Source organism: Drosophila gunungcola (assembly GCF_025200985.1).
Source record: "Drosophila gunungcola strain Sukarami chromosome 2R unlocalized genomic scaffold, Dgunungcola_SK_2 000006F, whole genome shotgun sequence".
NCBI lineage: Eukaryota > Metazoa > Arthropoda > Insecta > Diptera > Drosophilidae > Drosophila > Drosophila gunungcola.
Genome location: NW_026453168.1, coordinates 3047873 through 3294508, shown reverse-complemented (window position 1 = coordinate 3294508; position 246636 = coordinate 3047873). Strand labels below are relative to the sequence as shown.

Sequence of the window (246636 nt, the reverse complement as noted above, 5' to 3'; positions counted from 1 at the left end):
GCCAATAAGTAAAAACAGATTTATAAAGATAATTTATAAACTAATAAATAAAAGCGGGCTTTTAAAGATAATTTATAAACTAATAATTGAAAACAGATTTATAAAGATAATTTATCAACTAATAAGCTGAAAGCGACTTTTTACTTATAAGTGAATCTTGTATTTAAATTATGAAGTTACTTTCTAACTTTAATTAATTAGTGCTATAAGTAATTACATTGCAGCTAGTTTAATTAAAGAGGTGGTGAAGTGGCTATCGATATTATTATCCAATTTACAAAAACACTATTCATTTAACTTTTTGCTTCCATCTTCTTATGTTCTCTTAAGCTTTTCAATTCTGAGATTAAAGTTAGCAAAACTGACTTAACAAAAAATGGTACAAAATATAAAAATCTGTTAAGCGGCGAGATATATTTTCCAGCCAATTAATTGAGGTTTAAAAGGTGGCTTATAGTAATCTCTAAAATAGGTAATAATAAGAAGAGGATGTGTGAGTGCTTGTAAGCCAATCGTTAGCTAGAATAGTAAAGAAACGTGTTACCTGTTGGTGGCAGCAGAGGAAGTGAGTGCCCGTGTGCTGCTCACCGGATCCATTTACGTCCGTCGAGTGTCCTGCCCCATAAGCGTAATGAAGAGCCGGGCATCTGGAATGGATTGAGCGGATAGAGGTCGTCTGCCGGCTGCCCGTCCTGCAGATCCACCTGTGCACATGCCACATGCCACATGCTTCATGCCTGTCCGCCCGTGTGTGTGTGTGTGTGTGTGTGTGTGTGTGTGTGTCTGTGTGCCGGGCTATCAGGATCAAACGCCGGCGGCAACAGACGAGGGCGGTCCTTTGGCTGCTCCTTCTGCTGCTGCTGCTGCTGCCGTCGCTGTCAATTCATCGCATTGGCACGAAATTGCTTTTTGCGATGGCTGATGGCTGCTGAGGGGCAACAGCAACAAGTTGAGCCTATACTATGCACGTGTATAGTGTATGGGTGTCTACACTGGGGCTTACAAAGGAAATGAGAAAAGGTTGGCTCGGTTGTTTGCCCGCCTGTTGATGTTTGTGGGCCTCGATATACTTGCAAATTTGCGCGGCGCAGGAAACAGGAAGTTGTCGGGGGGTTGTAAGAGGAAGGGGGTTGGGTTTGGGCATTGTTTGTTCTTTGGGAGCAGGCTGGAGGCCGCAAAAAGTCACCGGGAACCCTAACGATACGAAAATGTGTAAAGAGCTGCGATAAGGGGGCGCAAGGGTGTGCCTTTCGCGGCATGTAAATTACAAGCGGAATTTCGACCTTCGGTCGGCGGAAAGGAGAAGGAGGCAATGGCAGGGGGTCGGAATTAAATGTGAAATGCGAAAGGACCACGACAAAATAATCTCTCAAGTGTAGGGAAATTGGCGGCGGAGTGGGGGGGGGGGCGCTTTTCTCCTGCTGCAGTTAAATGCCAAAATGGCAATTTGCTAAAGTTTTCCCCAGAAGCGAGCGGAATAAGACAGTGGCCAGAGACCTCGGATGGGGTGTCAGAATAGTAGGGTCAGGGGGCTCGGAGCGGGGCTTTGAGGGGAGCCATAAAAGTCAAAGCTTGTCTGTTACACGCCCTTTATTCTGGTACACTTTCAAAACTAAATATCTTGCTTCTAAACTAAGTGGTTCGTTATTTAATAACCTCTTCAAATTAATCAATCACCAAAACACATAAGTCATCCTCGCTTCGCTAAAATCATATATAAATTCTAAACAGGATGTTCATATTACAAAAAATGACTGAATTAATTTGAAATCCTTCTTCCCTTATGTTAAAGATTTTGTAATACCTGCACCCATCCTGAATTCCTTTACATACCTAAATGGGTATTTTAAAATAAGTGCTGTTTCTTATCTAATATGTACTGCTTATTTGCTTACTTTCTTATTTACATATCATATTTACAACATTTTTCATTTCCGATTACACTTTATAGATTCGAAAAGCCACCTTTATAGCTTTTTAAATATTTAAAACAACTTAGTTAAAATTATATGTTTTCATAAAAAATTTGATTTAACTACGACATAGTTTTATAATTTTAAAAGATCTTTGACAACCAATTGTCCGGTTTCTAGCAGAATTTATTTAAATAAGATACAGAAACGATGTTAAGAAAAGGTTTTCCTGCAATCAGAGTTTTTTTTTCGACTGCATCTAGTCCGTTTCAGCTCGATGTAGATGCTGGAGCTCAACTGTTCAGCATCCTGGCACTTGTTGAGCGTTTTGCAAACGAACAGCAACAAAAAAGTGTCAAAGAAATTGAAATTCTGCGTGTGAGTTGGTGTGTTTTTCTTTCCCCCCCTCAAAAGCAGATGAGATGAGCAGGTGAGCTTTTCCTTCCAGCGATGTCAGTGCCACGAAAAGAAAGCGAAGGCGGATGCGATGGCAATAGCGACCTTTGTGCCAGTGGCAGCCACATAATGCAGTCAGGGCACGATTGGCAGAGTGCTCGGGGTGAAAGTGAAACCGAAGGGAGACCCAGTCCGACTGGAAACCGATTGAACCACTCCACTTGTCTGCTGAATGGAGTCGGGCTGTGGCCTAGACTTTCGACCTTGTCCCCGTGAAATGAGCTGTGAACTCCGGTTGGCCTTCCGGCTCCAGCTGCATGCCGTGGATGCTGCCCAGTGCCATCAAATGCAGGCAACTGTCAAGGACATTCGGCCAGGTCCTTCGGACAATTTAACCGCTTCGCCACCAAAGAAACCTTTAAATTCTGTTCACCTCTGGACTTCACCAAACCGTATGCGTTGATAGGTTAATACTGTTGGCTTGGGAGTGGTTGCGACCCAGGCACGAGTAATTGTCAGCCGGTCATTTGGTTCATGAATTATGCAAAAGTAAATTTACGTGGATTTTTTCGTCGTTATGAAGGCGGACCTACAGTGTTGACACTGGCAATATGTGTGGCTGTACGTGGGATGCGCGTTTGCATTTAATTTTCCAGCAGATTACGTTGACAGTTGCGGGTGGCCGACGGCCTGATTTTCACCATTGTTCAATGGCGGAGCCTTCAGAGAATTGGTCAATGTTTGCATAATCAGTGGAAAGCTGCTGCACGGCTTGCTATTCCCCGAAAAATACACAACTGAATAAGTGGATTACGTCATTGATCTTGTTTGAGTCGTTTCTGGCACTTATATTATACACAAATTGTATTTTATCATAATTATCAGGCGACGTTGGAGAGAGAGATTGTCAAGCAGACCATTAAACAGGTAACAGGATTATCGTTGAAATGAATTAAAATTTAAATAATTATTTGATGACATTTAAATTGTCTCGTGAACAAGGGAGGAGATGGTAAAGTTTTGTATGATAGTATTTAAAAGGAACTAGAATTTAACCACTAAAATATTTAAATATTTAAAAATATTTATAGATTATATTTACATATACTTTTATATCCATATATGTGTAATATTTTCATTTAGGTAATTAGTAAGCCAGAATTCAAGCTATTAATAATTCAAGTAGATTTTAAGTTTTAATTTGGTTTTATTTTAAAGCAATTAATCAAGGGTAATTTTCTTTTATACAAAATAAACATAAATTCATTTCATTTCATTTCATTTAGATTACCTTTTTGTTTTAGGTATGAACCCTTAATTATATTTGTAAAATATTTGACTGACAATACGAAATGGAAATAATTTTTGTATAAAACTTATAAAATGTATGTATATTAATATTATTAGTTATTAGGTGTTATAATTTTTGAATTTACCTTGCATATTGTTGAGCTGAAATGTTTGTATTTTTAGTTGCATACTTTTTGTCAGATTAAGTATAACTAGGGGTACTGGGAAACTTTCTATAAAAATAAACTGTTATACGAATGTTCGAACAAAAAAAGCTCGCCTTATAAAAGTCCTGAAGCTCGCAATTATCCTAAAAGCTTTTTCCCCAAATTAAATTGTTGCCAGACATCGAGACCGTTAAAGTTTGAATTTCAATGGTAATTGCTTAAAGAATGTTGAAAGGTGATCCAAAAACAAATATTTACCTGGCCGTTTTTATATTTATATTTTTTATATTTTTTGCATTAAATAAAGACCCTTTTGTAATATTTCAAGTGATTATAAACTTTATTAAATGACTCTGCGGTTATGCAACTAAGCAACTAAGCTCTAAATATAAAACAGTCGACTAATAGTATCTAAGATTAGCATTGCATACGAAGTGTGTATTAAACACTTACAATTATGTACAAGTAGATATTACAAAGGAATTGTTTTTATGGCAATGGGTCGTTTACAACGGCTCCTCTGTGGATCCCTTAGATCCTAAGATCCCAAGATCCTACTTGTTGAAGTTCTCGATCTGCTGAAGGACCCAACTACGGCTGGCCGACTGGCAGACGATGACGCCGGCTCGCTGCTGGATTAGCACATCCTTGGCCGGTTTGGGGGCGATCTGAGGGGGGCGTGGTCCCAGGGGCGGTGGCGGCGGCGGCGGACTGCTGGGCCGGCGCAGCTGCACATCGTAGTCCCCGGAACGCTTCTCGTTGTCATCGCTGTAAATGGCCGAATCCCGGAAGTCATTCTCCAGACTGTCCTCCACCTGCTGTTCATACTCGAAGGTGGCGGAGGACGACTTGGGCGGATCCACGGCGGACCTCTTGCGCTGCTGCTCGCACATGCTGTCGCTAGAGGAGGAGGTCAGCGAGAAGACCGAGTCCCGCTCCGAGTGGTTGAGCACCCCCAATCCGAAGAGGGTCTTCGGGTCGGCATAGTCCACGTGGGCCATGCGCTCGCCCACCGCCTCACTGCCCTGGCGATGCAGCACGCTCTGCCGGACACATCTCGCTGACATCGGACACCCTGCGCTCCGGCGGTCGATTGGAGCGCCCAAAGGCCATGCTCAGGTTGTCGATGGACTTCAGGGCACGTGGCAGCAGCGAGCTCTCCGATCCCGAAACCGAGTTCTTTGGCAGTGGACGCGATCCGTGCTCCTGCACCGCCTCCATCGACAGATTGATCACCGTGCTCTGGCTGTCGCGTTTCAGCGTGGATCCCGATCCATTCGAGGACGTCGAGGTGGAGGAGGAGCTGCAGCTGTCCCGCTGCACTGCCTCCTCGCCCACGCGCTGCAGCACGCCGTCGGGCGAGTAGACCAATGTCACATAGTCCGATTCTGGGCGAGGAGCTGCTGGGGTGGCCTTGGATCGCTTCTTCAGCATCTGCGAGGACTTGGCGCGTCCCAGCACTGGTGAGAACTTGTAGGGCACGTGGACATTGCGCAGCAGGGTCTCGTAGATGGGCTCCTCAACCATCGAGTCCACTGAGTCCTCCATGCGCTTCTGCTTCTGCTGCTGATGTTGCTGCTGCTGCTGCTGCTGGTGCTGCTCTTCCAACTCCAGGGGCGGCGGAGATCGCGAGGGTGGGCGTGGCGGCGGCAGGATGGGTCCACGACACACATCCGGACTGACGGGACTCACAGGACTTTCGCGCCGCTTCTGCTGCTTGTTGTAGATCCTCTCGAACTCCTTGTTGTTCTTGAGCAAATCCAAAACTATCTGGGCATCCCGCTTGGACTTCTCCGCTGGCGACAGCAGCTCCGTCTCCCGATCCTTGCTGTAATACTGATCCGGCGAGGCCTCGTCCAGCGTGGAGGCCTCCTGGGCCAGCTCGATGTCCCCCTCCGGACGGAGCTCCTCCGTGGACTCGGTGATCTTGAGCACAGTGGCACTGCTGCTGTCGAACTCGCTGAGATCCATGTAGAACCTGGAGCAGCTCTTGGTGGTGCTGCCACGCTGCTTCTTCATGGTGGCTATCTTCTTGGGCATCGTCTTGTGGTTATACTGCTTGACCTCGAAAAAGCCCTTGCCCTTGGCCTTGCGCTCGCTGAGATCGGGCCTGCTGCCCCGCAGGGAGGCGGCACTGTCCTCGTCCTGTTCCCGCTCTCGCTCCCGCTCCCGTTCCGCCTCCTCGTCCAGGCTGAATCCTCCAATCCGGGGCACCGACTTGCTGCGCTCCTTCAAAGCCTTGTAGCTGAACACAGGCGACTGCGATTTGGCACTGCGACTGCGCTGATCCCGCAAGATGCACGAACACGCATCCTCCTGCTTCGCATCCTGCCCGCACTTGCACTCCATCTTCGTGGGAGTCTTGGTCTCCTCCTTGCCGCCAGCATCTCTCTTTCGATATCTCATGGCAGCAGCCAGTTTCTGCAGGGCCGTGTCGTCCAGACTGTTGTTTCTGGCCAGAGGCTTCGCCTGCTTCACCTGGCCAACCGATGGCTCCTCCTCCTGCTCCAGCGACTCGTTGAAGCTGTCAAAGGAGCTCGAATTGGCCACCGTCTTCCGCTTGAACTTGGAGTTCCGTTGGCGAATCTCGCTCCTTCGGCAGGCATTTCTTCTCTCCAGATAAATGGGCGTCGAGTTGCTGGCCGAGTGGAGACTCCACTTCCAGGTGCTGCGATCTGGCGTGCGATCTGCGTTTAGGGATAGCTCATTAGTCTCTGATTCTGATTCTGTGGCCCAGGCACAATGATAAGCGGGGTGGGGTGGGTGAGTGGTTGGAGGTAGTGGTAGAGGTAGAGGTAGTGAGCGACAAAACAAACACCAGTGAGAATGCATTCTAAGGTAAGAAGTTAACAGCGGATCATGCGGTCGTTAGGATTCAACGGATTAGTTGGTGCTGGTTAGTAGGTAGCGATCTCTGTACGATTATGGGGGTTAGGATGCATGCAAAACACAGACCCCGAACGAGTTAAGAGGCCAATTAAAGCTAGCAATCCAAATACGGTTCTCGCAATACTTACTAGGCTCTTCGGACACCAGAGTTACTTTTAGCGAACACTACGATTACGATTAGGATGTTTAGCAATTAGATGTACTGTGGGTTTCTAGCCCTTATTTTTCTGTCTGATCGGGTTTTATTATTACTTGTATTTTTTTTTTTTTGGTTTTTGTTTTTTTGGTTGGGTAATTAGATCAGTTTCAGTCTCTGGGTGTGGGGATTAGCCTTAGAACGCCTTAAACACTAGTCAAAGTTTTTTCGTTTCTTTGTTTTGGGGTGTTTAGTTTTAGAATGCATCACTGGTAGTACTACAACGGTAAACATATAGCATTTCGTAGAGTAGAGTTAGATCAAATTGAATTAGTACTAAGAGTAGGACACCAACTAAGCACGGTAGACGATTAGAGTGGCCCAAAACCCCCAACGATCCGGGAAACTGGGTGCCCGAGGAACCGCAATTAAAATGCGCCTACATCGGGCCCAAGTAATAAATCAGTACGCCGCCGAGGCGTCGACAGATTTGGCACGATTTTTGGCGAAAGGCTAGCGACTAAGCGACTTGGCGACTTGGTGACTTGGCGACTTGGCGACTTGGCGACTCGCTTGCCACTTGGTTATGTCACTTGGTCGCAGCTGGAGCGTGCGAATCATAAGTGCACTGCGCAAAAGAGTGGGTCGAGCCAAGTCCTCCAAGTGGACGGGATTAAGGAGAGCCACCAACAGTGCAGAGAGAGAAAAAAAGAGTATAGCATTTTACCCACTTATTTAATGTTTAATAGTGCGAAAATAAGCAGTAAAATATAAGTTTGAAAATTACTCACAAAACTTGTCAATCGAATTAAAATAGCAAAAAACTTGAAGTATATTAAAGGTATGATATTTTATGAACCGAAATTCAATTGTTATAACAATATCTTATATTAAGACAAAAAAAAACAATGAATTTTAAAGTCGTTTTTAAAAACAAGAGTATAAATACCCATATATAAAATATAAAATATATAAAAAAAAATCAAATCATATCAAAACTTTTTTAAGAACAAAAAAACTTGATCTCTGCTTTACTAGTTTGAACTTAAAAATATTTTAAATTCGTTTAAAAATATAACGATTGTATTTCTTAAAGAACATAAGGGTGTTTTCAAATATAGTTTATTATCATTAATAGAAAAAATATGTAATTAGATAGAAGTCATTAAGGAACTGGTATCCCTGCACTTTTCTCACTGTGGCTTTTCTTCTCCCAGGCCGACAGGCATTACCCAACTATAACAAGTACCCGCATGTGCATAACTGTAGGCACTTCATCATCTCGTGCAGTCCCCAATCCAAATCGTTGAGTGTTTTGGCCACATGACACAAAACAAAAAAGATTACAACAAAAACGGGGAAAACGAAAAGTAAGGCTTAAAACAGCAAGAGCCCTAGAGCCGCCAAGTTTGGCCAAGTTAACCCAGCTGGGAGCTCGGCACTCACCTTCCTCGTCGCCCAGCTTGAAGACCAGCTCCTTGGCGCGCATCGGAATGTCTAGCTTCTCCAGCATGACACCTTTGATGTGCTGCGTCCAGATGCGCTTCTGGTCACGATTCCGGGCCGTCAGCTTGATTTGGTGGCGCGGCTCGTCGAAGGGGATGACATAGAAGCTGCTCGGCTCCCCGGGCAAGTGTTCGCTGAGCATCAGATTGTTTTGCTGCAAGATGGGTAGTGTTAAACAGACAGGCCATAGATGGCTGGAGCCTACAAACCCACCGATATGTAGGTCTTGAACTGCAGACGACCGTCCTCCTTCTGCTTGGTGATGATCAGCATGGTGGCGAAGAGCAAGACCAAACGCTGTTTGTTGTGCTGGTCCATCAGGAGGCCCTCCTGACGCAGCTCACCCAGCACAGTGAGCTCTGAAAGGCGATGGAAAATGAGTTTAAACTTTATGGCTTCCAAGTGGATCTCCAGTGGCTCCACCACTCACTCACTCACCTGGTCCCAGCCAGCCGTCCAGAATGCCGGACAGCTCCTTGACGCGACTCTGCTGCTCCTGCTTGCGTTTCACCTGGTCAATGTGGTAGGCCACCTGGCGCATGATCACATGGGCATCGGCCACCTCCTTCACATCGCAGTGCTTGCGCAGGCTCTGTTTTAACGAGCGACAGGAAAACGAAAAAGAAAAATGAAAAGGGAACTGTTATTGCGATCACCCAGTCTCCACCCACAAGCATACTCACGTCCAGGAGCAGATGGTACTTGAGGATGCGCTGCACCGGCTTCAGGAGGTAGGAGCCCAGCGGCAGGCGGTGCTGGAGGAGCTTCTGCGTGGAGGCGAGCAGGGAGTACGTGTGCGTGGCCTGCAGCAACTTGGTCAGCAGCGAGATGGCTTCCGGGTAGCTTGTGCTGCGGGGAATCGGGATTTATGACATGTGCTTTAGGTCTTCATCATGGTCTTTGGTCGGCATTAAATCTGAATTTCAAATCACTCGCTGCGAGCACTTTTTGGGACAGTGGGGGAGTGGGGGGCAGCGATGATGTATGCCCGCGTGTCATTGGGGGCGACAAATCAAACCGCTGCCATCGGATTTGGATTTGGAGCCGCTCTCCAAATTGGCATCGCGGCCAGGTAAACGTCAGCGTTTAAATGGAACATGGCGTGCCTGGATTGCCAACAGACGCCATCGATTCGTTTTGTTTGGTTCAGTTCAGTTTAGTTTAGTTTCGTGTCATGCTGCTAGCTGCCAGCCAACTGCCTATCGAGATCGTTTTTGACCGTCGTTACCGTTCTTGGCAAAGGAGCCAAAGCCAGAGCCACAAAAGCAGTATCGAAGATGCAGCAAACACGACAAGACGGAGAGCAGATATTCCCCAGAATCCCCAAACGGGTCAGCAGTAAACCCACATCAGTCGGAATTATTAAATTTAATACATTACATTCGTAAAGTGCGAAGAGCAAACGGACAACGGTCAGTATTTATGACTTAGTACTTCATTTTGAATCATTAATGATTGGATTATTTCCACGAAAGACCTTCAAATGATATTTCTGTAAGCTTTTAGTTAAACTCTTTTACGTCACTGCTAAAGCAAAATGTTTAATTATTTTGGACCTTAGAGTGATATGTGTACATTAGGGTGGTCCTAATTTGTATGAAAATGTTAGGGTTCTCCTCTCATCTTCATTTTGGGCATTCCAGAATTGAAATCATACGTACTGTTGATCATAAATATATATTTATCCAAGTGACGTATGTAGGCTTGGATGGAAAGGCATTTGTGTCATCAATTTCTAGCTTTAGCACGCCAACCAAAAAATTTTTATATTGCCCAACATATTTGCACTTCAATTTAAGCGAGATCAATAAGTTGACAATGTTGGAAAAAGTAAAGAGATTTGTGCGTACTTAATTAAGGCTGGCTTACGAGTCGAATGAGTAATTATCATGAAAACTTTAAGACCAACGCCTAAAACTTAAAATACATTTTTTTTTGGTTTTGTAAACCAAAAACTACTATATTTAATTTGATGAGTAAAGCTTGTGTGCATTACGTTGTTCATGTCCAATTATCTAAATACTACCCAAAACAAGACCCATTCAAGTTCATTCAAATTTTTTCGGTCTCTGATTAAAACATTTTTAGTCATCAAGGGAAACTTTTTTTTAAATGTCATTCTGAATAAGTTACTTCAAACATATGGGTGTAGCAACTGATAAGAGTTGAGAAAAGGAAAATTAAATAATGGGAATTCCCTCAAAAAATTCAGATAAAGCCGACCTATGATGCATTCAAATACTCTACGCTCCACTCACCAGTAGGTTGTGTACACATCAAAGCCGTCGCGCAGGTCGATGAAGCACCTGGCGATCCTCCCGGGATCCCTTCCCGTGTTGATGAGTCGCTGCAGCAGCATCGAGTTGAATTCGTAAATCTCTTCAATGTTGGCAAAGAGTATTTGCAATTCGTCCACGCGCAGACAGGCGCGCTCCTTCCAGTCGAGCAGGTACCTAGAATGGGATTAAAGGGTGAGATCTTAATGGTACATATACCACTTAGCGGGAGGATCACTCACCCCTTGATCACCTGGCCCAGATCCTCGACGAAGCTCCGCTCCGAGTCCACGATCTCCAGGCAGGTTTTCTCCAGCACACTCATCGCCGGCGGATGGTGCGGATCGCCCAGCTCGTTCTCGCTCTCCGCCAGACTCTCCACGCTGGCCAGATACGAGGTGGCGGTCAGCTTGCCATTGAGCAGCTGGTCAGATCCGGAGCTCGAGCTGGATGAGGTGGAGCAGATGGAAGAGGAGGACAACGGCCGGTTGTTCAGCCTGGCCAGCTCACTCAAGCGGGCCGCGAACTTGGGCTTGATGTCCGTCAACCTGTCCAGACTCTCCGCCGACAGCTTGTTGGCCTCCTCCAGTTCGGCCAGCTGCTCGGCCGTGGGCAGCTTGCCCTGGAGCACCATGGCGCCCAGCGTGCTGGCCTTGGCGCCCAGGCTCTTGGTGCGCGCATAGGTCAGCAGGGGCGAACTGCAGATGGTGGAGGCACAGGCGGCGGAGGAGCTCCTGACCAGTGGCTTGCTGATTAGCGTCTTGTTCACCGCCTCGATGAGCTCCGCCCGGGGATCCAGCGACCCCGGATCCGCCAGAGTCAGTCGCTCCATGTGCTGGGCGACCAGGCCGAAGTTGATGGTATCCACTATGTCCACTGGACTCAGTGGCTCGCTGCACACAAACTCCTTCGGCTTGGGTGCTGGATTGGCAGTGGCAGTGGGCGTGTGGGCCGGAGTACAGGGCGTGGCCGGCTGGGCGTGCTGCAGCTGAGCACTGGTGGCCGCCAGCTGCTCCATCTCGATCAGCTTGATGCTCTGCTGGGAATCGTAACGGGGCAGGGTTAGTTTCCGCCCCTGAAACGGATGCCCATCGAAGTGAAAGGGAGTGCCTGGCACCGATTTGTTAGTTGGCGTGCGATCCTCGTCCTGGGATCTCGACTTCTCGGAGGCCGCGAAGGCCAGTGAGTGCAGATACTCGTTGCTGGAATCGAAGGTGGACACCAGCTCGCTGCCCGATTGCGTGGACAACTTGCCGGTGATCTTGGACAGCGGTATGTGCGAGAGTTTGAGTTTAGGCGTGGATGCCGCACCCACAGGAGAGGAGCCAGTCTTGATGTACCTTCCGTGGGTGGGACTCCGCTGGGATTGCTGTTGGTGCTGGTGCTTCAGGGCCTCCGCTGAGACCGCCTCCACCGGCTGGATGTCCGAGTGCGTGATTATCCGATGGACATTCGGCGAGAGGATGCGGATGTTGCTGCCCCGGCGACTGCTGCCACTCGAGGCGAGGCTGCTGCTGCTGCCGTGGATTTGCGACTCCTGGCGCCGCTGCACCACCAGGCGGCTTAACTGAGCGCCATCCGGCTCGTCCCGCAGACCCGCAACCACCAGTGGCACCTGGTGTGGCTCCTGGTGGCCGCCCGACTGCGAACTGGACTTGGCTAGCGTGTAGCTGGCCGACTGGTCATCGCTGGTGGGGACACTTGAGCAGCTGCTGTTGCTGCTGCTGCTACAGTTGCTGTTGCTCCTTTTGGGCGTCGAGTCGCCGCTGCTGGAAGCCTGCGATTCGCGAGATGTCGCACTGGGAGCCGCTGCCACGCCCCCCGCGGCCAAGCTATTCGTCAATGTGTCGTAGATACCCAGCAGCGAAGGTGCCAGCTCTGTGGTGCTGCCTGTAATGAAAGCAAAAGGGGAAGTGGAACATCAGTATATGCAAAAGCAATCATGTTGGTTGGAGTTGGCTGTTATAAAATAATATAACTGTTCCAGACATTAAAAAAAAGAATAATATTAATCACAAATATTTAATAATAAAATAATTTATTAACTAATTATTTGCAATACAACTATCATTAATTTGAAAGCACAACTGCATCAAACGTATTTTGGATAAAATAAAAGATCACAAAAGAGATAAAAATATTTCCTGGGTGTATGGGTAATTTTTTTAACATTTTAAGAATGAAAATTGTTGGAAAGCTTTTAAATAAAAAATACCAAACATTTTTCAAATTGTTTACATAATTTACAGAACTTATATAACTAGATAAAACCTATTTGAAACAAGTTTAGAAATGCTATAACAAATATAACCTGGTAAGTTTCAATTATGTTTTTAATTTTTTATTTAAGACTATAATAAAACTTTTAAACGAAAACGATTTTTTTACATTTATTAAAATAATTGTTTGAATTTATATGATTACTAAAAGAAAGAAAAAAAAGAATTTTTTTGTTTTAAAAGCTATGTGAAAAGAACGGGTTCAGCATTAAAATTTACAACTCACTGTACAATTATGATCGCAAGTTTTAAAAGTATTTTCAACTCTTTAACAACAAAATTGATTATTGATAAGGTTAAGCTTATATTTATTGGAATTCTTTAAATAACAATACCTGAATTTATACAATTACTATAACGTGCTGAGAACGAGTTGAGAACGCAATTTCTACATGGAAAAAAATAACAAAGCGATGACTAATTTGGATGATAAGTCTGCCCGTATTCCTGAGGCGCGTGTCTAGTGGGCGGGGTCTAATGTCCCCCCACCCATTTGGCCGACCCAACCCAATCCAATCGATCCGAACCGATCGAGGTGCTGCAATGTTGATGGGCATGGGCATGGGTCTGAGCCTAAGAACGAGCGGCGGCACACATGCTCGTAATCCGCGATATTTGCCATAATTTTGTTGCATAAAATGATTTATGCCGGGGCAAACAACGGCCAGCGGTTGGGGAATGGCTGATGTATTGAGTTGTTTAGCCGCAGGATGCATGGCCAAAGAGCCTGGTCAGAACGTGGCCATCAGTCAGCGAGTGTGCGTTCTGGCCCGGCTTGGCTTGGAATCGGAGCCGGAGCCGGAGTTACTTGGCCTGGTCTGCTGCATAAATAAGTAGGTTGCTGCTGTTCGCCTGCCTGGCGGCCTGACATGTGAATTGATATGCCAACGCAACATGGCCAAACCGCAAGGCAACTGGCAACCAGCAACATCCAAAGAGCAACTTGCAACAGGCAACTGCAGCAACATGGGGCAACTGCAGCAACTGCAACAACTGCAACAACATGGCAGAACATCGACCCGAGTCAACGGCAATTGGCATGAACATTCCGACCGAGCGCTCATCATTTCTCACAAACGGTTCAATTAATCAAAAGCGCTCACAACTGCGGATTTAATAACATTATCGACAGGGGGACTTGATCTATAAATTACAGATCGCGTCAGTCAACAGTCAATGGTGCATGCAATGGGCAGGCACTTTTAATGATGGCCTGCAAATTGCAGTTCAAGCCGAGAACGTATAGTGGGTTCTATAAATAAGAATCAGATTGGAGGCGGAGGTTTCTGCATTTGCCATGTGTGAATGCCTCGCTTCGTTTGGTCAACTTCATTAAGGCCACTGTTTATGTGATTATCTCTTAGCACATTTGGCTAACAACCCAACAGCTAAAATCTTCACATCCAAACAGCCCATACATCTCACTTCCCGCTGAAAAAAAGAGGCTGAGCAAATCAGGCAATTAACTTTTTAAGACAAAACTGCTGCGGCCCACGTTGCGGCTACCGGTTTTCAGCTATTTCGATTTTTCCAGGCATTAGCATCCTCATCCTCATCGTCATCGTCATCGCCATCCTCATACTTAACCACATCCTCATCCACATCCCCAGTAGCCGACGGGGCACTTTTCTCCTAATTGCGAATGGTGTCAATGTGGCCTGGGTTCGGTTGCTTTGGTTGCTTCGGTTCTTAGCTTTTAGTTTTCGCTCTTCGCCTGGTTGGGCAACATTTTGCCAAGCCACGAACAACAATTAGTTGGCATGAGTAGTGAGTGCCACGCCCACTGTCAGACCGCCGCTGTGCCGCCTGTCTTTTCGGGCAGACTGACGACAAGTCGTAAACATGATTTGTACATTTAATTTTCCATCATTCTGTTTGATTATTTTGCGTGGGCCGCGAACGCAGACAGAGCAGATACTCGCCCATCCAGCGAATACTCGGATACTCGTATTTGAATACTTTAAGACTTTTGGATACCGGCCTGGTCATCATCCTGCAGGCTGACCCAGTTAGACGACAGAGCGTTTTGCTTAATTGCCAAACCGTGGGCTGCGTCGACAGGTTCTCCACTGGCTTTTCACACACAGAAAAAACAACTGAATTGCAGAAATTTTATATTATGAAAAGTTGAATTTAATTTCTTGAATAGAAATCACATTCAAATATGAAGAAACATACCAAAAAATGTTCATAAGCTAATAATAATAACCTAAAGTATTGGTCATAATACAACAAAACATTATACAAATTAAGAAAATACTAAGAATTGCTGAGTAATCTTAAGGTTGAGAGAAAAATATACTATACATGATAAGTTCCAAAAATCAACAAGGCTTAAGCGTTATGAATATCAAATTTGTATAATTTATTTAATACAATTTCAACACCTCTTTTCTTTAACAAAAGGATCTTGGTATATGTTTAATTTTTTGCTGTGCAAAAGTAGAGTGTAATCATTGCCACTTGCCGGCGAGCATTTAATTAAAAGCTAACAGCTGTGGCCGTTGCAAACTATTTATGGCATAATTCCGCCGAGACCTGGGCAAAATGTTGGCCAGGCTAATCGGAAATCTGGAATCTGGAATCTGGAATCTGGACGGCGATCTGCGCAACCGGAGTGGCCAACAAATTCAGCCTGTCAGCCCAGCGAAACAATGCAAAGTAAGATCTCTGTCATTTTGCATTTTGCAACTAGCAATTTGCAATTGGAGTAGCCCCCTCACGGCTGTAAAGGGTGTCAGGGCCAAAAGTGGAGGAGATGGAGGTGGTGGAGGTGGAGGAGGCCCAGACGCTGGTTTCATTTTCCAAATCCACATCCAAATCCAAATCCCTTTAATGCCCCGGCGACAAAGTGTCTTATGGCCGTAGCCGTAATTTTGCAGCAGCAGCAGCGGTGGCTTCAGGTGTCCGCTCCGCGCACCTGGACAAGCTCCCAAAGCCGGCAATTTATGGCTCGGCTGACACAATTTCATAAGGCCCAGGCTTCATCGTGGAGTCGGGCTCAAGATTACGCGATTGTGGCTAAAAATAGCATACGCTAAAGGTCAACCGGCCCGAAGATGCAGCTGCTGCCTGCTGCTTCTTGCTGACTGATTTACAAGCCAAGTGCAAGTCGCTCATAAGTTGGCGACATTGAATTATGCGACGCGAGGGAAAGTGCTGTCGTCGGAATCTGTATCTGAATCTGAAACTGAAACTGAATCCGAACCCGAAATCGAAATCGACAGCGTTCAAATGTTGCACCTTCGGATGGAATGGTATGAAATGGTAAGAAATAATGTGGTATGCGATGACATTTTATTTATGCACGGCGTGGCCAGCTGTTGAGAGCATTAAATTAATGCGCTTAGTCGCCATCATCGATGGCCCAGGTCCGCGTCTGGCAATTGATATTTTAATCGGCATTTCATTTTGTCTGCTCCGTCTTGACTTGGCGCCATGGTTAGTCCGGTGTTTAGGGACCCGTTACACACAGAGAAAATTGGTGTTTTTTATGATGGTTTGGTGTCCCTAAATTATACTGATATAAAACTGAACTTATAAATACGTTCAAAGTTGTATAAAAATGCAGAAACAAGCCTTTGAATTTTTTTTGAAAACTAAAAATAGTTCACAATATAGTTTTTCAAATTTACACTTTTAACTCATCTCATCTTACAGCAAATTTGTGAAGAAATTCTTGGTTAGTGAAAGTCATAATAAAAAGTTTTCAAAACTATACTTTTTTTTCTGTGTATGTTATCAACTGTCATTATTGACTTGGGCCGCCATACGTGTCGCCTGATCGCTTGGCATATGGGCACGCATTTTGCAACTCCCAATTAAAATGTTATTCAATGCGTCGCTGAACGCGGCGTATGAACACATTTCCCCCGATAAGACGGCCAACCGAAACACGGCCACTTTAGTACCGCTTAACTTAAGCGATATTGCCGTAAACAGAAGCCAAACCGCAAACTGAAACTGGAAAACGGAAGTGGAATCCGCCTGGCCAAATGGTCGCAAATGTTGGCAAACATTGTTGTGAAGAAACATGGGAAAACTGTATGCAGCACATGTGCAATAAAACACGAGCTGAACAACTTTGTTTTGACAATGACGAGGAAATTGCGATTGAAAAATAAACAAAAAAAAAGATTAACAATATTAAAGGATTGAAAAGATTTAATTCATTATATAACTTTTAAAAGTATTCCTTGGTTTAAGAAATATTTCAATATCTTGTTGATTAATAAATCTTAGAAAAGCAGCTAAACTTCCACTCAAAAAAAAAGTCAAAAGTCTAAGCCATAAGCCCAAAAAACCATAGTTTTCAAATTTGATTGCGCTCACGATGTGGCTAAAATGGCTTTGCTTGGCCATAAAAATTAAGCCCCATCCTTCAGCTTAGCCATTTGCATCTAATGTTCGTTAAGAGCCATTGATAATTTCCCGAGGATTAGCGATCGTTTCCGCTTTCCTCCAGCACACGCACAGAGCCTCCACAAATGGGCTGGAAATTCTTTTGGAAATTGAGCGAATCTTGCAGACGCATAAGCATAAAAATTCCTCGAGATCGGACTCCCTCACGGAGGGCAATGGATTTGGATGTTATTTTTAGCCCGTGCTGGGCTGGATATCCATGGATCGGAGGCACTTAAACGACGGCTGTGCGCTGCTCATCCAGGCCAACGCAATGGCAAATAGCACGGCAACTTTTGCTTTTAGCGCATACCCACAGCCCGTTCTTGTTCTTTTTTTCGCGTTTCCAGCGAAAAGTGAAATCCTTTTAAAGCGGCAGCAAACAAAAAATCTAGGAAAATGTCGCCGCCAAAAAGTTATAAATCTTGTTCATATTTGCACGTGAAGCCAAAGCCAAAGCCAAAGGCAAAGGCAAAGCCAAAGCCAGACTTTCAGGCCAACTTGGGAAGCCATAAATGTCACAAGGCCCGGCGAAGAGCAGCCTGGCTGCCTGGCATATTAGTTTTCCTCGGTGCGAGTGGCAAAACGTGCTAAATTCCATGGGGCAGACATCCATTAAAAAAACAGCCGCTCGGCCTGGCTAAACCGAAACATGCCACGGCTGAAAAGTGCTAAAATCTCATAAAACATTGCCTGACTGCTGATTCTAAATTAACTTTGGCTTCCCCGCAGGCACAGTGCTTCGAGATGGAGGGAAAATACCTGTCCCAAATAGGACAAGGTCTACTTTCAAAATGAGTTCATGTTTGTGGGATATAAACTTTAAATTATTTGACTAGCTCTGGACATTTTCAAGTTATTACATACACAAACATTTTTCTTTAAGCAAACAAATGACCTCTTAGTTTGAAGACTTGATTTTATGAGCAGTTAGTTATTAATTAATTACATTTTGAGCTATTTAAACCTTAATTTAGTAAATATTTATAACAACCTGTTCTTTGTTCGTTTATACCTATTTCTATTTAGATTTAGAATTAAAAAAAAGTGAAATCTACAGTTTTTCTATTGGATAAACAAATTAAATATGTTAATTTGTTCAAAGTAAGTTTATGTTTTGGAAAAGAATTCTACATTCATACATTTTAATGTTAAATTTTACTATCCCGTTTTTCTCTATTCACTTAAGACCAAAATACATAAATTTCAAGAAAACTTTATGAGATTTTATAATAGATATATGGAGAACATAAAAATAATCCACACACAAAATGCAAAGTTTATAGTATTTTATCAAAAATCTTTTGAGAGATTTAAACTAAATGTGTCTATATATAGTTTTAGGTTTTATGAATGGTACCAGTTCTTGTATTTTAAATTTAATGCAAGTGAGGCATTTCTTTTTAATGTTTTTCCCTGCACAAATCCACTGTTCCTGCCTCTCTCTTTTTTTGCCCATCCTGGCAGGAGACACTTCAGCTGAGGAGTGGAGTAGAATGGAGTGGAGCAGCCAAAGCTGTTGCACTTTGCACTTCAGCCCGAGGAGGCGGAGCCAAAGGGGGCGGGGCGGGTCTGAGGTGCAGTCCGACGTGTTTTTGAAGAACTTCCCTTCGGCGGAAGGCATCTCGCGCATTCTCAATGGCCTTCCTTGACTTTGACATGACGAACTGCGTGACTCTGGCGTTTCGGAGCTGGATCTCCTGGCCGTAAAAACACTGTCTGTGATGAATGGCAGCTGCGCGAAAAATGCATAAAAGTGTGAACAAATTTTGCCCACTAAATATAGCCGCATCGCCGGCAAAACTAATCCCGCGAAAAAGAGTAGAGGGCATTGGCCTCAATGTTTGTGGCCGATGGCGGTGCCAAATAAGGAGACTTTTTCGAAGTGCATACATGGTCATGACCAGTTCAAGGGCTGGGTGAAATTTACTAGCCAATTGAGGTGTCAACGAGAAGATTAAGGGAGTGGAGTGGAGTCGAGCTGGCGCTATTATATTATATAAGGCCATCGCATTTAATTAGCCACTGAAGCTGCAATATGGAAAGTGGTTTTAAACGCTAATCTGTGCGGACGGGCAACAAACATTTTCGTGCGGTTTCAGCCGTGCGGTTTGCGTTTTCGGTTTTCGCTTTCGAAATCAATTTTCAATTTTCCCATATCGCACACGCATCAGCTGAAAGCATAAAAGCATAAAAGCCAAGAGACTACAAACGAAAGACGAAACAGGCCAGGAAATGTCAGTCAGGGCTTAGGCTTTAGCTTTTTTGCTGATTGATTAATGTGGAGCACGATTGCATAAGGGATTGCAGTCGCCGAAAAACTAGCATCTACGTGGGCGACACACTGGTAACCCAGTCAAGCCATCAGTCACTCAATCACTCACTGATTCACTCACTCAGTTGGAGGTGGTCTGGAGTGGAGTGGTAGGTGGAGTGGGAGTGGGAGTGTAGTTGTCGCGGAGATAGAGACCCCCGTCTGTCTCGTTTGAAGGCCAAGATACCACACAGATATGGTCGAGTACCCACTCGAGGGTAGTGTTGACTCTAGATAGGAGCTGGACAGATGGACACCTGGACACCTAGATACCTCGACAGCGGGACAGTTTGTATTGGCTTCTCGGTAATGGCTTACCGCTAATGAGCTTCATAAACAAGCTGCGCTGCGTATCGCTTGGATAAATTTGCATTCGGGCTCTGGCCAAGATATCTCTGTTAACATAATTAACAAGTTCTGCTGGCCCTCTTTATGACAAGTCAATCCCGCAATCGCTTTAAGGCCGGGGTCATCGAAGGTAGCTCTTAAGTTCCAAGTATTCCTGAAGGGCCCTAACTTTAACAAGACTACCTTAAGTTAAACAAATATATTAATATACATATATTAATAATAGAATATATATTACGCACTTTTCTAAATAAAATGCCCATTATAAAGAACCAGCTAATGGCCATCAGAAACAGTACAGTACAACTAGCACAATAACCGCAAAAATTAATAGACTCTAAATAAAATTCTATTTGTGACAGTCTTAATTAAGAAATCTTTTTTAAGTCGTATCTTAGTTCTAGGTCATACTCATACAATATAAATAAAATAAAATAGACTACGTTGGAATTCCAATTAGGTATTCACTTGCGAGTGATAAAAGTTACTTACTTCAAAGGGATTCTGCCTAATCGAGATCGAGGGAAAATAGCCATTTCGCCATCTCGTCCCCAAGGATGGCCAATAGATGCCCCTATTTAGCAAGGCCGCATCCGCGGAATGCGGTGCCTTCCCCCATTTGGAGCTGATGCTCCACTCCACTTCACTCCACTCCACTCCACTCCCCACCAGCGAGGCTGTGCCACATCGCCGCCCAAGGCAGTGGACCACATGCCGCAGCTAGATTCAATGTCAATGCTTTTGAAAGGCATCAATTAATGGTCAATGCTCTGTGCTCCGCGTGGCTGAGAGATTTTCCAGCGAAAACACAGGCCTTGCGGGCAAAATGGAGCGGGGAGAACGCTGGAGCGGCTTTCAGGCCATCGACTGTCATCCAGTTCGGGCCAAGATTGGCACTGCGACCACCGGCGTGGCAGCTGTTTTGTGTGGCATCCGTAATTGGCAAGTGGAAAACTTGCGGCGTGGCCATAAAAAGCAGGTCAGGCCACTGCTAAGACAATCAAATTATGGCCACTTCTTTAATTGATGAGCTGTCCGATGAGCTCGGTTTGGTGGCATCATAAAATTTCACTGCCATTCTCCGATTCTCCGATTCTCGATTCCCGATTTTGAGCCCCTGACAAACATATAGTATGTTAATGAACCGGACCATCGTCTGGATGGCGTGATGGAAGACAGGAAAAGGCGAGCAACAATTTAGCGCTTTAATTTGATGGCCGTGAGGAGCAAGGAGCTGCAACAGCCGGTCCTGGTGCCAATTCTATCAACAGCTCCGACCAACGCGACGTTAGATGGCCAACACTAGATGTGGCTGAAACCGCGCTGGGCAGGCAATTTATTTTAATTACTGCCTGGTCTGGCCGCGTCGGCAGAATGGCTAAATGGTTGGATAGTTGGATGGTTGGTTGCTTGGATGGCTATCCGAAAAAGCGCTAAAACCCTAACAAGAGAAATCAATTTTCGCGAGCCCTGTTGCCACATGTTGTTGCTGCTGCTGCTGCTGCTGCTGTTGCTGCAGTTCCTCGGAGTCTGGCCGGGATCGTTGAACTCTGGGCCGGGCCTTCGGGGGTCTTAATTTGAATTGACTTCCGTCAACAAAGAGCCTGCCGGGGGCAGCTGTTCGGCCCGGCCCAAGATTCTAATTGCAACATGTTGCAAAGTAAGTGCGGACACTTGCAATTAATAAGAATTGCTGCCGCTGCTCAAGGAACCCATAAAAGTGCCTGCTCTTGGCCTTCGTCTTTGTCTGCATCTTGTGCTGGGCCATAAACTTTACACAGTACATATTGAAATATGTTTATGTTCCTTAAAATAAGGTACAATTAAAGAAAAACGAATTGGGAAAATTTAAAAAAATTAAGCTTTAAAATATTGTATTTACAAACACATAAACACGTTAGAACTTCTTAGAAATTTGCTCGTTGAAACATAAAAAATAATACATTTTTTGGTAAATTTGACTTCACATACCAGATATATCCTGAATATTATTATTGTGGAGTAGGATTACAAATCTTTTTGCACTTAATTACATAGAATTTTAGCTCAATTCCGCATAACCTCCATTAGATAAACTGTCTCCATAAAAATTTAAAATTTTAAAGAAAGTGATTCATTGCTTACAATACAATTGTGATTATCTGACCTTTATTAAAATTTTTCACGATTTGAAATAGCTTTTGGTAATAGAGCCATTTTTCCAAAAATTAAACTTTTTATTATTACCTATTATATGTTATTAAGCAAACGCATTTTTTCTCGGTGCACCTGGAGCTGTAGCAGAGGCTGTGGATATTCCTTCGCGTCTTGGGTCCTGCTTTTATAGCCGAAGGGCTCGTTTCGGTTCAGGGAATGCGGCGTAACGCCAGCAACATTTCACGCTTAATTATAGACGCCGAGCGCTAGGAATTTTTCATAAGACAGAGGAGCAGTAATGTGGGGAAGGGCAAGGGGGGGGGGGGTGGGGGGAAGGCATTTCCTATTGCCATCATCTAATGCCTGGCCAGGGAAGAGCCTGCCACGTTTATATATGTGTGGGCCGTTGTTTTGTAATTTAATAAGCAATGCAGAAAGGGGCGCGACAAGAAAGTGCATCCCGGTCCCACCGATCCGCTGATGCTCTTTGGTTTCTGGCCAGGATTGGCATATTCTGTCGGCGAATATATATGGGGCAGATTGCCTGCTGGGCGAGTGCCGAGTGCCTGCCTCCATCGTCTGTTTGGCTAATAGTCAACGGCAAAAGGCAACAGCAACAGCAACAGCACCGGCAACAGCAAACCCACCCACACATTCTGGCCAAGAAAGAGACGGGCACACGCCGTTGACGCCTCTGACGACGATCGGCGCCATGGAGCAAACCGCTGACTCAGATGACTCCAGCTCCTAGTGGCTGGAATGCAGCTATGTTGCATATGCAATTAATAATTGCTTGCACATGCGCAGCGGTGTGCAACATTCTGCTGCCCGCAGCATGATGCGGCAACACGATGGCTAAAAATATCTCCAGACCTTTGACACTGGCCATGTCGCTGGAAATTGTGACTAATTAGTGGCTCCACGGAGTATGAATATGAGTATGAGTATCAGTATGGGTATCCACCTCCGCAAAACGGGGACAGACTCTCAATGGGAGATCTGCGCCGAGGGTCTGGCACTGCCACAAATTCAAGCGAATTAAAACACGCAACACATTCATCAAGATCAATTGAAAATGGCACTCAGAAAAATAAGATAATTTTTTTAAAACTTATAGGACTAGGACACTTAGTAACGAGTTAAAAAGTAATCAAAAATAGAGCAATTTAATTCTATTCTAAAAGTAAAAAATGCAAATACAGTATTGTAGTTATAACAAAAAAGTTCCCATGGCACCTATAAGTATTAATAACTTTCAATATTTAAAAAAATATTATATATTATATAATGTTCTAAATATATTAATGATAATTAGAATTTTCTTTAATAATAGTTTTTTCTTTATAAAAAATATGAAAAGTTTTTTTCTCTGCAATAGAGTGTCTAAGCTATAGCAAATCTGGCACATATATCAGAATGAAGTTCTCCAGGCCTAATTGATCCATTAAAAAAAGAGACAACTCTGTTTTTTGTGGGTCAAGTTTAGTGTCAGAGCCTTGGCCACAGTTTCCCCCATTTTTTTGGCATTCCCTTTCTTTTGTATCCCCTGTCTGGCTTTCTAATTAAATGCCTGTCCATAATATTAATTTATGGTAATTTAATACCATAAGAGCATACCAGGAGATCAGCAGCAGACGCAATAGAAGATTTATGCTGCCTCTAGAGTCCCAAAGAAGATGAAACAAATTGCTGGCAATTTCAAAGGCTTCGAGGGTCCACAATCTGGAGAAGATCTTTTCAATAATTTGCGCCAATTAGAAGTATATTCAGAGTCCCATTCAAGTGAGTTTGGAGCGCTCTATTCCATTATTATGATGAGGCTGCCCCTGTCTGCAGTGGGCTTGTGCAATGCCAGAGATCCAGAATCAACTTCAGAAACATTTGGCCCAATGGACTGGCGATCGACTGCAGCTATAAATAGTTCTCCCACTTTTTTTCCCCTCGTCTGGGGCAACATGATGTTGAAATTTTGATTGCGACATTCCCGTGCTCATTCCTCGACAAATTGTGCCAAAGAAAAGGAGAAGGGGTCCGAGATTTGGGATTTGGTACAGGGGTCTGTGGAACTTTGTGCCTTTGATTTACGGCAACTGCCCGTGTTGACATGCCGCAAAGCTTTTCACTTAATGACGGCATTTCCTCGCATTTTCCTAGCATTTTCCTCCCCATGTGGCGTGTGGCAAGCTGATGACCTGGAAAAGCCGTGGAAAACCAAACAGAACAGAACGCAGTCGCCTAATTAAATTCTTTTCGTGTGTTGCAGACACGCCATCTTTATCGCCGATTCCGATTTGTGACTTTGCAGCCAGTTAACGCTGCTTGGGTTTGGGTTATGCTAATGCAATCGTGCTGAGGATGTTACCTCTTTTTTTTTTTGGTTTATACTGCTCTTTACTACTTTGGCCCACTCTAATGGCAATGCCAACATGTGGCACCTGCAGCAGGCGGATCGTGATCGGCGGTGGGCGTGGCCGCCTAATAGCCGCGCAATAACAACAACTAATGACTAAATTTCACACAGCCAGCAACCATTTAGGAAGCAAATGTTAATTAAATTTAATCACGTTTCGCCGCGACAACATGGCCAGTTCAAAGGTTAAGTGAGTGCGCCAAAAGTGGCCGCATTCGGCTGCAGGCGACACACCCCGAAACCAAAAGCCAAACTCAAAAAACCGAAATAAAAAAGCGGCGAAAATCCAGGCGTATCAACAACGCATCAGCAACATTAGTCGCTGAGCTTGCCGCTGCAGGTTGCATTTCGTCGCTTGTGGCATAAACGCCAATTATGTGCAACATATGCATGTTTGTGGAGAGCAAAGCGTGGCATGTTTGCCAATTTTTCATTTCCTGCAATGGCCAAAACAAAACTCGAACCTGCTGCTGCTGCTGTTGTCCCTGCTCCCCCAAAATCGCTATTGCTGCTGCAAGTTGCAAGTTGCTAGCTGCTAGTTGCTGGTGTGTGTTGCGGGCAGATGTGAGTGCGGCGATAAGCGCCAAATGTGCAACAGCCATGAACCAGGTAGCCAGGCGGATAAAAAAACACAATTCAGCCTTGGCAACGGGCGCAGCCTTAGAATGACGGCAGCAACATTGCTGTGGCTACGGCAACAGCAACAACAACAGCAACATCGCCGCTTTGCAACAGCAATTGTCATTTTTCACGAACGAACGCGGCATGCAAATTGCCGTAAATTGAATTTGTCTGATTACGTTTGCGCCGCGGTCCGGTAATCGATTGTCTTGGGACTTGCAGTCTTGCAAGTCGCGACTCCTCCCAGCTTCAATATTTGCTCTTTCCGCTGAATTCGATCGCCGGTGAAAATGAAAAATGAGAAACGAAATATTGTGCCAGCCAGGCGGCAGATAAATGATTGCACTCAAATTGCATTTCGATGATTGCGAAATTGCCAAGTTGCAGATGCAACGCACCAGAAATTATGTGCTGCAATGTGGCAGTCGGAGTTTCGAGGGCCTAATGGAGATTATAGAGTGCGAGATGCCAAAGGAAATGGCAAGAAACACAGAGAACAATATTGCTAAATAATTTGCTGTTTAGTAAGGAAATTTGAATGTTTTCAAAACAGTCACTAGTCACTAGTCAAAGAACACATTTTTGTTTATGACTTTAAAAATCAGCATATGTATAAAATAAGGTGCCTTGATCTTTATGTCAAATATTAAACACAACATGCAACATTTAAATTAAATACATCCTAAATAGTATTTAATTAATTCTCATACAAATTTAATAGTATCTAAATTGAATAATTTATTAAAGTGTATTTTGAACCCAGAAATGTTAAAAAAAGAAAAAGGGAAAGTGCAGAAGATGTTGTATCTCTCTTCAGACAGTAAGCAGAAGTTTCCTTTGATCTTCGCACACACGCAGATTTACTTTGCCATGCAAATAGAATTCCCCGCCTGAAATAGCAGCGATCCATGTGGTTCAGGTTGCCAAAATCTAATCCGGCGGATGTTTATGCCTCCACTGTCACAACAAACAGCATATCGATTACCCCCAGACACTCTGGCCATCGTTCCAGCGTTCACACGCTGAACGAGCAGTCTGGAGAGTGATGCATGTTCACCATAGTGAGTCATCCCCGTATAGGCCGTAAATTCCTCCGCTTTCGGAAGGGGGATTGTAGGAAGCTGTCAAAATGCGACTGGAGCCCGGTTCAGCGATCGCCGATCGGCGATGCAAACAAAGAGCAGCTGCGACTGCTGCTGTTCTGATTCTCAGCGGCAAAGTCAACGATCAGCAATGCGCCGAACAGGAAACATGTGCCCGCCACGCCCACTGCAAGCGAAAACCTTTTTCTCCGCTGGAGCACCCCATCGATCGAGCTTTTCCTTTCTTTTCACGAAATGCGTTCGCCGAGCCGCAGCCATTAACATAAAAATAAATTTCGCTTTTGCCGGCCGTATCGCGGCTACCAAATCGCCAAATCGCAAGGCGAAATGAAGTTGTAAGCATGAATTCGCGAGTTTTTCGCTTTTTGGCGTTACGTGAATGCAGAAGAAAAACGATCGAAACGCAATAAATTTCACAAACGCGCGCAACAATTAGAAACCAAGCAGCAATGACAATAGCAATAGCAATAGCAATAGCAATAGCAATGGCACAACCAACAGCAACAGCGACAGCGACAACGGCAACGGCAACAACTATTGCAAGTTGCAACTGCAACGGCAACAGCAACAGCAACATGGACGCAGACTGCGCATGCGCGTCGATAATTTCTTGCTATCGACGCGCCATGATCACGTAAATTATGTCCAAAACTGAAAATAAAATCAGGCAACAACCAAAAAAAAATGCCATGTGACGGTAAATTTCGTATTGGAATCCAAGCGATATGCATTTTGGGCATTCAAGCGCTGCCTATAAAATTCGATTTTTTTTTTCGGCCTTTATATACATATTTGTTGTTGCATTTACCGCTTGATTAATTTTGGTGCGTTCGGCAACAGCGAAAAACTTTTAAAGCGTCATTTTCTCAATGTGGCTGTGTGTGTGTGTGTGTGTGTGTGTGTCCGGCTTGATTAAGTAAAATCAATTTTCGTAGCTCAGCGATTTCTAATTAATGGCCATTTGCCGATGGAGAATCGGTTTCTCTGGCTTAAGGATGCATATTGAAAATATGTAAGCAAAATTAGATATTAATACTAAAGTTATGATGATATACATTTTAACTAAATTGATTAAAGCGAACTTCTTTAATACAAAAAATCTGATTAGGTCATTATGTTTTAGAGTTTCCACCTTTAGTGATTGATAAGTACAGATATAAGTTATTTCAAGATAAAGCAAATCCCTCATCCTTAAAAACACGCTTTGCTTGTGTGTACCTGAGTCTTGAAATTCCTCAGCTAAAATCCAGTTAAATAAATTCATATTCGCTTAATATATCCACGTTTTTAGCAGTTTACCCACGATTGCAGCTGCTATTTTTAGTCTTCCTCCTCGACTCGACGTTTTCGAGCCTTGTCACTCCGTTCGCCAGTGATTCATGCATTTTTACTTGGCCAACGCCCGCCTAATTAAGATAAATACACAGATGCAATCTCGGGCCCATAGAGATGCTGCTGGTGTTGCCGATGTTGCTGCTGTCATGTCATTGTCGCTGCTGCCGGGGAACGTGTGGAAATGCAGCCGTTGCTTTCCAGTTAACACTGTTATTCGACTGGCCCAAGCCCAAGCCTAAGCCAAACCGTAGCAACGGTTGTTAACATCGCAGCTCCTTTCTAGCCGCAGGTTGCAGGTACTCGAACAACTGCAACTGCAACAGCAACAGCAACAAATTGCAGACGACACCGATGAGAAGGCAGCAGCAGCAGCAGCAGCAGCAACAGGAGAATGGAGCCAACGCCTCCTCCTCTACATAAACAACACTAGCGCCACCTACGTGCTCCGCAGTGCTCCCCACAAAGGAGCATGGGTGTCCACAGATGCTATCGCCCTTGCCCCTGGCCCATTCCTGCCTCCACTTCTTGGCCAACTCCTGCCTACGGGGCTTAAAGCCCAAGTTTCTGTTCCTAGTGTTGCAGTTGCTGGTGTTGCTGCTGCTGCTGCTGCTGCTGCTGCTGCTGCTGCTGCTGCTGCTGTCGCTGCAACGGAAGTCAGTAAACTTTCAGGGTTATTATTATGCCAGGCTTGTGGGCCTTAAAACCTGCGGCCCGACTTCAGCTGTCATTGCTGATCGTCGCAGCCAAGGAATTTCAATTGCCAAAATAAAGCTGTTCTGCTTGATTCGCACAGCTGTTTGCAGCTAATTCTACACCAGCAAACAAAGAAACCCGAAACAGATTCACAACTGTTATTTACAAACCAATTTTTTTATTGCAAGAGATCATAAAAAAAGCGTTTTATATTAAATATATTTTACAAAATATTGTTCTTCAAAAAGTAGCTCTTTTATAAAACACCACTTGCATATGCATTTTTTTTAAGCAATGTATATTATAAAATCCCCTTTAAGATAAATTTCTTGAAATATTTGAAGCGCTTCCAAATTAAATTAATTTGGTTTTGTCATCGATATATTTCATTAAGTTAAACTTTTCCCTACTGTTCATTTTTGCATAATATAACATTTATAAAATTACTTGTAAATAACAAATGTAAGATAAATGGAAATATATTTGTCTTTGTTCCAAGAGTTTGTTTTCTTTAATAATTATCAGACAACATTTTGTTACAAAATTATACAATTAATATACATAATTTTGCTCAGTGCAGCAAACAGCTCTCTTTTCCGGTATTCCCCCCAAAACTCCGTTTGCATGGGCTTTCCCTGTGGAAAAAAGGGCCGGGCGGAAAAATTGGTCACGCTGTGGCCCAGATTGCAGGTACGAATGCGAGAAACCCTTATCAACTCCGGCCATCGGGCCCAGCGAGGCCTTACTGTAATTTAACTGTTGGTTCGAGCGTTGAACTTCTTTTGTTCTGCGCCAGTCTAAATCCACTGAACTGACCATTATCTTTCGTCGCTTTTTCTTCTCTTAATCCACTCACTTTGGGGCTTCTTGGCGATAAGCGAATTGCGCATAGTTCACACCCCGACCGATATTAGTGACCCCGAATCGCGTCTGATTAATTAACTGCCATGGATATGGCAAATCAATTTCCATAACGGTATCTGCGGGCATATGGCTCAATCTGCGCCGATCTAGTTGGGAAATCGTACACCCATTATGCGGTCTTCGCTCGCCATTATCGCGTGTGCCCCGTACTTGGGCCCAATATCACATTACTATATAGTTTCCCTCCCTCAAACAACAGTCATTGACTTTTGTTTGTTAATTTAGAGTGTTGTTGTCGCTTTGTGCCATGTTAATCCGTTTTATCTGCCGCCTTCGCATGATCGCGAGGTCTTTGATTTTTGGTTTCAATAGAATAGATTTATATCTCTGCCTTTGTTTGCGGGGGGCCAAAGAGTTTATTTGGACTTAGTATGCACAGAGAAGTATTATAGATAGATAGTCTTTAAGTTCGAATTTATATGTATCGTTGATTAAATGAGTTTTAAAGGGTATAAATTTGACATTAATGGTTAATGTTTCTAGTAATGTTTTTACTAAAAACCACAGATTTTAAAGCCTAATCGAATATTGGTGACTTATGCCCTAATTAATTTCTGTTCTTATGATAACAATATTTTCCTTTTCAGATAGAGGATATAACATATTATAAAGCAATTTAATATTGTTTAAATATTTTTCTGTGTAGTGAATGTAAATTTAGAGTGAAGGTTTGCCAACTTAATTGATAAGATATTATTTCATGTGAATAATTATATATTAAGTACTAATTCACTTTAATATTTAGTCCAAAACTAACTTATTTTTCCACGTGTAGTTGCTCTATTTTTGGGATGCGGGTACACACCAATTTGGGGGTGGACAGTGACATGGTTTTCTGTGGAGAGCATTGCACTCACTGGTGTTCCCTGGTCAACAGATCGATATCGCAACAATGTTGCCGTCCACTCACCTGGCTATCGCAGTTGTTTGCTGTATCCAGGGCCTACTGTATACTCCGTTGGCCCGCTTGCATCCACTGGTAATCCAATAAAGACCAATAAAGATGGGATATAGTTCAAGTGGAAGTGCGATTACAAGGGCACCACAGCAGCCGCACTGATAACAAGTTGCTGCTGGGTTTTATGGCATGCAATTATTGCCCGAGACACAGATACACAGAACGCACACTAATAAGGGCACATTAAGTTTGTTCACTCGAGTGGAAAATTCTTCGTTTATTTATGATTTAAAGTAAATGCCATGTGCCGCTGCAGCAGTGCACTTAACTTTGAACTTAACATTTCGATTTTCGAGCGCTTACCTCACTTTTCGTTATCGGCAATTGGAAATGCATTGACCTCGTTTCGGGGCAGCAAAGTTGCCAAACACTGTAAACATTTTCCCCACTTTATGTTGTTGTTATTTTCTGTTTGCCGTGTCAGCGGGGGAGGGCGTGTCACAGGGGGCGGGCCGGGGGTTTTTTCAGTAACAATTGGTGCGCAACGGAAGCGGAATATGCACATTTATTCCATGGGGCTGACTACCTAAAAAACAATTTAAATGCATCGCTGCACACACACTGGGCATTTTCACTGCTCTTTTTTTTTTTGTTTTTTTTTTGTTTAAACAAAAAACGGTCAGCTGCACGAACTCGAAATTTTTGGTGGTTTTTACTTTACTTTTCCTGGTCCGTTGTTCACCGGTCAACGTGAGACTGAAAACTAAAAACTGAAAACTGAACGACAAAACAAAACCCAAACGAAACCCAAATCAAAATGTAAGAGAGAGGGAGAGAGAGTGGGCAGGGAATGGGAGGGAGAGAGAGAGAGAGAGAGAGAGAGAGCGATGCGAGTGCTCATGCGCGTGGGCGGTGGTTCGTCTTAGGGGGGTGACTACTGTGCCGTACTGTCGCAGTGGCAGTCGCTGCACTTGTGCGTGTATCTCGCAGATGCGCGTATCTGCCGGATGCACTGTGTGGGCCCCTTATGCGGCCGTATCTCAAGGGTTGAACCCAAAACTGGGGTAATAGTCGCATTCATCTGCCAGTTTGCAGATGAAGGAGCTGCCAGAAGTGGAGTCGAGTCTTCTGATTTACGAGTATTGACTGCAGCAGTAAAGCCCTGCTCTTCGGTAAGCGGTGAAAGTGTTTTCTCCCCCAGCTCCGCCTCCTCGCTCCAAAACTCCCCCACATGTGAACAATGCGGACCAGAAACACATTTCGTCACAAAGCGGAAAGCAACAAAAGAAAATCAGTTGCATATTGTCATTTCCAGATTGTTTCATAACACTGGTATTATCAATAAATGCAGTCTTTCTTTCATCAGGGTGATAACAAACTCACATCTGGAACACTCATGTTCAGTCTATATTATTTATAAGTTTAATAAAAAGAAGCAGCAATCTTAAGGCTATTCCAAATATCTTTTGCCAGACGAATATACCAATGTAGATATATACATTGTAGATCAGATATAAAAAGTAAGATCGTTTCCTAATATTTTGTAGTGAAGTAGGCACATTTCATTCTTTAAAGTTTCATTTAAATTTTAATAATTTCTATATTTAGTACATAATAATGGGCGCAAGAGTTATTTATTGGCTCGTTAAATTATGTTCCAATTTACACCGAAAATCACTGTTAAAATAATATCTTTTGTATTTGAAATATTTTTTTAAAGCTCTAACTTTATTTTCTATAACCAATATCAATATTGGATATTTATTTTCCTCTCTGTGCAAGTTTATTCAACTCTTGAGGAAGGGGAGAGAAACAGGGGATGGGATTTTCCATTTCCCAACCATTTGGGGGGATGCTGTGCCGGCGAAAACTGTTGCGTGCCTTCGGAAAAGTCCTGGAAATTGGCGCACTCGTGCACTGGGACAACAAACATTCGAGGGCTGGTGAGGTGGAGATCCAGGGGGTTGCTCGGCCCTTTAAAGGGCACTCCCTAAAACGCATATACGCAGTGCAGCACATATCTCGATTCAAACAGGGTGACTTCACACACGGACCATTGTAATGGAAATCCCACTTTGACACGCGATGGCTGAGGGGTGGACTCAGCGTCATTGCAATCTGTTTAATTGAGGTGTTTAGCACGGTGAATAATTAAAAGAACAGAATAAACCCTTACCGGGGACCAGACAAAGGTCAAAATAATAAATTAGACACGCGGCTGAGTGGAGTTGAAATGGAGAGTGTTTAGGGATGGGTGATCGACTAACAATAGGATTAATCTTCTTGGAAGATTGTCTTAACGTTTCTGTATATTTTTCCTTACAAATTCAGCCCCCATCTGAAATGCTTCTCAAATTTCCCTCAACTTGCTCGAATTTCACGCTGTCATCGCTAGCTGCGAGGAGTTCTATTACCATTTGGGCGCAACAAATGTGTCTGGAGCACATTTCGTGACCAGGCACATGTCATTAGCCAAACCAGCCCAAACAAATGATGACTGCACCACGCACTAAAAGTCCGCGGAAAGGAACTGCCTCGTTGGAAACTGTGCCACCGTGTTAAAAAAACATAGTAGTAAAACCAAAAGTAATAAAGCGTTATTATGCCGGACAAGCATGCTTGTATGCTGGTAAAATTCGATGGAAAAGTGTCACCTGCACAGAGAAAAAATATTAGGCAAGTGGGTCATTTGACTGCAGCACAAAGTATTGCTACTAATTGCTTATCCCAACATATTCCTACTAAAATTGCTCCTCCTTGTTCTTATCATTTATTTAAAACACTTCTTAATTATTTTATCTTTCAGTAACAACAATTTTATCACCAAAATCTTATATTTTATTACGTCAATTTATTAAAAACCTTTTATATAAAATATATGTATATTAAATACCAAGAAATGGTTTTTCGATTTTTTTAAAACGAGAATAATTGTGCGTAAATATTTTTCTCACTCTATAGACTAACTACTGCATCTGGATCTGTTAGATACAGTGGCACGCAGATCGCGATACAGTCGCTTGCGTAAGAGTAAACAGTGGGCTCGCAAAGTAATGCGACAGGCGTTAAATGCGCCGGCAATCGATTTGATTTGCAGTCGCGATGCGAATTTAATTGAAATGAAAAATACTCGCCCATTCGCACTGGTGGGCAGTTGGCACTGGACATTGGCACTGGACAGTGGGCGTGGCACACGGCACTGGGCGGCTGCGGAGGCTGCGGAGGCTGCGGAGGCTGCGGAGGCTGAGGACAAACCAAAACGACAGACAAACCGAAAAGGCCAGCTGTAAGGAAGTCAGTCGGTCGGTTGGTTGACTGGGAAATGTAAATGCAAATGCAAATGCCGGGTTGCCCACGCGAAATTATGAAAAATTATGAACACTGACCAAGTTGAAAAAGCATAGTTAGAGCCAAAAAGGAGCTGGACAAAAGTGCATTTCACGCTGCCTAATGAAACAAATTATAAGTGGCCACTGTCGTCGGAGTTTTGCGGAAACCCATGTGAGTTTCATCGCTTTGCGTCTGCTTATTGTGGGTCCGATGTTGTATAATATAGTATAATGTGTAACCCAAGACCAGGGGCAATGTTTTGGACTGGAAATGCGATACTTTCTTCGGAGCGTCTGTTTTGAATTTCTGCTTATTACCGAATATTTCTGTCGTAAAACAAAAGTTTGTTCGCAGGTCGGTAATTTAACTCTCTCTCTCCTCGGCTGATTATGAAGACGATCGTCATAATGATGATGATGAATGTCTGGCGCGTGACGCATGCGCAGGAAACAAAGAACCTGGTGAACCATGAGAAGAATTTCAGTTTTAAGACACCAACATGGATTGCCAGACCATCTCAAGTGATTCAGTCTATGGGGTTGACTCAACTCTCCGAAGAATTTTCCATTTCCTGATGAACAATAAATTCGGAAATGTAATACTGATAGGGTAACATGAGTGTTACTTAAGGCCCTTAATTTGGCTGGAGATTAGCAACCGACTAAGACGGAAGCTTTCCTCACCAAATATCAGGGGTTCGTATCTCCTAAGTGGATTATCTCCAGCACTGTCACTGCCTCACGGCTCTTACTTTTGACTCACTTTAATGGGGGCCTCCAACTCACCTTCATCTTTGGCTGCCTCCTCAGCTTCTTTGTTTTGTGGTAACCCTTTTAACATTCCATTTCGTTTCACTGCCTCTGTGGACCTAAGCTACTTTCGTTGCGACCGTTCTCAGGCTTATTTTCGCTTTTAATAAGCCACCCAAGTGACTGGAGCACCACTTGACCGTGATTTGTTCTCTGTCTCTTAATGTGTCATTAATGTGACTGTGCGTTGATAAATGCAAAGGGAAAAACCAGATTGAAAGATTGAATAATTTTACTTATTGTAATAATGCCTATATAAAATTTGTTTAACCGATTGAGGTTTCAATTCACATTATTAAGCGCTTTTAATGAAAAAAAAATATATATAAAAAATCTACTTAGAATAATTTTCAATTAAATGATATACTATTTAGAATATAAGTTGTACATAAATATTTAAATATTTTCTCTACTACATTTTAAAAATTTTTTAAATTATATATTAAAATGGAAAGTAATCAAAAACATTCCAAAGACATATAAATTTTGCTACAGTTATTTAATTTCATTTCTGAATTTCATTTCATTTTCGATTGTATATAGCTAATGATCCCTTAAAGAATTCGTTTTGTGAACATTTTTAAAACATCTATTTTAAGTACCCAAATGATGACCAAGTTTCGATTAATTTTTCGTCTGAGCGGGTAGTTTCTGTTCTGTTGTTCCTGCCCAGCAGACATTAATCACTGTCAGCGGCGGCCTGGCCACCTCATCGTCCTCCCCCGGGCTCCTGGGATCCCTGGTTCCTGCCCCTCGCCTCCACTTGGACCGACTCGTCTGCATGTGATTTCATTAATTTCGCATTCCAATGCACAACGGCGAAAAGCAGAATTCCATGCCCACTCCACGAGGAAGTGCAAAGTGTTGAACATGTGCGGCGCATAGCTGGCACTTGCATTTATTCATTTTATTCACTTCTCATTTTATTTATTGCCATGTGCGCTTTGATCAATCAATTCAGCTCGGGGCCTCGCTCTGTGCCATGAAATATTTTAATTGAATGATCAGAATCGGGCTCCTTGGGCCTCCGGCGTCTGGTTGAGATCGAATTAGCCGCGGATGGACATGAGTGGATGCAGTGCAGTGTAGTGCATTGCAGTGCAGTTCGGTTCGGCTTTGTTACTGCCAAGCGGGTTTAATTGCACGGCACCCATATGAAAATCAATCGACGCCAGCGAGGCGCCAGTCTCAATTTCGATTCCCTCGATCGACCGCCTGACCCACTAAAGCCGTCGATCTCGTCGCCAAAGCCAGCACCAAACCAAATTGGGCATCAAGAGCGACACACAGATCCACCGATCCACCGATCCAACGATCCACCGATCCACACAAAGACCAGACTCTGGCCCGCAAAGGCAAACGTAAAATATTTGCTTATTATTTATATTTGAGATTTATTCGCCGAGAGGCAAACACACGCATCCGAAGTTCGATTCCGTTCCGACTCCAAAAAAAACACAGCTGCGACTTCGAATGCCCCTAGCGATGGAAGTACTCGAGGGGTCGATCGTATCGTGCAGTCGACATTTCACATAATTCAAATAATGCCTTCTATTGAGATTTATTGGAAATACCCTGACTCTTCTGGGTGGAGCAACAGCTTTAAATAAAAGCCTATATTGCTAAAAGGACAACTTTTCTGTTAATTTTTCATAATAACCAATAATCCTTACCTATATATAGAGTATTTCAAGGTCATTAAAATAATAATTCCTTAAAATCCATCAATATATTTTAAAATTATTTAAAACATTAAATCTATGACAAATGGGTATTTGTGGTAAGTTAGTTTGAAGCATCGCTAATAAAACATGGGCATAATCGATTAGAACCAATGACCTTAAAAGCATTTAATTTCCTATTAAAAACTAATAAGAAAATTCTTAATAATGTAGGCCATTCTTTTTTATAATTTTTGTTAACAAGCTAACGAGTTTTCCGGCCCAATCACGCTGCCATCCTTATCCGCGGAGCATGTCACCATCACCTTGTCGCCTCTGCCTGGCTAAGTCGGTCGCACATGTCGCTGTTGCCATTTTAGGATTTGTGGCCAAAAAGCGCAGAAAAAAAAAGAAGAAAGAAAATGGGGAAACAAAAATAATACAAATGTGTATGGAGACTATATGCAACATGGCTGCTTATTTTTGGACAGTCGGTAGAAAGTGCCGCCGGCGGCACCGTTAAAATAATGAGCTGCAACAGCACAGCGGCACTGTGATTTGTTGTTGCCGTTGTACCGCTTTCGGTTTTCAGTTTTCAGTTTTCGGTTTTCCTTTTTGCATATCACCATTAGCGTTGACAAGGCAGAACCACAAAAGAAGTCGCCAGTTGAAAGTGAGCGCCAGCTGTCGCCAATTTCCGCATTCGGAGGCGACTTCCCTCGGCCTTTCCACTTCCCTTTCCCATTTCCTTTCCTTTCCATATGACCCCTCTCCAGAGAATTCTGTGACCCCGCTTTCATTTAGCATCAGTAGCATCAGCATCAGCAGCAGCCAGCAACAGCAACAGCAACAGCAACAGCAACTGGCTACGTGCAACATGTTGCGAAAGTGAGTCGGACAAAAGGCATTTTGCATGTTGCCGGCGCTTTTAATTGACAAACAAATTACAGGCTGCCTGCTCGCTGTGTTGTCGTTTGCTGTATGCTGTATGCTGTTTGTCTCTGGCTTTGGTTTTTTTTTTCAGCTTGGCCCAACCCCTCCGACGGATGACATGTAAGACCAGTGCCGAATGACTAATTGGTCGCCGTAATGGTCAAGCCCGGCCAGGCCAGGTTGGGGCCATTAAAGCTCTGCACGGTGGACAGGCACTCAATGGCTCAAATTATTGGGCACACTGAAGGAAAACATCGTCAAATCATGCTGTCTGTGAAATAGCATAAGCTTGGTGCGTTTAAACACACTTAAAAAAGCTATTTTCCTTATTTCTAAGGTTTAATTAAATTGTCGGCCAATCAAATAATCATAGTTATTCATCAAAATTACTAAAAGTTTTAAGTTTCTTCATAAAAACACTCAGATTAATTTGTATTTTAAGAATTGGCTTCATTGGCATTCATTATTGGCATTGCGTACCGCCTAAAAAAAGGGAAAATATTGTTTGCAGCTAATAATTAGCTATAAAAAGTATTTAAAATTACCCATCGGTACTATCAGTCCAGCATTTCTAGTGAAAGCTTTTTAAAATATTTTTTAGCCTGCACAGCTCGAAAGTGTAGTTTAGACATTCGCTTTTATATTTATTTACTTTAATCTATGAATTTTAATTGTGCAACTTCACCGCTCTGCGCCACTGTACCACTTTGCCGCTGCAGTTCGTCAAGCCATTCACACACGATTTAGCGTAGTCGCCCCGGGGCTTTAAGAGGCGGCAGGCGAGGGACGCGGTTCGGGGGGGCGGGTTATTGAAAGCGGGGGACACTCATGTGATGAATTTGCCGCCAAGGCGCCGCCGCCACTGACGCTTGGGTGGTCAAATGGGGCTGGGCGCAACTCCTGCGGCTTAAATGTTGCCACAAATATTTCGTTTCCACGCTATTCCACGGTCGCGGCTGGCGGAACGACTAAATTATTCATTGCAGGATTTATGCAGCCGCGGCCGAAATCACTTTCGCTCATGCTCAAGACTCAAGACACAAGCCCGCCCCCAAAATCATGAGCGGCTAGCCTGCTGCCCAGCCCTCCAGTTATTTGTTTTCCGTCCAGAGCTCCGGCAAACATTTGCCACAATTAATGCACATGACGCTTAAGCTTTGACTTGACAAATGAAGTCGACTCCCCCCAGGAATTTGAGCCCACTCTAAAGGTCCTCAGACATGCACTCGAATTCTGGATGCTTTTTTTTTGATGTGGAAATATATATGTATATTGTCACGAGAAAAATGGTCAACGGAAACAAAAAATTGTAAAATTCAGATATTTATATATCTATGTAAGCAATTGTAGGATGTTGGGATTCAACATTGCTGAGCTTAAAATTCTTTTATTAATATACATTTTTTAAAATGGGAGTTCTATGTACATCCCTTAACCTTTAATGAAAACATTTATTTTCTAAAAGGTTTTCTAGAGTGTGGTTAACTCATTACGCTGATCCCGCGACCTGCCATCATCAACCAGTCCGGACACATTTGTTAGCCGGCGTAGTCTGGTAGATGACGCCTCTGTTGCCATTGTTGTCTAAAGATGGGGAGCAGGAAGACGGAGAGAGGGCGAGGAGGAGGAGGAGGAGGAGCGGGCCAGGATGAGGGGCAACGCCCACCTGGGCTGCCGTTTAATGGCCCAGGCAAATGGGGGCTAGGCTAGGCTCGACTCGGCTCGGCTCGGAGCTGTCATCGTCTGGCATCTGCATCTGCATCTCAGCCGGGCCCTGGGTTTTTATCTGGGCCTGGCCAGAAGCACGCGCCAGGCTGCATTGTCTGACTGACAAGGTGATTTAGAGAGTGGGGAGCGGGGATCTCCTTTATTGTTATTGAAAAGCTGGCAGCAACAACTTCAGCCACTTCAGCCACTTGGCCGATCGCAGAAAGGTCGAGGACGTGCAGCTGGCAGGCAAGTCGAAGTCTGGTTTTTCTGGACCATATCTACATCTGAATTACTTTCGCCAACAAACTTGTAAATTCTTGATACTATATTTGCTATTAAATTTTTGATCATAAAAAAACTACTTTATATAAATATTTCCTTTAAATTTAAAAAAAAGGATTTCAATTTTTTTTTTATGAATTCCCAAAAAAATCAAATATTAATATTTAGGTATAATTACTAAAAAGTTATTACTAAATTACCATAGGAAAATCATATTTTAAATACCTTGATCTTTAAAATCCAGTTCTTTTGAAATTTATATTATGTTAATTGGAAGAGATTTTTATTAAAATGTAGTCAACTGTTGATTCAAATTGGGTAATTAAAACAAAACAACATTTTAATGTTTAAATAATAAAAACTCCCATAATTCGCAACTAGTTATTGCTCAATTATTTGAAATGACATGGCTTTAAAAATATAATTTTTTCATAATTATTAAGTTTTTGCACAATAATTCAAAGCAAAAATTCATTTCTCATGTTAGACTTCAAATAACATTTAAAATAAATATGTAAAGAAAAAGTTTCAATGTCTACAATTGTTTTTATATAAAAATTTAAAGCAATTTCGTTAGTTTGGGTATAACAATTTAGTGAGTCCGTCTGATGGGTCTGCGTTATGGGCCAATAATATTTAAAATTATGACTTCGGTCTGCTTTTTCTGCCTGCCAAACATTTGGGCTATCGCAGCGGGCGATCGCCTCGCAGCTCCGAAAAGCGAGGCAAATCGCGACGAAACCTAACCCCGCCACAATCATAATCAGACGCTGGCCATTTGCCACAGTCACCCACAAAAGACAACTTCCTCATTGCCGCCAAACGCAACAGCAGATGCAGAAATCAAAGGATCGGGGAGTTGCATAAGAGGGGCTTCGGGGACCAATGGTGCTTATGGTGGTGGTGGTGGTGCAACCTAAACAGAGTTTAGCATTAATTTGCAGGCACCCAATGGATTTCCCGATACAAATTCAGCCCAACGCGAAGTTATGAATGAAAACGAAGCGAAACAGAAATAGAAATTGCATTGCAAGCGGAGCAAATGAAAGAGCGGCGTCTTTGAGGGCAGGAAAAAGCAGGAGGGTATTTGGATTGGGTTGGATCGGATCGGATTGGATTGGATTGTGGGTGATCGCTGTCGGAGAAGCATGGCAATTGTCTGCGGCTAAAATGAAAGGCATAAGTGCCTGGCAAATGATAGACAGCCGGCTGACTAACTGACTGCCAGACTGACTCCGACTCTCCATCTGCAGTATGCAATATGCAACAGCAACTGCAATATGCAACAGCAACCAGCAACCAGCAACATGCAACGGAAGCGCAAAAATAGCAACAAATGGCCGGCGTTTACTGAAACCTTTAGCTCGCCATAATTTGTTGAACTTTCAGCGGCGGCGTTTGACTTATTGCCTACTGATTCGCAGGCAAATCGCCAGCGTGTGGGTGCTGGGTGCATAAACAAATTGCAATTTAGTGCAGCCCAGGATGCAGCTCTCCGCCGAAAACCATCTAGCAACCAGGCGCCAGCTGCGCCGAAGAGAAAGTGAATGTTTGCTGACGTTTGACAGGTTCATTTGACACAGCCGACCGAAGGCAATGTCGGTGCGAAGGTTCCCAGATGGCCCCACAAACATTTTTCCCCAAAAGATCGGACATCACTCTAAAATTACATCTACATTTTGACTAATACCACCTGCTCTCAATTTTTATACATTTCATTTTGTTTCCCTACGAGATCAGAACCTTTAGCTTTCACCTAAGTGTTGGAAGAAATTAAACTTCAACAGCTAAAATAGAAAGGCTAAGTATGGGTCAACAGAGAGAGATATATTCTTAATATATAATATATGACTTTAGGCCTTTAAAGGTCCTATAATAATTGTGTTTCAAAACATCTATATAAAAAAATATATGTAAGTTTACTTAATTTTTTAGTTTGTATAACCTTATCAGGGATAAAAAAAAAGCTATTAATCTCTCAGGTTAAGATAAAGCCACTACTTGTATGCCTTTTCTTGGCATCTCTAATTGCCGGCGAAAATCAGGTCAGTCGGCAGGTAGGATCACAGATAAATCATGCCACTCGCCATTTGCAACATCAATTGCTAAATGGCCAACGCCCGTTGCACCGGCTGATTTCCGCCTTGGGCCAGGCCGACTGCATTTTAACCCAATTAGAGAACAGGTTGGCACCTCCGCACTTGGAGCTGTCCGAAATTCGAAAAGCGCAATATGGAGCAGTCAGCGGATCGGCGATCTCGAGATCTTATCAGTGCGGATACCAGCAACATCTTGTCAACTGTAAGCGAGGGCGAATGATCGGGAAAGTCGCTCTGTCAGCATAGGGAAAAGCGCACTAAATCAACCCGATCTCTCTGCGGACACAAGGCCATAAGTTATAGTAGTGAAGCTAGGGGAAAAAGCGATAATGGTGACACATATCAATAAAGATATCCCACATGCAGATCGGATCGAATAAGCCATGATACCGCCCTGCGGGATGGAAGATCTCTACCCGATCCCCTGGTGGCGCCACTTGTCGCCGAGCAAGTGGGTCAGTGGTGGTTTTTAGTGATTTTGTGGGCTGCTTACCTGCAAAGAAAGGAAAATGGTTAAACGAGTGAGAAAAGCAATTAAGCGGCAGACGCCATAAAAGATACTTGGCTCCTCTCAACTGGAGATGAATTTGCCAAAACCAAACATGACACGAACACAGAGAATGCACAGAGAAGAATCAGCTCACTTTTCTGGTCAAAAGGCCTCTTTGCAAAGACTACTTTACCAGTTGTTTTTTTGGTAATTTTTAATAACTTAAGTTTCGTTAACATCTATATTAATCAAATTTAACGATTGCTTACTTATATAATGAATCCAGTTTTAATGCAACAAGCCCTGTGATAAAGTTTTCTTTTCCAAACCTAACATACTCATACAATTTTGTAATAATAGTATTAAATTTATTTTAAAAAATTTTAATCTAAAACATAAACCATAATAACATTTCTTCTTTGTAAATCAAATGCTTAATTTTTTCATCTGTAGAAAACAAATTGAAAACAAAGGGGTAATTAATTGATAGAAAGTCCCGCATAAGATACAAATAATGCTGGCTTAGCCGGAGGAAAACGCCCAGAACTGCAGGCAGCGATTTGTGAAAGCCAATTCAATCGCCCATCCAATCTATAGAATCATGTTATCATGATCCCGAGCGTATATCACCGAAAAGCAAAGGAATTAAATTTCAAAACTTAAACGTTTTATGGCCTATTAAAGTTACACAAAATTAAAATTTTATGCTTCGTGCACAGAAATTTACATATTAACCCAAACGCTTGATTCCCCTGAGAGACACAGAAAAATACACAAACATATAAAAATATAATTTTAGGAGTCTGCATCTGTTGAATTTAATTGCTTCATTTGCGCCTAGGGTTCGTGTGAGTCGAAAACATTTCTTTATGTCTTTTGCCACACTTTTGAATTTGGCTGGATAATAATTGTCTGTCCTCTGCATTCATAAATTATGCATTCCAATGCAAATGCCAAGGCGACTAATTGGTTTGTATTATATAAGACGAAATGGTCGTAAGATTAAGGCAGAAAAAAAGAGAGGAGAGTGTAAAAGACGGAACAATAACAATAATGGCGTAATGACAACTGCACGACACTGACAAATAAAAGGAAAGCATGCACTCGGAATAACCAAAATGATCCAAAAGTAAATAAAGAAGCACATTACGCATACGCCACCGAAGCCGAAGACGAAGCTGAAAGCTGCGATTGCGCAAGTGAGAAAAGGTTAAATAAAGATTTTATGCCCCAGTGTTTGCTCTGAACCAATTAGGACCGCACCTCGTACTGCAATTAGAGGTGCTAATTAGGAGGAGCCGGCTCGGCTCGGCTCGGTCACTCACCCACTCGAAACACGTCAAAAATCTGTGATAAGCTTCCCCGGTCATTTATGCTTTTTATGCTCTCCATGTGCTCCGCCTGCTAATGCCCATCGATTTGATTTGACTTGACTTGATTTGATTTGTTTCGTGTTGCTTTGGCTCGTTTCGATTTGATTTGTGTCAACATGAGATCGGCCAAAAGGTGCCGACAGATATGTCTTTTCTCTCGACTTAATTTGTGCCACTTTTGGCCAGTCGCGTTTCTTTCCCATGTTCGGCAAATGCAAATGAATTTATGAGCATTACGTGCGCGTTTCGCTGAGCATTTTACGATCGCTCATTATGGCGCTTGAGTTGATTTGATTTCTGCAATTCTGCAGCACTTTTCCCCCATTAAAAGGTGCACCTAAGTGCAAAGGGGGAATTTCAAAAATGTAACCATTTCGATGGGAAGTTCAGGGGTATATGGGAAACCTACGTTTCTTTGCCTACTCTGGATGTCCAAAGTTTATCAATTTAATGGGGCAACATAAATAATGGGTCTTGTAAATCAAAATTTCTATCGCCTCGAAAGTGTGATTCTGTAGATAAGGCCCAACAAAAAAAAAAAGACATCAAGATGGGGGTCAGATTTATATGCTGGCCATAAAAAAGAGTAGAAAAATGTGTACAAGATGTCTTAGCCTGAGCTGGCCATTAAGCCGAAATCCGAAATTCGAAATCCGAGCTTTTGTTGCAGCACCTGACTTGAGAGGCGTAACCGTAGAGTTGTTTTTTGTGAGTGTGATTTTTTTTTCGGTTTTCTGCTTTTTTTTCTGGGGAGGTCATAAAACCTGGCAGTGCCACCAAATAAGACTGTGCAGCCAGCCGAGAAGAGATAAACCTCCGTCGGCCATATCGAGTGGGTGTTGCTCGGCTTCAAGCTTCACAGACGTGCCAAAGATGAGGAAAATCACTGGAAACGCTGAAAAACGCTAGAAACTAAAGCTGAACTTGCATTCGGCAGGGGGCGTGGCACTCGCATGAGCGGCTTGTTTTTCAGCCTACGTGTTATCACGACCAAGTCTCGGCGGCTCTTTCACTTTTTTACCCCAACAACTTGCAGCTCGCATGTCCGCACAATTTGTAGCCCCTGGGTTATTGGACCGGCGTAATCGTTCAATAATCGCAGCGAAATAAATGTAGGAAATCCATCCGCCATCCGAACTTAAGCCGCAGTTCGGATTACAACAATGAGTGGTGTAACCTTAGACTTGACTGGGAATCATTAAAATCATACGCCACGTTGGCCATTGCCATCGGACCGGCCGAAATAATGTTGTTAAATACAAATTCATTTAAATTACAAAGCGTCAGCGACATACAAATGAGTTTCAAGCCCAGAGACCGAAGGTGAAGGCTGTGCACGGTAAAATAAAAATGAAATAAAAAACCTAAAAAAATAAAATTAAAAAAAAAACAGCATTAGGAAACACCAAAGATGAAAAGGTGTTAAAGCTCAAAAACCCCACATATTGTTTAATCGATTTTTATATTAAGTCTTTATCCACAACTTCATTGTTGTTATTTTATTATTACTGCCTGCTAAAAATGTTTTAGACAAACATTTGTATTTTGTAAAACTGTAATAGTTTTTAAACAAACTTATTTTGACTAAAATTTTTGGCAGTGCTTTTCCCAGCTAAGAATGGCCAAATAAAAAACTAGAGGGTATGGAATGGTCACGCTGATTGCCATTTATAATGATCCCACAAGGCGGGGCGTTAATTTCCCGGCCAAATACGCATATTGGGAAAGTGGTGCACAGGTCATGGGCCCCTAAGTCCAACCGATGATGTTCATTCGAATTAATTAGAGCGGCGGTACCTAAAGCAAACTCATAAATTCCAAAACCATTCGAGTATGTACCCGTGTGTGTGTTTGACCCAGCCCACTGAACAAGCGATTCTTTGTAATTTTTGACATGATATGCCGCACAGATTGTGTAGGAAATTAATAAGAGGAGAGAACGAGCCGCGATCATCGTGATGATCATTGTTGGGTCGATGACGATGATCTCGGAACCGCTGGAGAACAAGTTGCCGGACTGCAGACTGCAGACTGCAGACTACAGACTACTGACTACAAACTGTAGACTGCAGACTGCAGACTGCAGATCCCAGACGACAACGAGTTTTTCCGATTTTCATGCAGCAGGCGCAATCAGTGCCCATGATCTGTACATTAGCGTCGTGTGTTGATCACGCAGATTGCTCAAACACCAGGCACACACATCAACAAACCGTTGAGTGATATGCCCATGGTTGGCGAGTTATAGCCAGTTTCCACTGGCCATATCGCTTTTTGGCCATATGGAGGCCCGGCAGACGCCGCTATGCAAATTTGGCACTTTTTCTGCATATTTCTGCAGAGGATCGGTTATAAAGTCATCGCCGTTATAAAGTCATTGGAAATGCCATTATGCAAACACAATTTTCTGTTATTTTTAATTTGGAAATTATGCAAATGCACTCATACTGCCATTTAGCAGGTGGGCGTGAGTGATAGGGGCGTGGCTTGGGTGAAGAAATGCCAGAAAAACTGGAAACTCTGGATCGAAAAACACGAAGATATATGCCTGTGATCAGCGTCGTCTGCAAGTGATCATGAATCATTGATTGATAAGTGGTCACACATTAAAATTTGATTGGGAAATGAGTTTGAAATGGATTAATTATATTTAATATTGGACTTTGAGCATTTGTATTTACTTTAATGAAATCAATGATGTTATAGTTTATAATATACCTATTAAAAGTAAGGGATAAAATGTATAGTAGGTATTAAATTTAAATTATTATAAGAAAATCCAAGCTTTTTTCAATTTCGGCCATATCATAACGATCAGTAAGAATTTCTGTCATAAAACTCTTTACAAATCGTATTTAAATGTCATAATTGCTGATATAACAAAAAGAATTTTCCACCGCCTAGAGATCGGTTACCAAACAATCTTAACATGTTGTTATTTTGTTGGTTATTAAACCCCGCTTAAAGTTCTTATGTAAGCAAGTTTTGTATTTGGCTTGAGCAAAGTTCAGATTCTCGATTCTCATTGTTTGCTTTTCACGGCTACTCACGTTTTCCTCTCGTTCTCTTTCAATTTTGTTGAACTTTTGTGCCAAACAAGGCAGAAAAAAATAAAAATAAAAACCTGTTCAACAGCATATTTTCAGTGCTTTTTCGGTTCAGAGAATTTTGCATTTGTTCGGGTTGGAGAGGAAAATAAACACAATTCTAACGCAATTTGTTTCGGTTTTTTTGCCTTTTGCTTTTTGTTGCTAAACAGCTGTGTTTGCCCATGTTTGGCTAAAGGTAAACACTTTTTGTGGATAGATGAATATTTAAACAATGTCCAGACTTTGGCATTGTTTGATTGGCAAACGAGAAATCTGAGACAATGTGACTAACGTTTGCCAAGCCAGACTGCATTTTTCGAGGGGAATTTCCAGACACTCCACTTTGGATGTGTGAATTTTTAATTTATATTGTTTTACGTACATATGCATTTTACAACTTTAAAGCGAAGCAGAGTCTCAATGTAAAACAGTCGCTGACATTTGAAGGTTGGCCGCTCAAAAACTTCGTTACACCCAACTGCTTGGTGTTTATATGTGTGAATGCAGTGCGTTTCAGAACTGTAAGTCAGTTGGTAGTTTCAATGCCATAGATCAATGTCATCTTTCTGTCGACTTTAAGTGGTTACAGAAAATAATTCAATTATAATAATGGTGCAAGTGTGTTAAAAAAGTAGTTTTAATGCGATACACCTTTGAAATAATAAGATGGAAGCGACTCATTAAAAAAATTCCATTGGTTCCATTGTATGGAAATTATATAAACTGCCATTGATTATACTTTCGCAAGAAAAGTGAGAACTTAAGGCAATGCGGAAACTCATTTTTTCGCATTAAAAGCAATCCATTTGCTAGAGAACAAATTGCCTTTTTCGTCTTAATTTTTCACTCAGTCAATAGATATCCACATATTTATCGTGCTATTTTTGGCTTTTATTTTGTTAGCAACGCGAGCCAATCGAACTTTGTTAAGTGCTTGAAATGAGCCATTATGGGAAGAACAAAAATATACTGGGGTATTTCGAGGCGCAATTAATGACTTAAGCAATAAAAGCATTTGAATGATTCACGAAGCGGTAGGGTATAGGTAAAAGTTAAAGAGCTGTAAAGTTTTTCTCTGCCGAAAGTGTTCACTAATGATAGTTATGACCTTGACTTGTAGGCCACCCCCTGCTGCTAATCGAAATGCGGCCAAGAAAGTTAGTGATACTCCCAAGGCACTTAACTCCCGCTGATTTCGTATTCGCCATTTGCAATGACCCAATTCCGTTGGCCGAATCCACGGCATGGGGGATAATTAATCAAAGAAATAGAGCTTCAGTTTCACTCGCCAAATAGGCATGAGAAGACTAGCGACCCAAACTTACGGGCTAAACGATTAAATAAACGAACAACTGACGACCATTGTTCTCCTACACAGAAACAAATTTTAATCTAATACCAAGCAGAAAAGGACTTCCCCTGCTTGATAAGCAATCTAATCAAATCGTTTGTAAAAAAAAAAAAAAATCGTCAAATTAAGGAAAATACGTACCATGAAATGTGAATGAAAGTATAAAAATGTTGTAAGAAATTGTTCAATCAAAGTAAACCATTAATTTAAATCATTTATTATTCATAAAAACTGTATATAAGCTTGTTGTAATATATTTATATAAATAATGATACCTTTTTTAGACTTATCATTAAAGCCTTAAACCTGATTTCATAAAAAGTAAAGATCAAACTACTACAAAGAACAAAGTAAAACACAACAAATGTTAAGTTAGAGAATGACACTTTCTTATCTCTACCCGGGTATGTTTTCAGAAAAAAACTTGTTCGACTTTTAGAGTATCGTGTTACAATAGTTTGAGTCAGAGAAGTACCAATTTATTTCTCTGTATCTTCCGAATAATAATCGTTTAGCATTAATGCAAATCGTGGGCATTATGTCAGCGATCGGCGATTGCAGTCGACGAAAGCGAAAGTGTGTCAGCGAGATGGGTTTAATGGGCGTCCATTAAGAGCAAGTGAGACAGCTGGAGACGTGCAGCAGAGCGTGAAAGATTCTCTGCAGGTCGTTGCACATGAGAGGGAGTGAGAGGGGGAGTCCGAAGCTGGGCGCATGCGTGCCTGCTCAGTGAAATGGAATGGGAAAGTGGGCGAAAGAAAGGGGGAGGGAGGGGAGATGGAGAAAGAGCACGAGCGAGTGCAGTGACGACTTTCACTAGAAATTCAAAATCACAAAAGGTTGATAACGCATAACACTTCACAGTTCTTCCAAACGCCGTCACTCTCTTTTTTTCCTATACATCATGACTCACGATCACCGATGTCGTGCAATTCCTATCGAAAGATATATGTATAAACTCAAGTACCCCGATACGACTATGTAGGTTCTAAGCGGCTTAAGTGCATGTCATAGGTATATATCCCACCCCCTCATCCGGCCGAGGTGGGCGTAAATTGCCAAAGCAAATGGCATTTCTGCAAGGAAGTTGTAAATCTGCTGCCAAATAGAATTGTGAGCGGGATGGATATGGATGCCGAGCCGCAAAAGCGTTCATTAAATCCCAGGTCCCATTGCGGCGTAAAAAGAACGAAAAATGTGCAAGGCTCTTGACAGGCAGTCAGAAATGAATACCCTTTCGGAAAATATGGTTTTTGGAGATAACACTTTAACACTTTTTAAACAAGTTCGAAGTAAGACCCTAATTAGGACACAATATAAATTTTTCCTCACTTTTTCTTTATATTAACTCTAAAAGAGATAGAGTCAATAAATTCCGCAGAAAATATTTTTTAAATTTTATTTTCTAAAAAAGTGGGTGTTAAATTAAAATAATTTCACCGATAAACACCCATTTCCACTTTCTTCTACTTTGTATTAACTATTTTTTCCTATTATATGTAATTTCCCATAAAGATTAATTTAATGTCTAGCGTCGTGAGAGTAATTAAACTTGTTTCATGCATTTCATGCAACTAAACGATTAATTTAACACTCGTTTAAATAGAATTTTATATGCTGTTAAATTTTAACGGTTTTGTTTTATTTTATTACAATCATAAATTGATTAATTGAAGTATTAGCTTTTGCCATACGACTTTCCCAATCCCATATTGGTAAGGGTATGTGACTAGACAGGCTCTCTAAACTTCATTGAGAAAAACCTTTTGGGACGTGCGTGCACAATACTCGGGTTTTACGACCTTCTGCAACGCCCACAATGAAAGCCGCTGCACTGAGAGAAATGCAATCAGAGAACCGACGAGTTCCATGCCGCTGGGATGAGAGGGCTTCCACAGACGTCGACAGACGTCAGACAAACGCCGACTGCCAGCCCACACACAGATCACTTCAGGTCTGGTCTGGTTCTGGAATATGACTTCAGCTTCAGCTTCAACTTCAACTTCAACTCCAACTTCAAAGTCCCAGAGTTTGGGTGCAGGCAATTAGAGGGGCAAGACTTATAGCCCGGGTTCAGTGGTGCCAACTTGGCTATTGGCTTGCTAAATTGGGCTTTAAAAGTTAAAAACATAACTTATAGTATACTAAGATAGTTCTTGGCTTCCTAAAGTTCATGAAAGTCAAAACACAAAAACACAAAGATACTGAAAATAAAAATTAAATAAACTCCCACTTGCTAACCAGCCGTTTTTGGATATTTTTTTTTATTACTATACAACTTCTAAAAAACTTAAATGTCTTAAAAAGATTTTATGCATTGGCAAAACCAGTTTTAAATTCTAATTTACATCACTTTAATGCACTTAATATTTTCTTTAAATTCTTTAAAATTACTATTCAAAATCTTGTTTCCAAAACTTGTCTTGGCTGTTTTCTATGATCGATAGTTGTCAGCACTAATTGGGTGAGGTAATGGCATAAACATCCAATTGGCCAATGAACCCGCCGATTATGAAACCGAACTAAAGCCGGCGGTTAATTATGTGAACTTCGTCAATTGCCTTAATTAAGACCTTGTGCCCTGCGGCAACGGAAGTGGAGCAGTGCAAAACTGACCTCTTAACTTTTGGGAATTTCAATTGGCAGCCACATTTGTACATACAAAAATGTACATACCACGGCAGGTCCGTTGGCCTTGTCGGCTTTATCAGAGAGTCAATAAATACCTGCGGCGGAATCTTATCAACTGCCTTAGCCATACTATCCATATCTATTAGTCTTTATTGAACAAACAAAATATGAAAGCCAGCAGAGCCAAATAAATGTCACAAGAGAATCGAAGGCAAAGGGGGGCAGAGCAAACCGCAGAGCCCAAAAAGGTTTCCTCAGATCACAATCTTTAACAATATCGAATGAACGAACAGACTCCCGTGGTGTTTGTGGTTACCAGAGGTAATTCAAAGACTTGACCTGGACCCCGCCCCCTTGGCCATGCACTTGTGTCCACAGACGAAGACGAAAATTTCATATTCCCCGTTTTGTTTGTTTGTCTGCCAGTTGAAGAGGCAAACAAACAATAAGACGAAAAGGGCAAATTGAAGAAGAGCAGGGCTGCTGACATTTGATAGTGCATGCGGTCAACTGCTGACGATATCTTTCGACGGGTTCTATTTATAGGTCGATGCAATCGGTACAATCGGTAATGCCCTGGACATGCAGTCCGCAGATGGAGTCACGTTTGGTGGCCCCTCTAAATGTCAGCCACTCGCACAAGTGGTTATCTTGCCGTCTTACTGCGGATTCGCCACCTAAGCTGGTCGGATCAGTAGAACAAGCCCATAAATACCCCTTTGCCATCCGATTCCCCCAACATGATTCATTCGGCCTACTCATGAGTATATAATTGACATAACAAAGGCCACTTGCTGAATTCCCTGGGTCCGTTATCAATTTTACAAAGCGATAATTTAACCCTTAGTAATCAACATTCCGAGCTCTTTAAAGGCAGCGATTATGGTTGGTATGTGAAATTAGTTTACCAATTTATTTTAATTCACAAAAATAAATATAATTTTTACTAAAAGTTAAAAAGTTTTATGGTTCCATATAAATTATTCATCTCTGACCACTTTTTTATATTTGTAAGTGAATATTTAAGAAATTTTGTATGGAAATTGAATGAAATAATTTAATAAATTACATTTGACAATAATTTTGATTAATGGTTTTAGCTGGAATGATCTAGCAAATCTTCTTACTTGTTTAATACACAATTAGACCACTTTTTTTTTAATTTAGCCAAAGAGTTTAGTAAATTTCTCGTGGGTAACCAGGGGTTAACTAACAGAGCGCAATTGCGATCGCTTTTGTGCTAAGGGCAGCGTTATCTAACATCCGCTGTTAGCGAGCGGACAATAATAATAAAGAAAGTCAACAAAAGACACACACAAAAGTTATGACTAATACACTAATTGAATGAAAGCTTTTTAAGCGAGAAGGAAAACAAATGCAGCGTGTGCCCGCCCCAAGCGAATCGGTGTTACGATTTAAGTGGGTCAGCAAACCGTTGGCAGCCACCACCCAAAACATAAATTGCAAATCTCAAGACGGACCTTTTCTTGGCCACACTTGTATGGTAATGTGGGTCAAAAGCCCGAAATTATGTATTATCATTAAATTTCATTACAACCGACATTTCGAGCGCTTAAATAATGTCGAAAAGATTCGCATTCGGATTCAGATGCGGATTCGTACTGCGCAAAGCGGAATGCAAAAACAAAGCGAACCCGTTACACCGCAATTCACGCAATGCCACCACTCAGTGGGTTGTTATTTTATTTTTCCCCCCCTTTTTTGTACAGTTATGGGAACGGAACGGAACGAATCCGCCGAGCCACCGAATGCAATGGCCCCCAACCCATCCCATTCCATCCACTCGAGCCAAAAGCCAAAGAAAGCCAACTTGATGGTCTGTTCTTGAACGCATGTCCATATTGGGAGTTCTTCGAGAATGCGTAGACTCCACGCACAGAAAAAAAATATCAGATCAGTGTTTTATACAAATAATAAATACAGATAGTGGGAGTTTGCCTTAACAGCTTTGCGAACCACTAATCACTAATAACTAAATTAACGTGTCAAAAAGGACTTTTTCAAAACCGGAAAAAATATTGATATAATATTGTAATATTGTGTTTTATATCACTGATTTCTGTAACTTACTTTAAAAGAATTATTCAATAACTATTATTGTGAAATGCACAAGAAGCTTTGATGATATATGCAAAACACTTTGATGTAACCTTTAAGATTGTTCTTCTAGAAATTAGCTAGCGTAGAATAAAAGTATAAATCTCAGAATCTCATTAATCAAAAGCCTTTTTTCTGTGGAAATTAAGATGATGATAGATGTATTTCTCTCTGTGCAACTCCCCATCCCGTTGAGTCATGCCATTTCTGCACGCAGGAGTTCAGTGATCCCGTCCGCTTACCAAAAAAGTCCTCCCATCTCTCCGAGGTGTCCGAATCGGATTCTATGTCCATATTGGTCTTCTCCGGTTGGGCTGCCTGATTTACGAGTGCGTCTTGTTTTGGCTTGGCCTGGACTGGGCTCGCTTTCCTGGTTTCCTCTCAATTGAGACAACGATTGCAAGGCAACTGACACTGAAGGAGGTTGCTATTAGCGGCGTTTATCGCGACTGCCTTGGCTGCTGCATTAGATAAAGTATCTAAAACGGGCGAATTGGGGCCCAATGACTTCACCCGACGCGGAGCGGAAAGGCAAAGCTCAATCAATGACCAGCCGATAAGATAAGCGAACGATTTAACTTTAGACACCGAACTGTGCGATTTCTTTTCCGTTTGTTTGTCGTGTATTTTTCGCAGGTACGACTATCTGCTTTATTCACTACCACTAGTCGGCGATATCTTATCGCGGTCTGCGAAGCTCCAGGGTAAAGCAAATATCCAGCAGGTACGGAGGCATTCTGGCCAGCGGTAACAGCTGTTGGACAACAACGATTGCGAACGAGAATACGCGAATGTATCTCTAAGTTGCGCTCAGTTCTCGGAACTTTCGTATGACTAAACCGGCTCGCGAACTTTTATCTCAGAAATTGTGGATTTTATTACTTTTATTTGGGCCTAGAATGGAAATTGTGGGCCACACACAAACGCTCGATCGCTGATTGAATTAAAGTAATGGCTCTTCACTTGTTGTTGCGAAACGAAAACAAAACGAAGACTCACTAATTGCAGATACAAGTATCTCGCGCTTCGACGATTTTTCGATTTTCCGATTTTCTGATTTTTTCTTATTTTCCAGTTTCTCCCGTGCAAATCACCTTCGCACCGTTCCGTTACTTCTAATTGCGGCAAATAAAAAACACACTCGTCTCACAGACACGGCTGCACATGCAGATACACTTGTGTATTTTCAGATATTATTTTCTCCAGATATATTTTGTATCTTTATTTCGACGGGTAGGGGGCGGTACACAGGCACACACACACACGCTCATTCGCTGGGGCAGCTCGACTGCTCCATCGCGCGTCTCAGATCGAACTGACTTGGGCAAGAGACATTCAATGTCGGAAGACCCCAACCGCACTCACTTTGGATTCGAGTTCTCTTAGGCAGCTGCTCTCTTAAGTCAGCTTTTCGGTACTACAAGTGGTCCCAAGACGTTGAGTTCCAACAGGTTCGAGTTGCGAGCCAAGATCACTTGCTTGCAACTGCAACTCCTAGCAGTCGTGCGTGCAACTGCGACAGCACCACCAAGTGGATATGATGATCCACTCGTAGTACAGTTCAACTGGGTAAGGAGTAAAGTATTATTTTTACTTTTAGACAATAAATGAAATAAAATATGTTTTTTTTTTATGATTTAGAGCATTTTTGGTTTGTAAATAAAAAAACTTAGAAACATGACATCTTAATAACAAGGTTAATTCATTAAGTTCTTGTTAATTTATTATTTAGTTCTTTAATTTTTGTACTTAATTTTTTTTTATTTAAAGCAGTTCTTGTCCCAATTATAGAACACGAATGTAGAAGCTTATTTGATTAGAGTTTATAGAATAAATGGTTTATTTAAAATATATTCCATTTCAGGTATGCCAATTTTAACAAAATTAATTTATTTTATATATTTAATTTGAATTATTGATCGGTTATTAAACTATCCTATAAAAATAATTAGTTTCGAAAAATCTCAGAAATCTCTTGTTAGAAATTCGGTTGGAATGTACATACATTGACGTACAAACAAATTTCAACCGCAGGTGTGATCTGTCCTGAAATCCTGACTAGTTACCACAAAGAGAATTATTTAAGCCACAACTTACTTATGCACAGGATAACGCCTAGTAGGAGGTGTAGTGAGTTCTGTACGCTGAGGTAGAACATCACCACCAGGCCAATGAGTAGCGATACGGCCACCAGACCGATAATAAAGGATATGAGCATGGCCCAGCAAATGTCCTGCGGGATTAGGTGGAAATCAGGGTAAAGACTAAGAGTTTAAAAGCTCATACAGCAAACATGCACTCACCCACAAGGTGCCAAAGAGCACAAATAATTTGGCCAGGGCAAAGATGATGCCGAAGACCATGGCCAAGATCACGAGCAGTAAGTTGGAGTTACCCATGACGAGCTCGAACAGACCCACAGAAAAGACCGTCACGGCCAAAAGCATCCCCGTAAGGCCGATGAAGATGCAGCCGATGTAGAGCGACGCAAAGCCGCAGAACAAATGCAGACACATTTTTCTCCTTTGACTAGAAATTACAAACACATATTTCACTAGAATTTTGAACACAGTATTACATGCTGACAACAAAAACAAGTAAAGAACAAATTAATTTGTTAGTTGTTTTCTTAAATTTAATCTTTTTTTCCCCTTATTTTTACTTTGAAATTGGGCGCTTCTAGCACAATCAGCTGTTTGAGAGCTGATTTATCGATAGCAAATCTAGAGCTGACCGATAACCTTGCTTAATTATCGTTTCCAATTAGCACCCAACTAACCGAAAGAATTAAATAAATAATGGATATAGCGGTGGCTCCACCGCCAAGCAAGCGTGCACGGAAATCACACGCCCTGGACCAGGACATCACGGGGATACGGGCCATCCTGCCCGATGAGTTCGACGAGGACATAGCGCTCATCAAGGCGCACAGTTGCCAGCTGGAGACGAAGCAGCAGTTGCAGGCGGTCATCCAGGAGCTGTCCCAGAAACTGCCCCACTTCCAGCATCTAAAGCGGGTTTGGGATCGCAGCGTGCTCATCTGTCCAAGTTCGGAGATCGGTGTATCCCAAACCCTCGAGCAGCACCTCGAACAGTTCGCCTTCTCGGAGCACGTGCTGCGTGCCCTGTGCCATGGAGTCCGGGTGGTGGATGTGCCGGAACGGATGCCCCGGCTGCGGGTGCAGTACGAGAAGACCATCCAGCACTGGCCCTGCAAGTTCCACCCGAATCACTACTCTGAATCCCTGCGCAATGGCACCAATTTCAGCGCCGGACAACGCATCTTCCACAAGCGGATGGCCCAGCTGCTGGTGAGGCTTTCGCGGGATGTGAATGCGGGTCGACCGGTGGGCATCTGTGTGGATCCACGACAACCGAGCATAGTGTCCATCGCAGGAGCCAGTGAGTCCGCTAGCCCGCACGAACACTGCGGCATGGTGCTGGTGGACTTTGTGGCCCGAAGTCAAGAAGGAGGCGCCACAAAGACGGATCTCCCATTCACCGAAGATTCGGAGGCGGAGGAAACCACGCTGCGGGGCATACCCAAAGCCTACTACGATTACCTGAGGAAAGATGACGAGTACAAAGACCTGACATTCGGAGCAGAGAAGTCGAGGGAGAGTAAGGAAGTGGAGCACGTGCAAGGGGCAGACAATCTGGCCAAATTCGGACCCTATCTGTGCACCGGCTACGATGTCTATCTGCTGCAGGAACCCTGCCTCATGTGCTCCATGGCCCTGGTTCACAGTAGAGCCAAAAGGGTGTTCTTCCTGAGAAACTCGGAGAACGGAGCTCTAGTCTCCCGATTCCAGCTGCACTCGGTGCGGGAACTCAACCACCACTACGAGGTGTTCCAATTCACCACCAGCGAGGGTGAAGACTTGACGTAACATTTAACAGACCTTGGTTTAATAAAGGATTTATAAGATATCTTCGATTTTGGGCGTTGTTCTGGCCGTCGACTGGCGGGTGGGCGTGGACAGGATTCCCAGCAGCTGGCAGTCGGCCTCCAAAATGGTGATGTCCTTGGAGGAGCCCAAAAACTTGGTGGACAGCTCCAGGTCCTTGATGCGCAGCCGAACACGTGCTCCACGGACATAGTCACTAGGAGTAGGGATTGCTTTATCAAATTAAGAGGAAATAGGGTATTCAATGGAACTCACCTGGCATTGCGAGCTGGACGACTGCAGACGCAGTGGAATTTCCAGCCAAAGTCAATGTAGAGATCATCGCCCACCACATGGAAGATCTTTCCACTGACCACCTTGCCCTCGGCGCTGCCCAACTGATCCCAAAATCAAGTGGTTATTACATAAACAAGGGGGAATTCATGGACTTAACTCACATCTATCATCTTGGAGTTGCGGAGCAGGGAGGCGAAGGTCTGGTTGTCCTCCTCCGGCTGAGTGGGCGTGGCAGGGGCCGTGTACTTGTCGAAGGCGCGTGCAAATCCTCCCTTGCTGCCGCCAATCTCCGCCGGATTTTCTACAGGAGGAGCTCCCTCCGCTGTTTTTTTCGGTTTCCCCGCTGATCAACCGCATGGCCACTGGCATCCGATGGCGGGAGCTCAAGGAAGCCATCTGGAACCCGGATCTGCTCAGTTTTTGCAGCAGCGACATGGTTTTAATTTAATATTTTTATTCAGAAGGAAAAACCAAACCAATAGGAAAAGCAAAGAAGAAGTGCTGTATCGATAGACCGGCTATCGATTAATCACAGCTGCGATGGCACATCACTAATTACAAAAAACACGCTGCCGGCATTTATTTTGATATTACGAAATCGGCTGTTAGAGGCGCAGGAAATAAATAAATAACCAGCAATATGATCCAGCAACAGCGTCAGAGAATTGAGTCCGCGGTGACGGAGATGATCGATGACATGGACAAGACGCACCTGCGCAAAATGCAGGTAAGTGAAGTCATCCTGGGAAATCCTGGGATTGACATGCTTTTCAACCCATTCCAGAACGAGATGCATTTGTGCGCGGCCAAGTGCTGCCAGGATGGAACCTCCAGCGTGGACAGTGTCCAGAGGTGTGTGGACCGCTGCTCCACGCCTATGACGAGGGCCCAGAACTACGTCCAGCACGAGCTGGGGGAGTTCCAGGGCAGACTTCAGCGTTGCGTCATGGTCAGTACCCATTTCATTAACCTGTTGATTGCTTTCTAGGATTGACATGACAACTATAGGGATTCTGGGAATCATTAAATGAGCAGATTTACAAAACCCAATTTCTATAACTTCACAATAATAGGTCTCTCATTCAGACTCTTAGGATTCTTTGAAGGGTTCATTATATATATTGTCTATTTAAATAAACAAGTTATTATATTGCAGACTAGAATTGAATGCAGATTTCTTAAATATAAGCTGCAGTAGAGCAAATTTCAGCTCCAGATTTCAATAACTCTAACTATTTAATTTCTTATGCAGATTATTATAATTCTTCGATGGTTTCAGTAAAATTATTGTTTTCTAATTCAGTATTATACACTTATTAACTGTTTCATATGATCACCTTACGCTTGTTTAAATATATAATATTATAAAAAAATATATAAACTTTTAAAAGTTATTACAAAAATAGAATTAGCTTATGTAGCAAACATTAATCTTAAAGTCTTTTAAAACTTAATTAAGTAAGCAATACTTTTTTAGATGATTTTTCATTGGTTTTTTAGAGCTTCATTCATAGGAAAAGAAAAAGCATATATTACTAACAATAACAATTTATTGTAAGCATGTTTTAAAGATTTTATAACTCCAGTAAAACGTTGATATGCTTCTGGTCACTTTACCCGCAAACATTACTATAAAATAAAAAACAATACCTTACCTCACAATTATGAATAAGAACAGGAATTTAGAATTTGAAATCTATTCTCCTCCACAGCAATGCAACGACGACGTGAAGGTTAAAATGCCGCCCAATCCCAACGAGGATCAGATAGCCAAGTACACCGACCAGTTCGAGCGCTGTGCGATCCAGTGCGTGGACAAGCATGTGGGCCTCATCCCCGGCATGATGAAGACCATGAAGGCAGTGCTCTCCAAGGGTCCCGAGAGCATCCCCCAAGTCTAAGTCAGCTTGCATTTACTACCCAGTTATTCATTGAACTCGTTTACCTTAAAATCGTGTAATGTTTACATTCTCCGGAGACGTCTTACATTTTAGAATTTTGAACAAAACTTACCTTATTAGTTGTTAAAAGTTTTAAGTACCGATCAAATGTAGCGCTTACAATCTCTGGAATCATGTCAAACTTTGCCATCACTTAAAAAAATACACATACTTTGTAAACCGAAAACTGTCAGAGCGAAATTTGGTTGTTTATTCCCATAATTGTTCAAATTCCGAATAGTCCAATGGTGGAGCAACAGAAGAAGCGTTTGGAGAACGCCATCAGCGACATGATCGAGGATATGTACCGCACCCACTTGCGCAGGATGCAGGTGAGTGTGTTCTCTTATATGGGCCATGATGAACTCTAGCTAAGGATAATCATCACCAACTGGCAATCGGAAGTCCACGATGCACCGCTGTGCCGCCCGTTGCTGCGATGATGAACGCGGCACCCTGGAGAGCGTGCAGAACTGCATCGAGAAGTGCGCCGGGCCACTGATGGATGCCCAGGACTACCTGCAGCACGAGCTGGGCCAGTTTCAGAACCGCCTCCAGAACTGCGTCAGGGTAGGCAGAGTGCATTCAATCCTTAGCTTTCGGGGTATTTTATTTTTGATCAGATCCTGTTAAAAGCAGTACTTATCTATTAAGTGATTTTGATCTTGATCAAGGACTGAGTAGCTTTCTTTGTTTCACATGTTGGAATTTAGTCGTGGTTTTTAAAACATGACATGCAGAAAAACCAGTTTTGTGTTGCTAAAAGTTTTGATTTTCTACAGCTTTCTTATGGATGCAAAACCTTTATATAAAGAAGAATATAAGCTAACTTCGGCAAGCCAAAGTTTATAAATATTCTTTAAAACGACCAAATTTCGATTATTATGCGCTTATGTATAAAAGCAATGAAGCAACAGATGAACTATTCAATAGTTTCCTATGCCAGCTATGCTCGATCTTAATAAAATTAAAATTGTTGTTCGTAAATAGTAAACTACTAACATACCTCGAAGTATAATTTGTATTCAAGTACTTTTTCAATTGTTTCTGATCTAGGTCGTTCCGTCTTATATATTATCCGCAATAAAAATAGTAATTTTGGTAAAGTTTTATCAAAATTGCTTTTAAGCTGAAGGAATAGTTTGCGTTAAATTATAATAATAAATTATAATACTAAATTATAATATATTTATAATACAAATTTATTTAATTTGGTGATCAAATTCTTGATGCACACTTTTAATAAAAGCTTGTAGAAAGGATGTTCAAGAGTAGAATTAAATTGCTTCGTTATTATTTATGTTTCAAGGAATGAACAAATTTTTATAAAAAATGTATGTTTCAGGTACCTTATACGTAAGTTTTTTTTAACACCATGCATTCAAAATTTTTTATTCTGTGTTTCCTTATTTGTTGATTTATCACGAGGGATATATACAATCACCTCATTTTAACTTTTCACTTTAGATTAGCCACTCAGACCTTTTCACTGATATTAAAAACGATAGTCCATGACGTATACCTATTTATTTTCCGTGCAAATGACATGTACATATATGATAGATTCGCTATAGTGCTTCCACCTTCTGTATCCGATGGCATTTACTAATACGGATGTTAACCCACAGGATTGCAATAGCGATGCCCGGTCCCAAATGCCGAGCAATCCGACTGACCGGGACATGTCCCGATCGCAGCACTTGTTTGAGAACTGCACCGGCAGCTGTGTGGACAGGCACATAAACCTGATTCCGGGGCTGCTCAAGTCGATCAAGCAGACCCTGGACCGGGGTCCGCCCAAGAGATCTGGACGGGATCGCCGCCTGGACCTCTAGGATGTGCACACTCAATACGCCCGTCGAGAAGTTGTCAATGATACAATGATACCTATTTATTGAATATTTTTGGTACAGCTAACACTAAAGATACAACACTAGGGGAAACTGTGATCCGTGGGAGGGCTTATCGGAGGAGGGCTTATCAGCGTCCACGTGGCCCTCGCTCTGTCGGCTTCAGTTGCTATTTCGGTTTGAGCTCCGATCTCCCGGATCTCGGATCTCCTTGGGGCCCTAGCTCATTAAACATCTAGTAATAAAGATTCTTAGCAATATGCAACAATACAACAGTGACTGTATTTGGGGATCTGGCCGGAACTACTGCTCGTTCTGCTTCGTCCTTACGCCGTACTTGCTCCAGAAGGTGACCTTGGCGGTGGTCTTCTTCAGGCTGTCCTGGAACACGGAGCACGTGTCGAAGGGCGGACAGTAGAGGTGCAGGGAGACGGAGGTGTCCGAGTGGCTAGGATTCTCCACGCGATGCAGTCCCAGGTTGTCTGTGAAAAATTAAAAAATACACACATCCAGTAAGTACATAAAAATACAATATTTTGTAACTTCCAAATTTCCTTACCATTTATGTAGGCCACATCGTTGACGGCGATGGGTGTCTCACCGATCTCCACCAGCTCTCGACTGTCGATCTCGCCATCGGGATGATGGGAGTGCCGGGCGGCAGTGTCCCTGCCCGATCGGTTGGGGTACTCATAGCGCTTCTCGCGCAGATCCCCCTTCAGCATCTTCATGAAGCAGTGCGAATCGGCATGGTCGTGCACCGAGGAGCCGTGTCCCTCGCCCCAGCAGAGGATCAGCAGATTGAACTTGCCGTTGCCGGCATCCACCAGATTCCGGGTGTAGCTGTAACGATCGAACTTGGCGTACTTGCGCCACTCCCGTGGATTGGACTTGTAGGTGAGCATCAGGTGGTTAACCATCTCGATGTTGACGTAGTTGGACTCAAACTCCCGGTGCAGAGCGGCCACCAAATCCGTCAGGGTGTCCACCGCGGGTCCGTACTTGAGGGGCTTCTCCAGGGCCTGGTAATAGCTGGTGGCCTGGCGCAGGTACTTCTCCTGGTCCACCTGCTCTATCTCGGAATCGATCTTGGACAGGGCCATTTTGGGCTTGCTCTGGTTGACCTATGGATTCGAAATGAAATAGTGGTTCATCAGTTAAAGCTGAAGTGCGCCGAAAAGTACCCATATATTGTCTATAGAGTTCAATTCTCAATTGATTTAGATGAATTACGTTGTAAAGTCGATGATCGCTGGTGATAGGTAGGTATATATATATATATATATGTATATTCTGATTGGATGCTGTTCGAGAAGATTGAATCGCTTCCAGTAATCGCACACGCTCCACCTCGGATTGCAAAAATTCAACTGAACGGACACCCCGATTTCTGGACATGATGCTCTCCTCCTCCGGCTATATAATCATAATCTACTCGGATCGGATCGGATCGGAACGGATCGGACGTAAGTCGAAGGCGCAAATCCGAAGCAATACGAAAAAAGAAGAAGTCGCCGCCGATAATCGCCCAAGCCCCCTTATCAATAGTAGATTTTGCCCATACCCTGTGCTATATAATATATGTACGTATGCCTCCATGCCTACAGATGGATCGAATGTTGCCAGGAGGGCTCAACAGATGAACAGATGCGCCTCAAAATCTGGACAAGAGGTTAATGGCGCTCTAATGGCATCTCTTGGCGAATAAAAAACAAATTTCTAATATATATATACTTGTCGAACAAATATTGGACGATAAGGGGGCATGGTCACTGATAGCTGATTAAATCTACCTGCTGACGCATTCAAAAAATCCGAGCGGTGTTATTTTTCTTGAAGATCTACGGGTTCTATCATCACAACTGTGATACTTATTATCGGCCAGGGATTTACCCTGAAATGCAAATTTGATTTACGAAAACGCAGGTGATTTTTCTGGGCAAAGATTGAGTTTTGTTTGCAATCATTATTTAAACATATTGCCTACTTTCAGGTTGGTTACACATTTATTTTAATTGCCTGCCATTGCTCATTTGTAAAGACCACTTAAGTGTTGTGACAATGCATTTGAGGTCTCTTTGTGATTCAGGAAGTTCAAAGTGACTAACACACTGACCTTACTTTCTCCATTCAAAAAAAAAAAACAAAACAACTCAATAAACAAAGGTTCTTTCATTGTTCCCTTGAAGTTGTTAAATTGAAGAACCCCCAAAAAAGTATTATGTAAGTACAAGTAATTTGTCTGCCAAAGAAAACACTTTCCATCTTGGTTGCAATGTCAGCAAGTGAACTTGGTCTAAAAGTAATTACGTTTTTACGATCCCCAGCTGTGTTGTTAAATATTTTCCCCCAACTGCCACATTAAGGTATGTATTTCGGTTTGGTATTTGAAAAATGTTTTGCAATGGCCAAAAAGCATTAAACTGCCAGCTTGGCAGCTAACTTTCGCAACAGGTTAAGGCCAATAGCAAAGTCAGAGCAAAAACCCAAAAGCTGCGAACTGCCATTTGCGTCAACTCAATATTAAGCGAACAAACAATTTGGAAAATTGTTGGAAAGCCGGAGTCAATTTTCGAGGCAGTTCAATAAACTAAAGATTGCAGCGAAATTTTCCAACTATTTATGAGAGAAAAGTGGTTTGTTGGGAATTTAAGGATAAAGGACTTACCATTTTGTTTGATTTTTTAAAGTTTTGACTTAACTAAAGAAACTGAATAATTTTGGCTTAATTTTGAAATTCACTTTTGAAAAAAAAATTTTTTGTTTTCAGGACTTGGACTTGCACTTTTTACGAATTTTCACTGGTTAGTTGCCACTTGGATGCGCGTCGCCAGGTTTGTGTGCCTGTTTTGGGTATCTTTCACCAATTTATGGAGATTTTAGCCAGCAAAGCCCCAGTTTCCACTCAAAACGCAATTCGAGTCACAAAAACGACGCCGGCAGAAAAACGACGCAGCTCGAATGGCATTTTGAGCGCTTTTGGCCGCCGCGAGCCAAACTCAAACCCAAAGCGGTTTCACTCGGCCCAACCTGGGCTTGTTGTTGTTTGATCAGTTGGCCTGGCCCGAAATTTATGCTACCATGTCGACAAGAGGTTGAGCGGCCAGATATTTCAATACATTTCTCCCCCCGGTCCAACTATTAATTATGGAGTCGTGCCGTTTTTTATTTGTTTTCTCAACCGATCTTCTTGGTTATTTGCTTTTTTGGCTAAAAGAAATGGCCGAGAGCCTTTTGTCATAGCCACTCGATGGAATTCTCTAGTCGAATTCAGCCTGGGGTCAAATGATGAAAGGTTTTATAAAGACCTATACCAATTGTGTGTCAAGTACGGGTTGCCAATATTTGCTTAGCTCAAAACACTTGGCTCGACAATATTTATAAAAAAATTTGAGTGGAAACACATTCAGTTTTTGCCATTAAAAACAAAATTTTAAATGCTTTTTCTGCATTAATTGATTTTTAATTGTGTTTGTTTTTTGTATATTTTAATTTTATTTTGTAAGTGTATCTCAAAGATAGTCAGACATTTTTCCCACTTCACCACCGCCTCATTAACATTTGCGATCTGTTCGTGGCTTTCTAACCAGGTTTATTCAACTTTGAACTATGCTTTTCGCATACCTGACCCACTATTTGTAAATCATTTGCATATTTCCAAAACAATTTAGAACGAACATTCATCTTTGTTTTCGTATTTTCGCCTTATGCAGCTAATAACAAAATCATTGACCGTTGGCGAATCAAAAACAATATTTTTATATTTTTCAACCATAAATGTGGGATTCCTCAAATCAGAACAATATTTGCGCGTTTGAATTAATGTTCTTATCAGCAGGAACACGTTTTGTACAAACAACAGAGGCCAAAGGCGACCACTTGTAATTTAACGGAAATAAATATGTGTGTTCCAATATTAAATTATTGCTTTATTCATTTGAGCTGTTGATAGACAAACTGAATCTTAAGTGTGTATTTTATGTGCACATTTTTTCCATTACTTTTAATTATTATTGGTTTACAATTTCCTTAATATCTAGATAGGTATACATAAAAACATCGATACACATACATTTTTTTTTTGGTTTAGGCAATAAATTCTAAATGCTCACATATTAAATTCTGCTGAAAATTTAAATTTCAAGCCTCGATAAGGTTAATCTCACTTCACTTCAAATGTAAAATGCAGGTTAATCTTCATCCTCTTCGGACATATCGAATTCGTCATCATCAAAATCGATTATCTGGACAAAATATATAAAACTTATAAATAGTAACATGATAATTAAATAACAATGCCACAAACCTCGCTGTTTAAACGCTTAACTCGGAGATTCCAGTCAAATCCTCCAGATATTTTGCAGTTTCGAAAGTTTTGAAGAGGAAGGCATGTCCTTCGTTTTTATAAGCATTCAAGACGGCCTGTAAGAATATATAAACATGTTTTGAATACATTTAACTTAATCTTAAATCTTTAAACTCGTATATAAAACTAGAAAAGCCTGGGTTTTTTTAAAATTCTTACCGCTGAGCAGGCGATGCACTGAGCAAACTTTTGGGTAGCAGGCAAAATATTCTCATAGTTGCATAGCATTCCACGGATGGAGTGGGGCAGAATGCCCAGTAGACCCTCCGGCACCTTGCCTGCAGCCTCCTCCGATTTGCCACGCCCACTCTGGGCGTAGTAGGCGGGTGCCAGTTCCTTTTGAGGATGTTGGAGTAGGGCCACCAGCAACTCCACCGCATAACTAGCTGCAATGTTGGATACTCCGGGTCGGGTCACAGTGCACTGCTGATCCAATGTGCGATCTTTGAGAGACTGTAAGGAATGGAAACCAAAAATTATAATTTCGAAAAATATATTATATGCTAATCAAAAATGATTCATATGCTGGTAGTTATTTTTAATATTTAGATTGTTTTTAAGACATTAAGCAATTATAAACAACTCTGTAAACCTTTAGAGATGAAGATTTAGACGTATATCAGTTTTGTGTTGAAATAAACTAATTTTTTTTAGTTTCAGTAAATACAACGAATAAAATATTTACAATTTACCATTGTTTGTTGTCATACAAAACATAAACATGCAACTATACATAAAGAATTGAAACCAACAATTTACAATTGTTTGTAGTCATACAAGATCTTAATATGCACTTATATTATATATGGGTTAAAACCGGATCGATTTTAAGATATATCAGCATTTGTTCAATGATATTTTAAAACTATGAACAAATTTGGAAACTCAGTTATAAACAACGAATTAAAGAAACATGCACTTATCCATATAGGGTTGAAACCGGATCGATCTTAGAATATATCAGCATTTGTTCAGTGTGATCTCGTAGAGCTTCGGCGCCGGTGCAGTGGAAGGCCAAAAGCTTTCGAAAGCTTTCCAGTGTCAACAAACACATGCTCCGAGCAGGCAGAGATGACGCCTCCGGACGAGAACAAAACAAACAGTTTGGCCAATACACCTAACTTAAAGTATTATAATTTTCGCGGTTCCATCGGTTACTTGAGTAACCCGCCTCTCCGCCCACTGCCGATTAGATAAGGCTCCGGAGAGCCGGAGAACTCCGGACTCTCCCACAGCCCTAAAAAATAAACTTTGTGTTCGTTCAGTGCAAAGGCAATAGCTAGTTCGATTGGTAATTGCTGGCGAAAACAGAAAGGAATTGGTTGGAAAATGTTGACCGAGTTCGCTGGCAATCTTTCGCATCCGCTGGAGTTCGGACATGTTCTGGAGATCGTGGCCAAGACCATCGATGGAGCAGCCAGGTGAGAGGTGTTCAAGATTCTGATTCTGATTCTGATTCTGTTACCTGCGGCCCACACTCGGTTTTTGACTAATCACTTGTCAAACTAGGCTCCTTATCAGTTCGTGACTAATGCCTCGATTATGATTGCTTCATTTTGGGCAGGTTCCACATCAACCTCTGCACGGCAAAGAGCACGGTGGATCCGAACGCGGACATTGGGCTACGCTTCTCGTGCTACTTTCGCAACGATGTGATCGTAAGGAACACCCGGGTGTTGGGCGCCTGGGGCGAGGAGGAGACCCATGTCCCGGACCCCAACACTCTGCCCAATCCCATCGTCAGTGGCGAGTTTTTCCTGGTATACATCTTGTGCTTAGAGGATAGCTTCGCCATCTCCATAAACAGCCGGGAATACTGCAGGTTCCGCTACCGGATGCCGTTGGGGGCGCTTCGTGCACTGGAGATTCGTGACCAGATCCAGGTGATCAAGCAGGTGGATCACCGCACTGTGTTTCCCAATCCCTGGCCGGCCATCCACGCCTCGGACTACTTTAAGGCGTTCAGCAACGACCAGCCCATTTTGTTTAGTCCTGGCCATGTGATCGTCCTTACAGCTCGCTGCTTCGAGAACAAGAAGGGCCAGTTCATCCTCAAGTTCATGGACTCGGACACCAAGCGCGAGGAGCTCCATTTCAGTGTGCGCTTCGACGAGAAGGCGGTAGTGCGCAACTCTATGAACAAGAACTTTGAGTAAGCTGGCCTTATAATCTGGCAATCCTGAGTGGTTTAACTGACTGTTCTTTGCAGATTCGGAAACGAGGAACGCCATGGCGGTTTTCCATTCGTCTTCAATCAGCAGTTTAAATTGGCGCTCGCCTTTACGGACCGGGAAGTCCTCACCGCCGTGGATGGTTACAACTTCTTCAGCTACGCCTGGCGTACAGCTAATGCCATGATGAATCTAGTGGGTTTCAAGGTGACCACCATAAATGGCCTGGTGGTGCAGATAACCGGTGTGGATCACCTTCAGACGGGGGACCCCACTTGCGCTGGCTTCGAAAAGTATTCCCGCCATGATTACGAGTGTGTCTAGTAACCATTTAACCAAACTAACTAAGTCTGAAAATACTTGTGCTATCTTAAATATTAAAAGCTTAAACTCACGTTTCCCGGTGCCGTGACGTCGTTGCAGAAGTAGCAACCCAATTGATCACCCCTAATGCACTTGAGTCCCTCAATCTCTTGTCCAATGTCGCCTGCCTCCTCGCGAGTGGTGCCATGTCGCATCACTAGGTAGCTATCAAAGCCAAGGGCTGCATTGATGACAATCTTGGAGGGGTGAAGATCAGTTTAATTTCCTGAAATGGCTGTTTTTTTTTGTACCCACCTTTTGGTTAGCCGCTCCCAGCAGCGTGGGCAGCCAGCGACTCTCGCGTGAATCCGTGAGCAGAAAGATTGCATCGTGATCCCGAACCTGCTGCTCTATCACCTGCAAATGCTCCTTCGTCTGGGCAAGCAGGGATTCCCCAATGGTGTGTCCAGGCATGGGAATCTCCAGAACATGTCCTGCCGTTTCCGCAGAAGGGTTGATCTCCCGCAGTCGCTGCGCTGCTGTGGTGGCCTTCATCCGATTGCCCGCCACGGCATCCGCATGGGTATACAGATTCTGGCGCACTGGATTAGAAAATCCTATCTTGCCGTTGTCCAGCAGGGTAATGTGCTTAAAGCCCCAGGACTGTCAATTCAAAAATAGATTTAAGCATGCTCTGTGGAATACATTTAACTAAACCCACCAACAGATTCCTTGCCACAGCACAGCCTAAAGTACCAGCTCCAAAAAGTAAACATTTAGTTTGGGAAATGACTTCCAGATTGAGATCGGGAACTAATCGCCATTTCATTAGTTTCAAATTGAGGTTTACGGAGTTCTCAGCCAGTCTGCATAAAGTAAATAATATATAATTAATACGTTATTACTTGGGTCTTCAGCTCATTTCTTACTTGGCTGGATCCATGCTGTCCCTCATGCAGACCATTCTTGGGCCCATTTTGCCATTTTTATTCAGCTCCCATCCCACAAATTTCACCTCCTCGGTTTGGCTTAAGTCGCAAGCTTCAGTTTGGATCACCTCCCAGATAAGGCTTTCATCCACCTGCATTTGTTGATTATATCGCAGGCCCAGAAACTTGAGTGTTTTGCCAACGAATGAGGGGCTGTAATGGGTAGTAAATAGTGGTCATTAAAGCTTCAAGTGTTAAAGATACTACCCACCATTGCTGGAGCAGAAAGGCAGCATAGTTCCGCATCAGCCAAGCTGGATGCTCATATTCGCTAGGATCGGCAAAGCCAAAATAGTAATGTTCTACTTCGTTTTCATCCAGAGAACTTAATTTCCGGACTTCAAAGACCTCCTGCTCGTTATTAGCATATAGAATGAAGAAGTTTGAAGACTCAGCGGGCAGGCATTTCAAGGCCTCAGTGTAACTAATCCTATTGGGTAGGTCCCGGAGCTTTTGGACCGCGCCCTGCAGCTTCAAGGTTGGCGTTAGTGGGCAGGGAAAGGCGAACCAATAGTAGTAGCTGTGGCACTTCAAATCGGCGAAGGAGAGAACAAAGAAGCGGGTCATCAGACTGGGATCCCTCATCACGGCACCACTGCACATATCAGCCAGCAGTTCCTTGCCCTCATCGGCAAGCAGTTGCAATTTGTCCAGGGCCTTGAACTCTTCGATTGTGTTCTTGTTGTAGATGGTGCCGATGGCGGAATGGCTGAATTTCGGTGGCTGTGCTGTCCTGAAATGCGGGTGCATAAGCGAAAGTGGTAAAATCGACTCCACCCATCCCAACTTACCTGTTGTAGGCTGTGTAGTCCACTTCCAGGAGACATCCACTGGCATTGCGGTTTGTATAGTGACCACTTATGGAACGCTTTGAGTCGGACAGGCGATCCAGGTCAAGCTTAATCTCCGCCAGCTTGTGCCAAAAAGTGGGCGACACAAAGGATTCCCATGGTGCAAATTGCAAAATCATCTCCTTATCCACACTCATGTTTTGTGGGGGCGTTGTTTACGTTTGGGCAGCAAATAATAAACAAAGCTCTCGATGGCGATAGGCCAGCAGAAAGATAATTTATCGATAACTACAGTGGCTTTAAGCTAATAAACATTATTTTTCAGAAGAACTTTAAATATCTGGAAAATTTAGATCTTAAACAAAGGTCTTTTATTGAAACAAATTGAAACCCTCTTTAGTAACTTATCTATTTAATATCAATATATAAATAAATAAACGTTAAGAGTGATAACTTTATTTTCAAATTATTAATATAATTTGTTAATATATGGAACAGTTTTAAACCTATTTTTAATACAATATTAAAACACAAAATTAAGTTATTTATTTAAACAAACTATATAATTTTTCTTAGAAGTATACTAATTTAATATATGTTTTATAGTTTTGCACTCATATATAAATAAATTAAAATTACTGGTTTTAGTTTTCGACGTTGCACTGTAGCTACTTGGTAATTGAAAAGTGTATTTCCACTGGAACTCAATACGGTCACACTTTTACATTTCCATTGCTGACCAAGATTGAAAAACAAAAACAGCAGAAGCGACGAGCGAATCGAATCAAACCAAGAATGGATCTGCAGCAGCTGGAAGAGCAGGCGCGCCAGGCGGCGCTCAAGGACATACAGAACATGCTGCAGCGACCGGGTCAACTAGAGAAGGTGGAGCAGTACCGGCACCGCATCGCCCGAAAGAAGGCCTCCGTAGAGGCGCTGCTCAAGACCGGGATGCAGGGCCAACTGGACGGTGTCAGAGTAGGTCTTAAGCAGCTGGAGACCTGCATGCAGGACGTGCGCGAGGTGAGGCGCCGAATGGACGAGGTGGAGCGCCTGCTGCAGGGCGTGCCCGAGGTCTATGACGCACTGGAGGTCGTCCGCGAGGAGAACACAAAGCACTCGCAGTACGCCACGGCCATGGAGAACCTGAAGCATATCTTCAACGTGGACGCCAGCGTCCAAAAGACGATGGCACTGATCGAGGACGACAAGCTGCTCAATGCCCACCAGTGCCTGGCCGATTTGGAGAACTCTCGCGATGATCTCCTCTACGAGCTGCACAAACAGCCCAAGCAGCACGCCTCCGACAAGATCACGTTGAAGCGCCACTTCGAGAAGGTGGACACCGTGTCCCAGGAACTGGAGAAGAAGCTGCGCCTGATCCTCAGCCGCACGCTGAACACTCTGCGCAAGAAGCCCACGATTATAGTCACCGCCCTTCGAATCATAGAGCGGGAGGAGAAGAACGACCAGTTCGCCCTGCAGCAGCAGAAGGTCACGGGCTTCCTGCCGCCCGGAAGACCGAAGGCGTGGCGTCGCATGATCATGGACGTGCTGCAGCAGTCAGTGGTCACGCGCATCGAGGGCTCCAAGCTGGAGGAGCGGGCGGACAACAAGATGTGGCTGGTGCGCGATCTGGAGATCCTGCGCCAAATCATCCTCGAGGATCTACGCGTGGTGAAGTCTCTGTGCGTACCCTGCTTTCCGCCGCACTACGATATTTTGGGGAGTACGTCAAGTTCTATCACGAGGGTCTTTCCAGCTATGTGAGTAATCACCAAAATATTTGTATTTCAGGATTATCCATAAACAAAGATTATTCCTTTTAGTTGGACACCATTGTACGCTCTGGTCTGGAGGGCAACGAATATGTATCAATGATGGCCTGGGTCACACATACGTACCCGGGCGTGGAGTTGATGTCCCACCCCGATCTCAACGTGGATGTGCATCGATTGATAGGAACTCTGCTGCGGCCGGAACATCTCAAGGCGCTGGAGGATGAGTACCTGCAGAACATGCAGCGCAATTTCCAGGAATGGATGACCAAGGCCGCAGAGACGGAGAAGCAGGAGTGGTTCACCGAGACGGTGCCGGATCAGGATGAGGAGTACTATCACACGTCGGCGCCGGTTATCATATTCCAGATGATCGATCAGCACCTGCAAGTGACGAACACAATTCACCAGGAGCTGACGTTCAAGGCGCTGGTGATGAGCATCCAGCAGGTGGAGATCTTTGGCCAGTCTTACCTGAAAAATGTAATCGAGCTGAAGGACCACCATTTCCGCAATCGGGACCAGATTAAGTACTTCACTCACTACATCATCACCATCGTAAACAACAGCCAGCAGATGGTGGAGTTGGCCCAGCAGATGAAGCAGCTCTACTGGCCAAAGTCGCGCACTGAGCACTACGAGGATTTCGAGCGCCTCCTGGCCACGTTCCAGCGAATCCGGGCTCACGCCGCCAGCTACCTGTTGGAGGAGGCCTTCCTGGACATGGAGTGCCATTTCAACGATCTCTTCACCGCCAAGTGGCTGGCCAGCAACATTGCCGTGGACACAATCTGCGTGACGCTGGACGATTATTTCCAGGACTACAACCACCTGCGACCGAATAACTTCGAGATGGTCATTAACGAGGCACAAAAACTACTGGCCAAGCGCTACATCCGGGCTCTGCTCTCCAAGCGGCTGTCAAAGCCACGGGTCGAATGCGATGCCATCACCCGAAAAATCAAAACAGAGGCCAAGCGGTTTAAACTCTTCTTTGAGAAGATCGCACCGAAGATTTCCCTGAGCGACTCTCCGCTAGATCTCATATCCACGCTATCAGCACTGCTCAGCTCGGATATAGAGCTCCTGGTTCTGGACTTGCACACGTTACTGGGCAGTTATCCGTCTCTTAACGAGGACCACCTGGTGCGCCTCTTCTACATTCGTAACGATGTGAAGGCGGCCGAAGTGCGAGAAAAGGTTCAGGATGCCATGAAGTCGAAGAAGGCTATGGTCAGCATTGCCAAACAGGACTGCATCTTCAAGGAGATCGTATTTAGCGACAAACTGTGGTAGGCACTGGAGTCCAACCCCCATCCCATTCCGCATTATTATTTTTGTTAGTATCGTGTATACTCCTAAACTGGGATTGTAATATCTATGCATATAATGTAATGTATCAATATCAATGAATAAATTATTATTTTATTAACCATACAAATATTAACTCATAATATTTATCATTTAATAGAATGGAAAACTTAAAAAAAAAACTGTATTAAAAATACAATACAAATGTATTCTTAACAAATATATACAACTTTTTTAAATCGTATTCAGAATACAATAAAAATGTATTAATGAAAAACATAAATTAATTTAAATTAACTTAATTGAATAATTATTTATTAGTTGTCTTGTTTTATTAAATGTATGCTTTTTAATCAATAGTTTTTCTATAACTTATGTGAAAGATTCAAATTTTAAATATTCAGGCATGTATTTGGCCTGTATTTTGAATCTTTTGACCGTTAAATAGCTAAAGCGGCTGCACTTCCGGTGAAAGAACCGCCCTTGGCCAGTGTTGTAACGGTCGAAATGGCGATTTTCCAGCACTGGTTAGGCGATAACATACGGCAGGAGTATATATATTCGCGACCGATCTCTACACGTGTCAGTTCCGTACGATCCGCGTCCCCAGACAAGATGAGCTACAGAGTCCAGCCCAGCGGCTTCGCCACCAAGTCCATCCACTCCGGCCAGAGCCCCGAGCAGTGGAAGAGTGCGTCCGTGATCCCGCCGATATCGCTGAGCACCACCTTCAAGCAGGATGCTCCGGGCGAGCACAGGGGCTACGAGTACTCCCGCAGCGGGAATCCCACCAGGACGGTGCTGGAGACGTGCTTCGCTGCGCTGGACAACGCCAAGTACGGCTTGGTCTTCTCGTCGGGATTGGGAGCCACCACCGCTGTGCTGACCATGTTGAGCAGCGGCGATCACATCATCATGGGCGATGATGTTTACGGCGGAACCAACCGTTTGGTCCGTCAGGTGGCCAGCCGTCTGGGCATCAGCGCCACCTTTGTGGATCCCACCAAGCTGGACCTTATCAAGGCGGCCATCAAGCCGGAGACCAAGCTGGTGTGGATCGAGTCGCCCACGAATCCGCTGATCAAGGTGGCCGACATCGAGGCGATCGCCAAGCTCGTCCATGGCGTCCGGGAGGATCTGATCCTGGCCGTGGACAACACCTTCCTGACTTCCTACTTCCAGCGGCCCCTGGAGCTGGGCGCCGACCTGGTCTGCTACTCCATGACCAAGTACATGAACGGCCATACGGACGTGGTCATGGGTGGCATCACCATGAACTCCGAGAAGCTCTACGCCAGCTTGAAGTTCCTGCAGAACGCGGCGGGCATTGTGCCGTCGCCATTCGACTGCTACCAGGTGAACAGGAGTCTGAAGACCCTGTCGCTGCGCATGGAGCAGCACCAGAAGAATGCCCTGAAGGTCGCCAAGTTCCTGGACAGTCACCAGTTCGTGGAGAAGGTGCTGCACCCCTCTTTGCCCTCGCATCCGCAGCACGAGATCGCTCTGAAGCAGACCTACGGCTACAGCGGCGTCTTCTCCTTCTACATCAAGGGTGAGCTGAAGCACTCCACCGCGTTCCTGAAGGCCCTCAAGATGTTCGCCCTGGCTGAGAGTCTGGGCGGATACGAGAGTCTTGCGGAGCTTCCGTCCGTGATGACCCATGCCTCGGTGCCAGCGGAGGACAGGAAGACCCTGGGCATCACCGACGGCCTTGTCCGCCTGTCCGTTGGCCTGGAGGATGCCGAGGATTTGATCAAGGATCTGGAGCAGGCCCTCGAAGTCGCCTCAAAGGCCTAAGTCCCTCACATCACATGTATTTTCTCAGGATTTTGAATTTGTATATTTACCCACCCAATAAAAGTGTTTTGTCTCAAAGAGTATGATTTGATATTAAATACTTATTCTGTCACGAATTAGTTAGGAATGATAATAAAAAGGGAACTGCAGCAAACTAATTACATATCTTGTATATACTTTACAGCCATAGTTAGTAACTGATACAATTCTTTTTTATATTGCTGTTATTGATTCAAAGTCAGTTAAATGTCTAAATTCTTATAAGAGATACGCTACTTTCCGAAGCTTTGCCTTCATGACCCCCCATAGCTACAGCCTTGAAAAATCCAAAAAACATCCATAGCCATGTCGATTACTCCATAGTATATACAAACAATGAATCAGCAAATTTATTTTCGCTGTGTCACAAATCGTTCTAAGTTGCGATAGAAGAAAGTCAAAAGAACGGATGTTCCGATTTTGATTAACAACAAAGTTTGTTAACCTTTCAGATTACGAAGATTTTTACTTGAGAAGTTAATATTTATGTAATAAAGAAAAGCCAGAAAAATATATAGATCCAATCAAAACACACTTTATTAAACTTTTTCCAAAGTGGGATTTATAATCAGTGTTGCTTATCGAAATCATTGCTTCCCCAAATGGTCTTTCGGTTTGCTTTACGACTTTTTGTTAGTTCATAAATATGGTGTGATTGGGTACAGATGGTGTTTTAACTAAATTAACTTTGGCCCATTTAAAAAGTGTTTGAAATAGTTAATTATAAAAGTTACATAAAAAGGATGAGGCTGTCATATAATGAGGAGAACAGTGTGTTTATTTAAACAATTCCCGGTACTTGTCTGACAGAATGTAATTGAATAAAATTAAGCTTTAACATTATATGTACGATATCCAAAACCATATCATTTGAAAGATACATACTATTGTGAAGTGTGCATAGTATTAAATGTACAACAAGAGCCATTGCCATATCGTTATAGTAAGCAACTGCGGCTTTCCAACATTCATAATTTTGCCTTTTATATATATCCTTAAAAAATGCATTTCAATTGCTTAAAGTAACCAGTAGTTCATGTGCAATGCATGTCCTTAGTACTTGTAACGATAAATAGCGACGCCAGCTACACCAATTAATATTGAACCCATCAGATAGCCCAGCAGCTTAAGCTGTAAGGAGAGGTTTGAGATTAATCATCATTTTTGGTCAAATTTTCTGCAGGTTTCTTACCTTGGAGTTGTCCACAAGGGGCTGCTTTTGCCTGGTGGCAGTCTTCTGCTCCATTTTCTTGGCCTGGCCCAGCATCTTCTGATACATCTCCTTTTCGTTGTGCTCTTCGCGACGAGCCTTAATGAAGAGTCTGGCCAAATCGGACTGAACGGCACGATTGTCGGGTTCGAGAGTGGCCACCTTTTGCAGCAGCTTGATGGCGCCCTGAGTGTCGGCTTTGCCCTCCAATATCTGTAGGGGAATCCAGGGAGTTAATTTATGGAAACCTTAATATTTAATCTAATCACTTACCCTGCCTTTGCGGTACAAGGCCTTGGAATTGTTTGGCTGACACCGCAGGACGTGCTCCACAGACTGCAGCGCTGCGTCGAAGGCGGCGATTTTGATTTGAGTCATGGCCAGATTGTTGTACACTATCAACCGATCCTCCAACAAGGCCTGCGTGTCACTGTTCGACAGCTCTAGGTCTTCCTTGTCAAACTCCGATTCCGGATCCCCGTCTCGGTTGTCCAGGAAGTCAAGAGCACGTCTGTATAGGTGAATGGCGGTGGTGAACTCCAAGCGCTTGTAAAAGAAGTTGGCGCGTTCTTTCTTGCGGGTGCTAAAAAGGTGTTTTAGTTAAAAGGTGTACCCAAACAGATGACCCTTCATCACATACCCGTATTTGCGCAGTATTTCAAAGCTCTTGAGGTCCGCAAAATCTTCGTATTTGATATCCAAAAGCTCTATTTCGTAGGTAAGCTGAAAAAATCAAATCATTTAGAGTAGCTCCTAAAGAGATTGAGAGGTCAAACTTACATGCGAATCGGGTGGAACCAGGTATTCGGATTCGCCATCCTTTTTCAGTCCGATGGAGCCGTAGCCAAAGCGGGGATCCACGCTGACCTGGGCCACTTCGCCGACCTGCATCATCGGAACCACCATGTCCAGTCCCTGGACGACCTCGTAGTCGCCCACGTGGCACTGGAAGTTCTTCTCCTCTTCGACCACCTTGCCGTTGTCCAGTTTGCCGGTGAAGTTCAGGGTGACCAGTTCTCCGCGCAGAGGTCGCCTGTCTACATCCCCTGGCGCCTTCTTGATTGTGCGTTTTATTAAGCTGCTTGTTGCCCAGTATATCACATTCATCCTCAATCTCGGCCTGCTCTTCGGCATCCTCCTGCGCCGCCCTTTTATCTTCATCCAGACCAGCCGCTGGTGCTGCTCCATCTCCGGAGGCGGCCTCCTCCGCGGCCACCTTGCGGATGTCCTTGGTGTCCTCGGCATTGGTCAGGTCCTCGAAGGAGCTGCTGCTAGACTTCTCCGTATCCATATTTACCTACGGGTGGCGAGGCGAAAGTGTGTAAATGAGTGGAACTCTGAACAAAGGGCAAAGGCAATGTCGTATGAATGGGCTCCATTTGCTGGTCAGCCTGACAGCCGCAATCCCTACTTACGGCAGTAACTGACTGTGGTCGCGGATTTCAGTAACAAAAAAGGTTTAATTTGATTTCAAAAGCAACATACGACATGAAAATTACAAGGAAAAGAAAAAAAATTATACGGCCTTTGGCATTTCACTGCCAGCTATCGATGTCAGCTAAAGGTGGACAACTTTTTTCGATCGCGTCACTGTGACTGGAAAATATCGTTATAATTAAAACACTTGTAGAAAAAATATACAAATAACTAACATACAAGACTATTTGACAAATATTTTAAGAAAAAGCTAACTCGATAAGGTTATATGATTAAAAATGCATTAAAGCCAAATTTAAAAAGAATGTTAAAAAGAATATGTAAAAGTTTATATATGATATAATTTCTACAAAGAGGTATTTTTTTGTACACATTTTTAATTTTTGTACTCTTCTATCTTCTTTCATCCACTGAAAAATATCGATTGGCAAAACCGACGTCAGATAGTGTGACCATATGCAAAGAGAAAATTGAAATTGAATTAAATTCAAATTCACATTCAGTTTCTTTTCAACGGTTGCCGCGAGCGGTTCAATGTGAACGATCCGCGTTTCAGCCGCTTTTCGAAATTGAATTTGACGAGATAAAAACCGCAAAGGCAAAGAACACCGCAAAAAACGATGTAAACAAAGGGATTACAAAGAAAATCTATGACAATGCCAGTGCATGCTGCACAGAAAACATAAACTCAAAACGAAACGGGCACTTGTATGTGTACACAGTGAAATCAGCTGGACAACAAGAGTATTTTGCAATTGCCTTGGCTTATTTTGTGCCACTTGCTGTTGTCGATTTGCTGTGAAATTAACACTCTTTCTATTGATAGTGATGGGAAGTTTCTGTTTGGGTGTACCGGGGTGCAAGTCCAGGTACTGGTTTTGAGTATCTTATACCTTACCTTGTACCTTTAATTAACAAAAAGAATCTAGTTTTCATGCTAATATGGCGATTACTGTATGATTTGAAACTTTAAAATTTAAAATTTACAGATATTCAAAAAAAGTTTCGAAGTTAGCTTTGAGTAGGCTACAAGATTTCAAATATTATACAATCCACTCATAACATTTTCTTCGTAGATTAAATTCAAATTCTGAAATTGATTTTCTGATAACAGATTCAAAGTAATCCAAAGATTGTAGCTATACACAGTATTATGTTATAGCTTATAAGCAAGCGTACCTTTCACATCACTATCTATTTATTAAATATTTATTGGTTATTTTCCACATGCGGTAATAGTCGTGAAAAGAAAACCAACCGACTTCCTACTTGTCTTGAACTTGATACGCCTGAACGAACCCATATATATATTTATATACTTTCGTAGATAAATCGAGCAATGCACCCGACTAACTCCATGACACAATTGATGCATATGCATCTGCATCTGCATCCCAGTATTTCCTCGATTAGGTATTTTCGCTTTTACCCGCTTTTTGCAATGCGCAATATCTTTTGGTGTGTGCGAAAATCGGTGGAGCAACCTGTTTTAAGCTGCATATTGATGTTGGCTTTTCTTTTACGTAACTCGCTCGCTGGTCGGTGGGGCACGAGCCAAAACCAAAATAAATATCACAAATAATTAAACAGCGCCGCCGCTACTGGTTTTCACTTCTTCTTGGCCAGTCATCCACTCCTCCACTCGTCCATTTGGCCAGGTACATTCGTGTTCCCAAATCCCATTCCCCAAAGCCGGTAGACAGCACGTTTTCATTATCGCACACTTCCCATCCGGAATACCAATGGGCAGACAATACCGATCGCGGTTACTTTAAGGAAATGTACATCTAAATGTTGATCCATAGTTCGTTGGCCAAGTGAACCCATCGAATCGGAAATCACTTTGTGCACAGAGCCAAGTAAATACGGCCGAGTTCAATGAAAATTACCTGATTTCGAATTCCACTCTGTCTAGTTAGGTGCTGTTGTGCCAATTCTGCCGCTTTAAGTGCCAAATATTCAAAGTGAACTAAAACAAAAACAAAAATACAAATCCACACAAACAATTATGGGCAGACAGTCACTTGTCTCAAGTGTTTGGCTTTTGTCCGGAGTTTTATCACTAACATTCGCTGGAGCAAATGCCTACGGATTTGGACGTTGCCCGAATTACCCATCGATGCCAAAGTTCAATATGAGTCGGGTAAGTTCGTAGCTGACCCCTCAAACCGGAAACTCATATATAGTTAGTATAACTTAGCTCACAGTTCAAACGATCTAGATATTAGTAAAATTGAATTAGTCTTAGAATCCTCTGAATACAATATACAAAGATGTGTTTTCATAAACTTTGTTTTGGCTTTATCATTCAAGATTAAGTTTACAATGACTCATCATCAAATGATAACACTTAAGAGTCGAATTATGTATCTATTGCCAAGGATTGCAAGTTGTATTTAAATAACTACCTTGTAATACAACTTTATTCACTAAAACAAAATAAAAAAGCAATTTCTCAGACCTGAATAGATAAGACTATTGAACAAATTTGTAGCGGCAAGCACATTAATATTCCTTATTAGAGGGGATATAGATATTATATCTCCTAATATGTCTGTGGATTTTAACTGTCCTTACAACATTGAGATGCACTGTAAAATCCGCAAGTCATCACTTATTGGCCATCATCTTGAACGTGTCACATCTTCGATTAATTAGCACAAGGCGGCGGTCGAAGCCGAAGACCTTTCTTCATTTTGTGGATTGTGCATAAGATGAACTTGAACCAATTTAAGGCCACCAAATTCGATCCGCCGTGTAAAATGCAAACCAGTTTTACAGAAGGAGACGAGAGGCACAAAAGCTTTATGGCCTGTCCGATGGTAAACAAGCCACTTAGTTTATAAAGAAGTAAATCAACCAGTACCAATGCTCACACATGGGCATGCCAAGGACAACATAGTGAATTACAGTCAAACATTCCTAACTTAAATTTGAAATTGACATCACTTACGACATAAAAACGGCATTTTTGAGAAAGCAAATATAGGGTCATCTAGGATAGATAGTTAGAGTCAAGCCACAAATTCTTTTTCTGTAACTTCAAAATGTATCTTTAAAAGTAAAGAAAAAAATATGTGTGAATTTTCTCACCAGTTCCAAGAATTCAAAAGTGAAAACAGAGTGAAATTTCATAAGCCTTTAAGGTATTTCAACTAAATTCAAGTTATTATATTTCTTAGAATTCATAAGTGGAATTTAAGTGTAGTTTTTTTTTTGTTAAACTAAATAGTGGTTTCTGTTATAAAACCTCGACAGCTAAGCGGCATATTTGAGATCATAGACTAGAAAATTGGCTCAATCACTTTAGCCGCTCAAATTAAATTGATTGAGCCTTGATTTGCATAAATGATAATGCACCATAATTGGCCGTTTGAGATACATATGTATCTGTGATTCGCATTATGTGGCACATCATCCAATTGAGCTGTTGACAGGCGTGAATTAAACCATTTGCCATCGTCCCCGCCCCCAACGCCCACTTTTGATCCGGGGCAAAGACCTCGGATCGTCGTCGGCCGTAATTAAATCCGATGCGGCGCCCTGCGACTTTGAACTGCAAGATGGGCTGCTGCCAAAAGTGCGACTCTCCTCAATGGGTTAGCAGTCGAAAACCAGTTCCCAAAATGTTTACGTTTTACGCATTGTTTGGGTTAAGTGGTGGTTGAATGGCAGGGGGGGGGGGGGCTGAATTAGTAACCCAGTTAAGTGTTTCTTGGCCGAGAGAAACGCTGGGTGACAAAGCGTGCCAAGTCCAAGAAAGGTTTCTCAGGTTTCAGGTTTACGGTGGCCAGATGATTCTAGTTGCACTCCATGTGCCGAAGGCATGGTATAAATTCTGATGAGGCAGTTGGAAAACAAAGAGACAATGGCTTTAACTGGAAAGAAAAGAGGGTAAACATGTTTAACATGTGGTTGAAAAATACACTACATTGTGTTTACCCTGCAAATAAGTAGAAAGAGCTGACTGCATATGGAATTATAATATAACTATATCTGTTAGGAATCGGTGTGTTTAAACCGAATTTAACTTGTATTAAAACAATTTTCTGTAAGTTATTATTGAAAAGGATCCATTTGTTATTCTCCTGCAGGTCCTGGGCCATTGGTTCGAGGTGGAGCGCTCCTTTTACCTTCCAGAAATCGCCTCTGGCTGCACCACCTTTCAGTTTGAGCCCTACAACAAGGCGGAACTATCCAAATTCGCCAACTTTAAGTTGGCTGTGGCCATCAAAAACATCAACCGCATGTAGGTAGCTCAAATCCTTTAACAAAATATCGTACTTTGTATTTTTAATTCACTCTTTTAGAACTGGTAATCCTAATGTTAACATTGGCTATGCGACGCCGGAAAATAGTCGATCTTCCATTATGGATTTTAAGGTATGGTATCTTCCAAAGACAAAGAAATCGAAATTATCCACTATTTGATTATTTTATAGTCCGTATTGTTACATATTAATCTAACGTTGTTTACCTCCCTAGTTTACCACCCGTTTTCCGGAGGTAATTGCCAGACTGCTCCCTGGCTCTGGAAAGTACCAGGTTCTCTACACGGACTACGATAACTTCGCCATCCTGTGGTCCTGCGGCAGCATCGGCTCCTTGGGTCACTCCGACCAGATCTGGATCCTGGGACGTGGTCGGGACTTCGAGGTGGACATCCGCTCCAAGGTGTACGATGTGTTGAAACGACTGTCCCTGGATCCGGAGAGGCTGATCATCAGCAAAAACAAAAACTGCCCAGAGGCGCTGTAAAAGGCGCCTTTACCGGCTCATCCCCCTCATCATCAATATATATTTAAGTTCATTCGGTTAAGGAACAAATTCCATTTGATGCCTAATCACTTAGGCTGCTGTGATATCGGAGGAGTGTGAACGCAAATACAGAGACAAATAAGAGTAACTCGATCGGGGATTTTCAATATATAATATGAACTCATGCTCGCATTGGCAATTAACGTGGTTGTCCTAATTAGTTGGCAATAAACAGAACTGCCCAACGATCTGAACTTAGTCGTGATTGACCAACGAATCGATAAGGTTCTGGAGAAGATGTCCCCATTGTGGATCTGGTTGTGCGTAGTTCTTCTAATCATCCACTGGCCCATGTCGGAAGCTAGAGGAGGCGGAGGTGGTGGAGGAGGACATGGTGGTGGAGGAGGAGGACATGGCGGAGGAGGTCGAGGCGGCGGCTTTGGCGGAGGACGAGGCGGCGGATTTGGTGGAGGACGAGGCGGCGGCTTTGGTGGAGGACGAGGAGGGGGCTTCGGAGGAGGAAGAGGTCCAGGATTTGGCGGACCAGGCCGTGGAGGAGGCTTCAGGGGCGGACCCCCCGGAGGTTTCCGCGGTGGGCGGCCATACGGATATGGTAGATACGGTGGAATATGGCGGGTACGGTGGATATGTCGGTTACGGAGGAGTTCTTCCCGTGCCTGTGCCCGTTCCTTATCCGGCGACCTACAACCGTTGCTACTACGATAACTACTACTACAATTACTACTACTGCTGATGCGATACGGTTATGGATGGTTTATTTATACAAATTACAATCAACACGTTGTTTTGTTTTAGTTACAATGATTATGTAAAGTTACCCAGAAATTCGGGCTGTAGACAGTTCTCTAAATATTCCATATCTCAAATAACTTATTGTTTTGATGGTCTCCGGTGTTCCTGGTTCCTGTCTGTCCAGGACCCAGTGATCAGTGATCAGTGATCATTGATCTTTGTGGAGTGCTGCGAAGGCAGTGCTTAGTTTCTAGTCTGAAATGAATCCATTAAAATGCAATCTACATATGCGCATATTGATAAACTTAAACTATAGACTAGATATGAGTACGAGACGTTGATGTGCGTTCGTTGTGGCAGACTATTCGATTGGTGACCAATAGATCAGAGGGTATATATCAGGGTATATCAAAATAGTGTCTGGATCGAGTTAAACGAGATGTGTGAGGAAGCATCAAATGAGAGACTTAGTTCTGGAGCGATTGCTTAACGATATGGAGTGGGCTTTAAACTAACTTAATCACAATCCTGTTGCCCTCTGATCTCGCCTAGTGCGCTAATTCAAATCAATATGCATTGGTGAGTATAAAAGTGAGTGTATAAAGTGTATAAAGGCGGGTGGAATTCAAAAATTGTACTCTAGGAATGTCAACTAAGATACAATAAAATAGGAAGCTTCTTTTAAAACTCATACAAATATGACATTCCCCTTTACGAATTCCACAGCCACCCTTGTGTCTATATAAGGTTCTATTGGATGCCCCGGAAGACGGCGGACGATCGTTCTGTGGTACACGGATTATCTTCGTTGTCTTCGCCAGACTCAATCCCCTAGAGCATCGCCTTGCACTCGCTCTCGGCGATGCTGTGCTGGATGCAGTGGTTGATCTCGGCGAATCCCGGACGCTCGCTCGGCTTGCGGTTCCAGCAGCGACGCATCAGCGCGTAGACGGAGAGCGGCGTGTTGTCCGGACAGCCGAGCACACTGCCCTCCTTGATGTACTTGATCACCTCCTCGTGGGTCAGCCCGAAGTACGGCTGCAGGGCGAAGGAGAAGATCTCCCACAGGCAGATGCCGTAGGCCCACACATCCGACTCCAGCGAGAACTTGTTGTACAGGATGCTCTCCAGCGGCATCCAGCGGATCGGAATGAAGTCATTCTCGTCACCCTTGTAGTAGTCCTGCAGATAGATCTTGTGCGAGAGCCCAAAGTCGGCGATCTTCACAGCCATATGCTCGTTGATCAGGCAATTCCTCGTGGCCAAATCCCGGTGGACGAACTTGCGCTCCGACAGATACAGCATTCCTGCCGCAATGTTGGCGGCCATCTGCAGCAGATGCAGCTCGTTCAGCTGCAGGCGATCCCGTGCCGGCGCCTGGTGGGTAGCATATGGCGAGCAGGCGCGCAGGAACTCGCTGAGATCGCCGGGTGCCATGTACTCGAACAGCAGGCACATGGGCCGGCCCAGGGCGCACACGCCCAGCAGCCGGACAATGTTGGGATGATCGAACTCGGCCAGCAGGCAGGCCTCGCGCTCAAAGTCCATCTGCATCTGATCGCTGGCGTCGTCCTTGAGCATTTTCACGGCCACCAGGAGGTCCTCCTGGTCGGGTACCAGCCCTGGAGCTCTGGCCTGAAAGACCCGACCGAAGGCTCCCTGCCCCAGGGATCTCACATAGACTATATCGCCACGTGGATACTCCAGCTTCTCCAGGCGGGCGTTCGGCTTGGAGCCCTTCGCGTCTGGCATACTGGTCACCGTGGTGAGAGCCACGCAGTTGCTGTGCACCGTGGCCGTGCTCCGGATGGTGCCCCACTTGGCCAGCGTGTTGGTATTGGCATTGCCTCCGAGGGTTTCCCGACTGGTGTTCAGATTACCGCCGCCACATTCTCCTCCGCCGCGCATGGACACACTGCAATCGACGGTGGCCGCTCCCGGCGGTTGGGAGTAGTCCTTGTGCTTGGACAGCTTGTATACAAGCAGGATCATGAGGTGCAGGGCCACGATGGCCACGAAACCAATCCCAGCCAGCAGGAAAATCATCGATGGTGTGAAGAACTTCTCCATTTTGATGGGTGTGTTTAAATCGCCGGCATTGGGGTCTACATAGTCAGCTAAAAATGCATTAAAGGTGTTAGATGGAGATATAGTTAGGAAGATCGATCTAGACTTACGGCACATGGGTATATCGCAGTGCTGCCAGCGCACAGACTCATCCACTGTGTAGCACCAGGGATGCGGCTCTTCTCCACCAGCATTGCGGCAGTAGTTCTCACCCTCCAGGAGCTGATGGAAGACCAGGGGAGGCTGGAAGTGCTTGTGCGGGTACTGGGTGTCCCAGCGCTTGACAGGGAATGCCTGACTTGGACACGTTTGCTGTGCCCATGTAGAAGCGCCCGTTCCCATTGCGGCAGTCATCTATGGAGGGATGGGGATTAATATTGTATTAAAGGAGATTCATGGGGTTATTCCAGATAGTAAGGACTCACAGCTCACTTCCGACTCCTTGAGTTCGGTGAGACCAATGTAGGAGCAGTTGGGTCGCCGCATGGAGGCGTTGTAGTGCGGCAGGGCGGAGCAGTTGGGCAGCCGGAAGTGGCCACGGCTCTTGATGAACATGTTGCGCTCCTTCTTCTCCTCGATGAGCACCCAGTCGTTGTAGCAGAACTGCAGGTGCGTGGCCTGGCAGTCCTCGAAGCAGAGAGGAGCCTTCACGGCTCGTCCACCCTCCATGTGGCAGTTGGGAAAGGCATAGGCGCAGAGCATTTTCTGTAGGTGATTGGGGTAAGTAATGTTAATTTACTAAGGATTTATTGGGGGCTTAAACAGACCTACAAGCAAAAATCATCTTGAATTATTTAACCTTTTAAATCAAAATTATACCACTTTAAGATGACGTTTATAAATAGGTTTATCAATATTTACTATGGATTATTTTAAGTTTTAATAATCTTTGTCTAAAATTTAACTCAAGAGTTTTTAAAATTATAAACTTGCGCTGCGTGTGCATAATTAGACTCTAAATATAAGATCCCTTATCATAAGCTTCTACAGCTTCCGATATCTCTAAATTCATAAGGTGTTTTCTGACAGACGGACATGGCTAGATCGATTCGGCTATTGATCCTGATCAAGAATACATGATAAAGAACATACACTTTATAGGTTTCGAATTTAATGTAGTAAACTGGGTAGAACTTTAGAAAAAGAAATTTTCTAATAACTTATACAGAATGATGTATGACATTTTATGAATAGTACTGTATAACTTCTTGAAATATTTCTACTGCGGAAGTATAATCCTATAATCCTATATTTTTGAACCGTCTTAAGTGCCAACTCACCTCGGCTGCCTCGCGGCACAGACCCGTGAGATCGGAGATGAGCTCGTCCCACAGCGCCGTGGTCACCTGCTCGTTCTTCCAGCCGCCGGTGGGGTCCTCTAGGCTGTACCACACCTGGCCGGTGAGGTACTCCTTGCACACCTTGCCGCTGTACGGAGCGCAAGTAGCCGTTCTCCTCCCCGCTTCCCGCTCGTGATGCCGCTGGTGGTGGCGCCGGGTGACGGGCTCCTCGATGGCGTTCAGGGAGTTCGCGTGCGTGGCGCTGGTTAGGAGAAACACGCACAGCACCAGGGCAGCCAGGCTTGGCTGCCCTTTTGAGCCCGGGTCCCCGAAGCACCCGCTCAACCCCCAGCCCCACCCCCACCCATTGCCCGGCAGCCATGGCTGTGTTTTCTGTGTATGTCTTGTTTTCAACACCGATTTCAAGCGAATATCTTACGGACATCCATTTCACTGGATTACACTAGTCTAGGAAGACAGAATCCTGAATTTAAAAGATTATATAGAGTAGAAGACCAAAATTATCCGGTAAAATATTTGTTTATTTGCGCGCTCACTACTCGACGACGCCTTTTCACCGAATACCACAAAATGCTGACGACGGGATGTTTCGCCACCCGTAGTTCCCCCTTAGGGGTGGTTTCCTGACACGAGAACAGGGTTGTTAAATGCGCGGCAAAGGACGAAAGTCCTTTATTCTGACGGGGAACGAACTTCACAGCCGAAATGTTTGTTTATATATTTCTACTACTTTCTCTGCTGCTTCTCCTCTTCCTTCCTTTGTTTTTCCTCTTGTTTTTCCTTTAGCTTGCGCTCTTTTTGCTTTTTCTTTAACAGCACAGGATCATCGAGGTCCTCATTTTGGTCCCTTTGATCCTTCTTGTCCTCCTCCTCATCGGGAATTTGTTCAAGTCCCTAAAAAGAAACAGGGCTTTACACACCTGAGCGGGCAAGAACTCTGAAAAACACTACAAGAAAAACTCAGAAACAAGCAATTCGACTTCCCAACTAAACGTTTCGTTTATTCACTTTTGCACTTAAGCTTAAACGGAAAACTTTACTTAATTCAAATTATTTAGTTTTCTCATCCGGTATGGCATCCAGACCCTGCAATAAAATAAGGACGATTCTGTATTGAGCATATTTGTTCTTTAAACTATGAGGATGGACGTGCAAAAGTGGATAAATGTTTAATATAAACAAATATGGATGGAGATGAATCAGTTAATTAAAATGTTTAGTTTTTGAAATTTGTTTTTAGAAAATGAAATAGAAATCATGCCAGAAATTTAATGCACCAAAAACATTTTTAGTTTTAATTCCTTAAGATTAGAATTAAAAAACAGACAAGAGCATTATAAAACAAAGATAGATAAAAAAAAAACAAAAAAATGCAGGAAAAAAAAAACACGAATATACTAGAAATTAGAGAAATTGTTTAAATGACAGAAGTGTTAATAAGAGTAATGAGTGTTGACAGAAACACTGTTTGAGTTTAAGAAATACAATTTTAAATTAATTAATTAGGGATCTAAGAAAAGTTATACATGAAAAGCGAAAACAATAAAAATAAACTAATAAATATACAACGCACTTGAAAATATAACGTAAAATATAACCAAATCCCATTTAACAAGTGTGTTTGAAAATTAGTGCAAGCGATAATGAAACTATGGCCGAAAATCGGGGAAACACATAAATAGATTAGTTGTAAGCAGTCCAGACTGTAGCAGTATCACTTACGTTCATCTTGTAGGGATTGTCGGTCAGTCGGAAATCGCGCTGGTACATAACTCGGCCGAAACGCTCGTCCATGTTGCGCCGGAAAGCCTGTAAAGCAAACGAAAAATATCAGAAAGTGTACCGGAAAGTGTCCTTTATCGAATAAGATTCCTTGCGGCAGGTGCGTAGTTGAAAAATGTTAAACAAATTTCGATTGGTGCACAGGCAGCTACGGTTATATAAGAATTTCGAGCTGCTGGGCCAGAAGACGACCCTGGAACTCACATTGCCGATCGTCAGCTTCTGCAGGCCGTACATGGCGTATATGGGCACCGACAGGAGCGTGGTGATGATCACGGCGCCAGGTAGGATTTCGAACCACATATTGTCGGGGAAAAGGTTTTTGTTATGATATTTTCCACAATACGACACCAGGTGTGACCGCCGCTCGACCGTTAAAATATACAGAGGCCCCTTAAAAAAATATACTAAACAAGGAAATCGGATTAGAGATGTCACAGTAGCGATAACAAAATAACAGTGACATGGATTCACTCTGCTACTTTGATATCAAAAAATTCAGTGATCATTTAATTTAATAGTTTACTCATATTTTGGGGGTTAACATAACCCTGCTATATGTGGCTTTTCATTATTACTGCATTTTGTTTTCTAATAATAATAATTAATAACTAAAGATTTATTTATTTACCTTGGAATTTATCGAGTTTTTTTCAACCATGAACATAATTGGTTTCCAAATAAAAAATAATTTTGTTCAAATAAAAACTATGACCATAATATAATTTGACAATTAAGGATTGCAAAAAATTGTAAATTAACTTCAACCGCAAACAACATAGTTATTTATTAATGAAACATAATTGGTTTCCAAAAAATAAAATAATGTTGTTCAAATAAATCCGACAAAAATATAAAATTTAGAATTGAAAAGAAAAATGCATATAAAACTCGCGGTTTTTTGCTCTAACAATATTATATACTCCCGAATAAAACATTTATTTGCTAATTTAATTATTGTAAATATCATAATATGTTCTGCTCTGAATGATAATAATTAATTTAACAATTAAAAATAATTTTGAAAGTTAAATACAGTTTTCCAATTATACTGTAAGTATTTATTCATTCTTATTAGAAAAATCAAAAAATGTGTTTCTCAACAACAAAAGACGTTTTAAAAAATGTCAGTGTAAAATATAATGTGTGTGACCGTATTTCGTTCAATTCAGTTGTGTATTTTCCGGGTATATTTAGCGGTGTATCTGCCATTTTTTTGCACTCAAGTCTCGGTCCTACAATTCTCCATTAACAGTGACCAAGGAATTCGCACAGAGTTCCGACCGCAACAACAAGAACAACAACAAGACCGACGAATCAGTGGAGATGGCCACCAGCGGAATTGTCGAATCATTTCCCACGGGCGCCCTGGTGCCCAAGGCGGAGACGGGGGTCCTCAACTTCCTGCAGAAGTACCCGGAGTACGACGGACGCGACGTCACCATAGCCATCTTCGATTCCGGCGTAGATCCCCGGGCAACGGGACTCGAGGTGAGTTGGCACTTTTTTGCAGACGCTTTGTACCGGCCTTTAACTGGTGCTCCTTGTATTGGTCCTCCTTGTGTCTCCTTCATTTCTGTTTTTCTTCCGCATTCCGTTTTCCACCTGCTTCGCATTTGACCTATTTTTTCATCTCCCAACCAGACGCTTTGCGACGGACACACCGTTAAAGTGATCGAGCGGTACGACTGCTCCGGATGCGGGGACGTGGACATGAAGAAGAAGGTGACGCCGGACGAGGGTGGCAGTCTGAAGGGCCTGTCCGGCAACACGCTCAAACTGAGCCCAGAACTGATGGCCCTGAACACGGATCCGGACAAGTCAGTGCGTGTTGGCCTCAAGAGCTTCAGTGATCTGGTGCCCTCCAAGATAAGGAACAACATCGTGGCCCAGGCCAAGCTGAAGCACTGGGACAAGCCGCACAAAATAGCCACTGCCAACGCCAGTCGCAAGATTGTCGAGTTTGAGTCACAAAATCCAGGTGAGACTAGTCCATGCCTTTGCTGCAACCGAGTAACCAATGTATTGCCATCACAGGGGAGGCCTCTAAGCTGCCCTGGGAAAAGAAGATAGTTAAGGAGAACCTTGACTTCGAGCTGGAGATGCTCAACAGCTACGAGAAAGTGTACGGCGACATCAAGACGTCCTACGACTGCATCCTCTTCCCCACAGCCAACGGTTGGCTAACCATCATTGACACCACGGAGCAGGGCGATCTGGAGCAAGCCCTGCGCATCGGCGAGTACTCGCGTACGCACGAGACCCGCAACGTGGACGACTTCCTCTCCGTGTCCGTGAACGTCCATGACGAGGGCAACGTGCTAGAGGTGGTGGGCATGTGCTCGCCCCACGGCACCCACGTCTCGTCCATTGCCAGCGGTAACCACAGCTCCCGCGATGTGGATGGCGTGGCGCCGAATGCCAAGATCGTGTCGATGACCATCGGCGATGGCCGGCTGGGCTCCATGGAGACGGGAACAGCGCTGGTGCGGGCCATGACCAAGGTGATGGAGCTGTGCCGCGATGGCAAGCGCATCGACGTGATCAACATGAGCTATGGGGAGCACGCCAACTGGTCGAATTCCGGGTAAGCAAGTGTGAATGACCTGGCGGCAGCTAATCCCAGAATTGTGGATGTTTTTTAGTGGGTCTGGGTCGGAAGAAATGCGTCGCAGAAGAAAGAAGACAAGTGCGTCGAGGTAAATGACATGTGAAATCCGAAAACTCACACACTGCAGTCCTCTTGTCTCCGACACATTCCAGCCGACACACTCCGCTTTCTGATAACCATTGCTCGAAAAAGAGTCCTAATCTCTATCTCCAATCTCTTGCAGCCGCATTGGGGCCCTGATGAACGAGGTGGTCAACAAGTACGGCGTGGTATGGGTGGCCTCGGCCGGCAACCATGGACCGGCCCTCTGCACCGTGGGCACTCCGCCGGACATCAGCCAGCCCAGTTTGATCGGCGTGGGCGCCTACGTCTCGCCCCAGATGATGGAGGCCGAGTACGCGATGCGTGAGAAGCTGCCCGGCAACGTGTACACCTGGACATCGCGCGATCCCTGCATCGATGGCGGCCAAGGCGTGACCGTGTGCGCTCCGGGCGGTGCCATTGCGTCCGTGCCGCAGTTCACCATGAGCAAGTCGCAGCTGATGAATGGCACAAGTATGGCGGCACCCCATGTGGCCGGCGCCGTGGCGCTGCTCATCTCCGGACTGAAGCAACAGAACATCGAGTATTCGCCGTACAGTATTAAGCGGGCGATCAGCGTCACTGCCACCAAACTGGGCTACGTGGATCCCTTTGCCCAGGGCCATGGCTTGCTCAATGTGGAGAAGGCCTTCGAGCATTTGATGGAGCACCGGCAGTCCAAGGACAATATGCTTAGGTGAGTTCTGTTTAGAGAGAAATCAAATCGGGGGATTAGTAATTGCAATAGAAAGTAGCTTGCGGAAACCGGTATCATTAGTGAACATTCATACGCGACCAAAATCGACTTAGCATTTGTATGAACCTGAGCAATAATACCGGTTGTTATTTCTGGTTTAATAATCTTTTTTAATGGATGAACAATTAAAATGCAATTGCAAATATCCCACTTTTTCTGATTGCAAGCTTATCAGGTATATGATATAAAAGCTTTCCGGTTCTAAATTTTAATGCACCCTTTATAAGCTGATAGCATATCACTTTTGTTTGCAAACATTAAAAATTTTGACAATAGAACACAAAAATGTTGTTGGTCATTTTGTAGTACATGTAGTACATATTACTAAATTGTATTATCCGCCTAACTCATCGCTTTCTTTTGGATTTAATTTAATTCCTTAGGTTCTCCGTGCGCGTGGGCAACAACCAGGCCAAGGGTATCCATTTGCGCCAAGGCGTGCAGCGCAGGTTCATCGACTACAATGTGAACATTGAGCCGATCTTCTTCAACGACAAGGAGGCGGGTCAGTAGATAACATTGGTAATTGGTAATTGGCATTGCAGCTGTCACCTTTCGTTCCCTTCCTAGATCCGAAGGACAAGTTCAACTACAATGTGCGTCTGAATCTCATTGCCTCGCAGACCTGGGTGCAATGTGGAGCTTTCCTGGACCTCAGCTACGGCATCCGTTCCATTGTGGTGCGCATTGATCCAACTGGCCTCCAGCCAGGCGTCCACAGCGCCGTGTAAGTAGTCGAAATGTCATCCCGAAATGTTTCCCTTTGTTAATCTGAATAATATGTATAATCTAGGATTCGTGCTTACGACACGGACTGTGTGCAGAAGGGTGCCCTCTTCGAGATTCCCGTCACAGTGGTGCAGCCCCATGTGCTGGAGTCTGACCACAGCAAGCCCGTGTTCGAACCCGCCTCCACCAAGGGGGACAATAGCGTAGAGTTCCAGCCAAACACAATTCAAAGAGACTTTATCCTGGTGCCGGAACACGCCACTTGGGCGGGTAAGTGTGCTGCTCCCAAAAATGTCTGTTAAGTTACTAATTCCACACTTGCAGAGCTGCGCATGCGCATCACCGATCCCAATCGTGGCAAGGACAGTTGGCAAGTTTTTCGTTCACACAAACCAGCTGCTTCCCAAGCAATCCTGCCGCAAGCTGGAGACCATGAAGATCGTGCCAGTCGGTTCGGAGCACGAAGCCACCATGGTTTTCAAGGTTAAGGTGAGTAATTCGAACTATTCTGCTCCCTGAATTTCTCTAACGATTAAAAAATTTTGCAGTCTGGCAAGATTCTGGAGCTGTGCATTGCCAAGTATTGGTCCAACTATGGCCAGAGTCACCTGAAGTACAGTCTGCTCTTCCGTGGAGTTGAAGCCCACAACCCCAATGCCTGTAAGTGCCTGTAGCAAAGTGTCCAATGGCAGCATTGATCTCACAAATCTGATACTCTGCAGATGTTATGCATGCCGGAAGGGGCATTCACAAGCTGGAGGTTGAGTCCTTGGTTTCGGAGGACTTGCAGCCGCTCTTGCAGTTGAAAAACGCCGCTGTGGTGCTGAAGCCCACCGAGGCTAAGATCTCGCCGCTAAGTGCCACCCGAGACGTGATCCCAGACGGTCGACAGGTGTACCAGAACCTGTTGGTCTTCAACTTGAACGTGGCCAAGCCCGCGGAGGTGGCCCTCTATGCCCCAATCTTCAACGACATGCTGTACGAGGCAGAGTTCGAGTCCCAGATGTGGATGCTGTTTGATGCGAACAAGGCATTGGTCGCCACCGGCGACGCCCACTCGCACACCTTCTTCACAAAGCTCGAAAAGGGCGACTATACCGTGCGACTGCAGGTGCGGCACGAGAAGCGCGAACTGCTGGAGAAGATCTCGGAGGCCAATTTGGTGGCCGCCTTTAAGCTTACTAACATGCTCGCTCTCGACCTTTACGAGAACTACAACCAATGCATTGTGGGCGGCCGCAAGTTCGTCTCTGGCCTGCTGAGAGGCTCCACCCGGGTGCTGTACATCGCCCCCATTGCCCAGGAGCGGCTCACCAAGGCCAATCTGCCCGCCCAGTGCGCCTGGCTGAGCGGCAATCTGGTATTCCCTCAGGACGAGGCCGCACGTCGCGTGGCCCTGCATCCCTTCAACTACATACTAAATCCGTCAGAGAAGAAGGCGAACACAAACGGATCCAGCAACGGATCCAATGCTGCAGGATCCCCAGCAGCAGCAACCGTCGCCGTCGCTGCCAATGCAGCCAAACCGAAGGCTCCGGCCACTCCCCAGGCAGCCACCTCGGTGAACAATCCCGCTGCCGGCGATGGAGTCACGGTGCAGAGCGACCCGCCGGTGGACAGCAATGCCAGCCCCGCTTCGCCCAAAAAGGGCAAGGCCAATGCCGACGATTATGCCGAAAGCTTGCGCGACTTCCAGTGCTCGCACATCGCCAAGTGTGGTATGTTGATTATGAGATTACCTTTTAAGCTTATATATTCAAACGTATGTCTGTCTTTCAGAGCTGGAAATGGCGGAGAAGATCTACAACGAGGTGGTGGCTGCCCATCCAAAGCACCTGCCGGCCAACCTGCTGCTCATCCAGAACATCGAGTCCACCCAGTTGAAGGTGCAACTGCCGCTGACGTTCGCCAATGCCCAAAAGACATCTCCCCCGCCGGAGGGTGGAGAGAGTGCCGACAAGCAGAGGGAGGACCAGAAGAAGATGCGCAGCGCCCTGGAGCGCATTGTCAAGCTGGCCGATAAGGTGATCCAGGAGACCGATGTCGAGGCACTGCTCTCGTATTACGGCCTCAAGAACGATACTCGATCCGATGCAGCAAAGATAAAGACGTATGTTGGGTAATTGTTTACCAAAATGTTCTTTGTAACTTTAATGTGTACCCTCCTTAGAAACATGGACAAGCAAAAGAACAATCTCATCGAGGCCCTGAGCAAGAAGGGTATCGCCCTGGCCAAGCTGGCCGTTCTGGATGATTGCGTGAAGGATCGCCTGGCCGAGATCAACGATCTGTACACGGAGATAATCAAGTTTGTGGATGCCAACGACACAAAGGCCATTCAGTTCGCCCTGTGGCACGCCTATGCCAATGCCCACTATGGTCGCATGTACAAGTTCGTGGTCAAGCTGATCGAGGAGAAGCGCACCCGCGATCACTTCGAGGAGCTGGCCGCCATCAATGGCGCCCTGGGTCACGAGCACATCCGGACGGTCATCAACCGCATGATGATCACCGCCTTCCCCAGCAGCTTCCGTTTGTTCTGAACGCCGATCCGCAAGCAGTAGACCCACAACAAATATTCACGCTTCGATGCGCTCATTGTTTTTTGTATCTAAAATAACCAATATGTATATGAATAAATGCTATTAACTGAAATTTGAAATGGTAACATTATTTTGACGAATTTTACAATCAAAATTATATATAACTCTGTAATTACATATATAGCATTTTATTTACTTATTGATAAGAGCGTTTCGTGCTCATGGCATTGAAGATAGGTTTAATGATTTAATTCGTTTCTTACGCTCAGAATGTACGCATTACAATTACTGATACTTGGGTTCCTGTTCCTGCTGCTTTTGGGAGAATCCGCAACCATGTCGCACTTCCCGCGGATCAAAAGAAGTGAAACAGATTGGCCGGAAATCGAGGCACGAGCTAGTTTTAGTATTACATACACCACAACGAACAAAAAATGGCTGGAAAGGGCATCCAAAACATCGACAGGACGATCAAGTCGTAGAACCGAAAATCCGTAGCAGCAAATTAACTCATAATAAATTCACTCATAAATACAAAATTATATTAGGCGAATAATACCAAGTCCAACATATGTAAAAAACCAGAAACTGATATAGAATTTAAATAAATTGTTATTATTTCTTTATTATTTTAAAATTAAAAACCAGTGAACTGCTTCAAATCCGTTTTTTTACTTCCTGGGGTCGACAGTAATATTTAGTAATATATTACAGAGATTTGTTACGATGGTAAAAAATGATTTACAAATTTGGATGTTGATTTTATTTAAACACAAGAGAACTTTAATTTAATACATTTTTTTTAGGATTTGTCTAATAATTTAACTTTTTTAATATTTTTAGGTTAATAAATGGCAAATTGCACTCCTTATCACTTTATTAAATAAATTTATAATACAATTCCCATAAACAACAAACAAGGAAGGGGAGTCGGAGGGGTAAACAAACTCATTTAATGTATTAGTGGCAATATGTTCTTATTGGCAACTGTTTACAAATAACACTGTTTAGTAAAGCGATTTGTCCTATTAATGCCATTAAAGCTCAACCAAACCTTAATATAATTTAGTTATTCCATGTATTCCTTAAATCCAAAATGAGCCATTAAAAATTGACCAAAATAAAAGAACTAAAAAGTATCGGAAAATTTAAATTTTCTTCAACCGTTGCACCCACTACTGTGGTACTTTTCAACACTGGCCCTTGGTAATTCAGCCAACTCCGCGAAACGGTCATACCAATTGCAGCAAAAAAACAAAAAACAATGCAGACGCGCACGCGAGAGTAAAATGGGTAAGTTTGACAGAAAAACAGCAGTTAAACAGTGAAAAATGAGCTAATAGTGCGGCCAATTCGATGAACTCGCAGGTGGCAGGGGAAAAGTCCAAAGGAAACGTATAGAAAAAGGCTTTTCCTGCTACGTAGTTACAATAGGCTTCCGCCTGAGTGTGCATGTGTGTGTGTGTGTGTGTGCGTGTATGTATTGGCCGATCGATTTTATTTTGCATATTCAAGGACAAGCGAAGTCCTGCGGGAAAGTGTGTCCCGGTATCCACCGAAATGGGGCGGAGCCGGAAAACATATAGACCGTGCTCCCAAGAGCTATGACTCAGTAATCGCCAATCCCCGGGACATTATCAGCCCCGCAATCAGTGTACATGCATTTGTTGCTCAAGTTTCAAAGCCCCCTTCCGGCCCACTCCCCTCGCTCACCCACTGCGTCTACTCCGGAGAGGACAAACAATGGCCCCTTGCAGCCGGATGACAAATGCGGGTGCAGCAACATCAAGAAAAAGCGATTAAGCATTGTGACCCGACCATCCAGATACCCTCTGTTTTGTTGCACAGCAAGTGTGTCTATCTTAAAAAGCAGTTTAACAACAAAAGTAAGGATGAATGGATACATTCTTTAAATGTTTTCACTTCCTTCCCACAACCGGCTTTATACCATCTTAAAAGAATATATCTATTGTTAACAATAATTACTCACATAGTGAAGAGAGAATATTTCCAATATTGTGTGCTTGTTTAGGTTTTAAAACAAAAAACTCCATATAACATTAAGACTCAAACAACTTTGTATACGGAACACATTTGTTTTGGGAGAAATTTTGTTAGCTAAATGCTGTACCATCGTAGTGAAATCAATAAGACCTACAAATTATCTTAATACTTTAGAAACTGTTAGGTAATTCTTAAAATCACTTATATCAGGACTAACTTAAAACCAGAAAAATATACCTTTTCGCTCCATGATTAAGGGGTATAAAACAAGGCAATCGGAATTCTGTGTCAATGTGCTCACGTACTCCTGCGTTAGTGTGTGTATGTGTGTGTGTGTGATGGGAAGGGGAAGGGTGAGGGGGAGCGGAACTTTTGGGTATGCAGGAGATTTGTGTGTTTTATTTTATCATATTCAAAAAACCATCTGCGTCGGCGGATCGATCGTTAAAGAAGATATTTATTGCCTAGGGTATTTCCCCCCTTCCTTTTGCCCTCCACATCAAAGATAAGGGACCCTGAGATTTGCTTTTGTGCGGTCGCTTATATAGTATCTGTATAATATTATGTACCCAAGATCTTAATGTGTTTATTTTTGTACATTCACCGCTTCCAGAGTATCCACAAATTGATTTATACGAATTCCTCACTGAGTCCGAACTGCAGCAGTACTACAATGCCGTCAAGTGAGTGACCCAAAAAGCGGAAGCAGCTCCCCCAACCCAACCAACCAACCAACCAACTAACCCGCCCATGTGCACTTTATGCTCCCCCCGCAGAAACGAATTGAAAATAACGAACGCGGCCCAGTTCAAGTATGCGGCGGACGAGGATTTGCGTTTCATTGGGCTCTCGCGCCCGGAAATCCGGCGGCTGCGAAAGTTCTACGAGAAGCACTTCCCCCACAGCTACCTCAGCAAGATCAAGCGTCTGCTGCAGGCGCCCGGCACGATGGTGAAGCGGGAGGAGGGGCCCGGCGGCGGCGGCAGCGGCGGAGGTCAGATGGCGCTCGACGGCACTGGGGCCTCCTCCTGTTCCTCGCTGGCGGCCAAGAACGGGGCCAGTTCGCCGGGCAAGGTGCCCAACAACAAGCACATCATTCCGGCGGACTCCATTAGTGTGAACAAGCAGCTGGGCACCGGCGAGTTCGGAATCGTGCAGCAGGGCGTCTGGTCCAATGGCAGCGAGCGGGTGAGTAGAGTGATCAGCCCCAAATTCGCCCCAAAAGTAATCCAATCCATCTGCTACAGATCCAAGTGGCCATCAAATGCCTGTGCCGGGAGCGCATGCAGTCGAATCCCATGGAGTTCCTCAAGGAGGCGGCCATCATGCATTCCATCGAGCACGAGAACATCGTGCGGCTGTACGGCGTCGTCCTGGCCACAGACTCGCTCATGCTGGTCACCGAGCTGGCCCATCTGCGCTCCCTACTGGAGTGCCTCAAGGATTCGGGACTGCGCGTCAGCTTCCTCACCATCCCCACGCTCTGTGAGTTCGCCCTGCAGATCTGCAATGGCATGCGGTACCTCGAGCAGAAGCGCCTCATCCACAGAGACCTGGCGGCACGCAATATCCTAGTGTTCAGCAAGGACAAGGTCAAGATCTCCGACTTCGGACTGTCGCGTGCGCTGGGCGTGGGCAAGGACTACTACAAGACCAACTTCAATGTGAACCTAAAGCTGCCGATCGCATGGTGTGCGCCCGAGTGCATCAACTATCTGCGCTTCACCAACGCCTCCGATGTGTGGGCCTTTGGGGTCTGCCTCTGGGAAATGTTCTCGTACGGCTTCCAGCCCTGGGCGGCACTCACTGGCCTGCAGATCCTCGAGGCCATCGACTCGCCCAACTACCAGCGACTGGAGCAGCCCGACTGCTGTCCCAGCGAGTACTACACACTGATGATGAAGTGCTGGCAGGATGATGCTGCCAAGCGACCCCGTTTCGGTGAGATCTACGACCAGCTGCCCGATATGAAGCCGGAGCAACTCAAGGCGGTGGTGAATTGTGCCGAGCCCAAGAAGGACCATCTGCTGTATCGCCAGGGCGACATTATCACTGTTCTCGACCGCAACACGGGCACGCCCTTCTGGAAGGGAGTGCTGAGCACCGGGAAGACGGGCTACTTCAACCCCTCCAACACTGTGGCCTTCCTCGAGGGCCTGCCCAGCTCAAACCGCGATTGCTTCAGCCGGGTGAGCGACCACCGGATCAGCAAGCGCAAACTGCGCACTGAGATGATTTCGAAGCCACAGAACGACTTTAAGCACACCGGCCATGTCGGCATTGATGGAGCCACCTTTGGCGACATAGCCTTTCTGGGAAGTTCGCAGAATGTGAGTTATCCAGTCGGATTTATTTATATAACTTGTATAACTTATATGCTTGTATTTGTTTGCCTCTTAGTACAATCACGTGCCCAAGCAAATAGTGACGCCCTACAAACCCTCGGAGGACATTGAGCAAACGCCGCTCCTACTGCCGCCCACTCCCACGAGTCCGGATTCGCTGCAGACAGCCAGTGGATACTTCCCAGAGGGAGCCAGCAGAGGAGGCGCCATGGGCACCTCCATGAACCCCACATTCATTCCATCTGCCGAGCACACGCCCAAGCTGATAGCCACTAACGGCCAGAGTTCATTCGACTTCGCCAGCGGGTCCACCAACCCGTTTTTTCTCAACCGAGGCGATGATGAGCTGGAGTTTGGCATGCAGAACAACAACTACGGCGTCGATGGCAAGAGTGTCCATTCGGGTGAGGCCAGCTGGCGCCCCAGTTCCCGAAGCATTGTCGACGATCCGCACGAGTATCACGAGATATCCGATGACGAGATGACGGCCGATAAGCTGGACTTTGGGCCATCCCTGCTGGACGAGATCAACTCGATGTTTGGATCGATTAGCGGGGCATCGGGCAACCAGCCCAAATCGCCGGGCTTTGATCATGTGAACAGCAAGAACGAGTTTGCCGAAATGTCTGCCAAACTGGGCCAAAAGAGTGGCGACACCAATGGCAACAAGCATGGCCATGGACTGCTGCCAACGCTCTCGAAAAAGAAATCGTCGGGCACTGTGAAACCGATTTCTGTAAAAGACGAGAGGATTCTGAACCATGCCATCGATATGGCCAACGAGATTAGTGCCAGGTGAGAAAAAGAGCACAGAGGACAAGCATAGTCGGTGACTTAAATCGTTTCCTCTCCAATTAGGTCAATGATTGATCTGGTCTCTGATCAGACACCCGCCATCCACAGTCCGAAGCGCAAGTTCAGCTTCAGGTTTCCGCATTTAAGTAACAATGGTGGCGGTGACAAGGCTGGCGGGATAGGAGGAGCCAGCGGCTCCGCCCACACTCCCACCCACGGCAACGCCTCGCCCTTTTCCAAGAAGAAAAACTTCACCGAGGAGCTGCAGAGCATTCCGGACATACAGGTGAGTGCAAGTTGAGGGGGTAGATCAGTTTAGTTACCCAGTAGCGCTACGCCATCGATCCCTGGCTCTCAAATAGATTCTAATCCTCGAGTTTTGTCTACACTCTGCTCTGCTCTTTCTCCTCCATCCTCCACATCGTTGCCCATTCATTTCCCCATTTTGCGTTGCTTTTGCATTTGCGTTTGGCATTTTGTTTTGGTTGTTTTCTCGTTTTGTTGCTCCTCCATCGAACCGAGCAGCGTTTCCGCTCGCTGAGCGAGATCAAGAACAGCACCGATCTGCGCGTGCCCATCTTCGACAAGGAGAGCTCCGACTTTCTGTTCCAGAAGTCGCGAGAGATCCTCAGCAGGCCGTTGAATCTGGAGCGTGAGCGGGCGGCGGATCAGCCTCCCAAGAGCATCGACGACAACATCATGGACATTGAGAACACACTGAAGGCGCTCAATCTGGACTTCATGCACACGTACACGGAGCTGGACAAAAGCGACTCCAACGACACCATACTGAACGACCAGCTGCCGCAGCTGGTGAGTTTGGACGATGGGATCAGCAGTGCCACCGGCAGCCTCAAGTCGGCGGTCTACAGCTACAGCAACGGCGTGCAGACCATGTTCGACTTCAATGCGGCCACCAGTCATCTGGACAAGCATCTGCAGTACATGCACAACCAGGCGCAGCTGAACGCCGCCGCTCCCGTGGATCCCAAGCCCATGGAGGACAAGCGCTCCAGCACTCCGGACACGGGCTTCGCCTCGCGGGACACCAACATCTCGCTGTCGCGCCGCAGCAGCCAGAAGTCCAGTTACAGTCCCCAGGAGAGCTTTCACTTCCCGCTGAAGTCCGAGGCGCTGTTCAGCGCCCCGCCAGTGGTCATGTCGGGTGGCTATGCCGGCCTCAAAGAGGCGGAGCTCGGCTACGAGCGCTTCGGCAACGGGGCGACCAAGCAGATGCTTGCCAGCGCCTCGCCCATCAAGTCTGGAGCTGGATTGAATGCCAGCAGTGGCTCCGTTTACATGGGCTCAAAGGGATACCGCCAGCGTTCCACTTCCTTCAACGAGAGCTTCAATCCCATATCGCCGGTGCTATCGGAGCAGCCACAGCGGGAGCGGGGCGTCATCCAGCGGCAGGTAAGGCTGGAGCATCAGCCACCTCTGCCACGCCGCTCCGCCTCGTACAAGCCGCGCTCCATCAGAGCCCGCACCCTGCGGCGGCTGAGCTACAATCCCATGACCCTGGACTCGAGTTCATCCAGCGGCGAAGAGGCCGCCAAGCCCAGTCTGGCCCGCTCCGAGTGCGACATCCGGACCAGAGTGGCGGCCAGCTCGAACTCCTCGTTGGGCAGGCGCCGTCGGGCGGGCATGAATCGCCAGGTGCAGTCCGCCTGCCATGACGAACGGGAGGCCATTATCTCGCCCCGTCAGATCTACGGCTCCAATTCGAGCATCAAATCGGCACCGCACTACAACTTCGGAGGCCAGCGACGCAGTTTCCATCGCGGCGGAACTAGCATGATGGGCGCCGGCTACGAGCAGTTCCAGTACGACGAGCGCATTTACGACTTTGGTGGCCGTGGTCCGGGCAACAACTACAACATGGCACATGCCAGCTACTTGAGTTCGTGCCAAAAGGCCAGTTATCTCTTGAACGGAACCGAATTGCCCGGTTCCGGGTCGGGATCCTCTTCGGCTGCCTCGTCGGCCGTGCAGGCCACCTACAGGACGGCAGGGGGGGCGACCACACAGCGACCAATGAGCGGCGGGGCGGCCCTCCATGAGTTCGACATCAGTCGGCTCACGGGCAAGAGTCCCACGTCCACCAATTTCGTGGGAAGTTCGCCGGAGGAGTTAAAGCAGCGCCAGCTTTCGGTGGGCTCCCTGCTGGCGCCCAGTAACAAGGTGACAAAACCGCAGCGACCCACGGAGTTCCACTGGCCGGAGAAGATACATGCATCGGCGGTGAAGCAGCACGAGATGCACTGGCGGCAGATGCAACAGCAGCAGCACCAGCAGCAACTGTCCACAGCAACGATTATCAGTGGAGCGGGAGTGGCGGCAGTGGCAGGAGCAGTGACCAGCACCAGGCGATCCAGTGATAGCTCCTCCTCGTCCAGCACCGAGAGCGGAGATGAGTTCCAGTTCCGGCGCGAGTTCGTGGCTCCACGAATTCCGCCCAGTCCGGCTCCATAACTAAGGAAAATGCTGAAATACGTACTCAATTTACTGTTCGGCAATGTGTTGTCCGATTAGAGGCGTGAGGCAGATGGGAATCCGGATCCGGATTTGGATCCAGATCCGTATCCGGGTAGCAATGGCTTGGGCGGTGTTGTGTTTGTGCTACTGTCTGTGTGTGTGTGAGGAAGCGAGAAACGAGATACGAGCGGTGTGTGCTGGCGTCGAAGAGTAAATTGAAGATGTATTTACAGCGAATAGATTATATATTTTTTGGATTTGAATTTTTTGAAGCGAGATGAGAGTGTGCCTTATAGGAAAACACCGAAGACCTCTCAGAACAGATAATAATGATGTGCAGATCAGCTGCACAGCTTCCAAATCATTGCATCATTCTATCATTGCATCATACCATCAACCGCTTATCTTCATCAGCTCAATTATGCATTCCCCTTTCTTATTCGGTTAAATTTGGCGAAATAGGTGTACATTTTTTGAAAACTTTTTTTTTTTTCAGTAATTCAGAGTTCTGAATTCAGTTTAAACTCCCTTATTTCGTTAAATTTAAACCAAATTGGAAAGGGGAATGCCATTTCCATCTCCCTAGCAACAAGAAATACTCTATTCAGTAGCCTAAAGTCAATATACAAAACGTTTCTTCAACTTTTCACTACAACAAACATATATAATACAAAGATAATGGCTTCCAAATGGAATAGAAAATGTTCAATAAATTTTTTGTAATACAAAACCGAACAAGAGCTTGGTGGTCGAAAACAGTATTTCAAGGCACACGACAAACACTCACACTTTTTGAGGGGACTCCAACTAGACAGGGTATTACCCATTGCCAGTCGGTAATTATAAGTCACACACAGACACAGACAAAGGGAAACAACCAGAAAGACAGACAGACAGACAGACAGACAGAGAGACAGACAGACAGCACACAAAACTGTTGACAATCCGCAGAACTTGTCCACATCAAAAGACATTCGTCGGAGCAAGAATCCCGTACGGATTATGTGCCATATCCTGACGCTTGCATTTTTTATGAAACCAAAGCTAAAACTAAACCAAAACCAAAACCAAACGAGTTAAATGATACCAAAACCAAGAGAAGCATTTAAGCTAACTTCAACTAGAGTGTCGAACCCTTAAGTATCTGTAAGATTGGAGATTGAGGTGTCAAGTATTGGCCTACCTAACCCACTAAGCAAAACGAAAACGAAAGCAAAACTAAATTGAACTCCAACTTGAATTGCCGACGAACATTTTTGATAACCTCACTAAGAATATATATTATATGGATTATACTTACTAAAAGATTTTCGCATTCTATGCATTTATGGATAAACTCAAATTGAAAATATGATATACAGATTATATATACACCCACTTAAATCTAAATCAACCTAATTATATGTATACAAGTATAAAGGCGTATGCGGTAATGTAAGCATTACGGAACATGATATTCTAAACTAAGCGTTTGAAGCGTTTCACCCCGAGAGAAAATTAACATTAAACTAAATGAAAACCAAAATTTACTCAAGTATTATACAAGAAACCCCAAATGAACTAAACAAAATTCAACTAAGCAACAACTATTTAAAGAGGAGAGACGAAGAGTTTGCATTCTAAGAACCAAACACGTTAATTGGTAATCAAAAACAATGAAAATGTTGTGCATACTTAAAGGGATTTAATAAAGAAAAAACTAATTCTGAATTTAAATTCAAAGCCTGTTCCTTAAGATTAATTAATTTCATTTATAGTATTCCTGGCACCGCTTTAGTTGTTATTATTTTCTATCCCAACATTTTCATTTTGTACAATTTCATTTCCACTCATTCTATTCCAACCCCCCCCCGCCACCCCGACAGTCGCTGATCGGCAAGGAGGGACTGGAGGCCTACAACAGCCTGATCGAGCGCAAGGCCCTGCTGGACATCGGCCCCAGCCCGGCGGCCACCTTGCTCCGGCACTTGGACACCGACGAGTTCGACCTGCAGAGCCTGCACCAGTCGCACCAGCGCCCGATGACGCTGCCCACGCGCGGTGCCGCCCAGCGGGTGCGCAAGGCGGAACTGGCCGCCGGATTGAGTCGCCACAATGACGAGAACTCCAACTCGCTGGAGGCCTGCGAGAGTCCCAGCTATATGACCCACGGCAGCTACAAGTTCCCGGAGGCGCCGCCGCCCTCGCAGCAGCAGTCGGAGCCGCCGCCGGAGTCGCTGCCGGAGCCGGAGTCACCGAATCCCATTCCGCTGCCGCCGCGCGAGGGCAAGAAGCAGGTGAAGACCAGCACGAAGCGTCATGTGCGCAAGTATCCCCTGATCATACCGGCCAACGGACTGCAGCGCACCCTCAGCAAGCTGACGGATTTCGGGGAAGACTCCGCTGGCAAGACTCCGGAGTGCTCCGCTCACACTCAACAGCCGACAAGCAGGGCCATCGAGGTTGTGGCCGCAGTCCGGCCAAACAGCATGCGCCGCCCGTCGCGTGCCTCGGAGCGGGAGTACGAAAACATGCCGGCTTCGGGCAGTAGTGAATCCACCCACCACACCTACCAGAACCTGGACAAGCTGGCTCCTGCGGATGCTGCCGGCCTCACGGATACCGCTTCGCTGCAGTTCGAGTCCATCCTGGAGGCGGACTCCGGCAAGGAGGGCAGCCTGCAGTCGCCGGACGTGACCGACGGCTTCTACAACTTCTCCATTCAAAAGGAGCACTACAACAAGGCCAGGGAGGCGGAGTTCGAGGTCACCCAGATGGCCGGGCTGTATGTAAACGACGACGAGCTGCGCAACCTGGACATTGAGAGCAGCCGGAAGACAGCCACGCCGGGCAGCAGCTGTAGCGCCAGCCAGCAGGATGAGGAGCCGCCTCCGGCAGAGCCTGCTCCGGAGCTGAGTCGACGCTTCTCCAGTGCGGACAGCGAGCTGGCTGGCAATGCCCTGTTCAAGAAGGTTCGAGCCTCCGTCAACATGGCCATGAATCGGAACTCGGTGGCCGAAACCACTTCGTCGGGCAGCAGTCAACCAGGAGGAGCTGCTGCCAAGCCGCAAACCGAAGCCGAGTACTTTGCAGCCACTGCCGCTCGTCTGGCGGACTCCAATTCGGTGAGCTGCGAGGATCTGCTGGAGTTCTCCGACAAGAAGCCCAGGGGATGCGAACGCGGCGTGGACTCTGATGAAGTGCGCATCATGGTGAAGGTACTCGGCAAAGATGTGAGTTAACTATATTATGATTACGATTATGAGCATGACTTCAAAAATATGTAAATTCATTTAAGAAAGTGCAGATACATGCCTTTATATTTTATATCAAGATATAATAACAAAAAAAATATATAAACTTGGTTAAAGGCTGCACTTTATATTTGAAATTACATCTTATAAATAAATTTATTTGAATTTTCACATACCAATCGTTGTCTGTTCCGCAGAGCACGCCCAATCGCTGCCTGGGTGCCCTGGAGTTCATCAACTGGGACGTCCACAAGTCCATCAAGCTCATCAAACTGCAGAACCTGGTCAGCGAGGCCAATCTCAGCCTGGAGGCCTCCTTCGAGGCGCTGCAGCAGCACGAATGGGATCTGCACACCACGGCCCACAAACTGAATGGCCTTAAACTTTAAATACTCCTCTAAGGCCCCCCACTTTCGATCGCCTTGATCTGTCTGTTTTAAACGACCGCCGTTGCCTTAACCTCATTACTATCGTTTCGTAATCGTAAGCTAAGCATTGGATAGACTTAAGTTTCTTGAACGTAACGTAATCACTGCTCGCCATTGGCTTCCTTCATTCGGATCGATCGAATCTCAGCATGTACTTATTCACGCATGCTTGGTCTGCATGCAAGTTACTACCAGCATCAAAATACACATTTATACACCTATATAGAAATTTTCAATAAATTATAAACTTTTTTATATACAATTTTGAGTATGAAACTATTTATTTTTAGATTCATTAAAACCAGTTTGCTTGCAGATTCGATTTTGGAAACATTTAAAAAAAGAGTTAGTCCTAATAATGCTAGATATTTATAAAATACAATGACTTTTTAAAAGCTTTTCTGAGCTTATTTATATTCCAAAAAAAAAGAGCAGAACTTGTTTGTCTGTTAAATTATTTAACGATTTATTTAAACTTGAAACTACTACATAATTTACACATATTTTACACAAAGAAACGGTCACAGAACTTAACACTAACGAGAGAACACAGAACGAACAGTGAGAGTGAGAAATGGAGGTGAATCCGGGCGGAGGCTATTTCCGCCTGCTGCGTTTACTGTCCACGCTCATGCTCATGGCCACGGACCGCGTCACGCGCTTCGGTGTGGACACTTGCAGCTGGCCACCACTGAGGTTCATCTCGAGGGACATCCGTTTCCGGGTCATGCACATGGAATTGATCCGCTGCGAGCGCGAATCGTTGCGCGTCGTCACCTTTGGCGTACTGGAGCTGGGCCGGGATCGGATAACGTGTAGCGCCTTGTTGATGATTGGCTTTTTGGACTTTGTGGGTCTGTGTTCCGGTTCAGAATCGGTTTCAGATTCGCTTTCTGATTGCGACTTCGACTTTGACACCGATACCGATACCGATTGAACCACAGCGACGGGAGGCACTTGATTTTCCTTAACCGACGATGTGCTGTCCGTGGGACTGTTCGTGTTCTTGGCCATCTGCTGTCGCCGGGAACTCCTGTTGTCCAGGCAAGGCTGCTTGCGCAGCGGTGAGCCGCGGGGCGGCGAGAGCGCGGTGGAATCGCTGGTGGTCCTCAGGAGGCGGGAATTGGGATCTGACGGTGTCCGTCGGAGCACTCTCTTGCGTCCGTTTCTTAAAGGCGTCTCCAGATGCAGGACCTTTCGCTAGTGGTAATTAAAATAAAAGGAAAACAAAATGTTTTAAAATCAAATGATACCAACCCATTGCGAAATAGGATTATTGGAGCTATTTACTGGACACTGGCTATACCAGGAAGCGAGGCAAGACAAGTGCATCGTTAAGTCTAAGAAGCTTAAAGGAAACTACAATTTGGTGTTCAGTTTTGAAAACATTGATTTGTTGATTAATTGTAATGCCGATTGCAACTTTTTTCTTAACCTAAACAGCGTGTGCGCGTCAAGATGGTTTGTGAGTCCTGTGGCAGAGCCTAGAGCTGCATGCGCAGGCGTAAGTGCCTGGTACTCACTTTGCTAGGTGGGTTGGAAGGGGACTGGGTCATGGATGTGCCGGCAGTGGCTTTCCTGCTGCGCAGCGAACGAAGTCTCAAGTGGCTGGCATCCGGAGCAGCCTTGGGACTGGGTGAGGCGGCTGTGGGAGATGCCTCGATGACCTCGGAATCGTTTGCCTGGAAAGGGCAACATAACAGTTAGTATAACTGCAATTGTCTGGGGGAAATCTAATACATACTCTTTCTACTCTAGTTGGACTCTCGGATATTTCCTCATCGGATGATTCATCCGAACTAGCTGGCTTCTTTTCCGGCGTCTTCGATGACCTGGCCATGGCCATTTGGAGGCGACGCCTCATCTGCGGTCGACTTAAGTTCCGTTTGGATGTCTCTGCCGCATCCGTTTCCGTGTTTTCCTCCGTATTGGCCGCCAGCGTTCCCAACAAGCTCTCTGCATCCGAAAGGCTAATGGCCATTGAGCGCCGCAGGTAGCGTATTCCAACTATGTTGTCTTTGCCATATGTCGTTACAATGGGCTCTGGAGTTGGTGCTGCTGCTGCTTCGGCTGCTTTAGGAGTAGCTGTGGCTTCCCCTGCGGATGTTTCACTCTCGTGAGTCTCTGGGGCAGCAGTTGAAGTCTGCATGCTAGAAGATTCTTCGGGACTGGGGGCTGGGTCTTCTATCTGTGTTGGCGCTGGCGTTTCCAAATCCGCAGTGGTCACAGTCCCCGTCTCGCACTCGTCATCGCTATCGCCGTCCTCGGGATTCCGACGAGGCGGAGGATTGAAACTGCCATTCACCATCAGCTTGAAGTTCCCAATGTTTTTGATCATGCGAGGTTCCAATTCGCTCTATAAAAATATAAGCAAAGAGATTAAGCACACTTTAGGGATACATTAGGGAATGCCGGCAAGATTACTTACAGCTATCAGCTTGTCCGCCAGTTCAAGCATTTCAGCCTTAATCTCTGGCCCGTTAAATACGTTTATAGAAAGTCGTGTGAGCTCCTTGGCCAGAAGGCGGCACATCTCCTTGCGCTCCGTGAAGTAGTTCTGAATATATTGCAGAAAACTTATCGCCAGTTTGTTGTGGATATTCGTTTGGGGCGTGCTGTTCTCCTGCACGGTCATTTCGAAGAAAAACTTGGTCAGGTTTTCGGGCTGGACGCCGTTGAGCGGCGAGTCAATGCTGCAGTTCATGATGGTCCAAACGGTGGGCAGGAAACATGGCTGCAGGAGACACTGTTTGTTGAGGCGTCTCAGCTCCTCGAAGAACATGCCCAGCACCTGGCTGATGATGGCCTCGGTGTTGGGGTTAAAGTACCGCTTCAGCAGCTGCTCCAGTACATCCGGGCGATCGTCCAAGTGGCCGCGGAGCACCAGGCGGCAAAGGCCGCGAGCGATGGCCACGCCGACGTTCTTATTCTGCACCCGCTCCATGTAATGGCCCATTACCACGATGATGTCGGAATTCTGCTCATTGTTCTGCGACAGGCTGCCATCGTCGTCGTCATAGATCTCCTGCATTGTGTAAAGCTGTCGTCGCTTTGTCTTCGACACATGTCCGCCGGCCTGGTTCAGATCGTTGAAGTAATCCACACCGTAGTGATCCAGCAGCTCCAATATGCAGTTGGCCGCCGTCTCGCACAGCCGCACGATGTTGTTGTTGCAGAACTGGTCCACCACCACTTCGAACACTTCCTTGCTGTAGGCCTCGTAGAACATGCTGTAGGTGGTGCCGCACTTAATGGCCCACTCGAAGATGTCCACCTCGGCGCAGGCCAGGTATCGGCAGATGAAGTCCTTGTACAGTTGGCAGAGGCTGGGCGTTAGCTTGTGCACGTGCGGTGAGGCGGTCATGTAGTAGCAGATGTATAGGCCCTTCAGCACGCGCTCCTGCTTGGAGAGCTTCGGACGGGCGGGCATCTCGAGCACGCCGTTTCGCTCCAGCACGGGGCGGATCAGTTCGGTGTACTCCTCGGTGACGGCGGTCTTCTCATCGTTCACAGACTGCGCCCTTATGTACTCCTTCTGGCGGACAAAGTTGTCCTCTTGCTCCTCCATTTCCAGGATCCTGACCTTCAGCGAGGAGATCTTCATCTTCAGCGGCGTGTCCAAGTCGTCCAGCAACTTATTGATCAAACTGCGGTCGTGAATCAGCTCGTTCTGCTTGGTGTTCAGTTCGCACAGCTCGTAGATGATCTCGATAAAGAACTGCATCCGATCGTTGAGGTCGGTGATCAGTTGCTCCATGCAGCGCACCAGCACGCACACGATCTTGTGGTCCAGCAGGCAGTCCTTCAGCAGGGCCGAGATCAGCTGGCGCATGTTGCCGCGCCCGATTTCATCGCCCAGATCGTACGACTGCAGGATCTCCACCAGCGAGAGCAGCATGTTCTGGAACTCGACCTGGGCGAACTTGTCCATGTCGGGCTTTTGAAACTGACAGAACCTAGTCAACAAACGAAGTATATTAAATACCGATTCGGTGCTAAGGAGCAGATCATCCGACTTACTTATCCACATAGTTGCAGAAGACGCTGAGTTCCGGCAACACCGGCTCCATTTCGGGCTGCTCCGTCTCCAGAAACTCGCTGAGACACTGCCAGTATATCAGCAGTTCCACGGTCAGCGATTCGTGTGGAATGCAGCGATGCAGCTCGCAGTCGTCGCTCAACGGCAGCTGTTCCACGAGCTTCTGGTGGTCCGTCTGCTCGAAGATCACCCTCAGCATTTGCTTGGCCACGCGCCGGAAGCGCAGCAGCTCCTCCTCGTTGGAGTCCAGCTTGAGGGCGGCCGTGAGGGCGACGTAGTTTTGCTGGTACGACTCGATCCACGTCTTGAGCATGTAGTTGACCACCGTTTTGCGCACCGTGGCCGAGGTGTCGTTGAGTCCCTGCTCCAGCAGGGTGAGGCGCTGGGCCACCTTGTAGGAGCGCACCGGGTAGTTGCAGAGGTTCACGTACGTGTGGCGACGCACCTTCTCGTCCACGTCCCACAGGCGCTGCAGGATGTGCGGAATAGTGATGTAGTTGCGGCCCATGCACGATATGATGCACTGGCGCACGTTGGACGAGGGATCGGCGGACAGGTGATACTGGTAGGCGCAGACGACGGGGTCACTGGGACTGTCCGGATTCTGGAGGCGTTGCATGGCCAGCACGGCCTGCTTTCGCACCATGGCGGACACATCCTTGACGCGGTCCAGCATCCCCTCCAGGATGTCATCACACTGGCTGTCATCCAGGGCGGCATTCGGCCCCAGCTCCTTGAGTATGAGATTTATAAAGTAGCAGATGCGGTAGCGGATGTGCGGGCTCCCGGAATAGGTCTGTGGAGGCGGCAAAAAACAATTAGGTACAGTTCCAAACGTAACAATACAGTACACAGTGGACACGCACCGTCAGCAGCCAGCGGAATGTATCGCCCAGCATGGGCTCTGAGCCCGTCTCGTCCGGAGTGCTCACGAAGGTGGCGCAGAAGTTTAGGGCGGTGTTGGCATTCTCGTTGCCCTCCTCCGCTTCCAGGACGGCCTTCAACACGTTGATGAAAGCCTGCTTGAACGAATTGTGGCCCATCTGTTGGAATGTACAGCATTAGCGTTGGAAATTCCAGATAAATTGCCACCAGAGGACGACGCCACTCACCTTTGTGTACAGTTGCTGCATCTCCTTCACGAAGCGCTTGTGCAGGGACTCCTTGAGCTCGGCGTGCCGCATTATGGAGTACATGGCCTCCGCGGATGAGGAGGCGGATGTGGGTGCAGAGGAGGTGTCCGCCACGCCCTGATCCTCGTTCTCTTTCTCCCCATCTTTGCTGGCTTTCCTGGTGGCCGACGGAAGCTTCCTGCCGCCCGTTGTTCTTTTCGCCGTGGCCTTCTCGTTCGCCTTCCCCTTCGGTCTGGCCATTCCCTTAAATATATACTTTTCGCGGCGATCTTGAACAACAGCCGATACTCGAAAGGCGCTTTTCAGGTTTTCTGGTTAAAAACTATTTTCAAATTGCATCAAGCGATGGCGAAACAAACAAGCGTCGCGTTATTGTCTTCTCCGCTTTCCACCCCCGTTCGCTTGTTAAATTCAAATGACGCGTGCGGATTTTTTAGTGTGTTTTTTGTAAGACGATCGATAAGTTTGATCGATAGGTGTAATTGCTGACCTATCGATTGCTACGATCCATTTTAAATTTTAACTGAAATATGTATACCAATTTACTATGCCTTGCTTATTGTGTTTCATGAATCTCTGTAAACTCATATGAGTTTTACACTGGTGAGACCTAGAAATTAAAAAAAAAAATTGTAAAAAGGCTAGCAATTTAATAAATGTATAGGAATCATTATATTTTAAATATTTTTGGCTTGCTGTTTTGAATTTATGTTTTGAAATAGAAAATGCTAGAAACAGGGAATGTAGCGTTCAAGTTTCAACCCTGAATAATCTGTTACCTTCTGTACCAAAAAACATTGGTATATTTGGTTCCCAAAAATGACAATTGGGATTTTACAAAGGGTGGGTTAGTATTCCTATTGCTTAGAATTTGTTTTTCCGAATTATCTTTCGAAATGCCGAGAGTCCAATGGAAAATACAGCTTGCAGATAAAAAATTGTTTGCCAAGAACAAACAAAAACAAAAAACATTTCCCTTGATATCCCTTATTTGCTTATGAGTTTAAGGCACTTAAAAAGGTTTTGCAATCAGTAAATAATTTTTGAACATTTCAAAAGAACAAAACTTAGCCCTTTAGTATGTACTGTACTACTTCTAAGCCTTCTAAGTAAAATTTGTAAATACCTATACAAATGCGTTAAAAAAAACCCAAATAAAACAAAATTAAAAAATGTTAAAAATAGCTTAATATAAAAATTTATATTTGGATAAGGTTTTTAAAATCTATTTGATAGGAATATTGACATTTAAAACTGGTAGGCTTTAAAATGTTACCTTTAAGAAGCAAGATCCTGATGGAAGTTTGAAAAGCTATAACTATTCAAAAATTGTCATTTATCAAATTTGGACTTACCCTAAAGGGTATATATATATTAAACGAATTCCGGAGGAACCACAAACATGTCTCGCGTTTCGAAGCGGGTCTACGAGGCCAAGACTGCCTATCCGGATCGCACCAAGTCCGAGGAGAAGTCCTTCACCGAGGTGAGTGTGCCGATCAAGAAGCTGGACACGGCGCTGCTGCTGCTGAGCTCCAAGGAGGAGTGCGTCCTGCTGACCGTCTTCAGTCACATCACGGACTTTGCCCGCCGCCAGGATGCGAATGTCCTGGAGCTAAGGGCCCATCGCCTGCTGGAGCTGCTGCTGGAGAAGGATCTGTTCATCGACTCGCCCAACATAATGATCCGCCGCTTCGCCCTGTACCTGCTCACTACTCTGCTGGACAACGTGGACATGTCCAGCTTTGAGCCGGAGCAGACGGACCAGATCCTGGAGCTGGCCTGCAGATTCTACCTGATGGAGAGCGACGATTTCTGCATCGAATACTTGACCTACATACTCAACGTGTGCCTGAGGGATCCCCAGATGGCCCATGGCATTGTGGAGGCCTCCGATTTCCTGGACAAGTTCAAGCTGGTGTTCGTTAACTCCGAGAATCCGGACACGGTGTTCAACTCGATTGAGGCCCTGCACCGGATGCTGCTGGTCCAGAGTGCCGAGCAGATGCTGGACTTCACCACCCAGCCGGACTTTCCGGTGGATCGGATCATCTGCGAGGTGACCAACGAGTTCCAGGAGATCCGCAAGGCGGCCCTTAAGACCTTGAAGACTTTGCTGGCGGACACCGGGGATGACAGTGTCTTCGAGCCACTGCATCGCTGCTTCTTCGTACTGGAGCAGCTGGTGAAGGCCTTCTGCGAGAATCCACGCGGATCGGAGGCGGCCGATATCATCGATGTGCTGGCCACAGCCCTGCGCTCCGAGAAGATGACCAAGCTGTTCTTCGAGCAGAACCTCTTCGACCTGGTCGTCGAGCAGGTGCGTGGCCACATGGACCTCATGCCGCTGGAGATGCGCTGCACCATCATCTCGATCTTCGCGGAGACGGCGCAGTACGAGCAGTTCCTGCCGCGCATGCACAAGGCCGAGATCACGGACATGTTCATAAGCTGCCTGATGCAGAACAAGCCGGCTCCGGCCGCCTTTGTGATCCAGGGCCTGCACCGCATGTCCCAGTATCCGGAGGCACTGCGTCGCATTGTGGCCGCCTACGAGGAGGGGGCGATCCGTAAGCTGGTCACCATCCTCATGTCCCCGGAGGTGGCCATCAAGGTGCGGGAGCAGGCGGCGGAGCTAATTGCCCGTCTGCTGGTGGCCGCCTTCCGGGACACGGCCGCCCAGTTGAAGGAGCAGGACATAGCCGCCGTTCTCACGGCCGTCATCACCCAGGGTCAGCCCACGCTATCCATAGATCTCATCCTCTCGCTGCTGACGATCGTCGAGAGTCTGGCGCAGAACGAGGAGTACCGCACGATCCTGGGAGCGTATAGCTCCCTAACCGAACAGATTGCCCAGCTCCTGATGGTGACTGTCTACTGAGTAGTGCTATAAATCCCAATCCTTACCTGTTCCGGTTACAGCGTTCCTATGCCCACTCCATCCTGGTGAACAACATCTTCCGCTGCCTGTGCACTCTCATCGACGAGGCTCCGGTGCGCGAGACCCTGCTGGCCAACTACATTGTGTCCTCCATCAAGCGAGCCCTGAAATCCCTGTCCAATCTCGTCAAGACCTCGGTGACCAACTTCATTCTGCAGACCACGCGATTCAATGAGTTCATAGATGCCTACATCGATCGTGGTATTTTGGAAGTGTAAGATAATCCATCTTGTTATACTGTATTATTTCAGTAATCAAAGGATACATTTGCGACCCTATAAAGTATATACATATATTCTTGATCAGTATTGGTAGGAGAGTCGATCTAGCCATGTCCGTTTTGTCCGTTTGTCCCTTTGTCCGTTTTCTACGCCCATTGCTCTCTGTTTTAAAGTTATCTGTATGAAAATGGCCCAAAAGTATTCATATATCATATAGCTCTCATGGGGATAATTGGAAACTTAACTAATTTAGATATATTTTTTTTCAATTTATACAAATATTCTTTTAAATATATCATAATAACCAATAATTTCAGTGGAAAATTGGCATATACGCATGAAAATCAAAATTATTTGTTTTATAGATCGTTTTATTCTTGTAATTGCTACAGGGGTATATAAACTTTGGCTTGCCAAATTCTGTTACCTTTCTTGTTTTATTTAGAATTGGGTAAACACTCTATTTCCATCCCAGATTGTTGGATTTCCAGAAGCATGCCTTCTGCGTTTCCACCTGGGCACCGGCCATCGAGAGCATCCTGTCCAAGTGCCCCACGATGAAGTTCGCCATCCGCAACGGCCTCAACTTTACGGACATCACGGCCGGCAAGGACTTTTATGTGTCGCGCCGGAAGTTTGAGGACTTCCGCAGCTTCCAGGACATCCTGCGCAACGATTGTTCGCCCCTGGATGCCGTGCTGGTGGTGAACTTCGATCGTCCCAAACCGGATGCCACCGATGTGATCGACGTGCCATTGCGTTGTATGCACACGGTGTCGGATTCGCCAGGAGATCAGAGCTGGAACTACTGCAAGCGACCCGGAGATGTCCGCTTGCCGCAGTACTTGGAGGCCCTCAATCAGACGCTAGCGGTGGGTTTCACTAATCTTTAGTAATATATATATATATATATATATATATAAGCTCCCCCACAGATCCACGGTTTGGTGGAGAATCCCGAGCGGATTCGTCGCTCCGTTGACTTCGACAACGTGGCTAAGCGGAGCAAGCTGATCGCCCAGGCGGTGTTCGCCGTCATGAATGATAATCTCAAGATTGTGGACCTCAACTCGACTGAGGAGTGCAGCCGGAATACGGTCCGCTGTCATCTGCAAGATCTGCGCCAAGTGCTGCACACGAACTTCATCCCGCTGGGCATGGTGCGCAGTGGTTGCCAGTTCGAGCGGGCCGTCCTCTTCAAGGGCCTGGCGGACCAGATCGGCCTCCCCTGCACCCTGCAGCGCAGTGTGGACGGCCGGATGCTGTACAACGAGGTGCCGCTGCCCGTGGAGCCGGAGAAGGATGTGCACTGCGACAAGAAGACGCTCAAGTTCATGCCCTGGCGCATGCTGCGACCCACCCACGTGGTGGACCTCATGTACAACGTGGGTGACCTTTATCCGATGCAGAGTCGCCAGGCGCTGCAGTACCTCAGACTCTACTAGTTTCCAGTTTCTGAGTTATCTCCAAATTACCCTGTTCGACATCTGCTGTAAGAGATTTTAGTAAAATAATTTCATCGATTTAACAAGAAGCTATTTCTAAACTTTGAATTCTCTAAATACAAGCCTTAACTTATTTTCGGAATAAAAATTATTAATCACTATCTCCGGGTTTGATAATGATTACTACTTCTTATTCTCAAAATAAGTTTACTTTACGAGAAGGAAACATTTCTCTGCTGTGGTGTAAAATGCCATTTAAGTTTAGTAATATAGTTAAAGAAATTTGGTCATCGAAGCAACATTTCATTTTCCGAAACAATAAAATTTAATTTAATATTAAAATTCGAGATTGATAAGAAAGCGTTCCATTTATTTAGATAAATAAATTCTTTGAAAAAGCAGGTTCTTTTCAGAAGCATTGTTCAAAAACGAACAGTACACTCAAAAAAAAATTTGTTCCAGGAATCAAGTACAAGCGGTCTTGATTCTTAGGAAACTTAAAATAAGTATAATTGGATTTTACCATAAGCCAATAAAAAAAGTGTTGAAAATTTCTAATTGAAATTCAATGCTATTTAAAAACAAATTGTGAAAAAATAATATTTGACACTTAAATATATAAAACTTATCATAAAAGGTGGTCGTTAAAAAAAAAAAAAAAATTTAATTTTCGATTTGTGACGGGGCCTTACCCAATATTTTTTCGTGTGTAATAATTCTACGATGTGACTAAGAGCAAATGGAATGTCTTCATAAAGTCGACCTTTATCAGCAGCCTTAAGAGCTTTCATTTTTTCAGAAAAACAGAACAATTTCAGTATGTTTCTTAAGTTAACTTTGAGTAGTTGAAATTGTTCACAATGTTCAAGCTGGCGACCTACTTTTTTTATATTTGCTGGTATTTGTTGGTATCGTCTGCAGAAACCGAGGTTCGCCAACACATTTCCGAGACAGAGACCAAGCCCGAAAAGATTGAAGACCCTGTACCCTGTCCATACTTGCCAAACTCGTGGAGGTGCAGTCCAGGCTAGAAGCCCAGGCGAGCGACATGAAGACCAGACTGGATACCTCACTTTTGGCTCTACATACCAAAGTGAAAGACCAGAATACCACTCTTCAGGAGCTTTTGATGAAGACCAAAAAGCTAGAAGTCTTCGGGGCGAGAATGATCGGAATGGAAGAAAAAATGCTGGCCCTTCATAACAAAACGGAAAATCTAGCAGCAGCCTTTCAAACATCAATCCTGAAAAAACTTTCCACAATCAATTCAAAAATTATCCACCCGAAGTTTAAGCTGGTTGGGACAAGATACTTCTACATTGAGCGTAATGTTAAAATGATGCTGCTGACGCGTGCCGCCAAATGGGAGGCAATCTAGCAACAATTAGATGCGAGTAAGAAAGCATTGCCTTAAATGCCGCAATCATAGATAATTGTCACTGGATTTTTCTTTGATAGCACGCTCGCTAAAATGTTTTCTAATTGGTTTAAATTTATTAAATTTGATTTAAATATTGTTTAAATTTAAGCCGAATTATTAGACATCAAAATGTGTTCCAAAAATAGTACAATGAAAAAAAAAATTAAGTTGAAAAGAATTTAAAACCTCAGTGGATAAAAATCAAAGCGGTAAAAATATATAAATTGAGTACAAAATGTTTGTATTTACTACAGAAAAACTTTTATTAGAAAATCGCAAGAATATTGTGATGTTTTTAAATTAAATGAAATTTTATTGTGATGTTTTTAAATTAAATAAAATTGTATGTAAAAAAAATTACTACCCAAAGGCATGTTTTTCATTATTCATAATTTGGTTTGCGAGCATAACTTTTCTTAAAAAATACCAAACATTTGACCATATAAAAAGTAACATTTTTGAAAATCCTGGTTTGAGTATTGACTGTTAATAGAGGGTCACTGCGCATGTCCTCCGCGTCTGGGAGTTCGTCTGACATTCGGGCCACTTTATCGGAATGAGGAGCACGTAAACAAGAGAATCTCGGGCCACGGTAGATTAGCCAAGGAATCGGGTGGCCAGCAGGATGATACGGCCCTTCGTCACGCTGCTCTACTTCCTGCTGACCAGTTCGTCCATCGTCTTCACGGCCTGTGTCAACAATGGTGAGTCTGGCTCCAGCTCCAGCTCTAGCTTTAGCGGACCTCAACGACCTTGGCGTGGAAAAATCAATAAAATCTCCTATCCGATGCCCAGTAACGGGCACCAGTTCGCCCGGACCCGGACCCGGACAAAGCACCTCGCTGACCAGCGGGCACATTCATCGCACGGCGGCGGCCATCGAGAGGGTTAACCTGCTGTGGTGCTACGCCTGCCACACGATGGACGATGGCGAGGCCTGCGTGGATGTGGCGGTCCGGAACGACACCGCTCTGATGAAGAAGTGTCATGGCGAGGAGTTCATCTGCATGGTGAGTGGATGGGACTCTCAAACTGAGGCTGTTACTAACCTGACACCACTGACCAACAGGTCAAGCGATTCTCGTACACCACCAGCACGGAGAACTCGACCAGTTCGCCCAAGATGTGGTCCTTGGATCGCAGATGTGCCGCCAACTGTGAGCCCGGCTGCATCATCATTGGCGAGCGGACCAAACTGTATGCCTGCACCTCCTGCTGCGAGGAGTCCTTCTGCAACACGGGTCGCGGTGCCGCCTCCGGAATCTTCCATCGCGAGGACACAGGCATTGGCACACGGCTCTTCTGGCTGGCCGCCCCCTTTTTGGTCAACATGTCGTTGGTGCTGTACAAACGTCACGCCGGCCACGTCCTCCTCAAGCTGCAATAGTCATCCGCATCACCTCCACTCAATGCCAAATCCTAGCTAATTATAGATCTATGTCTCCTGAACTGTAGATAGGCCATCAGGTTGCCGTGTGATAATTAAAAGCTGGCCTCGTCACTACAGCGAGCTCACACATAAATAAAACGAGAAATTCTTTAGGCTAGTATTATTACCCTCAATTAAAATTAATTAAAAAGAGATTCTCAAAATTGGATATACTTAACAAAATATCTTTACATTACAAAAGTAATTGGTTAAATTATTAGTTATTAATTATATTTACCAAAAAAAGCAGCTTGTTTTTATGTCTTTAAATTTGAACGGAAAATTTATATATGTACTTAATTGACTTATGTATACTTATGTAACATTCTATTCTACAGTTTGTCTTTAGTCCGGTTATTTTCAAAATTAGAGTGTTATGACCCAGCTAATTGTATTATATGCAAAATTATAAGCTCATTAATTTGCCTTAGCTTATCGTAATGTAAACTGTTAATAAAATAATTTTAATCTCACCAATCAATATTTTGCCTCTAGACTAGTATTATTATATTAATATGTTTTACCTTGAATTAAAATTAATTAAAAAAAGATTCTCAATATATCATATATTTATCAAATTATCATTACATTTCAAAAGTAACAGTTTAAATTATTAATTATTTAATTATATTTAACAAAAAAAGCTGCTTGTTTTTAGGCCTGTGAATTTGAACGGAAAGTATATTATTTATTAAATTTACTTATGTTTACAAATGTATCATTCTATTTACAGTTTGTCTTTAGTCCGATTATTTTCAAAATGAGAGTGTTATGACCCAGCTAATTATATTCTAGGCAAAATTATAAGCTCATTAATTAATTTCAAATCGAACGTCACAGCTTCGTTTGCCCCTAGCTTATCGCCATGTAAATTGATAATAGAATAATTTTAATCTCACCATTAGGGTTCCATGCCCGGCATCCTTTGGCCCCAATGGGGGCAATTGTAATCTCGATTTTGGTAGGCATCGAGGCCATGAATACATACATTAAGCCCTCCATGTGGCCCTGCGAATTGCATTACGTTTCCGATTCAACATGCCCAGTTTCCTCTGTCTGCATCCGCATTAGGATGTGGGCGAGATGGGCAGATGGGCATATGGGCGGATGGGGATTCTGTGGGAGGCGGCTCTTCTGGGCAGACATGAATTATTTATTGGACAAGCAGTCGCCGCATCGCAGGAGTATTCATAGGCTGAGGGGGCGGGGCAGGGCAGCTCTTATCCGGCCTTGGTGGTGGGTGGGCTTCAGAGGCAAAGGCAGAGGCAGCGGCTGATCCTGCTCATCTAATGGAGTTGCCATTAAAAACAGATACTAACATGAGACATGCTGCATCCGTGTTTCCGAGCGTGGCCCTGTTGTTTAGTCCTTATTTTCGGGTCTGGAATGCACCACGCCCCCTCATTTGGAGCACACATACAAGAAGGCTCGTTAACGCCCATGAATTGCACACGGTACATACACAGAAAACAAATATTTGTAAAACCTTCAAATGCTTAAGGGGTTACCACTACTTGTAACTTTTTATGTTTTAAAGTAAACTATCTAATTAATACGTACCTACTTAGAATTTTAATTTCAATTTCAGAAGATTTCTTTCAATAAATATCAACAAAGTTAAACATAAAATTACTGATCGTGCATTTAGATTGTTTATTATTATTCGATTTTTAACGTTAATATTTTGAAATAAAGTTGTATAATAAATCCCAAAAAATTATTTGATTTTGTTGTATATTTATAATAATAAGTATGCCAAAATAGTTCCCCACCTTCAATAGGTAATATATTTAAAATGGTTAAGTGTGCACATCTCGGATGCCAAATTGAATGTAACATTTTAAACGCAGTGTACACGAACGTATCTTGCTCTAGTTTCATGCCCCAGGAGGCACATTTGCCGGGCCAAAAATGCTGTGCTGGCTCCTAGATGAACTTCCGGCGCCTAGACTCCTCCATCTTGGCTAATAAAGCCGAGACAAATCTCTTCATTTCGGGCTTAATTTTCTTAGCAAATTTACATAAATGACCGAGGGGATATTGGGGGCAGTAGGAAGACGGAAGTCGGAAGTCGGAAGTCGGATAGGGTTCAGGTTCAGCCGGCTGTCCATCCATCATGGGTCTCAGTGGGTGGCAGAGTATGGGGTTGGTGGTTTGGGGGGTTGGGTTGAATTGCTTTATGTGGCCTTCGTGTATTTGGCGTTTATTTTTGCGGCTTTCGTGTCGTAAATCTTCATCAGACGGCAAATTACGTGGTTTCCATCGCGTCGCGCTGCCGCTCCTCCTTCAACATCCTTTTTCTGTTTCGGGGGCACTTTTCGAAATGTGGCGGAACGTATCCGGCAAACAATAAAGTGACCGCAATGCGAGCGCCCAGCCCCAAAATATTCTTGGCCAGGAAAAACAATAAACGGTGACAAAAAGGCAAACAGGATGCCCATAAAAACACCAACAACAAAAGCAAAGACAACAACAAAATCAACCATTAAAGGACATTCGGGAGGAATGAGTGTGCGAGTGTGCCCAGCCCATTGACAACAGTTTCATTTATGAAAAATAATAGCCACGGCAATATGCAAAATTTATTATTATATTTGCGTTGAGCCGCAAAAATGCGACGGATTTCGAGCCTCGACCGCGAAAAGTTGATAAGACCGTTTGGACGAAATAAATGAAATTCTAAATACTCTGCCATATTTTTTTGAACATATCACTCTTAGTTTAAAATTCGAAACGTTTTTTTCCCCCATTTTAATAAGCTTTTTTATTGACAAAGTGAATTATGAAATAATTATTTTAACCGTAAAAATGTATTTTTTTTATCATTAAACTTGAATAACATTGTTAAAGTAAAACAAAAAATAAGAATCAGGCAATGTAAGTATATCATAGGCACAAAATGTTTTCCCTTAGTCCTATATAGCAATTACAATTGTTATAAAGGTGGCTACTTTATATTCAAATGCCTTACATATCCATTAAGCGCAAGGGAACCAAAGCCACTACGGACATAAAGCCATGCAGGATAAAACTGGCATACGCTGATTCCAACCACTGTGATATTATTAATTTGTATGAATATGTTCCAGAAATGCAGACATTTGCTTACCGAAATAGCACTTAATAAATTAATATTTGGTGAAAGAGTAGTGGCCGAGTATTGATAGCAAGTAATCACCCAGATGGGAGACAGACAACGAATTCTATTGAGGCAATCGGTTACATTCAAAATCGGTTTGATTTCTACAATACGAAAACTGGCACGAGAATTGGCCCTGGCTGAACACACTTTAACAATGGCAGAAATTGTGTCTAAAAGTTAAAATATTAAATATTTTTTTGAAAAGTACAAAAATACTTCGTTATGACTTTTGAAATCAGAAACTTTGGACATTTGTACAAAAATAGTGTTTAAAACAGTTGATATATACCGTTATCATAGCGCTGTTGTTTGTTGGCTTGGCAACCGATATTCACTATAAGCTAAGTTTATCCAAACGGCAAAAAATCATGCAAATTAAACAAAATATTGAACCTACCCCTCTGGAATTGTAGGGAATATGTTACAGGGGTTCCCGCCCGTTTAATTCATTCATTATTATGTATTGCCACTTTGGCATTGGCATGTTTCTGGTTGTTTGTTCTCGTTTTTGTCCATTTTATTTGCCATCATTCTGGGCACTCGTTAGCGGTTGTTGCTGTTGTTGTTGTTGTTGTTGTTGTTGTTACTGCTTTGTCGCGCCAAGTCCACAAAGAAATTTCAATTAAAATGCAACAATGCCGCACTCCATCATCGGGGCGACGGGCCAAGCTGACAAACCGCGACACATTCTGCCCCTGTCTGCTGCTTCTGGGGTCCTGGATCTCTTCCTGCTCCTCTATGCTCCCTAGTGCTCGTACTGGTACTACCCTTGGTACACCCCCTGGTGCTCCTCCTTGTTCTTTTAGTGGCCCCCAGAATTTGGCAGCCACTGAAGTCGCACGTCTCGCCAATGGCTGGCAAATGACTTTTCATTGCGCGAAGTTTTTGGCCAGGCGGCGAGGGGTTTTCTGGTCGGAGTTTGGAAAACTGCAATAATGAGTTGGGGAAAATAAATTTAATTTAAGCTAAGTTCGGTGGTAAAAATTAAGAGCTTTTTTATGGTAAAAAAACGGAGTAAATCTAAATGTTCTCAATTTTTAGTTTTTTTAAATATTGTTTGATTGAATTGATTTTAGTATCTGAAAGCTTAATTTAAGTTGAAACCATACGTAGCTTATATAAAATGAAATTAAATCAAATAGGAAATATTTTATACTTAATATTTTCACAATAATTCAAATGGTTTATAAGTAAATCATGCAATTTAATGGGCACTGTATATTATACTAAGATAAAATATTTAGTTTGGGCTGTTTTCATAAATTTACGGTAAGTTGTTGCAATAATAATTAAGCTTTAAAATGCTTTAATCAATTAAAAAACCCAAATCCTACTTGTTTTTTTAAAGCAAGAATTTAGTGATTAACCAGAGCTATTTGACTGATTAGATTGATAGTTCTGCAATGTTGAACTGCTATAACTTTACGAATTTAAAGTTTTTTATGATCTTGAAGTGACTCTTTTATAACCCCATCTGCAGATGATAAATCCCAGTCGTCGAATAACCAGGATGCACATGCAGAACATGGCAAACTGGCCAAAAACAAGGGCCAACAAGGCAACATCTGCTGGGGCATGGAGCAGTCGACACCAACACCGACAAGACCGGGCTGATGTTCGTGGCGTTCAGCCGCAAGCAAGTCAGCCACCCACTTTCATTGACAGCCCCAGAATTTCGGTGGCCTTGTAGACGGTTGTTTCGAGGACCCACCATCCCCTCTTCCCCTCTTTCCCGTTTCCCCCTCTCCCTGCACACCATCACACACACCGCCTGAGGGATCCTTGCAGCGACTGTGTAATTAAAACTTTGAGTAACAGCCACGAAAACTACAATTGACTGACTGCCTGACATCCTGGGGGCATTGTAGTGTGCGGGTGTTTTCGGGTGGTGTGCAGTAGGGTTTTTGGATGGAAGTGGGTTGTGTGACCCAGGCTGTCAGTTGGCGCCACTTTGGGTGCGAAGTGTTTTCGTTTTTTTAATAAACTTTCACCAGTCTACTGGCAGCAGTAGCAGCAACAGCAGCTCATCCCTTATTGGATTTTCAGCTTTCTGTGCGAGCAATGTTGATGGAAGCAGCGCAAACCGAAAAGCGAGTGGGGATAAAGAGATAGTGGAAATCGGAGAATTTGGCTTTTCTCCATTAGAAGCTAGCTCGGCTCTTGCGATTTGCGTAAACGATTTTGATAGATTTTGATGGGATTTCGGCATTGGCTTTGAGTTGGTCCCGAGTGCCTCGAACTTATTCCCGCTGGCTGGTTAAGTCCTTTTGGCCCTCCCCCCAGACTGTTGGCTTTAATTCCTGCCATTTTAGCCAGCTGCAGGACACGGAAACGCACTAAGCGCAAATTAGAGAGAGAGCGGAGGAAATTTCGTGCTGGGAAATTGATTTTCTCGTGTCTTTTCTTTGCCAGCTTTACGGTAATTTGCTCTCACACACTTGCACTGGGCGAAATAACCCTGTGCCATAGTGGATGAATAATTACAAAATACTTAGTAGACTTTAATAGATAAAACTAACCCATAGGATTTCGAATTACATATATTTTTCCATTCACGATTTGGCTAACATTTGTATTATTATTTATAATTATTATTGTTATTTTTTAAAAAACCTAGTTTTGAAATAAATTAAAATTACAAAAAAGTTTGGTATTTAATTGAAATTTTTTCACTTTCACGCAAGTTAATTTATTGCAAGCAAATTAAATAAAATTGCTTTAAGGTGAAATTTTAAACTGTTTAAATATATAGAGACATAGTGAAATCAAAGACTACATTTTTAAAGCCTTATGTATACATCAAAACTTGCCAATAAAAGGTCACGAAAAGCTTAACAAATATAATTGTGTCATGAAAAGTCTTTGAAAAGTTCACACCTTACAGTTTTCACTCTTTTATGACATTTTCTGCTGTGCAGGGGAATTCACTCGGGTGCACACACAAAATGTTTCTCTGCTCACGTTTAATGCTTTACATGAATTTGCATATTAATCTTGGGTTTCTTTCCCCAGCTTCCAGTTTTTCATTCTTCCATCCCTTTTGCCCGTTGCCCTGGCAACCTTTCCAAAATTACATGGAACTACACATTTTGGTTTGTCACCTCGGCATTACGGCACGTAAAACGTAATCAGCTGTGTGTGCAAAGCTTTTGGGAATCCCCCAGCCCAACCCCCTCCCGCAACCCCTTTGCGGACCCATCCCCCCCGAGAGTATGCAAATGAAGGCCCAACGTTGTTGCCAGCTGCTCTCAAGGCGACTTAACGCCTGCTTAATGAACATAAATTAGTCAGGTGTCGCTGCGCAGAGTCTTTCTCCCCCCGAACGCCCCCTTTTAGGACCCGAGGGCGTGGCCCAGCATGCGTTTATATTTCAATTTTGTCGCCTGTTACTTCCGCTGTGCGGCAGGACACCCACAGGATTCCAAACTCACGAAGTCTTTAATCAAGGTCGCTGCTTGACTCCGCTTTTCTTTGCTTCTTCAGTTGAAGTTAATTTGGAAAATGAGATTTATCTAAGAAATATTCAGGTGACTTTTTAAATTAAATAAGGAATTAAAGAACAGGCATTCTGAAACATAAACATATATTTACTATTTTCTTTATTTTTGTAATTTCTATTCTCTAATTGTACTCTTTTCTCCAATTAAATTAGCCCAAGAATTTCGTAATTTAATATTTTTAATATATTTTTATGACAGTTGAACTCCTTAAAGGACTTAAGTACAAACATTTTAAGCTCGGATTTTTTTCCACCCAAAAAGTTCTTGCTTTCAAAAGGCAGAAATCTGCTATTTCAATGAATTGATATTGAAATAAAAATTGCAGTGACCAAATAAATGAATTCGAATGAAAAGCCTCGAGGACTATCGATTTCGTGCCAATTATTATTTGAATGAAGCAGTTTAATCGCATGGGATCGGCGTTTTAATCGCATACTGCGTTTCCGGCCACTGCTTCAGTGGACGTTTCTATGGAGAGCCCGTCAAATACTCGCCGTATTGAAGTCCTTCAGTTGGGTCGAGCACTGTGACCCAGTTATCGCAATCGCTTTTGTGGGAAACCCTTGTCTTCAATTACTGTTTGCTAATCATGGCCCCTCGATTGCGCCATTAGAGTTGACAGTGGGGCATTAAGTGCAGTCCACCCAGCCAGCGAACCATCCAATTACCAATTCACCGGGTGGAGCGATTAAGGTCAGCTGCTGTTGCCGGCCCACAACCACTTGGCCGCAAATGAATTCAGCAAGGGGCATCACTAATGTCCAGCCCACAGTTCAGTGCGAAAACCGCGGCATCCCGCCGCAGGCCAAAACTACCGTCGATGTCCAATTGTGTGGCCTAAACACAACTCTCTGCATTTGGGCTAAAATCCCCCCTTCCTTCACAGCTTCCGCCTGATTGTCCTGCGGCTGACGGGAAGCAATCAATAGTGTAATGCCAGACAACAGCATCCGGTTTGGCGAGATGGAAATGCAGAAGCCAGCTTGAAAAAACCAACTACTGACCGTTGGGTCATGTGTCAACCTTTGGACTTTGGCTGTTGTTCAGGGGCTTGGAATCACCACCTTTCCATAACACCCATTTGTTGTCCTCTCGCAGCCCCAATTTGTTTTGCCCTTCCCCCAAACTTTGTCACAAATGTAAATAATGCGTTTTAATCAAATAGAACAGCAGTGGTAAATCTATTAACATTGTACGTGTCATCAACTTCAAATGGGGAGTCCCTTAGATAGCTGGCCCCCCTTTTCTTGGATTTCCCCCCGTGGAGCTTGACTTGCTCCCATGCTGAGTGCGCCGTTTCCAGGTTGATTTACAAATTTCTTTAATGGGGCGACAACAACATTTTTAATTAGCACCTGTTCCTGCTGTTGCTCAGGTTAGCCTGCCATTTGTCGATCCGGTAATCTCCATAAAACAGGAGGACATGCTCGCAGCTCCATGGAAATTAATTTCCAACTTTCTCATGCCCTCTGCCTCGTAATTTTGTCTGTGCTGCGTATACGCCCAAACACTTCGACAACTTTCTCCGTAATGATGCCATTGAAATGCGCGGCACGATAATCTTGAGTCCCCCTTAACCCATTACAGCCCTTCTAGGTTTCTTTTCCACTGTTTGCTCTGATTCCGATGCTCTCTTTTTTCAGCTGATCCAATATACTAATGCCTCTGTTTAGGTGCCGTTTTGTTTCCATGGTTGTTGGATCTTCTGCACATGGCGCATCCGCCCTGTTGTCCTTACTTTAGTTCACCCCCATTTGGAACTTGGCTTTTGTTGTTGGTGCTGCAATAATATTTGCAAGTGTTTCTAAACAAGCGGAAAGCCATGTTCAAACAGCTGTAGTCTGGTTTCTGTTCGCTGCTGTTTTTATTGTTATGTTCCACTACTTCCCCGCTTAGCCCCCCTTAGCTAACTTAGCCCCCCCCTTTCCAACCCCATTGTTATGGCCCTCCCAGTTACTGCTTTTTGCTAAACTTTCGCTGCACATTAAAGCAATTTGGCCGACGCTTATAGACTGATTTAATAGAATCAGGAGGGGAGGTGAAGGAGGAGGTGGAGCCATTCCACACACAAATGAGATATTTCCACACAAGTGCACAGAGCCAGACTGCGGATGTGTGTGTGTGTGTGTGCGGATGTGTATGTGTGTGGGTGCGTAGAGTATCTGTGTGCAATTGGATATAATTGTTTGACTAAATGAGTGCGTTCGCCTCTTGTTTGTGCCCCCCAAAATGAGCTATACTTCGCTTAACGTTCACACACATGGCCAAAAGGAAAGGGGGTTTGGGTGCCAAGGGGTGGGCTCCTTTGGATGGGGCATCTGAACATAACGGAACAACAATAATTATGGCAAGCACTCTCAAACTCCAACCACGTCCCCACTTCCCTCCCCACTTTGCAAGCAACAGAATCTGCACTAGAATTTCGGTGGATATGAGGATATATATCTATGGAGGGAGCGGGATGGAGACAAGCTGAGAGGGAGATAGAGAATTCATTTAATTCCTTGCCGTCTGCCTCGATGCGTATGTCCTTCCACTAGATAGAGGCGAATCCAAATTGATATGACTTTTGGCATTGTGTGTGCCCTGATAACCATGTTAGTGGAAGAGGAATCTGCAATTGGAGGCTGTTGCCATAATGAGCACGAAATTGAAGTCTAAACAAACTGAAATCGTTGGGCAAACAGGCAGCAGGATCAGGCCAAAGGAGATGCTTTAAGCTCAGCACATAAAAGTCCCCTCGAGTCTCCATGGAAATTGAATATTTAATTATGCGTCGATGGAAATTGCGTTAGAACTTGGTGACGAAAATGGCCAAAGACATCATGATGTTTGGGGGGATTGGAGTAGGACTAGAAAAATGCCGTGCTTGGGTCTTTGGAATGTTTACAAGGACAACAATTGAAAGAGGCTGCTAAATAATTTATTCCAATTTGGCAGAGATTTCCACAACACCAAGAAGTTAACTTGGCTCGAAAGAAATGCTAATGTTCTCCCTAGAGGGAGCAAGTGCTTTTAAGGAGTAGACATCAAACCCTAAGTTCATGGAAAGTAACCCAAGTGAGTTTCGAAAGGAACCCTAATGGTGTTGGTTCAATTTGTGGTTAGTTTGGATTAAGTTTGCTAATTTTCGCCCAAGGGGTATGTGATGCTAGAAAGCCACTGGATTGGAAACAAAAGCAGAGATAAACAGAGCCAGACTGCCTGCGTCTGCCTCAATGGAGCACCTTTCGCTTATCTAAGCGGACATCCCACCTCATCCCTGCTCACTCACATCATTTGCCTCTCGAGGCACGGGGTTTGTGTGTCGCCTTCACCTTCGCCCACTTCCCATTCCCACTCTGCACCTGCCCCATAAAGTACGTGAGCGCCACAGGAAAGTTGCCCCATCCGAAATCAGACTCAGACCCAGACAACCAGACAACCAGACATCCTTGAGCGGGGTGAGCGGGTGGGAAAAGCCGCATATTTATGAATGGCTCTTGTTTCGAGTTTAACGCACTACGGGCGCTTTATCAGCTCGTAAATATAAATTAGAATTTAATTTTTATCGTCGAGGAAAGGTGGATGGGTCCTCCGCCCGGGGAGCAATCGAGTGGTGCTTGGGACAAATTAGAGGGTAGTCCAGGCAACTGGGAAAGCTGAGTCTGCTTCAGGGGTATATCCATTTCCATTTCCATTTGCGCCTGCCACGTGTCGTAATATATCAAAGGATTTGATTCAGCAGCAGTGGACCCCAGCCTCAATCCCCATTTTAATTCCAATCAAGCCCCTGGGACAGTCGATAGTGGGTTAGATAGTGGAATCACAGCACTCACCTGGGTCAGTCTTAGTAGGAAATCCTCGAGGGACAGATCGACTCTGGCTTCGAGTAAATCGTCTCTGCGGTCTATTCAAGGTTCATGGGCAGCAGTGGGTGAGCTCCTGAAACCTGTGGATTGGTTGCGGGATTCTGATGATTAGTGGTCAACAAACGTAGTTTCGGTTCGATATGCTGGGTACTCAGAAAAGTAGCAGGCCAAAGAAAAACAAGGCGTTTAGGAAACAGAAATTGATTGGGCTCAGGTGAGATGCTTGTAAATAAGATTGGGGTTTTAGATGAGTGATGGGTGATGGTTAAATAAAGCGAGATGTGATGAACGCAGTCTTGGCATCAATCAAATAGATCCGTCGAGGTTCTATAGAAGGGACCGAATCTCCAAAAAATGAACGATACAAAAAGAGTATTTGATAAGTGGTGTGATGATAGATACCAGGAGAAGTGCATAGCGAATGTGTTGATGGCATTTTGTTCCGCACTGAGTGTAGTGTAGTTTGTAGTAAACGGAGATGCACCGTGGAAGTAAAGTGAAAGTTTCTCTGGAAATCGGTTTAACTGCACTCACTCCCTTACAGTCAGGAATTTTCCCCTGCTGAGCAAACTTTGTGCATTAGCTGTTTACACTCTCCTTGAGCGCTGCTCTCAACCATTAAACGGAAATTGATTTTCTCAACGGTGAAAGAAGGGGGAAAAGCGGGCAACCCGAGGTGACAATGCTGGTGGGTAAACAAAACCCAAGACACAATAATAATCGAAATCGAATCCGTCACCAGCAGGCGACGATGCAGGGAGCTGAATGTCTGGAGCTGAATGTCCCAAGGAGCAAAGTAAAATGAGGAGCGACAGGCGTCCTGGGGAAAGGGATTTGGAATTGGAATGGAGAGGAGAGGAGATATTAAAAGGTGTCAACTGCGACTGCTTCATCATCGAAGGGAATCGTCTTCCATCCGCTGGCGGGTTCAAAAGTCCTGGAATGGCCTGATCTTTCCCACTCTCCTTTCAAGTTCCCCACCCGCTGGCATTGAAAGACGAGCTGCTTGAGTTAAAACGACGTGAAATTAAATTTCTTCATCCGCTTTCATTCTTGCTCTTCCTATATCTATTCCCTCACCCACTTCTTCAGTGGGGGGCATTATTTACTCCATGGGATCAGGCTAAGTTCGCTATTCACCAGTGGAAATCGGAGTGGGACTGCTGGATGTTTGCCCGCTTCAAGTTCGAGCTGCTTCAGCTTGTTCTTCCGCATACTGCGCCGGATGTTGAATGTAGCAATTCCGCTTCCGGCGGACTGAGTGCGGGGACGATTGGCGCAGGAGGAGTGTGGCTGCATTTAGGGTAGAACAAAGCACTCGCTTGCTGCTTAAAACAATTTTAAATCCAATTACAGAACAAGAAAAAGCATTTTTCGTTAGCTTTCATCCAGGTCTAAGCTTCATCTTCAGACTGTTTCTGTTCCCCAACTGAGTTTTCTGCTTTCCTTTTTCCCATTCGGGTTTGTTTTTGAGTTCCAAATTGCTCTGCCTCCCGTCGCATTTTTAACTGAGGTTTCACTGTGGGCCAAGTGCAGCACTCTTTGTTGGTCCCTCAACTACCTGCTGCTTCATGAAATTTCCTTCAGCTTGTGGGACAACACAAACATAACCCCAAAGTGCTTCCCATCAGATATGCACAAACACGGAAAAAGGACAATGTTCCGCTGTCATCCTGTACCTTTTAGTCCTTTTCCATTTTCATTTGAGGAGAGAGGGCGGCATTTGAATAAGTGACTGCCTCAATTAATTCAGTCGTGATTTTAGGGATGTCGCAAATGTTCTATCACTCTATACTCTTAACCCTTGTAATTTCTGTCGCCTCGTTTGGCTTCTCTGAGGAGCAAAAGCCTGAACTGCACTTTAAGTAGCATCAATTGGCATTGCTCACCCTCTTTCCCAAGTTCATCCTGCTCCAGGATATCTTCCAAAACTTCCCTTAACCCCCTTTTGCCTACTGGTGTCAAACTTTGCTCGTCTTTCATATCACGGTGCCGCCAACTTTGCCTGCGAAAGTTTCGTCGCGCTTATAAAGGCCTCCCTTCCGTTTCCCATCTTCCATGGCTTTTCCTTATTAAACCACCTCAACCACCTCATCTTCCCTCCCTGGCCATAATTATAAAACCTGCAATTGCGATTGTCTGAATGACTCCGCCACACATACGTGAGGCTGCAACCGCAACTCATGATTATGGGAAAGGGATTTCAGATGAGGAGGAGAAAGTGGAAAGAAAGCGGTAGTCTGCAGGATTGGCTGAATGGAGGAATCTCAGTGCCGTGTTGGTGTTCAGCTCTCGCGTTGCCAGCAAAGAGGAGACACTATTTGCCTGAGAGATTATGAGTATAATTAGTGCCATTAGTTGGGAGAGTGCACTCCGCATCCTTCAAACCTCCACTTCCGATCTCAGGGGAGTGCAGTTTCACCTCGTCGCTGATTAAGGGTGTTCCTGCTAATTGACCTATGAATCAGAGATGAGAACTGCCTGTTCAATTGGCGCAGTTTCTGATTTCCCCTTCTAAACACCTCCCACTCCTTACAACCCAATTTCAGAGCAATAAAAATGGATTCCAGATGGCAAACCACCCCAGGAAAATATACATTTCGAGTCCCGGAGGGGGAGTATATTAATGTGGGGATTTTTGGACTGTTTTCTATTCATTAAAAATAATTTTCTTTTGCATTAACTTTTCATTTGCAGGGAAATTTCTCAGCTCACCCGCCGAAGGTTGTGGTCCACCCTGGGGTGGATGGAAGCTGGTCCGAAGGGTGGAGCTGGAGACCAGGGATCGGGTGGCAAAGAAAAAGTGTGCACATCAAAGCGAAACTTGTTGAAATTGCATTTTTACGCACCCTTGAACAGGAAAGTCTTCAACGGAAAGGGAAAGAGGGCGGGGAAAGAAGGTGGCGACGAGGGAAAATGGTTCGTTGCTGGGACAACACATCCAAATTGAACTCAGAGGCGGAAAATCTTCAACAACAGCCCAGAAAATATTTAATTTTAATGCTGTCGTCACTTTATCGAAAGGAGGGAGAGAGGGGAGTATTTAGGAGTTATGGAAAAACAAAGTTCAAGGATGCCATTCTGACAATTGAGACGTAGTGAAAAGAAAGCAATGAACTTTGTTTACTCTTCTCGGAACGACACCGAAGAAGCCGAATAGTGCAATACAAGCAGTTGGAGGAAAACTCCAGATTTCCATGTGTGGAAATGCATTGAAATAATCGCAGAAAAAGGTTGGCTTTAGTTGAAGTGGAACTAGTTCATGCAACCGTGACGAGCCTTCCACATGAAGAAATTCCCATGGAGACCGAAAAGAAGTGGAGGATAAAAGGGAAATGAGCTGGAAGTCCAAGGAAAATCATGCACAAGAATTTGTATTACTAGGGTGAGAGAAATTCGACGAGGATGAGGGTCAGTTTGTTGTTAATTGCTTGTTAATTTTCAAATCGAAACAACTTCGAGGGTGGCAACCATCACAAATAGAGGAGGAGAGATGTACCGGGGTGTTAACTGGTCGTTAAAAACATAACGAGCCTTATGAAATGGAGGGAGGAAATCTGAGAACATAAATTGAAGCTCTAAAGGAATCTCCGCCAGTCGAGCAAAGAAAACGGCGACGAGCAACAAACAAGGTGGAAACTTCTTTTGAAATGTCGCTAATGAAATCCGATTTGCATAAGGGGTAAATAGGTGAAGGAGGCAGGAAAAGTGACGATGATGGCTTGTTTATAAAGTGCAATTGACAGGAAGTAGCCCACTTGCCCCATTGATCCAGAATGCATTCGAATGCCTTGGAGGAAGGAAAGAGAAATGGTGGAAATGGGGAAAAACGGGTAAGAATAATTGGATGCAGAACAGCTCGTTCATCCATCAATCCGGTATCCATCACATTAGACCTGGGATTATTTTTACGCCATCAACTAATTGAAGTGCCCTGATTTGGCAACTAGGAAACGAAGTGGAGTAGAGCCTGCATAATGAGATGGAAGCATTTATGCTCCAATTACAGCTAAGTGCCGGAAAATGCTGTGACCAGCTAAGCGACGAGTGATGGAGTAGCGACCGCGAACTAGGCCAGTTTTCTGAGGAAGCCCTCATCGGAGTTTCCACTCCCAACTCCCACTAACCACTTCCATTCCCGAGATCCATTAATCAACCTGAGGAGCAGGAAAATCGCGAGCCAAACGACAAGCACGAGGCCATTCCGCCTTGGCACGTCTATGAAATCCGTGTAACTCCCATCGGAAAAGTGGCAGTGGGAGTGGGAGTGGGAGTGGGTTGGGTTGGGGAACTTGGCCTTGGCTCGATCTGGAGCCGGCGCCATCAATAACAAGAATTCGCGTGGAGCAACAAACGGAAAAACAAGAAAACAAACAAGGAAAATAACATGGAAAGCGAACTGAAGGAGGGGGTGCGGAAAATGGAATGGAAATGGAGTGGAAATGGGGGAGGTGAAAGCTACTTGCAGCTGTCAGCAAGGTGAAGGCGGGTGGTTTAGGCCCGGCGGAAATCGATTTGTGTGCGATTTGTTGTGGTTTCGCCTTACTAAGTATGCCCGTATTATTCCGCCTCCTTCCCTTCTACTCCACTACCAACCTTTCCCTAATGGTCAACTATAATTTCGGAACTATTAATGACTGTGACATGGTCTCCAACTTCTGAGGACTGTTTGTGTTTTCGTGTTCAGGGATCAATGAATTCGTCCCGTCGCACTTTGGCCCCCAACTATTAATCATATGTCCTGGCTATGGGGAGTCCTGCTCTTGGGGTGGGTGTGTCCATCAGTCTATCGCTGGTGCCCCAATCGAAATTTCATTAGTGGATTAGGAAGCGGAACTGGAGCTGGACTTACCCATCAGTTTCATCACCTCGAGGTGGCTGATGAAAATGTTCAGATAGCCGCTGACCGAAGGGGTCCGCCAAGTGGAAATCGCCAGGCACATGAGCAGCAGTGGGAGGGGCGGGGGCAAGTGGCCCATGGTGGAGCAGGCTTTGGCCTAGTGGGTGCTGCGAGGAGCCAATGAATTGTCAGAGCATGTGTCGCCGCAAGTGGCGAACATTTTCCGGATCCCTTCCTTTGACAGCCAGTCTCAATGCGAGGCCATTGATGCGCAGATTTAAAGGGGTTGTGAGGGGTGAAGCTTTGCTGGTACTGATTTTAATTCGGCTGCCAGTTGATGCTGCTTTGGATGATGGTTGTCAGTTGCCGGTGCCACAAACACAGAGCTCAGAACAGATCCCAAGCTCTCGAGTAAGCGTTAAAATCAAATTCCAACTGCTGCTAACTGTTCCGGTTGAATGTGGGAACGAGAAAGCCGGAGAGAGGTCTGTCTACCAAATTTGGGAACTTTTCAGCCTCGGCTTCCGCTGGCTGTTACTCTTTTTCCCCTTTGTGCCGACTGTTTCAGACCAACTTTTCCAGTTTTGTTTTGCTGCGGTTGCTGATGCTGTTGCTGTTGCTGTAGATGGTGCCTTCCTCTGATGCTGCCACTCCCGGAGTTCCTCCTCCTCCGGCTGTATGCATCAGTGTGTCCAAATTTGGTCCAGACTGAGTTTGGTTGGCTTTTATTGGCTGAGCTGCTGTCAACTGGTCCAGCTTTCCTCCTTTTCCTCCCTCTCTCACCGCTTTTCTCGTGTGTTGTTTTGTGGCTATCGCTTGTCACTTTGTACACTTTTCTGCTGCTGGTCACTCCACACTTCTTTCACCTTTCACCTCTCTCCTATTTTATCCCCGTTAAAGTCCAGTTCCTGTTGAATAGAAAGTGATTTCGTTTAGTGCAAATCAGACTGCGGAATTCAAAAAGAAGTTGACAAGGGAAGATGCGTTTACGAGGATGGGAATTTTCAAATTGGGGGTTTATAGGATTAAGGCGTGTGAGTCAGAATGTGTGGTTCAGTGGTGCAAACAATTTGCAAAAACAAAATAAAAAGTTTCTTCCATGCAAAAGTAATTAGAAAGTTGCAAAAAGATTAACAGCTTAGGGGTTCCAAGAGAGATCCAAGCCAAGTTATTCTGAAGTGACTTACTCATATCACATATAGCTAAGTTGGTGGATGAAAATGGCTGGTGCTTTAATAAATTTGAGGTAATATTTATGTGTTTGTTTGGCATAAATTATGAACTGGAAAAAGGGAACAACTTTGGCTTTCGAACTGTTTGTGGTTCAAGTGGTTCAGGTGGAGGGAGGTGGGAGTTGGGTCAAAGTGCAAGGGGCGGTGGATAGCGTGGGCATGGCAATGGAACCAGGACAGTCGAGTGCTCCCAAAACGAAATTGTTGCCAAGAAGCAGGCGAAACTGCTTCAATCTCCATGGCAAACTCATTCTCCACTTGGCCATTGCTTTTTGCCCAATACTCTATTCTTGCTTTTTCCATTTTCTTGCCGTAATAAAAATCGAAATCAGAAAAGTTTGTTGCCTTCGTTTTCGATTTCTCTTTTTTGCTTTGAAACATTTTTGGAATTTTAAAGTTTAACCAACAGAAGATAGTTTTACAGAGGATGAAGCCATTCTTAAGCCAAGCCAAAGTATGTTGCGGTCTTTTTAATTAAACTTAAGTTAGTCACTTGATTAAGGGCCTGATCATCGAACTCGAGCTCAGCTCAACCCTCACTTTTATCAACATCAGTAGCAGTCCATCTTTAGGAGGAGGAATATTGACTTGGCTTCACGAATCCTTTGGCTTTCGAAGTCATTCAGCGAGTGCATTAATAATTCAAAAGACAAATAAACCCATGCGAGTGTGTGTGTGTTTGGCTGTGTTCTCTTGAGGGGAATCACTGTAACTGATTCAAATGGAGCAGTAGACTAACAGCCAGCTGGAGGAAAAATAATAATGATGGGGAGCGTAAGGCATATCCCTTATGACAGTCATCATGTTAGTCGATAGCATATTAACTACATCAACTCAATCATTATCAGGGGAATGGAGCTGCAGTGGGAAATGGAGTTTCCGCTGAGAGGTTTCCGCTTAGTCACACGTCTCATCCGTCAGTCTGCCACGCCTCCTCCACCTCCTCCACGTCCTACCCGAACTCCCACTGCTCTGGAAAGTGACAAATTGAGCATTTTCCATTGTCTCCGGAACCGAACGAAGCTGATGAGATGCGATGAGCAGAAGATGAGCTCTGAATGGATGAGATGGAATGGGAAAACTTTTCAATTACTTGCAAGGAGCCGACCAGAAAAAGGGAAAATTGACTGAGGGAAGAGCCTCAGCAGTAATGAATAATAATCTGTTCCCCACCCACTCGCTCCGTCCCATTGCCAATTCGTCATTAAGGAATCCTCGGAGAGACACGTTCTCCTGCTTTTCCTTGGAAAATTTCATGCTGGAACAATATTTACTCTGCCCTGCTGAGATTGCCGGCTCTCGACATGCCCCGCTCGATCTCCTGCAATTAAAAGGACATCGATGGGCTGCCCTTCGGCCTCCATGCTTCAATTACAAAGTGGCTTTCACTTCTAATTGAATCGTGAGCTTGCCTTGATTCAGGCTCATACTTTATTCCACCTCAGCACTCTATTTGGTTTGCTTTTAGTCGTCCTCGAAGACTACTCAAAAGGCTGGTAAGGGTTAATGAACTTTGGCTCGATTAATGTTTATTTAGAGTGATTTAGTTCTTCATTCCATTAAAATGACGCATTCTTGTTGTTAGGAAAATTTTTAGAAAAATGTACTATGAATTCGATAATGATCATATGTACCAAGCTTTAATATATACGAATATATACGAATTTATGTTTAATTCTCCTGCAATTCAATACAAAAGGCTTAAATTATGTTCTATAAACAATTACATGTATAAAGAACCAAGGAATAAAAACGATATTAATGGTTAATCGAGTCAGTGATAATTTTGTTTTTCTCAGTCATAAAATTTCCATTCGATAAAAATCAGTTTCAACAAACAACATTTGTGTTAAACAAGCTGCTCTCCAATGAACAAAAACAACCAGCACCTAACAAAAATTAATTGTCTGTACAAATTAGCCCTGAGAACAAAAATATCCATCCCTCCTCATTCCACTCGAAAAAGCATTTGCAATCATTTTCCATTTACAGGGACAACAAAAGCAAATGTCGCTCGTTATTTTTAATCAGCTATCAAAATTTATAGCTGAAAATTTGTCTGGCCAGTGGGCAGGTGGGCAGGTGTGCGGCGCTTGGTCCATTGGACCATTTCCATTACCCGCTCGCATTACAGGTTCATTATAATGTGCACAGCGGAATATTTTACGCGAATTTAATAAACTCGGGGAATTGGGCAAGAGCATTAAAGCTAATGGAAAATTTCGGCCCGCCAGCTGATATGCCATGTTAGTTATTCGCATTTGGGGATGTGTCTGTTCAGTGTTCAGATAGCCCCGTTTGAATATTTAATGGGGAACTGTTCGAACTCAATGAGAGTGTGCGATTGTATCTCAACTGCGGGTCATTTCTCCACTGGAGCACAATCATTGATTTATGGCCATTGCAATAAACTTTTTTGCGCTAGTTGTGGTATAAAAAAAGAATAACCCTCCTCATTGCCAAACCTTTAAGAACCTTGACTAATCTTTGGGTTTTATTTAACAAAAAAAAAAAAATATATATATATATATATAGAACACAATGAAGGGCCAGAGTTCTGAGGACAAAAATCATAGCCTGACATAATTCAAGTACTCGGAACATTGTTGGTCTGTTGTTGTTGCTGCTGCTTATGAGCCGAAAGCACTTAGTGGCCATTCAATCAACGAGCCACTAAGTGAAGAAAGTGGACCCTGCGATGGGGCGAACGGTCTCCACTGGAAAGTGTTCGAGCGGAACATCAAATTTGCATAATATTCTTTTATGGCCTATGTTCTGTGGTCGCGAAACTTGAAGCGAAGGTTACGACGGTGGTGAGGATTAAAGGGGAATGGGCACTGTTTTGAGGGTTCGCTGGCTGGCATTTATTGAGTGGCTCTTAATCCCCGGCATATTTCAATTAGTGTCAGCTTTTTGATTTTATGTAAACACAAGAGGACCCAGCTCAACTTTACAAGCCCTCGTTTTCCCCGTACCACTTTATTGCTGTTCTAATCAGAATACCCACACACACACACACACCCACCCGCAAATACGTATGTACACATGAGTGTTGGTCACGCAATCCTGCGGTTGTGCAATTGTGAATGTGTGTACTACACTGCGTATGAGTGTTTGTTTAACAGTTAAAGACTTGGCATGCGAAAATATATACTTACCTAAAATATATAAGTGGAAAATGGTTGTGTTCAAAAACGCCCTCAAACTTCCATTTAATTCATTTAATTTAATATTTGGTCTATAATCTGGCCGCAATAACCTATTAACCTATTTACTATGTAGAAATGTTCAAGAAGCTTATCTTCCGCTGATAACACATTTAAATATATTACCATAAACAATGACGTTCGTTGGCTGAATTCTCACCAGACGACAGAGTACTTCACACCAGTGACAAGAATGGTTGGTGTCAGCGGAATAGTCGTCTGCCTACTTCTGGCTATTAACCTAGTTCAAGGCCAGCATTGCCGGTGCGTAGTGCCAGAGTTTTGCGAACAGAAGCGCCCTAAAATAAGTTTTCTACTGCTTCTCCTCTATGGATGTGCCCACGGGGAAATGTGCTGCCCAGAAAACGAAAATGTAAGGATTTAACTTAAAAATGTAGCATGAGATCTAACATGCGATTTGCCATTGCCGAAACAAATTCCACTTCCTAGCAATTCCACTTCCTTTGCCTTACAATTGTGGTAAAACCAACAAAGACGGTAAGAGTTACACACTGGAGAACCAACATGATTTGGCCCTGGAGGGCGAGTTTCCCTGGATGGTAGCTCTGATGGATGAAAATGACCAATACTTTGGCGGAGGTTCCCTGATCGCTCCAGATGTGGTGCTCACTAGCTCCTATGTTACCAAAGACAAGGAGATCGAACAGATCTTTGTGAGGGCTGGTGAATGGAACTTTAAGAACACTAGCGAGCCCCAACCGCACGTTAAAGTGGGTATAAGGTCAAAAGTGCGTCATCCCGGCTTTCGCATAGCTTCTGGAGCGAACAATGCGGCTCTTCTGTTCCTCGAAAGCCCACTGGAGCTAACCCGCCACATTCAACCCATCTGTATGCCTGCGGCGAGTAGGAACTTTGACTCAAGTCGCTGCATTGTTAGTGGATGGGGTAAGAAGCTAAATAGTGACGTCCGCTATATGGATGTACTAAAAAAGATTGAGGTTCCGTTGGTGAAGAACCCCGTGTGTCAAACGATAATGCAGCTATTAAACGAAGACGATTTCTTGCTGGACGAAAGTCTAATGTGTGCCGGCGGCGAACTCACCAAGGACTCCTGCATCGCACGTTGGTGGCTCTCCGCTTGTCTGTCCCCTGAAGGACGATCCCGAGCGGTATGAGCAGGCGGGCATAGGCAATTTTGGCTTTGGGTGCGGAATGCATGGCGTCCTGGTCGTCTACACCAGTGTAGCCAAACTGCGCGGATGGATTGATCAGCAGATCAGAAAAAATCAAATGGAAAATCGACCAAAAATGTAAATTCGATACACAATCGCAGTTCAACCAAATTTTATAAGCAAAGAAGCATATTCTGTTCATACTACGGAAAACCATAAGAGCTTAATTTCCCTGTCTTTATGCATTTAATCTGGAACAATAAAAGTGTATCAATTTATATTTCACTTTATTTAAATCATCACTAATCAATGTTGCGATACTGATAAGGAATAACAAAATATTTATAGATTTTTGAACATTTAAACAACTGATTGGCAAAATCTGAAAAAGTTTGTCTAATAAAACAATGCTTAGTAGTAGATATAATTCTGAAAAAGTTTCTAGCTGCTAAACACATATTTTCTCTGTTATTTCAAAAATGCTAACTTAACTTGTTTTCACAAAGGAAAGGGCATTCCTGACAGTCCCTCCTCCGCCTCGAAAGACAACTATTGCATTATAGAGTGCAAATATTTGTTTAGGTACAATGTTTCCTCGTACAGGGGAATAAGTATACACATGTGGCAAGGGTATGTGGGCTGTGCAAACCCTTTAGCAATCAACTCAAACTGCTGACAAGTAATGTGGGTACATCACATCCTCCTCATCCGCCTCCACCTTCGACTGACTGGCATTTCTCGGGTATTCCATATCAAAGGTGTTTCATTACAGAGAGTAAACGACACGGCATCTGATGATACAAGGGTCGCTCCTCATCTTGTCCCTTTCGGCATTTCGACATTTCGGCTTGACTTTAAGGTACGACATGGGAAGCCCCGGTGCCGGCACCGATGTTGTCAAAGGTCCGGAAGCCAAGCCCATCTGCGAACATGCGAGCAAACCACAGTCTCGCCAGCCGCCGGTCGTCCAACTGTCGTTTGTTTACATAACATCATCAGCCAGGAGCCAGGAGCCAGTCGAAGCCGAACGGAATTCGGAATCCTTTGTGTGGGCACATGCGCAATGTGCCTTTCTGTTTTGGGAAAAACCTCAGGACTATCAGCCTGCAACTGTTGCTTCCTTTTTTGATTGCACCGGCAACTGACACTAATCCAATTTGGTCAGAATCAGCTGCAGAACCAGTTGCAGTCCCAATTGGAAGCCACTAATTGCGAGCATGACACAAAGGCATCGTCAATGGATTTAATTTGCAGTCAAACGAATTGCACAACTTGGTCACAACAATTGTGAGGGTAAATACTTTCCCTAACGGGCAAATTCAATTACACTTCGCCAGACTGTCAGCGCAAGTAATAAAAGTTATCGTTGCGAAACAGTTGGACATGTTCACAAATCCTTCAAAATGTAATAAAATTTGAAAAGCTTTTCAGCACGTGTCTCAAGGGCAGTTATTGAAGCGCCACCGCGTAAATTGAGTGTGTGAAACTACACGAATGCCAACTGATAAGAGACCGCGCTAATCCCCCAGACGTGCACTTATCAGCGAAGCGAACACATCCCAAGCCCAATTTTCTTCAACCCCATCTTATACCTATTAGATTTATTTCCAAGCTTTTTCCCCGAGAAAAAGTGCAAAAACGAAAGGTTAAGCCAGTCAACCCTCAATGCAACAAATGGCATTACTAAGGCGGATATGGCGCACAATAAGCATCCACAACAGAACGGCAAAAATAGAAGTGGAAAGTACTAAATAGTTGTAGCAGTTGCAGGAAGAAGGATAAACCGGAGAAAAAAGCTGCACTGGAGTGCCAGAGTTCACACAAACCCATCAGGGAATCCACAAAAAAAAAAAAAAAAACGGTTGGGCTAAGGATAATAATGCGAGGGTAAAAACAAATATGCGTTGATCTGCGGCAAGGACTTAACAGAGGGTACATAGCGGGGAGAATGTGTGGCAAACAGAAAAGTAGAATCAAATCGCCATAAAACGTACCACAGCACAGCGAGTGAAAACTAAACGGAATGGAATCCCCTTAATGCGGCATGTAAACAAAATGGGCACGTGACCAGGAAAAGTAGAATCTGTCAGAAACTGGATAATGGAGTTGGAGTTCAAGTTGGATTCCGAGCTCTGGACAACAAATTGCCGCACGAAACTAATCCCGACATCTTGCAGATTGTTGCGCCTTCAGACGCCAACAGGCGCCAGTATCGGAAAAATACGGAAGCACTTTGAGAGTTGGCAGACAGTCGCAAGACATTGTACAATCCAAAATGGGCAGTACAATAGTTGCAATTGTGCATTATTCGCCCCCAAAAAAAAAAAAAAATGGACGGACACTGACCACCACTTTGCTTTCCCCAAGCTCAAGTGCAAATGCAGCACTTGAATGGCTGCTGTCAAATCAAACAAATCTTTAGTGCAATCTTAAGTGGAGTTGGCGAGGAAAATATGAGAAATGATACTTTACTTTCCGCTTTTTAGTTATCTTTATTGCTTCCATTTCCCTTTTTGTTAAGATATTTTAAAACCAAACAGTAGATAAATTAAAACTTTTGAATGTCTCAAATAAATACAATTTATAACTGCTTGTTTTCTTAGCTCTTTGCCTAATTGGCTGGCAACTGGCATTGAAGATTTTCAAAGATTTTCCGTCCCAAAAAATGTACAACTCCTGCATCTGGCGATCCTCCAATCTCTTGTGCTTTTTAATTTATTACTAAATTACTGATGCCTAAAAACTCATCTAGTTGCTCAGTCATGCTTATGATTTCTCAAATTTGACTTAGTAGATTAAATAGCAAAGACTTGATAACTTTAACTCAGTCTAAGGAAACTTAAAGCTATTTTACCTATCAGTAGCAAACATTTGAATTTAATAAAAACGTCATTTGCTTTTTAATTTATTACTAAATTACTAATGCCTAAAAACTCATCTAGTTGCTCAGACAGGCTTCCAATGTGACTTAGTAGATTAATTAGCAAAGACTTGACAACTTCAACACAATCTAAGGAACCTTAAAGCGATTTTTATCTATCAAAAGTAGAAATTTGAATTTAATAAAAACTTAGACCAGTCTTTTATAAGCGAAATTGAGTTTCCTTTCTTTTCTATCGTCACAGCTGTCAATGACAGAGCACAGGGCTGCACGAAAAGCTTAAACTTTCCGAAGCAAAACCCTATTTGCAGAAGGTGACAGCAAAAAAATAAAACAAGTGTTGCAAGTTACTTGGCCGAAACAAAGGAGAAATGCAGCTCAGAATTCAAGTAAGTTGGGAACTGAATGATGCATGGCCGCTTTATAGCCCAATTCGCCACCAGGCAGGATATTATTATGGCCAAGCCAAGCTGAAATCAAAGTTTTAGTGCCCCGGAAAAGTCGGTCCTGCCAATTGTTGGCCGCTTTCCATGCAAAACTGCGCCTCCGGGGTGTCGGAAGTGATGGGAAACTTTGCCATAGCCATGGATAAGCCAACCACAGCAGCCACTGGACACCAACAGTCATCCTGTAGGATACTATGGAGTCGGCCAAAGCGGATAAGCATAAAAGATCCAAGGATGTGGCACGGGTGGAAGGGCGAATCGAACTCCAAACTTCTTTGGTGAAAGCTTTTATGGCTCTGAGCCGTTTGCATGTGTCTCCACTCCGAATTTGGGGATTGTTTGGACAAGATGGTTCCCCGCCGAGGAGTTGCTCCAAAGCAAATGAAGCGTGACGCTTTGTTTTCCTTTGATTTAGTTTTATGAGTCTGCATCGGATGTAATTGAATTATGCAAGTTGGCGCCGACGGCCAACGGCAGACGACTTTATTAGCATTCGATCGTAAAGTGGGGTAAAAGTCGAGTAAAGGGCCACAAAAAGGGATGATGACACGGATGACGGATAACACCAGGAGGCAGGATACAGGCGAGTCAACATGGCTACACTTTTTACCAGCGACATTTGAATTTCAGATGATTCCGCACAACTCGCGGGTAAATGAATTGGAAAATATGTGGATGAGGCGGCTGATAAAGGATTCAGGATATGAGAGGAACAGTATATCCTGCCTCATCCACATCCAATGATAAGCAGCTCAATGAATGCGCAATGTGATGGCAACGGAATGGCATACGTAATGAAATGAGAGTTTGCATGCGAACAAAGTCTTTCTCAGCCTAATTGAAGTCAATTTGTGCCCGGGATCAAGACAAAAATGGAAAAGCGATATTAAACTGGAACTGTAGAGTGAAAAAAAAAGAGCTAAGAAAAAGTGGGTAGCGAACTGTGCCAGCCCCAGTAAGAAACCCAAGCCAAAGCCACTGTCAAATTGAAATCAAAAGCGTTCAAAATGTATTTAAATTTTTACTGCTTTCTTTTGCTCCAAATTCGATTCCCCTTAACTAAGAAAAGTGAATGTCGAACATCGGAAGGCGGGCTTAGTCCTATTAAATTGCGATAACAGTAGGCCAGGACTAAGCATCATAAATCGACTCAGGGAAAGTAGCTATTTCAGCTCACGCATCATCATGCAGGCTCACAAATGTGAGAAGATATCGTAGTTCGTATCAAAAGGGCAGATGGTTTACTCAACTGGCTCACTGAGCAAACTGAATATAGTCATCGATTGCTGCAGTCATCAACAATGGAGCAATGCACTTAACCAGGCCCCAAGGACATGTTCTCCACACTTTCCCCCTTTACCCCTTCGCCCACCCAAACAAACTTCTATTCCACGTCGAAAAGTTGCCTAAAAATGCTCACGTCCTCGGCACGTGACCAAAATGTTTGGCCATAAACAAGGAAAATATGAAAATGAAGAGGCGAGCTCGGCAAATAAAGGAAATGAAGAAGAAAATCAAGAGGAGGAAATTCGGAGTCGGTAATCGGGTTGATATATTTATCCTGGCTGAAAGTTCGCACGAAGCCTCTTCAAAAATTCATCAGGCAGACGCGCACAAGTTGACTTCAGCTGAGTTGAGTTCGTGGGCGGCACCACGCCCACTTCAGCACGGTGCTCCTTACTCGATCCTGCGGGTGTGGACATTAACCCCAATTGGCTAAATGGCTCATTAGGTCAGTGGGGGAAGTTCTTTTCAGCTTACTTCAATGGGAATGGAGAAATGGAATAGAAACAAAACAGAAACAAACGCAAGCGAATTGCACTACTGCGTGGTCAGTTATAATTAGGGACATTCGCCTTCGAAGCTTTACGACCGAGCGATTAGGCAAAAGGATACAAAGGATGTATAGCCACCAAGGGGGTGATGGGATGACCAAGGCCAAGGCCACTGTGGCCACGGAATACCCACTCCACATTCGGGGTCACATTCAATATTATTAATTGACAACATGGAAACATTTAGCAGGATCCTTAGCAACCAGGCGAATCGTAAATATATCGCTTGCAGAAGGGCTTTTGTCCAATTGGAAAGTGGCCAGAGTCATGTCCGGGATGTTTATTTAGGAGCCGTTAAGGGAGCGGCTGTGACAACGCATAGTGCCCATGGAAAGTGTAGCCTCCATTTTGGGTTTAGCGGCACTGGAGAGTTGATTAATTGGCCATAAACCAAGCGATTATCATTCTAATTTTGGTGGGAGAGGGGTAACCCATTCCATTCTAACCCAGTTGTAGGTCGTTCTTCCTATTCGATGCTCGAGTACCAGACATCACTACGGATTAGCCAGGATATGCGGTGTCCTTCTCTTTCAGGGTGGGTGTTGGAGTGATTGCCACTTGTTCGCAGGGTAACATTTCGGGTGGTCCGGAGTTCCAAATTCATTTGCCTGCGAAACGTTTACCGTTATGATTGCATGGCCAAACTTCCACGCTCCTCTCAGCTGGTGATTTTCCCTTGAAGTTGCCCCATAATCAAGGGGATGTGGATGTGGATGTGGAGACGCCAGGCAGTAATTGCTTAATTTGATTACGTGCCGCCGTAAAAAGCAGAACAGGAAATTTGCACATACACACAGCTCCGTGCTGGGTAATGAAGTTAGGATGGATGAATGCATGGGTGGATGGATGAATGGATGGATGGATGGATGGATGGGTGGGTTGGTAGGTAAATGGGGAGTACGATCCCCAACCGCAGGCCCAAAACTCCACATCCAAAGGGGAGCGACTTTAAACTTTATCGCAGACGGCAAACAACTTAATTCATGTTTCGGCTGAACCTTTCGCCGCCTTTACCCGAATGTCGCAGGCCATTTGCCATTTACCATTTGCCGTAAACAACAAACAAGATGAGGGGTCCTGGCAAAGGGGAACAATGGAGTCAAAGGATCGAAATGGGAAATGGGAAATGGGAAACTGTTCGCTCCGTGCGATAATTAGAAGCGCCCAGTGCACGCTCAATTAGAAGCTTGTAGCCCCAGCCCCAGTGCATGTTTTAGGCGTAAGAAGAGTGGGAGTGGGAAAGTGTACTCGGAACATGGAAAGTCTTTCTCCCACCCAGCTGCACCCTCCTCCCCCCGCATTTCCTCCCTCCGCGATGCAGACACGCGATGATCCGGAGCGGAGTACGGCGTGAATGAGTCGTTGGACGGAAAAGTGGGTGGGTGAGGTGAGGAGGCACAGGGCTTGAATGTCTTAATTAACTGTTAGCTGCACTCTGCGAAATCAACAGGCCATAACTGCAAAATAGGGGCAAAGGGGGAGGCAGAGTTATGGCCTGCCGTTTGCCTCTAAATAATGTCGAGGACGTCGTGCCTCATATTTATGATTCGCAATTATTCTACAACGTGTGGCGGCAAATCTCCGCCCTTACCCTGAAAATTGCTCTGGAGTTGGGTTGCCAAGGGTTGAGTTATCTGATCCTGAAAACACGGAGAGTGCAGTCATCACAGACACACACACACATTGCTACACCCACACACGCATATACGGCCAAACAATTTGCGAACTCACACGAAAAGGCAGGCAAATGAATTTGAGTTGTTGTTTTTTGGGGGTTCCTTTATACTTTATACAGTTTTTTTTTTATATTTTGGCGTCAGACGAAAGTGTTGGCCAGACAAATGTGGTGGGGGTTGGGGGGACTTAGGAGCAGGAGCAGGAGGACTTACTATTACATGTCACTGGGCCATAAAAAAGTTTATGTCTGACATGAGCCAAAAACAATTTGCATATTTTTTCCACTGGATAACAACTTAATTTAGGATACCCATAGACTTTCGGGAGGCGGAACGGCTGCGTAGCCAACTGGAACGGCGGCGGAGGAGTAATTAAGCATTTGAGTAGCGGGAGCTAAAGCCTTAAAGGGGATAATGGGTATAGGGATGTGCGCGCCCTGAGAGCTGACAACTGCAGAGCCACTCGGGCGGATGCGCGATTTGGCTGCCTTTCGCACCTTTGAAGCTCAGCGGGTGGCGTCGCTAGATTGAAATTGCTTTTCACATTTCACATTTCCCATTTCCCCATTTACTTCTGTGCGCATTTTCTTTCTCTCCGCCACATTCTTCGCTTTCTTTCCTCGCTGGCCTTTCTTTCTGCCTTTTCCCCTTTGGCTGCTGCAGTGGAAATGCAATTTATTTGCTGTCGCGGGCATTAAACGCGCTGCGCTGACTTTTGACTGACGCCATATTTTCCGCCACATTTGCAATATTCGCACGAGCCGAACGCTTCCGCTTCCGCTGCCATTGCCACTGGATCTTTATGGCTTTTGGGACACGCCCACCAACCTCCATTCTCCTTTCTCCTTTCTCCACTCACCGCTCACCGCCCACTCAGCTTTCATTTTTCAAAACTGTCAGCTGTGAATATTTCATAGTCGGTTTTTGGCATCGCACCCCCTTGGTTTTTGCCCTCCTTCTCCAGCTGCTTTGTGCTTAGCCATCGAAGTGTGGAGCTAATGGCCAGAGCTGCGAAGTGCTCCACCCCAGTAACCCCAGCAAACCTGAAAAGAAATCCATTTGCCCTCACTTTGCAAGGCTTTAATTACGACCTACAAGGGGCGAAAGCTAGTAAAAGCTGGCCAAGATTATGCAGCATTTTTTCATTAAGAGTGGCAGGCGAAGCGATTCGTCTGCTCCTTGGCACTCATCAACTGGCTGCCCTGCGGCAGGATATGCGACGGAAGTGGAGCGCCAAAGACTACGAGGTCCTTTGTGCAGGAGATCCGGTTCGGAGCAAACCCAGAGTGCGAGTGGTCGTGTTCACTGGTTTTCGTGCTCGTCGGCTTCGACTTGAAATTAGCATAATCAACATGAAAAGGCAGTCCCAGGAATAGCAACTCACTCAGTGTACCCCACCAAATCCACCCACCCAGGATTCCCTTCGAGTGTGGTCGAGTTTTTCGAGCGCCTTTAATTACACAGCCCTGCACAAATGATGAGCTGGCAAATTTCCACAGATCCCCAGTGGGCTGTGGGCGGGCTGCAGGATGTCTAGGTGGGCGTGGCAGTGGCAGTGGCACAGTGACTAAGGATTTTGCGAAAATGGCCCGCAGGCTTGGAGTCCAGACAAAGCGATTAGTGTGCTCGAGAAGTGCATGCCAAATGCTCCAGAGACCGAGGTTTCTTCCCTCAAATTGAGATAAACTTGAGATAAAGTGTGCCAGGGCATTAGGAAGGGGATCGGGAACGGAGGGCACATTGGAAAAGCCAGAGCCCCCGGGCAAACCAGAATGAATCACACGATAAAGAGATGTCAGCAATGAAACGAATTAGGACAATATGTTAAGTGCCAAAGTGATGGCCATGCTCAGTCTCCATCAAACCGGCAAACCAGAACAAAGGAGCAAACTAATAAAAACTAATGAGAATGAAATCCCTATAAATCTCATTTTCTTAGCTTTTCTGCTCTCCGTGCCAAAGCTGAACTATTAAAAATTCCCAACATCAGCGGGGATTGATGGCCCACTAAGGGCATACAAAAACAAGTAAAAAAGTTCTTTTATCGAATTGCCAATTTTTATTTGTAAGACATATTCGAACTCTGAACTGCTACCTAGAAATTTTATTTATTTTATCAATTTAATTGAATTTGATTGTCCATTTAACAACAAAATAGCAGAGTTGACAGTTAAATTCGGGACCTTTTATTTTAAATTGGTTTTAAGTGTTTTTATTTAAAGAAAGGGTTTTTGATATGTATATCAATCTGAATTTGTGTTCAAAACTTATACTCTGTGTAATCTTCTGCACACTTAGGAAAATTAAATTGAAAAACTGACTGTCAAGCAGCAGACTTACCCAAATAAAAGCCTTTATATTTGACAGATTGTCCCGAAGTTTTGTAGATTGATAGATGGTCCATCCCTTTTTTTTTAAATTTGCAACAATATGCCTTTTATGCTAATGTAAACAAGTAGAAACCTCTCCATAAACGAAAGAACAAAGGACTATTGCAGATTAAGCTGTCATCTCTGGCGAAGTTGCCATGGCTTAGCTGACTGCCTGGCAAACTGACAAATTTTGGCAAGTTGCTCCGATGGCCAATTGTCCGCACTTTGAGCTGGACATGCAATTAAAGTTTGTGGTGCTCGGACACTTGAGAAACGCCCGTGTGAGTTGCCCAATACCCGGGGCAATTGTGCGCCACTTGGTAAGCCCTCATCGCTCGTCAGACGGCTGCTCGAACACTTTTAATTGTTGAACAACTTTCGAGTGCTTCGTAGTTGCAGGGCCTCAATCAAAGATGCATGTAATGTTTGTCCATGAACATGAGCATGAAAATGAACATGAACGATGGCAGACGGAGCACAATGCCCATTCAAGGCAAATCGCTAGGGAAAAGTCCGGGTAAAATATGGAGAGGAAGGCCAAGTCGAAAGCAGCAGCAAGTCACGACAAAGTCGAAGGGAGAAGCCATCTAGTGGGTTCCCACCAGCACTTGTCTCCTCACCTCACCTCAGTTCACCTCATCCAGTTCCGCATTGTGAATGTAAATACATGTGCGAAAGCGACCACCTGAGAAATCAGCACGCCAGGAAAGGCACCTTTGGATGGGGTGACTGATCCAGTCAGTGCTGTGGCCCATTTGTAAAATGAAAATGGCCCAATAGAGAGTGCCCACAAAATTTTCTTACATTTTAAAATTCAGTCACATCTAAGGCAGCCATAAGAGATACACACCGACTATTTGAAAACACACACCTCATTGTGAAAGGCACATAAAAAATATCTAGAATTTGAAGAGCTTAGGATATTGTTATGAACGTTGGGGTTGATTTCTATACGTCATTCTATTTTATTTTGACATTAAGATAGTTCGCTTTTTTGGACCACTTTTGAATATATTTGAAACATTTATTATCTCAATTAAATTTAAGAGTTAATCTTATTTGAAACTAGTCTACTTTCAAATTAATATTTATTGATAGGCACATTGTAAAAGCTAATTTGTATTGCCCAACAATTTGACTAAATCTTAACCTTCTCTCAAAGGTAACAAACTTTAATTCTGACATGTCATTGATGAATTTGCCATTATTAAGGATAAAACCCAACATTTTAATTTGACAGACAAAAAATATAAAGTTTCTAAAAAATCTATCTTTTAAACAAACTAAAAACAAAAAAATTTTACAAAAAGGCCAAATAATAAAGGCTAAATGGGCAGCTCTACCGCCAGCTCCTTGAATGTTACCAAATCGCTTTAGCTCCGCCACAAGGAGCAATAAAAATGATACCGAAATGGTGGCAAAGCTGGGGGTGTGGCACCGCCATTATGCTTGTGTATTGATCTAAAATTGAATGTAAATTGCGGCAACTCGAATGATGCACGTGGGAAAGAGCAGCTGCCTGCTGGGACGAGCACTCCAGCAGGGACTTGGCCACATTGCCAATGTTTTCCCGTGTCCCGTGTTCGTGTCCCGTTCCCAAACATATCCTGTCTGGACTACGTCTGCCGCGACAGGGTGTCCTGGAGTCCTGGTGTCCTGGCATCCTGGCATTCTGCTAAATCATGCGACGCCCATTAAACCTCGCTCGTGCAGCCATTGCATTCGAGAGCAGCCAGTGTCGTTGACTCCCAGAAAGAGTTGCTCTTGTGGCCAGTTTTTCAGTTTTCCAGTTAACCAGTGTCCAGAGTCCAGGGTCCTTTCACTCGTAACTCTTCCAGATAACCAGCGGCGACACTGGACAGCCGAATAGCTTGTGTGTCCATGCCCACAGCGAACTGGGCCATAAAAGCCCATTACATCTTATCTTGGCCAATTGGCTTGGGTTAAAACCACCGATGGCTGAGAGGTAGGGAAATATATACCGGGGGCATGAGGCCCAATCCTGGCATGCGAATAATTTAAATCAGCAGGAAAACACCTGCCGGACTTTCGGCAATGTGGCCCAGAGTATGGCGTATGCCAATGGAATGCCAAGTATCCACGATGGAGGACCCATTCGGCTCAACAACCGTGGAGTTTCCCCGCCATTACATCGTTCATCTCGCATACTTCGCTTGTTTATGCTTCCCTTCCCCTTTGCAACTGACTTCGCTCCGTTTCCTTCCGTTTTATGACTTCATATTGTGTGCGGCATTGAGTTGTTGCCAGGGCTGTCGTCTCGCAGATTTTACGACCATGATGGCGCATTAAATTTTATAACTTATCAAAGGGCCAAAGCTTCCCCAGACGCCCCTTTTGCGATGTGTCAAATGCGGAATGGGGTGGCGGCGGTGTGAGTTCTGGGGGTATCCCTCGAAAGTCATTTAAATTTTGGTTAACTGTAAATTGGCTCACTTCGCCCGCCCACGGAAATTTGGATACCACGACGGCACCACCCCCCCACCCCACCCACATCCCGAAACGTACGTTAATTGAATTTCGCGTCAAACAAAAGACTCTGCGGCTGAAATGTGGCTTGTCACACCAAAAAACCAGGCACCGGCATCGGATGAGGGGCCCACAGAAACATGGAATGGGTGTATTCGCCATACTATATACATATACGAATGTGTGTGAGGGTCTGGCTTTGACTTGATTACGACACGCGACGAAATGGGTTTGGATGACATCCACATGACACTCGGCCGGGGTGACAATTTCCCCGTTTTCAAGAGCCCTCGTCCCGCAGTCAAGTGGACTAGAGTAACTTTTGGGCGGGACTGTACTGGTTTGGCCGGAAGTTCGGAACTGATTCGGATTCGCACACTCAATTATTCTTTCTTTGTGTTCATTGAGGAGGGGTGCCACAGAAATCAAAAAGGGTTGTGAAATCACATTTCAAAATGTACAAAGGTATGCACTAAAAAATGTAAAAAGCAAGTCTAACGAACTTCGAGATGTATATTTATTGTTGCATACTTTTACACACCTTTATAAATATTTTAAAACTATAAACGGTTAATTGCCATTCACTTAATTTTGTTCATGAAATGATGAATTAAAAATATCATTTTAATCAACAATCAGTTCCTTATGTAAGAAATTAAAAGGGTTGTGAAATCACATTTAAAAATGTACAAAGCTATGCACACTAAAAATTTAAAAAAAAGCAAGTCCAACGAACTTCGAGGTTTATATTTATTGTTGCATACTTTTACACACCTTTATAAATATTTTTAAAACTAAAAACGATTTCTGTGGCACTCCTAATTAATTGTCATTCATTTAATTTTCTTCATTAAATATTGAATGGAAAATTTCAATTTAATCCACAATTACTACCTTGTGTAAACAATATAATTGCTTTAAAACACACAAAATAAAACAAGGATTTAATGCTTAAATTTATATAAAACAGAAATGGGGCAAATGTTTCACTTGAATGAAATTCAAAAGTTTCAACTCCAACTTGTTTCATTTCCTTCAAAGAGGCAATTGCATTTCCACCCACTTCATCCCCTATGTACAAGCATTAAATGCACTTGTTATTTTGCAATCAAAGCCAATTAAAGCCATCAAACGAGCTATGGTAAATGGATTTGCGTCTGACATTGATCTCAGTGGACTGAGCGAGCACCCAAAGCCAAAACCACCCACATGTGACCGCAAATGAAACAAATTCAGGCAGAACATGGGAATTAACAACAATATACGACTATGTATAATTGTGTGAGTTCGGGGCGGCTCGATATTGCCATTGTGTTTGTGGATGGGTCGAGATCTGTGCAGAGCAATTGATTTAAATTAAAATTTAAATGGAAATCAATTAATTGCGATGGCCAGTGATTTTAATTGAAATTCGTTTTCTACGACCAAAAACTAAAGCCCAAAACTGAAATGCGAAATGCGACCGGAAGAAGGACCAAAATGGGAGACTCGAAACCGAAACTGAAACAGAATTAACTGGCGAGCACAAGGAGCCCTTCGATGCCGAGTCAATTATTGTCGATGCTGATGCAATTTTTGCGGCTGCCCCTCTGCCGACATAAATTCGCATTGGTTGCGAAATTAACAATTTCATTTGATAAATCAAAGGTTGCCAGGCAGGCATTCAGGGAGATGGAATTGCTCACTCACTCAGTCACATTTGCAGATGTGCGGGGGTAAAATGCCGTTGCAGTTGCAGAGTTGCAGTTGCAATCGTAGTGCCAGATGCATGCATCAGTGGGCAGTGGCAACCTTTTGTGTGTCCATATTCAACATGACACGAACACCCACGCATCGAGGAGCATTCATTATGCATTGTTGCTTTCGCAGACACACACACAAACATACACACACACACACACACACACATACAAACGGACACACACACCCGCACATTTGCATTTGCATAATTGCATCTGTCATTGGCAATGGCTTGCTGGCTACAATTGCATTGGCCTTCATCCCATTCACCCATTCATCTATTCACCCACTCCGAATGCCGCCCATTCGCACTGCAAATTTGAACCATTTTACCTTGTGTTCAATATGCTCAACATGCAACATTTTGTTTGCTTTGCTTTGCAAAGTATGTCGAGAATGTTCCGCAAACCGGATTCCTCTCTTACAAAAAGACTATAAAACAGAATAAAGAACTTTTAATAAACTGGATAAATAACTTAACATATTTTAACTATTTGTTAGAACTACCTTTTTGCTTACTTTACAAAAACGAATTAAGTCCTTAAGCCTCTTAAGTGTCTTTTTTTGATGCATTCTCATCCTTCTTAGTTGAATAATTTCTGAAGAAACTCTCTTTCTTGGAATTTAGACTTAAATTTTAAGTGGCAAAAGAAATACGTCCCAGTCTTATACACTCCATGGATTATGAATTGAAAGTTCCCTGGAAATTCTGACGATTTTCACCGTTTTTTTGCTATTTAAAATTTTTTTCTGAAAATGTTTAAACAATATATTTACCGCCAAAAGTTCTATTGCTTTCAAAACCTCTTCTTACAGTCCAAGACGCTTAAAAAAAACGAATCAATCAATTTAAAAATTAATAAACTCCAATAATAAGCTAATCATTTATTTTTGGAGAATTTAAAGTCAAGAATGAAAATATTTGGCAATGAAAGAACATTGTTGACATTATTGTAAGTGCATTCAGGGTCCCTGGACTCTTTTATTTGTTTTTACACTCTCGACATGGCAAACACAATTTGCCACAGACTGGCGATGGCTGGAAAATCTCGCACTCGACTAAAATACATATCAGAGAAAATTGACTATAACATTTTAAAATCATAGCAGGTAAATATTGACCAAATGTTTTCCGCACAAGAGCAACACTCGGTTGCCTGTGTTGATTGCTTCCATCCAGGGCAGTTAGATATAGATAGATATATGTGTAGGTATATAGTGGATAGATATATGGATAGGCGGCGTGTTTATAGAAATCAAAAGGCAGGGAGGTGTGTGTGGCAGACTTTTAATTAAATGGCCGAATGGGGCCAAAAATGTTGGCAAATATCGAAATATGCAGATTGAGTGCATAAAATCAGATGGAAAATTGACTAATTTTTTAGCCCGAATCGATGTTTGTTTATCGAGCTTAAAGCCGGCTGAGTCATGGACTTTTATGGCCATTACTTGGCTCACATATATAGTATATAAGTGTGTGTGTGTTATTGCATGCACTTCATTTATTTTATGCGTTCGCTGGATCCTTAAATGTTCATGTATTTTGTTAGTCATTCTGAACCGCCTTTCACCCCCTTTCACCCCCTCATCAGCAGTGCTCCGTTCCACTGCATAAAATTTATTTCGTTTTTATTATCATTCCGTGCATTGAGTGCTGCCCGCCCCCCACCAACCCTTAGTTCTACACCCCCGCATTTTTCGAGCGGAAGGAAAGTAAAAAATTCAAAGAACCGCCTGCAATTGACCTGCTCCTCCCAGCGCCCCCTTTCACTCTCTGCAAAATGTTTTTCCCGGAGCCGGGAGAAAAATGGGGAAAAAAATAGTTTTTCGCCCCCATGTAAAAATATGTAAAGTTGCAACACGTTCCTCCTGGCCTGGCCTTTGTTGTTGCTGTTGTTGTTCCTTTAAAAAATAAAAAAAAAAAGAAGAGTCGGGGGAGACCCCAAATACATATATATCTATATATGTTCCTGTAACAATAACAACAAGGACAATGGCAGTGACAACAAGGACAATACTGTATGAACTGATGAAGCGGGGGTGAGGTGTTGGTGGGGATTCCCTGTCTATTTTAGTTGTTGGGGTAATTTTTTCCGTCGTCGTCGCTTTCTTTATGCTTTGCGTTCAAATAATGTCATTTCGTAAATTGCTTCACTTTTCTCCATCCCCACAACCCTGCACTATCACCATCACCAACATCATCACCCCCAAACCAAACCACACACCCTTGTTGGCATATTTTTTTAGGGCTTCCAACTGAAACACAAACATATAGCGATATATATCCTCATACATATCGGGAGTTCGCTTGGGTTCGTTTTCTTTTATGTTTTCTGGGTTGTTTTCTGTTCTGTTCTGTTCTGTTTATTTTTTTCATTTTTTGTGTCCACCGCCAACAATTGGCCTTTTAGCTCTGGCACCGGCTTTGGTTCCTCCGGCAGCTGTTCTTCCTGTTCCTGCGGCTTTTGTTTCATGGCACCCACTCCTTGGTCCTGCTCCTGCTCCTGCTCGTGCTCCAACACCCAACGTGTGTCCATGTCCTTTTGAAACTTTGCCTTTTGTTTGGCGCGAAAATCAATTAACGCGCTCAATGAGCTTCAAAAACTTTTGCCCCAGCCAGCACACAGCACACACAACAAAGCCAATTTACAGTTAACCAAAATGTAAATGTCCTTCTTTCGGAGGAGGAGGGGCTGTGCGGCAAGTGTCAACTGCTTTGATAAGCTGTTAAATTTAATGTGCTTCAATGTCATAAAAGTCTGTGGCAGGGACAGCAGCTGAGGGAGATTCAAAAGAGCCATAGCACGAAAACAAGTTTACAAAGGCATATGAAGTCATCAGCAGTGCGGCAACTACTCCTCCCAAAACGATTTTTCCGGTGGTTGTGGTTTAAGTTGGGAAAATCTGAGCAGAACAGCTGATAAGTGCATGTAAATCAAGGTGGGAATCGAGCTCTGCAGCAGTTCCACCGATAAATAAAAGAAAAAAATATATATATAAATAAATCTGATACGAAATCCGATTATTTGTTCCTACCGACTAATTTTGTTTTTAAGATTCAAATGAGCTTATGACTTCGCAACGGAAAGGACGGTCGTTGAGTATCCATCCCTGAAGACGGACCCCGAAAGGGTTTGAAATATATTGGAGAAAGTGTTTTTTGAACAAAGAAAAAGAGGCACTATTAATACCCACCCATTGATCCAGTCAAAAAACAGACCAGAAGATTGAATTAATGTTGTATAATATGTAACTAAGTAGTCGTCTCACGTATACGATAACGTCGATAGTTTTGATTATCAATGATGGCCACTTCCGATATTATCGATAGTACCGATAGTAATTGTTCAAAAGTCTTTAACGGGAAGCTATTTGTTTATTTTTAACATACAAAACGTTATGTTTTATGAGAGTTAATTTGATCATTTATACTTTGATTTTTCTTTGGCTTACTATATCTAAATAAATCATACAAATTTTATTTGTAGACCTTTGTTATTGTCACGCTTTTTTTGTTATGCTGCGCCACTCCATCTTTGCAGCCCTATCCTATTTCCGCCACTCAGCGTCTTTATTTCATGCACCTGCTCGATTCCCATGTGCCCCGTCAAAAGCCGAGTCAGTTTCAGATTCTGATACGCACTTGCCGCGCTTCTCAATCAATTTGAGATCAATGCGCGAACATAATGCAGAGCATCCCGGTTCCTTGGAAAAAGGCTTTTAGTTTCATTGCCGTAATGGCTTCTGGTGGCGGCGCCAAAGCGATTTGCTGCCAATTGCCCCATTTGCCCAGGTGATTGCATTCGCACATGTATTTGCGTGCTGCCTGAGATATGTGGGGTTGCGAAGTTTGATTGGTCCTTTGCGGTAAATACCGCATGCATCAACTGATGGGGAAGCGAAGCATCCACCAAACTTGTCCGACAATTAAAAGTGGACAAACTGCAGTCTGGCCAAAACGCCAGAGCCTTTGAAGTGGCCGAAAGACCGCAAACTTTAATTGCATGTCCGGCTCAAAGTGGGGACAATTGACCAATCAAGCAAGTTGCAGAACTTTGCCAATTGTCTTTGATTTCATAGGCGGCCATGGTTTGCTTGAGTTGCGTGTTTGCACAAATTGCGGCTTGTGGGTAACTCGATTCGGCCGCCTATTCAGTCTGCTGTCGAGTTTGGAAGGCCATTTATTGCCCGGCTCTGATACCACTAGATTTATCTGGGCCTTAAAGCCGAAGCATTGTCGTTGGCTTTTTCGCACCCCAAAAACTTCTGCTCACCCTCTGCGATTCGCACTTGGCTTCTTGCCAAAAAATTCCCTGCTTTTTGGGTCTTAAAAATTCAGCTTATTGTCGTGTTCGGTTTGCGTGTTCGACTGTATTGTGCCGGATTTTTGGATTTTTCCCAAACAACAATTATTTTAGATTTGTGTGTTTTCAGCCATGAAATTAATTTCGGTTCTTCGGCTCTTTGTGGTGACCGGTTTGTGTTTGTGCGGCTAGTGAAAACTTTCATTAACTGCCTGTGCTGTGACCTTAATCAAGTGTTTGGGTGGCTTTTAAGTTACCACCCAAACCCTACTGAAATTGCAGGATCCTGTGTAAGGCAATCTGAGTTTCAGTCAGTTGGAATGAGCATTGAAACTTGAGCGTCGGCCATCGATACCGAAAGCCGAAACTATGAATGCCACTTCCATAATTTGCCACTTGCCGTTGCCATGCCATCGAAATCCCCTTCCCCACCCTGAAAAGCAGTGAGCCGTAGATTTTGCTCCGTTCCACATGCATGAGTGCATCTTGACTCTCGACATGCCAATTGCAAAATTGTTTTTCATGCCTCCGCCTCTGGATCTCCTCCATCAGGGACAGGTTGCCGGGGCAACAACACAATCAGTCCGTTTTGGCCGAGCACTGGGCAATGCAAAGGTGCATCTGCATCTCTATTTTCAACGGGGCCTCTCCATCGTTCCATCGAGTGTGTGCCCACTCTCCATGTCGCTATCTTATGCCAGAAACATACCCCAATGCATCTGTCCATTTTCCCCGATGGAGGTTGCCTTCAGCAGGCATTTTCCCCACCTCCAACCCATCTCTTTCCAAAAGTGGATTAAAAATGCCCTGTGCTGGTGAAAATTATGGAGATGGTGGTGCCGTCAAATTAGTTTAACAGGCAGTCGAAAAAAAACGCTAAATTAATTTCAATGCCAGGCAAGTGAAACTGGAACTCAGTTAAATTCCGTTTGACAGTGAATAAAACTGAAAACTGCTCGCTTTGCGTCTGCCAGTCTCGTTTGGCGAGGTCTGGGTTAAGGGTTTTTCACGGCATTTCGGCGGGTTTCGAAGTTCTGCTTCAACAAAATGCAATTCATTTGGCGCCACTGCCATTGCTACTGCTACTGCTACTGCTACTGCCACTGCCGACGCCATTGGGCGCCATTTTGTTGCCGCAACTTTGAATAGGGGGGAAGAGGGGGAAGAGGGGGGGATTACGAGTGCAGCAGGGCAATGAACAAGTTTTTTTCACCCCTCAAACACATTTTTTTCGCTACAAGTTCTTGGCAAAAAAGTTTCAAGTTTATTAGAATGGCAGTGTTGCTAAATGCCAGTGCTGGCCATGGCCAACGCCTCCCTCTAAGTGGGTCCAGTAATGGCCAAAGTTGAACGCCAGCCGCTGAGCCAGGCGGCCAACTGCAGTCGCCACTTTGTGCACTGACCAAAAAAATTTGCATACATTTTATGCCAACCGACAAGCTGACAAGTGTCATAGAAAAAAGTAAAACTTTAGTGGATGTATTTGTACGATTACCCTAAACAGGCGTTTACAAAGTCATTTTTACTATAAGAAGGTAGGTGCTGTGCAATAAAACCAAAATTTGTATTAAAAAGTTTTTACTTTGATTATTAATTTTTTTTTAATGTTGAGCACATGCTCTCAGGGGTAAAAAAAAAACTTCCCTCATTCTGTTAAATGTGGTGGATTTTGGTGTGCAACAAACGTATTCCAAAATAAAAATATTTTATTTTAAGTTTTAAACGTAGTGCAAAGTTTTTAAAGGTTTTTTTTTAAATTACTTAATCAACATATGATGACAGTTAGTTTATTATTTTAACAAAAAGCAACAGTACGTATAAGTGATATACTTTGAATCCAATATGCACACCCTAATGGGCATTGTTTTCAAAAAATTCTTTATGATGTGCCTTAAATATTTGAACACAGCGAAATGCGTTGTAAAAGCCATTGGGAGTATGACCCTAAAACGTTCATAAAAAAGTAGACCACCCTAATGAAAGTCTTGTGTCACCTATAATTGTTTCTAATTACTACAATCACTACACTTTCAATCTTAAAGTTGACTTAAATGACTTCACGCCTATCACTTCAAAGTGATGGTTATAAGGTAGTACCCACCTACAATTGATATTAATTTTAATCAATTTTACCAAAACCTTCTGTAAACTTTTATTATATCCCAAATGAATTACAGTGCAGTTTTTAAAAGGAACGTCTGCCTTTTGGCCAGCCACTTTGGACGCAAACGCGATTCCACTTTGATTGGCACTTTGAAGGCTCATTGTCGGTGGGAATCAGATTAGAAGCAAGCTCATTAAGGGGTGCTCTTTGAGGTAGCTCAAGTTCGCATCTGACTAATTCCAGGCCATTTCCGAGGCTGCACTCAGTCTCCGGAGCCCCATGGCATATGCCACATGCCACATGCATCTCTGTCAGCGATTCCACCTCGATTCGAGCAGCAGTGAAATGTAGCAGAAAATATGGCGTTTGTCAGCGCAGAAACAGGAAGACGGAGCGGTCCGCAAATGGATTGCCTTCCACGTGGGCAGGCAGTGGAAAGACAGAGCGAAGTACGGCGAACCGGAGAAGTGAGTGAGTGGCCAAAAAAGTCCGTGGCCAGCTTACGCAACACGCTCCCCAGAGAAAGACAAAGCTGAACGTGTTCGGGGGACACACCGAATATATTCCAAATTAGGTCCTTATCCAGCGCTAAAATATATGCAAATTGTTTTCGGCTCATGTCAGACATAAACTCTTTTTATGGCCAAGTGACATGTAAATCCACCTAACCCACTCCTCAGAATTGTTCATCTTCCCCTTCCCCTCCCTAAAGCCCCTCTCTATTTGTCTGGCAAACACTTTCGTCTGCGTCTCGCAAAGAGAATTATTTGTAGGGGGCCCGAGTTTGTGTGCCGATGATGGCGACGTGTTCACGTTTATGCACCCTCCGTGTATCCAGAATCAGATAAGCGGAGCACACAACTCAACCCACTTCCAAGTTGGACTTAAACCCCCTTAAGCACTTTAAGTCAGCGGCGGATTCCCCAGAGGGTGTTTCTGGATTCAATCGCCCCCCAAACGACTGAGCTTAATAAAGATATTAGGAAAATACACCTATTTATTGTTGAATCACTTTCTAAACTTCAATGGCATCGCATCAAATCGAACCATTTTTTAATGCTTTTTTATTGAAATTTAGAAATCCCTATATTTAAACAAATAGTAAAGTGGGTTGCCAGGCTTTTATAGGACGCATTAAATAAACTACTCAATTAGGCCGTTTTGATTTTAAATTACTAAATTTTTATCAACAAGAATACAAAAATTTGCCGAACCTTTGAAACGAATACGCTTTTAAATTTTAATGTATTGCAATTTAAATTAACTATTGACAATGTGGCTTATGATTATTTTATTCATATGTTAAGTGTAAAACATTTATCAGAAGTTCTGAACCAAAAAAATCTATTTTGATGCTTACCCCTTTGCAAAAACTCTTTGGGATCCGTCCCTGCTCAACTTACAGGCAATTTTCAGGAAGGGAAGCGGATATCTGCCGCCACACGTTGTAGAATAATTGCGAATCATAAATATGAGGCACGACGTCCTCGACATTATTTAGAGGCAAACGGCAGGCCATAACTCTGCCTCCCGCTTTGCCCTATTTTGCAGTTATGGCCTGTTGATTTCGCAGAGTGCAGCTAACAGTTAATTAAGACATTCAAGCCCTGTGCCACCTCACCTCACCCACCCACTTTTCCGACCAACGACTCATTCACGCCGTACTCCGCTCCGGATCATCGCGTGTCTGCATCGCGGAGGGTGGAAATGCGGGGGGAGGAGAGTGCAGCTGGGTGGGAGAAAGACTTTCCATGTTCCGAGTACACTTTCCCACTCCCACTCTTCTTACGCCTAAAACATGCACTGGGGCTGGGGCTACAAGCTTCTAATTGAGCGTGCACTGGGCGCTTCTAATTATCGCACGGAGCGAACAGTTTCCCATTTCCCATTTCGATCCTTTGACGCCATTGTTCCCCTTTGCCAGGACCCTTCATCTTGTTTGTTGTTTACGGCAAATGGCAAATTGTAAATGGCAAATGGCCTGCGACATTCGGGTAAAGGCGGCGAAAGGTTCAGCCGAAACATGAATTAAGTTGTTTGCCGTCTGCGATAAAGTTTAAAGTCGCTCCCCTTTGGATGTGGAGTTTTGGGCCTGCGGTTGGGGATCGTACTCCCCATTTACCTACCAACCCACCCATCCATCCATCCATCCATCCATTCATCCATCCACCCATGCATTCATCCATCCTAACTTCATTACCCAGCACGGAGCTGTGTGTATGTGCAAATTTCCTGTTCTGCTTTTTACGGCGGCACGTAATCAAATTAAGCAATTACTGCCTGGCGTCTCCACATCCATCCACATCCCCTTGATTATGGGGCAACTTCAAGGGAAAATCACCAGCTGAGAGGAGCGTGGAAGTTTGGCCATGCAATCATAACGGTAAACGTTTCGCAGGCAAATGAATTTGGAACTCCGGACCACCCGAAATGTTACCCTGCGAACAAGTGGCAATCACTCCAACACCCACCCTGAAAGAGAAGGACACCGCATATCCTGGCTAATCCGTAGTGATGTCTGGTACTCGAGCATCGAATAGGAAGAACGACCTACAACTGGGTTAGAATGGAATGGGTTGCCCCTCTCCCACCAAAATTAGAATGATAATCGCTTGGTTTATGGCCAATTAATCAACTCTCCAGTGCCGCTAAGCCCAAAATGGAGGCTACACTTTCCATGGGCACTATGCGTTGTCACAGCCGCTCCCTTAACGGCTCCTAAATAAACATCCCGGACATGACTCTGGCCACTTTCCAATTGGACAAAAGCCCTTCTGCAAGCGATATATTTACGATTCGCCTGGTTGCTAAGGATCCTGCTAAATGTTTCCATGTTGTCAATTAATAATATTGAATGTGAACCGAATGTGGAGTGGGTATCCGTATCCACAGTGGCCTTGGCCTTGGTCATCCCATCACCCCCTTGGTGGCTATACATCCTATGTATCCTTTGTATCCTTTCGCCTAATCGCTCGGTCGTAAAGCTTCGAAGGCGAATGTCCCTAATTATAACTGACCACGCAGTAGTGCAATTCGCTTGCGTTTGTTTCTGTTTCTGTTTCTATTCCACTTCTCCATTCCCATTGAAGTAAGCTGAAAAGAACTCCCCCACTGACCTAATGAGCCATTTAGCCAATTGGGGTTAATGTCCACGCCCGCAGGATCGAGTAAGGAGCACCGTGCAGAAGTGGGCGTGGTGCCGCCCACGAACTCAACTCAGCTGAAGTCAACTTGTGCGCGTCTGCCTGATGAATTTTTGAAGAGGCTTCGTGCGAACTTTCAGCCAGGATAAATATATCAACCCGATTACCGGACTCCGAACTTCCTCATCTTGATTTTCTTCCTTCATTTCCTTTATTTGCCGAGCTCGCCTCTTCATTTTCATATTTTCCTTATTTATGGCCAAACATTTTGGTCACGTGCCGAGGACGTGAGCATTTTTAGGCAACTTTTCGACGTGGAATAGAAGTTTGTTTGGGATGGCGAAGGGGTTAAGGGGTAAAGTGTATTGCAAACTTGTCCTAGGGGTATATTTAAGTGCATTGTACCATCGCTGATGACTACAGCAATCGATGGCTCACCGCAATTGCAGTGTAGTCCGAAGTTGTTGGTGCGAATTACGATATCATCTGGCCCTTTGGGAAGACTGCGTGTCGATGGATCCGTTGCAGCAGGCACTTTCCCTGAATCGTCTGATTCAGCTTAGTCCTTGTCGAACACAACACAACACAACTCAACAAGACATGACACAAACAGCTCCCAGCCATCAACGTCTCCGATTGCAGGGGAATGGAGGAAAATGGACGACTGTGCGAGTGGTAACGGAAAAGATGCAGTTCGATAGCTTTTGATTTCAATTTGTCATTGGTTTGGGTTCGGAAATAAAATCGGTATCAGCAGCGTGGTTCCGCCCACTCAACGCCGCATTCCAACGCCGCCCTCCTCACTGAGAGTTCATGAAACTGTAATTGGAAGTCCCTGCAGCTGGCTGTCCGTGCCAGTTTGAGGAGGACTCCGGCATTGGAGCGTTGGAGTGTTTCCCCAGCACTACATATTTGATAAAACGAGACCGGCACTGAAGTGACAGATTACCCCGCAGTGCAGCAGGCCAGGGCGGTGGTGTCCTGGCACCATGGCGACTCACATATTAATTATTGGGCCACAATATTGAAACAGAAACCCCTGCAAATGCTCTCAGGCAGATGACAAATCGATTTCTTTGCTTTTCCATGGCCATCAAGGGGATTGACCTGAAAGCAAACCCTTGTTACTCTGGCCCTCATTCGATTCAGTTCAGTTCGATATCCTTTTTCGATATCCTTTTGCCCATCTCCGACGACCATGGGTGTCAATTAGGCTGGGGAAAGCTTTGTCCGCCTGCAAATTGGCATTTCATTATGGTTGCCATCCTGTTGCCATCGCATTGCGCATTCATTGAGCTGCTTATCACTGCCCGTGGATGTGGCAGGCGGAATATCGAGTGCTCTGTGTTCTTATTATCCCCCATCAGCCGCCTAGTCCGCACATATTTTCCAACTCATTTGATTGCGAGTTGTGCGGAATCATCTGAAATTCCAAAATATCACTGCTAAAAAGCAAAGCCATGTCTGAGTACGCCCGTATCCTGTATGCTGTATCCTGTATCCTGCCTCCTGCCTGGTGTTATCCTTCATCCGTGTCATCATCCACGTTTTCCCCACTTTACGATCGAATGCTAATAAAGTCGTCTGCCGTCTGCCGTTGGCCGTCGGCGCCAACTTGCATAATTCAATTACAGCCGATGCAGACTCATAAAACTAAATCAAAGGAAAACAAAGCGTCACGCTTCATTTACTTTAGTACAACTCCTCGGCGGGGAGCTCCCCTTTTCCGCATTTCCCACATTTCCTACATTTTCCCCCGAACCAAACCCGAGCCCCCCATTCCGAAGTGGAGACACATCGAGCCGGCTAAGAGCAATAAAAGCGTTTGCCAAGAAGTTCTCCTTGTGCTCTTATTTCGCCCCAGCAAGTATCCTTAGTATCCTTCGTGTTGCTAGTCTGCTTATCCTCTTTGGCCGCCACCCAGTTCCTAGCTGCTGGCTCCTGACAGTTGACGTCCGTGGTGGTCTTTGCCAGAATCCAAGCACTGAGCTGCGAACTCCAGACCCGTCGTCTGCTGGTCATGAAAGTTTCCCGTCACTTCCGACGCCCCCGAGGCGCTGCTTTGCATGGAAAGCGGCAAACAATTTCCTCGACTGAAAGTTGGCTGCGACTTTGATTCTAGTTTGGCCCCGGCAATAATAATATCGCAGAATGTGATTGTCGTGACTGATTGCACTGGGCTCGGGCCAAAGTTGGCACTCGCTATTTCTTGCAGTGCACTTAACTTTATTGTTCGCCAGCACCAGTACCAGTACAAGACGTCGGGTTTACGCTTGTGGCGGATTTGAGTTAGTGCCAGGCATCAGGCATAAAGTGTTGGCGCATTATTATCTTTCGGACTTCATAACTTTTGGCCGTAAAGTTCTGATTGGGCGCCGGCGGAGAGCCAAAAATAGTCTTGCTTGAAACAACAACATTTGAATTGCCAGTTGGAGAGGCCACATAAAGGCCAGGCCAGAGTTCCGCCCTCTTCATTATCTTCACATTTATCGAGCTAATTAACAGTCGGGAAATACGTGAGGCAATTGAGGCGGCAGCACGGAAAACGCCTTCAGCTCGAAGACGTCAGAACGAAATGTATTTAAACTGAAAATGCCACATCACAAGAGAAAACTGACTGACAGCAAGTGTTGAGGTCATGAAAGAGGAGCGCTCTGCAAATGGTTCGACAAGCGTTGAGGAAATGAAATGGGGAAAAATGCTGGAGGATTGCTCAAAAGATGTTTGATTTGACAGCCATTCAAGGACTGCAGTTGCACTCGAGTAGTAGTGGAGAATGGGCAGTAGTGGTCATTTCGGGCATTTGCTGGGGCGAATAATGCACAATCCTTTTTTCCTGTTTTTTTTTTTTATGTTTTCTTTTCCACTTGCTGGACGGTACAATGTCTTGCCAATGTCTGCCAACTACCAAAGTGCTTCCTTGTATTCTGATCCCGGCGTGGCGCCTTCGCAGTCTGCGTCTCGGCTTCAGTATCCGACTGGGTTTTATGATGGCGCAACAATCTGCAGGCTGTCGGGATTACTTTCATGCGGCAATTTGTTGGCCAGTTGGCAAACTTTTGCCACATCCCGCTGTCCAAATGCAGGACTACGAATCCGCAACCCACCCTTGCTGCTTCTTTTTTCCCAGCTCCTGCTGGCTTCTCCCTTTCTGGTCACGTGCCCATTTTGTTTACATGCCGCATTAAGGGGATTCCATTCCGTTTAGTTTTCACTCGCTGTGTTTCGTTTTATTGCGATTTGATTCTATTTTCCGTTTGCAACACACACATATATATACCCTCTGCTGTTTGGTCCCTGCCACAGATCAACGCATATTTGTTTTTACTCTCGCATTATTATCCTTATCCCACCCTTTATTTTCTTCTTTTATTTTGATTCCCTGATGGGGTTGGTGTGAACTTTGGCACTCAGCTGCAGCTTTTTCCCCAGTTTATCCTGCTTCCTGCAACTCCTGCAACTATTTAGTGCTTGCCACTGCCACTGCCACTGCCACTGCCACTTCGACTCTTGTTTCCACTTCCATTTACTGTTCTGTTGCGGCTGCTTATTGTGTTCTAAATCCGCCCAAGTACTGCCATTTGTTGCATCGGGGGTGGACTGGCTTAACCTTTCCTTTTGCACTTTATCTTCAGCTCTTCCTACGCTCATTACTCAAGGAGTGAGCGTGTGGCTAAATCCGAAGGGTGAAGTGGGGAAATGTTGGAGATGTGTTTGCCTCGCTGATAAGTGCACGGTTGGGGGGATTAGTGGTCTCTTATCAGTCCGTATTGGTGTGGCTCACCTTCTCCCTTCGAGACTTTATCGCAGGCAATTTACTTGCTGGCAGCTTAATGGCGCCCAACGCGGCACGTGCTCCACGTGCGAACAGCTCACAATCGGCTGTTGAGATTGCAGAATCGAGACCGAAGGTTGACTGCTGACTGCTGACTGGCGCCTGGTTAGCCATGAAAATTTTAATTATTTCCAAAGGCCTTGTTATGATTTGTAATTGGTTTTCTTTCTTCTCGTTACGTGTCCTTTCATTCGCTTTCCTTAATTAAAAGTCCGAGCGTATCGCACAAGAGGACAAGTTGGAGGGCCTAAAAGTTGGCACTTTTTTGTTTGCCTTCGCTTGCCTTCGGTAATGAGGCATTCTCCGATCTAATGGCGAACTAATCAACCTTTTTTAATTCGAATTCCTGGCGACGGAGCGGAACTGTCGTGTCCAGACCGGGGGGGACAAATCAACGAAAGTTATTTCATTAAAAAATTTTAATTGACATTCGTTCTGCCAGCAAATTAAGCTTTTGTGTCGTGAAAATATTTGCCCATCTCAGCGAGAAGTTTCGGCCAGGCCATCTGTCAGCCGGACAGGTCCTGTCCCAGGACCTATTACCTCCCTTGCCGTCCTATTTTTACTTGCCCAATGAATCAAGCTGACAGAGCTCATATATATTTCTATTTCAGTTTTTTTTTCGGACTCGGACTTTTTCTGCAGAGTTTGCTCGTAGCTCTTTATAGATATTTTGATGTAATTACTGCGACAAGTTGCCCAATTTGCTTAGTTCGGAGTTCGTTTTATTTAATTAGTTTGGAGATTGTTTGTCCCGGCTCCTTTGGCTCCTTCTGCTGTTTTTTTTTTGTTTTTGGCTACTTTAGCTGGCAACAGGAAATTGCTCCGTTTCGCCGGCTGTTGAGTGACAAATTGAATTTGCTGTGACAAAATGGGGCTACTTGTAAAGGGCGCCCGTACATCAGATCCTGTCACAAGCACAGCGGTTATATCAACCACACATTCTCTCAAGCAATTAGATTTCTAGTACCAGATCTTCCTAGTCTCTACAGCGATGCAATGTTTTGCCCCCAAAAAAAGCATTTGTGGAGGCAACCTAGTTTATCTACACATTCTGTTCAAAATTCCGCAAAGGCAACCAGAAATCCTCCTAGGGGTATTTAGTACTATGCTCCAATTTCACAGGAATAGTGCTGGCTTATATCCTATTTGGAACTGGTTCCTTGCAATGAGCCTCAAAAACTGCAATAAACAAGCACAAAACTAATTCAAAATGTAAGGAGATGGATTTAAAAAGCTATATCTGTTTAAATATTTTAAAATAATATAAAATATTATGTTTCAGCATAAAAACCTCTACCGAAAAAATAACCCTGGGTTATAAAAGCACGTGGTTTGCAAAAGTGGATCTTCCAAAACTTCCATTTATTATTATTTTGTGATCTTTTTTTAAACCTTTTTATCAATTGATTTGTTCTTATATTTAATTTGTTTTTTATCTTTCGCTTACAAAATTTTTGCTTAATTTATATAAATTTTAAAATAACGCAAAAAATACACAAAATATATAGTTCAATTTTTAATTGCAAAGTGTTATAAGTAAGCCCTACATTTTAACTCCTTGAGTAGTAAATTTAGCAGTCAATTTTAAGAAATCTAGCTTACCAAAACACGACTACATGTACTATATTTTAATTATTTTAAAGTTCAACTTTAACTTTTACATAAATTCATAAAAATTAACCAAAATCGCACTCAGGGCCGAGCTAGTTCCGTTCCACTTCCGCCAAAACTCAACACGACATCAAGTGCAATCATAAACAAGCGCAGTTCACAGCAACAACAACATGCATCGCTAGCCATTTGCAAAAAAAATGCGCAACAGTTGCATGTGGCAGGCAGTGGCAACAACAGCAGCAAAAACAACAACAACAACAGCAACAACACAAAACAAACAATTGTCCTTTCTCCGGCCCTAAAATCCGAATCCAACCTCCAGCGGAGCCCCGCAATTTACAGCCGGCATTTCGGCAGCACCACCCACAAATTGTTGGACAATTGCGCATGTGCCCACAGAAAAAGCCGAGTCCTTTTTCGTGGCAAGTTCGTCGCAGACAGCTCCGAAGGACTTGACGTTGAATCAGTCGCTCGCCACTATTCGAAACCAACGGTCGCCGAGGACTTCCACCGCCGGAAATCGTGAACAACTGAGTGCGTGAGTGTGTGTTCTTCAAGGGAAACGCGAAATTCTCCGTCCAAGCAACAACAACAACAACAACAACCACAGCAACTACAACTACAAGCAAAAAAAGGCAAAAGCCGTAGTTCCTGCGAGACCCACAAGCCGCAAAACCGAATCATTAATAAAGAAAAGCCCAGCCGTCGACAATATTGTGCATGCGGTCGCACCCTGTTGACACGGCTTAAATGGGGCATTAAGTGCTCGGTGCTCGGTGCTCGGTGCTCAGTGCTCATACATGCAATTCCTGCTAATCAGAAGTGCAAAAATCCCACATTGCTGTACCCAAAATCAAAAATAAAAGGATTAAACTTCGGATCCCCCACAGCACATCAGTTGAAAGTCCTGTGTCGACAGGCGTAAAGCTGATTGCCCGGTGATACGAGTATAAGTAAGCATTTAATGTGTTTTATTCGCTCTGAACGATTTCAACACCCGCTTGAACCCGTCACAAAGAATCGCACCCATTTCAAACTCTCGACCGGAACTAAATAAATAATTGTGCTGGGTCACCCACGTATACGTATATGTTCTTTTTTTTGGTTCTTTTTTTATGGTGTCACATTGCGTGACTGAATAAACTTGCGGGGGTGGACTGACACTAATTGCAATGTGTGAGAATAAAGGCCTTTTTCTCGGGGCGCCAAGAAGTAGGCAATAAAAAAGTAATGGCAACTCTAGAACACCAAATGGGCAGCCAAAATAAAAAAAGGAAGAATAGAAAAGCAGCGACTTCATAATACTCATTTATTATTTATTTTCTTTATTTAATGGATGTCAAACTTGTTATCAGAAATTGGGGGGTAAATTCCTAAAAAAATGATTTGTTTTATACAATCTATTTATAAATTTGACTAAATTTAAATTTAACTATGTAGATTATAAATATTTGTATGACTTTGAAAACATACATATACATTTAAACCTGTGTACTAGCTGCAATTAGTGAGAGGCCTTTTTTAATGGGGCGCCATGAAATAGGCAATTAAAAAGGGGTGTTAGTTCTAGTAGACCAAGAAAAAGCTACCAAAAAAATACGAAAAAACTAAATTAAATGTGAATAAAATACCTTTTTACTTATTTTCGTTCGGAAAGTAGATTCCTTGTGGTAATCAACACATCTCTATATACATTCACAGTCAAACTTCTCAAACAAAAATTGGGTAACTAACTTAAAAATTTACCATTTTACAGACTCATTAAACATTAAAACAAATTTAAGAGGTACTGATTGTGGCCCAATATTCAAATTGAAATTTATTGTTTCTAATGATTAAATGTAATGTCTAAGAACCAAATATACCCCGACTGTCTAGAAGCACCCCGTCTTAATAGAGAAGAATAAAGCTGAAAATGCAAATCTCTCGTTGCGCTTGGCCAACTCTAAATGGGGCTGGCCCGACACTTAGCACCACCCCATCACCCCACCACCTTACAACCTTACCACCCAGGGAACCTTCGGGCCAGTGCCCCTCCCACATCGAGCGCTCCACTCAGTGCACGCCAACGCCTCGACACGACAGTCTACGTTGATTGAATGCCTAAGTGCCCCGGCAACGGCAACAAAGGAGGCACAAAGTGAAACTAAAAGTTGGCCCTAAGTGTGGGCCACAGTTTCCTTTTTAGCCCGGTTTTTATGCCATAGCCCCTGATTAGGGGTCTTTGGGCAAATATGCATAGATTAGGCACGCTTTTAGCGCTCGATTGCGGGACACTCGGCTTGATGTTTCAATTAGGGGCATAAAACTCTAAAAAAAAAAAAGAGGCCAGCCAAGGAGCATGGGCTGGCTGGCTGGGCACTCTTCGTCCTGCATTGACCCAGATAGCCGGCTCAGACGTCGTTGCCAGTCAGATTTTCGCCAGCGTTCGGGAAAAAAATATCATTTTAATAACCGAAATGACAGCCATAAATCAATGATTATTGCCCATCGTCTGGGGGGGGGGGGGATTGTCGTTGCCATTTTCGTTGTCGTTGTCGTTTTCGTTGCCTTCGTCATTTCGAGGGGCTTTAAAGCGAGAGGACCGTCGTTGTCGTTGAGATACTTTTACGGAGATAAAACTGCCGTGCCGGGTGTCGTCGCTTAGCCCGGCTTCTGTCACTTGGCACCATAAATTTACGCCACATAATATTGAAAATTCCCATCAGACAACCGCACGGTGTTGAGTTAAACTCGTAAAACGTAATTGAGGTTGTATTTCATGTTAAATGGCTTGCTGGCTGGCTGGCTGCCCAGTGGCGCAGTCCGCTGTCCGCAGTCTGGAGTCCTAGTCCTAGGCTCTGTGGATCAGCCAACTGGATATGTGAGATGGTCATTATGGGGTTATATACTACTGGGCACTTGCTCGCATGCAGACGAGCATCCTTAAAAGCTGTCATGTTCCCATAGGAAATCCCCTGTGTGGTTAGATCTTCAGATCTTTAGTGTTTTACAAAAGTCTTATGCCGCGCCATTTTTTTTTTAAATTTTAAATCATACAAGTAGTAAAAAGTTGATTTCAACTGCATGGCTAAAAAGTTTATAATTACATAGCTGAAATTTAAACAATCGAGTTTGATTTCTGTTTTACTTTTGTAAATTTAAATGTTTGTATTTGTGTGAAAAAATTGCTGCTGAATAAAATACTGCAAAAATAATACTACCAATCAAACTTTGCACTTGTCTTATAATTTAGTTTTTAAAATGGATATTCTATATTCGACATAAATAAAAGAAAAAATATAAACAGTTTAAAAAATGCCAAATTTAATGAAAAACATCAGTTTATTTATATTTGGGGGCCATAATTACGAATGGAAAAAGTTTAAAATTACATAACAGAAATATGGACACAATGGTATCTGATTTCTCTTTTGTTCTTGTAGATAAACATTTTACATATTTTTCTGCGCGGGTTGCTGTTTAAACCAGTACAGCAAAACTAATTGCAGTGCCAGTCAAATTTTGATTGTAACACTTTACTTAATTAAGACCAATAATTAACTTTACAAAATGGATAGAATTTCGACATAAATTTAATACCATTGGCAAAATAAAAACTGTTTGCAGTATGCGAAATTTAATCCCACCCTAATGGAAAAAAGCAATAATATTCCTTCTTTATGTGCACAATAATTACAGAAGAATTTTCAGAACCGTTGGCAATTAGGAAAGGCCCACATTAAGTGGAAACTGTCATCATCCAAAATCGCACAAATTGTGAATTTAATTGCTGGGCCCGACCAGGCACTAATGCCAGAACGACCCAATTTCGCCACGAACATGAATGTCTTTCATTAGGGGTCCTGCTATTTTGGCTAAATATATTTACTACACATGTTCGGCTGGCAATCGTTAGCTCAGTGGAGCGCAGCGACAAAATGAAACAAAATGTAACAAATCGAGTCGACGACCTTTTCCCCGTTATCCCCCAGCCATAATGTAAATTAATTGCCTGCACAAATTAGCCAGTCCGGCGAACATTTTCGACATTTCAGTAGACCCGGGACCCCAGGGCGGTCCGCTCGGGGGCAGTGCAATCCCCAATTGTTGGCACAACATTCGGCAACAATTCGACATTAAATATACAGCAATACTCAGGTAATGCCAGGTAAACATGCCAAAACAGTCGCTCGTTACTTTTAATCAGTTATCAAAATTTATGGGCAACAATTTGTCCGGTCAGCGCGAAAATTTCGCATTGTGTTGCGTAATCCATTCTGCGTTCGGAGTCCATTTTCAAATATTTACAACTATTTAATGAGGTTTGGCCCTGGCAGCGCAGTGTTTTATTTTCTCGCCAAATTAAAATGAACAAAAGAATGACCCTGCAAATAAAAAAATTAGAAACTAAGTCAACAAAAAATTCTATATATTCTATAAAAGAGTCCTTTTTTACTTCCGATTTAGAAGCAATATTTTTTTTTAAATATTATATGATTTCAAATTATGAATGAGTTCTTGTTTAAGCAAGAACTGTTTTATAATATCTTATACGAACTAAAGGCTTTCTTAAGGCAATTTTTTAGGATTGTAAATTGCATGTATTCTAAATATCATATTGTGTTTATAAAAAATAAATAAAAAAGTTTTCTGTTATTTCTTTAAATTTGGAATAAAATATTTTTGGTTAAACTAAATATTTAATTTAATAGCATTTCTTCCAAACAATTTGTTTAAGATAGAAGTGAAAAAATTAAAAGCTGTTTAGCGAATCTTGTACTTGTTGAAAGTTGTTTGATTAAAGAGGAATAATTTTTACAGTATCTCAACATATTTGTTTCGTACTAAAAAAGTTAAAACTTGTGTTTTAATTTCGCTGCCCATTTAAAGCTAATGAGGCTGCCCACGGGGATGGTAATAAATGCAATTCGATATTTTGATGTGGGGGAAAGAACTATTCTCATTTTGTTTGTGCCCATTCAAAGCCGAGGGCGAAACTAAATTTGAGTTTCAGTTCACTGAATGATGGCCACTCGCATTACCCGAATGCGAAATGTGTTTTTGTTTTTGTTAGTCGAAATAGATTTCATCGGAGTTTTAATAGCCAAGGAGATGGATATCCTGCCGCATTCGGTTGTTTATCATCAGTTGGACGATAGAAGGGGAGCTGCCAGTTTGGTTGCTACTCGGAAAAGCCTCGCGGCTGTTGGCCTAGCCCAAGCAACAACAAATGGGATTGGGATGTGGGGAGTGGGGAATGGGAAGTGGGTGTGGGTGTGGGTGTGGGAGTGGCAGTAGGCGGAAAGTGGGTGGGCTGAAGCCATGACAGGGCATTTAGGGTCGGAAGGAAAGCATGGAACTGGAAACGCTAAGCAAACAGAGCTCGCAAAAGATGGAGAACGAGCAATCGGTGGAAATAAAATATTAACTCAGCCCCCGACTCTAGCCCACGGATTCAATTAGAAGCGAAAGCCATTTTATAATTGAAACGAGCCGGGAGGAGCCTGAGGCCCCAATTCCCATTCCACTACCATTCACCAGCGCGAAAGCCTTTTCAATCTAGGCCGGGCTCATGGGGGGGGAAGGGGCGGAAAATAATACACATCGATAAATATTAGCTGGGGAGAAATGATGCAGGCAGCGGCAAAGATTATTATTCATTATGGAACCGACTGCTCCCTGCGATTTTCTCCGGAGTAATTGAAAAGTTTTCCCACACCAACTCATCCATTCATGGCTCATCTTCCGGCATCTCCTTGGGCTTCGGATCCAGAAACAACGGCAAATGCTCAATTTGTCACTTGCCGGCGGAGTAGGAGTAGGAGCGGGATGGATTTGGAGGCGTGGCAGACTGACAGATGATGCGTGTGACTAAGCAGAAAATGCCGGGGGGAAAACTTTGATCAACCCACCCTCCCTGTTACTTTTCCCGTTTCGCTGGCTGCTCCCCTTCATGATTATGATTGAGTTGATGTAGTTAATATGTTATCGACCAAGTTGAAGATTGCTGTAAAGGCTGGCTACCTTTGCTTTCCCCTCCTTTTCGTTTTCCCCATATATCTCCGCTTCAGGAAATACAGCCTGCTGAATGTTTGTCTGCTGCTCCATTTAAATCAGTAACAGTGACTCCCCTTCCCCTTGAAAAACACACAGCCAAAGACACACATTCCCCCTCGTTTATTTGTCTTTTGAATTATTAATGCACTCGCTGAATGACTTCGAAAGCCCAAGGATCCGTGTGGCAACAGACGTTCTCCTTTTGCTTCCTTTTTATAATGATAGAGGTGGTGATGGTGGGGCTGATGTACAAGGTGGCTGGTGATGCTGATGATCTGGCCCTTAATCAAGTGACTCACTCTTCATCCTGCGGCGCTCTTTTGGGCGCAGATAAGTTTAATTAAAAAGACCGCAGCATTCTTTGGCTTGGCTTGGGAATGGCTTGCATCCGTTGGAAAACTATCTTCTGTTGGTTAAACTTTAAAATTCCAAAAATGTTTCACAGCAAAAAAGAGAAATCGAAAACGAAGGCAACAAACTTTTCTGATTTCGATTTTTATTGCGGCAAGAAAATGGAAAAAGCAAGAATAGAGTATTGGGCAAAAAGCAATGGCCAAGTGGGGAATGAGTTTACCATGGAGATTGAAGCAGTTTCGCCTGCTTCTTGGCAACAATTTCGTTTTGGAAGCACTCGACTGTCCTGGTTCCATTGCCATGCCCACGCTATCCACCGCCCCTTGCACTTTGACCCAACTCCCACCTCCCTCCACCCACTGCAGTTGGCATTCCAGTCGGGCTACCTGCACACGCAACCACCGTGGAAAAGGGGGGAAGTGGCAAGGAGCAGCTGAATAAACACGTAGCCCAAACAACAATGAGCAGGGGGGTAAACCACCTGAACCACTTGAACCACAAACAGTTCGAAAGCCAAAGTTGTTCCCTTTTTCCAGTTCATAATTTATGCCAAACAAACACATAAATATTACCTCAAATTTATTAAAGCACCAGCCATTTCATCCACCAACTTAGCTATATGTGATGTGAGTAAGTCACTTCAGAATAACTTGGCTTGGATCTCTCTTGGAACCCCTAAGCTGTTAATCTTTTTGCAACTTTCTAATTACTTTTACATGGAAGAAACTTTTTATTTTGTTTTTGCAAATTGTTTGCACCACTGAACCACACATTCTGACTCACAAGCCTTTATCCTATAAACCCCCAATTGGAAAATTCCCATCCTCGTAAACGCATCTTCACTTGTCAACTTCTTTTTGAATTCCGCAGTCTGATTTGCACTAAACGAAATCACTTTCTATTCAACAGGAACTGGACTTTAACGGGGATAAAATAGGAGAAAGGTGAAAGGAGTGTGGAGTGACCAGCAGCAGAAAAGTGTACAAAGTGACAAGCGATAGCCACAAAACAACACACGAGAAAAGCGGTGAGAGAGGGAGGAAAAGGAGGAAAGCTGGACTAGTTGACAGCAGCTCAGCCAATAAAAGCCAACCAAACTCAGTCTGGGCCGAGATTTGGACACACTGATGCATACAGCCGGAGGAGGAGGAACTCCGGGAGTGGCAGCATCAGAGGAAGGCACCATCTACAGCAACAGCAACAGCATCAGCAACCGCAGCAAAACAAAACTGGAAAAGTTGGTCTGAAACAGTCGGCACAAAGGGGAAAAAGAGTAACAGCCAGCGGAAGCCGAGGCTGAAAAGTTCCCAAATTTGGTAGACAGACCTCTCTCCGGCTTTCTCGTTCCCACTTTCAACCGGAACAGTTAGCAGCAGTTGGAATTTGATTTTAACGCTTACTCGAGAGCTTGGGATCTGTTCTGAGCTCTGTGTTTGTGGCACCGGCAACTGACAACCATCATCCAAAGCAGCATCAACTGGCAGCCGAATTAAAATCAGTACCAGCAAAGCTTCACCCCTCACAACCCCTCTAAATCTGCGCATCAATGGCCTCGCATTGAGACTGGCTGTCAAAGGAAGGGATCCGGAAAATGTTCGCCACTTGCGGCGACACATGCTCTGACAATTCATTGGCTCCTCGCAGCACCCACTAGGCCAAAGCCTGCTCCACCATGGGCCACTTGCCCCCGCCCCTCCCACTGCTGCTCATGTGCCTGGCGATTTCCACTTGGCGGACCCCTTCGGTCAGCGGCTATCTGAACATTTTCATCAGCCACCTCGAGGTGATGAAACTGATGGGTAAGTCCAGCTCCAGTTCCGCTTCCTAATCCACTAATGAAATTTCGATTGGGGCACCAGCGATAGACTGATGGACACACCCACCCCAAGAGCAGGACTCCCCATAGCCAGGACATATGATTAATAGTTGGGGGCCAAAGTGCGACGGGACGAATTCATTGATCCCTGAACACGAAAACACAAACAATCCTCGAAGTTGGAGACCATGTCACAGTCATTAATAGTTCCGAAATTATAGTTGACCATTAGGGAAAGGTTGGTAGTGGAGTAGAGGGAGGAGGCGGAATAATACGGGCATACTTAGTAAGGCGAAACCACAACAAATCGCACACAAATCGATTTCCGCCGGGCCTAAACCACCCGCCTTCACCTTGCTGACAGCTGCAAGTAGCTTTCACCTCCCCCATTTCCACTCCATTTTCCATTCCATTTTCCGCACCCCCTCCTTCAGTTCGCTTCCCATGTTGTTTTCCTTGTTTGTTTTCTTGTTTTTCCGTTTGTTGCTCCACGCGAATTCTTGTTATTGATGGCGCCGGCTCCAGATCGAGCCAAGGCCAAGTTCCCCAACCCAACCCACTCCCACTCCCACTCCCACTGCCACTTTTCCGATGGGAGTTACACGGATTTCATAGACGTGCCAAGGCGGAATGGCCTCGTGCTTGTCGTTTGGCTCGCGATTTTCCTGCTCCTCAGGTTGATTAATGGATCTCGGGAATGGAAGTGGTTAGTGGGAGTTGGGAGTGGAAACTCCGATGAGGGCTTCCTCAGAAAACTGGCCTAGTTCGCGGTCGCTACTCCATCACTCGTCGCTTAGCTGGTCACAGCATTTTCCGGCACTTAGCTGTAATTGGAGCATAAATGCTTCCATCTCATTATGCAGGCTCTACTCCACTTCGTTTCCTAGTTGCCAAATCAGGGCACTTCAATTAGTTGATGGCGTAAAAATAATCCCAGGTCTAATGTGATGGATACCGGATTGATGGATGAACGAGCTGTTCTGCATCCAATTATTCTTACCCGTTTTTCCCCATTTCCACCATTTCTCTTTCCTTCCTCCAAGGCATTCGAATGCATTCTGGATCAATGGGGCAAGTGGGCTACTTCCTGTCAATTGCACTTTATAAACAAGCCATCATCGTCACTTTTCCTGCCTCCTTCACCTATTTACCCTCTTATGCAAATCGGATTTCATTAGCGACATTTCAAAAGAAGTTTCCACCTTGTTTGTTGCTCGTCGCCGTTTTCTTTGCTCGACTGGCGGAGATTCCTTTAGAGCTTCAATTTATGTTCTCAGATTTCCTCCCTCCATTTCATAAAGCTCGTTATGTTTTTAACGACCAGTTAACACCCCGGTACATCTCTCCTCCTCTATTTGTGATGGTTGCCACCCTCGAAGTTGTTTCGATTTGAAAATTAACAAGCAGCACGAAATCAAACAAACTGACCCTCATCCTCGTCGAATTTCTCTCACCCTAGTAATACAAAATTCTTGTGCATGATTTTCCTTGGACTTCCAGCTCATTTCCCTTTATCCTCCACTTCTTTTCGGTCTCCATGGGAATTTCTTCATGTGGAAGGCTCGTCACGGTTGCATGAACTAGTTCCACTTCCACTACAGCCAACCTTTTTCTGCGATTATTTCAATGCATTTCCACACATGGAAATCTGGAGTTTTCCTCCAACTGCTTGTATTGCACTATTCGGCTTCTTCGGTGTCGTTCCGAGAAGAGTAAACAAAGTTCATTGCTTTCTTTTCACTACGTCTCAATTGTCAGAATGGCATCCTTGAACTTTGCATTTCCATAACCCCCAAATACTCCCCTCTCTCCATCCTTTCGATAAAGTGACGACAGCATTAAAATTAAATATTTTCTGCGCTGTTGTTGAAGATTTTCCGCCTCTGAGTTCAATTTGGATGTGTTGTCCCAGCAACGAACCATTTTCCCTCGTCGCCACCTTCTTTCCCCGCCCTCTTTCCCTTTCCGTTGAAGACTTTCCTGTTCAAGGGTGCGTAAAAATGCAATTTCAACAAGTTTCGCTTTGATGTGCACACTTTTTCTTTGCCACCCGATCCCTGGTCTCCAGCTCCACCCTTCGGACCAGCTTCAATCCGCTCCACCCCAGGGTGGACCACAACCTTCGGCGGGTGAGCTGAGAAATTTCCCTGCAAATGAAAAGTTAATGCAAAAGAAAATTATTTTTAATGAATAGAAAACAGTCCAAAAATCCCCACATTAATATACTCCCCCTCCGGGACTCGAAATGTATATTTTCCTGGGGTGGTTTGCCATCTGGAATCCATTTTTATTGCTCTGAAATTGGGTTGTAAGGAGTGGAAGGTGTTTAGAAGGGGAAATCAGAAACTGCGCCAATTGAACAGGCAGTTATCATCTCTGATTCAAAGGTCAATTAGCAGGAACACCCTTAATCAGCGACGAGGTGAAACTGCACTCCCCTGAGATCGGAAGTGGAGGTTTGAAGGATGCGGAGTGCACTCTCCCAACTAATGACACTAATTATACTCATAATCTCTCAGGCAAATAGCTGAAAACCAACACGGCACTGAGATTCCTCCATTCAGCCAATCCTGCAGACTACCGCTTTCTTTCCACTTTCTCCTCCTCATCTGGAATCCCTTTCCCATAATCATGAGTTGCGGTTGCAGCCTCACGTATGTGTGGCGGAGTCATTCAGACAATCGCAATTGCAGGTTTTATAATTATGGCCAGGGAGGGAAGATGAGGTGGTTGAGGTGGTTTAATAAGGAAAAGCCATGGAAGATGGGAAACGGAAGGGAGGGCCTTTATAAGCGCGACGAAACTTTCGCAGGCAAAGTTGGCGGCACCGTGATATGAAAGACGAGCAAAGTTTGACACCAGTAGGCAAAAGGGGGTTAAGGGAAGTTTTGGAAGATATCCTGGAGCAGGATGAACTTGGGAAAGAGGGTGAGCAATGCCAATTGATGCTACTTAAAGTGCAGTTCAGGCTTTTGCTCCTCAGAGAAGCCAAACGAGGCGACAGAAATTACAAGGGTTAAGCGTATCGAGTGATAGAACATTTGCGACATCCCTAAAATCACGACTGAATTAATTGAGGCAGTCACTTATTCAAATGCCGCCCTCTCTCCTCAAATGAAAATGGAAAAGGACTAAAAGGTACAGGATGACAGCGGAACATTGTCCTTTTTCCGTGTTTGTGCATATCTGATGGGAAGCACTTTGGGGTTATGTTTGTGTTGTCCCACAAGCTGAAGGAAATTTCATGAAGCAGCAGGTAGTTGAGGGACCAACAAAGAGTGCTGCACTTGGCCCACAGTGAAACCTCAGTTAAAAACGCGACGGGAGGCAGAGCAATTTGGAACTCAAAAACAAACCCGAATGGGAAAAAGGAAAGCAGAAAACTCAGTTGGGGAACAGAAACAGTCTGAAGATGTAGATGAAGCTTAGACCTGGATGAAAGCTAACGAAAAATGCTTTTTCTTGTTCTGTAATTGGATTTAAAATTGTTTTAAGCAGCAAGCGAGTGCTTTGTTCTACCCTAAATGCAGCCACTCTTCTTCTGCGCCAATCGTCCCCGCACTCAGTCCGCCGGAAGCGGAATTGCTACATTCAACATCCGGCGCAGTATGCGGAAGAACAAGCTGAAGCAGCTCGAACTTGAAGCGGGCAAACATCCAGCAGTCCCACTCCGATTTCCACTGGTGAATAGCGAACTTAGCCTGATCCCATGGAGTAAATAATGCCCCCCACTGAAGAAGTGGGTGAGGGAATAGATATAGGAAGAGCAAGAATGAAAGCGGATGAAGAAATTTAATTTCACGTCGTTTTAACTCAAGCAGCTCGTCTTTCAATGCCAGCGGGTGGGGAACTTGAAAGGAGAGTGGGAAAGATCAGGCCATTCCAGGACTTTTGAACCCGCCAGCGGATGGAAGACGATTCCCTTCGATGATGAAGCAGTCGCAGTTGACACCTTTTAATATCTCCTCTCCTCTCCTCTCCAACCCTGAATCCTTTACCGAGGACGCCTGTCGCTCCTCATTTTACTTTGCTCCTTGGGACAGCTCCAGACATTCAGCTCCCTGCATCGTCGCCTGCTGGTGACGGATTCGATTTCGATTATTATTGTGTCTTGGGTTTTGTTTACCCACCAGCATTGTCACCTCGGGTTGCCCGCTTTTCCCCCTTCTTTCACCGTTGAGAAAATCAATTTCCGCTTAATGGTTGAGAGCAGCGCTCTAGGGGAGTGTAAACAGCAATTGCACAAAGTTTGCTCAGCAGGGCGAGTGTAGGGCTCTAATGGAGTGGGTGTAGACCAGCAAATTGCGGGGAAACTTTCGCTTTACGTCTGCAGTGCATCCGCATCCGCATCCGCAACCACTCTCACCTCATATCCTGTCGTTTCTTGCATTCCCCGCAGGACTCGAGGCGGACCTGTTCTATGTGCACGAGGGAGCCATCAACACATACGCGATGCACTTTACTGTTCCCGTGCCAGCGGACGTCCACGAGCTGGAGTTCTCCTGGCAGAGTCTCATTGCCTACCCAGTGAGTCGGATGGAGCTACCAGCTGGAACCTGCGATGATTAACCATTCTCCTTGAACCCCTTTTACAGCTGCCGTATGCCATTAGTATCGAGTACAACAACGACCAGGAGGCACTGGGCACGCCCACGCTGAGCATTCCGCACAAGGGCCTGGTGCCGCAGGAGGTCGAGTCCTTCCTGGTCTATCTGCCCTGCACCGGCAATGTGAGCCTGCAGATGCCCGTCAATGTCAACATGGTGGTGCGGGCTCCTCCTCGCTTCAACGACACCCGGCTCCATTTTAAGCGCAACAAGATCTGTGCGAAAGGTACGCTCCACCCTCAACACCCTTAACACCCTCGACTTGCTTAACACACCCAAAGACCCACATTTCCATCACTCATCGGTGTATCCTGTTTCGTAGGCATCTCACCTGAGCCCAATCAATCGCCAGCCCCCGCCCACGCCCCCTCCCAAGGACCCGCCCTCCTGAGCGCCGCCGCCTGTGCTCTGGGCTTGGTTTTGGCCGTAGGACTTGTGGCCAGCATGATGTATGTGAGGGCTCGCAAACAACTCCGCCAGGACTCGCTACAGTGGGTTATCTACCACCACCGCCCATCGTTCGTCCTAAAACCATTTACACTCTTTGCCATTTCCAGCACCAGTTTCACCACCGCGGCTTATGGCAGCCATCAGAACGTGTTCATTCGCCTGGATCCCCTGGGAAGACCACCGAGTGCCACGGGATCCTATGCGACCATTGCCAGCCTCAACAAATACCCGGCGGACAGCAAGAAGTCATGCAGCATATTCGACCGTAAGTTCATTACCCATCCACTCGTTTTGGTGGCCACTAACACCGGGAATCCCTCAACCAATCCACCAATCCACCAATCCACAGGTTTCAGGAGCTCACCCACCCCCACGCCTTATGCCACCGCCCTGCTGCCCATGAACCTCGAACAGACCGCAGAGACGATTTACTCAAAGCCAGAGTCGATCTGTCCCTCGAGGATTTCCTACTACGCCTCCTCGCAGCTGACCCAGGTGAGTGCTGTGATTCCACTATCTAACCCACTATCGACTGTCCCGGGGCTTGATTGGAATTAAAATGGGGATTGAGGCTGGGGTCCACTGCTGCTGAATCAAAGCCTTTGATATATTACGACACGTGGCAGGCGCAAATGGAAATGGAAATGGAAATGGATATACCCCTGAAGCAGACTCTGCTTTCCCAGTTGCCTGGACTACCCTCTAATTTGCCCAAGCACCACTCGATTGCTCTTGCTCCCCAGGCGTAGGACCCATCCACCTTTTCTCGACGATAAAAATTAAATTCTAATTTATATTTACGAGCTGATAAAGCTCCCGTAGTGCGTTAAACTCGAAACAAGAGCCATTCATAAATATGCGGCTGTCTGGATGTCTGGGTCTGAGTCTGATTTCTGATGGGGCAACTTTCGTGTGGCGCTCACGTACTTCGTGTGGCAGGTGCAGAGTGGGAATGGGTAGTGGGCGAAGGTGAAGGCGACACACAAACCCAGTGCCTCGAGAGGCAAATGATGTGAGTGAGCAGGGATGAGGTGGGATGTCCGCTTAGATAAGCGAAAGGTGCTCCATTGAGGCAGACGCAGGCAGTCTGGCTCTGTTTATCTCTGCTTTTGTTTCCAATCCAGTGGCTTTCTAGCATCACATACCACTTGGGCGAAAATTAGCAAACTTAATCCGAACTAACCACAAATTGAACCAAAACCATTAAGGTTCCTTTCGAAACTCACTTGGGTTACTTTCCATGAACTTAGGGTTTGATGTCTACTCCTTAAAAGCACTTGCTCCCTCTAGGGAGAACATTAGCATTTCTTTCGAGCCAAGTTAACTTCTTGGTGTTGTGGAAATCTCTGCCAAATTGGAATAAATTATTTAGCAGCCTCTTTCAATTGTTGTCCTTGTAAACATTCCAAAGACCCAAGCACGGCATTTTTCTAGTCCTACTCCAATCCCCCCAAACATCATGATGTCTTTGGCCATTTTCGTCACCAAGTTCTAACGCAATTTCCATCGACGCATAATTAAATATTCAATTTCCATGGAGACTCGAGGGGACTTTTATGTGCTGAACTTAAAGCATCTCCTTTGGCCTGATCCGGCTGCCTGTTTGCCCAACGATTTCAGTTTGTTTAGACTTCCATTTCGTGCTCATTATGGCAACAGCCTCCAATTGCAGATTCCTCTTCCACTAACATGGTTATCAGGGCACACACAATGCCAAAAGTCATATCCATTTGGATTCGCCTCTATCTAGTGGAAGGACATACGCATCGAGGCAGACGGCAAGGAATTAAATGAATTCTCTATCTCCCTCTCAGCTTGTCTCCATCCCGCTCCCTCCATAGATATATATCCTCATATCCACCGAAATTCTAGTGCAGATTCTGTTAGTTGCAAAGTGGAGAGGGAAGTGGGGATGTGGTTGGAGTTTGAGAGTGCTTGCCATAATTATTGTTGTTCCGTTATGTTCAGATGCCCCATCCAAAGGAGCCCACCCCTTGGCACCCAAACCCCCTTTCCTTTTGGCCATGTGTGTGAACGTTAAGCGAAGTATAGCTCATTTTGGGGGGCACAAACAAGAGGCGAACGCACTCATTTAGTCAAACAATTATATCCAATTGCACACAGATACTCTACGCACCCATACACATACACATCCGCACACACACACACACACATCCGCAGTCTGGCTCTGTGCACTTGTGTGGAAATATCTCATTTGTGTGTGGAATGGCTCCACCTCCACCTCCACCTCCACCTCCCCTCCTGATTCTATTAAATCAGTCTATAAGCGTCGGCCAAATTGCTTTAATGTGCAGCGAAAGTTTAGCAAAAAGCAGTAGCAGGGAGGGCCATAACAATGGGGTTGGAAAGGGGGGGGCTAAGTTAGCTAAGGGGGGCTAAGAGGAGGAAGTAGTGGAACATAACAATAAAAACAGCAGCGAACAGAAACCAGACTACAGCTGTTTGAACATGGCTTTCCGCTTGTTTAGAAACACTTGCAAATATTATTGCAGCACCAACAACAAAAGCCAAGTTCCAAATGGGGGTGAACTAAAGTAAGGACAACAGGGCGGATGCGCCATGTGCAGAAGATCCAACAACCATGGAAACAAAACGGCACCTAAACAGAGGCATTAGTATATTGGATCAGCTGAAAAAAGAGAGCATCGGAATCAGAGCAAACAGTGGAATCAGAGCGAAAGGAACCTAGAAGGGCTGTAATGGGTTAAGGGGGACTCAAGAACATCGTGCCACGCATTTCAATGGCATCATTAGGGAGAAAGTTGTCGAAGTGTTTGGGCGTACTCGCAGCACAGACAAAATTACGAGATGGAGGGCATGAGAAAGTTGGAAATTAATTTCCATGGAGCTGCGAGCATGTCCTCCTGTTTTATGGAGATTACCGGATCGACAAATGGCAGGCTAACCTGAGCAACAGCAGGAACAGGTGCTAATTAAAAATGTTGTTGTCGCCCCATTAAAGAAATTTGTAAATCAACCTGGTAACGGCGCACTCAGCATGGGAGCAAGTCAAGCTCCACGGGGGGAAATCCAGGAAAAAGGGGGGCCAGCTATCTATGGGACTCCCCATTTGAAGTTGGCGACACGTACAATGTTAATGGATTTACCACTGCTGCTGCTTTTGATTAAAAGGCATTACTTACATTTGTGACAAAACTTGGGGTGATGGTGGTGAAAAAAAAGAATGGGACCGTGAGCGGACAGTTAATGGCTGTCGTGGTATGTGACCAGCCAGGTGGCGACTCCAAGGGTTAACCCGCCGAACAAAGCCGTCACCAAAGGCTGACAAATTACCCAACCGTCAGTCGATATTTTTTCCTTACCCCAACTCTCGCCCATCCGCTGGGGATTCCCCTTTGGGGGGGGGGAAACTGCGGCGGATGCTTTTGTCTGGCATAACACTATATTGATTGCTTCCTGTCAGCCGCAGGAGAGACAAACGGAAGTGGCGGATGTTTCTTTTGTTCCGATTTTCCCTTTGTGGTCCAGGAACCAAGAGTTTCCTCATGTCCTCCTCGTATTTTCGAGAAGCTGGTTGCACACTGCACTTCACTTCACTTTTTTGCGCTGGTGTAACATGGAAATTGTTTAAAGCGAATTAGAGGACAAGATTTCTCCATTAAAATCGGTGTGTCTGTGTGTGTGTTTGTGTCTAGTGTCCGCAGCTTTAATTGACAGTTTTCCATTGGCCATTTTAAGTGCCTTCCCAGGGAGCAACGTACTGTACAAAACTGCTGTCCAGGCGATTGTAAATTCATTTAATTTGCAAAGTCAACAAGCCGAGAAAATCAATGGAAATCCGTACGGAACATATGCAAATTGTGCAACCGATTTATTAAATACTGAACCCATGTGGGCTGGGGGGTGGTGAAAATGGTGGAGAGATGGACGAGGGGGGCGGTCTTGGGCGTGGCCCGGACACGCAATGGCTAATTGAAAGGCAATTATGCGTGATTAAGTGCGTGTAAGCGGCGACTTTGGTTAAGTACGCGCCACCTTTAATTAGAAGACAGTAAAACACTTCACTCTTCAATTATGCATTAGCCGAAAAAGCTTTTTGGGCAGACCCAAAAACGATTATTAAACGACGGGCCTAACGAGGTCGACTCATCAAAATGCCATGCATCAAAGGAAGACACCGAGAGGGGGAAGACCAAAAGGGGGCGGGGCCAGTCGAATCGATCAGGCATAAATCAAACGAAATTCAAATTAGTTGGCCCCGGCAAATTAGAAGGCACACACAGTCTGTCCTGGCATCGGCATCGGCTATGGAAATGCCAAAATAATGAGAGTTCCAGTTAGTTGGCCCAAAAAAAGCAGAGGGAAAAGTCAGACAGAGAGGCTTTCCACTTTGATTAAAGGAAGAAAGACCTGTTGTCAGGTAAATTGAAATATAATTGAGCCAACGGCGAGCTGGTTGTGCTGTCGACTCCACCTGGTTGCCAATATTTCATCTGGTTCCACTTCACTGCCATGGCTTATTAGGACAAGGCGACAGGTCGTATGCGTGATACGTTCAAAATGTTGTCATTGTCAGACTAAAGTAAAATACTGTGATGGCTGGGAAGGGCGACGAAAGTGCTGCATATTTGCAAAAGCATCAGCAATTTGCATAGTTTCATTTTGTGTCAACAATTTTTTGGCACAGTGGGTTAATGGTTATAATAAAGTTGTTAAAATTGATGGAAAAAATTATATACAGGGCATTAGACATATATGTTTTAAATATTTGGATACTATTTTGCTTACCAAAAATAAGACAAATATATTATCATTATAAAAACACATTTTTTTCTTAATTAATATTTCACTTTAATTATCAGCGAACAATTTATAGTTTAAGTTGTAGAGGTTAATTAATAGCTTTGTTTTGGACTAAGTTTAAGTTTTTGAACCTTAATAAATTGTTTTGTTTGGGACTTAGCTAAAATTAATTTATTTATAACACACTCCACTTATATAATTCTTTGGTTTTCTACCAAGAGAAAAGTTTCCCACAGAATTTAGTTAGAGGTTGCCCAACTCGAAAGTTGCAGCGGTGAGACTTCATTAAAATATTTGCACCCCCGCCGCCCCACTGTGCGGTACTGGAAAACTGTGTGAAAATGTTGTGCTGCTTTTCCCCTCTGACGTTGCCAAAAAGTTGGGCTGCAGCTTGGTTTCCAGGCAAGTGACGTGCTGACGGGCGTCGTTCTGGCAAAATTGTCATCAAGCGTTTTTAATTACAAGCCGGGGCGACGTTGGTGGCCTACGGGGCGTGGCAGGGGGGCGGTGGAGCGGTAACGGTGGTTGCGGCTGTTGTTCTTCCTGCGGGCAGCCGTAGAACTGCAAGTGACATAAGCAAATCAGACGACTGTCAACTCGCATGTGTCCGTTTGTGTTTGTGCTTACGTCATTTGCAGGCCAACCACCAGGATACCCCCCTATCCCCTTGTTGTCATTAGAAATGTCACAACAAGGATACAGTACCAGCTGCAGCCCATCCCTCAAACGAATGTCCCGTATCCTTGACGCCCAGCTGGAAATTCGGCTTCAAAATTCAGAGCCACCACCCACGCACCGTATCATGGCAATGCGATCTGTGATCGAAAGTGGGGGTGGGGTCTCCATCAATTGGCAGCTATTTTCAGCGTTCTTGGCCATTTCGAATTTCAAATGAAAAGCCAAGCCAAAATGTCTTTTCGTTTGACAACCGCATTTAATATTGACCTCGTTCCCCCCTCCAATTGAAAAGCTGAAATAAACATTTCCATTTGCAATTCGACCTAGGGGGGTGGGGGGGGGGAGTACACTCTCATAAAATCGGTTTCCCCATCCTTGTTTATTGGCAATAATCATTGGCCCATTCTCGTTTTAATTTTACAGACATTTTGCGTTTTTATTGGCCTGCTCACACAGACGCAGAAATGTCAAGTATTTTCTTAAGGACAATCAACAAAGATTGAAAGCAATAAAGCTAAGAGGGCAGAAGTCAATTGAAGTACACATTTATTTTGCCCGAAGCACAGTTCAGTCATTTAACTATTTAATCTGCCACTTGAATTCCTTTTTCAGAGGATTTTCAGAGATTTCAATCATGATTGGACACAATTGCAATTGGTAATATTTTATATAATAGAAAATCGAGAGATGAAATATAAATAGTTGAGAGTTCAGTAGTTATTTCAAGTATTCTTTATTTTTATTTCATTCTTAATTGGATAATTTTAAAATAAATTAAATACAAACAAAATTGAATTGATGAAACTTGATAAGATTAAAACTTTTTTATTCCTAAGAAAAATTAACAACTTTATTTATTAGGGCTTAGACAAGTGCTTTTAAATCCGACAAGTACGGCATCAATTCCCTCCCAATATTTTTAAAATGTATTGCTATCAAAGTCAACTAGTTCAAGAATTTCTTAAGCACAATAATAAATTCATAGGTACATAACTTTTTTCTTTCTGTGCAGCAATTAACCATTAATAACTAGCCAAGTCCAATACCATTTCCGTTGTTTAATGTTAAACCGATTAAATGAATTCTAATTACACTTGAGCGGGGCTCATTAACGCAACCAGGCACATGTTCAACCGGCATTCTAAAGGAATCTGAAGGAAACAAAGGATTCCGAATGTAACCAGACAGGTTCAAGGTCTGCCAGACATCCGCTGTGTCCTTGTTTCTCTTTGGCTGAGGGAAAGGGATCCCTTTTGCATGCGGATCCCGTAGGATTTATGGCTCAGTCAGGATACGCCCCACCAATCCAATCGCAGCCAGTCACAGGACCTCTTCCCTGGCTTGAGGGGCCAGCGGACAGCTTTGATGATGGAGTGCGATATTGTTGCGTTTTAATTGAATTTTCTTTGTGGGCCAACAGCAACAGCAGCACCAGCAACATCAGCAGCACGACAAATACAATAAAGGACAAACAGCAGGAATCGCAGGCACCGGCAGCAGCATGGATTCCCCTTCAGGAAAGTGGCAATGAAGGCAATAATGAAATGAAATTCACTAACAAAAGGCAGCCAACTATTGTTTTTATTGCCTTTTGTCGCTGTGGCTGTGCGAATGTGCTGCAATTGTGTCGTTTGGCTTCCTCCCCGGCAATTGTGTCCTTTTGTGTTGCCTTCGCAGGAGCTGTTGTCAGGCCACACCAAATAATATAATTCCCGCATATTGCCAGCGGTGGCTTTTAATAAAAACTCCATCCACCTGCTGCTCATGCCGTTCATGCTGATGGAGATTTAGTGTCCAGGGAAAGCCAGTGAAGCCACTTGAACTCGGCCGCAGTTATGCAGATTTCTGGGGAATTGTGCAGATTTTTCTTGTGTTTATTAGACCGAGTTTGTGCCCATTTTTTTTTTGGCAAACTGATTCATGTTTTATGAGAATAAATGTGCTGCATAGGCAGAAATTTAAGGGGGAGTTGAGTTGAGTTCGTATCTGCTGCCATCGCAGACTTTGTTTGCCCAAGACGAGTTCGCAATTTCCTACAGCTGAGCTCTTCAGCTCCTCCGGCCAATTCCCCTCCCGGCGGCTGTGCAAACATAATGCTCGGCGAATTAAAGCTTTTTTGCCAGCCAATAAATTATTCATGTTGTAAGACAACCGAGAGCGAGGGGCAAAATTATAGCTGGAGAAGATGTGGGCGTGGAAGGAGTGCCTTGGAGCGGAAACGGAACTCAATTCATTAAAATGAATGAACGGAGGAGCGCAGCCGAGTGCATGACTAACGGTAAACGGATGCAAGCTGAAAGATGCAAATCCGGCAGCTGAAATTGCTGTTTCTCCTGCCAAACTCGTTGCCAGTTGGCCTCTTTTGGGGGCCCCAAATTAGATGGGGTACGGAAATATGGAAATTTATACAGTTTCCTCGACTCAAGTGTCCTGCAAGTGAGCAGCTTACTTGAGCGGAAAGCCCTTTTCGAAGCATTGAAGGGTGGTAATCTTGATTGCCATATTGGCTTTAATTGTACGTCCTATATAATACATTTGATTTTCGCACACCGGTACACTTCACAATAACTATTAATTGATTTTGTGCTTTAATAATGAAACTAAATTTCTGAGGTCTAAAACATAAATTCGCTTTGAAATCGGGATATCCTTACTTTCATCAAAAGCTTAGATAATTAAGTGTTCAGATTGAACAAAATTTTATTCTTATTAAGCACAAACAACATTCTAATCAGAGCTCGAAACTAGAGCTAGAAACTAAAATAAATATTCAATGGTTGTTCTATTATAAGCAACCAATTTGAATATAAGTAAGATACTTGTCTAACACAAACCAATATATTGCCTGTAGAAGCTAAAATCAAATACTATGATCGTTATAATACAAACACCAGATTGAAATTGATTTAATTGATGTAGAATCAAACTCACAAGAATGAACTTAATATAACAAGTAACCAAGGTTGCTCAAGCTTGAATATAAGTGAGATTATTATCCAACACAAACAAGTATTTAATTAGTGCTTGTAGGAACTAAGACCAAATTGTATGTTTGTTTTATTACAAACACCAATTTTAATTGATTTGATTGATGTAAAATGCAAGTCTAAATAATAGATTTAAAATGACTACTAAAAAGATAAAAAATAAATAAAACTATATAAAAAAAACAAACTTAAAAAAGACACAACAGATACCCTTGCACCTTCTTCTGGACAAAAATCATCAGATCTTAGATTCTGAAATTTTCAAATATATCATTTTCGGTTACACATGACATTTTAATCTAATTTTCCTCTGTATGTTTAGCCCTGTAGCTTGTCGACGCCGAAGAGCATCCGAAGCAATGGCAACGGGCATTGCAACAGCGGTGGCAGTGGCAGTCTGAGCCTTTTCGGTGGCATCCCCACAGGCAGCACCATCACGATGGGCAGCCATGGGGGCGAGAAGGGCACCCACAACCAGCGCCTGCGCCGCATCCCCAGCGTTCAGCCGGGCGCCCTCAGCTACGAGGAGCTGGTTAAGGAGGGCACCTTCGGCAGGATCTACGCCGGCAAGCTGGGCGAATCCTGCGAGGCGCTGGTCAAGACGGTCATCGACGGCGCCTCGCTCACCCAGGTGGCCTACCTGCTGCAGGACGCCTCGCTGCTGATCGGCGTCAGCCATCAGCACATCCTGGCGCCGCTGCTGGCCAATACGGAGCTGCCGGGTCCGCCGGAGATCGCCTATCCCTATCCGTCCAAGGGCAATCTGAAGATGTGAGTACCAAGAAAAAAATAAATAACTTAGTTAAGGAAAATCCCTTTGCTCACTGCCATCCTGACCTTTCGCAGTCATTTGAAGTTGAAGTTGTCAAAACTTTAAAATTTAAAAACATTTTAATTTTTAATATGAATTATCTTCTTTCCGTACAGATACTTGCAAAAGTCGCGGGAATCAAGCACTGCATTGAGCACCCGCCAGTTGGTTGAGTTTGGACTGCACATCACCAAGGGACTGGCCTACCTGCACTCCCTAGGAATAGTCCACAAGGATGTTGCTACACGCAATTGCTAGTGAGTATTTGATGCAGACATATATGGGTCATTCTCTTACAAACCAAATACCTTTTAAAAGGTCACATTTTGATTTGCCTGAAATTTTGTTTACAGACAAAAGTAAACACGTGTATCAGGGTTTTGTAAAAAGATATTATATTGTTATATTTTTTTTTGGGATGTCAAAGTTTCTCTTATCGGATGCGATGATAAAACTAAGAAACTAAGTAGTTACCTGTAGATTTATCTACTATCCTATAGTTCAAAACGTTTGCTCGTCCGAAAGAGTAATATAAAGGCAATAACAATTAAACGAAAAGTAAACAGAGTATTACCGTGAAATTTGCATACAAATTTGATCCCAAATTCCCTCTATTTTTCTTGTTAACATTATATCCAGCCTTGACGAAGAGTCCTATGTGAAGATCTGCGACAGCGCCCTGTCCCGCGATCTCTTCCCAGACGACTACGACTGTCTGGGCGACAACGAGAACCGGCCCCTGAAGTGGCTATCGCTGGAATCGCTCCAGAAGCGGGTGTACGCCACCCAGGGCGATGTGTGGGCGCTGGGCGTGACCTACTGGGAGCTGGTCACACTGGCACAGATGCCACACGAGGAGGTGGATATATTCGAGCTTACCAATTACTTGGCTGCCGGCTTTCGGCTGGAGCAGCCCGTCAACTGCCCAGATGAATTGTGAGTACCCAACAGAACGGAAGTTATATATTGCTCTGAAATTTAAAAAAAAAAAAAATTTATATATATATATTTATGTCTTCCACTCTCGAATTGGCTTTAACCAACCCTTAGCTTCACCGTTATGAACTGCTGCTGGCACAGCGAGGCCAAACAACGACCCACGCCCTCACAGCTGCTCTCGTATCTGCAGGACTTCCATGCGGATCTGGGCATGTATATCTAAGCGAGACGAAGGACTGACGAGCGGGAGCCAAGTGAAGTCAAGCGGAGCGAAGCCTAAGATAAATTAATTGAAACTTTTGCATTTTAAATGTGAGATTAAATGTGAATTTACCTGTTAGAGTTTGGCGCAAAACCAATTACAATGAAAGCCAGCTAACTTCAGATACGTAAGCAACACACAGAAACACACACAAGTACACTGGGGTGGACCAGTATGAGTTACAAAAATAACTTTTATAATTATCTCGGGATGTGCAGTTAAAAAAAACATATATTTTAAGGTAATAGAGACTGCAAATGGGTCATACAACATCATGAAAATAAAGTGTATAAATTAAGATCGCACTATATATAAACATCGAATATTCTATGGCCACAGCTGCATATAAAGAGAGCAAAATAAAACCTATTCACTGCACTTAAAACGTACATATGAACATCGCATACACTGCGTATAAGTGATATAGTTTTGAACCAACTCACTTCCCCCAAAGCGTATGTATGAAAAAATAAAACTTACTCACTTACTGCTTAAAAGGGATATGTACAAGTGATAAAATTTGTAAGCACCCCACTCGGCGTAAAGATTACAAGGTATTAGCTAAGGCCACACTGCGTATGAGTGATACGCAAGACCAACTCACGGCTCTTTAAAACCAAAGCACATCAAAAAAAAAGTTAGATAGCAACTCAGGTCCACCCATTAATATAACAGTTTGTGGCTATCAATTTCCAACCCGATGACACAAAGCCTGGCACGAAATGTCCCCCAGGCAGCATGTGGGTTAAGCGTTAGATAAATCTGACATTTAAGTAGTTAGCAATTGAATCACAAACACTCACACGCAGAGAAGCACGCAGACACACACTCGCAGACAGACACTAAACTTACATGATAAATGAATGTGAATTATTGATGTGCATATTTTATTGAATGTGTGTAGTCTAAGCAAAGGACGAAGGATCGAATGGGGAGAGATGAGACAACAGGATGCGGAATCTTTTGTTCACGAATGTTGTCCTCGATTGTTATGAAAGCGATATATTTATTTACCTTGATTATTATTATTACTATTGCGTATGTCATAAGAGAGGAAGTTCAAAACAGAATCTGAATCAGGTGAAAAGTAAAAACAGCAAATGTTAAAACGATGGCAAACAACCGATAAACATTATTCACACCCACTCAAACACAACTACACAATTGCATGCGTAGAGGTCCCTTAACACCTTACAACAGCAACCAAAAATCCTCACTTTAACCCTCAACTCGCTCCTCGCTCGCATATCGCACTAATTCAGTTTTGGAGAACCTTGTCGCAATCGTTTCGTTGCTCAATTATTTCGATGTCAAAAGACAGGGGAATATTCTCCTGACGTCCCGACGGGACTCGCCATTAAATATGCACATGCAGCTGGGTTATCGCTCAGTGCATTTGCAGTTGTGTGTGCCAGTGCTTCTCGGGCTATCATTTGGCCCCCATTCCGAGCCAAAATCCCCAGCTTAAGACGTCCTTGTTGTTTGTTTATGCCTTTTAGTTGAATTAGCCAAGAATTGTTTCTGTTTCTGTTTCTGTTTCTGTATCCACTTCCCCAGAGTTATGTATTAATTTGCATATCCGTTAGCCAAGTCAGGCGGCAACTTAAAGTTGTCAAGCCCCAAAAAACCCTAACCCCACAATAGCACTATCCAAATATACTGGGATGGATGAAGGTGTGCTTTAATGCAGCCTAGCTTCAAGGCAAAGATAAGAAGAATTTAAATACATTTCGGTATTATAGATTTGAATTTTTCCAGAGCATCCTCAACTCATCCCAATATATTCTCAAAGGTCGATGTAATTCATAGCTAAAGCATTTCCGTTAACAGAAAGCCACCACTTAAACGTAGTTTAAATGTTCTCTGTACTAATCAAACACATAAAAAAATCAGAAAAAAAAAAAGAAAATAAATAAAACAGTCAAGCACCGAAATAACTATGAAAGAAATAGCAAATAGTTCCAGACCAGCAGCTGCTTATTCATCTAGCTACGTAAGCTCTTTCCATATGTTTTATTCTTAAGCTTCGCACTCGACTATGGGAATGTTACTAAGGCAAATACCGAACTGCAAACTATCTCTGCATTAAATAAATACCCCAAGAGGGCTGCCCGGCACCCAGCAAACATACACTAACATACAAACATAACACCCACACAGTCAACCCTACTACACACACCTACAATTATCCTGTGGAGACGAACAAATTTCAAATAGATTATAAAGCTAAGGAGACGACGGAGCTCTTGAATCAAAGGAGCAGCCCACTACTATAACTAACCGAATGTGTTTCATGTTTATATATGTGTACGTGAGTGTATGTCTATGACTAAACGTATATTTTGTCGTCAAATTGAAAACTAACTGTAAACGTTATTAAGTGGAAAACAAAACCAATACCAGCAAATGTGTAAAGCCCGGAAGGAAAAGGCTAAAACACACAGATACACACTCACACACATACACATACACTCACAAGCCCAAAAACCACAAAGCAAAACAAATTGTCATTCACTCTACATATGTCTCACTCTTTAACTCTATATAGATGTATCTCTGTATCCTACTTTTAGATATACTCTAGCGTATGATTGTATGTGTATACAGAAACTCGAAACTAATGCGTTTTCGTCTGAAAAACTCAAAAAAAAAAAAAGAACAAGGAATATCTGCTAAGACACACAAACACTCAAAACGCCCTCACACCCTTAAAGACACCCCCCACCCCCACCCCCACTACCACCCCTCTGTCTATCCCAACGCTATTATAACGATGGAAGTGGGCGTGGCACTAAGACAAAGCTAAGAAGCAAAACGACAACTGAAAGCAGAAATTCAATTTTTGTGAAGAGCGGCAGCCGAAAACGAAAAAAGCAAAAACAAAGCAAATAAATTAAATGTTCCTTTTGAATCATAAACAAAAATTGCAATCTGTGCAATCTCAGTGCTTTATTAATCAACTGTCGGAAGGTTTGTATGGTTTGAGGGGGAGTCGCACAAAAAATCAGGATGCATCAAAGGCCTGTGCTGTTGGGCACTGAGGATGGGCAGTCCTGATCCATTCCATGCGAGGGCACGTTCGCACACGACAGGAGCGGTTCAGTGGACGTTGAGTCTTGGGCCCAAAAGTATGGGGCCGACAAAAATTAACTGACCTCTGATTTATGGGTGTTCTTTTTGCATTTGCTGCGGCAAATACTTGCTAACTAATATATTGGGTAAATACAATTTTTTAAGATATGTTAATATGCTTACAATAGGAAGTTTTGCAAGCGATAATTCTTAATAAGTCGGACATGGACTTGTGGGTTCCTTATTAAAAATATAACTATTAAAAGCATATCCAATGACTTATTAAGTTTTTTTAACATTTTTTAATTTTTTCAACATTTTGTCTTAAAGTGCCTAGCCTGAAACGGTCCTGGACAAGGTCCGCCATCCTTTAACCCAGACAAACATATTTGCCGGACGTGTCAAAAACTGAGCGATGCGCATTTGCTGACCCCAGGGTACCCTTTCTTCATGGGATTCGTTTGCGCCGCTCTAATTACAAAAGACATTACCCCAAGGATCTCGACGTTAGAACACCCTAACAATTTTTAGAATGCTTTAAAACAATATCAAAAGTTAAAACAAAAGTGTCTACAACTATAATCGAGAATTCATCTAAACCATTAACCTCATTTTCAAAACGAGATTTAGATCAAGACTTAGATATATTTAATAAAAAACAATATTATTAAGAGGTGCTACAAATATCTTCAGAGACATCGATCGTCAAAAAAAGATATCCTTATTAAAAAAAAACTATTAAGTTTTTTTCATATTAAGCAGCATCTAAAGAGTGTATATACTCCTTGACCACGCTGATTTCCAGGTATTATCAATCTTTTTTGCTCTCGCCCTCGGAGCTGTCACTGGACATTCGCTTTTTCACCCATTCTCATAACGACACAACTTTGAGTGGCAGCCCCAAGTGTGGGGGGGGGGTTTGGTTTGTCCAAGGAGGAGGAAAAGCTGCGTTATGTGTTTGCCTCTGAGGCGGCAAAAAATGGAATCGGAAAACAAAACAAACTAAATGGGAAAATCCGAACCCGAGTTTGTCGTGGAACAACATCGTTGGCCCTGCGTGACCCCTCAACTTGGGGAAACTGGGAAAATGGGAAATGGAAGTGCGAGAAGCGGAAGTCTCCCACGCGGATACATCAACAGGTGTTCGTAGGGGGCTGCGGCCATTCCATCAGATTAAGTTTTGTAATTACCCAAGTCTGATTGAATTGGAAATCATGTTTGCGAATTAATGAGCAATTAGTTCGCGCATTATGACGGTCTATCCTACTCGATTTGTGGCTGGTTTCGTTGATAAGATCGCCGCGTAAATGTATTCTACACCTTTTAACATAAATAAGTCTAAAAGTCAATAAAAAAACTAAAAAGTTTAAAATAAAACAAAGAAATAAGATACCTTTTTATAAAGTCTTAGTACACAACAATACTTATTTTTAAAAAGTTTTAAACGAAACAAAAAAATAAGATAACTTATTATAAAGTCCATCGAAGATTTAAATAACATTTGTTGTCAATTTGAATAATAATATTTTAAAATTTATCTAAGTTTAAAAAATGTTCGTAAATAGTAAAAAACAAAATGTTTTGTTTTATTTATGATTTGCATGCTCAAGAGTTTATAATTTTTAAAGGTAAGTACACCCAAAAGTAAATTCTCATAGAACTTTAAGCTATTGCGTATAAAAAAATTCTCAATAAGATGCGTACAAAATTATAAAAATAAAACTTATTGGGTTTAAAAATAAGGCCTTAGACCACAGTTTAATACGCTTCTAAAGAAATGAAATAAAAAAGTATAGGCCTTATATTATTTAGTATTGAATTAATACCTATACTTTAATACTGTCTTTAGTTTATTTTCACGACACACCTAATGAAACAAAATTTTCCGTTTTTTTTTTTGGGTGCAAGCATTCACAAAATATCTTTCGATGCAAAATTTATCAGTGAAAATTCTTAAGAAATTCCCCCATTGCTACAATGGGAGGTTCACATTTGTTTGAACAGCAGTGTATAGTGATTAATTAATGGGGGGATTGCTTTTGCGGGTCCATGTGGCAGGCATAAATCAGAATTCCTGATTGAGTTTATCGCAGCATTTTGCTATTTTAATCTGTTTAGAATTTAATTGGCAGTCAGAGGACCTGCAAGAGCCATGAAATATGCAAAACGCTTTTAAATCATTTAAAAGGCTTTATTATTTATGGATTCCGATGATTAGTGGCACAATGGCCGCGCCGGAAATCGATTCCGCCAGGCACTAAACCAATTAAATACGAGTAAACATATCAAGCGCTCTTTGGCGGCATTGATCGAAATGTTAGATTACAATATAATGTATATTTTTATCCTGCGGTTTTAACAGTGCATTTTTTACGCGTGATTTTCAACTCAATCGGTTTAATTGTTTATGCAGTCCGCGTTTGCCTGGAATGTTAAACAAATTGCGGTATTGCGGGCATATTGCATTTTTATCTGCAGCGCATTATGTGCTTTCACTGCTGTCGATGTGTTTTTTACCGCTTTTAATTAAAATGATGAACAAACTTATATATGCGTCGGAGCCGCAGAACTCCAAAACCACAAAATAAATAGATTCCTTTCGAACGATGGAAAAACCCGCCACTACGATTATGTTTACGAATTCGGGTACAAGGCTCACTGGGTTGTTATTACAGCTTCCAGTTATCGCAGTGGATTTTCCATTTGATTAAACGTAAATATTGTAGGAAAAACAGCGTTCCAAAAACTGCAAGCCGACTTCGAACTGCCAATTGGTGGGAAAAGTTCATCAATTTGACAGGGCAAAATCGGTTTCTGTTTGTTTGTTATACTGCTGCAGTTGCATTAATTAAAATTTTACACCCGGCTGAACGGCGAGCAACAATAAGCACTGGTATAGTTCAACTTGATAAGAAAGCCAAACCGGCAATTAAACATTTCGGGCTCCGAAGATCGAATCTAAAGTTGTGTCTGCCACAACAGCAACAGCCAACTTATCGCCAGCGACACCAGACACCAGACAGCTGCAGCTGCAGATTTTGGCCATTTGGCTGAATAAATTGTGGGTAAGGCCAAGTGCTGACAGCGATAGATTACAAAAGGTAGCCAAAACAAAAGCACTCAAAACAAATAAAAATACCTAACCACGCATTTCATTTAGCTGGAAAATAGATAGCACATTTATAGGAACTAAGCAAATAAAGCTTTTCAGTTTAATGAATATTTATTTAGCCATATTTCGATTTTATGCATTGTTTGTTATTGAATTTTTAAAAATAAGTTTACAGTGCATCGAATAAAAACAACATAAGCTGACATCAAACAATACAAAACTAGCAAATTAATAATCTGTACACGGTTTATACTTTTTGCTGCAGACCTTTGGTGGAACAATTGATGTTGAATGAAAAAATTTTAAAATTTTAATTAAACCTGAATACATTTTCTAATTTAAGTTTTTTTCTTGTCTGCCTTCTGCTGACTTTTATAATCAGTATTTTAAAAAAGTTATTTATAAATGCGTTTGTTTTTAACTTTAATTTATTTTTGTGGCGTTGTAATTTAAAAATTGGTATTTCAATATTAGTATAATTAAAATTTTAAATTAGAGCTAGCTAGAAAAAAGTCGTCATTTCATTTCTGGTTGGTTCAGATATTGATAAAATAAAACGGCGAGAGCAGTTTACAACTTTCGACCGTTTACAACTAACAAAGGGTCACAAATCAAGTTGGTCGGAGGGTTGGCTCGTGACTAACCGGAAGTCGCCATGTGCAAGAATTCCGCCAGCCAGCCGCCCCACCCCCAAATTCCTCCCACTTCTACTAAACACTCCCCATTTCCCCCCAACCCCTAATTTTCCAACTTGGGCCGCCTGCAGTGTTGCGATTTAATTAAAGCGCCATTAAGTCAGCAATTAACAACAACAACAGCAGCAACAATGGCAGCAACAACCATAACAACAACATTGCCAACAAAGGGCAAACAACTTTGACGCCCTGGCTTCGGATTCGGCTTTACATTTTCCTTTGGCTTTTCCCGCTTCCGTTTCCGCTCTTCCCGCTTTCCCGCTTTCATTATGTTTGCTTTGCTTTGTTGCTGCTGCTGGCGCATTAAATTCTTTTTGCCGTGTTATCGCTTAGAGAATTCATTAGCAATTGCAGGGCTACATTCGTTGGTCCTACCCACGTGGTCTTGGCCAGAAGCCATTTTGCATATCTCTAAAAAAAACAGAAGCACAAGGCACAGGACTCACACCCCTCAGGAATGTTGATAGAAGTCGCAACCCCTTTGTTTAGACCACAAACTGCATTACACAGTGTATGAAATGACCCTCCTTTAGATGGCATTCTTTCTGTAGAGCACTGAAAAATTCCATTCATTCTAGAACTAAATTTTTAAGTTTTATATAAAGAAGAATAAATAAAGAATATTTTATATTCTTTTATTTTAAAAGCGGCTTTATAAAATCGACAAATCTACAATTTCGAAGCGTTTAAGGTAATTTAAATAAATAACCGAAACGAATTTCACGTTAGTAGTAAATTGTATATATTAAAGCCTAAGTCCTAAATTCAATAATATTAGTTCACTTTAAAGTTATAGCTTTCAAAACACCACACAATTGTAAACAAAGAACTTAGCAATGCAAATAATTTGTTGACAGTAGATTGACATTCCTGTATAAAATGCAGCACTAAATGCTACATATGTTACATTTAAGCATAAATCTCAACAAGAAAAAAGCTTTTTGCTTTTCATTTCGTCTAATTAAAAAATATTATTTTAAATGCAATTAAATTAAATGCAAATAAACATGCAAATAAAATGCCTTTAATTGTTGTTTTATTAGTTCTTCAACATAGTACTATAAAGTAAAAGTTTTTGCAACGTGAAGCATACTTTGGCAGTCGAAAACAAACGAATAAACACACTTAATGTTGAACATAATTTTATGAAAATCACTTTAAAATGGAAAATTCTTTGAAATTGATAATAAGAGGGTGAGGAGTCAGTCAGCCCCATTGTGTGGATTTTGATTTCGCCTTTCCATTGTTTAGCATAGCAACTAAACTCGAATGTTGGGCTGCCAAAGAAGAACATACGGCACAAAAAAGCACATTAAAAACATGAAAAAATAAAATAAACCAGCCGGTGCTGCTGCTGCTGCCATATTCCAGTTTTTTGCTAATATTTGACTTTGTTCTTTCGTTTCGACGAGAAAGTTTTATTAGGGGAACGTGTCAGGGTTGCCATGTGTGCGGATGTCGAGGGGATGTTTAGGGTTAGACTGGGCGAGGACCGGATGGGGTTTCGAGGAGAAGGAAGCGAAGGAAGCGAAGGAAGCGAAGGAAGCTAAGGGGTGTGGGTACAACGAATGAACTGAAACTGTCAAAAGTGCACATTCCGCTCTTGACATTTTACCAAAGCGCAGCTTGAACCCTGGTCTGAGGGGGGTTAGAGTCTAGGGGTTATATAGCCGACGCGGGGGAAAGTGTCGTGCCAGCGATTGGCATTGAAGGCGCAAATGAAAGGGAAGTCCTCTTTGAATGGCAGTGGCAGCTTGCGATGGAATCCCAGACATATCCCAATCCCAGAGGGTGGAACCAGCCAGTACTGGCGGCACGCGTTCGTCTACCCCCCTGGGGTCATACCCCCGCCCCTGCCACGCCCTCGCCCTCGCCCCTGACAAGCAGTTAAAAAAGGCTAAACGAGAACGAGGCATAAACCCAGAAATTTGCTCTCTGCTACGTTTATTGCTTTTAAATTTGCCAATTGTCGAATCTGGCGCTTGTAAGTGCATGTGTGTGCACTGAAAAGATATTTGTACACCTTATTAATGCGATTCCAATCATGAATAGACCGTAAACATATAGTATTCAATAATACTTAAGTACAAATATTCAAATGCTCTTAATCCTAGGTTGCCTTATAAAGACTTTTAAATAGATAAATAAATAAATAAGTTTAAGCAATAGCAATTACAAAATTTCCTTATTTTTAAGGACAAATCTTTTCTTTGACTTGGTATTTACTTAGTGCTTTATGATATTTACCTTTGGTTAAGGGGACAGTCTTGCACAATTTATTATTATTATAAAAAGTGGTTTCTTGATAATTTAAAAATGACTCTAGATACACTTTATTTAATTTTGTTAGATTTTTAAATGTTTTTTGGTTAAGTGTGCCTGTCTTTCATGTTTGTTTGAAACAGTCTGTGTGTGGGTCTACAACAAATTGCTTATCAAGCGAACGCATGTAACAGTCAAACTGAAAAGGGGCCCTGCAAAAGCAGCCCTTAATTTGGCCAATTTAAAAATGGAAATCGACTCCCCCGAGAACTGGCGATGTGTCAATAAAATGTGATTAACAAGTTGCTGCACAAAATGCCAGCACAGACTGCAATCGGATAATGGCAATGGCAATGGCAATGGCAATGGCAATGGGTATGGCTATAGCAATGGTAATGCTCCCCCGACATTCCCTCAGGCATTTGTTGCCCCGCTTTGTCTCCCTGAGTTGGCATTGTGGCGTTCCGTTTTTTTATTGTGATGTGATAGTGGTGGGACGTAGACTATCCTGGGAGCGTGGCGAATTATCCCTTTCATAAGTGACAAATACGTCCACCCTTATCAGCCACGGCTGCTGCAAGTAATGAGATTTTATGCCAAAGCAAGTGACTGCGGGCCGTGGTAATTCGCAATAAATATGCAGCCAGGACCAGACCAGCAGCTCAATCTCTGTGTCAGGCGATAAGGAATCTAGGGGCGGGAGTGCTTCGACACGCCCCCATAGGTCCATTCCGGTGAATTGTGAATGTAGTGAATGCATTCCTTCGGAGATTAATCATCACAGAGTCCGGAATGCCACAAGCATGAAAGGAATAATCTCTGGACTTAATTAAAGTTGCGGGGGAATCTTTCAATTCAAACAATGTTAATAATAGCTTGCAGCTTATGTTGGATGGCAATGGGATGCAAGTCTTTCATTTGCAACAGGATACTGACCGTCATAAATTCTTGGGCTGTTTTGAATGCTTTTATCTCATATGAACGTCTTTAACTAAGCCACTTAATTACTTATAAACATTCATTTGCCTGACTTGGAAAGCATCTTTTACAAACAAGATGCAAATGAATATTGTAATTCATTATGAATTGTTTATACATTAAATAATGTTTAACACGTCTACATTTAACTAGGCACCTTTCAATTATCTAAGCTGGCTTGAAACTAAATTGAAAATCCGTCAGTGCTCAAGTGTTTTGCGATAAGTTGAATAACAAAACTTATTATATTTATAATTCAATGGTACTACAAATGAATAATTCCTTCAGTGATTGAGATATCTTAACTGGGTTTTGTGTGTGGAAAATTTTGGTAAGAAAGACTTCAGTTACTTCATAAGCTTAAGTACTTTCAGTTGAAAAGTGGTATCAATTAGCTGAAATCTGCAACGAAGATGTTTTACGATTGATGATTTTTCAATTCTATTCTCGAGCGCTTAACGCTTAGTGATAAAGCGAAGCAAATCTTTTCCTGGAAGGCTTGTATATTTTGGAACTGTTTTGTTTTGCACAACCGGCTGCGTGAGTCAGGTAATCTTATCGCTGCACCTTGATTAACTGGGGGTTTCTTTTACTTTGATATCATTTTGCACTATTTGGACACTTTTCGCCAGACTCTCGCCTACATGCCCACATGCCCACATGCCCACTTCACCGGGTGCGATAAGCCCGCCCTTTAACAAAAGTTAATTAAAAGCGAAGCGCTTTTGCAAACATTGTCTTACTCATTCGCTGCGAGGTGGTATAAAAGTCGAGCGTTTCGAACAGCTTACAACATACGATCCAAGAACGTTCAAAGCACCCAGTCAACATGCGTATTCTGCTCGTCCTCTCCATTGTCTTGGCCGTGATCCTCGGCTGCCACGCCTACAGTGCCACCTGGGGGCGTAGGAACAGCACCGACTACCTGCTGTCCCGCACCACTGAGGCCCGCAAACCGGTCAAGAACAACTACTGGAACATCAACGTCAACTACCCCACCGGCAAATACAACATCTCGGCCGTGATCGTCTACGACAACTTCAAGAACAATTCCGGCGCGAGTCCGAGTCTTTATTCCGGCGGTCCGGGCTACCGTTTCGCCACCGTAAACCTCCGCGGCCTGGTCAGCCAGGGTATCGACTCCACCGTCGAGATCTGGGGACGCTAAGTGATCTTTCGAATCTATTACAACCGAATAAAACACGACGAAAAGTTAATTGAAACCAAAATCAAGTTTCTTTTTATTTCATAACTTATACCCCTCATAAAAGGTGATAAGAAATAGTGCGTCTACACAGAATTAGTTTGTGCTCATTCAAAATGATAAAGATTAAAAAGATTATTCAGTTTAATGTTCAGAAAGCTTAAACGCCAGCAATCTTAAAAGTTACTATATTTTTCAAAGCATTAATTTTTATTTCTAATTTCACAAGTGCTTAATATCAATATAAAAAACATTGAAAGCGAACATTCTAAATTTGATTAGCATTGTAATTGATTATTTCTTTGTTTAATTGTTACCAGTGATTATTTAGTTCAGAGCTCAGATTTGTTCTTAAAAAATGGAATATTTTTTTATTCAATTGAGATAATGAATATATCATCAAGTATAGTTTTAATTCATACAATGACGGACAGTGAAATTCCCAGAAGTCTATCATAACCGAATGTTATAAGGAGGATATTTATAACTATTATCCTATGTCAATAAGAATAGCATATTGATGTATCTTTCTCTGGCCGACTTTGCATAATCGTATATTAGCCCTTAGGTCAATCCCCAAAAACTGCCCGACAAGTTTAGAATTTTCCCTCGGCTGATAGAGCTTTTCCCCTTGTTACTACAGGCACAAACAGGCACAAAGGATGAAAGTCGTCGGCCCGAGGAAAGGGGAAACTTTTCCTTTTTTGCCAGCCAGCGGCAAAGTCAGCTAGCAAAGGAAAACATTCAATATTTAATAAATATCAGTGAGTGTGTGTGTGTGTGTGTGTGTGTGTATGTGTGAGAGAGCTCGGCAAATTTAGAGGTGGGCAGAAGTAACTCGAAATTAAGGCTGGGTATATAGGACTATTGCCCTCAAATCCTGTGAAGCCCAGACAGACTGTTAAAAGGGCTAGAGGGCTGAGCCACAAAAAAATAGGATGGAAAAGAAAAGAAAAAACTTGGATCCATCGAGGGGAGACAGACTTATTGGCCTTGGCTCATTTGATTCCAGGGGATGGTGTAAAATTTGTATTTCAAATTGCCAAAAGCAGCCCCAAAACGTTGGTGCGGCTGATATGTTAAGCTGCACGGTCAAAAGGATGTGTTGGAGTCCCTTTTTTTCCTTTTTTTTTCTATTTCCCCAGTTTATGTATCGAATTTAAATTTCAATTTTAAACGTCTTGAGGCTACGGATTCGGATGGCATCCCTGCTATCCGGCCAAATCCCGATGCCGTGGCGGTAAATATTTGCACAGGGCGCACAAATGTTTGAAAAGTTGTCAACGAAAATGTTTCACTTAGTTAATATGCAAAGCGCGGACGCTCGGCTGCGATGCAAAGCCCCGGATCCGGATATGTTTACGGATACGGCCACGGCTACGGATACAGCCGGAGGTTGTGATGCCTCCCGTTGCCAAAGGGAAAGTCGTTCGATAAAAAATTGGCCCCAAAAAGTCACGTAACTGCAGTGTGCAGAAGCGAAAGCGGTGGAGGAGGTGGTGCATCCGAATTCGATTTACTCCGGTGTTCCATTGCCTCCTGCTGTCCGAACTTTAAGAACTGGCAAATGGCAAAATGCGACTGCCGAATTTCGCAATTTCGCTTCCGGCCGCATTCACTTGACATTCCTCATACGCCGCGTGGCCGCCGCACCGAAATGTCTAACGTAAGCCGCTTGCAGGCTAAGCTGACCAATACACCAGTGTCCCCGGGTAACCAGGCTTGCCACACTCACACACACTCGCCCAGGACCCAGAAATCCTGCCACTGCCACTGCCGCTGCCACTCCCACACCCACACCCACTCCCCCCTTTGTCAACGGCAACAGCTTGCCGAGCAATTACTTCGGACTGCCCGGAAATGTCGCCCGAAAACCAGCAGCGACAGCAGTGGCAGCTGCTTGGAGCAGGTCCTGCCCCACAACCGCCCCCGCCTTCACACATTGGGGGTGTGGCATATGTCTGGCGCTGTAAGGACAACCGCCGGCATCTGCTTACACTGGCCTGTGTGGCTATGGAACATCGAAAGAACCCGCCTCAAATGGGATTTCAATTAGCAGCAACTGCCTCACCCCAGCTGGCGATTGTGTTGCCCAGTGTTGCGGCTCACCCTGCAACGTTTACGGGACACCGATAAAAATAAGATCGAATTGACATAATAATTCCTTTTTATTTCCACCAACATATGTACTCCATTTGGGCTTGCTGATATCAAAATCTGAGTGCCGCTGAATTTAATTTCAGTTTTGAAAGGTATTTAAGAAGTAGTTCAGTAGAAGTAGTCTGTAAGAAAGGTAAATCTAACTAATATTATAACTGCTGTTAAAATAACAAATTCTTTATTAACTACAAAACTCTAAATAAAATTTCAAAATCGAATAAATTTAATAAGCTCCATTTCAAAATTAATATTATTAAAATTGGACATATATATATTATTCCAAGAATTATAATTCCTGATGTTTAATGGCTGAAATAAAACATTGGTTTATTAATACTACAAAGATTTTTGGTTGTTTCGATGTAGACTTGTTTAGAAATAAGGTAATATTATTATTTAAAAAAATTTTGGTTTTTTTATCGCTTTAATTTTACAGTACTTCATTAACACCACAATAAATGATCAGGAAACATTATTACTTAATTATAAAGTTTGTTTTAAAAGCTCTGCAAAAATATTTGTGTACAACTAAGATTTAATTATAATTTCGAATTTGTTAGCCCTTTTTCAAAATTTGAAAATTACAAATATTTGTTTAGCTCAACATTATTTTCACTTAATATTTCCAGTGTTTGCGGGGTCGTGGGAGGTGGTGTCCTAGGGTCATGACATAGAAGGGTGTCGAACACGCTGTTAAGGCTGCTGAAATTGCTGATTTGCTGTTGTTGCCGTCCACTGCGTTTACGTTGGTTGCTGGCCAGCAGCATTGATTTTTAATAAACCAGCAATTTAGCAAACCAATCTGAGTTGTGATTATTTTAGCTGTCAGGTGGAAAAAGCATATCAAATGTGCAGCAAGCGAGGCCCAAAGGTGCAGCTAATGTGCCTTCCACACACAGCCATCGTGCCATCGAAAAGGTAATGAAGTATTTATGATCGGGCTGATTGCAATCGGTGGCAATGGTAGGCAGCGTTGCCTGTACAGTTGAGGTGTCGCCTCGGCACCTGGATATCCGTTTTGACAGGCGCTGCTGGGGATTTGTGGCATAACAAATTTTGAGCGGCTAAATTGTTAAATACCACGACAGGCAGAGGGACCAAAGCCAACTAGAGCAGCAGCCAATCAATATTGATGATGGTCGAATCAAAGGCCAGGCAGCTAACGCATATCCTATATAAATTTGCCAATTTTGGAAAACAAAACTGAGACGAGACATATATAAATAGTTTTTGCTGCAAAGAAAATCCATCGGATTAATTTGGATCAGATATTTGTAGACAAATATTTAACAGCGGTGGATAGAACTTAAATGGAAAATGTAGTTGTTGCTGTAAATAATCATTTTTTTAATCATATATTTTTAATACTGTAGAAACAAAATTAGCCAAAAAATACTTATACGATGCCAAATGTTGAGCCAAAAATGTTTGTAGATGCACAACGAGTTGTCTTTAATATAACAATATTTTTTGTACTAAAAAGTAATAAATGAAATCAGTTTTATCGTTTTAAAAAGCACAATTCTTATTTTAACATACAAATTCCCTAAATATAAACTTTAAATCTTAAACTTTATTTTTTCATTAACGGTGTAAAAATATGAAATTCCCTGAAATAACCTGCGCTATCAAAGTCACCAACCAACAAGGACTTTTACACAGCTTTTTCTTAGTTAGTTTCTCAACTGCTTTGCCGAACGTATCACTGCTTGTATGGTTTTGAACTTTGCTTTTGCGATTAGTCGACACTTTAAGCTGTAGGTGGCGCTAAATCGATTTTACATTTACTGCCCTGCTTTGTTGTATGATAAAGCAGTTCAAAACTAAATCCAAATAAAATATTTTAATTGGATTTGATAAAAATAAGATCATATTTTTTTAACAGAGTTAATGTAAAATGAGGGATGGTGCATCCATCGTCCATGCGTAAAAATAAACTTAAAAATATATTAAAAAAAAAAAAATTATTAAAAAAATGTGTTTAATTAAATATATTACAATATATACAAGCAAATATAAAATATAATAATTTAAACCTTTATCATTGCCTCAACAGGGGGAAGCAGTTAATAAACATATTAAATGTCAAATTCATTCCACTTTTTAGTGTTTGTCTATTCTTAAAATAATTTTAAGCACCCTCATCCAAATAGATGATATTCCGCAGATACTTTTTCCTGTACTGTATGCCGCAGTACTTCACCCAAAACGCTTCTTTCACTTGCCGTCGAACAACCCCGAAAATGCCACGAGTTGTATTATACATACACACGCAGCAATAGAGCCGCTTTTTCCTTTGTTTTGACTACTCTGTGCTCACTTTGTTTGAAAAGATATCTTTCCATATGGCTGACTCTGAATGGAAGTGTTTCGGTTTTCTTCTCTGTCATGTTCGCAAATGAATAATGAAGGCAAGACGTGTCGGTTACTGCGCGGCCTTGAATGAAAGAAAAACTTGGCATCAGGCCTGGCTTTAATGACGGCTTAGTTTCGGCAAACACAACTGTACTGAGGCTTTAAGCTTGGCTCTGTCCTGGCTCCCTAATGATTTAACCATTTTTATGACTTCGCTCGTTAATATATCGTTCTGTTATTTCCTGCTTATTCGCCTCAACCACCCGTCCAGCCCATCAATCAATATTCCATTTACGCTGGCCCAAAAAGTCGCCCCCAGAAAAGGCAAAAACAACCACCCACCACCCAAACTCGGAAAACGCCCAAAACGAGTACGATTCCGGGAATTAAATCGGTGATTTAAGCCAATCATTGAATCGAAGTGTTCGAGTCCGCAATCGGCCGCCAATAAACGCACGTCGATGTTCGGCTGCCTTCGGCTTTCCTTACTTTTGGCCAATCACATTTGAGCACCAAGTACCGCCCTGTAAATCCGACCAATCGCATTGCTTCGCTTCCGCGATTTCGCCGCACGTACGAACTGTCGGTTTATCATCGGAACCGGTTTTCGCTGCTGTATATCTTTGGTGGTTGTTTTGTTCTCTCTCCTCTTTATCGGGCCTTGCCTTCCTTCATTTTCTTCTGGCCAAAATGTGTGCTGCCTGTACTTTCAGGCCCGACATCCATTTTGAACGGTCCAACGGTCAATGGATTGAATTTCTGTGTTTATTTTTTTGGGGATTCTGTTCAAGTAATTTCAATTTCCATCTTTCTTGATCTTAAAATAGACAAACAATTTACATTTTTCTGTGTTAAGTTTCTATTTTCTGTGTTCGTTTCTATTCTGTTATGATTCTGTTTTGCAAATAGCACACACAAAATAATCTTCCAATTACCGACTAAAAATGATATTGAAGAAAGCCTGGTATTAAATTATCCATACACATACTCCGCATCCCATTTTTGCCATGTGTTACATTTGATGACAGTTTTCAGTACTTTATTAAGCATCCGGCAGATCTCAGCATCGAAGCATCTTTAACCTTCATAAGTACGTCTAGATAATTTAGCGGAAACACTTACAGTATCACTGAAAGTATCGATTTTATATGCTCGTAATAAAAAAATATTTATATGTGCATACTTCATTTCTGCAATGATAAACAAGTATGTATTTTACTTTATATAAGTTGTTCGCTATAAAATGCATTATGAACAGACATAGTTGAGTGGGTAGCTGGCAATAGCGACTTTATAAACAGACTCTATGTGGTTCTTGAAGTCTAATTGTCATGTTATATTGTCACCTTTCTTATAATTTTTTCAGTATTTACTTTTAAAGATTCGGAATCAATTTTCTGCACCCTTTCTTATAATGTAAGTTTTTAGTTCTTTTTCTCTGTGTACTGCACTGATACCATTTCGATTGGGAGACGAATGTTTTTGACAGCTTTCTAAACCATCAGCTTCCCAACGATTTGGCGTCACTCACTTCCCTCCAGAGTCTCCATTTTTGTGTTTTATGCTCGTTGGCTGTCACTCTGAATTTTAGAGTTGCCGAGTCGGAGTCGGTCTGCCTCTGTTCCTGTTTCATTTTCATTTTCTGCCCCTGACTGGCAGGCCATAAAATGGCTTCGTTCGCCCCCGCTGATCCCTCATTCACGTCAGCGATGGCAGTTACTGCTGCCTACTGCTCTGCAGGCCGCCCCTCTACAAATTAGCATTTTTAAAGAATTGCCCTGTCGAAAACATGGATTTATAGAGGCCTTTGGGTGTGCGAAAAGTTCGGTAGTGCAGTGTCAGAAGTTGAAAGTTTTAGGAGGTTGGCAGTACGGGTGATAAACTGACCGAATAAGTCGTCTGTATTTCGTATCCTGCGAATAGTATGAAAGGATTCTAGTTATGAAATAATCTGGAAGCTCTGATTATATAAAACTTTACCATTGTGCCAATTCAATATAAGTAAATACCCTTATGGATTTTTTTAAATTCTACATAGCGCAGAGCTTAGTTTTGGCTTAGCTGTCTTTTTAAGATTGAGGTTGAAGTGTGCATTTATACATTCATTGAAACTCTGCAACTGCAGGATTAAGGGCCTCCTCCTCCATAAATCGGCTTACTCAACAAATGACTATGGAACTATTACTTCAGGGAACCTTATCATTTCTCCCGTCCTATAAAAAAGTATACTTATTTGGAATGAACTTTCTCGTTTGATTTTTGATTCTGTTGCGCAGGACCATTCTCCACCCAAAAACCGCAATAATTTATGTAACCTCATTATATATTTATTTAATTTACAAAGCCTCTACTTTCAGATGATTAAAATTCCTAATGAAGACGCAAAAAGGCAAACCCTTCAACACTTGCCGGACATTCCTGTCAAGTAAAGACCCTATCAACAAGATATGTAGTTTGATATTTAGACAAAGTTATGAAGATATAGACCTTGACAAATTTTATCATCCTCCCCAGATTTGTTTTTCAATTAATGTTGTGATTTTCGAGACTGTAGCCACAAATTTAGCTCATTTTAAGCATTTGTTTATTCCATTTTGGTAAAATGTTATAACAATGTTTGTAGGTGATAAAATTTTGTGAAATGAGCTTCCATAACTCAAAAAACACATGCCAGCTAAATACGTTCGAGTTATGGAAACTTTTAGATTTGATTTTTCCTCAGTTGCCATTAAAACTTGTTCGACTTATTGTGACTTTGATATAGGGTCGAATCGCGTTATGGAAGTTCTACATTATATGGGCTTACAACATCGTAGAACGATCATTGTTTTGCAATAAACGAGTCCAGTGGACTGTGTATTAAAGTACAATTTGTTCGTATTAAGTCGAAGGTTGAAAACGATTCGCCTAATTTAATTGAGTTCGAAAAATTGTACGTGCTATTATTAATAAAAGCTTAGTGAAAATTGCACCGCATTATGTATCTAAAACACTGTCGAATACCTAAAAGAATTGCTTTTGTAGAGTGCAAAATCCCATTTCGATAACTGTCGATAACCGCTGGCCAAAAGAGCAATGCGACCCCTCGACCGCATAAAATGGCGTCAAAAGCGAAGGTCAGGGGGGGCGAAGCGCTGACTTTGGCATCGATTGACGTCACATGCCGCCAGACAGAGCACCCACACATCTGCAACCCCACACTCACCTACCCACTCACACACATGGAAACCAACTGTAATCTCGCACAAAAACAAAAAAAAATAATTCAATCGGGGGAGCAAATATTTTCGCTTTAATTGAAAACAAAAACGCGCAATCGAAATGCCAAAGCGTCACGCAAAAAGTTCTATATTTAAATATTACCCTGGGCCGAATGGCTTGAAAATATTTATAAATACATAAATGCTGTAAGCGAAAACGGGTGAGCAAATTAAATTTCCGCAACGATTTTCACCTAAAGGTGAGAAGCAAGGGGGGAGGGGGATATATAAACGGGAAGGTGCCGAAGGACACTAAATGAAAATCGAATTAAAAGCGACCAGCGGGGTAACTTAATAATCGTCATAAATGGCGCCAACGTCGTGCATTTTATCCCCTACACCCACACAACCACCCCTTGAAGCCATGCCACTCCCCCGCCCCAAACGTCCACCACCCACCGCCCCTTTTTCAGATTTTCGTTTTTTGTTTTCGCCACGCTACGTAATAGATGTGAAAAGTGGCAACAACGCATTATCAAAAAACGAATTGTAGTAATTGCGTAGGTATGTGTGTGTGTGTGTGTGTGTGTAACGACTGACAAGATATTCGAACTCAATATTTTATTCGAATTTCGAATAAGAGATTTTCACAACACGTACACTCTCTCTCTCTCGCTCTCTATCTCTATCACAGCGAATTCACCGCAATTTAAGCCGGCTGTTGTGTGTGTGAGATTTCGAAATCAAAGATAGAGAGGGAGAGAGCGACGAACTGAGAGAGCGTAGTTCGAAAAACGCGGAAAATTTCACAAGCTGCTTCTTCTTCGCTTCGTTGCGCGCCACTTTTTGTTTTTGGTCGTGCCGAAGTGAAAATCGGCAACGCCGCAAATCCCATTTTCAGCCCCAAAAAACAGCTTGAAGCGAGTACTCCGTGTTTTTCGGCCCCGCCAATGTTAATTGAACGTTTCGTTCCGAAACGACGTAAAAACAGGCCCCTAAATGTGTTTCTTCCTCTTCATCTTTTTTTTTATCACGACTCTGCTAATTACATATATTTTGCTGTGCCTTTTTGCTGAAAATCGAATGGGGCAGAGTGTTTTTAGCTCATTTACCGCCTCAGTGGCCAAAAGTCCATTGTTTTTCCACTTGCCAGAAAAGTTGGCCAAATTGTGGGGGACTAGAGATTTGAAAGGCCCGCTCGGAAAAGAAAGAAAGCCCCTTTGGCGCTGACAAAAGTTTGCCTCACTTTGCCTCACTTTCTCTGAATTAGCATGAATAGAAAACGGGAAATTCGGCGAGAAACTTTTGCGATCCTAATGCCAAAAACTCTCTAGATGCAGACATCATAAGTTCGAGCAGCAGACACTTCAAAGTTTTCTGTTATATCTAAGATAATAATAACAAAGGTTATAAACTGCAAAAATATCAAGCGCAGACCGAAATTGAACACAAAAAGTTGTAATTATTTTATAGTTGATTGGTATGAACGGTTTTATTTAAATTTTATGTGGAGTGGTACTTTATTTGTACTTTATTTTAATCCTGAAACGTATGTATTTAAAAAGACCTCTCAATTTAGTTGTTGCATGGCATTTTGATAAAGAAATTTATATCGGTCGGTTTTTGTTTCCAAAACGTCTCTGTTATCAGAAATGGTTTCGAAAATTGTATAATGGCAAATTTCGAACATTGTCAGACAAAAGAATACTAAAGTTACTTTAGTGCTACACAATTACATAGCATATTTAAAATTTAAAAATTACTGTATTAAACATTTACATGAGTATGCAGAAATGGTTATATGGTTTGGTCAGTGAAAAATGCAAAAGATTTCAAACAAATGGACATTTGTTTTATGTTAGTGCCCACCGCCAGCACTGCGACGTGGAAGATCTAGCGGAAAAATATGCAGGATGTTTTCCCCTAAACTCCAGCCGGCAATGTAAATGAAATTGTACACTAAGTTTTGTACCCCCATTCTAAATGTCCAGGAAGCGCTTGCCCATTATATCGGACAGTCTAATAAACGCTTTAAAGTCTGGCCCGGACAATCTTATAGACGGCTTAAACGCTGCGAGGTCTGAGCTTTGGATGGTCAGATAAAGTACCTGTTTTCTGATACATTTCTTATGCCAGGAGTCCATGTTGAATTTAGAAGCCAAAACAAGAAGAGGGCATTTCTCTATTGATTTCAGCAAGAGCAATCAAAACAATACTGTTTTTGCAGTGAATAGCACATTTCTGAGCTCGGTAGCAATCTCATTTTCTTTCTCAAAAATTTATCTAGCTTTTAATATTTTTAAACATTTCATTTTAGACATTTCCGATCCTAAAAAGTATATGTTTTCTTGATCAGCATTAACAGGGAATTTGATCTGGCCATGTTCGTCTATCAGACTAACTCGGTCTTGATGAAACTTTATCAAAAGTTTTTTTTCTATCGCAGGTAGTTAATAAGTCCACACACGCTTTGTGAGAGTAATTAGCACGGCGAAACTTGGTAATGTATGTGTGCCGACTGCAGTTTTTTACTTTCCGCATCGTGCTCTCCAAAACAGTATCATATGCTGATTAGATAGGGCAGTGCCGAACCACAGAATCAAATCAGTCCTTTTTTTTACCAAGTTTAAATGTCTTTAATTTTAACTTCAGTTGTTATGGGACTTTGACAGTGAGACGAGAAACCGACCCGTGGTATTTCAGAATTAAGGTTTAATATATATGTACATACATATATACTAGAAAATTCTATCCAGCTCAGAGCTTTCATTTGGATAATCTTTTAGATGGTATTGAAAACATTTGTATTTCCAAACAGTAATTTACTCAACTGCAAAGAAACTGAGTCTTATTTAAGTGATGTTTAACGTAAAGCTTATATTTTATTTGATAGTTACCTCTAGAGCGCGGTTCAGAAATATAATGAAGTAAAGTTGATTGATTTCCCACATCCAAAAACCTTTCTAGATGGAGGAATTTCTGGGACTTGCTCCGGTTTTTGATAAATTCAGCGATTAAAGATTTTAGTTTGCGAGATTTTATTGCAATTTAAAACGAACTTTAGTTACTAAAAACAGTTTCTTGTTTGTGTTTTTTTTTCAATGTCGGTTCTTTAAAATGGAAACCGTCGGAAGATGTTTTAAGAATAGCTGTTCCTATATCAAAAAAAAAAGTAATAATTGTTAAGTCCATCATCTGGGATAATAAATTTATCGCTGCTCTAAATCAAATCTGTGAGGAGAGCACGCAGTTACATTAAGAACATATTTAGTTTCGCAAAATATTTAATACAAACAATTGGCGTAGAACTATCTTTGTTCTTATTAAGATAATACATTTGTCACAATTCCTATATGTTTTTTATCCAAAACAAAAATCTTGTTTTTTTGTGGAATTATAACGTTGTCAATTACGTAATAGAGCGACGAAATAAGCTTTTGAGAGTATGAATTGGCGACAGGCGTCGAAAAGCTGGTCGTCGAACGGCAACAAAAAAATATGCACATAAACTGAATGCTCGAAAATCAGGCACAAATCAAATCACAAAAAAAAGCCGCAAAATACGCACATAAATTTTGCGTTCATGTAAATGAATTTTTTGAATTCCGCTTTGCGGTTGCCACTTTGCTGAAGCGAAGACGGCGGCAAAGAGAGGGACAAGTGAGAAAGGCACTAAGAAATAAACAGAAGCAGGGGCAAAACGCTGATGTTCCAATTCAGCGCAACTTTCGCTAGTTGTCGCCGCAGGGGCCTAAAAAAGGGGGTGGGGGGCGAGGTGTAACAGGGTGGAGAAGCGGGCGCTGTGCAAACGTCATCAACATAATTTTCATCACTCAGAAATATGCTGATGAAAGAAGCCGAACGACACGAAACGCAAAGCCGAATGCCAAACGAACCCGACGCGCGAGAGAGAGAAAGAGAGTGGTGGCCCCAAACCCCAGCATTTCTCTCACGAGAGAATGACAGCGAGGCAAGAGCGAGAGAGCGCGTGTATTGGAGCAGCTGCATAGAAAATAAATAATTTGATTCAATATTGTTTTAAAACAAGCGTTTAATTTCGCTTATTAAGTTTGTGTTATTCCCGAAACTTCATTAAAGAGTTTTATAAATAAGAACACATCAAAAATATTTGTAAAAAGCCAAGACCATTACAAAACGTATCCATTTTCATGTTTTTAAATTGTTTTTATTTTTTTAAATTGACTTTTAGATTTTAAATTTTGTGCTGCATTTGTTCAGTGTACGTAGCGACCGAGGCGGAGAGTGAGAAGCACAATGCAACGGAAGCAACTCATCGTGGCACAATGGGCAGACTTTGTCCGAGGGCCAACACCCCCTTACCCCACCCCCACCCACTCCTCCGCCTTCGCTCTTCACTTCTTATTCCCCCCCCCCTTCCCAAACAAAAGAACGTTTGCCGTGACACTCCATTTTTATTTTTCGACGCTGGCATAAAAGCAATTTCAGCTGCTACACCCATGCCCACTCCACCCCTTGCGCCCCCTCCACCCCACTACCTCCCCGCTGCCCCAATGGACGCTACACTAATTGGAACACATGATAAAGTAACTTTCGGAGGAAAAACTGAAGAGCGTCTGGCGAAGCACACACTTAAACATGGAGAAAAAATTGGAGATTATGCCCTCTTTTGGCTAAATATCATAAATATATCATAAATCTGAATTTGAATCTTGTAATGCTGATTGAAAACTACATTATCCACAGTCACAGAAGAGTTTTTAGAAATGAAAATATAAGTTCACAAAAATCGGATATACTTAAAACCTTTAGAAGCTCTAACGCTAATAGAGAAAGAGTGACATTTTAAAGTTAAGTTGTTTTGTCTAAGCTACAAAAAATTAAATAAGTTGAAAAATATTTTCTTAAATCGTAAATTTTAAAAAGGTTCATAAAACAACTTAATTGAACAAAATTCATTTTCAATGCTAATTCTATAATCTCCCCGAAATGTTCTTTAGAGATTATATACCGACTTTAAAAAGAAAAAGATTTCTTCTGTTTATTTTTTTTTTGTAAATCTTCAGCAATTCGAGCCGAACTGAAATCTATTACTTAAGTAAATACTTCCCGATTTTCATTAAATTACATTATTATAAGATAATAATATATATAATATATAAATATAATATATATAAATAATATGTAAATATAATATATTTTGAATGTTCTAGACAAAAAAACACAGCCATGACACTTTTCGGAATATATGTATTTATCCAATAAAGTCGTGACTATGTACAGTTGGCTCTATTTTTCCTCTGTGATCCCACCCACACCGAATTAACTTTCCGGCATTTGTCACGAAAGGTTTGCAGCTTACCATGCAGCTTTACCTTCCCACATTTTTAGTTTCCTCTTTCGTTTTTGCGCAAAATGCCAAAATATAAATCAATTAACTTTCCGGAAAACTTTCGTTAGAAACTTTCAAAGCAAATTTATCGCTGCCACGTTGTGGTGCACTTTCCACGGAACGGTGGTGCAGCGTTATTTATGCGGCGAGAGAGGGTCATTTGTGCGGCAGGCGGAGTGATATATGTGGGATTGGGATCCTCAACCACTGAGTGGGTTGCCGCCGTTCTCCATTTTGTTGCTGGAAATCTGCGGGGGTTTTCAAATATGGAAATTATGGGCAATAAATGCACACATGTTGTTTTAGTTTTTTGAATAAAAGAGAACTAATTGTTGATTAAGATGCTACATTTAATGCAACCTTTGCAGAGGTTATTATAATTTTAGTCAGAAGTTTGCAGAGCAGTAAATGGGATATTTACGACCCGATAAAGTAAATATATTCTTGATCAGCATCACTAGGAGGGTCGATCTAGCCATGTCCGTCCGTCCGTCCGTTTTTACGCAAAGTTTTCTTTCTTTCATGTTGTTTAATAATTTTACAATCATTCCTTTCCTGTCTAAATTGATCTTTTCAAGTTAAGATTTAAAATTAAAATATTGCAAATATTTTTGTGCCTTTTTTGACTTTCTTTAATATAAATTTTAGTAGATTTTATTAAACCCGTTCGTGCCAGTTCCAAGCCTAGAGTAATAACAACCAAATAGTATTGTACTCAAGATAATATTTAAAAATGGTGGAAATGCATACATAATTCATATGGATCGTTAGTCAAGCATGAAGCAAAAGGAAAAATAATTTTCATTTGGATCGCTATCTCTTATTTATGTCAAAGATCATTATCTATAAGCTTTTGATATATCCATCAATTCTCGGCCTTGGCTCGTGCCAACTTTCATTCACAAACAAACAAATCAGAGCGCCGCGAAAGTTCATTAAGTTGGACCATGGCTCGGCCATAGAAAGTTGATCAGTGAATCGATAGATCTCGATATCCAAGCACAAGTATCTTCAAAGGCCTTCATTCGCCAGATATATTTACAAACAAATAAGACGCACGCATTTATATTTGCTCATATTTGTAATTATTTCGGGCCCAAGCAGTTGGATTTAATGAAATAATGATAAACAAAGAAATCATTTCAAACCCAATTTCAAGGCGAGCGAATGAATGTTTACACAGAGATATGGCGAGATATTGTGAGAGTGAGTGAGAGATTGGTGGAGAGGAAGCGTTTAATCAGTGGAATTCATTAAGTTGAATGGAAATGAAAACATTGAAATAAACAAATGGGAAATGCGTCTTTAATCTGTTGATCTTTTTGGGAATTTGACTCTCTCTTCTTTTGGGTTGCTGTCAAAGCGATTAGTTCTGGAAAAAAAATACTATATTCAGATCTATTTGTGAAATATTGATCTTATAATATCAGCTTCCCAAAACATAATCGTATCTGATTCTGCCTGAACTTTGCTCGTTGTATCTCAATCTCGCTCTCAACCATTTTCGTGCTATTTGTTCATTTTGTTTGATCCCCCACTCGTATTGCTAACGAAATTTGATACTTTTTGCCAAGGAGAGGAGACAAGCAAACAAACAAACAAACAAACAAACAAACACACTCGCACAAATACTCGAAAACTTAAAGATACCCGCGAGACTTGCCAGTTCGAACCTGGTTTGAAATTGCGAACGGCGACTCTGAATTTAGATGCCGATAAGTAAAATGTATCTGCGGCCAAAGCTAAAAAATCGAGGCGCAAAATTCAATGCGAAAGCAGCAACAACAACTAGGCACAATACCAAAAGCGTAGCCCACAACAACAACAACAACAATAATAATAAAAACAACAGCAAATACAACAAAAGCAATAATAATAGCTTGCATAAATGGAACCAGTTTTGAGGCCGAGGAGCCAAGCAAAAGTCGAGACTTTAGTTAGCGTCAGCTTTTGAGTAAATTTATGCGGCCAGTTTGAGAAGAGACTGTAGAATCGAGGGAGTTGACCAGGGGGTGGAGGGGTGGGGAATTGGGGAGCCAGAGACAGAGACAGACAGACGGCGGCCTCTGTTTAGACATCCAACTTCGGACCAGAGAGCCTGAATTTCAAACCAATTCCAGCGACTTCGTTTGAGGCCTTAAAGCCGAAAGACGACACCGCAAGAAATACCTATGATATTAAAACAGATTGGCAAATCGAAGTCTTGAACAACAAATATCATACTTTGTGATATCATAAAAGATTTTTTTAGAAACTGACAAAAAAAAATGTTACCAATCAACATTAGTAACTTTTATTTAATGAAGGTGTCACAAAGAATTTACAAGTTTTTTATAAGAGCCCCAAATGTCCAGTTTTTACTTAATATGGAGTATAGCTTTTAATTAAATTAGAGATTTTTCAATTTTTATCGTGAACAATGGAACCCCAAATAGGGTATGTTATTTGAAACAGAAGTATAGTAATATTATCAAGAAATATTAGTTTTAAGATTTTATTTAATGTTAATGAATGTCATTTAAAAACGATGCAAAACACAAGCTGCAAAACCGCAAAACAAATTGAATTAACCTGCGAAAATCAAAACAGTAGACTACCTGATAAAAACGATAAAAAAAAGCAACTGGAAACAAATAACTTCTGGATTTATGGTTTTTCGCTGTGCAAAAGCGACATGTGAATATTAATGCCGCCGATTCGGATCGCTAGTACCAAGTTCTGGTGACAAAATCTGTAGACTGTTCTTCCGCTTCTTCTTCCTTCTTCTTCTCTTCACTCTTCGCATTTTCGTGCGCAATTTCAGCTTTTTTTCGATTGTGCAAATCGCAAATGAGAACGTGAAATGCCAAATGGGATATGCAATGTGTATGGGATGCGTGTTAAGGATCAAACGGGTTTCCACATACTATGCTGCAAAGAGTCTGCAGTCCCGCTTGACAACTTGATAAAGATTTCATGCCTTTGATTAATATGTTAAGTCTCGACAAACGGCCAAACGGGACTCGTCGGCAAAAAAAAAAGCAGAGGAAAAAAAAAGACGAACTCAGCAAAACCGCAGAGGGGAAGGAAAAGTGGGGAAAATCAGGCAACACGCACGATACCAAGGTGTCCGGAGTCCAGAACATGACAATAAATCAACAGTCAGTTGCAGCCGACGGAACGGAGGTAAGGCAAAAACAAGGATGTTTTTAGAATGGGAGTGAACAAAGGCATGAGGTCCACTCGGAAAATTAGATTGATCATCGAGCTCTGACAATGCAAACATCTAATTTACTTTCGCTGTTTTTGGAGATGATTTCGCTAGTTTCAAAACATACAGGCTTGACCAAAGAACATGAATAAATTTGTACTTAGACTTGAACCCTTTATTCCATTAATTCTTTCCATGACTGGGCTATATGATTCGAATCTAATTTGTTTTGCGTTTTGCTAACTAATACATAACCGAAAAAATATGGGTAAGAATATGTATGTTTACGACAAAGCTAGTGTTCTAAGCCTCGTTAAGATCTTGACTACAAAATATCCTAAATAAATAAAAGGTAATTAGCCATTTTAAAGAACTTCCCAATAGGCACTGCAGAGCTCACCATTTCTTTAACAATATTCCTGATAATGAATTCATGTTTTGAAAGCTTCATTTGCTTTAAATTAACCCCCAATCTTGGCTTTAGAATGTCTTTCGAGATAAATAAATGTTTTAAAATATTTGCTGAGCATTTCAAGAGAAAATTCCCGGAACTCTGGAAGAAATACTTGTGACTTACGGTGGAAGACAAAAACAAATAAACTTTCGGTCAGAATTTATGTTATTTTATTCTCTATATCATTTAGTAAATACATAAAGCTACTGCATGAACTGGAATAATTTAAATCGTTGGAAATCCTTCAAACTTTTAAAGCTGTTAAACAATAACAATACGGCGATTTTTCAATACAAAAAATTTCAGGTTCCGTTATATTGTTAAAATTGTTTTCTTACGATTGTACCTATCTGACAATACAAAACTAAATTTAATGAAAGTAATGTTTACGTTTTCGATAATTTTTCTTCATTTTCCAGCTCTTTGAACTCGTGAAAACTTAAAACTAAAAATGTAGAGGATTCCGACCATTTAAATACTTTTCCGGAAATATATCGACTAAGCTATTCTTTTAGGTATGAGTGTATACAAACTAAGAGTATTAATGTTCGGGAAAACCATAATTTTATTTCGAAATGCCCACTAGACCATTGGAAAATTGATTGACCAGCGGAAAAGTTTATTTTCCGAAGCAATCATTAACTCGCCTAATTGTAGCTCAGGGGATTCGCCCCTTGGCGGGCCAAAGAATCCGAAAATATCTATCGTAATACAATCAAATGTCGAACATGTAAAATGGAAATGAAAGGAAAGGAAATTGAAAACGGACCCAGTCGAGGAGGGTGGAAGAACCACCCCCAAAGTGCATCCGGCAGGCCATGCAATAATGTCCTTAACACAAAAAGTCAAAACCAGAGCTATCTGTGTGAGTGTGTTTGTGTGTGGGTGTGTGTGTGTGTGTGGGTGTGTGTTGGTCTGTTTTAATGGGTGGGTGTATGAGTTTGTGGATGGGTTGGTATGGGTGCATAGTTGGTTGGGTGAATGAGAGCAACAGAATGCCTGAAGCAAACGGGTATAAGGCACGCGTCGAAAAGTTTCGTGTGCCCAGCCTCGGAAAAACAGCAAACACACACACGCAGACACACACACACACACACACCCACGTAGCTGTAAAACACACTCGCACACACACTAAGAGAAAGAGCAAGGAACAGGAACAAGGACAACAGCGAGGACAGCGCATCAAAGAGAAGGAAAAGTTTTTGCTGCTCTAACTTTCTGTCGCACTTGCTGTTGTTGTTTTTGTTGTTTTATTCCCCCCACCACACCACCACCCCCTCCCCACGCCTTTCTCCTGGGCAAATATTTAATTTTTATAAAGCCTTCATGCTCTCTGCCCTCTTTTTTTGTGTGCTTGTGTGCGGGTTAGAAACGCTCCCTGGGCTTTAAAAATATTAAAGGATAAACGGCAAACGCACATAAAATGTAAACTTTATGACACTGCAGAGGATATCCCGAAAGCTTAGCTCAGGGATAAAATGGACCCAGCTGAAAGGGGAGTTTGAGTTTGGGTTTGGGTTCCGCATAGCATGTCTCTCTCTATTAGCCTCAGTCCTAAATAAGTAAAGAGCCTGAATAGGCTCTGTCGTAAAATACATGACTTGTGGCTCTTCGAGCTTTACGTGTGTCCTGCCCCTTTTCATTTGCAGGCATAACAGGTAACAGCCCATTTATTAAGGGCTGTGCATGTCAGTGTGACCAAGTACGAGTAGTCAAAACCGTTTAGTTTTATAAGAAGTATTGAAGATAGTCCAGGGAATTTAGGAACTCAAAAATAGCTTAAGAATAAATAATGAGGGAATAACTCCATAAGAAAAAATTATTGAAAAAAAGTAACATTACTTTTCATATAAAAGAAAAATACATTTCAGTTTCATGTTTGCTCATGTACAAGATTTATTACACTTCAATGAATTTGGGTCGCAACAATGTTGCATTGTTTTTAACTCAGCACAACCTTTTCTAAGTTATGCTTTACATTAACTTACTTAAAAATTATTCAAATGGCCAAAAAGTTGATTTACATATTTATTGAATTATTCAACCCATCCCATTTGGAAAAAAGTTTTCCAACACTTTGCCAACTCTGGTCACCCTAAGCGGGCGCTTACAAAATGGAGTTGCCCTGCCTTCGTACATGTGAGATGCTTTTTACTTGTGAGCGTGTTCGAGGGTACCAAAGGCTTGGCTGGCTCTGGCTGGCATTCATATTCATGCCGCTCGTTTTCCTATACCTATACCGAAAATAAAGGCAAAACCGAGGGTCTTGAGGTGGGCAAAGGGAAGGTGGGCCAGGCACTTTCGAAAAATGCGCCAAGGGAACGGGGACCGAGGACGAGGACGAGGACGACACAACGGAATCGAAGGACGAGGCCGAAGCCGCGACGAACAGCGGAAACATGTTCAATTATCTGAATTGCCGCTGCTACTACCCCGATACACATATACCTACATATACATATATGTATGTATGTATGAAGACAGTCGTCCACAACGAGTTATGGAGAGTAACAGAGAGCGAGAGTCCTGGTCCTGATAGTCCAAATGCTTCGGGGTTAAGCTAAACTCATGCAACGCGGTCGTCCTCGTTCTCCACACCCCTTTCAACTAAAATGTGGCGGGTGAATGTGGATGTGGCTGTGGATGGATATGGACGGATGGATGGATGGATGGATGGCTGGATGGGTGGATAGATAGTCGGGATGTCGAGGGTTAAGGGGTGTGCGGGGTTGACAAGGACTGTGTGTGCAACATATGGAATTGGCGTGTCGAGTGTGACGAGGTCGTTGTGTGGGTGCTCCAAAAGTGGGCTGAGCACACACACACTCACACTCACACTTACACACACACACTCGTAAAACACTCAACACGGCATGAAAATCGGAATGGGCTGCCCACATGGAAAACACGTCACTCGTGAGCCGTAAAGCGCCCCTGGGAATTCGCCAGATATAATTTATTTTAAATCTCGCCCCGTTCTGTCGTCCGCTTTAAATGGAAATCATTTATTTATGCCCGCATTCCCCTGTTCGGAAAGAAAAGAATGCTCAGCAAAGTGCTGGGGATAATATTAAAAACGTTTTGCACACAGATCCTAATTAGCTGGCGGGTTGCCTAATTGGCAAGGGGTAAAAATATTGTTTTCGATTGTTGGGCTTCCGTTGAGTGATTTCATCAACAATGCTCGAAATGGAGCTTTACTGATTGTTGATCGTTAACCTTACAAAAATGTCTCAATCAAAGAAAACTCTAGGGAAATCGGTGGGTTTTTAAAATGTTAAAATAAATTGTATAACTTATTGATGCTATTAGCATCTGTTTCAAAACAATGTATATTTGAGGTAAAGTTGACTTTTAAGAACTCTGTACTATCGGGAGGCCGAGTCAAACTCTGTTGGAATGTGCGTATAAACTTAATCGAATTAAGTTGGACGACATTGATATCCAAGACAACAAGACAACAAGACAACAACAACAAGTTACTATAAATCTGTCTTGGCAAATGATTGACGGATACTTACCAAAAGATTGAAAAGTTTCAAATTTGAAAAATGTTGCCTCATTATAGAAATATATTACCAATATTTAAGGTCGTTTACAGATCCACTTAACAAGAAAATAAACTAATCAAAGCACCTTGGTTGATTTTAAATTTTTATCAATTAAATAAGTTAGATCAATTAAAAACAAAATAAATAAATAAATATTAAAAAAACCATGTAATAATTGAAACTTCAAATTATGACCGAAATTAAAAAGAAATCCATTTAACAAGGCTAACACTGAGCAACAATCGCTCCTTGACTTCTTTTGCGACTCATTCATTCATGATTTCTATGATAACATAAGATCATTTTCTTCTAAAACAGGTGTGCTCACGCCTATGCTCATGGATCACAATTGTTTTTGTAATTGCACATGCTTATGGAGATGTGAGGGTCAGCACATACATAAGGTAGTTATCTATGCTATACACTTACAATTTTTCGTTTCTTCCTTGCGAACGAATTCGTTACTGATAAGACCGAGGGAAGGCAACAACAATTACATTGATTTATTTTTTTTGGATGGCTAATTCAAATTAAATTGAAATGAAATGAATTCTTTAATTGTGTTTGTTATCTTTATAAAAAGAGTGTTGGTAAATGCAATGCTATAAGGCAGTCTTGAGCACCCCTGTTAAAAAACATTTTTGTGTTATTTTAAATATTTCAATTCTTCTCGAAGTGTGTCATCCGTGCATTTCTATTCCCTCTGCAATCCAAATTATTGAATATTTTAAAAACTCATATCTTGGCATTCTTTTATCTTTATTATTGTGGTTGAAAAATGAAAAAGTTCCGAAAAAACAAACAGCTATGTATATAATCTTGTGATACAGCTACTAACGGAGAGGGATTTTATTATAGCTCGGCTTTTACCGATTCATTTTCCGCATTCCGTCTAATCCGGAAACCCGTGAATGTGAATGGGTTACGGCATAGCCGCCGCTGTTTTTGTATCGCCACAGCAGGTTGCCAGGGACAATGGACGGGGTACCCCGGCAGTTGACATTTGGCGTTGCCTTTTGACCCCTCAGCTACCCATTTCTCATGCATTTTTTTTTTTGTATTTTTTTTTTTTGTTTTGTTTTGTTGTTGTTGGTGGTGCAATTAACCACAAAAGGTTTCCCTTTGTCACTCACTGGGTCTTCGGGCCTCTCGCTCGCACTGCCTGTATTCTATTCGCTTGAGCGGACACTGCCCAAGAAATGTTGTGTTAGCGTGGTTATCCACCGAGTCTGGCCACATTGCTTTAAGTCATGAAATAATAATAGGCTTCTGAAACGGCATAACTTTAATGGCAGAGTTATTAACTTTCGTCCGGAAAGTGCCCTGCCATCGGATTGATTGCTATTGTCCTTCCGCTGGCATTCAACCGCTCTCTTATCGCGCTCGATATGATTATTATTTTTTTTTTTATATTCTGCTTTCCCGCTTGGGTTTCGGGTAACTTGCCGGTTTATTTTGGTGTTTTTCCAACAAGATTGCCATTGACTCAAAAAGGAAAAAAAAAGTTTATTTCTCAAGTGGGGGAAGCGCGCCCCAAAGGCAGAGACTTTGTCCTTTGTTATCCTCGTCAAAAGAAACAAGGACCTTTGCAGTATTTTGCGAAATAAACAACTCACTGTATGCATTATCATACATTAATATTAATTGGCAATTATTCTTAGAGAGTACCTACAAAGTAAGAGTATTTTAAAAGGGCCAAACAATAATATTGTCGAATAAACTTGAGTTCAAAATATTTCAAGAAATAATAATAAATGCTTTAGTTTTTACGGTCATGAAAAAAATGAGAGCGTTTGGAATAAAAAAATATGTTGGAATATGTTTCCTTTTTCTAAAGAACAACGTTAATGTTATATTAAGTCATATAATTGAATTTGTAGTTAATAAAAATGTACATTTTATTTTAAGATTCGTAGAAACTAACTTTATTTTCAAAAGTACATAATATGAAGTTAAGAGAAATTCAATTTGTCGTTTGTAAATATTATAAAAATAGTATTCTAATAGTTGATACCCTTACAGATTTATTATATAAACATTGTTTATAGTAATCTAACCACGTTAGAAATTGTTAATTAATTTAATCTAACAACCTTTCTTAGTTGTTGTTTATTCTACAGTTCTAGACAGGTTCAAAGATATTTTCATTTATAAACGACAAAAAATAAACAAATGGACAAGAATGAAATTGTCAAATTGATTAACAAAATAAATTTTAGTTCATTTTGCCCAGAAAGTGAATACAATTTAGCCAAATTGAAAACAAAATTCGAGTAGTCATTCAAAATATATTTGTACTTGAACAATAATCACCGGTTTACAATCGATTCACGAATCGTGACCCAAATGCAAAAGAATTGCATAGATTCCCTTGAAGCAAATTCGGAATTGTGCAAATTTCCCTTTCACACAATTAAGTTGCAATTTCACTGCTGCGGCGGAAGCCAGACAATTCAAAAACGATTTCGACGGCACTATTCTGGCCAAAGTATCTCTATTTATGTATCTAATCGACATTGCTTGCCAAGTTTTTGCAGTTGCCGAGGAAATAAACTTTTTGCGGCCTTGCCACCAAAGCGAATCAATACGAATTGGAATTGGAATCGAAATCGAGTGTTTGAGTATGGCAAACATTACCTAATCAGAGTGTCAACAGACGGGCGATTGTGTTTGTGGAAAATTATCAGGTTGAGGCGGCAATCAATAATACGCAATAATTCGAAATGCATTAATGGAGCGAAGCGGGCCGAACGGCCCCATAAAACTGAAACTGAATGCAAAAAGGCACAAGTCGTAAAGCGAAAAGAAAGTCATAAATTAAATAATTAATGCAATAAAATTTTATAAATATTGCCAATGTGTGTTTTTTTGTTGCACCCAGCGTGAGGTGGCAGCGCCAACGGCAGCAACCAGTTTATGGCGGTGCAAAAATAAAAATAAAATGCAAATGCAAAATGCAAATACAAAACACCGATACTCTTGAATATACGAATACAGAACACGAGTGCACAGAACAACAACAACAACAACAACAACAAGGCGGCGCAAATAAATGCAAAAGGCCTTCGCTTTATTTGCAAGTACAACAGCCACAACAACAGCGAAATTGAAATCGAAATGCAAATTAAAACGATCAATAAAAATGCGAATATGTCAATAAAAGTCAAATGCAAATTTGTTTTACGTTTCGAATGCAACCGAAAACAAATAAGAAATAAAATCAAATCCCTCGGGTGGCGAGAGACGCAAAACATTTGCGGAAAATGCATTCAGAACGATAAGTGATTAAAACGAAACGGTTTGGGAAAATGGGAAATCGCACCAAATCTGGCTAGTCACAAAGTAAACTTGCTTTTACCGAAAGTATAGAAACCCTTATAAAATAGACACAAGAGATTGTTGTTAATATTTGATGTATTTTGAAATTAAATCATCTCAAGTGGCTTAACTTTTGTCATTGTTTATTTTAAGTCAGAGATTTATTAATCACACACAAGACTACCGCATAAAATACGCTTTTCTTATCAAACTGAACAGAGATTAACTCTGCACATTTATTTTTCTTTAGACGTGAGTTATACAATTATGTACTTATTTGTATTGTTTCTTTTTATATATATATTGATAACAGATACAATCAAAGACAATTCACTTTTAAAAATAAATTTTGCGTGACATAATTTATTTAGTCTTTGACAGCTTAACAATCAGTGTTCTTTTAAATAGGTATTGTATTACCACCAGTTTGTTTACTTATAATACTATTCGTTATTCGCTATTCATTCAATTAATAAAGTTTTAATTGTTTGAAGTTTGCAACTTCAAGCTTTGTTTGCAATAAATATGAGAAATCGGACCTGTTTACAAAAAGAGCCCTTAATAAAAGGAACAAAATGAATTGTTCAAAAAGCAATAATGATAATAGAATTTTTATTAGCAGTGACGTTAATTCCGAACAATTTCTGGTGTAAAAAGAAAATCTATCTGATTTTGACACCTCGAAAAATATTCGTGTCGTGCGTGCTAAAATCAAATAAGAAAGTGAGCAGATTTCGTGAGCCTTTTGAGCTGTTCTAATTTAAACAAAGCATTTTATTTAGTTTGTTTTGTTGCATAAACCCAAATCGATTTCACATAGAGACAGTATAAGATGATTCAACAAATGCAGAAAGATTAAGTGTGATGTTGGAGAACCAAAGCAGAAGGACTGACCATTAACTGATTGCAAATTGCAGGACATTTTCCCGCAAACCAAGCCATTTCCGAGTATCGTTGACCCTTTGCCGTCGCAACTTCCAATCAAACGTGCCCATTTCGGGTGGGACAGGCAAACCGCAATTCAATTTAGTTGGCTCTTGGGCAAACCTCCTTAACCTCACGTGCTGTGTGGACCAGCCCAGAACTAACTAACTGAACTGAACTGAACAGAACAGAACAGAACAGAACGGAACGAAAAACCGCAGTGAAGCCTGGCCGAAACGATCGATTTAGGAGCAGTGGCGCCCGCCGTTTCGTTTTTAGCCACAATCTGCGACACAGGAATTTCAATGAGCTGCAGTTGCATTTTGTGGGCTCTCGCTCACTGTTTTATTTATTTATTTTTACATTTTGTGCCGCATCTGCGGTGCCCATGTGCCCAAGTGCCCATGTGCCCCCATGGGTGTTAAAAATCGAGAAGCGAATAAATTTCCGTGCACAGACACAAAACATTACCAAACCGAACCGAACTGAACCGAACCGAACCGAACCGGGGCATTCGTGCACTGCATTCCCTGCAGTTGTAGCGCCCACTTAGCGCAGATACAGATACACAAGATACGCAGATACATGCGGCGATATGGATATGTCTGGACCGGGCTAAAAACAAAAAAAAAAAAAAAATCGCTGGAGCGGAGGGGGGGGACCAGGAAAGAGACGGGGCGTGTGGAACCCGAAAGAAAGAGAGGGCCAGGCTCAGCAATCAGCGTCATTAGCAATTGCCAATGTGGATGTGGACTCGACTACTTCTGGCGACTACTTTTGGCGTAGGCAGCAGCTACAGCAGCAGCTACAGCAGCAGCGACAGCAGCAGCGCTGCCGTTGCAAATGTGGCAGTCGCGTCGTTGCTAATTAAAAAATGCTCGCCACAAAATAAAACTTAATTGCGATTTCAATCGCGATACCACACGAGAGTCACCACAAGAGATTCGAGATTCGAGAAATTCGTTGAACGAAAGCCCGAAAGCCCGTTGCCAATTGCCAGTTGCCAATTGCGACGGCACACGCGGCGTATGAGCGACGCGACAATTGCGGGCACAACACAGCGACGTTGACACAGCAAAAAAAACTTGCCTCAAAGTTGCACTTTAAACTGGTTTTCAGCTTCTTACTGCCGGCGAGCTTGCACTTAATAAAGATTGATTTACACACATTGCGGTCTGCCGGTGGGGAGTCGGCCAAGAAGCTACACAAAATAAAAAAAAAATCTAAAGAAAAAATGAGCAAAAAAAAAGGTGAAAAAAACGAGGCTTAGTCCATGCCGGGCAGCAGTCTAAAGTTATTGCAAATGAAGCCCGCTCCCCGGGATTTTCGGCATCGGGCATCGGGCAGCACACAACACACAACACACAACAACACCCAACACACAAAGCACCGATGTCTCGATGTCTCTGCCTCCAATCAACCGACTGCTGGCGCTGTTGCCATTTATGGCCTTGATTTATGTATCGCAGCTACTGGATCTCTAATGCGCACACAGATACTCCACACACACACACACACACACACTCTTTCTCGCACTCATGCATAAAAAAACAGCCAGCCAACAGGCATATTGAATTTATTTGCCATTTATTTCATTTCCTTGGCTTTTTGGCTTGGCAAAAAATCACGGCTTTTGAACAGAAGCAGCAAGACAAGAAGAAGGATTTACTGCATTTCTAAGTGTGTACACGAAAAGAAAAGTATCTGGTTTAACAAAATTGTAGAATTTATGACTGATTAATGGATTTCTAGATATCAAGTCTTTAATGAAGTGGATGCTTCAAATATCTTTAGATACAGTTTGCAAATTTGATAAGCCAAAAAATTTGATAACAACAAAAATACAAATACAAATTTAGTAAGTTTATTCACAACTTTTAGAAAATGTTTCTTTGTGAGTACATAATTGGTTAAAAGTTTAGTAAAAGAGAAGTTTCCCGCTGTTTGTGTTTTTAAATAAAATTAAAGTATAAATTTTGCAAAATATTAAACCATTACAGTCTTACAGAAATTGGGTATTTTGGAGATTGTTTGTAACCTTTAGTATTTATAAAAATTTTTAATAAATTTTTAACAAATAGACCCACTTTTCCGTTTTTATGGTGAGCTAAAAGTAATTTGTAAGGACTTACTTGATTTCCCCTTAAAAGTTTAAAGTTTTAATTAGAAATGCGCCATTAAAACCAACAAGAACCTTAAAAGAAGATAATCAAACGAACATTACGCAAATGCCCCAAGATAAAACCCAGTTAACGGTCATATCTCAGTGGATTAGATTGGCACGTCGTTAGCCGCCGTTTAGCAACCCCAAAACAAACCCTCCATCGGAATCGAACAACCCCCGAAATTTCGAACAATAATAGCACACAAAAAACCAACCGAGTTGAGGACATTTCCTCGGAAGAGGACAAAGCAAATTGAATTTGAAGAAACAGATTTAAGATAGCAGAGCTTCAGGTTCAAGTCTTGTCTGCAAAAGTCGCCATTGTTGTTAAACTCCGGATATCAATCGGCAGCATGAATCAACTTCACTTGTTTTCATTCGGGGTACGGAATCTTATACTTGATCAATGTAAATGAGAAAGCTCATTGAGGATTTGGAGTGCACAGAAAACCTTGAAATATTAAATAACATTTAACTATACATGGTTATTCTTTTCTTGTGTAAACTTAATATTTTCAATCTTGTTTCGTTATTTTTAATTATTAAAATTATCTACTATTATGTTTAAATAAAGAATTTTAAGACTATTTTGAAATAGGTATTATATATATGTACAGGTGGAATATGGTGGCTATAAAAGAAAACGTGGTGATATTTTTCACATACTTTTTTTTAATTGAATAGCCCTAATGTTGCAGTTAATTTGTGGAAGACCACTTCATGCGTTTTCTGTTGTTTGAAGATGAGCATTTTATCGAAGAATCATAATTTCGGATGAAATTTATTTCCACCTCCCGCATGTCGTCTTGGAACTTAATGCATCAACAACGAGTGATTTTTTGGTGCGGTATTTGGTCAGACGGCATTATTGCCCGTTATTTTTCGAAAACTATTCAGGAGCCGCCGTAAGCGTCATTGGTGACCGCTATCGCTGCATGATGGAAGACTTTTTCTTCCCCCAAATGGAAGAAAAAGATGCCAACCATCTAGAGACGATTGACGACCTAAAACACGCGATTGAAGTCGCCATTGAGGACCATACTATCAAAAATATATAATTGAAAATATGAAATCGCAACTTTTTCGTAGGTCACCCTGTAAAATGCTGTTAATTCCGTAGCTAAATATTGACAGAATTGAAGAGAATAATTGTTTTAAAATTTATTTGTTTTCCCTCTAATGTTTCTAGAGGTTGTTCCTTTTATTAATTAAAAGATAATCAATCTCTAAAACATTCTCATCTGAAATTGTCATTGGAAAACCGATTTCTTTTGTATAAATTGATAGTAACTTACTGATAAAAATAATATTCTTTAAATTCCCTTATTTGGTTCGCAGGTTATTTTGTTTATTATCTCTTAAAATCTTGATTGGTTAAATAGACAATATTAAAGCTGTTTAAACACATGACTAAGTGATGCCTAACCCAAAAAAGTTCGGCTTTAAAGGACTACACTTTTGCTTGGTAGTTATTTGTGAAGTTCTTCTGAAATATATGTGACTCTCTTTTTGGGTAAACAATGCCAATTTTGCCTAAGCCAACATATTCTGGAATTGGAAACCATTTACTGAGAACGACAAAAGCACTCCAAGCTTCGGCCACCCAAACAGAGTTTGTTTTGCGCTCGAATATCAGACAAACATGGTATATTTTTAGTAAAGTCAACTCCAGCCCGCTTTTTCCACACACAAACGAGCTTAATGAGTCCAAAGTGATTTTTGTTCTTAGTTTTTGGCAAATGCAAATGGGTTTTGCTAGATAAGTGGCAAACATTTGCGCACATATTTGCGCCTATTTAAAGGCGAGCAAGCTAAATAATAAATAAATAAAAATAAAAAAAATGCTGGAAATTCTCTAAACGATCCAGGTCTCAAGCAACTACTTTCCTCTTCAACCTGTTCAAAGACTGGCCTTTGATAAATGGTTAAATACGTGTGTAGCCGCGTAGCTATAGTAGATTCTTAGGATTGCAGACGCGCAGAAATTGCTTTGGGAAATTTGTGCCATCTCATGGCATTTAACGCGTTCGGAACAAAGCTGAAATTTTCTACTCTGGACAGGCGGCAAAAAAAACCTCAAGACCACAGAACAGAAGACCAAAAGACCCGAGATCCGAGAAAAAGCTGCTAAATAACATCGCCGAGATAGGCCAAGAGGAGGGCTAAACAGGCGGCAGAAGTGGCAGAACAATGAATACGCCAAAACACAAAAAGCGAGCACAAAACGAAACTAAGGCAGCCACTAAAACTAAAAGCATACAAATGAGCATCTGGCCGAAGTATATGGTTTGGCTATGTAAATACACACATTTGCGGTCAACATTATAGCGGAAAGATTTATGAGTTTAAATTGGGGTTAATAAAATACTTATTTTAATTCACTTATTGACTTCTAGTAATAAAAACTAAATTGCAGTGCACTAACAAGCTCTTAACCGCATTTTACTCAAACTACCAGAGAAACTTATCTTAGATTTAAGCTATATTACTACAGGTTTTGATAAACTATACAAGAACTGGTACAAGAATTTTATTAAGATAATAATTGTAAAAGTTTCCAACTAGCTGCTAGAAAGCTTAGATAAATAATTTTAGTTTAAATTAATTTACCCAATATCTGATTTATCTGGAATTTGAAAGTAAATTTCAAGTTTATTTTAAAAATATATTTATTGTGCTATTATTTTGACCAGCATTGTATGTACGAATATCAGACGACGCGCGCGCACAATGTTTTGCGAGAGTAAATAAGTTTTTCTACGGCTTTATTTTTATTGCACGGCATAGCTTTAGGTCTAAATAAAAACAAGCCAACAAAAGTGCGAATAATACGAAAAACAGCAGCAACGCAAAAGTTTCTTATCTTTAGTGCCCTGCCGAAAAGTCGCAAAAAGCTAAAGCAGCTGACGTTGGCATCGCAAGAAAAGTGGGGAGCCGAGCGTTAAGTCGCTAACTAGCAACATGTCGCGAAGAATCTGTATCCAAGGTGGAGCCTCATTACATCTTGTGCCCTTTCAGGGGGTATTATAGTTGAGCTCAGATGTTTGCAATGCAGTATAGAAGGCATCTTCAAACATAAAAACTTTAAAAACTTTTTTTGCAACTATTATCATTTGAACCTGTGCAGGAAAGTAGAGCGAGTATTAACATATGTAGCTGTATTATAATCATGCCCAATAACTTATCTTTCTTTTTTTAGAAGGTGAAATGGTATGCAACACAAGGTATCCGAATTTTTACAAACTTTATAATGTTTGGACCAAGCATCAATAGCTATAAAATCATAGACAAATCAAAATTCATAAGCCCAAGCCATCATGTTTACAATGATAAGTGCGTTTAACTATAAACAAGTTTTGTTGATCGAAAAACGTCGAACGAAAAAGCACGCGCAGTTTAAAACAGTGGCTTATATATATTTATCTACCTACAAACCCATGAAAGCTGACATACATAGATCAATTTAATTCAATCAAAATGAAATTTATCCATTTTATTTATTCGTGATTTTTGGTGACCTGTAAGTTTTTTTGTGATGGGTTTTTGGCCGGCTCAAATAGCTGATGTTTGTTGTTCCTCTTTTTATTTAATAAAAGACAGTTTTTATTGATTTTACAGTATATTTTAAGACCCATCGGGGTCCGTCTTCTGGATTAAAAAACGAACGTCTGATCTTTCCAAAGCGGAGCTACAAACTATAGTTATAGTATAGTTATTTTTCCTATATTTTTAAATGAACAAAACAACTACGAAAATAAAACTATCTAATGTTTCGGTGCATAGTTGGTTGCTTAGTGTAGTCATAGAAAAATGTAAGAAGAAAGTTTAAGGGATCATAGATGAACCCTTTAAGGTAAGTGTATTCCATGCTTCGAATTCCGAGTTTGATCCTTATTTCTGGCTTAAAAACTTTTTTGTAGAGGTTTCAATTTGCATCTTTTTATCTGCTTGGTGTTTTCTTGTTATTTTTGTTTCTTTCATTTACTTTTTTTTTATGTTTTCTTCGCACATTTTGAGCCCACCCACAAGTGTGGGTCTGTCCGATTTTACCTGTCGTCATCGTTAAAACGAATACATAAGTGAATGAATGGACGAGGGAGAGCGACTGCTCTACTACTCGCCTCTTCTGGCCGCCTGCATTCGTTCTACTTTGTGTCTGATGATGACTTTGTCGGTTTCGGAATCGTTTTATATATACACACCTTCATATATGTATGTATAGCTGTGTGTGCGGGTTTTACCTGCGGGTCCTCTACTCAACGCCACGCCACACACTAAATAAACGGCGGGCGGTGGCGTTTTTATGGCATTTTATCTCTCAAAAGCATTAACACACAGCAGTCACAAGAGCAACAACAACAATAACAACAACAACAATAACAACAACAACAACATCAGGGACATAACTTTGTTGTAAGGCCTCGGAAATTGTGGATTTTGGTTAGAAGAGAACTGAGCCACGGGCATCATTTGCCGACGCCATTTTATGTGAGGAAAAGGTCGAAGGGAAAGTTATACTATTGAAATTTCATCATATTATCCGGAGGGACAGTCGAAGTTATAGTTTGTGTCTATACAGTGGCAGAGTGGCAGAGTGGGTGGTTGGGTGGCTGGGTGGCTGGCGATAAAACGTGCCGATTACCAAGCTTAACGGGTGAAAATGGGCACCATGCATACATATCTAAGCAAATTATGGCAATTGTCGACAAAAAGTGTTGGGGAATTACACTCAACGCTTTGGGGCCAACAAATTGTGAAATGTGCTCGAACGAGTATTGAATTCACATTAGCCAAGGAATTATTATGCAAAGTGTCAGCTTTTATGGGTTTTATGGTTCTGTTAGCCTGTGTCGACAAGCGACAAAAAGACATTTCGAGGGAATTCATATAGAGATTCTAATGAAACGTGTGAAAATTGCTTGTGATAAATAAGCAATAACACTTGTGATAAAATATTCAGAATTACCATGTGATAACATTATTACCTTGTTACCTTTATTCAAGGTGATAATGGTGTTTAAGAGTAAGGGAAACATGAATTCATTTCACAAAGAGAAGTAAAAGCAAGAGAATAAATTTTGTAGAGAATTTAATTGTCATTTACCAGTTGCACAAAATAAAAGTCTCGATTAGGAAATTGTGCCCATAAACGTTTTATTCATAGCCACTTTTCAGATAAGTCGTAGGCCTCTAACGGCCTTCAAGTTTGCCTGAATATCAATTCATTAAAGTTAATGAATGTAATGAGCAAAGCACACACTCTCAATCAAAAGCGCGGCCTGTTTTATTCATCTAAGCTTATAAGGCAACCCAGCAATTTCGAAGGCCTTTTTCCGCGCATCTCGTCGGTCTGAATAGCAATAAGTGGACTCGGGTTTTTTATGGATATTCTGGCTGTCGCCAAACTTAATGCTTTCGGTTTCTATATTTGTCATAACTCAAGAGTTATGACCAATAAAAAACGTCTCAAAATGGCCGCAGCTGGTTTTCATATGCTTTCCCCATATAAGGTCCGATTTCACAGGCTGTCGCTAAGGAAATTGCTTCTCCTTATATGGGAAGATGGTACTGAAATAGTGAAATCTATTAGTATTATGCAGCTTTGGAATTTCTCTTTTCAACTGGGACATTGTATTGGAAAATGTATTTTACTAAATTAAGAAATTAAAGCATTGCTAAGTAATTCTATACCCTAATCATGTTTTTAGTTTGAAACAGACTTTTATTCAACAAACTGAAATAAAATAAGCAACTATTTATTTAAGCGCAACTTAAATAAGTAAAAAGTTAAGTAAGAATAGACTAGCTTGCATGCTTTTTTTTAAGCACTATCATAATAGTTTAGCTGGATCAACAAAGAATCGGAATCATATTATTTTTACCTTATCCCTATTTCAAAATATATGCAATCTTTATTATTGACAACTTCTATTTAAGATAATCGCAGTTGGGTACTTAAGTTATTAAATTCATTGTTAAATTCCTTTAAAGATACTCAGCACAAAATATATTTTATCTTGCTTTTAACTCATTGGCTTGCTCTTTGAATTGTGATATGATGTGGGTATACAAATATGCAAATTTGATGCCCATGTCAAAAGTTTCCGCCTTGACCAAAGTCCGTATAAATAAGCCTTGAAGAAGTCCTGCTTCCTGATTCACATTCCTTTGACCTTTTCAAGCTGTCTTCGCCACAAATATGCTACACTTCAAAACCAGAAAAGTTTCTCCCAAGGCTTAAAGTTGGCAAACTTTCCACAAATTTGGCGAATGCACGGCGAATGTGTGTGCATTTAATAAGCCCTAAAGAAGAGCCAAAACAATTCTCATAAAATACTTTCAGAGATTTTCAAAATCAATTTCAGCTGCGCGCCGGGCAAGCAAATCGCATACATAATTGAACTTCCTGGATTCTGGCAGATACAGATACAAATACAGATACAGATACAGATACAGATACAGATGCAGAATGCAGCACAGTCTGCAGCTGGATAACGACGATGGCACCTGACTGCTGCACCTGATGTCCGACGCTCCTTTGAATGCCAATCAAATTGGCGCACGTCGCTCCAGGGGGTTATAATATGGACTGGGGATCCGGGTCCTACGTGCACGAGGCGTCATCAAATGGCTGTCGGACGAAGGGAATGCCAAGTTAAGCGGATGCGGGATATGACGCCATTTTCATAGTCGTCTGCTGCAACACATTGGCGTACAACTAACCTCTTACCTTTCGAAAATCACAATCACATCAATATCATTTCAAATCACATTACCTGCAAACAGTGTTAGGGAATTTTTTCAAATGAAATTGCACTTTGTCAGTAAAAGAAAAAGTTTGACATATTTAAGGATACAAATTGAGCTATTTAGTCAACAATGGAATCTGACGATAGATGTTAGCTGTCACTTGCAATGGAACGGAACTTACTAAATGTGAATTTACTTTTCGGTTTTAAATTAACTAAATTATTATTTTATCGACCATAAACCTTCTTTATAAGTACTTTTCAAAAACGGATTTACAGACAACATAATTTAATTGTTTTTTCCTTGTATGACAATGCCTTTTAAACTCATATAAACTTACTCAGAAATTCTGTCTTTATAAATGGACACTTTAATCACTCTCAAAGTTCTGAAAATAAATCTATGCATTTTTTAGTGTTTTCTTAGAAAAAATGATACTAGCTACTGTGATTCAATTTAATTTCGGGCTCAAAAATGTTTAGACAAGCTCGAAACAATTTCTTTACAATTAGAATTATTACAAATAAAAAATGTACTAACTTACTTGCATTTTGGCAACAACATAATATTTAAAGGTTAAGTGTAAACCCTTTTGTTTTATTTAGAAACAAAATTTGTAGTTTTTGGAATCGTTACAAAAATATAACAATTTTTGGCAACTTGAATAAGTATTCTCAAATTTTTCTGATATGTTTGATAAGTTATAATTTCAGTTTAAATGCTAGTATGTTGAAGCCTCATCCAATTATACTGATAACCAGTATAGAAACCTATAATATGGTTTAAAATATCATCAATATAGGATTAAATAATTAATTATACAGCATGTGTGACTTTTACTTTAACATATTTTACTCTGCTTGCCTAAGTAAAAAGGTGGTTTGGGCCACATTTTCAAAAAGGCCATCAAGAAGTGGGTAATTAAAAAGCCAGCCCAAACACTAATTACATTAACACTTGCGGTTAATTTGAATTTATGAAATGCTCTTCAAATGCTGAATAATGAAAAGCTAGCGGCAAAGTTTATCCGACGAGCTAAAAAAAAAGTGGCAGGGAAAAGGAAACTTTACGAATATAATTAAAACGATTTTCCATGAAATTTAAAATGAAATTTCGCTGCGCAAAAAGTTGCCAACAATAACAAGAGAGAGAGGTGAAGAGGCGAATGAAAAAATAAATGAAATGCCAAATAAAGCGAAGCCGTTGGCTGATTACACACTCTAGCACACAAGCACACGAACACACACACACACACACACCTACAAAGAACTCGGGTTGCTCCACCACTACCCCGCTCCCTCCCACCAACCACCTTCCGCACCCAACAACAACTCAACACGAAAGCAAAAAAACGCTAGAAAATTGCCAAGAAGAGCGTGCTCTCGGGGGAGAGAGTGTGAGAAAGGGGAGAGCATCAGCCAAAGAAAGAGAGCTGTGGGGTGGTGAAGGCGGCAAAGAGGGGGAGATCAGCAGTAGAGAGAGTGAGAAAAAGTTTTACTGCAAGCATTGCCACGTTTATGCGTATTAAAATAATACTCGGTATCACGATGAAAATAAAAACTGATTACGCGAATTTAAATCGCCTGAGGTGTAATTTATTACACTAATATCATAACGTGAGTCAGTCACGACCGAGTTCTTAATTTTTGGTGAATCACCAACCAATTTTAATATAACACTTAATAGCAGATGTCCATTTTGGCCCCAAGTGACATTAAATGACCCATAACTTTGTTTTATAAGTCAAATTTTAAGACCCATCTGAGAATGGCTCCAATCCTACAAGTCAACAACATTCCTATATTCGGTGTCAAGAAATGTAGTATCAACTTTCATGAAAGATGTTTAGTTGATAATTTATGTCTTTAGTGAGTTAAGTAAGTTCTAATCTGTTTTTTATCTTCGTAGAGTGTTCGAAGTTGACAAAACTGTGAAAATTGGGCTAGTTACTGACTTTAATATAACAACATTATTTGGAGTTGGCTTTACATATGTAATTTGAAGTTGGCTTAATATTATTTGAAGTTAATTTTTAAATGTAGGTGCATATCAGTTATTATTTACTTTTTTTTTTGCCTAAGATTAGTTTGTGATTATCGTGTAAACCCGGTTTTCTGGGCAAAGGACTGAGCAACTGCTGAGAATAGCTAAAGAAATAGCAAGGCAACAGCAGATGAATGGGAGCTGGGAAGCAAGTGTGGTAAGAGGAGGATAGAAGGGCAGAAAGAGGCGTAAAGAGGCGGAGTGGGTGGGCAGTACTAGCTGGTACAACAACTACAACCAGCCAAGGAAAAGCAACAATAGCGACACATGACAAATGGCGCAAACAGCGACGTCGACTGCCACGATTCGAAATAAAATGTCTGCATGCGGGTGTGAGTGAGTTAGCAACTGTTTTGGCCAAAAGCAAAAACCTTGAGCTGTGAAAACTAAAATAAAAATGAAACAAAAAAACAAGAGCAGAAGCATAAACAAGAAAAAAAAAAAAACAACGACGACGCTGCTCCATTTTTGGCGCGCTCTGCAATTTAAAATTGCTGTCAGCCAGTCAGTCATGAAATGAAATACGTCGACACAAACAACAAAAACAGCACTTAAATAAAACTAAAAAAAAAAAGAAATAACAATACAACAGCACATCGCTTTCAATTTGTTCATACGAATTTATCGCTTGTCCGAGACGCTCTGGAATTTCGACCGAAACCGAAACTTTTTCGTGTTCTGCTTTGCGGCTAAAGTGCAAAATGAATGTTCTCGTTAAATACAAAAAATTATAACAAAAACAATAAAGCCCACTTTAGAAAAAAACAAAAAATACAAATGGGATCAAAGCGATAAATGTTTCAAATTTTAATTTATAGCTCATCGGCGGAGGGTTGCGACCTCGCCAAAAAAAGGGATGGGAAAATGTAAAATGGAGGCGCGACGCGTTCAGTTCAACACTGAATCATAAACCACATTTATAATGAAATTCACTGAAAGAATTTTGCAATCATTGCTTATTTCACAATACTTTTTAACAAGCTTTTGAGCGCAATCACCACCAACTCGCCGAAAAGTAAACAATTTTTTACAAATGGTATTACCAATTTTAAATCACAATTTAAAATTACACAATAACAATTCAGACCCGAGGGGTGCATTGTTAAATCAAAGTGTGTTACACTTTCATTTTTATTTTTTGTATTTTTTGGGATAACAAGTGCGTCTTGTAAATAACCAATAGACAGTATTAAAGTATAAGTATTAATTCAATACTAAGTAATTCTATACTTTTAAGTTTCAATTTTATACCAATGAATCTGAAAGTGTAGTGTAAGGGCTTATTTTTAAGCCACATACGTTTAATTTTGGTACTTTCGTGGTAATAATTTAATACTCATCTTTTTGAGAAATTTTTCATACTTAGGAGTTTAAAATTCATGTAACAATTGTGCAGTTTCTATGAACCATTTTTTTGGGTGTGTTTAAAAGTTTAAGCTATAAAACAAAACTTTTTTAGGGTTCATTTACCGAAATCAAAAGTTTAAAGGTAAAATACTTCCAACAAACTCCAGAAATGCAGAGTTTAAAAAGTTCTTACAAGGTGTGCTAAAGAAACCATAACCTTTGCACCTCTGAAACCCCGAAAAAGCTACGAAAATTCACATTGCTACGTTTTAAACCATTTTCATTTTGTTCCCATATCAATGTCTAACCGTATAAATAAAATATTTGTTATTCTTTTGGGCAATCATTTGTCTAATTGATAGCTGTTCATCGGACAATATTAAACTGAAATTCCTCGCTTAAGGATAACACCCCTGGGCATGTTGCATACTGCATAAATCAATCGAAAGCCAAGTAAGTATACATATTTTATTGCGAAACCAACATGAGGTCTCAATCAAGAGATTGACTTGATAGCTATGAGGGAATTAAATATGCAGTTGTAACAAAACGACTTGGGATTTTGTATGCAATTAATGCACAGACCTCGGACCGACATAAATTGAAATGAAATTGACGGCTGATCGAAGGGAACTTGCTGCAATTGAAAGCAATTTTGAATCATCAATTAGAAGTGAATTTGAGGAACTCGGCGCGATTGCTTTCAAGTAGCACCGCCACTTGAGCGCTGCATAAAACACATACAGATGCAGATACATACATAAGTATCTCAAAATCATACTCGCTGCGTCTTTTCTCACGCACCGACCGAGAAGAAGCTACCGAGAAACGGAGAATTGGAGAATCAGAGAAACGCCGCGCACTTCACAAATGAGTGCACATCATTTTGACCGTGGCCAAGGAGAGGAGCACAAGAGGTAATAATAAAAAACAACCGAGGAACGGAGCAACATCATCCAATCCATTCCCGCTTTTTGAAAAACACGCCAATTGGTCATGACTCCGACCTCCGTGGGGCCACATCACATCCACATATATTCCCACATATACATACATATCTTTGAGTGCGTGTGTGTGTGTGTGTGTGTGTGTGTGTGTGTGTGTGCCTATTATTCGATTAACTCGAATCCCCCTGCAGCGGCAATATAACCTTTATACGAGTTACGCCCTGCGACAGAGCATCCTAACCAACAAGGCAACTGCCACGGAACAGGCCAGAAACCAAACCGTCGGCTAAAAGCCGAAGTTCCGAACGCAAAGTTCACCGAATGTGGCAAAAGAGGAGCGGATGCGGTGGACGAGGAAGCATCAGCAGCACCAGCAGCAGCAGCAGCAGCAGTTCGCGACAGGTGCACGCTCCCACACAAACTCACAGAGCAGCATACAGAATACAGACACACACACACACACAGGCATCCATAAACAACGAGCTCTGATTGAAACACCTTCCGTTTGCCTCATCTCGTCACTCATCATCACCACTGGAGACGCGACGACAGTTAGGGATAATAAAAAACGAGGCTGTGATTTGTAAAATGAATCCAGGGTAAAGAGCACGGAGTACCGGAAACGCAGGTGGAAGCTATAGGATATAGTCTTCCGTTCTTAATCAATGCTTGATGCGAAAAACAATTCCACCTTTAGTATCTCTTAAAACAAGCTAATTAAACAAACAACAAAATTTACAAATATAACGTCGATTTATCTGTTTCCTTAGCTCAATCTGCTTTTATAAAAACTAAAACTATTAAAAACTTTATTTTTCAAAGCTTTTAAGTGATTCTGAAGTGTTAGTAATTAGTTGTTTAGTACCTCTCATCGAAATAGAAGAACATATTTTTTTAATTTGTTTAATTTGACCCTAAAATAAAGAAATACATTAAATAGTGACTTAAGTGATAAAATTCTCAATGAATGCATGCTTTCTTCTTATTCAGTTTATTAAAATCTGCTCCAAAAACAATAAGTTGAATAAGTTTTCAATAATGGTTTTGTGACCAGTTAATTAATTATTCGATTATCGTATAGCACCAGGATAGTCACAGAAAGAATAAATAATCAAATAAACCTTTAGATATTCTTATAAAGCATGTATTTTAATAAAACCCTCAAAAGTTATATGTTATGTTTGTTCCAACTTCATTTAACTTGACAGAGATTAAATTTCCTTTTTTATGATGTATTTTGGCATAATAACACTCATTTGTGGTTCGCGAATTAAGTTAAAAGAGGTTTTTTTATTGTTCGCCAGGTGCATATTAAAGTTAAGATGCTTAAGCCGATAAAATTAATACAACTGGGCAATTTTGCAGAGGCAAAGCTGTCACTTTTCTTTCACCTGTATGGCCGGGCTAAAACAAGAAAACTTCCCTTTTGTGTGTTTTCGAAGTTTGAAGCTCTGTGAAACTCTGGAAATATTTTGAGAGCCGAAAATGCCACGTTCCAACCCCGTGGAACCCCCTTCCACGTGGCACAGTCGCCGCCTTTGGCACATCCAATGAAGCCGCAAAACTGCGGTTCGGCCTCCTCGCTCGGCTTTGTCCGTTTCCCCCTCCCTCCCCCTCCCCCCTCTGCTACCCTGTTTTTGCCATCGGCACCCCACCGTTTTGCCCTCCGCAACCCCCTTGACGCACAACACTGTGCGAACCTCCCAAAACCCTTCCCAACCCTCGGCGCTTCGCTTCGTTGTGTTCAAAATGGCAAATTGCCATGCTAGCCATGCAATCCATGGTCAGGAGGGATCAGAAGTCGGAATCGGTATTGGTATCGGTATCGGAGTCGGAGAGGAGGGGAGGAGGGGTTGGTTGGTTGGTTGGTTCGTCGTCGGTTGGTTTCACAGCAACAGCAACAGCAACAGTAACAGCCAAACTAAACTGAGCGCTTCAGCATCGGTGCAACGAAATCAAATTCGTTTTGCGTGTTTCGCATAACGTCTGCGTTCCCCCCCCCCCCCCCCCCCTCTGAGCCCGCCCCTCTTGTGACTTTCAGACACACCTTGGTCGAAACAAAAACGTCAAGCCCCCCACCCCTGCCCCTGCCCCAAGTCCCCGTAACTCCTGGCCTCGTGTAAATTCCAAAACGTGCCGAGGATTCGCTTGGTTAACGCTCATTTTGTTGTTCCCTTGCCATATATACATATATATATATATATATATATGTATCGCTGTCTCGTTCTCGGGGGCCCTGCATCTGCCTTCCCCGATCATTAATTTTAATGGTTATACACGAGCGCATATATTGCCTTCGGATCGGGGATCAAAGTTGAGGCTCATTTCTTTTGGTTTTGGCACTTATCACCGCCACCGATCTGCCTCAACACTCGAAAATTGCCAAAGTAGATTAGATTCGGACAATTCCGATTTTATGGGCACCTTAAAACTAATACGTTCTTAATTGGGAGTGATTTACGGCTAAGGAGATTGGCATAATTCCAAAAACAAATTTTGCAAACCATCAAAAGCTTATAAAGACAAGCAGGTCTGGTTAATTTTAACTGGTATCAGTTGGCCATGATATTGTTTTCTGCTTTTAATAATGAAAAGTTTTTTAAAAGAAATTGGGATTTTTTGTGCTGCAGTTGTCAAGCAATAATTAATCCGTTAAATGAAAATAAATTTGCGTAAAAACTTGTAACTAATACAAAATCAATCTTAATCGGGCCAATAAATATTTTTTTGGTAAAAACGGATCAAAAGAAACAGGAATACATACATGTTACTTTTTTGTTTAATAAACTAAATTCGACGAAGATAATTTTATTGGTTACAAAAAGTTTTTTTTGGGCACAGTATTTATACCACAACTGATTTTAAAACAAAGAAATTTTGACTTAAACAAATGTTTAATAATAATTCGATGTCATTTACCGCTATTGTTATTAGTTATTCAATTATTGTAAATTTTACAAAAAAAACATTTGTTTTGAAAAAAAATGTTGTTACCTATAATACTACACCCTAAAAAAAAGGTCTCAATCTCAGTAGCGCGGCTCACAACAAAACAATTTTTGAGTTCTGTGTAAAGTTAATACTTACAAATCTAAAGGTATTTAAATACAGCAACATATTTTAATAATCACTTCAACAAGTTATTAAACTATGCAGATTGCCCTACCCACTCGATACTAATTGTTTATTCATATAATGAGTGCAGTCCATTTGCATTAATAATATCTTTGTGCTACAAATTGACGGCACGAGCTCAAAAATGGCAGTGAAATTGCTCTGCTACCCACTGATAATATCAGTTACGTAAGCTAGGTAAGTAAAGTATAAAACACGTGATTAATTAGCATATTTATAATATTAGCAACACCGTTGCAAATATTTTAGTTTATCGCTATCGCTAGCCTTTTACAACACACACAAGTAAAACAATCGATGGAAGGCAGATGATGGATTGCTGATTTGCAAAACGTCTATTTTCAGAGGTGCAAAACTTGGTTATTCCAATCTTCATTAGTCAACAATTCCCGTTTAAAAACAAAACAATAGTTTTGGGCATTAGCAGTTTTCCGCCACATTCGTCAACGCTTTTTGGTATATTCAAATATTAAGTTACTTATCAGGGAGTGGTTTGTCAAGGGCGATAGACATTTGATTAATTGCTTTTTAATACCAAAACACTTCATTTTGTTTGTCTTAGAGTTAGGAATTTTAGATTAAAACAAAAAAGGTCATTCGCTTTTTATAAACTTAAAAAAAATCTATATTTCGAGTTGTTAGCGTTTAAGTTGGAAACCAAAAAAGTTTATAACTTTATTTAAACTAATTGCTAAGAGTGTTTCTTTGGCAGATATAGTCGTCCGATCCTTTCCGTTCCGACTTATGCAATAGAAGAAGAATATTAAATAATTTTAATTGCTTGAAGTCGAAATCTTATAACCTTTTTAAAAACATTGAAAACTTTGCATCGAAATCAAGCGAAAGTTAATTCTGAGTGACACCGAAGTCTAGAAAGAACTTTCCTAAAAGTTACCAATTCTAAAACGCAGAACAAAATGAATTTGTCAAGAGTTTTGATGCTTAAATCTTTAAAAAGACTTACAAACGCTTTACGAACAATTCCAATGACTGTGGATATTGTAGACTTACTGGCGAGTCGTTGCTGAATTTTGAATATCTTTCTGTTCAAAGTAAATAGTTAAAATACGTTAAAAATACATTTTCTAAAAAGAGAACCTCCCTGCAGAGTACATATATTTCAAATCTACAAATAAGATGGCAATTAATTGATTTAGCCAGCCGAATAATCCGACATATAATGTGTCAGCGAATCAGTTACATCAGCCTAGCGACTGGGGAAAACAAATAGATAATAAATCATAACAGCCAAGTGTTTTCAATTACCCAATTTACCAATCGCGAGTCGCAAAGCTGGGCACGTTCCCGCTAAAACAGTCGCAGCAACAACTAATACTTAAATGCCATTTATCAGGGGCCTTTGCGTGGGGGGAGTGAAAGGGGGTGGTGGTGGGTGGGCGAGGGGGCGGCACATGCCAAACGGGTGGCCGGATGGAGCGGGACAAGGCGATTTGGAAAGCTTTCAGCCAGCGGAGGCAACAAATACAATGCAAAGCTGATAAGTCTGTTTTCGCAACGACAGCAAAAAGTCAAACGGCGTCTGCTGCCCCTTTTTGGCTTACTGTGTGACTCTGGCTCTCACTCTATTTTACGGGGGTGCGCAGTAAAGTGCGACATTTTGCTGCTGATTAAGTAGCGTTCGTTTTTAATAAAAGTACGACGAGCAAATAAAACAACAAGTTGTCTGAAATAGAGATGACAGCGTGACACGTTCGAATAAGATTTTGAAATCCATTTTTTAACAATTGTGCTTAAATACGCTGTTATCTTTACACTTGAAACAAATATTATTTTTTATTTGTTTAGGGTATTCTGTCTGAGTGTAAAGAATCCTTTTTATAGATAGCAATTCAAAAAAAAAACCTATTTTAATATTTTACTGGGTCTCAAAATATCGTTTTCTGTTTCTGCTTTCATTTTTTTAACGAATATAATCTTTTCACCTTCATCTTATATTATTTATTTGTTTGTTATGGCACCATTTATAGGTTTAAAAAAACTTTTATGAAGATGGCAATAAAATTGTATCAATAAATTAACAACCTAATGTCGTCATTAGTTTCAGTTTTTTTCATTACAAACTTGAATTTAACTGTTTAAAATATTTTTTAATGGCAGGGATACTTTTATTAAATAATATTAAAAAGACATTTAGGTTCAGACCTTACTGATCTTTGAAAGATTTCTAATCCCTAAACCATGTTTTCTGTTTTACTTTTTCACGCTCCCATCTCTGGGCTAAATATGTTGCTATCGGTGGCTGGTGCACCGCATACATGGCCAAAAAGCAACTCAAACGCTGCTGCTCGGTGAAGCCTCCTTCGTTTTGCCTTCGTCCTTGTGCACGTCCTCGTGCTTCCTTGCTTCGGTGGCAGTCGCCCTTGCAGAAGGTTACGCCACTGGACTGGAATTGATGGGTGAAGGGGTGGCTGGGTGGCTGGGTGGGTGGTGCCCTGGCACGTGCCCCGTTATGTGGAAGCGACTGTGGCAAGGCTCTGCGGCTTTGTGGGGGAGTCAGTGACTACACTGGACAATTATACAGACCTTTTCCAGATTACAGCTCTTGCAGTTCCTACACTCAGTTTTGCTTAGATGTTTACCTCTGTTTACCATTAGATTTTTATATTTAAAAAAATCTATATTTAAATATAAATACCTTTTTTGTAAAAGATGAAAAGATCAAGGTAATAAACATATTAAAGTTTGTGATATTGATTTATGTAAGGTGTAAGATATTTTTATTTAAAAAATTCCTAATCTAACTAACAAAAAAAAAATTAAATATTGATCAATTTAGGATCATAAAATAGGTCTAATGAAATGCTGAAGCAGGCTTATTTCATATTTATCTACCGACATATTTATTTATTTATCTTAAGTTCATAACGTTTATTTCTGAACTATTTCTCAAGCAGATAGAGCAATAAGTTATCTATATTGGTATTAACTCCTCTTGAAAAGTTTTTTAAAAGGCTTGTGAAATGTTTATTTGATTCTATTTAAAGTAAAACCTATAGACATATCTCTTTGCGCTTTAAGATCAGCAAGCTCATTAAACCGCTTAGTGAAAAAGCAGCAATTGTTTGCAGTGTAGTGTACAGGAGCAGTGACAAAGGCGCTTGGTTTTAGCGAGCTGCCATATGTTTCCGGCAAGTGCTCGCCCACCGCCACCCACTCCTTTTATGAGGCATGAAAAGCGTTGAAATCCGCAATGCCAACAAGTAAACTCCGGGCCAAGCGGGGATGGCAACAACAAGACATCGGTGATTTGTGGACCTCGTGGGTTGGGTAGGGGGGTGGGTGGAAGGAGCACTGGAGCGATGGAACGCTGACGATGGGTCTGTAACTTAAGCCGACTTCCTTCAAACAAGGCGACACCTACTGTCGACGCCGACGACGCCGGGCGCTCTGATTTATCCACAGCCCATAAAAATATAAAGACCACACTCGCATTCGTTTTATATTGTGTTCCATTTTCATGTTTTTATTGTTTTCCAAAATCAGCTAATTTAACTTAGTGTGTGAGGGGTGTGTATGTGTGTGTGTGTTTGTTTTGGATTACATTTCGAGAGTTTTCTAACAATATTACATACAGACGTGCATACAATCAGATTTTTAAACATATATGCTTTATATATTTTAAGTATTCATAGGTTTATTTAGTTAAGGTGTCCGAACAGTACAATATCCGCTTAAATAAGTCGAGCGTTCCGATCAAAGCCTTCAAATATACAACTAGATATAAATATATATATATATATATATTTGTATATATATCAATAATAGAAATAAATAAATATACAACAATCAGGAGTCGAGCCAAAGTGTTTGGAATAGCTGGAGGTCGATCCGAGGCCTTTCAATTTGTTTGATTGCCTGGAAATTATGTTAATTTTTCGTGCCGATCACGAGGGATGCTGCCCACGAGCAGGGGGTTGCTAAAAGATACGGATAAATCAAGGGTT

The 246636-nt window shown here is 42.7% G+C and overlaps 24 protein-coding genes and 1 long non-coding RNA gene across 37 annotated transcripts in view; 15 read left to right on the top strand and 10 right to left on the bottom strand.

Annotated features, from left to right (window-relative positions):
* Window positions 1-4077: 4077 nt before the first annotated feature.
* Window positions 4078-53385, bottom strand: LOC128255075 (uncharacterized). Its single transcript, XM_052984561.1, is given in 9 exon segments — window positions 4078-4815; window positions 4817-6453; window positions 8238-8451; window positions 8511-8656; window positions 8736-8889; window positions 8981-9146; window positions 10556-10750; window positions 10816-12463; window positions 52154-53385. Coding segments are annotated over 9 exon segments (4707 nt in total). The 5' UTR covers window positions 52206-53385; the 3' UTR covers window positions 4078-4320.
* Window positions 53058-54563, bottom strand: LOC128255083 (uncharacterized). Its single transcript, XM_052984570.1, has 3 exons — window positions 54215-54563; window positions 54009-54144; window positions 53058-53476 (listed from the first exon to the last, which is right to left on the bottom strand). Exons 1-3 carry the CDS (start codon window positions 54425-54427, stop codon window positions 53406-53408), a joined length of 420 nt encoding a protein of 139 aa, XP_052840530.1. The 5' UTR covers window positions 54428-54563; the 3' UTR covers window positions 53058-53405.
* Window positions 54564-54576: 13 nt separating this feature from the next.
* On the top strand, window positions 54577-55841 carry LOC128255077 (probable inactive tRNA-specific adenosine deaminase-like protein 3). Its single transcript, XM_052984563.1, has one exon. It carries the CDS (start codon window positions 54710-54712, stop codon window positions 55799-55801), a length of 1092 nt encoding a protein of 363 aa, XP_052840523.1. The 5' UTR covers window positions 54577-54709; the 3' UTR covers window positions 55802-55841.
* LOC128255080 (28S ribosomal protein S28, mitochondrial) lies at window positions 55799-56616 on the bottom strand. Its single transcript, XM_052984566.1, is given in 4 exon segments — window positions 55799-56015; window positions 56075-56196; window positions 56257-56424; window positions 56426-56616. Coding segments are annotated over 4 exon segments (579 nt in total). The 5' UTR covers window positions 56531-56616; the 3' UTR covers window positions 55799-55831.
* Window positions 56617-56632: 16 nt separating this feature from the next.
* LOC128255082 (protein FAM136A) lies at window positions 56633-58236 on the top strand. The gene is made up of 3 exons (XM_052984569.1): window positions 56633-56822; window positions 56880-57044; window positions 57808-58236. Exons 1-3 carry the CDS (start codon window positions 56736-56738, stop codon window positions 57994-57996), a joined length of 441 nt encoding a protein of 146 aa, XP_052840529.1. The 5' UTR covers window positions 56633-56735; the 3' UTR covers window positions 57997-58236.
* LOC128255081 (protein FAM136A) lies at window positions 58232-59873 on the top strand. The gene is made up of 3 exons (XM_052984568.1): window positions 58232-58367; window positions 58441-58605; window positions 59664-59873. Exons 1-3 carry the CDS (start codon window positions 58281-58283, stop codon window positions 59868-59870), a joined length of 459 nt encoding a protein of 152 aa, XP_052840528.1. The 5' UTR covers window positions 58232-58280; the 3' UTR covers window positions 59871-59873.
* A 35-nt stretch (window positions 59874-59908) lies between these two features.
* Window positions 59909-61283, bottom strand: LOC128255079 (cysteine dioxygenase type 1). Its single transcript, XM_052984565.1, has 3 exons — window positions 61119-61283; window positions 60445-61009; window positions 59909-60367 (listed from the first exon to the last, which is right to left on the bottom strand). Exons 1-3 carry the CDS (start codon window positions 61281-61283, stop codon window positions 60189-60191), a joined length of 909 nt encoding a protein of 302 aa, XP_052840525.1. The 3' UTR covers window positions 59909-60188.
* Window positions 61018-61845, top strand: LOC128255084 (uncharacterized). 2 transcript variants are annotated; one of them, XR_008267597.1, is made up of 3 exons: window positions 61018-61147; window positions 61202-61351; window positions 61493-61845. It is a non-coding gene; the product is annotated as an uncharacterized LOC128255084 (long non-coding RNA). The 2 variants fall into 2 exon arrangements; XR_008267598.1 differs by having other exon boundaries at window positions 61202-61432.
* Window positions 61846-63620: 1775 nt separating this feature from the next.
* LOC128255076 (ubiquitin-like modifier-activating enzyme ATG7) lies at window positions 63621-68759 on the bottom strand. The gene is made up of 9 exons (XM_052984562.1): window positions 68506-68759; window positions 67926-68447; window positions 67655-67867; window positions 67447-67591; window positions 67041-67388; window positions 66818-66982; window positions 64411-64704; window positions 64192-64307; window positions 63621-64129 (listed from the first exon to the last, which is right to left on the bottom strand). The coding sequence occupies exons 1-8, from the start codon at window positions 68700-68702 to the stop codon at window positions 64200-64202; spliced, it is 1992 nt and encodes a 663-aa protein (XP_052840522.1). The 5' UTR covers window positions 68703-68759; the 3' UTR covers window positions 63621-64129; window positions 64192-64199.
* LOC128255078 (32 kDa beta-galactoside-binding lectin) lies at window positions 65375-66816 on the top strand. Its single transcript, XM_052984564.1, has 3 exons — window positions 65375-65672; window positions 65816-66403; window positions 66461-66816. The coding sequence occupies exons 1-3, from the start codon at window positions 65581-65583 to the stop codon at window positions 66744-66746; spliced, it is 966 nt and encodes a 321-aa protein (XP_052840524.1). The 5' UTR covers window positions 65375-65580; the 3' UTR covers window positions 66747-66816.
* Window positions 68760-69212: 453 nt separating the features above from the next.
* Window positions 69213-71724, top strand: LOC128254871 (exocyst complex component 3). Its single transcript, XM_052984220.1, is given in 3 exon segments — window positions 69213-70222; window positions 70225-70271; window positions 70335-71724. Coding segments are annotated over 3 exon segments (2214 nt in total). The 5' UTR covers window positions 69213-69300; the 3' UTR covers window positions 71580-71724.
* A 386-nt stretch (window positions 71725-72110) lies between these two features.
* LOC128254789 (cystathionine gamma-lyase) lies at window positions 72111-74300 on the top strand. The gene has a single exon (XM_052984089.1). The coding sequence runs from the start codon at window positions 72210-72212 to the stop codon at window positions 73389-73391; it is 1182 nt and encodes a 393-aa protein (XP_052840049.1). The 5' UTR covers window positions 72111-72209; the 3' UTR covers window positions 73392-74300.
* On the bottom strand, window positions 74188-76211 carry LOC128254790 (peptidyl-prolyl cis-trans isomerase FKBP8). The gene is given in 7 exon segments (XM_052984090.1): window positions 74188-74561; window positions 74623-74853; window positions 74914-75223; window positions 75281-75363; window positions 75421-75717; window positions 75719-75937; window positions 76056-76211. Coding segments are annotated over 6 exon segments (1212 nt in total). The 5' UTR covers window positions 75932-75937; window positions 76056-76211; the 3' UTR covers window positions 74188-74483.
* Window positions 76212-76589: 378 nt separating this feature from the next.
* On the top strand, window positions 76590-80863 carry LOC128255216 (apolipoprotein D). 5 transcript variants are annotated; one of them, XM_052984792.1, is made up of 5 exons: window positions 76590-76699; window positions 77993-78220; window positions 80172-80326; window positions 80388-80460; window positions 80563-80863. In XM_052984792.1, exons 2-5 carry the CDS (start codon window positions 78086-78088, stop codon window positions 80833-80835), a joined length of 636 nt encoding a protein of 211 aa, XP_052840752.1. In that variant the 5' UTR covers window positions 76590-76699; window positions 77993-78085; the 3' UTR covers window positions 80836-80863. The 5 variants fall into 5 exon arrangements, with proteins under 5 accessions (XP_052840752.1, XP_052840753.1, XP_052840755.1 ...); XM_052984793.1 differs by having other exon boundaries at window positions 76600-76785; XM_052984795.1 differs by having other exon boundaries at window positions 76600-76821.
* Window positions 80864-82287: 1424 nt separating this feature from the next.
* LOC128255205 (tyrosine-protein kinase transmembrane receptor Ror2) lies at window positions 82288-85380 on the bottom strand. Its single transcript, XM_052984779.1, is given in 6 exon segments — window positions 82288-83705; window positions 83766-83934; window positions 83936-84009; window positions 84081-84360; window positions 84936-85238; window positions 85240-85380. Coding segments are annotated over 6 exon segments (2253 nt in total). The 3' UTR covers window positions 82288-82419.
* A 294-nt stretch (window positions 85381-85674) lies between these two features.
* On the bottom strand, window positions 85675-87174 carry LOC128255220 (cGMP-gated cation channel alpha-1). 2 transcript variants are annotated; one of them, XM_052984800.1, is made up of 3 exons: window positions 86943-87174; window positions 86679-86765; window positions 85675-85850 (listed from the first exon to the last, which is right to left on the bottom strand). In XM_052984800.1, the coding sequence occupies exons 1-3, from the start codon at window positions 87039-87041 to the stop codon at window positions 85683-85685; spliced, it is 354 nt and encodes a 117-aa protein (XP_052840760.1). In that variant the 5' UTR covers window positions 87042-87174; the 3' UTR covers window positions 85675-85682. The 2 variants fall into 2 exon arrangements, with proteins under 2 accessions (XP_052840760.1, XP_052840761.1); XM_052984801.1 differs by lacking the exon at window positions 85675-85850 and adding an exon at window positions 85931-86042 and having other exon boundaries at window positions 86943-87156.
* A 766-nt stretch (window positions 87175-87940) lies between these two features.
* Window positions 87941-93578, top strand: LOC128255202 (tripeptidyl-peptidase 2). Its single transcript, XM_052984775.1, is given in 13 exon segments — window positions 87941-88229; window positions 88383-88719; window positions 88776-89325; window positions 89573-90127; window positions 90571-90692; window positions 90758-90914; window positions 90981-91186; window positions 91241-91281; window positions 91283-91405; window positions 91465-91576; window positions 91639-92634; window positions 92696-93026; window positions 93087-93578. Coding segments are annotated over 13 exon segments (4068 nt in total). The 5' UTR covers window positions 87941-88064; the 3' UTR covers window positions 93460-93578.
* Window positions 93579-94652: 1074 nt separating this feature from the next.
* On the top strand, window positions 94653-105001 carry LOC128255198 (activated Cdc42 kinase-like). Of its 2 annotated transcripts, XM_052984767.1 has the most exons (8): window positions 94654-94752; window positions 96077-96146; window positions 96240-96651; window positions 96711-97793; window positions 97864-98603; window positions 98667-98889; window positions 102944-104290; window positions 104509-105001. In XM_052984767.1, the coding sequence occupies exons 1-8, from the start codon at window positions 94749-94751 to the stop codon at window positions 104698-104700; spliced, it is 4071 nt and encodes a 1356-aa protein (XP_052840727.1). In that variant the 5' UTR covers window positions 94654-94748; the 3' UTR covers window positions 104701-105001. The 2 variants fall into 2 exon arrangements, with proteins under 2 accessions (XP_052840726.1, XP_052840727.1); XM_052984766.1 differs by lacking the exons at window positions 102944-104290; window positions 104509-105001 and adding an exon at window positions 99129-102794 and having other exon boundaries at window positions 94653-94752.
* Window positions 105002-105177: 176 nt separating this feature from the next.
* Window positions 105178-110380, bottom strand: LOC128255201 (condensin complex subunit 3). Of its 2 annotated transcripts, XM_052984772.1 has the most exons (7): window positions 109891-110379; window positions 109645-109821; window positions 108760-109574; window positions 107168-108695; window positions 106484-107095; window positions 106263-106421; window positions 105178-105939 (listed from the first exon to the last, which is right to left on the bottom strand). In XM_052984772.1, exons 1-7 carry the CDS (start codon window positions 110149-110151, stop codon window positions 105337-105339), a joined length of 4155 nt encoding a protein of 1384 aa, XP_052840732.1. In that variant the 5' UTR covers window positions 110152-110379; the 3' UTR covers window positions 105178-105336. The 2 variants fall into 2 exon arrangements, with proteins under 2 accessions (XP_052840732.1, XP_052840733.1); XM_052984773.1 differs by lacking the exons at window positions 105178-105939; window positions 106263-106421 and having other exon boundaries at window positions 106854-107093; window positions 109891-110380.
* Window positions 110381-111255: 875 nt separating this feature from the next.
* LOC128255204 (uncharacterized) lies at window positions 111256-114595 on the top strand. Of its 2 annotated transcripts, none has more exons than XM_052984777.1 (4): window positions 111256-112777; window positions 112834-113066; window positions 113549-113945; window positions 114009-114595. In XM_052984777.1, the coding sequence occupies exons 1-4, from the start codon at window positions 111314-111316 to the stop codon at window positions 114516-114518; spliced, it is 2604 nt and encodes an 867-aa protein (XP_052840737.1). In that variant the 5' UTR covers window positions 111256-111313; the 3' UTR covers window positions 114519-114595. The 2 variants fall into 2 exon arrangements, with proteins under 2 accessions (XP_052840737.1, XP_052840738.1); XM_052984778.1 differs by having other exon boundaries at window positions 113998-114230.
* Window positions 114596-116458: 1863 nt separating this feature from the next.
* LOC128255217 (uncharacterized) lies at window positions 116459-117954 on the top strand. Its single transcript, XM_052984797.1, has 3 exons — window positions 116459-116642; window positions 116734-116948; window positions 117008-117954. Exons 1-3 carry the CDS (start codon window positions 116564-116566, stop codon window positions 117323-117325), a joined length of 612 nt encoding a protein of 203 aa, XP_052840757.1. The 5' UTR covers window positions 116459-116563; the 3' UTR covers window positions 117326-117954.
* A 19354-nt stretch (window positions 117955-137308) lies between these two features.
* LOC128255214 (phenoloxidase-activating factor 2-like) lies at window positions 137309-138549 on the top strand. The gene is given in 3 exon segments (XM_052984789.1): window positions 137309-137511; window positions 137589-138223; window positions 138225-138549. Coding segments are annotated over 3 exon segments (864 nt in total). The 5' UTR covers window positions 137309-137471; the 3' UTR covers window positions 138414-138549.
* A 28640-nt stretch (window positions 138550-167189) lies between these two features.
* Window positions 167190-191316, top strand: LOC128255207 (tyrosine-protein kinase RYK). The gene is made up of 11 exons (XM_052984781.1): window positions 167190-167664; window positions 174014-174903; window positions 179320-179447; window positions 179516-179753; window positions 179850-180018; window positions 180085-180242; window positions 180327-180472; window positions 188750-189198; window positions 189355-189495; window positions 189878-190174; window positions 190289-191316. Exons 2-11 carry the CDS (start codon window positions 174777-174779, stop codon window positions 190398-190400), a joined length of 1965 nt encoding a protein of 654 aa, XP_052840741.1. The 5' UTR covers window positions 167190-167664; window positions 174014-174776; the 3' UTR covers window positions 190401-191316.
* A 10013-nt stretch (window positions 191317-201329) lies between these two features.
* LOC128255221 (uncharacterized) lies at window positions 201330-201787 on the top strand. The gene has a single exon (XM_052984802.1). It carries the CDS (start codon window positions 201388-201390, stop codon window positions 201724-201726), a length of 339 nt encoding a protein of 112 aa, XP_052840762.1. The 5' UTR covers window positions 201330-201387; the 3' UTR covers window positions 201727-201787.
* A 44336-nt stretch (window positions 201788-246123) lies between these two features.
* The window catches only part of LOC128255199 (protein suppressor 2 of zeste), a 12751-nt gene continuing 12238 nt past the window's right edge, over window positions 246124-246636 (bottom strand). For all 4 annotated transcript variants that reach the window (XM_052984769.1, XM_052984770.1, XM_052984768.1 and 1 more), the window contains exon 6: window positions 246124-246636. This exon is cut by the window's right edge and continues 1670 nt beyond it. The gene's annotated coding sequence lies outside the window, so the exon portion shown is untranslated.

Excerpts from the sequence above, each read along its gene's own strand:
- LOC128255221 (XM_052984802.1), top strand. The coding sequence starts at position 201,388 with ATGCGTATTCTGCTCGTCCTCTCCATTGTCTTGGCCGTGATCCTCGGC.
- LOC128255082 (XM_052984569.1), top strand. The coding sequence starts at position 56,736 with ATGATCCAGCAACAGCGTCAGAGAATTGAGTCCGCGGTGACGGAGATG. Across the intron at positions 56,823-56,879 it reads CGCACCTGCGCAAAATGCAG|AACGAGATGCATTTGTGCGC; the intron begins GTAAGTGAAGTC and ends AACCCATTCCAG. Across the intron at positions 57,045-57,807 it reads GACTTCAGCGTTGCGTCATG|CAATGCAACGACGACGTGAA; the intron begins GTCAGTACCCAT and ends TCTCCTCCACAG.
- LOC128255207 (XM_052984781.1), top strand. The coding sequence starts at position 174,777 with ATGGGCCACTTGCCCCCGCCCCTCCCACTGCTGCTCATGTGCCTGGCG. Across the intron at positions 179,448-179,515 it reads AGAGTCTCATTGCCTACCCA|CTGCCGTATGCCATTAGTAT; the intron begins GTGAGTCGGATG and ends CCCCTTTTACAG. Across the intron at positions 180,473-188,749 it reads CCTCCTCGCAGCTGACCCAG|CCCTGTAGCTTGTCGACGCC; the intron begins GTGAGTGCTGTG and ends CTGTATGTTTAG.
- LOC128255083 (XM_052984570.1), bottom strand. The coding sequence starts at position 54,427 with ATGTGTCTGCATTTGTTCTGCGGCTTTGCGTCGCTCTACATCGGCTGC. Across the intron at positions 54,145-54,214 it reads TGCTCTTTGGCACCTTGTGG|GACATTTGCTGGGCCATGCT; the intron begins GTGAGTGCATGT and ends CTAATCCCGCAG. Across the intron at positions 53,477-54,008 it reads AGGCGTTATCCTGTGCATAA|TTGAACTGTACTACGAGTGG; the intron begins GTAAGTTGTGGC and ends CTCCTTACCCAG.
- LOC128255079 (XM_052984565.1), bottom strand. The coding sequence starts at position 61,283 with ATGTCCAGAAATCGGGGTGTCCGTTCAGTTGAATTTTTGCAATCCGAG. Across the intron at positions 61,010-61,118 it reads GCGATCATCGACTTTACAAC|GTCAACCAGAGCAAGCCCAA; the intron begins GTAATTCATCTA and ends TCGAATCCATAG. Across the intron at positions 60,368-60,444 it reads CGATGTGGCCTACATAAATG|ACAACCTGGGACTGCATCGC; the intron begins GTAAGGAAATTT and ends AATTTTTCACAG.
- LOC128255220 (XM_052984800.1), bottom strand. The coding sequence starts at position 87,041 with ATGTGGTTCGAAATCCTACCTGGCGCCGTGATCATCACCACGCTCCTG. Across the intron at positions 86,766-86,942 it reads AGAAGCTGACGATCGGCAAT|GCTTTCCGGCGCAACATGGA; the intron begins GTGAGTTCCAGG and ends TTTGCTTTACAG. Across the intron at positions 85,851-86,678 it reads ACAATCCCTACAAGATGAAC|GGACTTGAACAAATTCCCGA; the intron begins GTAAGTGATACT and ends GTTTCTTTTTAG.
- LOC128255078 (XM_052984564.1), top strand. The coding sequence starts at position 65,581 with ATGTTGACCGAGTTCGCTGGCAATCTTTCGCATCCGCTGGAGTTCGGA. Across the intron at positions 65,673-65,815 it reads ACCATCGATGGAGCAGCCAG|GTTCCACATCAACCTCTGCA; the intron begins GTGAGAGGTGTT and ends CATTTTGGGCAG. Across the intron at positions 66,404-66,460 it reads TCTATGAACAAGAACTTTGA|ATTCGGAAACGAGGAACGCC; the intron begins GTAAGCTGGCCT and ends TGTTCTTTGCAG.
- LOC128254789 (XM_052984089.1), top strand. The coding sequence starts at position 72,210 with ATGAGCTACAGAGTCCAGCCCAGCGGCTTCGCCACCAAGTCCATCCAC.
- LOC128255204 (XM_052984777.1), top strand. The coding sequence starts at position 111,314 with ATGTCTCGCGTTTCGAAGCGGGTCTACGAGGCCAAGACTGCCTATCCG. Across the intron at positions 113,067-113,548 it reads GATCGTGGTATTTTGGAAGT|ATTGTTGGATTTCCAGAAGC; the intron begins GTAAGATAATCC and ends TTTCCATCCCAG. Across the intron at positions 113,946-114,008 it reads CCCTCAATCAGACGCTAGCG|ATCCACGGTTTGGTGGAGAA; the intron begins GTGGGTTTCACT and ends GCTCCCCCACAG.
- LOC128255201 (XM_052984772.1), bottom strand. The coding sequence starts at position 110,151 with ATGGCCAGACCGAAGGGGAAGGCGAACGAGAAGGCCACGGCGAAAAGA. Across the intron at positions 108,696-108,759 it reads TTCTGCAACTATGTGGATAA|GTTCTGTCAGTTTCAAAAGC; the intron begins GTAAGTCGGATG and ends TTTGTTGACTAG. Across the intron at positions 106,422-106,483 it reads GTCCAACTAGAGTAGAAAGA|GCAAACGATTCCGAGGTCAT; the intron begins GTATGTATTAGA and ends TGCCCTTTCCAG.
- LOC128255216 (XM_052984792.1), top strand. The coding sequence starts at position 78,086 with ATGGGCAGACAGTCACTTGTCTCAAGTGTTTGGCTTTTGTCCGGAGTT. Across the intron at positions 78,221-80,171 it reads CAAAGTTCAATATGAGTCGG|GTCCTGGGCCATTGGTTCGA; the intron begins GTAAGTTCGTAG and ends ATTCTCCTGCAG. Across the intron at positions 80,327-80,387 it reads ATCAAAAACATCAACCGCAT|AACTGGTAATCCTAATGTTA; the intron begins GTAGGTAGCTCA and ends TCACTCTTTTAG.
- LOC128255217 (XM_052984797.1), top strand. The coding sequence starts at position 116,564 with ATGATACGGCCCTTCGTCACGCTGCTCTACTTCCTGCTGACCAGTTCG. Across the intron at positions 116,643-116,733 it reads CACGGCCTGTGTCAACAATG|TAACGGGCACCAGTTCGCCC; the intron begins GTGAGTCTGGCT and ends TCCGATGCCCAG. Across the intron at positions 116,949-117,007 it reads GCGAGGAGTTCATCTGCATG|GTCAAGCGATTCTCGTACAC; the intron begins GTGAGTGGATGG and ends ACTGACCAACAG.
- LOC128255077 (XM_052984563.1), top strand. The coding sequence starts at position 54,710 with ATGGATATAGCGGTGGCTCCACCGCCAAGCAAGCGTGCACGGAAATCA.
- LOC128255198 (XM_052984766.1), top strand. Across the intron at positions 96,652-96,710 it reads GGTCCAATGGCAGCGAGCGG|ATCCAAGTGGCCATCAAATG; the intron begins GTGAGTAGAGTG and ends CATCTGCTACAG. Across the intron at positions 98,604-98,666 it reads GCCAACGAGATTAGTGCCAG|GTCAATGATTGATCTGGTCT; the intron begins GTGAGAAAAAGA and ends CTCTCCAATTAG.
- LOC128255076 (XM_052984562.1), bottom strand. The coding sequence starts at position 68,702 with ATGAGTGTGGATAAGGAGATGATTTTGCAATTTGCACCATGGGAATCC. Across the intron at positions 67,868-67,925 it reads GCCTTTCTGCTCCAGCAATG|CCCCTCATTCGTTGGCAAAA; the intron begins GTGGGTAGTATC and ends TACCCATTACAG. Across the intron at positions 64,705-66,817 it reads ACGTCACGGCACCGGGAAAC|TCTCTCAAAGATCGCACATT; the intron begins GTGAGTTTAAGC and ends CATTCCTTACAG.
- LOC128255081 (XM_052984568.1), top strand. The coding sequence starts at position 58,281 with ATGGTGGAGCAACAGAAGAAGCGTTTGGAGAACGCCATCAGCGACATG. Across the intron at positions 58,368-58,440 it reads CCCACTTGCGCAGGATGCAG|TCCACGATGCACCGCTGTGC; the intron begins GTGAGTGTGTTC and ends GGCAATCGGAAG. Across the intron at positions 58,606-59,663 it reads GCCTCCAGAACTGCGTCAGG|GATTGCAATAGCGATGCCCG; the intron begins GTAGGCAGAGTG and ends GTTAACCCACAG.